Source organism: Astyanax mexicanus, chromosome 20 (genome assembly GCF_023375975.1).
Source record: "Astyanax mexicanus isolate ESR-SI-001 chromosome 20, AstMex3_surface, whole genome shotgun sequence".
Classification (NCBI taxonomy): Eukaryota; Metazoa; Chordata; class Actinopteri; order Characiformes; family Acestrorhamphidae; genus Astyanax; species Astyanax mexicanus.
Window position 1 is genome coordinate 16,752,841 of NC_064427.1, and position 207,675 is coordinate 16,960,515.

Below are 207,675 nucleotides of genomic sequence, written 5' to 3' on the forward strand. Positions count from 1 at the left end.
AAAACAATATAAAATAGAATCCTAATATAGAACCTGTTGTTCGGTGAAAATCACCTGAGTGTTGGCAGCTTCTTCCGGTTGGGCTTGAGCTCGGCGATGGTCCTCACCGCTGACCTCGGGGTGGATCCCGCCCACGTCGCTCAGCCCTCAGCTTCCAGGATCTGTGGAAAGCTGCTTTAATAGAAGCTGTTCTCTCTGTATTTAGAGCTGTAAACACCACGCTTCTCCAGCTCTACACCCACACGGCCTGCAGTCGCCCAGGCGGAACCCCACGGGGAATCCAGTCTCTTCTATCTCCTCGTGATGGTGCTTCTCTTCAGATACCCAGGGTTGCGTAACTGCAGCTAACTCTTGGTTTATGCATTCGAGGAGATGCTTTTAGCCTATTTTGGGTGTAAGCTGAACCACTTTTCTTTTTGTTTTTCGTTTGCGATGCATAGTTTTGAAAAACAAGACAACTTTTTTACCTGAGAAAAGGTTCACAATTTTAGCAGAACCTCTAGAACTTCTATAATTACTTTCACATCTCAGACATGCTAAAAATAAAGAGGCTAGCTAAAAGCTAAGCTAAAAGGCTTCTTCTATGTGGCTGTGCTGAAGTAGAGCCACTTTTGGCTTCCTGACTAACCTTCAGTGGATGGATTCTTAAAAAGACTTTAAAAGACAAAAGGCCCTATTGCACACACTGCATAAGGTGCGTCGCAATGCTCATTGCTATCTTACACCACGTCAACAGTCAACAGTCTATTTTCATGCATTGCATTCGCACCGTTAAAATAGCATCTTTAGCGAGTTTAGGAATAAATCTACACTGATGGGCGTGGTGGTCTAGAAGTGAGATGTGTTAATGTAAATGTGAACTTTTGTGACACAAAGGTGTTGAAGTGTTTCTTTTATCTTAGAGCTGGAAAATCAAAGGAAACTAGTTCATATATTGATAAAGTTTCAGAAAGTTCAGAAAACCCTGTTTTTTTTATCACAGTTTTTTTTCATGCATTTTGGCATCATGTTCTCCTCCACCAGTCTTACACACTGCTTTTGGATAACTTTTTGCTTTACACACCTGGTGCAACAAATCAAGTTCCAGCAGTTCATCTTGAGGTTATTAATGTTCTTAGAAAATGTTTAATCTGTCAAGTTTTCTTGATGTTTTTAGAAGTTTTATATTTATACATATATATATATATTTTTTTTTTTTTCTGGTAATATTACATCACATTATCAATGTGTCAATGTTTTACGATATTAGAACATTTCTTACATAATGTTCCCAGTTTCTAACTTTATGGACATGTTAAAAATAATATTCTCAAAACTAAAAAAAATAAAACAATGACACATAAAGTGTCGTTGCAGCAACATTTCCAGAACGTTCAAATAAATAAAAATAAATAAAACTGCTCTAAGAATTTAAAGAGAACCTGACCACTTGAACGTTCTAATAATGTTAAGTAAGATGAGATGGATGAGTGCAGCTGCAGTCACGGCGCTGTGAGTCACCATGCTTTGAGCTTTCTTTGGAAACTCTTCTATTTTGAGCGATTTACCATCAACACCATCATCAGCTTCACTCTGGATGACAGAACACTGCATTACAGGAAACCATTAAACCCAGTGCAGAATCCTGATCTGACTGGCTGAGGGTCTCGTATTCGACCCTTCCAGAACAAGAGCTGCAGTCCGAACTGATCTGATCTGTGATTGTTCAGAACCGGCCGGGGTATGTGGCTGAGTTCTCAGAGCTGCTGAATCCTAAACAGAGGCTCTATGTCTGAAGGTCAAAGGCCCAATCGGGGGTCGGGGGGACTGACTCACGCTCTTACTGGAAACCAGTGACTCAGTGTCTCCCCCCACCCCCTTTTCCAAGTGATCCATTATGAGCCCTGCAGATGGTATAGAGCTGCTTCTCTCTAATGACCTGAAGGTTTTTTTTGCATTGTCTAAAGGAATTTCCTTGTTGTGAATTTTTGGAATATTTAGCGCCTTGTTTTCATGAATCAGAGGCACAATAAAGGACTATACTATACAATCAGGTCAAACGACTAGACCCAAAATGGGCATGAATGGTCTGAATGAGCTTATGTGGCAATATTGTACTTTATTTTAATATTAAATTTTAGAATTATGCATATAATATTGGTAAAATGGAATTACAGCTCTGGAAAAAAATAAAAGACCACTTAAAAGAAAACGATGAGTTTCTTTGATTTTACCAAATTGAAAACCTCTGGAATATAATCAAGAGGAAGATGGATGATCACAAGCCAACAAACCAAACTGAACTGCTTGAATTTTTGCACCAGGAGTAAAGCAGCATAAAGTTATCCAAAAGCAGTGTGTAAGACTGGTGGAGGTGAACATGATGCCGAAAACTGTGATTAGAAACCAGGGTTATTGCACCAAATATTGAATTGATTTCTGAACCCTTAAAACTTTATGAATATGAACTTGCTTTCTTTGCATTATTTGAGATCTGAAATCTCTGCATCTTTTTTTTGTTATTTCAGCCATTTCTCATTTTCTGCAAATAATAAATAAATGCTCTAAATGTCAATATTTTTATTTGGAATTTGGGAGAAATGTTGTCTGTAGTTTATAGAATAAAACAACAATGTTCATTTTACTCAAACATAAACCTATAAATAGCAAAATCAGAGAAACTCTGCTGTGGATCTGTGGGGAAAGTCAGTACTGGAAGGGTTTTTTTGGAGGAGTCAGTGATTTATTGAGGTTACTGCGCTGCAGTGTGAGTGTAATGATCTCTGCTCAGCGTGGATTCATGTATCTCAGTGCTGGATGGTTTAGCTGTGTGTGTGTGTGTGTGTGTGTGTTTGGCTGGGTGACAGTAGCTCTCTGGCTTCAGCCGGAGTGTTTAGTGGGCGGGCCGGCCGGGCTGTAATCTCAGCGCAGGTGCTGGAAGTCCAACATGATGCAAACAGGATGGATTGAAATGCAGCTTTTCCTTTTGCACAAACACGCACTTACACACACACACACACACACACAGCATGAGCTTCCAGACTGGGGCGGTTTTGTCCTGACTGCTGACCTCAGTCCAACACTTATCTGGACGTTGTTTATGGTTAATTTCTTTAGAGTCACAGCCTGCTTTTTCACTGTTGGACCCAATGGTTCTGAGCATCCATTGGCTTTTTCACACAGATATGTTCTTCATGAAGTGATAACACACTGGACTATGCTGATTGGCTAGTCTATGCTATGCTAACACCACAGTAGGCTGGTAGCCAGCATGTTAATGTTGTGGTGTTGATGTTGGATGAGACTTATGGCAAATGTACTTAAGCTGTGGTAGCGATGTTGGATAAGGCGATGTAGGATTAGGTTGTTAGCCCGCTATGACAAAATGGTATAAGGCTCATAGCCAGTGTGCTAACGCTATGGTAGTGATGTTGGACGGAGCCCACAGCCAGCATGCTAACACTGCTATATTGATGTTGGACAAGGCTGGTATCAATACAGACTTCTAAAATCTTGCCGAAAGTGGCGAGAGTCTATCGATAATGGCTCCTTGATGCCCGCAATCAGATAAAATCTCCCGGAATCTATTAAGCCTGGCCCAAGAGTGAACACAAACGTGCACGCAAATCGCATATGGGTAATAGAGAGAGAGCGAGAGCGAGAGCGTGTCTATATTCATGATGCATGCAAAACAGAGAGGGATCAGATTGGCCTGTTCTCAGCAAAGAGTCTGTGAGTAAGCCAATCAGTTTTTAGTGTGGGTGGGCAGTGTATTTTTCCCTCTCCTGGATGCGTTCAGGAGCATCATGGCTCCCATTAAAACTCATTTCGCCTCTGACTTCTCTAACTTGCTAACTCTGTGAAAGCAGGGCAAAAAAGTGAGACTGGGCCTATATGAGGACAGCAACTTTTTCATAACTATTATGGGATGCTGTGCACTTCCTGGCTATCATTTAGCAACACAGCAAATATAAAAAAGAAAGCGTAATCTGTTTTAACGGCTCAGAGCTGAGCGATGACCGTTTCTGCTGGTCCTACAGTGGAAAAGCGTCCAGTTACTGTAAATCTTCGGACGGAGAGAAAGAGAGCGCTCAAGGGAAAGGGAGTGGACAACAGTACAGGGCCTCCGACACACACACACACACACACACACTCATGCAGTGTGGGAACAGTACGTACAGCTGGCTGGGAAAAACAAGAGGGGGGGATTTTCAGGAAGAGAGGGAAACTGAAGGAGAACACCCTCCTCTCTCTCTCGGTCTCTCTCTCTTTCTCTCTCTCTCTCTCTCTCTCTCTTTCTCTCTCTCTCTTATTCTAGAAATGGTAAAAGGAGAAAACACAGACTGAATAACAATAGCTGCCTCTCAGCATGTCACAGGCAGACCTGCGTCACACCGGCTCTCAGTAAACACAGGGTCGAATCTCTGCCTTTGGGCTGATTTCAGTTGTGAATCTGGAGGCAGGAAGGCGGGAAAAGATGCCCCAGACCTTTTAGAATTCAGATCTACTCATAAAATCACTCATAAACTCATAAAACCATCTTAAATAGGCTAATAGTGATAATGATATACTGTTAATATAGAGCAGATTTTAGGCATATTAAATTTTTTTGGAGTATTATCTGTGAGTTAATTAGACCGTCAACATCCTTCATAGAATTCTTAGAGGGTCTGTGATAAAGAGCCTGTCAGGCCCTACTGCAGCAAAGCAGTGCCAAACCATAATACTTCCACCCCCATGCTTTACAGTAGGTACTTGTATAGTCTTAACTGATAGCGCTTTTCCACCAACGTCTTAGTTATTAACTTGTGATGGATATCTAAAATCATGTCACTATATTATTTAATATTATAAAAATAAATGTAAAACTATTTCAAAAAATAATTCAAAAACATGATTGCTCTAGAGTTTCCAGATTAATTGTGTGCAGTGATAAACCGTGATACTTCCACACCCATGCTTTACAGTAGGTATGGGTTCAAGACTGTTCTGAGGTTTAAATAAGACAGGCTCCTCCAAAATCTTCTCTAACCATGTTTTAATCATCCTAAGCGTGGGGATTTCTTAGCTTCCAGCTTACAGTTTTTGGTTAGTAGAACCTTTTCTAAATGTTCAGTCCTAACTGATAGCACTTTTCCACTGAAGTGAAACTGTCACGTTCTGGTTCATGCAACGTATTTTGAACCGGTTTGCCATGTTTCCACCAACAGAAGTAGATTCAAGAACCAGGAATGTTCATTTGCTGCGAGAACTGAAGAACTGTGACTGCTTCTGTTCACGTCACCCTCTGTTGACGACATATGATGTGACTTTGGATGGTTTCACTAAAACTGGTGGAAATGCGAGCTGGTTCCCTAAAAAAAAGCACCAGAGGTTTTATAAGCCCAAACAGAACTGGTTCAGGAACCTCTAAAATCTTTTTTAACCATGTTCTAATCATCTTCAGCTGATTACATTCTGGTAGCATCACAGCGCTAACGCTCAGAGGAAAGCGCAGCGACTCGGTTCTGAAACATCAGCTCACAGATGCAGCCTTGTGCTGATCCACATCACCCTAGAAGTGATGAGGAGAAAGAGAGAGCCCCATCTACTGTACCCACCCAGAGAGAGCAAGACCAACTGTGCCCACTTGGGACTCCGGCAGCTGTTGGCAAGCTGCATGACCGAGATTCGAACCAGTGATCTGCAGATCATAGTGGCAGCGCTTTAAAATTTCCATAACGTTAGTATTCGTCTAGTTGGGAACAGAATGTAAGAAATGTTCAAATAACTTTGTAATGCAAACCCCTATTACGTCACATGTTTTTGGAACGTTCCTGGAACACTATTTCTGTAACATTAAACATTCTTATAACGTTATTTCTCTAGCTGGCTAATTTTTTACTTTTTTGCATTTTCTTTTTTCTTTACAAATGATTGAAAAGACATTTCTTCAGTTCTCTGAGCTACAGTGCTGTTCAATAAACAACAAATCTACACATGTTTAATTTTATTAAATTAGACGCAGGTTATGATGGGGAGTTAAAGGCTTGCTGGTTTCTGGTTGCAGCAGCTGCTGCTGATATCAGAGCTGTAAACTGTACTTTAGTCTGAGTTTAGAGATAACTGTGAGTCATGCAGTGTGGGGAAAGTGCATCAACACGTCTATTAGACGTTACCTAACAGCATGCTGTAGTTTCAGGCAAGCGTGTGATGATGATTAAGAAGTGTGAAAAAGCAACCACAGAAAACCAGATGATGGCTGGAGGAGTTCACGATCCAAAACACATTAAAACAGAAGGCCACCTACTGTAGCATTAAAATCCCAATCATTTTTACTTTTACTGTTGTGGATTCTCTGTGTATAACTACTGTACAGTAGTATATGTGTGTGCTACCATATACTGTCCCTAAAAGTACTGATTTTGGTGGTTTAAAACGTTATAAAGACAGTTTGCAGATATAGGCATACATTTAGCAACATTAGTTACATAGATCCAATGCAAAGTAATTTTTTTTCATAATTTTAGTGTGTGTTAAAATATTACAGTTTTTTTTTACAGCTGCTAAGAAACATATTTTTTAACTCATATGATTAACCAAATAGTTATGTTCCTGCAAAAAAAGCTCATTTTGTTGTCACAACACAAAACATTTAATCAACATCAACTAATTATTTTTAAAGTATTAACCAGTGATGGGAGTAACGGCGTTGAAATTACTTTTTTCAATAAGGAGTAATCTAACTAATTACTCTGACTGTAACTATAACGCCGTTACCATTTCCGACACCCCGTTACTGCACGTTACTTTAGCTGCTCAATTACATTTTTTTTTTTTTCGCTTTGCCCTGGTTAACCCCTCCTCTTTCCGGTGAACTTGAGCTTCTGGCCGCTGTGCCTGTGGTTTGGCGTGGTGAAGTGAGGCACAATTGTGACAATTTGCGTGCTCTAATCAATTCAGTGATTGCCGTGGACAGGCCAAGTTCCGAATTAAGAGCGTTAAGCTCTTTTTCTTTGGTTGGGTGAAGTTTTTAATTTTTTTTTTTTGAAATTTGTTATATTATATTTTTGTCAACATTTTGGGTTCATTTTTGTTTGTTATTTTTCTAATAATAGTAGTAAATACATCATTGATTTTCCTTTTTTTTTCATGGGCGAATAACAAAAGTAACTTTTACTGGTAACTAGTTACTTTTATAGTGGGGTAACTCCGTTAGTAACTCAGTTACTTTTTTGGAGAAGTAACTAGTAACTATAACTAATTACTTTTTCAAAGTAACGTGCCCAACACTGGTATTAACGCATGTTTTAGAGATACTACAGCCAATCATGGTCAAAATAAATGCTAGTAACATAACAGAAACAGCATTACTGTTTTTATTAAATTATTTACTTGAGTGTCAAGTGTGTGCCATTTTGCTAACATTGTCTACAAGTGAATGAGTAATATTTATTATATAGCAATAAAACAAAAAACAAAAACTGTAGGTACATAAAATATTTGCCAAACTCTACAAAAAATGTTTATTTTAAATTGTATTATAAATGTTGCAAAAATATGACAGTAACACAGAACAAAGGAATGTTAGCGCTTTGTACTAAAATTATACTACAAATACTAAAAAAAAACAGCACTAATTAATATGTAAAAAATACTAGTTTTACCAAAAGCTAATAAACAAACATACTACTAATACTAAATCATATCCTGTCATTGCAACAAGTAAGTCAAAAGGGCTCAAAATAGTCCAGTTGGTTAAGCGCTGCCACTATAATCAAGAGGAGATTGCTTGTTCTAATCCCGGTCATGCAGCTTGCCATCAGCTGCCGGAGCCCTGAGAGAGCACAGTTGGTCTTGCTCTCTCTGGGTGGGTACAGTACAGTAGATGGCGCTCTCTCTTTCCCCTCATCACTCCTAGGGTCTCCAAGGCTGCGTCTGTGAGCTGATGTATCAGAACCGAGTCGCTGCGCTTTCCTCCGAGCGTTAGTGCTGTGATGCTACTCAGCAATGCTGCATCAGCAGCAGCTCAAAAAGAGGCGGAGTCTGACTTCACATGTAAGTTTTGGGCACCTGTGGGAAAATCAGTAAAGAAAAAGCTTCTTATCTGTGCAGTAAAACACATTACAGCATTACAATAAATACAAATAGCTATTTTACAAAAAGCAAAAAGTTTCCCTTAAAACGTCTCCTAACCTCTCCTTATCTGAGTTTAATAGAGTTATTATTTCTAGTTCTCGTCATATTAATCAACACCTGGTTTGGTAAATTTTGGTAAATGTGGTAAATCAGGTGAGCTGCTGAAGGAAACGGAACATAATATACACATGCTGGCTGAGGAGGATCCAGGAGAAATCTGGAATCTCTACACTTTGTTCTTCAGCTCGGCTCACAGGATATAACATCAACTTAGTTAAAAATGAGAATTCCTTGTTATGTTTTACTGTATGTACATTATGTTTATTTGCATCTGTTCAAATCATATGGATTAGTGTAATTCGCTTTGGTGCCTAAAACTATTGCACAGTACTGTATATATGTTTTTGTATCTGTGCATCCTCTTTGATGTGTTTTAGGAAGTTAATGTGAAACTCTCTGAGCTTGTATCAGTGTGTTCTGCAGTCCCTGCAGTGTTTTAATCACTTCCAGGCTAAACAGGCGCTCTGCACTCGCGCGAGTCTCAGTGGCTCGGTTTCAGAAGCTGTGAGAAAGTTCACCGCAGAGGGAGAGTACCAGCCAACTTTCTGGAAAAACAAACAACCTCCAGAGATGGGCTGAGAGTCGGCGGGTGAGTGGGGGGCTGTGGGGGGGTGCTGACCTCACTCCGGCTCTTCCTCCATGCTGGCTCAGCCCTGGTGGAGGATATGAATGGCCTTAATGCCCTGTAAAGCCTGGAGCTCTGTTTACGGGGCCACAGTCTGCTAAAGTGCTGTTAGCACTGTTAAAATCTACTTGAAAGTTCTCCTTCTGGTAAAATCCCCTTGTTTCTTTGTATTGTGAAATACAGTAGATCTCTGAGTTGTTTATGATGCTGCACATGATGAAACTCTTCCTTAACCTCTTCCTCATTGTCTGCAAAATATTCAGAAAAACGAGTCAATCAGAAAAAGCACCATGTCTACATCAACCCGTGAATTAGTATTCGTGGCCCCGCCCTCGGCTTCGGGACCGCCCACAGGCAGAGCTGAAGCCGGGCGGCGATGCCATCTCGTCAGATAGGAGATAACTAACAGGGCTAGGAACAGCATGCAGTTCATTCCTGTGTTATTTGTGCGAATAACACATCAGTGTTTGTATACTTTACCCAGTAATTCAGAGCTAAGGAACAAATGGTTAGAATTTCTATATAGAGGAACACTAGCCAAGTACAATTGAGATGTATGGTTTATGTTTAAAAACAGTTCTGTTACATTTCTTAAAGTAAAAACTCCACTTTTTACTTTCTGGACCTGGACTACCCACCTCTAAGTGTGTACCTATGGGTTTACATAGGATCTCCGGTGGATTTTGCATCGTTTTACAGAGACTCTAAGACTAGGTCAGTGGCTGAACTGCACTTAGCAGGTTCAGCATTACACATGTTGTAATGTAAGACACTAGTGGCAAAGACACTAAAGTTATTAGTGTAAAAATGTCTTTATTTTCAAACTTTTCCATCTCGCTGCCTAATGGTGTCACAGTGCTGTTAGCAAATCAGAGGCGATATGTTTGCATGTATGAATATTCATGAGCAAGAGCCAAAATCCTATAACTTTTCCCTGACCATTCCTCCACTGGACTAAAGCAGTATTATATCTGATCACCTTAGCACCTTTATTTTTACAAAAAACAATCAGCTCACATGGAATTCATTCATACTAGAGACACAACTAGACATTTTAAATTAATGAACAAATTATGGAATGACACTTTTAACAGAGTCTGGTGGGTGCTAGAATGTGTGTGTGTGTGTGTGTGTGTGTGTGTGTGTTTTAAAGGAGCTTTGCTGAAGGGATAGAAGTGGTAATGCAGCTGGAGGAGTGTAAACACAGCTGGGGCAGTGCCTCTATTGTTTCGAGCTCTTGGGTCAGCGTCCCAAATCACAAATAGGAAAAGCCAGAGTGTGGGGGGGCATTTATCTTATGCCGACCTGACACCAAATTATTTTTTCAAGCGATTTCACAGTCACAGATACATTTCCAGTATGGAGATAGAATCATGAGTCTTGAGTGCAGCAGCAGTCGTTTCATTTCAGTCGTTCAGTGTAGGGTGGTTGGGATTGAAGGTTTAAGTCAGTCTTTTCTTGTCCTGCGTTTAGATGAAATCAATCGTGTTTAATAATAAGTTAATATTAAGTCTTGAGCCTCAACTCAAGAATATAGGGACTCATCTGCTGACTTGCCAATGACAGTAGGTACAAATCCCTCCCTCAGACGAAGTCTACTGGCTAATTCTTCTGTGCGCTGTGTGAGGTTCTCAACCAAAATGACAGAAATGAAGTTTCATTAGCTGATCTAGTGTGCTGAGGTTGATGGGTGAGGGGTGGAGCCTTTTTGTTGTGACATCACAATAAGGGAGGAGCATCCAAATGGCTTATAGAAGCCAAAAACGGATGGATGGATACATTTTTTTCATGTTTGAAGTGTTTATATGGGAAAAAAGTAAGTTTTGCATAATATGTCCACGTTTGCAGGAAGCGGCGACAAAATGGGACAAAATAATAGCTAATTGCTTCGTATGCTCAGTGATAATTTGTCTATTAAATATTGTAAGAAGGAAAGACATCACAAATGTGTTGCAGGCCTGAAATGCAGAAATATAAATGTAATTTTCAAATAAGACAGAAGACAATTTAATTTGCATTATTCCCAAACTTTTCTAATTATGAAGTGTACAGCATTTAGTAATTACATTAAATCAAGGCTGTCTGAAACCCATATTAGTTTCTTAGGGGGGCTTTTTAAAAAATATATATATCACACTTCTACTATCACAGTGATAAAACTCCTGCATCTGGACTGCAGTTGAAAAAACAGAAGGACCAGTGAGTTTTGTAGATGCTTTCTCTGTCACATGACATCGCGGCATTCAGTAGCTTCTCCATTTCCTCTCACTGTGTTTTTAACATGGATCTCAGGGAAATGAGCGCCCAAAGTGTAATTACGGTGCGCTACAACGGACAAATATCTATTTTATTAAACACGAGGAGACGAAACTCAGAGATGTGCGTCCGGACAGGACTAAAATTACTGGAGGACCACAGAGTTCAGAGAAAAACAGTAGATCATAATTCAGCCTGTAATTTTCTCAGAGGACATCTGAGAAAAACACGTACATGAAATGATGAATATAAGCGAGAGTTCATCAGTGCAGGTGGAGAGGAAAGGGAGGTGTGTGTTGTTGGAACAGAGCTGAGTGCAGGTGTCCGTCTGTCCGTCTGCTTTTCATTTATTCATCATTCCCTCCTCCCTGATCCTCCGCCCTTCCACTTTTTCCTTCCTGCTGACAGTGCTGTGTGTGCTGTATGCTGTGTGTGTGTGTGTGTCTGGTGCCTGATCTCAGGAAAACCTGAGGCGTCAATCAGTGTGTGACCCCGATTCTGTAGACAGGACACACACACACATAAAATACACACACACTCACAGACAGACTCTCACTGTCTCTCTGTTAATCTCTCTCTCTGTCTCACACACACACACACACACTCACACACAGATAAGGATAAAGAGCCGGGATCATCCCCTGTTGTAGAATGTTCCAGAAAAGCGGCTCTATTGTGTGTCACTGTTAAAATCCAGCACAGAGTCGAGTTCCTGCTTTCACATTCTGCTACATCCCATAATTAACAGCAGAAATGCTAATTTTCCCACATTACACACAGTTGCATCATCTCAAAACATCCCCATCAGGCTTTGAACAACTTTCAGGAAAACCTAAAGGCCAAAAATAATGAAAAACTCATTTTATGCTCTTTTTAAAATTAAATAAGTTTGATATGCAGCGTGCACACAGTGCACTGTAAGCCTGGATATGTCCAATTTACTAAATATTATTCATGTTTTGTGTGTTCTATCAATTGCTTTTTAGAAAGAATGTACTTTAAATTGTATGAACAGGTGAATTAAATACTGTAGGTTTATATAGAAAGTCTTCTTTTTTATTTCACTTAACTAAAATTTGATTTGAAAAAAAAAAATAGATGGACAAAGAAGAAAAATAACACAGAGTGAACAGTACAGCACAGAACTAACACAAAGAATTAGCAGCTTGCTCTTACAGCCTACAACAAAGAGGCCAGGCAGTTGTGATATATAGGCCATTCAGAATGGATGCCATTTGCTTGTTGTAAATTAAAACTTAAATTAAACTTAAGGTTTCTAATCTGAAGTGCATGTTTTAAAGCAAGACCACTAATTGCTTTGATTTTCTCTCGAGAAAGTCTTTATATTAAATAAATGTTTGACTGCATGTTCAAATAATTAATATTTGCAACAATAAATCACTATATATGCTGCACTTGGTATTTTTCTAAAATTTGCAAACCTATTTTTTTATTTTTATGAAGAAGACCCACACCTGAAATTTATTACCATGCAATTTTAATAAAATGTATTAAATGGATAAAAAATTAATCAAACAGAATTGGAGACAAGTGGATTACACCAACTAATATTCACATTAATACATCAATAAACCAGGGGACAATACTCACTCCTGTTACTGTAACTCACTCCTGTTACTGGCACTCACTCCTGTTACTGTAACTCACTCCTGTTACTGGCACTCACTCCTGTTACTGTAACTCACTCCTGTTACTGGCACTCACTCCTGTTACTGTAACTCACTCCTGTTACTGGCACTCACTCCTGTTACTGGCACTCACTCCTGTTACTGTAACTCACTCCTGTTACTGGCACTCACTCCTGTTACTGTAACTCACTCCTGTTACTGGTACTCAGTCCTGTTACTCTGTATGTTATAAGTAACAGGACTCAAAGTAACAGGAATGAGTTTTCAGCATAGAATTAGCAAAAAAAACGATTAAGGATTCGGAGTCACACAACAAATTAATGCAAATCAAATTACATCTCTGAAGGATTTTAAACTTTTAATATCTTACCGCCTTCAGACAGCCTGTACCTGTTTAAGTTGAGTCTTTTCATTTACCTTTTAATTATTTGTATGTATTTTTATTTATTTAATTTTATGTTTTAACTTTTGGCCCTTTTATTTTATGTATTTCATTTATCTCTTCTGTTTATTTTGCATACTTTTTTTTACCTTTATTTACTCCGTAATTTACTTTTTTTAATTGTGGTGTTATTTTGGTCCTTTATTTTTTCAGTTGTGTTTATATATTATTATTCTAATTGTTTATCTCTGTGTTTTATTGCTTTACATTTTAGCCTGTCTGCATATCATTTTAATCTGAATTTCCTTTTTTCTTCGTAATTAAATCTTATATTGTATGCTTGTCCTTTTAATTTTGTAAATGCTCGGCTGAACTGAAAATGAGGGTTACCCTCAATGTTTTAACGAGTGAAAATCAAGGTTAATTGATTGATTGATTGATAATAACATGTATTTTAAAGTTATTGGCACCAATTTGGCAAATTATCCAATTTGTTAGAATATATAATCTACAAGTTTACCTAAGATCTGTTACAGTTTAGCCCGTGTCTGTCTTCTGTTTCTCCCTCGTTTGGTCTCTTGTGCTCCTGCCCCTCTGTTTCCTGTCAAGTGTTCCCAGCCATGTGCTTGTGTTGTTGTTTTTGTCTCCACCATAGCTCCGCCCCAGCCCTGCCCTAGCTATTAGTGTTCTCACCTGTGTCCTGTTTGTAACCCCGCCCCCTCGTCATCCCAGCCCAGGTGTTTCTCACTCCCCTCCTGTATTTAAGCCCCTCTGTTTGAATGTTCAGTGTCGAGTCTTTTGTATTTTGTATCCTGTATCCGATATCCTGTATCCGATATCCTTAGTCTGTATGTATCCTTGCTGCCCGTATGTTTCCTAGTTTTAGTTTCTTAGTCTGTGTTTGTTAGTTTGTTATTCCAAGTCTTGTTGTTTTGCGTTACCCGCGTTTTATTTGTTTTGATTTATCTTGTTTGTTTAAAATAAATATCTTTGCACTTACGTCCTCCTCCTCCTTCACACCTCAGCCTGACATAAGACTCGACCGAAATGGACGTAGCAAAGTGGAATGCCACGAGGAAGGCGGACCTGGAGTATCTCCGGTTCCTCGCGGAGCTAATTCGGGGGGATGAACCGCTCCCGGCGCCTCTCCGCGGGGTGGAGAGTGTCGGCCCAGCTCCAGCTAAGCTAACTAGCATGGTAGCTCCACCGCACTCTCCAGCCCGGCCGACTTCCAGCACTCCAGCACGGCCGGCTTCCAGCTCTCCAGCGCGGCCGACTTCCAGCACTCCAGCGCGGCCGGCTTCCAGCTCTCCAGCGCGGCCGACTTCCAGCACTCTAGCCCGACCGGCTTCCAGCTCACCAGCCCGGCTGGCTTCCAGATCTTCGACTCCGGCTCCGGAAGCAAGCTCCGGTCCGGTGTTGACAACCACGCCCACTGCTGAATCTGCAGCTCCTGTCCGGATCTTGGCGGCAGCCGCACTCTCAGCTCCCGCTGAAGCGGCTTCTTCGCCAGCGGTGCCAGCCGCCTCCAAGCCCGCAGTGGCAGCCGCCTCCACGTCAGCGGTGCCTGCCGCGCCCACGCCAGCAGGACCCACCGCCTCTGACTCTGTGCCCGCTGTTACCCCAGTTCTCCAGCCTCTGCTCCTGTGCCTACTCCCAGGTCACGAGCTCCTAGACCCGCCGCGCCTGCTCAAGCTGCAACCGCCGCGCCTGCTCAAGCTGCACCCGCCGCGCCTGCTCAAGCTGCACCCGCCGCGCCTGCTCAAGCTGCACCCGCCGCGCCTGCTCAAGCTGCACCCGCCGCGCCTGCTCAAGCTGCACCCGCCGCTACAGCCTCAGCCTCAGCTCAAGCACCAGCAGCTTCCGCCGCTCCAGCCTCAGCTCCAGCTCAAGCACCAGCAGCACCCGCCGCTCCAGCCTCAGCTCCAGCTCAAGCACCAGCAGCACCCGCCGCTCCAGCCTCAGCCTCAGCTCCAGCACCTGCTGCCTCAGCCTCAGCTCCAGCACCTGCTGCCTCAGCCTCAGCTCCAGCACCTGCTGCCTCAGCCTCAGCTCCAGCACCTGCTGCCTCAGCTCCAGCACCTGCTGCCTCAGCTCCAGCTCCAGCACCTGCTGCCTCAGCTCCAGCTCCAGCACCTGCTGCCTCAGCTCCAGCTCCAGCACCTGCTGCCCCAGCTCCAGCTCCAGCACCCGCTGCCCCAGCTCCAGCTCCAGCACCCGCTGCCCCAGCTCCAGCTCCAGCACCCGCTGCCCCAGCTCCAGCTCCAGCACCCGCTGCCCCAGCTCCAGCTCCAGCACCCGCTGCCCCAGCTCCAGCTCCAGCACCCGCTGCCTCAGCTCCAGCGCCAGCAGCTCCCGCTGCCCCAGCTCCAGCGCCAGCAGCTCCCGCTGCCCCAGCTCCAGCGCCAGCAGCTCCCGCGGCTCCGGCCGCCTCTGACCCTGTGCCCGCGGCTCCGGCCGCCTCTGACCCTGTGCCCGCGGCTCCGGCCGCCTCTGACCCTGTGCCCGCGGCTCCGGCCGCCTCTGACCCTGTGCCCACTCCCAGAACTTTGTATGCCCCCAGGCCTATCCCCAGGCCTGCTCCCAGGTCACGGGCTCCTAGGCCCGCCCCAAGGCCCCCGGACCTCTGCCCAAGAACTGTGCCCAGGCTGGCCCCTCTAACTACCCCACAGACTTTAGCCAGTCCTGGGCATCCCCAAGTTTTGTTTGTTCCCGTGTCTCTCCCTGTTTTGGTCCCTGTCTCAGTTTGTGTCCCTGTACCCATCCCGGTCACCGTATTTGTGTCAGTCCCAGTAAGTGTATTTGTCCCGGTTCCATCGCCCTGTCTTGTCCAGACCCAGTTTGTCCAGCCCAAGTCCTCTGTCCAGTCTAAGCCCCTTGCCCAGTCTAGGTTCTCCTCCACAGTCCAGTCTCTGTCCCAATCTAACATCCAGCCCCCTGTCCAGTCTCAGCCCCCTGTCCAGTCTTTCGTCCAGTCTCAGCCCCCTGTCCAGTCTTTCGTCCAGTCTCAGTCCCCTGTCCAGTCTTAGTCCCCTGTCCAGTCTTTCGTCCAGTCTCCGTCCCCTGTCCAGTCTTTCGTCCAGTCTCCGTCCCCTGTCCAGTCTTTCGTCCAGTCTCCGTCCCCTGTCCAGTCTTTCGTCCAGTCTCCGTCCCCTGTCCAGTCTTTCGTCCAGTCTCCGTCCCCTGTCCAGTCTTTCGTCCAGTCTCCGTCCCCTGTCCAGTCTTTCGTCCAGTCTCCGTCCCCTGTCCAGTCTTTTGTCCAGTCTGTGTCCCCTGTCCAGTCTCAGCCCTCTGCTCGGTCGTTTGTTCAGTCTCAGCCCCCTGTCCAGTCTTTCGTCCAGTCTCCGTCTACTGTCCAGCCCTGTGTCCTGTCCCCTGTCCAGTCCCAGTCTCCGTCCCCTGTCCCGTCTCCATTCCAGGTCCTGTCCCCGTTTCGTGTCCAGTCTCATGTCCAGTCTCAGCCCCTGTTCGGTCGTTAGTCCCGTCTATGTTCCCTTCCTCTGTTCCCTCTCTCTCTCGGCGCCCCTGGCAGTGGCGCCGTTGAAGGGGGGTTATGTTACAGTTTAGCCCGTGTCTGTCTTCTGTTTCTCCCTCGTTTGGTCTCTTGTGCTCCTGCCCCTCTGTTTTCCTGTCAAGTGTTCCCAGCCATGTGCTTGTGTTGTTGTTTTTGTCTCCACCATAGCTCCGCCCCAGCCCTGCCCTAGCTATTAGTGTTCTCACCTGTGTCCTGTTTGTAACCCCGCCCCCTCGTCATCCCAGCCCAGGTGTTTCTCACTCCCCTCCTGTATTTAAGCCCCTCTGTTTGAATGTTCAGTGTCGAGTCTTTTGTATTTTGTATCCTGTATCCGATATCCTGTATCCGATATCCTTAGTCTGTATGTATCCTTGCTGCCCGTATGTTTCCTAGTTTTAGTTTCTTAGTCTGTGTTTGTTAGTTTGTTATTCCAAGTCTTGTTGTTTTGCGTTACCCGCGTTTTATTTGTTTTGATTTATCTTGTTTGTTTAAAATAAATATCTTTGCACTTACGTCCTCCTCCTCCTCCTTCACACCTCAGCCTGACAAGATCTAAGCCTGGGGGAATTAGATCAAAATAACTGAGTTATGTTTGGTAATAATTATGATAAAGAGTCAAAATTCACAGTATTTTGATAATGATGCAGGTATGACCACTCAGTGCAGCACCGATTTCGGCGCACCCCCTTCCAGTTAAATCAGTGGGATTATAGCTGGTAATCCCGCCCGGCTCGAGTCTCAGAGCAGAAGCACCTTGTAGACGTGAATCTGACCAGACAGATTGGGGCCGGGTCGAGGGGGGGTTCCTATTAATCCCCTCCAATCTGAAGCACTATCTCCCAATCATCACCCCCAAACACAGCCAGTTTACACACAACAAATAAATCCAGATTACAGCCGCTGTGTTTAATCTGGACTCTCTGTGACCTGATACAGAACCGTACTGAACACTGTGATATTATCATTCTAATCTGATCCAAATCAGACCCATCAAAAACCCAGAATTACATAGTACATAAACAAAATGCCAGGGGATATCTGTATGTTGTGTGGAGTTATCTTGTGAGTGGCAATGTGAATTATTGGAGCTTATGAATGAACACTTCAAAGTTTACCAACTAGTTTGACAGTTTTCTGCCAAATACAAAAAAAACATTTACCATGTTAGCATTATTCCAGGTTAGCACTGTTAGCATTGTCTCAGGTAAACATTGTTAGCATTGTTCAAGGTAAGCATTGTTAACACTGTTCCAGGTTAGCATTATCCTAGGTTAGTATTGTCCCAGGTAAGCATTGTTGGCATTGTTCCAGGTAAGAATTGTTAGCTATGTTCAAGGTAAGCATTGTTAGCATTGTCCCAGGGAAGCATTGTCCTAGGTTAACATTGTCCCAGGTAAGCAATGTTACATAAATTCTTTAGCTAACTGCTTTTTGAAGATGTTTTTAAAGCTGTATAAAATTATACTGAATGTTTAAATGCAGTGCTACATGTCTGTCTATGTATCTAAAATAGATAAAAAGGATAATAAATTGCACAATAATAAGTAGAAAGGTTGGAGCTGGAAATTTCTTCACACCTGAGTAAATGGAGTTCCAGTTAAATATTTACCTTAATGACTTTGCTGTTAAAACTACATGTTTTAGAATCTGTAGTTTGATGATTATTTTAATTATTATTGTGAAAACAACTAAAATATGTCCCACATTTAATAGCCTAAATTAGCATTGTTAGCATGGTCTCAGGTCAGCACTGTTAGTGATTGAGGTTGATAATAATATAATGATATAATGATCAGTGTCCTGAAGTTACACACTCCTTTACTACTTACATCTAATCCCTTGAGTGGCTTTCTCTGATGCTTTCCCCGTTTCCTCATTGCTTATTTACTGCTGCTTTACTGCTGCTGTTCTGTACGGACTGAAGACCCCGATCATCAGGGGTTTCTGAGGGACACCAGCTGCTCTCCTCTCCACCACATGCTCTGATGGAGGATCAGATGTCAAAGGAATTCCAGTAAGAGCAAATCCCTCAGAAAACCAGTTCAGACCTCTTTCTGGAGCCAAACCAGAAACTCTAGTTCTTATAAAACATGCTGTTTAAATCTGGAGAAGAACTACATAGATAAAGTTTGTTATAGTGTCTCTTAAAATGCGCATTATGTACAAAAATAGACCAGAAAATAGAAGTTCATTATTAAGCATAACATTATAACATACCCATGATCTATTATATGAGCTCCACTGATCTTATAAGACACTTTATAGTGTCAACAGGACACTGCCTACAGGACAATGCTTACAGGACACTGCCTACATAACCCTGCCCATGGGATGCTGCTCAAAGCACACCTACCACAGCACACTGCCCATAGAAAGCTGCTCAAAGGATGCTACCTACAGGACAGTGCCAATAGAACATTGGCAAGAGGATGCCACCACAGGACTCTACCTACAGGGCACTGCCCACAGGACACTGCCCACAGGACAGTGCTGATAGAATCCTGCTCAAAAGACACTGCCCACAGGACACTACTCAAATGACACTGCACAAATTACAATGCCCACAGGACACTACTCAAATGACACTGCACAAATTACACTGCCCACAGGATGCTGCCCACAGGACAGTGCTGATCGAATCCTGCTCAAAAGACACTGCCCACAGGACACTACTCAAAAGACACTGCACAAATTACACTGCCCACAGGACACTGCTCAAATGGCACTGCTCAAAAGACACTGCCCACTGCACTCTGCCCACAGGACAGTGCCCACAGACTCCTACCAACAGGACACTGCCAACAAAATGCTGCCCACAGGACTCTGCCTACAGTACACTGCCCACAGAATGCTGCACACAGAATCCTGCCTAAAACTCACTGCCCACAGGACACTGCTCAAATGACACTGCTCAAAAGACACTGCCCACAGGATGCTGCCCACAGGACAGTGCCAACAGAATGCTGCTCATAGAAAGCTGTCCACAGGACACTGCCCACAGGACACTACCTACAGGATGCTGCCCACAGGACACTGCTTAAAGGACACCTCCCACAGGATGCTGCCCACAGGATGCTATTCACAGGACGCTGCCCACAGGACACTGCCAACAGAATTCTGCTTAAAAGACACTGTCCACAGCACACTGCTTAAAAGACAATGCTCACAGGACGCTGCTTAAAAGACAATGCTCACAGGATGCTGCTTAAAAGACAATGCCCACAGGACGCTGCCAACAAAAAACTGCCAACAGAACATTGGCAAAAGGACAGCGCCAACAGAATGCTGCCCACAGGACAGTGCCCACAGAATCCTGCTCTAAAGACACTGCCCCAGGACACTGCTTACAAAAGACAATGCTCACAGGACACTGTTAAAAAGACAATAGGACTAATTGCTAATAGGACACTGCCCCACTGAATGCTGTTCGGAGAACACTGCCCCCAGAATCCTACTCAAAAGACACTGCCCACAGCACACTGCTTAAAAGACAATGCTCACAGGATGCTGCTTAAAAGACAATGCTCACAGGACGCTGCTTAAAAGACAATTCCCACAGGACGCTGCCAACAGAAAACTGCCAAGAGAACATTGACGAAAGGACAGTGCCAAGAGAATGCTGCCCACAGGACAGTGTCCACAGAATCCTGCTCAAAAGACACTGCCCCAGGACACTGCTTAAAAGACAATGCTCACAGGACGCTGCTTAAAAGACAATGCTCACAGGACGCAGCTTAAAAGACAATTCCCCCAGGACACTGCTTAAAAAAAGACAATGCCCACAGCACACTGCTTAAAAGACAATGCTCACAGGGTGCTGCTTAAAAGACAATGTTCACAGGACGCTGCCAACAGAAAACTGCCAACAGAACATTGACAAAGGGACAGTGCCAACAGAATACTGCCCACAGGACAATGTCCCAGAATCCTGCTCAAAAGACACTGCCCCAGGACACTGCTTAAAAAAAGACAATGCTCACAGGACACTGTTAAAAATACAATAGGACTAATTGCTAATAGGACACTGCCCCACTGAATGCTGTTCGGAGAACAATGCCCCAGAATCCTACTCAAAAGACACTGCCCACAGCACACTGGCACCGGGTTGCTGGCCACAGAATGCTACCCATAGAAAGCTACACACAGGATGATGCCCACAGGATGCTACCTACAGGACACTGCCCCAAATAATATCCACTGTGTGTTGGTACCGTGGAGCCCTTAACGTCAAAGAACAGATTTAAAGGAGGATAAAGTATATGTATAAGTTCTATATTGTTATTGATTGTTTCTGTAGATGTAGATGAAGGTAAAGGAAGTTTTCTGGATAGAAGCATTTGGGTTTTTTTTCCTCTCTGAATGTTGCATAACAATCAAGATTGATTCCAGAGACGGAGCTGCTTACGAGCGTTTCTTGTCGGGGGTGGATGAGGGGGAATTTACTCCTGCATATGGAAAATAGAAGCTGTCTCCGGAGCTCCGGATGTGGATCTGGATCGGGAGAGCGAGGTTTACGTAAGCAGAGCTAACCCAGATCCATCTGCCCAACACTGCAGCTCCTCTCCATCCAGCACAGCCTGGAACTATTATCTTTTCACAGAGAGAGAGAGACGACACTGATTCATCAGAAACTAAACCAAAAGAGAGTGAAGCGCTCCATCTGGCACGACAGCAGATGATGGAAGAAGAGCAGAAGAAGAGGCTGAGTGAAGGAGGGTTGTGAAGAAAGGAGAGGATGGCTCAGTTTCTGGAACTTTCTGCTGACGTTTAGCGTGAAAAGCTCAGAACCGTGTTCTCACAGCTAAACACTTCAGATTCAAATGGAATCACTGATTTTATCCATATTATGTAAGATGTAAATGATGACTTCACAGAGCTTTAAAACGTGGTGTCGGTATGACAAATCTATCTATCTATCTATCTATCTATCTATCTATCTATCTATCTATCTATCTATCTATCTATCTATCTATCTATCTATTTAAACACTTCATAGTTTACCCCAACTTCAACAACTACCAAAAACCTTTCCCACTTTTTATGTCTCAGGCTAGCATTATTAGCATTGTCTCAGGTTAACATTGTTAGCATTGTCCCAGGTTAGCACTGTCTTAGGTAAGCATTGTTAGCATTGTCTCAGGTAAGCATTATAAGCATTATCCCAGGTAAGCACTGTTAGAATTATCCAAGGTTAGCATTGTTAGCATAGTCCCACGTTAGCATTGTCTTAGGTAAGCATTGTTATTACTTTCCCAGGTTAGCATTGTTAGCATTATCCCAGGTAACCATTGTTAGAATTATCACAGGTTAGCATTGTTAGCATTGTCCCAGGTTAGCATTGTCTCAGGTAAGCATTGTTATCACTTCCCCAGGTTAGCATTGTCTCAGGTAAGCATTGTTATCACTGTCCCAGTTTAGCTTTGTTAACATTGTCCCAGGTTAGTATTGTCTCAGGTTAACATTGTTAGTATTGTCCCAGGTAAGCATTATTAGCATTGTCCCAGGTTAACATTGTCCAAGGTTAACATTGTTAGCATTGGCCCAGGTAAGCATTATTAGCATTGTCCCAGGTTAGCATTGTTCCAGGTAAACATAGTTAGCAAACACTTCAGAGTTTACCAACTTAGACTGAGTTTTCCCCCAAATACCAAAAAACTTTCTCACTTTTTATGTCTCAAGTTAGCATTGTTAGCATTGTCCCAGGTAAGCATTGTTAGCATTGTCCCAGGTTAGCAGTGTCTCAGGTAATGTCTTAGCATTGTTAGCATTATCTTAGCATTGTTTCAGGTAAGCATTGTTAGCATTGTCTCAGGTTAGCATTGTTAGCATTATGTCAGGTTAGCATTGTCTCAGGTATGCATTGTTAGCATGGTCCCAGGTTAGCATTATCTCAGGTTAGCATTGTCTCAAGTATGCATTGTTAGCATTGTCTCCATATTCCAGTCCTGGGTTTTGTTGGGTTTTCAAGAATTTCCCCCCGGGGATCAATAAAGTATCTATCTATCTATCTCTATCTATCTATCTGTTGTTGCTTGACGTTAAAGGAACAGTTGATGATGTTTGATTTGATTGGGCAGTTAGCACCAAACCCAATTACTATTGCAAATTCCAAAAATAAACATTTTCTTTTTTATTAACTGACATTTTACAACCGTAATCAATCATTTTTATGTAAATGTATTTAACTGTGCATCCAAAGGCCCCTGTAAAGCAACGTGTTACTCGACTGACTCTTTCTCGGATCATATTCCAGCCTCCTGAATACTGAGAGATATTGCTTTGTTTTTTTTAAGACAACGAATAAAGACTCCAGGACCTCTACTGTGCAGCACAAACACACAAACACACACACACTCACACACAAACACACACACACTCACAATAGCAACATCTGTTTATAGGCGTGTGACGCAGCCTGCTGTACAGTAGTTTACAATAGCAGAGATGTGATCTGATCTGAGCGCAGCAGCGGCGTTCCGAACAGCAGCACAGGCCATAAACACCACAAAAACATGTATGTTTCTGGAGAAAAGGCTGCTTTCTGAGCCGGCGAGGGGAAGGAGCAGAGCGAGGTCAGGACCGGAGGATGTTTTCAGGGGCCGCTGACTGATCAGCCGTCAGCTGAATGCCTGTTATTGTTCAGGACGAATACAGGCCCCGATGTGTGTCCAATAATACAGGCCACGATGTCCTGGACTCACTGTTTACACTGTGTTTACTGAAAAATACAGGTGTCTTAGTAAATATCTGCCATTATAAATATCTTCTGTAAATATGGAATGTGCAGGTAGACATGATTTTAAAGTCTCCACCCGGATTTAAGTATATACAGGGGTTGGACAATGAAACTGAAACACCTGCCATTTTAGTGTGGGAGGTTTCATGGCTAAATTGTAGCAGCCTGGTGGCCAATCTTCATTAATTGCATATTGCACCAGTAAGAGCAGAGTGTTAAGGTTCAATTAGCAGGGTAAGAGCACAGTTTTGCTCAAAATATTGCAATGCACACAACATTATGTGTGACATACCAGAGTTTAAAAGAGGACAAATTGTTGGTGCATCAAGAGCCACGGTATCCAGAGTAATGTCAGCATACCACCAAGAAGCACCACCCACATCCAACAGGATTAACTGTGGACGCTGTAAGAGGAAGCTGTCTGAAAGGGATGTTCGGGGGCTAACCTGGATTGTATCCCAAAACCATAAAACCATGGTTGAACCCAAATCACGGCCGAATTCAATGTGCACCTCAACTCTCCTGTTTCCACCAGAACTGTCCGTCACCACAATAAATTATTGTGCTCTGAAAACAGTTGTTTCAGTTTCATTGTCCAACCCCTGTATATGATATGGGTTGGTTGATGCTGCAGTTGGTCTGCAGGTCTCGGTTCAGCAACAGTATGTGCTAAAAGAATGAGGTCAGCTGACTACCTGAATACAGACTGAATTTGTCCCCGAAAAATTATACCGCAGAAAAAGTAGAAATTGTTTTAAAATAAACTTTTATTTTGAAAGCGGACCAAAATAATACTTTTTTCCTACTTTTTTCATCACAAAACATTTATCTACGATACTTCACAGCAACTGTTTTACTAAAGAGAATAAAATACTCCCAAATAAGCAGATACCGGGAAGTATGAATTTTCATATAAACCTGGAAAAAAATAAGAGAGCACTTAAAAATTATGAGTTTCTTTGATTTTACCAAATTGAAAACCTCTGAAATATAATCAAGAGAAAGATGGATGATCACAAGCCATCAAACCAAACTGCTTTATTTTTTCACCAAGAGTCAAGGCATAAAGTTATCCAAAAGCAGTGTGTAAGACTGGTGGAGGAGAACATGGTGCCAAGATGCATGAAAAAAACTGTGATTAAAAACTAGGGTTATTCCACCAAATATTGATTTCTGAACTATTAAAACTTTATAAATATGAACTTGTTGTCTTCTTTGCATTATTTGAGGTCTGAAAGCTCTGCATCTTTTTTGTAAATACAGCCATTTCTCATTTTCTGCAAATAATAATTAGAATTTGGGAGAAATGTTATTCGTAGTTTATAGAATAAAACAACAATGTTCGTTTTACTCAAACATAAACCTATAAATAGCAAAATCAGAGAAACTGATTCAGAAACTAAAGTGCTCTCTTCATTTTTCCAGAGCTGTATATATAATTTTTTTAATGGAATGAGGGGTTAATGCACTGTAAGGGTTATTGACCGTTAGATCATTTGGACAGTAGCTGATATATGAGCTAAATGCAGATCATGTGGGGCAGCTGGAGCTGATCAGTCATCTTTAACAGATTATCTGGGTATTTGTGTAAACAGGCAGCATATGGCCCTGCTGATATTTATCAGCTTTAATGTATCAGGACAGATGATGTTGATCAGAGTTACGAGGTTATGTTAGTGCTTATATTTATTTATATTAGGATTGTGATTAATAGAAGGTTAGTGCTCTTTTTCATACAGATATATAAATAATGGGTTTGGTGATATAATGAAGTTTATAATATTGAAGCTCAGGTTACAGCGCCATCATTAGAAGAGCTGCGGTACTGCAAACATACAGCTGAACTGCAGAGAAGAGCGTCATCTAGTGGCAGTTTAGAGGATTACAGCAGAGGGGTTTCTCATTCAGGTTTATTGAGAAAGGTGTACTTAAATGATTTTAAACAGTATTTGTTTATGGAGGTTGCAGCTGAATTACAGATCATATTTACAAGGTATTTTTTTCATATTATACTGTAGTATATTATATTGTATCATGTGCATTTTTCTCAACTTTATGATTTCATAAATTCTGTCATGTTTTGTAATTTGTTGTGTAAACAATGGATGAGATGTATCTTGCTTTTTATCTATTGAATCTTGTTAAAAATAAAAACGAAACGTTATATATAAATACATTTGAGCTGGTTGGTTTTAAGATCATGCTTTCTTACTGTTGCTTACTGTTATTAAAGATAGAAGTATAGACTGGATGGTTAGATGCATAGATGGACAGTATGGATGGAAAAATACAGGGAAAAAGATAGATGGACGGCCAGACAGAATGATGGACGAATGGAAAGATGATAGAGTAACAGGCAGTAAGATACATATATGGACAGATGGATAGGTGGATGGATGAAAAAAGACGGGAAGACAGAGGGACAGGCAGACAGAAGGGTGAATGAATTAATGTATAGATGGATGGATGGATGGATGGATGGATGGGTGGATGGATGGATGGAAAAAAGACAGCGAGGAAGATGGACAGACAGAATGATGGGTGATAGAGTAACAGAAAAGATAGATAAATAGACAGATGCATGGATGGATGGATAGATGGATTCATGGATGAACAAAAAAATAAGTTAACTGACAAAAGGATGGATGGATGGATTGAAGGAAGGGTGGAAAAAAGAGAGGAAAACAGATGGATGGACAGACAGAAGGATGGATGAATGGGTGGCTGAATAGATGAATGGATAATAGAGTAACAAATAGTAAGGTAGATATATGGACAGAGGGATGGATGCATGGATGGATGGATTGAAGTGTGATGGAAAAAAGACAAAGAAGAAGACAGATAGATGGACAAATAAGTGGGTGGATAGATGGATGGATGATAGAGTAACAAACAGTAAAATAGATGGATGGACAGATGGATGGATAGATAATAAAGTAACAGACAGCAATATAGATAGATAGATAGATAGATAGATAGATAGATAGATAGATAGATAGATAGATAGATAGATAGATAGATAGATAGATAGATAGATTATTTCTGAGTTTATATGGTTTATAATAATCGGTTCTAATAGACTCACAGGGCAGTGAGGCAGGGCTTGTGGGGGCGGGGCTTTTCTTTACATCATCACGTCTCTCCCGCTGGTGACGTGCAGGTAAAGCGCTCGCGAGCTGTAGTAGACCCGGGGAAGTTGAGGATGAGTCCGGGGCGCGCGGGACTGCGGATATCTCCCCCGGGGACCGGCGCGTGCACCCTGAAGAGAGAGGAGCGGCGCGTGAATGGAACCGGCCAGCTGTGAAACATGGTGAAGTGTGCTCCAGCGGGGAGCAGCCTGCTGTGGAGCTCGCTCTCTCTGCTGGTTCTGATAGGAGCTCTGGTTCAGGGAGGTGAGAGCTGATGGTGGATCTGGTGCAGGAAAAGTTTTATAAAATTAAAAACAGCAGTTTTAACAGCTGTAGATGTAGTTCTGTTTTTTCTTTTATATGAGTATATGGTCAAGTTTATCTATACAGACTTTTATGTTTAGGTTTTATGAATATATGAAGAAGATAAATAAGCTTTTTCTGTGATAAATCTGAGTTAACATAAATTGACAAAATTCAAAAGTTTTAACTGGTAAAAACTCATATTTAAGCTGTTTGTGATGCAGATTTGACTAGTAGGAACTATTATTAAAAAAAAATAGAATGTATAAATATCATTAAAGGGAAACTTTTATACCGCCATTGATTGGAATACATGGAATTTGACTCTCTCTTATTTCTCACTTACATGTTTACCAATAATAACTCCAGTTACAGATATCTGTAATTACATATATACATTACATATATATATTGAGTGAAATTTCCATGTAAATCAATGGTAATACATGACTAGTCAAAATTCCACTGAGAATATGTGTTTCTGGTAATACAGCTCTGGAAAAAAAAAATGAGAGCACTTAAAACTGATTTTAAAACTGTTTTCTTTATATTATTCAGAGGAAGATAAAAACTACATTAAATATGCGTATAATTTGAGTTTTACCAGGAAAAACCAGCATTAGGACCAGAGTTCTTACGTTAGAGATGTTAGAAGTGTTCCTAAAGTTAGATGATTGTTATTGTGTCTCTTCTGTTTCCTGTGTTAAAATGTTTTAAATGGAAGTTTCTTAACTTTATTTACTGAATTAAGTCTCCTGGTGCACAGGTAACCCCAGTGACATTGTTAACAGGAGTAATAGCTAGTAATTACTATTAATAACAGTATTCAGAGCTACAAAGCTACAGGCTACTGTGTGTGAGATATTATCAACACCCTTCAGTCACTTACACTCATGTCTGGCTTTGGATTAATTATAATCTTCTTTATCCTCATATCCACACTGCTGTTTACCTCATTCAGGACTGACTGGAGGACTATCTCTGTTTATGTCTCAGCAGGAACACAACCGGCTTTCTGTAGAACACTTAAAAATTATGGTTTATGTTAAATACTGGTGCTATTAAAGATGCCCATCCGCTAAAATCCTCTTTTTCTTGTCCTTCGTGAAATACAGTAGGTCTCTCTGAGTTGTTTATGATGCTGCACATTTCTTCAGACTCCATTGTCTGCAGCAGCTAGTAAACAAAAATCCTCAGAAATACGAGTTGATCAGAGAGACGTTAGGGTGTCTACATCAACCACTGACTTAAAAGCCTCGCCCACCTCGGCTCAGGACCGCCCACAGGCGTGGCTTAACCCGGGCTACAGCATTAGGAGCTATTGCTAAGGAGAAGCTAACAGCTCTGTTTACTCTGTTTACAGCTCTGTTTACAGAGCTAGTTAGTGTTAGCTATCTTGTGTAAGTAACTATAGGTTTTAATCGGATCTCCGGTTGATTCTGCTCTGTTTTACGGAGCAGAATCATCAGAGTCGGATTTTATGATATAGAGCAAAATCTGTTTTTTTTTTTTGCAACTTTAAGTGAAGTTTTAAGGGTTAACTTTATCAAGCATTCAGAGCTGTATCTTTATTATATTATATTTAACTAAAGCTGTAACTCTGAAAACATTTTGTGCTTTGAATTTTAGAGCTGTAAAATGTAGGGGGAGGCAGGTAGGCGTTCTTTGCTGCAGTGCTGTTAGCTAATCAGAGGCGATATATTTGCATGAATGAATATTCATGAGCAAGAGCCAAAACCTTTTCTTCAGAGAGCACTAATCCAGTGATCTGAAGCAGGGCTAAATAGAAACACCTGAGCATGTTTTGTCTCGAAAGAGGCTCACATGGCATTAATTCATATTAGAGACCACAACTGTGGTGGTGGTTTATGAGGTGTTAGTGTGTGTTGCTTTAAAAGTGCTGCTGGAGGTTTTAAACCCTTAACAGGCCTTGGTCCGTATACGGGCTACAGGTGAAGGTGATACAAAACCCTATGATGTAAAATGTATATGCTGTAAAATATTTTTTTTACATACTGAAAATTGAATGAAAGAATTTAGATTTTCCCCTACGGAACATTTTGAGAAGATGCCTCTTCAATCTCTACTCCATTTAGTTAACAATTTCAAATCAATTTTTAAAAGGAATGAACCCCACATTTTTAAATATGAAACTAGACTAGAAAAAAACTAGAAAACCGCAACAAACTAAAAGTTTGGAATAAAATGAACTGTATAATTTGTTTCCAGGAAATATTGATAATATTGATTTAAAGAGTTTAGTTTAGTTATTCATTATATTTTGACAGTTGCAGATTTACTGCAAAATGTTTAACATTTTGAATAACATTTCTTATCGAACATTAAATCTTTATATGTAATTCTAGGCATAATGGAATATAATCAAAAGGAAGATGGATGATCACAAGCCATCAAACCAAACTGAACTGCTTGAATTTTTCAGCAGGAGTGAAGCAGCATAAAGTTCTCCAAAAGCAGTGTGTACGACTAGTGGAGGAGAACTGTGATTAAAACTAGGGTTATTCAACCAAATACTGATTTCTGAAACTTTATGAATATGAACTTGTTTTTTTTTTTGCATTATTTGAGGTCTGAAAGCTCTGCATCGTTTTTGTTATTTCAGTCATTTCTCATTTTCTGCAAATAAATGCACTAAATGAAAATATTTATATTAGAAATTTGCAAGAAATGTTGTCTGTAGTTTATAGAATATAACAACAATGTTCATTTAACTCAAATATAAACCAATAAATAACAAAATCAGAGAAACTGATTCAAAAACTGAAGTGCTCTTTTTTAATTTAAAGAGTAAAAAGCTTTAAAAGCTAACTACTAAGCTAACTACTATCTATACTTTTACTTACAGAGTAATGAATGGAGTAATGAACAGTGCCTGTTGTGCGTCTGACATGATAATACAACACGTTCATTCAGACAGTTGATCATGCAGCTTATCCTCTCCCACAGATAACGTTTAATCCCAATTGGAAGCTTTGACACACTGCTCTACAAATACCGCTCGGCTCCTGTGCTTTTAACAGGCACTCACAGTGCATTAACATCCTGAATTAATTGAATATATTGAATTTATAGAGCATTAAACACACTGAGCCCTGAACTGTGAAGCACTTAGTCTATCTAAAGAGCTCCAGGCCATCGGGGGGGGTCGGAGAGCAGCAGACGGTGGAGGGTTGATTAGGCCGAGCGGTTAATTCCCGTAACGTGTTGTGTGAGCATTTAGGAATATGATGTGATACGACATTTATAAGAGTATTAAAGGATATAATCAAGGAACAGAAACGAAACTTGGTGGGTAGTCACGACTGTCGTAGAGTAAATCAGAATTGTGAATGTGAATGGCAGTGGGTCATCTTGCGTTACGATTTAGTATTATATACTGTATTCTGAAGAAACCTAGTAGTTCTGTCAGTATTTTATGTCATCAACAACCTAAAGACAAAACAAATTACACATACTAGTATATTTCGACAATATTTATTGTTTTAAATAGGCCTGTCACAATAATTACATTATCAACCTATCATAAAATAAATGGAAACACCCTCAATAATTTAACATATCGAGTCTAATAATGTGAATCTGTATGTTCACTTTGTTTAAAAATGCTATATTTATATTTGATTTTATTTATATTAGATTTGCGCCTGCCTGTCATAATAATAATTACATAAATGACAAATCATACAATATATTGAGAAATGTTTGCTGAACTTGGCCAAAATATCAGCTTTTTTTAAAACAGCAGTTTTATTTTATTTAATATTATTACTGTATCAGACTTATGTTGTGGGTAAAACTGATGGGGGAAGTTGCCAATGCTTTTTGTCCCCTGGGGGTTGCTTTAGCGTTGATGTCACGTTCTGGCCTTGTCTCATGTCTCTGTGTGTTTTCCCCACGTGACCTGTGCTCCTCTGTGTCTCCTGTCTCAGTAGTTTTCCACCACATGTCTCATTTGTAGCTCCGCCCCTTCCCCAGGTGTTTACAATTCTAGTGTGTTTCCTGTTTGTTTAAATCAGGGGTGTCAAACTCATTTTGGCCGAGGGCCACATTGGCATATTGGCTGTCCTCCGAGGGCCAGATGTAACTTATAAATGTAATAAAATGTAACCAAATGTAATATATGTAAATGAATGTAATTACTCCTTAATGTTAAATAACTCTCAATATATTATTTATTCAATCAAATATTACAGTTGCATGGAAAAAATGTTTGCTTGTTGCTCTATTAACATAAATCCTTTTAATTTGTCATGTCATGAAATCCAAAAACTCCATCAATCAAGAACCAAACTATTCAAGTGAATAGAAATGACATCAAGTTATATTAACTTTGAAATTATTAACTGAAATAAGGCTTAATAAATATAAAATCAAAAATTGTGAGCTGTTAAGAACATAGCATTTCCTCAGATTTAGCAGTTCCTCATCCAACCACTAGTGGGAGCTGCAGCAGCAGCACCACAAGTCCGCAGTCTTTACTGAGTCAGAGCTACAGCCCAGCCACGGGCTACAGGGCTCAGCTCAGCCAGTCTGGAGCGTTTTTACAATTTTTAAGTTCTTCTGTGTATGAAATAAAGATTTTTGTAACCGAATAATACAGCTCTCTACAGTTCATCTTTCAGCCCAATCAGCTAACAGCAGCCGTTTAGAGCATGAGTCACTGCTGGGATTACATTATAAACAGGTCAGTTAGCACGCTGCTAACCTCAGGATGTTTATAACTACGGAGTTTAGTGGACACACCACGGCTGCAAGGTTAGACTGTTGAAGGCTACTGAAGACTATTAAAGGCTATTGGAGGTTATTGAAAGGGTTATTGAGGGCAGAAATCAGTAAAGGCTGGTTAGATAAGTGATTCACGTCCTCGTACTTTGCTGCGGTGAAACTGCGACTAGCGCTGTCCCAGTGATGTTTATTAACGTCATTAAAACAGATTTTGTCAGCTATTGTCTTATAAATTTTTACACAGAACTTATATCTCTCCTAAAAAGCGTTTATTTTGGTCAGTAACACTCTTCGTAACACAAAAGGCATACCGGTCTTTCGCCTTGAAGCACAGCCGTCCGTCTGCATCAACTTCTCTTTTTCTGGACATTATGGGATAAACATTTATATGTCTCAATTCCACCCGCGAAGTTACACCTTCCCTCCGGCAGGGTTTCCACATCAATGACTACACTGCCGTGTAGTGGCAGTAAGCCGTAACTTTGCGGGTAATACAATCGACAAGCATTGTAGGAAATGTATTTTTTGGTCAAAGGACGCTTCTGACCTATTTATTATAGACACTAAGATCTTACAAGCTCTCGCGGGCCACATAAAAAGACGTGGCGGGCCACATTTGGCCCGCGGGCCTTGTGTTTGACACATGTGGTTTAAATAGATCTCCTCTGTCACTTGTCTCTCGTTGGTCTTTGCACTAACCTCTGTTGTTTTGTCTCTCTGTGTTTCTCCGTGTTTCATAGCCTCTGTTCTTCGCGCCTTAGTTTCTGTGTTTATCTCTTGTTTAATGTTTCTAGTTTCTTGTTTATTTCCGTGTTCCCTAGCTCCTTGTATATACCCCTGCTTTGTGTTTATTAGTTTATTTCCCTGTATATATTTCCCTGCCAGAATGGACAACATCTAGGTCCGGACCTGGACCGCGGTCCGCCTATTAGTGACCCCTGTACGCTTTTTCTGCTTTAAATGCACCTAATAAAGTAAGTGGTGGTATGATGTGTCTATTACACTGCTGATATACATAATGACTGATTTATGATCCATAGGGGGCTAAAGGATTTTAACAGGTAAACTTAATAAAGTATTGTTTATTAGCTGATCAGTTGGAAAAAATACACAATTTTAGTTCAGTGATCAGGGTTAAGAAAACTGCTTTAAACTGTCAACATCATCCAGTGTTGTACTAAATTCCTAAAATTCCTTAATTCCTAAACTCCTCTACATCCAGCTTCTAGCTAACAGCTAAATGAATTTTCATTCATTATAGCTGACAGTAAGTCCTGCAATCCTAAATTAATGAACACAATTTGAAAATGAAAGAATTATTGGCTTATCAGGGACATCAGGGCAATGTAAACATTACATTTATACATATATATATATATATATATATATATATATATATATATATATATATATATATATATATATATATATATCTACTACCTATCTATCTAATTCCAAAGTTAAGCTGACTGACTACAAACAAGCTGCATTTTATAAAGCACACAGTGGGTTTGATCTGTGTGTTTTGATTCAGACGTGTATTTTTAACCAACTAGTAGAAACAGTGTAATCACAGTTTACATGGTTAACCTACCGTTACCTTTCTTTTAGAAAAACCCCGTATGTCCATATGTGTTTTAACGTCAGCTGCTGCTGCCGCTGTTAAAACATGCAGCGAGGGGGGGGGGGGGGGGGGGGCTTCCCCACTCACACTAACTCTCCTCCACATTCCGCAAAACTGATCCGCGAGCTGATTGGCTGTTTCTCCTAAAGGGTGGGACTTTATCCGTGAACCTGCACCATGATTGGCGTTAAGAGTTTTCCCATTCACACAGCGGCATGTCTCCTGCTTAATACTGTTTTTTTGTTTTGTTTAATACAGTACAGAAAATTTACGGGGAAATACTAATACATGAAGATGGCGGGAAAGAGGGGTTAAATACGGTAGTTTTCCGGCCAAAACGGGTATGACTTTCACACATACACTTACAAAAAATAATAAATGGACAAAAGGGCACTTTGGGCAGTAAGAGCCAAAGGGGCAGGTGCTCCAGCCCCCTCACCCTCTGCACGTGCCTGCTGCACAACAAAGTGCATAGCACTAATTTCACTGATCAAAAAAAAGTAAAACAAAAAACAGCAGCACGTGACTTGAGAAAGTTACATTAATGAGGTCCTGACACTAGTGAATGCACGTTCTGTTGCAATATAACAACAGGACACTGCCTGTCCACAACGTTATCAGCGCCATATCATTCTAAGGCCTCTATCGTATACTGCTCATTGCTATCTTACACCCCGTCAACAGTCTTTTTTCACGCCTCGTGCACTCACTGTTAAAATATGTTGTTTAGAGTTTAGGAATATATCTACACTGATGGGCGTGTTGGTAAATTTCTGGCGTGTTTCTACTTATTTTGGTGGTGAAAAACACAGGAGCTCCACTGACTGATTAAAACCCTGACAACAGTCAATCAATTCCTGTAGGTACTCCTTGAGCTTAAACCCGACCTTTAACCCCACAATAAACAGAATAAAAAATAAAATAACATTGCTGTTCTCTTAAATGTGCTGCTAGTGTATCTTCACAGTGTGAACGCACAGGTCAGTATCTGTCTCTGCTGAGACACACAAAAGCTCCACGCTGTTTAGATACAAACGTGCCAAAGTCAGAGCTCACCTGCCTCTTAAAGGAAGGAATGACAACTGACACACTGATTGGTTTATTTCACGTTATGCCCAAAATGAACCACATCCATGATTAATTAAGAGAATTAGTTCATGCCTTTTGTGCATTTTGAGCTGCGCCGGGTATTTTTTTGTGCCCTCACGATACCAAACACACACCGACACGCCCTAAATCCAGCTGCACAATCTGCAATTGACCAGCATTGCTGAACAGTATTGCAATCCGACACTTCTGCACCTTCTGGGTGCAACTATTTCTTTAGTGTTGAGTGTATGATTAATGTATGTGGAAGGGATTTATACTGGATATGTCATAAATACTTCCACTTTAAATCCACTTTAACTGGTTGGTGATAAGCACCAGTCTGCAGCTGTGTAATACAGGGGTGGAGGGTGAACTGATGGGGATTTCATGCCCTCTGGTGACGTCTGGAATGGAATGTGTGGGATGTGTTTAGCTCTACGCTTCTACACTGAGAGAAAGTGGCCCAGTAGCTATCTTTCCAAAAGCTGCACATAGCCTGTCACAATAAATAAAGTACATTATTAAACAATATACAGATTTTTGATAACGTCAAACATTTTTGCTGACATCAATATAGTCTATTGTTTTGTTAATGAGCTTGTAGATTGATTTAATTCGTTTTAATAAAGGGCATTTAAGGATAAGGATATATTTCCATATATTGACAAGAATATAATTTATTGCAATTATTTCTGTTACATTATACTGTCCAAACTACTGTCCATCTTTTCCTCGCCATCACTGTGTAGTCTTGCACACCTGGGCTACCTTTCCTTGGGTATTCAGTAGTGCTGGGTGGTATGACCAAAAATGTATATCACGGTATTTCACAAGATTCTGACGGTTTCACGGTTTATCACGGCATTTTTACAATTATTATTATTTAATTATATTTATTTGCATGACTGGGCTTAAATATAAAATGTACTGTTAGGAGTACATATAATATCAAAGATTAAGGCTTTAAACTAAGGCTTTGATTACTATTGGGTTTACTTTGTTCTGCAAAAATTATACAATATAAAAAGGAAACTGACTGATTGCATCAGCAGATAAATAAAACATATATTTCTCAAATGTTTAATATCAATTTACAAAATATTATTATTGAAGTTATAGAGGCATTAAAGTACTGTATTAAAGCAGCTGTTTATCACAATTTCCTTGGTTCTTTAGTTAAGAAACATTCAGTTCAGAGTGTATAAATATTATCTTATTATCTAATGTTGTTTTGATGTTACATTATTAATATATTTAAAAGGGCTATATTTACTCATATTGCAAAGAGCAGCAGCAGCAGAAGCTCCAGGAGTTCTGTTCTTATGTTTCTCCAGGCAGGACCGCCCAGCACTAATATTCACTTACATTGTATACAGTGTTTGACTATGTGGTCGCAGTGTTGTAGGCCATAAGAACAAGTTACAATTTAATTTACTGTAAAAGTGTGACTTCATGCTGATTCAGTGAGGTAGAAATTGAGACTAAGGTCCAAGACTGAGCTAAAGTAAAAACTAAAACTGATATATGAGATTATTTGCGCATTATTTAATATTTTTGATTACACTCACTAATCTCTCGTCTTTTATTTTACAGCTTCTTTTTACGGGGATGGTTTTGTCCAGCTGAAAACTGTGGAAACGTCCAGTAAAAACTCCCTACATGTGCGCTTTCGGACGTCCAGCCCTGACGGACTACTGTTCCTGGCTGCAGGGGACAATGACTTCCTCTGGGTGGCGCTACACTCTGGACACATTCAGGTGCATACTTAATTACATGCTCCCAATATATTTTGTCAATATGCATAAGAACAGTGAGTAATAGTTTTGGCTGGCAGAAGACCCACATAGTAATTAGGAAATCTGCCCTTATAAATCTCCCAGAATCCTCCTTTATCCAGACCAGGTCTGATAAATATCAACCTCTCGCAGATGTCTGTTTAAGACACCGGCGGTTATTATCCTCAAGATGCCCCGAGGAGCAAAAACAAAAGACAGGTGATTTCTTGCTCCTGCAGACAAGGAAAGCTTCATATAGACCTGCTGACATCATTCTCAAAAACAAGTCATCTCATGTTTTCCCACAGCTTTCCTCCGTGTTTCTCAACCCTGGTCCTGGAGTTACTCTGCTTTGAACATTAAGTGCTTTTTATGCTTCATAAAAACACTAAATGTCATTAACAATGTAGATAGGGGAAATCACTCAGGTTCTGGTTTGAATCTTGGTCTAATTCTGGCCCAAAGTCTCAGAGGATGCATCCATACATCAGAGATGTACTGAGATCAGGCTGTCCTTCATGCTCTCTTTTTATCCAAAGTTAAAGTTAAACTCAGAAAATAAACCTGGAGAGCTAAAGCAAACCTGGAGAGATAAATCAGAAGTTAAACCTGGACAGCTAAAGCTTAACATAAACAGATAAAGCTAAGCTAGGAAGGCTAAAGCTAAAACTAAATCCAGAAAGTTACAGTTAAAACTAAATCTGGCAAGATAAATCTAAAGCTAATCCTGGAAAGATAAAGCTAAACCAAATGGACTAAAGCTAATTAAAACTAAACCTGGAGAGCTAAAGCAAACTGGAGATATAAATCTAAAGCTAAACCTGGATAAATAATGCTAAACTGAATGTTAGTAAAACATAAGAAACTCACATTTGCAAATCAGTAAAAACCAAAAGAAAACACAGCTTTTGTGTGATTAAGGCTTTGTAACATTGCAATTAATAAGAATAATTAAAAAATGGTTTCAAGAATGCCTTTTGCTGATGGTTAGTTTCAAGTATGTTTTATTGTATTCATATATTAATATATTTCTAGTTTACAAATATCAACAACGAAGATGTGTTCCCAGGATCATTAAATCGTGTTATTTTGTGTTTCTCACAGGTACGGCTTGAACTCGGATCAGGGGAGCACACCCTCCGCTCAGAAAAAGCGACTCCTTTGAACGACCTGCTCTGGCACACTATAGAACTTCAGCACGATGAGCACCACGTCACTCTGGCTGTGGACAAAACCTGCCATGGCACTCTGCAGATTCCTGGACCTGACTTGGAGCTCAGTATCCAGGAAGGTCTCTACGTAGGCGGGCTCGGGAGCTTAGACAAGCTCTACCTCTTTAAAGAAATGTGCCCTGTAGGCTTCCGAGGCTGCATGGATGAGGTTTTCTTTAACGAGCACAACCTTCTCTCATCCCTGAGGCCTTACTCTGGCTATAAAATGGTCCATGAAGTATCGCTGGGCTGCAGCCCACAGTTCTCTGCGACTGTGAACGACTCCATCAGTTTCTTCAGTTCCAAGGCCTACATGTCTCTGCCTGTGTGGGAGGTTCCACAGGAAGGGGTGTTTGATTGCGAGCTTTACACCTCAGCTGAAGAAGGGCTGGTTTTGTACAGCTCTGCTGGGCAAGGGGACTACATAGCCCTTGAGATGCGAGACAGGCACCTTGTCGCTGTTGTCAGGATCGGTGGAAGTAAAACAGCCTTGCGCAGCACAGCTGCAGTGAATGATGGAAACTGGCACTCGGTACGGCTTTATCTAGCACCCAAGGCCCTCCACTTAACTGTAGGGGAGGAGACTCTCAACTCCAGCTTGGGGGCAAAGTCTCGGCCCCTCCAGCTAAGCGGACCCCTCTTCTTGGGAGGAGTGGACGTAAGCACTCGTTCAGAAGTTCGAAGGAATGGCTTGCTTTCTGTTGTAGGGAAGCACATAGGAGGAGGTTCCTTTAAAGGATGTCTAAGGAACATCAAAGTCAATGACCAAAACATGGGTCTGCCCAGTGCTGTGGTCACCAAAGACATATCTGTCGGTTGTGAACCATTAAAGAACATTGAACCATTGACCACTGTAAGTCCGGAAACACTTGCACCAGACACTTCAGCCACAGAACATCAGCCTGAATCTGACAAAAAGAAGTCTCAGACTTTCTTGTTGCTCGAAGACTTGCAGGTCTTGGAAGGTGGACGAGCACCACTCGAGTCAAAGCACATCAAGGTGAACCTAGAGTTCCGCAAGCTTGGAATCCGCCAATCGCAGATCATGTTCCGCATTGAGGAGCAGCCAGTCCATGGACAGTTGAGGCTTGATGTTGACTCTGATCAAGGGGACAATACCTTCAGTATGCTGGACCTTTGGCATGGTAGAGTCATGTATGTCCACGGAGGCTCTGAGGACCCCCTGGACTTCTTCATGTTTTCTGTCTTCACCAGCAGCAAGAAAGAGGTGCCTGGTTTTTTAAAGGGGAATCGATTGCACAGATTCAACATTACGGTCGAGCCAAGCAATGATGCCCCAGAACTGAGCCTCCCTGAAGGCAGCCTCTTTGTTCTTCTGGAGAACTCCAAGCGTCGTCTGACCACAGACTTCCTCAGGGCTACTGATCCTGACAACAACTCCACAGAACTAGTTTTCACTCTTTTAGGCAACCTTACTGCAGATGCTGGCTTTCTGGAGCTTGAGGATAACCCTGGGCAAGCTGTGACCTCTTTTTCCTATGCAGATCTGGAACAGGGAAAGGTCAGTTATGTCCATACAGGCGTCAGCAACTCTAGGATGGCTCTCAGGGCAAGCGATGGGGAAAAAATAAGCAATGCGGTGGTGATAAGGATCATGGCGGTCACCCTGGGGCACAAAATTGTGAACAACACAGGAGGGGAGGTCATCCAAGGTGGAGCTACACACATTGGTAACAAGCATCTAGCTGTCGAAGTCAACGTGGCTACGCAAGCAATGGATATCCGCTATGATGTCGTAGAGCCTCCGATTTATGGTGAGGTGCAACGGCTTCATTCTGGTGGTGAATGGAAGCAGACCAATACCTTCACGCAGAAGCTTCTAGAAAAAGAACGACTCCGCTACCTCAGCACCTATCGTGGAATCCAGTTGAGTAACGTGACTGACAGCTTCAAGTGCAAAGTCACTATTGGCTCTCTGTCGACAGACGAGGTTGTCTTTGTGATTAAGGTACGGTGGATTCATTACAAAGTCACGAGGAGTAAACTGGAGGTGGACAGCGATCATGAAGTCCTACTGACTCCTCAGGAATTCCGAATCGTCTCCAAAGGAGTGAAGTTGCCTGAGGAAGACATTCAAGTCCGCTTACTAACCTTACCAAAAAAAGGCAATTTGCTGTTCGACGGCGACGAGATCCTACAAGTCAATTCCAGTTTTAGCCAGAGGAACATCACCGATCACAAAGTACGATATAAGCTTTTTGAGAGAGCACATGAAGACATGAGGGACATGTTCAGCTTTGTGGTGTTCTCGGAATACTCCCACTCTGGAAAGCATGACTTCAGGATAAGTATTAAAGCGGATGTTAACAGCATAATCTTAAGGAATCTTGGACTTTCAGTCGTGGAAGGGCAAAGTAAGGTCATAACCAAGGATGTCCTTTTTTCTGAGACTCTCAGTTCTAGAGAGGTGTACTATACAATCACAAGTAGTCCTAAAAATGGGAAACTAATGAGAATAAACCATTGCAATTCCACGACCAATGGAGATAACGTAGTGGCGTTCACCAATAGGGACATCCTGGAGGACTGTATCTCGTACGTTCACGACGATAGTGAATCTACTCACGATGCCTTCACGTTCCGTGCTTCCATGTCCCCTGTTAAAGACAAAGCTCCAGCGACAGAGGACACTTTCAACATCTCCATTCAGATGATCAATGATGAGAAACCTGTCAGAGTTGTGGATAAAGTCTTTCATGTTGCCAGAGACAGCCAGAAGTTGCTAACCTTGGAGGACCTCTGTTACCACGACCCTGACGTAGACTTCGATGATGGGCAACTGCTTTACACCAGGCGAGGAATCCCGATGGGTGAGCTAGTCCTGGTCAACGACACTTCCCACAAGCTTTACCAGTTTCGTCAGAGGGATCTTGCAGAAAAACGAGTGCTCTTTGTCCACAGAGGCGTCAGCTTCGGTCGCTTCGTCCTCTTCATATCAGATGGAAAGCACTATACCTCAACACTGCTGGAGGTCAGTGCCCAGGACCCTTATTTGAGGGTAGTCAACAACACTGGCCTACTGGTCCAGAAAGGTAAGGAGGTTATTTTAAGGCCTGCCAACTTCAGCGTCACCACCAACACTGACATCAGAAGCGACGAAGATGTTCTTTTTGAGATATTTCACCCCCCAAGTTACGGCACTCTGCTTTGCGTTGGCATGGAGGGCGATGCGTTTACCCTGTACGATGTGAAGACTGGCTGTGTGGCGTATCATCACGACAACAGCGTGAACATGATGGACTCCTTTAGCTTCACCGCTACAGCGAATGGGCTGCGACTGGACGTGACGGTTGAAGTGAAGGTGTACCTCGAGAGTCACCAGCGAGCTCCTCAAGTGGCTCACAACAACTCTGTACTGGTGGAGGAAGGAAAACCAGTGAAAATTCATAAAAAAGAACTTGAGGTTCGTATTATATTAGATTTTTAATTGAGTCTTTAAATGCTAGCAAGTCACGATATGTGGCTTAAATTTGGTTATATTTATTTGCTACTATTGCTATATTGCCAATATATATAGTATGTTACATGTCTATATCATGCTCTATAGAGATGTACTGACAAAAGATTAGGACTCTTTAGAGCAAACAAACAAAAAAACATGAACCTATATATTGGCACCATGCATAATTCTAAGCGCGGGCTAAAGGGCTATAAAGCCATCTTTTCTATTGTTGGAAAAGCGATTAGAGATTAGATTTTCATCTGCACTTTTGTGCATTTGAAAAAAAAAATACTTTTATTAACATCAACTTAAAATCTTTAAAAGCATATTTTATGAGTATGAATTTTAAGTAATGCCTTTATGTGTTTTTAACTTGTAAGCTAAAAAATACAATTCAGAATTCAGAAAGTTAACATTTTTAGATTGAAAAAATGGATATGCACATTTTCAGGTTTAAAAAATCTAATCATAAGTTTTCAATTATATTTTATTTATATGTATACAAATTTAGTCCAAAGGTGAATCATAAATAGATTCAATGATAATGATAATAAGATAATGATAAATAGATTCAAATTTATGGATCTAAGTGTTTAAAATTATTGACATACTGAACTTTTATCATTTATGATTTTTTATCGTTTAGCTAATTTTACCACTTCTAAAAGTTTAAAATAAAAATAGCATTGTTAAAATTTTTATTCATGCACTATGCCATTAAATATTTTGGTCAAAACATGCACAGCTCTGGAAAAAAATAAGAGAGCTCTTAAAAGAGTTTCTTTGTTTTTGACAAATTGAAAACCTCTGGAATATAATCAAGAGGAAGATGGATGATCACAAGCCATCAAACCACCAAACTGAACTGCTTGAATTTTTGCACCAGGAGTAAAGCAGCATAAAGTTATCCAAAAGCAGTGTGTAAGACTGGTGGCCAAGATGCCAAGATGCATGAAAAAAAATGTGATTAAAAAACAGGGTTATTCCACCAAATATTGATTTCTGAACTCTTAAAACTTTATGAATATGAACTTGTTTTCTTTGCATTATTTGAGGTCTGAAAGCTCTGCATCTGTTTTTGTTATTTCAGCCATTTTTCATTTTCTGCAAATAAATGCTCTTAAATGACAATATTTTTATTTGGAATTTGGGAGAAATGTTGTCTGTAGTTTATAGAATAAAACAACAATGTTCATTTTACTCAAACATAAACATATAAATAGCAAAATCAGAGAAACAGATTCAGAAACTAAAGTGGTCTCTTATTTTTTCCAGAGCTGTTTAGATACTTAATTTAGATTCAATGCAAACTACTGATATTTACATCAACTTTTAAGCTCAATATTACAGCTGTCGTCTCTGGAATGATGGCGCTCCATCCGATACAATTGGGAAACAAGTTGTTGAATACAATCAGATCCTCACAGCAATGCTCTAAACTCGTGAAGGCAGTGTTCTTACCAGGGCAGTAAAGACAGTTACTAGAAAAAAAGCAGGATACACTCTTCTAATACCTTTGAAGTTGTCCCAATAATTTTGCACATATAGTCCTGTCAGTGTAACTGACTTATCTTTGTCTTTTGACGTTTTTTCTGCAGGTGGTTCACGAGGACAGCTCACCAGCTGAAATTTACTTTTCTGTGAAAACGTCTCCGTCGCACGGCTTCTTACGACGCTACGCAGAAGGAGAACCTCACTACCAAGGAACCCTGGAGAACCCCATCGTATCCTTCTCACAGGACGACATCAATACAGGACACATCCAGTACGTGCAGGTCAAACCAGGACACTCCAACGACTCGTTCTCATTGGACGTCACCAACGGGATTCTGACCGTCAGTGACCTTATTGTCTCCGTGGAGATCATACCTTCACATATACCATTAGAAGTATCAAATCTGACCTTGAAAGAGGGATCATCAAAGGCTTTAACTCAGGACGTCATCAGGGTCACCAGCAGACACTTCAAAGGACTTCATTTCCAGTATCATGTGATAGAAGGTCCTCATCACGGCCATATAGAGCATTCCAGAATCCCAGGAGTCCCGATCCCGTCTTTCACCAGGATGCAGGTCAGATTTATGTTCGGTTTTGTCTTTTCTTTTTTAAAGCCCAAAATTTTAATCTTAGCTTAACCCTCCTGATTTGTTCTGGGTCAATTTGACCTGTTGTAAAGCTTAAAGATCTTGGAAAAATAGTTTAAAGTATTTTTTCCGTTACAAAACTTCTTTTGCTTGGAGGTAAAATCCGTCTGTCTGGTTTGAGGGGTTAAAAGCTGAGATTAGTGTATAAATCTAAATGTTTTACCTTTTAATTAAAAAATATGAAAAGTTTTTTATGAATTATTTTTTTCAGTATTAAACTTCTTCGGCTTGCCTTAATTTATTAGTGTAATCAACATATAATAATATGAAAATGGTTCATCTCACATATTTGCAGCAACCAGCCCCTGCAAAAAACAAAAACTAAAACATACAGAATTGCAATGTTATGTTTTAATGTAATGTAAGAGTATTATGTTTTATATGTTGGTCTTTCAAAAGTAATAAAGTAGTGAAATATATTTTAAAAAAGTTAAAATATGGACTTTTTAAATGAAGATCGAGTGAATTATCCTAATTGAAGCACTACCTGTTATAGATAAGGAACACAATTACACTAAATATTGATAGAATAATTAGTAATGGAGTTAGTAATTTAATATTTACACCGATTGTAAGGATTTTTTTTTTTGTTTTAGACCCGTTTTGGATAATTTAACATGCACCAAATTCAAAAATGTCAAATTAACCCCGGAGCACCATTGCTGTTACTGACAAATGAACATAACAGGAGGGTTAAAACCATACAACATTTTGGACACCTAAAATTCAGTGTTTTTTCATTATTTAAAAAAATTCTGAAATTAAAGTAGCTCCTCTTGTTTCAATGATCAGTTTTGGACATCTCTGCTGGATTTTCTCAGTCAGCTTTATGTTGAAGAGTCACCTGGAATTCAGGCTTTCAGTTAACAGCTGTGCTGAACTCATCAAGAGTTAATTTCTTGAATTTCTTGTCTCTTAATAAAGTGTTTGAGAGCATCAGTTAAAGTAAAGTAGTGAAGAGGTAGAGTTACAGGTATACAGTGAATAGCTCTATTTGAGTAATGTTCCAATCCAGATTATGAGACGCAAGAACTACTTAAATAAGTAAAGAAAATAATTTTAGTCAAGTTTAGTCAATCTGAAAAGAAAAATTTCAAAAACTTTGAAAGTATCCTGAAGTGCAGTCACCGTAAAGACCATCAAACATGTTATAATGATGAAACTGGCACTCATTAGGACCGCCTCAGAAAAGGAAGAGCAAAAATGCTTTTTTCTGTCTATAACGCTTAGGTTAAAGAAAAGTAGAAAAGTAATATTCTACTACAAAATCTATATTTACATTGCATTGGGAGCATGTGTTTAATATTTTACAGCTCTGGAAAAAAAACTCTGGAATATAATCAAGAGGAAGATGGATGATCACAAGCCATCAAACCAAACTGAACTGCTTGAATTCTTTTTGCACCAGGAGTGGCGGCATAAAGTTATCCAAAAGCAGTGTGTAAGACTGGTGGAGGAGAACATGATGCCAAAACTGTGAATAAAAACCAGGGTTATTCCACCAAATATTGATTTCTGAACTTTTAAACCTTTAATGTAGTTATTTCTCATTTTCTGCAAATAAATGCTTTAAATGACAATAGTTTTATTTGGAATTTGGGAGAAATGTTGTCTGTAGTTTATAGAATAAAACAAAAATGTTAATTTTACTCAAACATAAACCTATAAATAGCAAAATCAGAGAAACTAATTCAGAAACTGAAGTGGTCTTGTCATTTTTTCCAGAGCTCTATATTTCATATTGATCTTTTTATTTCACAAGCCATGTCATGGTGAGCACAGAATTGCAGACACGTGCAGATACTGATAAAATAATACGTTTATTATAAAAATAAACAGATGTAAGACGTGGTTGATACAGAAAATGGGTAATCATCAGAAACCAGAGCAATGTAGACAAAACCATACCATAAACGAGAGACAGTCCAGAGTTCATACACGAGATATCCAATGTCAGAGGTAATCCAAGAGGCAATAGTGAAAACACAGTCCAGGTAATACACAAGCAATCCAATATCAGAGGCAAAGGCAATAATCTGCGTCGAGAAAACAAAACAAGGTCATACACAAGATAAACTGAGACAAGAGATATAGAACGCTTTGTAATGAGGAGAACCTACAATACGCGGCGTGGGTGTTTGTGTGGAGTGCTCTTTATTAGTGCCAGTAATCAATATTCAGGACTTCCTGGAGGAAGCAGGTGAGGTGTCACGTGATCAGGTGAGTGCGTGATGTCAGCGGGTGGTGCATTCTGGGTAATGTAGTTGTTGACCTGAGAACCTCCGTTAGAGCTGGGTTTGGAAGGGACAGAGGAGCTAACAGCACCAGACGTGACAAGCCAACTAAACACGACTAAATCACAATAAATTAGTAAAAAATTGCTTATACTTTTCTTTATTGGCTCTAGTACTACTGTTTTTTCAGTGAAAACAGCAGGACTAAGCTACTGTTTGTTTCTTTGCTTTATAAACTTGTTAATTGGCTGGTTCATTGTCTATTCTGATGGACAACAGCTTCCAAATAGTGTTATATACAATAAAAAATTCAAAAATAAAGAAAATACACAATGTCCATTGTAATGGATGCAGGATCTCAAAGGGTTAATTTCTCAATACTGTTCAAACAGACATTAAATCTCCATATGTTTAAATGTTTTGTTATATTTACTTGTTGTACAGGTGGAGCATGAGTTTATATACTACGTTCATGACGGCAGCGAGACCACAGTGGATAATTTCACACTGGTGGCGAATGATACGGATCTCCGTAAGCAGAGTCTTCCTCATATCATCCACGTGACGGTGATGCCCGTTAACGACGAGCCTCCGGTTATAACGGCCAACAGGATCCTGAGGGTGAGCTAAGACACATATAGCACATAGAAATGTTTTATTTGCTTCAGAAGCTACAGCTTAAAGTTTATTTCTTAGATAATAAAACAATAACAAAGAGCAATAAAACATGACTATAGTGATGGGTACTTAAAGGTGAAATCTGGTGAGAAATGGACAGACAAACGCAGATACCCATATACAATCGTTAGGAAGGGCAAGGCAAAAGAGTAGCCAAAAATATTAAAAAATGAGTCGGAAAACGAAAAAACAATCAAAAGAAACGCTTAGCAGAAGACTCAAAGCTAGCAAACTAGACCCAATACCCAGAAAGGAACCAAGAAAACAGGGGTATTTATACAAGGCAGTCTAGGTGTGAGCAATCAGAAGCTCGGCGAGCATGAACACCCTAGTGTTAGGTACTTAAATAAAAACATTAAATAAAGTTAATAATCCATATGCAATTTTGTATTTGTAAATTTTTGATTGTGCCAACAAAATTTTACGTTTAAATTATAAATAATTTTCTTTTGTTTGGCTAAATACCAAAAGTCCTTTTTTGACATTTTCAGCCTCTCACAATTTTGGTTGCTTTTTTGGTACAATATTCGGTGCTTTCCTACATGTAATATGTATACTGCTGCATTATGCTAACTCACTGATGTACAGTCACTACTTTTTGTATGATTTTTTAAAAATTATTCTAATATTAGTGTTTTACTGGTACCCGTATACAATACTCTGCACTTTAGACAGTTTATTATATGAATAAAAGTAAGTTAAAGAAAAAGGTTTTTTTTCTTTGCAACTTTAACCTGCAATGAAAGGTAATGTAAACAGATTTAATTCCGCGTAATTTTTGCAGCTTTTCCATTGGTTCATTTTATTGCATTTATTAACTGCCAGAGGCACTGGGTGTCTAAATGTGGAGATACTAGGTTTCTGCACAATAGGAAGCTGATCTGAGGTGTTGTAGGCCGGATTTATCTCACTGCATTCTTTACATTCCACACTTTATCCCCCTGAGTGAGATCCAGCGGGTTTGTTTGTAAAGAGGCCCTGCAGGACTGTGTGTGTGTGTGTGTGTGTGTGAGTGGTTGTGTGAAAGTGTGTGCGTTGTGATGACTACATGCTGTGTGTACTCCATCATCATCGTTGTGGTGTTTAGCTGAGTGTGAAAAGTGAAGGTGAGTGAGAGGTGAGTGTGACTGGTGAATGTGAATAGTGAGTGTAAAGGGTGAGTTTAATAGTGAGTTTGAATGGTGAGAGGTGAGTGTGAATGGTGAGTTTGATAGTGAGTGTAAATGGTGAGTGTGAGTGGTGGATGTTAATGGTAAGTGTGAAAGTTGTATGTCTGTAAATAGTAAGTGAGTGGTGTGCATGAATAGTGATTGTGAATGGTGACTGTGAATGTTGAGTGTAAAAGGTGAATTTGAATGCTGAGTGTGAACAGTGAGTGTGAGTGGGGTGTGTGAATAGTGAGTGTGAATGTTGAGTGGTGAATGGTGAGTGTGAGTGTGAATAGTGAGTGCCTAAACCTTTTTGCTCCAGGAGGCTGTAGCATAGTAGCATTAAATGGGCAAAGAACAATATTATATTAAATTCTTTATTATAAATATATAGGGACATTTTGTCTCTTTCTACTATGGGGGTTTATATATTTTACACATTTCCTCAATACAGTAAACATACATTACTCAGCACTCAAGTAACTTGAGTACCCTCTAGTAATTAATAAGTAATATATTTTAATGTAATAATTTAACTGAATTACAGTTCTGCGGATTGTGGATTACAGAATGCACACGGCTAAAATATATGTAAAATATATGTACAGGTCCTTTTAAAAAAAATAGCATATTGTGATAAAGTTCATTACTTTCTGTAATGTACTGATAAACATTAGACTTTCATATATATTTAGATTCATTACACACACCTAAAGTAGTTCAAGCCTTTTATTGTTTAATATTGATGATTTTGTCAAAAAACTCAAAAAATTTGCATATTTCATCCGGCCAATAAAAGAAAAGTGTTTTTAATACAAAAAAAATTCAACCTTCAAATAATTATGTTCAGTTATGCACTTAATACATGGTCGGGAATCCTTTTGCAGAAATGACTGCTTCAATGCGGCGTGGCATGGAGGCAATCAGCCTGTGGCACTGCTGAGGTGTTCTAGAGGCCCAGGAAGGATGCTTCAATAGCGGCCTTCAGCTCATCCAGAGTGTTGGGTCTTGCATCTCTGAACTTTCTCTTCACAATATCCCACAGATTCTCTATGGGGTTCAGGTCAGGAGAGTTGGCAGGCCAATTGAGCACAGTAATACCATGGTCAGTAAACCGTTTACCAGTGGTTTTGGCACTGTAAGCAGGTGCCAGGTCCTGCTGAAAAATGAAATCTTCATCTCCATAAAGCTTTTTAGCAGATGGAAGCATGAAGTGCTCCAAAATCTCCTGATAGCTAGCTGCATTGACCCTGCCCTTGATAAAACACAGTGGACCAACACCAGCAGCTGACATAGGTTAATTTTTATCATTTCATTATGGAAAAGAATGAACTTTATCACAATATGCTAATCTTTTGAGAAGGACCTGTATATGTATATGACGTATATAAGATATGTTTGTTTATACATGTGAAATACATTTTAAGTATGTTACTTTTTTTTCTAAAATACAGTTCATACTGAAAAAATGTAGTTCGGATTATATAGCAAATTATATCTACAAAATATACTATATAAAATATGTATTTTGCAATATATTTGCAAACAATAAATAATAAATAAATATATCTATCTATCTGTCTGTCTGTCTACTTACCTACCTATCTACCTATCTATTTGCTTATCAATCTATCCATCCTATGTTTCTTTATGGTCTTATTATTAATCTACCATACAGAAAATAATAATAAAAAAAATCATTTGTAATGTGTTGTTATATATGAAAAGTCTGGCCCGAGTCACAGTGCTGAATATTTCAGACTTGTGAGCTAAAAGAGGAAGGATTTTCCTTTTTCTGTTTTTGGGTGATTAATATTGCATTTTTGACTCAGCCTAGCTTTTCCTGCTTATAGTTTAATTAATATTTAGATGAAATCTGAATGTTACCACATGAAAAAAGTAGAAAAAAAGATTTACATTTCAAAATGTATAAAAAAGCCTAAATTGTATTCAGTGATGGTATAGTTACTTTGAAAAAGTAATCCGATTACTGATTACTGATTACTCCTTTAAAAAGTAACTTAGTTACTTTATGGATTACTTGATTTTAAAAGTAACTAAGTTACTTTACAAGTTACTTTATTAGTTACTTTCAGCAGCTGCAGACACCACCTCCCGCCGCCTTAACATAAACATTATAACCAGTTTTGCCAATACTCCCTTTATTGGAAAATGCATTTTTAACAGCAACAATTTATCTCTATTAAGTTGAACTATTTCCTAAAAAAATAAGTTTTTTTTTTATAAAAATAAAAAAATTTACTTCACATAAATATTTTTTTTTATAAAAAATAAAATATGGTCTTTCTTGATTTTACTAAACATAAATACTTGTTTTTATAAAAAATATATAAAATAAAGAAAGTCTTTCTTGACCTGACATATTTAACACTGTAAAACTGAACATTGAACTTGTTGTTCTCTGCAGGGCAGCAAGGAGTGGTTTTATAAAACAGAACCGTGTATATGGTCTAGACCAGGGATCACATATTTGCAGACTGCGGTCCGGGTCCGGACCCAGACGTTGTCCAATACGGACCCATACCGGACCCAACTACTGAGAAAGATTTAATTCTGACAGTGTTCATTTAAAGCACCGGAACTTTTCTTGTCTTTACGGTATGTGAGCTCTGCGCCACAGTGAACTTCCAATCACGTGTGGTGTAAAATCTTTAAATGCTCTCCTCTGCCAATCAAATTTGTGGCAGACCGCTGCCCTGGCTAGTGAATTGGGACGCGGCCGCAAAAAAACGCCTTTATAAAGAGATAACGGCGAAACCCGAGAACTGGCGAAAAAGGAAAACGGGCGGAAACTAAAGACACGCCGAGCGCGAGAGAGAGAGACAGGGGAGAAAGCGAGACGCGTGTGATTGGGGAAGAGCGGAGGGGGAATGGGTAAGGGAGCGGTGTGTGTGTGTGTGTGTGTGTGTGGAGGAGATGAGGTGGAGAGAGAGAGAGAGAGTAATGCACAGTGACTTAAATAAGTAACTTTAATCTGATTGTTCTGACATCACTGATTGTATTAATCTTTAATATAAATTGTACAATTGTTTGCCTATTGTTTTCATTGTTATCTGTTATCTGCAAAATGTCCTCATAACTTTCATTGGATGGTACTGAAAAACATTCGTATCCCAGGTCGTTTCAGGGCATTTCTTTTGGTGCTTTTATCTTGATATTATGATACTATGCACAGAGCAACTGCGAGATTCACATTATATAAAAATGCAGTTCACTTTAAGATCACATGAATCAAAGCACATTTAAAACATTAATCATTAATGAGTAAAAATGAGGAGTTTATAAATTCCACTTTTGCAGGTGTGGGTGGACTCCATCACTGAAATCTCTACAGATGATCTGAGCGCTGAGGACCTGGACTCCTCCCCGGAGAGCCTGGAGTTCATCATCACCCCCCCAACCAACGGCCACCTGGCCCTGAAGAGCGCCCCCTCCAGGCCTGTCCTCAACTTCACCCAGGCTCACATCCTAAACAGCCGGCTGGTGTTCGTACACAGCGGTGAGAAACCTTAAAACCCTACAGACGGATTTTCTGTCCAAAATCGCACCTAGTGTTCTCAGCTTAATTACTCAGGAATCCCTTCACACATAAACATAATCCATATATGATTAGAAAGAGCTGAACTTACTCTTTCTAAAAATAGTGATGTGATCCCAGTGCGGTAAAGCTAAATATACAAGAAACCCATTGAGAAAATCTAAAAAAGTGAGATCTCCTTCCCCAACCAATATTATTCACCTTTAGAGCTTCAAACATATTTATATGATGTTTCAAACCAAATAATATCAGTAAATGACTCAAAAGTGTCCCACAGAAAAAGTGTGAAACTACCTGCTTTACTCAAACTAAAGCTAGGTATGGTGTGCGCACTACTTTATATAGTTTTTATTTTACTTGCACATTTTTACTGAGTAGTTATTTTGCTCAAATTTTTTTTATATAGACTAAAAAGTTTACATTTTTGAATATATTTTTTGTGTGTCCTGATTAAAATACTGAAAGGTATAGGCTGCTCTGAGTGTCAGGTTTTTAGTGTCTACATGTATCCTAGAGGTGTGATTATCAAGAGAAATAACTCCGCCTGATGCTGTTTCTCCATTTATTTTATCAAAGTAATAATTAATAACCATGTAATGAACTCAAATCATCAATATTCTTATGCTTTCATCTCATAAACACTCTAGTCTAACCATTTTTTTAAATATATCTTTGGTGTGAATATATTTATAGTCTATACATTCAAAAATAAGAAAAAAAATGGATAAAATTTTGAATAAAACATGATCGGTTAAATGAAAATATAACAATTCTGCTTCCTTTTACATTTTAAATGATTATATTTTTGAGCAGTCGTATGTCTTCTGGAGTAAAAGAGATCAGGGCATGTGACTGTCTGATATAATTACTGTGTTATAAGACCTGAAAGAGGAACTGAAAACAAAAACCAGCCTAGGGTTCAATGGGTTAAAGAACAGTCTGGTCTACCAGTGCTCTAAAAACTAGTACGCAATCTTCCTTCTCTAAACAGTATCAGCAGGTATCCCGATACTTTTGTCCATGTAGTATATCTCATTTTTTCCCCAACAGGTGCGCTGTCTGGAGGATTCCACTTTCAGGTGAATGATGGAGTAAACTTTGCCCCAAGGCAGATCTTCAGCATCACCGCCCGGGCTCTGGTTCTCACCCTGGAGAGGAACCGCGAGCTCAGAGTATTTCCAGGTAATTTACCCTATTTTTTGGAATATAAGGTACACTTAAAATATTTAATTTTCCTAAAACTCGTCAGTACTAAGCGCTAGCTCTTTGGCGTACAGAGGTGAATATTATCAGATTTGATTTTTTGTAGGTTCCTCCAACTTGATTTCTGTAGAAGACCTTCTGATCGTCACTAACGACTACGATGATATTCACGGGAATCGCACCATCGTCTTCTCCGTCACCACACCACCCAAACTGGGCAGACTGGTCCGGATCCAGGAGGACAATTCCACTGAGACGAAGCAAATTTCCACATTCACCCAGAGCATGGTGTGTTTTAGATGCTTGAGTTTGGACGTATACAATATGCCTTACCTACTTATCTACTTCATACTTTTACAAGATTTTTCCTGTATTTGTTTTCTCTGAAAATAACCATACAGTGGCAGAAATAAAACTATATATATATATATATATATATATATATATATATATATATATATATATATATATATATAACATTTACATGTTAATTTTAACAAACTTAGCCATAAAAATGATTTTCTGTAACTCTAAAAATGTGCTATGTTTTTTTTTTTTTACCAACATTTGCAACAATTTTTCCTTGCATTTCAAAAAAATTTGCAGAAAACGTTTTTCAGGTAAAAATATCACTTACAAATGACCATCATTTAGATGGTAGGTTTTAAAATAAATAAAGAAAAATAAATGAAGGCTATGTTGATTAAATCTCTCGCTCTCACATATATGCTGGCATGTTTCCGTTCCAAGTGGCTGGATGTGGAATATGAAGCTAGAATTAATTTCCTCTACTTTATTTGTGCAAGCAATGTAAAATGGATTTAAATAACAATAAGAAAAGGTGTGATTATTAGTGATTAATAGCCGAATTCTGATTGTGTAATATATCCTGTTTCCCAGATCAAGGCGAACGTGGTTCTGTATGAACACACTGAACCGGTGGGATGGGCGGCGACAGATTCCTTTATCTTCACTGCATTTTCTCCTCCAGCTTCTCTCAAACCACAGACCTTCAAAATCCACATTTCCTACGACAACACCAGCCCAGAGCACAGAACCGTCCTTCTGGCTAACAGCGGTAATGTCTTCTTTCTCCTCTCACTGTTGAAGAGTTTGTAAAGTGGAGGCCTTTTAATATGTTTGCGCTCTGCCTGCTGAAGCGCATCTAATCTAATTTTTTTGGGAAAGACTTGATACGGAAAGGAATCCACCATTCCACAAGTCACGTCAGGCTGTGTTATTATAATGTCGTCATTATATACTAATGTAATCAAGTGTACCAGAGCGTATTTGGAAGGCAGTGAAGTATGTAATACACAGCTGCATAAAACACTGAAGGTTCTGTTTGTGCAATTTCCAAATCTAATTTTTCCTGTATCTTGTTTTTTTTTTACTGTCAGGTGCTGTTGTGGCTGAAGGCAGTCGAGTTACGATAGATAAGTCAAGACTGGATGCCTCGAACCTTTTGGGAAAGCTTCCCGAAGAAGAACGCCACTCGTACGAGATCTGGTACGGTGTCACCACGCCACCGCGCTACGGCACAATCGTCGTAGGAGAGAGGAACCTAACTCGTGAGAAACCCAACTTCTCCCAGTTCATCCTCAACAAATTTGGCATCACATACGTCCACGATGACTCTGAGACAACCTGGGACAACTTCGGATTTGATGTGTGGTTGAATCCCAAAGGGAAACCTACTCAAAGACCAAAAGACGCAGATCTTTTGGTCTCTGAGACGTTCCACATCTCGGTGACTCCTGTAAACGACCAGCCTCCCTTTTTCAAGACCCAAGCTCCTGGTCTGAGGGTCATCAAAGGAGACACGGTAGCTTTGAGACCTGAGAACCTTCTAGTGGAGGACCTGGACACTCCACCCGAGGACATTCACTATACTGTAATCAACAAACCCAACAATGGCTTCTTGGCCTTGACAGGAAGGCTAAACGAGTCTACGGTCACTTTTACCCAAGCGGATGTGAACGAAAGAAGAGTTTACTTTGTTCAAGATGGGCATCCAACCTCAGGAATATTCTACCTAAGCGTAACCGATGGTTTCCACCATCCACTCTACAAACTCTTCAACCTCGAAGTCGACAATGTCACCATCACTGTGGTGAACAACACTGGGCTATCTCTTCTGCAAGGGCAGACTACGACCACCCTGACCCTTCAACACTTGGCGGCAGTAACCAACAAGAAAAACATCACCATAAAGTATCACCTTACTTCGCCACCGAGTCACGGTAGGCTCATGATCATGGAAGAGGCAGCTATATGCTTTGATCATGAAGACCTTCGGTTGGGAAGGGTGTCTTATCACATGACTGATTTGTCCTCATCTCAGGATAGCTTTGAGTTGGCTCTTCTTACCTCTGAAAGCAACCTGACCAACCAGGTAGTCAACATCACGGTCAGGCCGTTGATCCACCTCGGCGAACATGTCTGGATTGCAGAAGGTGTCCCTGTGAAGCTAAGGAAGGATGTTCTGGATGCCACAGAGCTTGCTTCCATCAGCGCCAGCGATCCAGTCTTCGAAATTCTCATCCCTCCAAAATATGGAAAGCTAGTCAAAGCAACCTATGGCTTGGGTGGTTCCTCAAAATCTGTGGAATCGTTCTCCTTTACGGACATCGAACAAGGCAGGGTTGCCATTGAGGAACACATCAACTTGACCGTATCTAGACATGACAATGCAACAGCAGTCAGAAGAAACATAACCGCTAGTGTACTTCATGACTCGTTTGTGTTCCTCTTAAAGGCAACGAATGTCCAACCTGCCAGAGGAGAGTTCTCTTTCCTCGTCTTACCGTACGATCCGAAGACAGGAAAACATGTCATCGTAGAACCTCCGATGCAACCGACCAGACATCCTTCAATCAACAGAACCACCAATCCAGTGTCCCCAATGAACCATCCATCGCACACACATCCAACCACACGACCACATCGAATCCCCGCAAAGACGAGGTCGAGACATCATCGCTTTGGGAATCACACTCGAGTACGGTCCCCGGTATCTACCGCACCCAAATCCTCTTTGGGAAAGCAAGACGAGTCCCTGAAGAACACTCCAGTCTGGGTGGAGTCCCTGCCAAGACCTGCCTCCGACCCCCTGCTCATCATCCTGCCCTTCCTGGCCTGCTTGCTTCTCATCGTCATCCTGGTTGTTCTTATTCTGGTCTTCAGGCACAGAAGAGAGAAGCGAGCCCAGCCTGCGATGATCCCAGATCTACCGGAAAGCTCTGGAGAGGACATTCTGCCACACAGCCCTTATATGGGTCCATCTGAAAGAAGCCTAACCGTCCCCTCAGTCGTGGTGACGCCACTAACTCCGAGATGCCCCATAAACCCAGTTCTAGAGGCAGTGCACAATGCTGCATTAGTGCCAGCTATTGCACCTACGGACTCTCCACTGCTTCTCTGCACCTGGACTCCCATGATGGGTCATGATGGGATTCACCGGGTCCCACCTGGCACGCCAACGCTCAGACACAATCAGTACTGGGTTTGACACAAGTATTCTGAGTGAGGGATGAACCTCCAATGATCTCAGATCTACCGGAAGACTCTGGAGAGCGTCCAACAGAAGCTTAAAGGAGAACTCCAGTGTAAAATGAACTTTTGTTGTAGTGAAACATGATAAAAAGTTCTTATCTTTAATGAATAGCACACCTCCGTTCTCCCACAGCGTTCCGAGATCCAGAAATTTTAACAGTTTGTCCAAACACCCTTCAGACTGGGCGACACAGGGCATAATTTACCCTGATAAATCGCTTTTTCTGCCATTACGGCCGAAACTGAACTGAAAATAACATCTCTGAACGCTGTCGGAGAATTGAGGTGTGACATCAAAAGTAAGTACTTTTTATCATGTTTTACTACAACAAAAGCCTATTTTACACTGGTCCCTTCATTTGTGGTGACCCCACTTACTTTGAGATGCCCCATTAACCATGTTCTAGAGGCAGTGCACAAACAATGCTGCCTTGGTGTACCTGGTGGACTCCCATGTTGAGCTGAGATGGGACTCAACGGAGCCAACCTGGCAACCCAAACCTCATACCAGATCAGTACTTTGTTTCAAATGTTCTGGTTTGCAAACCTAATTTTGAACCGTTTGCCACGTTTACAACCAACAAAAGTAGGTTCTAGAACCAGTAACTATTATTCACAGTCGAATACTTGGTTCTTCAGTGCGAACCGTGACCATTTTTGTTCACCGTCGCTTTGTGCAGCGCCCTCTGTTGATGTTGACGATTTCCATTAAAACTGGTGGAAACGTAGGTTTGTTTCCACAGAACTGGTTCAAGAACCAGAGTTCTTTTGGTGGAAAAGAGCCATGATGACTCGAGATGGGACTCACCAGGGTTCTCCATCCACTCCAACGTTCAGACCGAATCACAAGCCCTCTGCACTGAAAAAAATTATGAAAAAAACTTTTGCAACTTTCTGCATTTGCTTTTTTTTTAAAAGTAAATTTAATTTCATGTAAATTTAATTAACTTCAACTCAACTTCAACTTCAATGTAACAATTAACTAAATGTTACATAGAGTAAATAAGTGAACTGAACTTCAGTCAATCCTTTCTTTTAGTAAACTTTACTTCATTTCTGCAAACAATACTACCTAGTTACAGTTACTTCATTTATACAATATTACTCAAATAGTTTATGATACATAATATATTATAATTGCTGAAATGTAAATATTTTTAGTTAAAACACACATATTACACTGTCTCAACACATGGACGGCATGTAATACATTCTTTATACTAGTAAACTAAAAATAATGTATTACATGCCATCCATGTGTTGAGACAATGAGACTTGGTCTGTATACAAAATAAATCTTTGAGATTATGTAAATATTTAAATGTGTGTTTTAACTAAAAAAAATTATAATAATATTGTATAAATGAAGTAATTGTAATTAGGTTATATTGTATTCATAAATGAAGTAAAGTTTACTAAAAGAAAGGATTGACTGAAGTTCAGTTCACTTATTTACTCTGTGTAACATTTAAGTCTTGAAACCAAGTTGAAGTTGCTTAAATTTATTTTATTAATTAAATAAAAAAAAAAGCAAAAAAAAGTTGCGAAACCTTTTTTAAGTAAATTTTACTCATCATTTTTTACAGTGTGACAGCTGAATCAGGACCCTGTACAAAGTGTAAAACCTGATATTCTGCGTTGGGTTGTGAAATTAGGCAGAATTATTATGAGTGTCTCTTAACGCCCCCCTGTGAGTAGAAGTGTTTGCTAACCAACAGGGTTTCTGGCATTCAGTTCAGGCCTGGAGAGGGTTTGGCTTTTTTTCAATGCTGAAATTAATCGCCAAATATTCTCACTGTTACACCCAAAGTATTTGAGCCAAGTATGTTTGAAAAGTGTTGCACAGCTGCAGTTTATTGCCGTTTATGATCACTCAGCTTGTGTTACTGCAGTGTTTTGGAACAGTACTGTAACAGTACACGGATCAGCTAGTGGAGGCAAACCAGGGTTAAGATAATGTCTTCGCATTGGATACATAAATTCCTGCCAGATAAAGACGCGCCCCAATTGCACATTAATACTAACAGGTTCTTGAGAATGAAGTATAGAATAAAATATACATGAAAGTCAACATTGAATGCATTTTTTTGCAGGTTTATTAATCAGTTCATTAATTTTGTCACTTTTTGCCAATGCATGAATAAAAAATCCTAAATGCATCTTAACATAAAATATACATTACCTAACACTATAAGTTAAGTGAACACCAGAGGTGGAACGTAACGAATTTAATTTACTCATGTTACTGTAATTGAGTAGATTTTATGAGTAATTTGTAATTTTTAAAGTAGTTTTTAAAAAAGTTATGCTACTTATCGATATGTGCTTCTTTACGGCACTGCACATGTGCTGACCAACAGTTTTTTTTTGTATGATTTCATGTTTTTAATGATGATTTCTTAATTTTTTTATTGGAAACATTAAACAAACATGTAAATAGCAGTTAAAGCATAGCAATGGCAAGTAAAAAAAAGAACTGGAAAACAATAAAAATACAGTTTATAGTCACCTATATGACCATAACATTTTAACAGAAAATAAAAAAAATGGATCATAGAAACTTATGCCACTTGTTTTTAAAAAAATGTTTTATGGGGTGGTCTGAACAAATACTGCCTGAAAGGTCCAAATTATTATGCGGAATAATAGTTCATTAAAAATTATTTAATTTATGATTTATATTTTTATAATTGTATGATTTATCAAATAATTAAAAGTAACTATGTAACTTTTACTCAAATTACATTTTAAATTGAAAACTTTTTTTACTTTTACTCGAGTAGATTTTTAGATGGGTACTTTTACTTTTACTTAACTAGAATTTTGGCAAACTAAAGGTACTTTTACTTAATTACAATATTTTTAATTAATTATTCCACCTTTGGTGAACACTTTCACATTTGAACACATTTTAACATCCCAGAAACATACCAACAAAAACAATTTGACTTAAAATATATTAGTCATTGTTCGGTATAAATTGTTTTGTCTTTTCACTTATTCGGCCAAAGACTGAAAATGCATTTTTTGTTTTCTGTTTTTTTTTTTGCAGCTACATATTCTAGTTGCTGAATATTCAGTGCATACCTATCAAATCACCATGACACACATACAGAACTAGTTGGTTTTAAAGTGTGGTTCAGATCTACTAAATTTCCCCACAATGTACTACTTTTCAAACCTGCACTACTAAACTCTACTAATGTAGCGTTACTCCTTATGCAACTGGGATGCAGCTCTATGCAGTGTCTATTTTGCTCTGATGTATTTCACTGTACCTTGTTGCCTGTTTATATTTCAAAATATAGCCAGACTATTCATGGAAATGTATCATTTGTTATTAAATATGGTTGTTTAGTTTAAATTACGTCCATTAAAAAACTCTTGGTCTCTATCGTACACCTTGTGCAAGGTGCGATGTGATGCTCGTTGCTATCTTACACCCCGTCAGCAGTCTATTTTCACATCTTGCGCCTGCACTGTTAAAATAGTGTCAGAGTTTAGGAATAAATCTAATCTGATGGGCGTGGTTGTCTGCTGTAAGTGAGGTGTGTTCAGGTAAATAACTGGTGTGTTTCTATATATTTTGGTGGTGGAAAACATAGGTGCTCCACTGACTGATTAAAACCCTGACAAGAGTCAACAGTTAATCGTCAGAGACCATTTCTTTAGGTGAAATATTAAATCAGTTTCAGCTGCAAATCATGTATTAATGTTTTAATTGAGCGACTTTATATATATATATTGTTGACCAGACTGAGACGCAGAGGTACAAAATGTGATTGTGGACATTTTGTGATTTTTTTACATTACCGTAATTTGCACACTTACAATTCTTTAATTTTCCCAAAAACAACAGTCTGTTAACCACAGCGCTAGCTCTTTCACATTGAGTATATTGGACTGTAGTCTGCATGTTTACCGTGTTAAAAAAGCCACATAAGAAAACAAACCGCTAGCTGATATCTCCCTGGCTTACCAGAACACTCAGGGTTCCTCAGTGTAGCTCTGTTGGGTAGCGTTTACATCCTGCTAATGTTGCGATGGTTAGCTGCTAATGCTGCTGCACCCAGCCTTATTGGAAACCTGGAATTTCTAAGCTTACTGTAAATAAACGAAAGAAGTAAAGCAGCATAAAGTTATCCAAAAGCAGTATGTAAGACTGGTGGAGGAGAACATGATGCCAAGATGCATGAAAACTGTGATAAAAAAACAGGGTTATTTCACCAAATATTGATTTCTGAACTCTTAAAACTTTATGAATATGAACTTGTTTTCTTTGCATTATTTGAGGTCTGAAAGCTCTTTTGAAAGCTCTTTTTTTTTTTTGTTATTTCAGCCATTTCACATTTTCTGTAAATAAATGCTCTAAAAGACAATATTTTTATTTGGAATTTGGGAGAAATGTTGTCTGTAGTTTATAGAATAAAACAACAATGTTCATTTTACTCAAACATAAACATATATATAGCAAAATCAGAGAAACTGATTCAGAAACTGAAGTGCTCTCTTCATTTTTTCCCAGAAATGTATATTGTTCCCAGTTCCAATTTAAATTAAATTATTGATTTTAAACCACAAAAATGTGATGACAAGGATTTTACTTGACATCAGCGATATGTGTGAAAAATATGAAAGTGTATTTTTTGTTGTTTTACTGTTACAGTAGTCTGAGGACTGCAGGTGCAGATTAGACTCAGGAACTGAAACCAACGTTAGACTGTTTTTAGACTGTTTAAAAATCTATTTATATACTTGGTTTTGCAGTGTTAGAGTGCTGGTCACCTCCCTGCCCTTTAATCCAGCCTCAACATCCCACAGATTAATAATAGTCACCTGCTATAATTCATCTCTTACAGTGTAATAAAGGATGAGTTTATACTGACTTGAATTAAAAACGATATAAATGAAATTATAATGTAATTTATAAAAGCACTTCATCTGAATTATACCACTGAGGGTATTGAATTATGAATTTGTGTGAAATTAAATACAGGGAAACCTGATTTGTGCAGTAAAATTATACTTATTTATGAAGTATGTGATGTATGCAGTATGAATTTGTGTGATAGTAACTCTAAAGTTTTAGTGAGTGGATGGGTCTGGGTGATAACAATAATAATAGTAATTCATAGAATTCAATCTGTGCAATTTGTAATAATAGCAGTTTTCATAAACGTGTTTTTAATAAAGAAAATCAATTAAATTGTTGCTTAAAAATGTGTGAATTATTTATAAACACTCTAATTGTTCCTTATTTCTTTCTTTCTTTATCTATTTTTAAAAAATTTATCCCAAAGGAATTTTTTTCCAGGACTGTGTGTGTGTGTACTATAGATAGATAGATAGATAGATAGATAGATAGATAGATAGATAGATAGATAGATAGATAGATAGATAGATAGATAGATAGATAGATAGATAGATAGATAGATAGATAGATAGATAGATAGATAGATAGATAGATAGATAGATAGATAGATAGATAGATAGATAGATCACTGATTCTGCTGATTATGTGATGCTACGGTGTTCACGCTCTCCAAGCTTCTAATTGCTCACACCTGTCTGTGTTTGTATATATACCTCCCTATTTTCTGTCCTCTAGTAAGCATGTTTTTCTTTTGTTTCCTATTGTTACTGCTCACTTTTTGACTATTTTATTTGACTATTCTGTTGTTTGTTTACCGTTGCCGAACCTCCATCCATCTATCCAGCCATCCATCCATCTATCGCCCACCGCTTATCCAAAGTTGGGTCGGGGGTGGGGGGTGTAGCAGTTCTGGCAAGGAGCCCCAATTACAAGAAGCTTCTTAAAAACCACTGTTTACATCCTATAGCTCTAGCTATCTATGACATTATCAGTACAGTAATGGTGGCGCTCTGAGCTGAATCTAGTTTTATGGGATGTAAACAGAGGTTTTTAATAAGCTTCTTGTACACTTTTTTAAGTTATTAATGGCTTGTTTTAAATGTCAGGGCTCTCCTGATTCTAGCAAGGAGGTGTGGAGCTACTTTGAGCTGGATAACGATGTAAAAAGTGATTTATCAGGGTAAATTATGCCCCGTATCTCCCAGTCTGAAGGGTGTTTGGACAAACTGTTAAAATTGCTGGATCTCTGAACGCTGTGGGAGAGCGGAGGTGTGCTATTTATCAAAGGTAAGTACTTTTTTTTATCAAGTTTTAATTAAACAAAAGTCCAATTTACACCAGAGTTTTACTTTAACAAACTTTGTGTTAAATATCTCCATGTGTCTACCTCCACATGTTTGGCCTGTATGACACAGTTCTAGCTTCATGGCATTTAAAGGGTCCAGAAAGTCCATCACTCTGCCCAACAAAACCTGCCAGCCATTATTTTCCACAGTAAAAAAATACGCTTCAGGCTGCAGTGTGTGAAACTATGCTTGGACCCATTTAAGACGAAATTTCCAATTTTTTCAACAAACGCTTTTCTGGATCATTGGATCATCTGATGACCAACGGTTCTGGTATTTTTGGCAAGAACATGAGAGGTGTGGTGCTTAATTCTTAAATTCTTCAGTGGTTGAGTGTTAGTCTCTCTCTCTCTCTCTCTCTCTCTCTCTCTCTCTCTCTCTGTATGTGTGTGTGTTAATGTGTGTGTGTGTGTGTGGAAAGAAAGGCGAGCATTAGCTCTTATAAATAATTCAGCTGCACTGTGAGTAGCAGCTCAGCCGCTGGCACCCAGTAGGTATGGAAACCTACTGACCAGTTCCTGCCCTCAGACCAGCACAGCTATTGTCTGGTTGAGAGTTATTATGCGCTGCATGAGTCTTTAAGGAGTGTTTTCTGCTGCTATTCTATTCCCCAACACAGTGCGTGTTTACCTGGGGGACTAGTTGGTCTTTTTCTTCATTTGTAAAATAAGTTTCTGTTGCTGAATGCAATCAAATCCTCACAGCAATTCTGTGCTCTAAAATGCATCTAGTATAAATCTAGTTTTTTTTTCTGGATAGTGTAGAAACAGTTACTCCAACAATAGATAGATAGATAGATAGATAGATAGATAGATAGATAGATAGATGGTGCTCGGAGCTGACTCTAGTGTAATGGGATGTAAACATTGTTTTTTAAGAAGCTTCTTGTGCACTTTTTAAGTTATTGATGCCTCGTTTTAAATGTCAGGGCTCTCTGGATTCTAGCAAGGAGGTGTAGAGCTACTTTGAGCTGGATAACTGTGTAAAATCCTCACAGCAATTCTGTGCTCTAAAATGCATCAAGTATAAATCTAGTTTTTTTCTGGATAGTGTATAAACAGTTACTCCAACAAAAACATGAGAAATTATTTTGCTAGTACTCTTAATTAATGAAGAAATATGTTAGCTGTAGGGTACTTCAATTACCAGTCCAATCTGAATCTATTTCCTGAGATCTGATCTTCTTTTTGAAATCAAATGACCAATATTCCTTCAAAATCCTTTTAAGGAAGACGGGCTCTGAGTGGTCCAGCAGTCTAAAGAACTGCCACTATGATTTGGAGATTGCTGATTCGAATCCCGGTCATGCAGCTTGCCATCAGCTGCCTGAGCCCCGAGAGAGTACAATTAGTCTTTGCTCTCTCTGGGTGGGTACAGTACAGTAGATGGCGCTCTCTCTTTCCCCTCATCACTCTTAGGGTGATGCGGATCAGCACAAGGCTGCGTCTGTGAGCTGATGTATCAGAACCGAGTCGCTGCGCTTTTTTCCTCCGAGTGTTAGCACTGTGATGTTATTCAGCAGCTCGGAGTCTGACTTTACATGTGTCGGAGGAGCATTGGTGCATCACTAGTGAAAGGGGGAATCCTAATGAGTGGGTTGTAGCTTTTTGATAATGCTCACAGCAATGCTGTGCGCTAAACTATATCAAGTATAAATCTAGTCTTTTTTGGACAGTAGAGATAGTTACTGTCAGTAATTTTGATTTTGGAATAAAAAATGAAGGAGCAGGTTGTTAATGTAGTGTACGTAAATCACAGGGTTAAGCTACAAAAAAAAAATCTGGATAAACTCACTAACTTGTAATATCCCAGCATATGTGAGCTGTAGGATACTTCTATAATCAGTCCAATTTGAATCAGTCATTTTTTCAAAATGTCTAATATTTTTTTTAATGTTATCTAATTAATAAAATTTCTTTCAAATTCTTTCAAAGTGTGTATTTTAGAATGTAGATCATTTGAAAAGTATAGCTTTAGTTGCTAAATGCAATCAAATCCTCACAGCAATGCTGTGCTCTACAATTTAGTATAAATCTAGCTTTACCTGGACAGTAGAGACAGTTACTCCAACAGATGCATGAGAAACTCATGTTTAATAACCTTAAATTTGGAAGAAATAGACTGTCCCAATACTTTTGAACCACATAGTCTATATAGTGTATGTAAAAAATTTTGTAAGTTATATAACTGGCGATAGACAGTTAAATCTGATTAAATCTATTGAATCTTTATTTACTGCAAAAATGTTATAATTGCACTACTGACCTTTTTGCACTTTTTTTCATATTCCACTGCTGTAGATAATCATGTACTTACTTGTAAATAATATCCAAAACACATTACTGTTTCCATGTATATATTTCCATCCTGGATGTAAATTTAACACCAATTTAATATTTATATTTAGTTTGTTTATTTCTTTCATTTTTTGTATATTTTCTACTTTTATCTTTATGCGGTATACTTGGCGAGGAGCAAAGAAAGACTTTTATTGTACGAGGAAACTTCTTTCTTACAGTGCACATGACAATAAAATCTTTAAATCTTTAAATCTTGAATCTTGAATCTTGACAGATATATGATCTTTTCTTTTTTGTCTAATTAGCAAAATTCATTTAAAATCCTTTAAGGAGTGAGTATTTCAGAAACTAGGTCAATTGGCAAGTATCGTTTGTTTTGCTGAATGCAATCAAATCCTCACAGCAATGCTATAAGATTGCACAATCTAATAGAAAGCCTTTCCTGCATAAATGCATGAATGAATGAGTGAATGAATGTAGGTCATTTGGAAAGTATCCATGTGTTACTTTGAGCTCCTGGTGACCATATTTCCCCCGTTTCTGGGAGATAAGGAGAGACGTGGGTGGTCTTCAACCTCAGCACTAGATCAGAAGTGGAATCTGGTTTTACTTTCCGAGATCTAAACCACAAAACGTTCCATATATTCATAACCGGCAGTTCTAATTCAAACCATACTGTTTATATTTCAGTACAGAGCAGATTTAACTCATTAACAGAGTTCACCCTTTACTGTATTTAGTCATTCATATAGTATCTAACACAGAACTATGCTTTTTTAAATACCCAATTTCTTGATTTCTCCCCTTAGAATTAACCAGACTGTCTAATGTAGTCTAACACATAAATACTACTGCATCTCAAAAAAATTTAATATCACTGAAAAGTTACTTTATTTCAGTAATTTAGTTCAAAATGTGAAACTCTTTTTTAAGCGGTAATTTCTATTATTTTTTAATGATTGATTATGGCTTCCAAAAAAAATAAAAAAAATCAGTTATATAAATTAAGAATACTATATAAGACCAATAGGTACTTTGGGTACACAGTGTGGGCAGTGTGCCAAGTCCTGCTGGAAAATGAAATCCTGCATCTCCATAAAAGTTGTTATCAGCAGAGGGAAGCATGAAGGTCCTTCTAAACCTTCAGGAAGGGGTGACAATAGGTGCATGTAAATCATTACAAAATATTTACTTAGGAAGCGAAAGCATATATTTTATAAACTTAAATAACTAAAATAAAAAACAGCGACTTATTCAAAGCATTAGTCTGCGTTTTTCAGTTGCTATAGGACTGCTATCTGACTGACAGTAGTTCTAACCAATCAAAAGTGCTTCTTAAAATGGCTTTTGCCCCCACGTGTCTGCATGACCCTCCTACTGAGATTTTTTGAAGGGTTTAGTAATGAATCGTATTAGCAAAGTCGTAGTAATAAAATCTAACCAATCAGATCCATGATTTTCACTACAGGGGCAGGGCCACAACTGTCTAACCCCTTCTCAGCAGCGTTCTGAGGAAGAAGCTACAATCGCATTGGTTAGTGGTAAAACAGAGCTTATGCTGGATGAACTCGATAATTAGCTTAACAATATAGAATTGCGACTGTAAATGAAAAAGATATTGTGCCTTAATTAAAAAGTTTTTTTAAAGGCTGCCCTTCAATGTGAAACTACAGGGGTTGGACAATGAGACTGATACACCTGGTTTTAGACCACAATAATTTATTGTGGTGACGGACAGTTCTGGTGGAAACAAGAGAGTTGAGGTGCACATTGTATTCTGCCGTGATTTGTTCAGCCGTGGTTTTATGTTTTTTGGATACAATCCGGATTAGCACCCGAACATCCCTTTCAGACAACTTCCTCTTACAGCGTCCACAGTTAATCCTGTTGGATGTGGTTGGTGCTTCTTGGTGGTATGCTGACATTACCCTGGATACCGTGGCACTTGATGCATCACAAAGACTTGCTGTCTTGGTCACGGCTCTGGCGTAACGTTACTATAGATATACAAATGAGTGCTCTTTGTTGAATGGCTGTACTTAAGCATTGATTGTTGTCTGTTTTAAATGGTACTTTTGTAGTTTGTAGCTGTTGTATTTGTGGGCTGTTAATGTGTTTTAAGTTCATATAACTACATCAAGACAGAAAATATGTACAGGGGTTGAAACTGAAACACCTGTCATTTTAGTGTGGGAGGTTTCATGGCTAAATTGGAGCAGCCTGGTGGCCAATATTCATTAATTGCACATTGCACCAGTTAGAGCAGAGTGTGAAGGTTCAATTAGTAGGGTAATTGCAATGCGCTGTAAGAGGAAGCTGTATGAAAGGGATGTTCGGGTGCTAACCCGGATTGTATCCAAAAAACATGAAACCACGGCTGCCCAAATCACGGCAGAATTCAATATGCACCTCAACTCTCCTGTTTTCACCAGAACTGTCCGTCACCACAATAAATTATTGTGCTCTAAAACCAGGTGTTTCAGTTTCATTGTCCAACTCTTGTAGATTTTTGTAGATTATAGTAATATTCATCTGTGAATGTGTAGGTCGGTGGGGGTGGGGTGTTGCAGAAGGGGTACCCACTATATTAACTGCACACCACTGGTGTTTATACAGAGAAACAGGCATTTAGCCTCTGATTTGGTTTGAGAGTTTGTTCCCGCTCTGTAAAGAAAGCCTGTAGGTCGTATCAGAGTAAAGAGAATCTTATCTGAATAATGAAAGAAGGGGGTAAACTGAGCCGAGGAGCCGCGAGTGATCCAGTGATCCAGGCCAGGGTGGAATGTCCTCTAGATAACGAGGGTTCGGCCCGTGTTTTCTAGGTCACGCTTCACTCTCTCGTCTTTCTCCTCGCTCTCTCTCGCTCTCTCTCTCTCGTCATTTTCCTTTACGAAGTCTTAATCTGAAACAGACGCAGGCCCATTTCTCGCCGTGCGCTAGACAAAGCTCTGTAACAAGGAAATGTGATATCGGAGCATGCACAGGAAAAAAATAACGTCTAATAAATCAGGAACGCCAAATCTAAAACACATCCCGGAATTCATAAATCTGTATTAAAATACCTCAGGAAATTTAGAGGGTAATTGGAAAGAAAGGCCCGGTGGAGTCTAGGCTGTAGACTGTAGGCTGTAGACTGTAGTTGGCAGCTGGTGTCAGAAATGTCAGCTGGTTAAAGTCCAAACCAAAAGCACAATAAGAGAAAATCTGCCAGGCAATAAAGGTGCAGGGTTTATCAGGGGAAAGGTTATGGGCTTCGTGCTGATAATAAGCCCGCCTCTGACCTCACTTACAGTATTTAAAGTGTAAATTTAACACTTAAAGTTGGGTTATAATATTATTTATCCTGAGCAGCATAGCAGAAACTGAATCTGAATCTGTAACTAAAAGCTAATTCCAACTAAAAGCTCAAATTCCATTAACCTTCATTAATGTTCTGGGTCAAATCGACCCATAATTAAGTTGGAAAATATGGGAAAAGTAGTTAAAAGTATTTTTTCAGTTTGAAACTTCTTTTGCTTGCCTTAATTAATTAGTGTAATCAACATATAATATGAAAATGGTTCATTACACATATTTGCGACCTAAAACAAAAACTCTTGTGTTTTATATCTTGAAAAGTAGTGAAGCATTAAACAAATATGAACAAATATTTGTTTTTTATAAAAAACTAGTGAATTATCCTAATTGAAGCATCACCTGTTAGAGGTATGAAACACCATCACACTAAATATTAATAGAATAATTACAACAGCAACAGCAAAACCATCTTTTCAACACAACTTCTCTATAAGCATCGACTCTCTCTCTCTCACCGACAAAGGTTGGTAGGAACCTGGGTGTTATGGTTGATGACCAGCTCTCCTTCACGCACCATGTGGCCTCAGTTGCTTGATCCTGCCACTTCGCTCTTTATAACATCAGAAAAACTAGACCGTTTCTGACGCAACTGGCCACCCAACTCCTGTTACAAGCAGTCGTCATCTCACGCCTCAACTGCTGCAATGCCCTGCAAACTGTGTAGTAAAACCACTCCAAATGATCCAGAATGCAACAAAGCGTCTGGTCTTCAACCAGCCAAAACAGGCACATGTCACCCCGCTGCTCATTGAGCTCCACTTGCTACCAGTTGCTGCTCGCATCAAATACAAAGCTCTTACAATCGCCTTCAAGGTGATGACAAAACAGCTCCTTCCTACCTGCACTGATCACTCCTGAAGGCTGACGCCACCTCCCGGCCGCTGCGCTCCTCCAATGAACGTCGACACGCTTTACCAAACAAACATTCACACAAAGCAATCCAGACTGTTCTCATACAGAGTTCCCCAATGGTGGAACAAACTACCTTCTACTACCAGATCAGGAGAATCTCTCACTATCTTTAATAAACTCCTGAAGACAGAGCTCTTCAAAGAGCACTTACTCTCCTAACACCTCTAACACACTAACTACTTCTAACCTCATTTCCTTTTTCCCCTCCTTCACTTCTCTATCCCTTTATTTCCCTTCGACCTCCTTTAAGCCCTGTCTAAAAATGGTTTATCTTAATTCCTATTACTTTGTACTTTACTATTGTTACTATTGTAACAAAACAAGACGCTTTGGACAAAAGCGTCTGCCAAATGCAATGTAATGTAATGTAATTAGTAATGGAGTTAATAATGAAATATTCACACTGCTTGTAGTGTTTTTTTTTGTTTTGTTTTAGACATTAGTCGGATAATTAAACATGCAGCGTAGCACCATTGGTGTTAACAGGAGGGTTAAATGTATGCATCAGGCCTGTATTTTCGCTGTATACTCTAAAAAATGTAGTCAGACCAACTTAAAATGCGTTTTAAAAGATATTATAAATGACTACAGGACAACTAGTTAACGACAACTACTAGTTGTTAACAGTACAATACAACCAGACTGGAACATGTTCAGCAGTATATCTTTAACACTAGAACAGATATACCTATCCTTTATATTTGACAATATTTTATTAAATGTACATGTCCTTACTCATCTTAAGTTTATTTAACTGAAATGTGTTTTATATGGTTATATTTGTAGCTGCGCTTTCTCTGAAATCTCAATCTTGGTCAAAACTAGTAATGAATTAATAGACAGTATTTTACTTTTCTAAAATGTGACCTGGTGAAGAGAAACCAACGCTAACATTTACCATTATAGATCTGTGTATCATAAAAATAAAATAAAATTGATGGAGTTGAGGGGGTGGTATGTGGTGGGTTCCATGAGTTACAACATTGAACTTCTTGCTGCATTATTTTACAGTTGGTGTCCAATAAAAAACATGTATCTCCAGAGATAAAAGCTTCTTAATTTTCAATGGAAGTCCACGTAAAAGAGTTTATTTCAGGTCATTTTGGAGAATTTCTATTGGTCCGTTGATAATAATTTTTTTAAAAAAGTGTGATGCACTGTTTGTGTGTTCAAATGATGTAAAAAACTAAAAATCGACAAAATTGGAGCTACAAGTTTTTCATTGGACAGCGAATAAATAGTGTATCATGTCTACATTTATTTATTTCTATGTGAATAAGTGTAATAAATCAACATTGCTGTTGCCCAATGTAAATAACCTGAAAGACAATCTGTGTTGAAATACAGTGGTTTACTCACATGGAAATGATTCATTCGTACACACTGGATTCAATGTATTTCCTTTTTTTCAATGAAAAGACTCATGTTTCTTTGCATTGTTCTGTGTCCACAGTCACATATCAGTCTTTATCAGCGGAATCCACTCGGTTCTGAATATTCGGAAAATTAACTACTCTATAATTCAATAAATTCTTAAAAAAAAAAAAAAAAAAAAAAAAAAAAAAAAAAAAAGAGAAAAAAAAACACTGTTTAACTGTTTCGTCAGTTCTGTTGAGTTTAACACTTTACAGCCTCAAAAAAACTCAGAAAAAGTTGTGACAGTATGGAAGATACCAATAAAAAGTTACATTTTTCATTTATTTTGACTTTTAGTTGATTGCAGACATTAATTCATCCATTTTTCAGCAAGTAAAAATGAAACAAAATTTTAACACTAGTTAGGCATGCCACAATGCTCATTGCTATCTTACACCTCATCACCAGTCTATTTTTGTATGTCTTGAACTCACACTGTTAAAATAGCGTAGTTTAGAGTTTAGGAATAAATCTACACTGATGGGTGTGGTTGTCTGCTGGAAGTGAGGTGTGTTCAGGTAAATTTCTAGCGTGTTTCTATTTATTTTGTCGGTGGAAAACACAGGAGCTCCACTGACTGATTAAAACCCTGCCAACAGTCAACAGTCAGCTTCCCAATCCTATCTTAGTCATGCAAGAGTGTTGCTCATCAACAAATAATACGAATAAAGAATAAAATAACTTTGTGTTTCTCTTAAATAAGCTGCTGGTGTATCTTCACAGTGTGAACGAGCAGCTCAGTATCTTTCTCTGCTGAGACGCGCAAAAGCGCAGCGCTGTTAAGATACGAATGCGCCAAAGTCAGAGCTCACCTGACTCTTAAAGGGAGGAATGACTACTGGCTCACTGATTGGTTTATTTCACGTTACGCCACACCCATGGTTAATTATGAGAGTTAGTTCTGCCTAATGTGCATTTTGAACTGCACAATGCGTATTATTTTGCGCCCTAAATCAAGCTGCACGATTCGCATTTGACCGGTGCACTATTGATCACTAAAATAGGGCTCGTGGTCTATTGGTATTATCTGTGCAAAACATCTTTTAAATGCTGTGAGAAGGAATGGCAACATTACAAATTAGGGGTACAGTGGTCAATGCTTTACAGGCCTGGTAATACAGGAATGGATGTATAGTACCAGTCAAATGTTTGGACACACCTTCTCATTCATTGTTTTTATGATTTAAAACACAGTAAATAAATATTGAAGTGATCCAAACTATGAAGGAACACATAAAGAATCATGTAGTAACTTAAAAACAGTGTTAAACAAACCGAAACTTGCGTTTTTTGAGCTTGGTAACTCTGATGAACTCATCCTGTATAAAAGAGGAAACTCTTAATGATTCATTTCCTGGGGCGGTCCTGATGAGAGCCAGTTTCATCATTATAACGTTTTTGATGGTCTTTGTGCTGAATGCACTTAAGAATACTTTTAAAAGTGTTTTTGAAATGTCCTAAAAGTATGTTTTTCTTTACTTAGTTGAGTATTTCTTCTTATAATCTGGATTAGAACATTACTCAAATATTCACTATTCACTGTATACCTGTAACTCTACCTCTTCACTACTTTACTTTAATTGATGCTCTCAAACACTTTATTAAGAGACAAGAAATTTAAGTAATTAACTCTTGATGAGTTCAGCACAGCTGTTAACTGAAAGCCTGAATTCCAGGTAACTCTACCTCATAAAACTGACTGAGAAAATCCAGCAGAGATGTGTAAAACTGATCATCTAAATAAGAGGTGCTACTTTGAAGAATGTAAAATATAAAATGTATTTTGGATTGTTTAACACTTTTGTGTTTCTCAAATAATTCCATATGTTTTGCTTCATAGTTTGGATGGATTAAGTCCGAGTGTTTGGAATGAATATAGCTAAATATAGCTATAGTTGACTAAATATACAGTGGCTTGCAAAAGTATTCATAACCCTTGAACTTTTCCACATTTTGTCACCTTACAACCACAAACTAAAACGTATTTTATTAGGAATTTAGGTGACAGACAAACACAAAGTACTGCATAAGTGTGAAGTGAAATAAAAATGATACGTGGTTTTCAAACTTTTTACATAAAAATTCACATAGACAAAGTGTGAAGTGTAAAAGTATTTAGCTGTTTAATAAAGAAGAATGGCCAAAAATCTCAGTCTATGGATGATCAAAGCTGGTAGAGACAAAATCCAAAGCACTTACAGTTGTAATTCCTGCAAATGGTGGCTCTACTAAGTTTTGATATAATATAAGGGGGCTGAAAACTTTTGCACGTCACACTTTTGCAGATCTTTATTTGATAAAAAATATTAAAAACCATGTATCATTTTTGTTTCACTTCACACTTGTGCAATACTTTGTGTTTGTCTATCCACTTAAATCTCAATAAAATATTTATTAAATAAAAGTTTGTGGTTGTAAAATGACAAAATGTGGAAAAACTCAAGGGGTATCAATACTTTTGCAAGCTACTGCAGCTGGTAAATCATTTGACAGGACTGCAGGAAGGCCTATTCCTCCACAGCCATGCCTTAACAATGTGTGCAGCATGTGGTTGTGCATTGTTTTGTTGAGAAATGCATGGATGTCTAATGTTCACACTGTCTGCAATCAAATAAAAGTCAATTAAAAAGTAAGTAAATGTAAGAAACACTGCATTTTTATCTTATTTGTGTTCATTTCCACACTGTCTCAGCATTTCTCAGGTTTGGGGTTGTATCTGTAGAGACTTGCTCTGATCCAGAAGGCATTTTTTCTCCAGGTTAAGCCTGATCGAACATGTGCAGGGTCTCCTCCAGCTTTCCTGTGATCCTCTGGTAGAAGATGATCTGCTGCTGGAGATAGTGCTGCATCTGTGCTTTGAAGTCTCGCACACGTGTTCGGTGGAAGTGCTGCATCTCGGCCAGCGTGGCGCAGGAAATGATGTTGCAGCGTTCGTGGATCCCGGCGGGGCCGTCCTTCTCCTCGCTGTGCCGCTGGCTCTCCTTCGCTTTGGTCAGAGCTCCTGCGGGAGGAGGTCAGAGGTCAGAGGTCAGAGAGAAAGCGTGGAAACTTTTATTAAAGAGAGTAAAGAGATCTTTCACTGGAAAATCGTATTTTTACAGCTTTCACTTTTCTTAAACAGAACTGAATCTATGGAGTGAATTTTGTGCCAAAAGTTAAACGTAAAAAAATAAAATATGCAATCAAAATTTTAAAAATCAACAATCAATCAATCAAATCAATAATGAATATACTTGGTTACTTTATTATCCTTTGCAGTTATTTGAAAATTATTTCAGTTTGGATTTGGTCAGTCATTGCTTTTATTTGTATGTTTTAACTAAGTATATTTAAAATTATGTTTGCTATATATTTATCTATATATCTCTTTTCAATTTGCAACATACAATTTGACCTTTTGATTCTTAGAATTTCGATAGCGGATTTTATTTTTTTGTGTAAAACTTTTGGCACAAAATTCACTCCATAAGATTTAGCCTAAAACAATCTTATTTTCTGAAATTAAATGTTCTTAACTGAGATATAAAACTGTTATAAAAGAACTAATAAAACACTAATGTTACCATATAATTAACTATTTATTGACTTAAAGATAAACAGCAATACTGTTAATAAATCCCTTATAAACAAAACAATGTCATACACTCATAGTTGTTTTGCCATTTGCTTCAAACATGTGACAGACAGATATATTTTGGGTGAGTTTAAGCTTATGAACGGCGGGTTTTAGACTGACTCTGGGCTGGAGATTTTTGCTGGACCTGGCAACCCTGCTTCAGACTATTTGTTGTGTTTTACGGTTTATATCATATCAGTCTTATTGTTTAGAAATTGCAAAAACAATGCTATGCAACACAATTGATAGCTTTGAAAAGAGCACACTTCAACATACATAGACCCCAAAAGGCATATGAACAAATTAGACATATTCTTCTATTAACAAATTAGATATTTTTAGAACATTAGAACATTTGTAGAAGCATTACCAATGCATAACATTTATACAAGTGGATAGCTCTATTTGAGTAATGTTCTAATCCATAATATGAGAAGCAAGAACTACTCACCTAAATTAAAAAAAATACTTTAGGAAAAAATAAAGTCAATCTAAAAAAATTCAAGAACGATACTTAAAAGTATCGTCAACATTTTATGATGAAACTGGCTCTCATCAGGAGACCATTTCAGGAGAAGAAGGGTTAGCAAAAGTTTTCTCTATTGAACATTAGATTCGATTCGAGATTTTTTCGTTTTATTTGTAGAAGCATTACAAATGGTTCAAATTAATAAAAAATAATTAATTTTGAGTAAATGAGTAAATATTTTAAGGATTAAATCATTTTTGACGTGTGAAAAAAAATGTATTTAAAAAACTATCCTTAGTCCTAACTATTGACAATTTGAATTAAATTCAATTAATTTTTCTAACTAATTTTCACATCAGCTTGATTTTAAACCAATGTCAACGCAGACTCTTTGTACAGCCAATCAGAATGCAGTGGAAGGACAAAGGGAGGGGCTTATGTGATGCATGAACTAGGTTTGGGCGATATGGCCCTAAAATAATAATACGATATTTCAGGGTTTTTTTTAAGTTTATTTAAAATGTTCTCACATTTTTCTTCCCAATTTAGTAATGACAATTGTTCCAGCTCTTTAGCTGGGTATATCCCTTTACCACAAGTGATGCTCCAACACCAGGAGGGTGAAGACTAGAACACGCCTCTTCTGATACATGTGAAGTCTGACTCCACCTCTTTTTGAACTGCTGCTGATGCAGCACTGCCGAGTAGCATCACATCGCTAACTACTCGGAGGAAAGTGCAGCGACTCAGTTCTGATACATCAGCTCACAGACGCAGCCTTGTGCTGATCCACATCACCCTCGGAGTGATGAAGGGAGAGAGCGACATCAACTGTACTGTACCCACCCAGAGAGAGCAAGGACAACTGTGCTCACTCAAAGCTCCGGCAGCTGATGGCAAGCTGCATGACTGGGATTCGAACCAGCAATCAACTGATAATAGTGTCAGCACTTTAGACCGCTGGATCACTCGGCACCCATTTCAGGATATTTTTTGGCTATACTGATATTCTTGGCAAAATGACAAACATTAAATAAAAAAAATATAATTTCAAGACACAATTTGGAGATCAGTCGATCGATAATATCGTGCCTCTGCTGACGTCCAACTATCTGCGTCTCACCGCAATCAGAGACACACTGCTACTGCTGCAGCTCAGCCAATCAGCTCTCTCTCCTGCCCCGCCCCTAAACCCATACACCACCCAGTGCCCCTCCCAAACTACCCCTCCCATTTCTAAGTAGTAAAGTTGAGTAAAATGAACATTGTTGTTTTATTCTATAAACTACAGACAACATTTCTCCTAAATTCCCAAAACAAATATTGTCATTTAAAGCATTTCTTTGCAGAAATTGAGAAATGGCTAAAAAATAACAAAAAAAAAGATGCAGTGTTTTTTAGACCTCAAATAATGCAAAGAAAACAAGTTCATATTTATAAAGTTTTAAGAGTTCAGAAATCAATATTTGGTGGAATAACTCTGTTTTTTTATCACAGTTTTTTTCATGCATCTTGGCATCATGTTCTTCTCCTCCACCAGTCTTACACAACTTTATGCTGCTTTACTCCTGGTGCAAAAATTCATTCAAGCAGTTCATCTTGGTTTGATGGCTTGTGATCATCCATCTTCCTCTTGATTATATTCCAGAGGTTTTCTATTTGGTAAAATCAAAGAAACTTAAAAATGTTGTGCTCTCTTATTTTTATTTTTAGAGCTGTATATAAAAACTGAACTGAGATCAGCTCTACTCTCCTCACCTCTATCATTTATTATGACATGATGTAGAAACCTGACCCCAGATCAGACTGGTACAGGCAGGCGTTTGATAAATACAGGTCTGGCAGTGAGAAAGCTGATCTGAAGCTTATTGATTGAAGGTTATTGATTAATAATGAGGCATTATGAGCTGATCCTGGTTCTGCATGTTGGCACTGAACCTTGTTTTCTATCGTTCTGCAGAATCAGGGGATTGAGCTCTGATTTACAGCTTACTGCTCACTCTGGAATTCAGGTTAAGACGCTTTCCAGCCTCCGCCTCCAAGCGTCTCTATGGTTACCATTAAGAAAACACCTTCTCCAGGTGATTTAGAGTTAGATGTTTTAGCTCACAGTGAGGTGAGGTTATATAAGGTTACGATACTCCAAAGTTTTCTAACATGCACTGAGAAATCACCTGTATTTTACAAGATGGTGATGTTTTCTATGGTTATGTTTCTTAATCTTAGTCCTGAAGGCATCATGCTCTGCACATTTTAGTGCAACACTGCAACTCTAAACCAAGGTTGATCCGTTTGTTAAAATGTATACTGCCCATTTAGTCCGGTTAATGTTGGTAAATCCTACACTAAATTCACACACTGCCGATAAATAAATGAATAAATGAATGAAGTTACACTAATATAGCACCTTTCTAGGCACCCAGGAATGCTTTACAATTGCGTTCTACACACAATTACTTACATTTAGCACTTAACCAACACACAATCAATTCTAAATCTACACACACCGATGAGAGGCAGCAGCCAATCATGGTTAGCGTACTCTCAACCGGAAACAACCGTCCACATTGAGGAATGCACGTACGAACACTACGGCACTACGAGTTCTAATCCATATCTGGACATACAGTCATAAATTTACTCACACACATATACACACGTCATGGAAATTAGTAAAAAACAAAACGTAAAATTGTTCTTCTTAAGCCCTATCAGGACGGGATTAGTTTGATCATGAGCATAGACATGTATACATAGACTCCGCATAGTGTGCCTTCTGTCGTAGCAGCCGGTGCCCAGTGCTTTTATTTCCACTTAGGAAGGTGTTTAATACACCTTTAATAATCACCTATAAACTCTATCAATTTTTACCAATTTACACAGTTTGGTTTGTTATAAACAGCAGAGATATATTAATAATACAGGATGCTGTCAGACTCTGTATTTTGCTCTTTAATAAAGACAGACATATGGTATAGCGTATTAATAATTACTATTATGTGTGTGTGTATATATTAGTGCTGGGCGATATCAATATCATAAAAATCATATATCACGATATGGAATTTTTTATATCATGATAACAATATATATCATGATATACCACATTTGAGTGTGTTTTCAGTTATTCTTCGAAAAATATGACAAAATAATATCATTGCTTACTTACTTATTATATTTATTTATGAATAAATTAACAAACACAAAAATGAGGGTATTCAATCTGTAATTTCAGTTTGTTTTAGTTTTTTCTTTTAATTACCGTTTTTATTCGTTTCAGTTAAGGAGAACTTTGATTTCAGTTTTCGTTATTTTGTTCGTTTTCGTTAACAATTATAATTTGCTACTTAGTTATATGGTAATTAGCATAGCTTTGTATAAAATAAAAATAATATTAAAAAACAGATGACTACATCACAGACTATTTCCTGGAGGAAAGTAATGGGAAATCGCGGGTCGGGTCCGGGCAGAAAAATAAAATTCAAAGTATCCTGCTATTTAAAAGAATGGAAAATTAATAACAATAATAATATAGTTCTGCATACTAGAGTTTAGATTGTCTGCCCGAATGCAAGCCTGACCCCGAGCCTGACTGACCCGATGCCCAAATTTGGGCCGGCGAGAATTCTCACCGCTTTCCTGGCGAGCTTTCGGGTTCGGCTGAAGAAAATGGTCTGTGGCGTGACGTAGAACTAAGTTGAATGTAACAAATCACACTGTGATTTTTTTTGTTCTGATCCAAAAGTTACAGCTGATCTGCTTGTTTTAAACTCTGCAGGTGGATTAATGTCAGCATATAAATCGAGTGCGTTTTCCTACAGGACAAACCATTCAAACATGCGGATGAGCTCTCCACACCCGATTAAAAAATCACATGGTGTCTGTCAGGCTTAAAATAGTTAGATACAGCTATTAAATGAGTAAATCAACATTCATTTAAAAGACCAGTGAGACGTTCTGTATGGTAAATAACATAGAAGGCAGCAACAAGCTAATAAGCTAATAACAACATTTAATAAAAACAGAACAATAGAAATGAAATAGGAAAATAACCAACTAAACTAAGCTCAAAATGCTAAAAGAAATATAATCTAACGAATACTGAAAGATCAAAACAAAATAGTAAACACACAGATGTGCATGAATAATTAATGAAATTACTGTAAAAACGATAGGGACGATAGAAGGTAAGTAGCAGGATAGACACTTTTCTATCGTCTCTACGATATTTATCGTCATATCGCACAGCACTAGTATATATAATGTGTATTTATGTATATAAATATATGTGTATGTATGTACATTCATTAATATAAAATTAATTAATTTATACACTTATTAATATGCCATACCTAGGCCTGTCACAATAAGAATATTTTGTGGACAATATATTGCCCCAGAAATTATTGTGATACACGATATTTTTTGTAATTTTAAGACTATAAAATGCCACTGACATAATGATAAGAGAATAGCATAAAAAACAATTATACACTTTTTAAAGACAAAAAAAATTTAATTAATCATTTATTATGATTCGTTTTTGAATATTGTAAACCAAAAGAAAAATTTACACTGTTCCTATTTTTCATTATATATCTACTAGAGACAGTACAGTACTATCCTGCAGTACCAGCCGGCATCGGGCGAAAGGCAGGATACACCCTGGACAGGCCGCCAATCCGTCGCAGGGCAGACAGACACAGACAGACACACACATCCACTCACACGGGCAGTTTTTATCCGACATCCAATTAGCCTGAACTAGTCTTTGGACTGTGGGAGGAAACCTGGAGCACCCGCAGACACGGGGAATAATATAATATAATATGATATAATATAATAATATAATTGATTATAATTAATAATAATATAATATAATTGCTTTAAATACAGAAATTATAATTTTTCTTCCTCAAAATTGGCGGTACCTGGTGTTTAAGGTGCTGAACTGCAAGTCGAGATCCCCTAAAGAAGCTCTTTAAGAATAACGATTGGGTGAGGGCACTCGTTTATCTGCAAGCGAGTTTACGTAGTACTTTAGTTACGCACGGGTTTGGGAAACACTCTTTAATTAAGTGAAGCTTTCGGGAAACCCACCCCTGGATCTGAATTATTAAGTGGATTAAAGAGAAAGTGAACAGGCTGCTTCTCCAAGTGTCCTGTAGGAGATTTTAAACCCTCGAATTTTCAGAATGTAAATATGTTATTTTACTGCAGAAAAAACGGTTTTGTGTCACCTAAACCTGGTCTTCCCAAATATGGGAAAAGCATTTTAGGGGGTTAAATTAGGCCTAAAAGTATATTAAGTGATTTTTTTATTGGTGATACCTAAGATTCGAAGTTTTTATACATATGAAAAATGAATTTTCTGAACTAAAGATTTCTAGTTGGCACAACTGGTGATGGATTTCTTCTAAACTTAAAGACTTGTTCATCTTTACAACCAGACAGGGACTTGAACCCAAGACCCCAGCGCTGGGAGGCAAATGTGCTAACTCAACTACAACAGACCCGGCCTCGTGCCAACTCAGCAACTGTACTGAAACCATGAACCATCTGGGACAAGCTGGCCACCCCAGACATTAAACCAAATGTCAGATTGGTCACTTCGCTGCGAGTTCCTGCTGAGAAAATTACTGCTTAATTTATTTCACACCCCTCACTGATACACAGCTCTGTTCCCTGCCGTTCTTTACAACCTGAACACAGAAGAGCTCAGATCTCTTCAGATCAGCAGATCTGAAGAGCTCTAGCTCAGCACAGACTGATCCTTTCCATGATGAAACAGCTCTTATTCAACTCCGCTCAAACACTCGACTCACAGAGACTGAAGCCTGGCCTACATTTCATTTACAGGAAGGCCCTGAAGCCGCGGACTGGGAAAAAATTACACAATTTTCCTCCCAACCCAAATGTAGTCAATCAAACTGCTAAAACTGCACTGTAAGACTGGATAAGCTGAATTTACTTAAAAAAATAGAGCAAACTGGTTGCATTAAAAAAGTTAAGTAATGGAAAGAAACAACTTAGTGATTTTCATAGGGAGTTTTTCAATTTGAGATTAAATTTAATTATTACACTACATACATTATTATTATTAAGTGATTTATTCCTTCTTTGTGCTGTTTTGATGGCTTTTGTGGTACCACTTTAAAATAAGACAACCTTTATAAAGGTTTATAAATGGTTTATAAAGAAGTTTACTGATAGTTATTAATTAGATTGCAAATACTTTAAACCCCTTTATTAAGCAGTTAATAATTATATAACAACACATAAATAGAAATGGCAACAGTGAGATGACAATTTGTAAAAACATAATTCCACAATTATTCATACAGTCAAACCTCAGATCTTTCTAGATACTGTTCTTACTTTTTGTTTTGCACCAATCAGCATTAAACCTGTCATATTAATTTAGGTGTAGGTATGTTTAACTATTTACTATAAATTACATGACTATGTTAAATTAAATCACTGAGCAAACAACGGATCATTGTTGCCTTTTATAATCAAAGATAATTCATAATCTAATTTATAAACCATTTATAAACCCTTTATAAGGTTAGTCTTATTTTAAAGTGGTTCAGCTTTCTGTATAAACTCTGTGGTACTGTTATGAGGTTTCTGATAATGTACAATATGCTGCTATCTCTCAGAATAGACAATAGCATGTTAAAGCAAAGCTAAAGGCTAACTAAAGGGGATAGTAGCCATTGTCAATATTAACTGTACATTTTGAACAACCTCAGAAAGCTACAGTGCATTTGTTTGGGTGATTTGGACATTTAAAGAGGTCTCTGGTAAAAATGGGGAATTGCATTGCAATTAAATACCCATCAAATTTCAACAAACCTACCAGACCACTCTGTTTTAAAAAATAAGAGACCACCTAAAACCAAACCAAGCTGAACTGCTTGGATTTTTACACCAGGGGTGCAGGCATAAAGCTAGCCAAAAGTAGTGTGTAAGACTGGTGGAGGGGAGAACATGATGCCAAGATGCATGAAAACTGTAATTAAAACCCTTAAAACTAGGGTTATTCCACAAAATGTTGATTTCTGAACTGTTAAAACTTAAAAATGAATATGAACTTGTTTTATGCTTTGCATTATTTGAGGTCTAAAAGCTCTGCAGCTTTTTTCTAATTTGCATCTAATTTTCTGCAAATAAATGCTCTAAATGCCAATATTTTTATTTACTCAAGCATATACCTATTCAAGCTGAACTGCTGGAATTTTTGCACCAGCAGTAAAGCAGCATAAAGTTATCCAAAAGCAGTGTGTAAGACTGGTGGAGGAGAACATGATGCCAAGATGCATGAAAAAAACTTGATTAAAAAACTGATTAAAAAACTTAAAACCAGGGTTATTCCACCAAATGTTGATGTTGTCTGTAGTTTATAGTGAAACTGATTCAGAAACTGAATTGGTCTATAACTTTTTTCTTTCTTTCTTTCCTTTAAATCTTTTAAGTACTACCACATGTTAAATGTGGACCCCAGGCATAAGACATGAGCTGCCCCAGTGACCTCCTGACCTACACTGAGCCCTAGGCCCAGGTTTTGAACATGCCCCTGCAACAGAAACAAGCAGAAAACTTCCCAAAAAGGCTTCAAACCTTTCTGAACGTGGATGATGTCTGGAAAGTTCGCCAGGTGCCCTTGGTAAATGGCTAAAAGGTCTGAGACTGGCTCCAAGTCCTGGCGCGGCTGCTCAGCGAAGTAGTCCCCGATGGCCTCGTAGGCCTGCGAGGTGAAGCCGATGGCCTGGTTCAGCTTGACGGAGTACTCCTGCTGGTCCAGCTCGAAGGCCTGACCCAGGAGCTGGAAGGCCTGGCCCACTCTTTGATACTCCTTCCTGAAGCCGGTCAACTGCTTCCTGGCGAACTCGCCCAGCGTGACGTTGACCTGCGTGAGGTTCTCGTCCATTTTCTTGGCGAAGGCCTTGAAGCCGTCCACTTTGCTCTCGACCTCCTGCAAGTCTAGAGGAGCGACCGGTGGAACAATGGTGAGGAAGAAGTTGGCGCCTACCAGGCAGTCTCTTTCCGCCTTGCGCTTGCCTTGCTTCCAGGCCTTCTCGTCAGTGCTGCTGCAGGTCAGGAAGTGTTGGAAGACGTCACATCGCGACAGTACCGGATGCGTTGTCATGTGGTTCATCCACCAAACCAAGCCCTTCCTGCGCTTGGTGATGAAATCCTCCTCGAAGCGGCCGGTGGCTTGCTTCTCTGGAAGATGGGGCACGGAAATTACGGGGAATCTTTCCACCAGCCGAGCGTAAAGCCAGTCAAAGTGCTTGTAGCGCCGGTTCACCTGGCTTTGCGTATGGCTTGGCGTAAGACCGTAGGACATGTAGCTCTTCATCCCTTTGAACTTGGTCTGCTTGGTAGGGTCGTCAATGGTGCACGTAAAGGGGACAGGGTTCTGCTGCCACTCTGGACCGAATTGGCCCATGACTACGCAGATTTTGTCTTCTTCTCTTACAAAACCGGAAGCTTCGCCAAGGACAAAAGCTTCTCCACCGGATTTGACGAATGTGGAGAAGCGGTTGAGGTTCCTGCCCACGGTTGCTGTGCTTCTAGACTGCTGTTGGGAACTTCCACGGCGTGGTGAAGCAGAAAAGTTAGAAGATGTTGATTGTAGGGTACTGCCAACCGTACCTTTGCCAGGTGCCGCACTTGGATCGTTTGAAGGAGTCGGACCTTCGTCCCAGTCGTCGTCCCAGTCCTCGTCGCTTCCCTGACTGGTGGAATGATAGGAATAACTAGGGTAACCTCTGGTAGGAGTGGATTCAGTGGATGTATCTCCTTGTTGGACACTTTTTTGATAGGAATACTCAAAGTTAGAGGCAGAATTTGGGTGGTAAGCTTCTCCATTGCCCTGAACTGGAAGTTCTTTATCACTCCTGCTAAGTATTTCCACATAGGATGCTGGGAAAAGTCCAGACTCACCCCTACTGTTGGTTCCTTCCAGCCAGCCGTCCACCACCTCCTCGCTGTACAGAGTCAGAAGCTCGCTCTCCACCACGGAGATCTCTCCCGGGTTCTCAGAAACAAAGTCATATAAAGCCCTGGCCCTGAGCGCCATGCTGAGTCCGCAGCTCCCCGGATAAAGTTCCTCCTCACCCCGCGCTGCTCGGAAACTTCTCCAGCCTTCTCCACCGCCTCCCGGAGCTTCTTCCGGATCTATTCCAGCATTTTAACGCGGTTTAACGGAGTTCTGCAGCGGCTCTAAGCGGCTTCATCAGCGCTTCTCCTCCACCCTGCTCCCCCCGCTGCTCCCAGAACCTGAATAAAACGAGGGTGGAGCTTCAGCTCCCAGCCAGCCCACATTACAACAATACACACAGACCCAACAACAAGCCATCAAACCAAGCTGAACTGCGTGAGTTTCTGCACCAGGAGCAAAGCAGCATAAAGTTATCCAAAAGCAGTGTGTAAGACTGGTGGAGGAGAAGAACATGATGCCAAGATGCATGAAAAAAAACTGTGATTAAAAACCAGGGTTATTATTCCACCAAATACTGATACTCTTAAAACTTTATGAATATGAACTTTTCTGCAAATAAATGATCCAAATGACAATATTTTTATTTGGAATTTGGGAGAAATGTTGTCTGTAGTTTATAGAATAAAACAACAATGTTCATACTCAAACATTAACCTATAAATAGCAAAATCAGAAAAACTGATTCAGAAAGCTGTATAAATAGAAATACTAGTGCATCTCAAAAAATAAAAAAAGAATATCATAAAAAAGGGTTATTTTATTTTTTTTGTAATTCGGTTGAAACTCATATAGTATACAGATGTATTAAACACAGAGTGATCTATTTTAAGCATTTATTTCAATGTAAATTAGCTGAGGGTTTATTTGGTTAACTCTAATGTTGAATTCTTTCTCTCAGTCCACTATTTGCAGATTCAATATTTAATTTTATAAATTGGCATTAATGACAACAATATTGCCAAAGCATTACAACAATTTCCAACTCTGAATATATAATAAACTGTGAATAATGCGGTTTCTGCAGCTGGTAACTCTGATGATCTTATCCTGTACAACAGGGGAAACTTTTGCTCTTCCTTTTCTAGTGAGAGACAGTTTTATCAGAAAGTTTTTGGTGTTTTTTCGGTGACTGCATTTAAGGATACTTTCTTTAAATTCTTGAAATTTCCTAAAGTATGTTTTCTTTATTTAGTTGAGTATTTCTTCTTATAATCTGGATTAGAACATTACTCAAATATTCACTATTCACTGTATACCTGTAACTCTACCTCTTCACTACTTTAACTGATGCTCTCAAACACTTTATTAAGAGACAAGAAATTCAAGTAATTAACTCTTAATAAGTTCAGCACAGCTGTTAACTTAATAACTGAAAGCCTGAATATATATATATATATATATATATATATATATATATATATATATATATATATATACGTATATATATATATATATATATATATATATATACGTATATATATATATATATACGTATATATATATATATACGTATATATACATATATATATATATATACGTATATATATATATATATATATATACGTATATATATATATATACGTATATATATATATATATATACGTATATATATATATATACGTATATATATATATATACATATATATATATATATATATATATATATATACGTATATATATATATATATATATATATATATATATATATATATATATATATATATATATATATTCAGGCTTTCAGTTATTAAGTTAACAGCTGTGCTGAACTTATTAAGAGTTAATTACTTGAATTTCTTGTCTCTTAATAAAGTGTTTGAGAGCATCAGTTAAAGTAGTAAAGTAGTGATATATATATATACGTATATATATATATACGTATATATATATATATACGTATATATATATATATATATATATATATATGTTGTCTGCTGTTTGTATTCAGCTACTTTTAGTTGTACATCTGCTGATACAGATGCTGAAATGCTCACTCCCTCAGCTTGTCTCAGGTTATTGATTGTCCAGAATGTTGTTTTAGCTGAGTAAACAGTGTGTAGACAGATACAGTAAAAATAAATCACTAATGTCACTTTATGCCACCTAGAAACATATCCTATAACAGGATTATGTTTTTAGTGGAAATTTCAGTTTAGAATGAGTCTAAACATGCTAGTTTTGTGTGGTGGTTTATTTTTTGTTTATTGTAAGGGTGAAACTTACTATATCTGTATATTAGATTTGACGGTGAAGTTTAGATTATGTTGAACGTTGTGTTACATGTAATTGTACATGTAATAAACTTTTTTACAGTTATAAAGAATGTTTGTAGACCATAATAGCACTTTTTATACAGGTTTATGTATATTCAGTTTGAACAAATTAATTAACTAACTGACTAACTTACTAACTAAAAAAAGAAGAAGAAAGAAGTACTAATTGATGCACCCCATGTAGTTATTTCTCAGATGGATATGAAAATGATTATATTTACATTATATTCCTCAATCTCATTTTATGTCCAGGAAAGAGCCTCCAAAGGATCTAATGTAAAGCATCCTTTCTATTGTTCAATACAATTTCACCATATATATGCTTTCACTCTAATATTGTAATGACTTACAATATATTATTATTATTATTATTATTATTATTATTATTATTATTATTATTATTATTATTATTATTACATTCGCACATATAAAAATATGTTTCATACAAAAAATCTAATTCTTGGTATGTAATTGTTTGTATATGAGTGTACTATTAATGCTCATAACTGCCCCCAGCTTACACTGGAAAATAAAATAACTTATACAGTAGTAATTTAAAGTCGTACAAGCAGCAGGTCTGAACAAGGCATTTACATTAAAACTTGTTTTCTCTCCTTTTCTTGTCTTTTTTTGCAGCAAAAAATATTTTAAACTCTTAATTAAACGTTTTGACATATTCTATCCACTAGATGTCGCAACGAAACAGACAAATTGTCATTTCACAGCAAAAAAAACCAAAACAACAAAAAACAGCTGGTAGTGATCATAATCACGTGATCTAGACAAAGATCATTCAGTAACGAGAGTGTCCATTACGAACATTTTTGTTTTGTTTTCGTATATATCGTTTTGCCTTGTACGACTGTGTGGTCAAATTAAGTGTAAAAACAGTAAAAAATAAATAAATAAATTAAATTAAATTGTCTCCAGCATTTATTGCAAATATTATGTGTTTGTATAACAGCACCATATAACATTATACACAAGACAAAAAACAGAGATGTTGTGCAGTTTTACAAAAAGTAAAAAAGAAAATTTGCAACACACTCTACATCGATTTAATTTAAATGAATTATTTAAAAATAAATTATTAGTACATTAATTAAATTGTTTTTATTACATTTCTTTTTACATTTAATTAATTTAATTTAATTTATGGTATTAATTAAGAAAAAAGCAGATGAGTTTTAGATAATTATTTAGACATTATGTTAAGCTAATAATAATAGTAATTATTATTATTATTATTATTATTATTATTATTGTTGTTGTTGTTGTTTTTTATTATGACATTATATTATATTATATTATATTATACATGTTATATTGTATTACAACAAATATGATGTTATTATTATTATTATTATTATTATTATTATTATTATATTATAATATAATTCTATATAATTGAGAAAAAAAAGGAAAACAGCTTTAGATCTTTTTTACTTTCATATGTTTGATAACAATTATTATTAAGTACACCGCTATCTCATTATTTTGAGATACTAAGTAATTATTTTGAAATAGCAAGTGTGTGTTTCGGGGAAAAAAAGTTGAAAATCTCAAAATAAAGAGATAGCAGTATACTTAATGATAAAACAAAAATGTGCTGGATTTTATTAATTTAAGGTTTCTGGTAGGTGTTTTCATACACGATAGTACATTCATATAATATAAAAATAAATATAATATTATTTATTTTTTTATTCTCCGCTTTGTTTAGTACCGTGGCCACGCGCATGACGTCACGCGCTCTTCCCGTGTGTTTGGAGTAGCTGTGGCGGGTTAGCGGGGTTAGCAGGGTTAGCCGCTCTAAGCGACACTACTGAGCTGTTTTTCTCCTCGGGAACGAAATAAATAGCGGAAAACGGAGCGTAGGAAATGTGGTGAGACTGAGGATAAGTAACTGCTGCGTTTATAGAGCTGTGAGTGTGATATTTGTGGGTTAAATCGCGGGGGAAGCCGCGGTTAGCCCGTTAGCCGCTGCTGGTGCTGCTGTAGTTCGGAGCGGAGAGGCGGGGGATCCGGAGTCTCCGTGTTTGTGGATGAATCCGCTTTACTGCAGCCCTTCCTCCGCCAGCCTGCTCCGCCCGGGCTCCCTCTCCTCCTCTCGGGATCAGACCCAGCTCTCCCCGCGGTACATGGATTATCTGGTACAGTATCCTCTCTCTCTTATTGTATCGTTAGCATTATAGTAGCTAACCAACGCTTAGCCAAACAAACCAACACACACACAGAGCGATAGCCCTGTCAGTTACCTAATTTAATCCGAATTGTTTCAGTAACCGGTGTAAATGCTGCTTAAATACAATAAGCTGCAGTCAGACTACATCCAGACCTGGTTAAATTCAATCTTCAGTCTCTCTATACTGATATAAAACACACATACTGCTTCGGTTTGGTTGCAAACTGACGTTTGGCAGCAGAGAACAAGTGACAGTGCTACAGAGAACTGAAAATACACATAAGAGTCTTTAATCTCCCTTTATTTACTAAAACATTATTCGGAGTATTTGTTCCCTTGGTGAAACAAGTCAGAAAAGTCGATTCTTTGCTGTTACAAAGTTATTTAAGTTGAATTATTTGTTCCTTAAGTTAGTTTTTTCTCTTTGTGTAAGATGTCGTTCCTTGGGTATACTAAGACATTGGCTGATGTTCCCTTGTTGTCACAAGTTGGAAAAGTGGATTCATAGATATAAGAAGCTGTCAAGATGTTGTTTCGATAGTATTGAAAGGTTTTTTGAGTTGGTATGGTAAGTAGTTTCCTGGATGTAAGATTTTTCCCTTGGTCTAACAAGTTGGAAAAGTCAGTTCTTAGATATTTGAAGTCTTGTTACCATGGTGTAACAAGTCATTTTCTGGATGTATGATGTTTCCTTGGTGTAGCTAGTTGAAAAACTTTCTGGATTTCCTGTATATAGCAAGTTGTTCCCTTGGTGTAACAAGGTTTTCGTGTGTAACAAGTTGTTTCTTTGTTATAACAAGCTTTTTCTTCTGTATAATGTTGAATGCTTCTGGCTATAGCAAGTCATTTCTTGGATATAAAAAGGAATACCCTCTGTATAACATGCTTTTGCTTTGATGTATCAAGTTGTTTCTTTAGTAAACAAGTCAATTCCTGGGTGTAACAAGTTGTTTCTTCTGTATAAAATGGCACATCTTGAGTGTTTTATCCTGGACATAACAGTTTGTCTTCTGTTTATAACAAGTTGTATCTTGGGTGTAAATAATCATCCCTTTAATATAAATGTTTTTTTCCTCATTATAATGAGAACGTTCCTGGTTATAACACCTTTGTTCACCTTTCAGCACCTTTGTTCTTAACTAAATGGTCCCCTCTAAACTGAGGGAACATGTTGGTAAATGAAGATTATGAACTATGTCTCAAAATGTTTCTTTTTTTGCTTTGGTACTTTGGGGGCTCCGTACCACATCATCGAATCCGAGATGTTGAGTTGGCTAAAGTAGGTCTCAGGACTGTTCTAGTGGCTAATAATAACTTTTTTTTATGAAGTTACTAATAATATCACATCGTTTTATAGCTCCTAATTATCGTTGGAGTATTACTCTGAATGTGTGGAGCTGTTTTATAGCACTATAACTCTGCTTTCTTCTTTAAAAGACAGATAGGATTGTTTCTGTATTATAAGTGAATGGAATAGCACTCTTTGTAACACATCTGTGAGTAAAGGTCTTTCAGAAATGCTCAATAGTGTGATTATGTCACTGATCTCCTTGGGCCATCTAAATATATTGAGGTTTTCCAACCTTTTAGGCACTTTTTTCACTTTCTTTTAAATAGAATGTCTTTTATATAGATCTTCTCTTTTTTTACTTGGGTCAAGCATATGTAGGCCTGACACTTCAAGAAATGTGCTGAAACAGCAGTGAATTTGAGTGAAGGAGATATGGGGTAAGACACGGTTCAGAGATCAGTGCAAAAAGATAGAGCAGCTATCACCTGGGGCACTGTGACTAATGATTAAGATGGGTTTTACACAATGATCTATTGGGGACACTGGGCCTGGAGGAGACGTGAGGCTTTACGTGATAAAACACAGATGAGCAGAGATATGACAGTGGTTTGCATTTTGCAGAGCTTTAAGTGGGTGTGTTCTTCAGTATTGCTGTGCTGGAGACGGTTTCTCAGGTTGTTTTTCAGCAGTTTTGTAAGATTTCACTTAAAAATGGTGAGTGACTTTGATTTTACCAAATTGAAAACTTTTGGAATATAATCAAGAGGAAGATGGTGATCACAAGCCATTAAACCCAGCTAAACTGCTTGAATTTTTGCAGCATAAAGTTATCCAAAAGCAGTGTGTAAGACTGGTGGAGGAGAAGAACATGATGCCAAGATGCATGGAAAAAAAAAACTGTGATTAAAAATCAGGGTTATTCCACCAAATATAGATTTCTGAACTCTTAAAACTTTATGAATATGAAGTCAAGTCAAGAGGCTTTTATTGTCATTACATCTGTACTCAGATGTAATGACAATAAAATAACTTGTTTTATTTGCATTATTTGAGGTCTAAAAGCTCTGCATCTTTTTTGTTTATTTGCAAATAAATGCTCTAAATAGAAATATTTGTATTTGGAATTTGGGAGAAATGTTGTCTGTAGTTCATAGAATAAATGAAAATGTTCGTTTTACTGAAACATAAACCTATAAATAGCAAAATCAGACAAACTGATTCAGAAACTGAAGTGCTCTCTTAAGTCTCTTAATTTTTTGTTGTATTTCTTCCCTTGCTAAAATAGTGAGTAATTTGCATTTGACAGGTTATATAAGGTTATATTAAAGCGAGAAATGTTTTAGTTAGTTAGTTTCCCTCAATTTATGGAATCATTCCTTTGGTTTAACAGGTCGTTTTCTCACTATAAAAACTTATTCTTTTGGTATAAGAACGTATTTTCTAACGCTCACAAAAATACAATATAGATTTTTTACTGTATCTTTAAGGGCTCAAAAATGACTCAATTAGAAAATTTCACTCCACACCTGAAGCATGTAAAGTGTGCTCTAGACTGTTTTGTTTCGATATGTCGAGGCCAGTATTCTCAGAATAGAAGCGTTTTCTTAAGAAATCCCAGCTGGAAGAAGACCTGGAAGTACTGGCCTTTAACCGGATGGAGCTGATTTAGGAACATGCCTGTAAAAGTATCCGTCTCTCCACACATTCCACTGTGGGTGAAGTGAGGCCAAGTTCCTGAGATGCTTTTCAGCCCTATTGGTTGAATGGCATTTTCTTTGATGTACAGTTCGTACACTTTTTGTTTGGGGTGTAATGATGCGTTACAGTGAAGTCTCGTTTGAGTGAGGATCAGATAAGGATACTTATGTAAAGGAAAGAAACGAGATAAAGTGAACCAATCATGTGACCCCACACATGGCACAGGAAGCAGATATCTTTCACACCTGCAGTGGACCAACCACAAAAGAGTTTCATTGTCTCGGGAAAAGAAGACTATAGTAAAAATGCTTTAAAATTTGTGTATGAGGTTAATTGAGCTTATCAGCAAAAATCTCTGGTTTCAGTTTGATACAGTAGAGTGTAAACTGGTTTATCCTGACGTAATCTCGCCTAGCAAGCTGGACATTTGTCTTTGAGAGTCTGGAGCTTTCTGCTTTTACTTTACACAGCCCAAAACTGCTGACTTTGACAGGAAAGGGCCATTCAACTAAGCAGGTTTTTGTCACAGTGTTCAACACAGGTAGCTTTTGACTAGAATTTAGATGGAAAACAAACCCTACAGGCTTCTTAAATGTGGATTTGTGTGCGTAACTAACAGAGTACAATTGACCAGGTTTTGATAGCTGGACCAGTAATAGAAATGTGGCCATAGATCATCTTGCTTAAACCAATCACATCACTGTGGACATGGTTGAATCTAGGAATCCACTGAATCTTTTCAACCAAAATAATTTGACCCAGTGTTTCTTTTTAATTCAGTACCCATAAAGTTAAGCTAAGCTGTGTAAAAAAAACTGTAATTCTTTAAAAAATTATATTTTAAAGTCAAACAAGTGCTGGATGTTAATCTACACAGATTTCTCTCCTGAAAACTGTTTATTTGGGTGAGTAAAGCACTTCTGTTAATTGACAGTAAGCTTAGATTTCCAGATTTCCGCTATGGCTGGGTGCAGCAGCATTAGCAGCTAACCGGTAGTGCTAGTGCTACACTGAGGCGATATTAGCTAGTGGTTCGTCCCACCTAGCTTGTTTTAACACAATCAACAGTAGAGACTACAGTCCGATATACTCAGAGAGAAAGCTCTAGTGCTTAACTGGGTCAGCAGCTAATGCTAATACTGCTTCAGTCTTACTGCTGGAGAACTAAACTGAAACTCCTTTATAACTGTATAGACGCAATGACGATTTTGGGGAAAATGAAAGCATTTTGAGTGCACCATATAATGCAAAAAATACGCTACACTGAACAATGACATATAATGATGTAATCCATTTGCAAACTGCAAAAGGTGAGGTCTTTATAAATGCAACTATTGTTGAAAAATATGCTAAATGAATAAAATCCTGTGGAAAAAAACATCTTTTGTTTCAACCAAACATTTCATTTCAGTGTATGCCTATACGAAACAGACGTTTAAAGCATAGAACATACTTGTGGAAACACTGCACAGTAAATTAGTGCACCAAACACTTGTAGATGCTTGGTTTTCTCCATGATTGGCTTTAAGTTCTGAACTCAGTTTGCAAAGGTGTCTAGTTTTGTGTTTTCTCTGTGTTTTATCAGTGTGTTTATTCAGTGTGGGATTATTATGGGATGTAAGGGGTTTTCCATGTCCTTTACCAGTTCTCTCGTAGGCCTGATGTTTGGATTCTCTACAGGTGGCTGGAAAAAGAGAGCGTTTGGCTTTCAGTGCTCTCAGTGTGAGTTTCCTTCCCCATCGAGCAGGTGGAGTCAGTGCGGCGGGCACAGAGACCACCCCCTTTTGTGTTGGTTTTTTAATGATCAGGCAGAGCTGGATGTCTGAGTGCTGTTTCACAAAGCGAATGTGTTCCTTTATTGGTTTGGAGGTGATCTAAATATGTAAATGCTCCTGTCTGTTCCAAATTTGTTTATGATAGCTGGGTAATGTAGCAACATTTGTGTGCAGTGTATTAGGGTTAGTGCTGCAGCTATTGATCATTTTAGTAATCGAGTACTCTACTAAAAAATTGATTTGATTAATCAAGTAATCGGATAAAACATATTTGCTTGCTTAAAGATAAGATAAATAATAGGGGTGTGCCATATCATATCGTACACTATAATATCGCCAACATTTTTGAATATCTTAAACAATATTAAACCCTAAAATATGGTGCCATATCACCCACCCCTAATTAACACATCAGGGTACAACTTTTTTACTATTTTTACCAAAAGAAACATTTACACTGTTCTTATTTATAAGAACATAATATATCTACTAGAGACAGATTGTATCACCACAAGTAATTATATACCACAAGTAATAATTTAATAATTAAAATAAAATAATAAATTATTAATTGAGTTTTAATAAGGATTTCTTGTATCAAAAATACAGAGCATTAATCAATGCATCAATGCATCTTAGCTTCTAAACAGCAGAGACTTGTTGGATAAGCACGCTGAATTCTTTTCATTGTGGCACATAAAAAATCAGTGCAAAGTACCGTGCTCTGAGTTTTACAATTAAATAAACGATTCCTAGCAAAAATACGGCACAGCAAACCATTCTAACAATTTTTAATTCAAGTAACTTTAATTACTGAAGAAATCTTTTTACCCCTAATTAGGGCTGCACAATATATCGTTTAAGCATCGTCATCGCAATGTGTGCATGCGCAATAGTCACATTGCAGGACATCCTGCATTGTATAATATTGCAAAAAAAAAAATGGCAATGGCAAATTTTTCCAATATTGTGCAGCCCTATAATGTATCTTTATTTTAACAATAATAATAACACTAACTCTAAGAAATTAAAGTAAGTAAAGGGTGATAACATACCATCTTTATCCACAAAGAGTGGAAATCACATGGGAAATCTCACAATACAATGCCCAAGATAAGGATGATATCGCTATACTGTGATTTCTACGATACTTCACAGCATTTGTGGGGATAATATTATGCAGTAACAATAAGGATTCAAGAAGACTCTATTGTCATTCGCATCACATGAAGCACTTTTGCTGTAGCAGCATGGATAAATGTGAAAGAATACCGGTGACATGATAGTGCTACATAATGAGAACGTATAACAAAGCAAAACATTAAAGTATATCATGATATTGATATTTTGGCCCACTCCTACCATACACCATAGAGAAATTCTAAAATCCACCATAGAAAAATCCTAGAACTTGATTACATTATTTAACTTTGAGTTGATTGTGTTCTCCTCTGCTCTGCCAGTCTTTTCATTATAAAAGCCACAATCAGAAATGACTGGAGCTGCAGGACGGCTTTAGTTCTGCTCTAAAAGAGAACTATAGACAATAGTAAACCCTACACTACCCTCACCACAACGGCAGAAACGTCTGTTTACCAAACTGTCTGTTAATAAACACACAGAGGCTGTTGGGGAGCGGTGCTTTTGCTGTATCAGTTTTTTCAGTGTTTTATGATGACCTCGTTCTATACCACAGTAATGATGGACCTTTTGAGATTTGTTCTGGTATGATGTCAGTGGGATCCATCATCATTTGTTGTTATTATTATTATTATTATAAAGGCAAACCTATGAACAGTTAAAACATTTTTTTTTTTAAAAAGCATTTTTGGATTTTACCCACAGAAATCCGTATTTGTGAATGCAGACGTCAGTATTAGTTGTTCTAGACATTATCCAGAGTTTATCCTGTCAGATCCGTGGCAGAAAGTCTGGGTAAAGTCAGAGAGCGCCCTTTTGTGAATGGAGCAGGTAATATTCTGGTTCCAAAACTCCTTGTTTTAACACGGAATACAAGCAGGAACTAGCGCTGTGGTAAGCGGCTAATGCTAATGCTGCTGCATCCAGCCTTAGTGCTGGAGAAACTTTCCTAAAAACTCACCCTTTTAACTCTATATTTTAGTGAAGTGGCTTTACTGCTCCTTAATACCTGACCGTTAGAATTCATACATAAGGAGCACTGCCGATTACAAAAAAAAAAGATGAAAGGATATCAAGTGTGGCATATAGGGCTTAAAATATGGTATACTGAATAATGACATCTAATCATGTAATCTGGATGATCACAGGCCATCAAATCAAACTAAACTGCTTGAATTTCTTTAGCACCAAAAATAAAGGCGTACAGTTATCCAAAAGCAGTGTGTAAGACATGTGGAGGAGAACATGATGCCAAGATGCATGAAAACTGTGATTAAAAACAGGGTTTAAACTTTATAAATATGAAATTGTTTTCTTTGCGCCATTTGAGGTCTGAAAGCTCTGAATCTTTTTTCTCATTTTCTGCAAATACATGCTCTCAATGACATATCAGAAAAGTAAATTTACCTCCTCTAGTAAGTAGTAGTCATATATTTACCTCAGCAGTGCTGATATAATGCTCTGATCTAAAGCCCACTTCTGATCCTTTTTATTTCACCATATCCCTATTAGAAACAGATATTAAGAGCTTACAACATACAATTGTGGAAAACGCACATTAAATTAGTGTGCCTAACACCTGTAGATGCTTGTCCATGATAGGGTTGAAGTTCTGTTTATTCACAGTAGGATTAAGTGTAGCCTAAGAACCACTAAGAATGTTATGGGTGCATTTTGAAATTGAGACTTTTGGTTTAACGAAGAACTTCTGAACGCCACGCTAAAACGCAAATTGCCGCAATTCTCTGCACTAAATGATTATTCCAGTGTTTTAAACATTTATAGGTTCAGTTTAGTTCATGAGTTTAATGCCTCTGCCATCTTTTGAACCCTTCGGAAACATCAGCAGCGTTCCTTTGTGTTCTTTCACCATTGTTTTGGCTCCTCAGGTCTGTATTTGTTTTTATATGAAGGAGTGAACTGGTCTACAGAGCCTCGCTGTACTGGTATTACGTCAGCGGTCAGATGTCAGCAGGCAAAGCAGCAGATTCTCAACTCTGAGCTGCCAAACACCACTGTGTACCCTATCCTCAGTTAACACACAGCAGGAATGTTGCATAACGTGATTATATGGAAACGGTACACGGGAAGGATGAAATTTTATATATTGGGAAGCACCAGTATGGGAATTATGAACTGTAATGCCAATGTATACATCATGTGTACACTAGTAAACCAAAATATGATTATTTTGTCTATTATAGTTTAGTGTTAAAATCACAGGAATCACATATTTGATACGATATCACAAAAATTTGCTCATTTTAGCGATATTATCACAAAACATAAATTGACTTGAACAGCTTTGCTATTCTGATCATACATTTACCTCAGCTGTGCTGTTCTAGTCGCACATTTACCTTAGCTGTGCTGTTCTAATCATATGTTTACCTCAGCAGCGTTATTCTAACCATACATTTACTTTAACAAAGCTTTTCTAATCATACATTTATCTCAGCATTGCTATTCTAGTCATACATTTACTTCAGCAGTGCTGTTCAAATCATACATTTACTTTAACAGTGCTACTTTGGTCATACATTTACCTTAGTAGTGCTATTCCGATCATACATTTACCTCAGCAGTGCTATTTCAACTAGAGACCGACCGATATGGGTTTTTCTAAGGCCGATGCCGATACCGATCATTAGTGGTCAGAGTCAGCCGATGGCCGATGTGACCTGCCGATTTTTAGGGCCGATATGCTATCGTATTATACTTATTTGGCATGCTTAAAATCATACTAGTAAGAGGAGGCACAACAGTTGTAAACTTCACACAATTTATTGAAAATAAGGTTAGCATTTTATAGTGACTTTAATGTTACTATATCACTATATGTTAATAAAAAAAATATTAATTTTATTTAGATTGTATTATCCATAACATTTTATTTTATTCATTATATAACATATGTTCTATATACACTATATATTCATGTTTATAGTAGAAATATTATGTTGGCTATTATATAAAATTTACTGGGGCCTACTAATTAACAAATGTATGACTTGTTGCAGTCTGTTAGTCTATTAATTATTCATTTTAATATGTTTAACAGAGTGCAAGAAGACTTCCATAATGTGACAACTTTAGATAGTTACTCCAAAACGGCAAAGCTCATTTCTTCTTCAACTCCATGCAGTTGAAAACGAATGGACATGGGAGGACAATGTTATAAAATGTTCACATTAGGGCTGCAGCTATTATTTTACAAAAATTGGTGACGTTTAAATTAAGAATAAAATTATAAATAATGCAAAAACAGACAGGTGCTGTAATTTAAATATAGCTTTATCTGTTTTTTTTTTCTTCTTCAAATGAGCTCCTTAGCCAGAGAAACGCGTCTCATCAGCTGTACTGGAGGTTCGGTGCGTGAGCGGAAAATGAGTTGAGAAAGCTGAAGAGCGCGGACTTTATAGGTTCAGGATAAAATGAGCTTTTATCAGAAAAGTCTGGAGGGGGTTCTAAAGTAGAACCCGACAAAACAGAAAATTCTGCTCATCGTTTCATTTAATATCTAACAGCGCAAACCGCTTTAAACGGGTGAGTTTTACAGCAGAACAGCAGGAGGCGGCATGATTTAATGTCTGTTTGTAGTGAAGGAAAAAGAGATGTTTTATTTTAACTCCATTATTTTAGAAACTATTTGTTTTATTAATTCGTTTACAATAAAGCTTATTTATATATAAGGAGAAGTACAGTCCTCTAATAATCCTGACTAACCAGTAATTATTATTTCAGCGCAGCTGATGCTGCGAATATCCTTAAACAGTTTTAGTCCTGCCCTTTTTCATTTCGTCTAAAAATAATTTAAATACTGAAAATATCAAGTGTTAATTTGATTTTATTTACTTAGATTTTCGTTTCTGAAGAAGAGACGTCAGTTATTTTATACTAGAGCTTATAGATAGGGCTTGCATAGTCAGGGCGCATTCCAAATGCACTCCTGCCATCAACGCTAAGCATAGATCCGTTTGGAGAGAAATGCTACAACACCGATGCAGTTGAAATTCTATTCTTTTTCAGTAAATGAAGCAACATCACAGATTACTAATCATGAGAGAAAATATAGACTTTGGGACACTGGATTGTAAAAATGGATGCCTTACCCGTTGAAAGTCTTGCTCACTCTTGAAACCTTGCGCTGCGTTCCAAGTAGCTGCCCGCAGATGTGCCGGATTAAAATCGGCGCGGCCAAATAAGAAAATCGGCCGATGCCGATTGATAAAAAAATAACAAAAATCGGCCGATTAAATCGGCTGGCCGATCGATCGGTCGGCCTCTAATTTCAACTATTCATTTTCCTCAGCAGTAATGTTCTAATTATACAGTTATCTCAGCAGTGCTGTTCTAATCATACATTTACCTTAGCAGGGCTATTCTAATAATACATTTACCTCAGCAGAGTTATTCTTATCATACATTTGCTTTTACAGCACTATTCCAATCATACATTTACCTCAGTAGTGCTATTCTAGTCAAGCTATTATCTGTAGATTATCGGATATGTTTTCAGTATCCTCATGTTGTCACTTATTAGTTTGTCTGCTGCTGTTTTGTGTTAACTGACAGTGCAGAAAGCTGGTAAGAAGAGAGCATTTTTATTTTTATAAAGCCAATACCAGTTTTCTAGGCTGTTTCACACAGTTTATTGAGATGACTAATAATAATAATTTTATTGAGATGAGTTTAGGGTCGTTCCAAGTTTTATTTTTATTTTTTTGTTGGGAGCTGGATGTGATTATCTTTGTTTATTTCTGTGGCGTGGAAGAACTACAGTCATACTTTAGAAGCATAATTAAAAGCAACTGAGAAAATCACAATGGATTTGCTCAAAATTTCTGTTAAAAGAGCCTATAACCTACATAAGTGTTGTCACTGAATCATTTTACACTTGTAGTTTCTAATCGTATTATTTCTAATCTTATTATTTTATTTTTTTTATCTATATATATATTCTTATGTTCTTAATTTTATCATTTCTTATCATTCTTATCGTTTTACTTATTATTTATCTTTTTCTTTATTTTATATTTTATAAATTTTACTTTTTATGTGTACATTTTTTGTTTTTAAGGTCTTTTAAGAATTTTTTTTCTGCATATATACTTTATTCATATATATACATTTTAATTTCAAATTAGTATTTCTTTTATTTATTTAATTACTATTTGTTAATTACTATTTAATTCCTTATTATTTCTATTTTCTTATTAAATTGTATTTCCAATCAATTTCATATTGCAAATGCTCGGCAACATTGTAAACGAGAGTCATCCTCAATATAATCCCGAATGAAAATATAGGTTGATTTTAATAATTTAATTCATACTTGAGCCCTTTCAAAAAAAATATATATACAACCATACAGTAGCAGCTAACGCTTCCTTTCAAACTTTCCTGGAGCGGTCCTGATGAGTGCCAGTTTCATCATTACATTTTTGATGTTTTTTCCGACTGTATTTGAGTAATAGACCTTTTGTTTTATGAAGAACGTCTGGACACCACACTAAAATGCAAATTGCAGCAATCCTCTGCACCAAATGATTATTCCAGTGTTTTACACGTTTATAGGTTCAGTTCAGTTCATGAGTTTAATGCCTCTTCCATCTTTTGAACCATTTGAGCATTTGAGGATACTTTCAAAGTTTTTGAAAGCGTCCCTAATGGTTTACAGCAATTCATTAGAACATTACATAAGTAGGCCAAAACCACATAAAAGGCAAAACGGTGTGTAAATGTGACCCGTCAGTTTTTAGTTGCTAATACAGATCACCTATTGTCTTTCAGCTCCATGCTTTTAAGACTGTTCTGGAACTAGACACACAGCAACCTCAGACCTACAGATACTCAGATCTTGTTTTACCAGTAGTGACAAGGACACTAGGAAAATGCTAAACTAAAGAGGAATTGGGCAGAAAGGATAAGGAGAGATGCACTCTTGAGAGGGGTATCTGGTCAGGGATGTTAAAAGTATTTATTCTCCTTCCTCCACAAGATGTGTTTGTCTTACACATTCTACAAATATACTCTAGGAGTTAAAGCTGATTTTTGCTGCTGCTGCTCAGCACTCTCAGCACTAGTAAATCATTTCCATAGAGAAAGAGCTATCCTGCTGCTCTGTTCTCAGCTATGCAGTGTGAATCTTCATCTGGGTGAATTCCAGCTCCTAGCAGCTCTGTTCAGGCATGTTCTCCCACATTACAGCCAGCAAGCAGAGCTCTGTGTGAACAGGGTTTGAGCTGATGGTGGTCAGGAGGAGGAAGTCACCTCCCCTCTCAGGTATTTCTGTAACATTTTTATCAGATTCATATTTGGATTACTATATCTAATTTTGATTGTTTTTTAATTGCTTTTTTGCTTTTGTTTTCTGTGTCTGCACTTATTATGAATGTAACAGTGTAGAAAATTCGCATTTCGGTTCAAACCTCGGTATAAACTCCACAGTTTGGTAAGTTTTTGATACGTTTTCGGTACAGTTGTTGTAAAGAATAAAGATGCTGGGCATTCTGTATATCCTCACCTTTATAAACTTCATAATAAAAAATAATCTTCATTATAATCATGTTTAGTGTTTTTGGGATGGAATATCGTAACGAGACTTAAGCTCTTTTATTATTAAAATGCTTTAAACCAGGGTTTTCTCCTACTGTCATCATGAGAGGAGCCATCTTTTAGATCTTGTTGGAACAAAAAACAGTGAGCCTGATTGTGACTCTTTATTAATAACAAAATCAACAGCATTGTTTTATCTGATTAAACTACAAATATTTATTCCTAAGAATATTACTGGATGCTAGGTGTGTGACAAGATCTTGTGGCTATATTTTGGCTTCAGTGGAAACAATAAACGGTAACAGAGTGACCAACAAGAAACAAACCAAATACAAATACTGTAAATAAATCTTACATGTGACTGTTTCGTAGGCAGTTATTCTAATCCCTTAGCTCTGTAACATTACTGTATTTAAAAAAAATGTTCTGTCTCTGTTTGCACTTCAAGCATAGTGTTAATGACTGGTTATGGTTATGCATAGTTAAATTACAAGAGATTTAGGAGAAAAAAACACAAACCATAGGCCTAATATGACTGGTTGTGGTTTACACTTATTGTTTGCACTATATAAGACCTAGAATTTTTTTACTTATTCTTATTTCTATTTTTTATAGAATCAATGTGTGAGAGAAACCTGTCTGTTAAGTTTTGGTTATATGATTTTGTCAAATAAAACTAATTTTTGACATTTTCTTTAAAATGTAATTTTTAAATCTCGTCTCGTTTTCGTAAACCCAGTATCGTGTCTCGTCTCGTCTCGTGATATTAGTGTCTCGTCACACCCCTACTGGATGCATTTCAGTGTTCGAGTTCTTTTTAAAAGTAATCAGCATTAGATTGTCAAAATTAAATTATATTAGTGGTGTCAGTCACTTAAATCTGAGAGAGAGAACGAGAGAGAGAGACAGTACAAGCGCCTAACCCTGCGTGCACTCTCCGGTTTACTGTTTCCAGTCCAGGCTTTGGCCTAAGTTAGTAGTGAGTTGCTAATAGAAACAGTGCTACAGCTACACACGTTCCACAAGTCTCCTATAGACTGCCAGTGTACCGTGTATTCTGCATGCATTTGTGTGAAATGAACCGTGACCCCTGTACTGTGACGGTTCATAAAGAATACACGTACCGCTCCACCCCTAGCGCTTAGGTTTTAAAGAGCGCATGACCATAAAAATTTGCCTTGAAAGCATGGAAAAGTCATGGAAATTAATTGGTTAAAAAGTGTATGAACCCTGTGTAATGCATCTATAGTTATCGCCAAAACGAGAACCATACTGTTGCTTTTCGAGTGTTGTAGTAGTGTATTTGAATGTGGATTGGTGGCGAGGGCTGGTGGGTTCTGTAGGTGGGGGGGTAGAGGTTTAGGTAATGTGGTGATTAGTGTTCTGTGCGATCGGCTCTCAGAGTTAATGGACTGTTAAAGAGCGGAGTTATCAGCCTGATCTCCTAAACTGTGCTAATCAAACTGTAGTTCTACAGCCTGACCTCAGACTCTAAGCTTTACACACCAAATTATCGACTGTATGTCAGTAATTTCAATGCTGTCTTGTTCTTTTATAGAAGTCTTTCCAATAGAATAGAAACCTATTGGCACCATGCATAATGCCAGGCTTCGGTAAGGGGGGTATAATGCCCCCAGCATTGAGCTGTGGAGTGTTTCCTGGAATGATGGTGCTCCATCCACCGCTCCGAGGCTGGCACATCTCACTGCTGTTAGCGCTCTGTTCTGTTCTGTTCAGTTCAGCTGGCACACCATTCCCTTTTTCGCTCGTGAGTTTCACATTTGCGCTCACAAGAAGTTAATTTACAAATGCAAAATGTTAAAACATGCTGGTAAATTTTTTTTCACCTGGTATTTTTGCGCCCCCAACTTTTGACATTAATATTACGCCATATTATTCCCTCTACCAATTAAAACTTTAGATAAACTGGTGAATCGGCTAAATGGCTGCTGTAAAACAAAAAGTGCAAAATTTAAAAGGGTCTGAAGACTGATTTGAAGCACAAATTAAGGGTAGTTTGGAAGGGGCACTGGGTGATGTATGGGTTTAGAAGTGGAGCTGGAGGGACAGCAGTGTAAAAAGTGGTGAGAGCCTGATGATTGGATGTCAGCAGGGGGCGGTATTATTGATTGATCTGCATATTGTGATGTGTCTGCTATCAATACAGAAACATCAGCTTCATCTGTATCGCAGGTGTGGTATGTTCTAATACTTCAAAGAAACATATTTCAGATATTAATGAAAAAAATATGGTTTAGGGTTTAGTGCTTCTTTAAAGTTAAAGTTCTGGAGGTGCTGAGCTCTTTATTGCATGAATTGTATACTAGTTCTTGAATCAGTGCAGTTGAAACGCTGCTCTCAGGTCGTTGTATTCGCTCTACCCCACAGCTCCTCTTTATACAGCAGCGTTTATTCAGGTTTTTAATGGCTGGGCGACTCTGCCCTCAGGCTGCTTTTCTCCGCCTCAGTGTTTGGGTTGGTTTACTTTGTGAAACCTGTTATATGCTGTGTTCAATGTCACATTGTGCACATCACTTAGCCTGGATCAGTGTGCTTTAAACACTGACAGATTCTTCACAGCTTTATAGTCTGAGGGGATTCAGTGCAGTTAAAGTCAGAGAGAAGAATCAGAAGTCAGTGCTGTATCAGAGTTTACATTGGCTGAAGACTTGAATTAACCAGAATATTCCAAATAATATACTTTTTTTAGCTTAAAAGGTAAATAAGACTTAAAAGTGTAAGGTGTTGCTGAAATTTTGGTACTACTTTAAAATAAGACTATCTTTATAAAGGGTTTATAAATGGTTTACAATTAGTGTATTAATGGTTACTACTTCGATTGTAAGTGTTTAACAATCATTAATAATCAGTTAGAACAAAAACGTAGAAAGGGCAACAATATAGATGGCTGTGGGTTTACTATTTGTCAAACAACAGGTTATTGTTGTCCTTTCTACATATGCGTTATTGATTACGTAACTGATTATTAGTGATTTTTAAGGCATTTACAACCTAATTAGTAACCATTAATAAACTAATTATGAACCATTTATAAACCCTTTATAAAGGTAGTCTTATTTTAAAGTGGTACCGAAATTTTCTTTAGAGCAAAATGTGCAATTTGCAGTCCTAGAAATGTCTTAAAAACCATACTGCCATATCTAGAAGCTCATTGTCATTTGTAGAAGCCGCAGTAGATATTGTTCTTCTCCATACAGAGTTTTTTGGATTGGTAACTTTATTTCAGCAATAAATGCTTTCTGTCAGGGCTGGGAAAGTTCACTTCTGGAGGTTTATACAGCTCAGTGTAGTTTATTGCCTACTGTAAAACTCTGCTGCTGAATGATAAAACCCCTGAAGAATCAGGCCTGCCCTGATCTGTTGTGTGTTATTTTAGTATAGATAAAATCTGAGACTCGATTGGGCAGACATATTCCTAAAAAATAACCTGCAATAAACAATTGAGTGAAATAGAAGGTGTTTTCCCACCTGTAGTTTTAGTAGAATTACCTTGATCTGAATTGATTAATTTTATAAGTGTATAAGCGTGGAGCATTTCATATTGATTTGAGTTTAGTTTAAAAGTCTCATTCCATCGTTTTTTCACTCATTTTAAAATGTCTAGTTATGGTGTCTAGTATAAATTAATGCTATGTGAGCTGTAATAACACATTTAATCCGAGGGGGGGGGCGGAGAGAAATGATAGGTCTTCGGCTCTTGCTTATGTATATTCAAACATGCAAACATGTCGCCTCTGATTGGCTAACAGCACTGCAACACCAGCGAGACAGACAACAGTTACAATATAATTTAAAATAAAGACATTTTTACACTAATAACAGTCTTTGCAATGTCATATGTTACTTTATAAAGTGTGTAATAATGCCCTGCTAAGTGCAGTTCAGTTAGTGACCTAGAACCTTAGAGTCTCTGTAAAAAAAAAAAAAAAAAGCCAAATCCAACGGAGATCCTATTTAAACCTATAGTTACTTACACACAGAGGTGGGTATAGTCCAGGTCCAGAAAGTAAAAATCCACCCTGGGATGGATTTTAACTTTTAACTAGTGTAAACAGAACTGTTCTAAACATCTAAACACCTACCTATCTCAATTTTGTACTTCACTGAGAGAGACCTATTGTATTTTGCAGAGAACAAGAAAAAAGTTGGGCAGTATGAGAATTATTTATCATATTGCAATACAATTTTTTAACCGTATGATATATTGCAATATTGATATTTTGTCCCACCCTTAATGATTATTAACATTGCATTGGCTACTGTCATTCTTTTTAAGTTTTTTTATGGTTTCCTAAGCAACCTTGTCATTATATATAGTGTCCTATAGTGCTGTGCGATATGAGGATAAATATCGTGGGGACCATAGAAAAGTGTCTATCGTGCTACTTACCTTCTATCATCACTATCGGTTCTACAGTAATTTCATCAATTATTCATGCAAATATATATTGGCGTGGTAACTGCATAAACTCGGTTTATATAAGTAATAATAAAGTAATCTACGCAAAAAAAGCTTTATAATGTGGTTTTGTGACACTTTAAAAAAAAAAGTTAATCGAGTTTATTAGTTTATTTTGATAACTCAATTTAAATACGTGTATAATTAAAAAAAAAAGCTACTGGATCTACCTCATCTGTTTTCATTTGATACATATATGTTGCTGCACTAAAAGGTAGTAATTGTCATTTGTGTAAGTTTGGTTTAATGTCACTCTGAAATAAAGTTAGAAAAAATGTAAGCAATGATATTATTTTGTCATATTTTTCGAAGAAAAACTGAAAACATACTCAAATGTGTTATATCATGATATATATTGTTATTGTGATATAAAAAATTCCATGATATCCGTAATATGATTTTTCCCATATCGCCCTATAATATACTATATATAGTGCATGCATGATATCACCCCAGCCAACCAGGAGACAGACTGATGTCTGAACCGATGACTGGCGTCTCAAAATCGTATATTCCACATTCTCCTCTTTCGTGGTTTGATAAGGCAGGATATATCAGGCAGGTTCTGGAGTTCCGCTCTTTTCTGGGAGGGTTAAGTATCTCATAATGCAGCTCGGGGACGGCCAGTCCTGGCTAAACATCTCAGGGCATGCTGGGAAACATGAATCCTCTCTGAGACCAAACAGGATGCCATTCAAAAATACAACCAAGTCCACTCTGTCCCCTCACGTCTACAGTAAAAGGTGGGAATTGGGTGGGAATAGAGGACGGATTGGGAAAACAAAGGCGGACTTCCTCAGTGAGATCCCAGCGCTCTGGATTTATTAGGTCTCCGTGGCTGTAACTTAACCCTGCTGCTCAGATGTTTGCTTAGGTTCTGAGAAACACACCCCATGTTAACGCTAAGTGTTTACCACACTTTTTTGTTAGCTTGAAATCGTATTAGGTGTAAGTACTTACATCTTTCTCATCTGCTTCCTGCCATGGACAGTTTTTACAGATGCCTCCCTCAGATGAAGTCTGCTGGCTTAGTTTTAGTGGATATTAGTTTACATTGCACAGATTGCAGGGACTGAGTGAGTATTGCTGGAAGGGATAGGGCTTGTTTGCCCTTCATGAAGAGATTTTTCAGATTCAGCACACTTCAAACCGAGGGTTATTAGAATCACGCGAAACAAGCGACCAAAGAAAAACAAAAATGTAAAAAAAATATTTTCCTTGTTAAAAGTGGCGATCAGCGCTAAATTAACATAGTTTAATGCAGGGGTGTGCAATTAATTGTTCCAAGAGGCCACATAAGAAATTGGAAAGGTTTTAGAGGGCAAGATTCATATACTTAAGTCGGTTCTGCCAAATATATATATATATATATATATATGTACATGACATTCTGGATTATTGACTACTGTTACAAATCTGATCAAATTATTTTTTTAAATATCTCAGTTAGCCATATCATATTGCATGCAACAATACAATTCTAAATAATTTTTACTAATTCAGTGTTTTATTTTAGAGCCATATCGTGTATATATATATATATATATATATATATATATATATATATATATATATATATATATATATATATATATATATATATATATATATATTAGGGGTGGGCGATATGGCTCTAAAATAAAACACTGAATTAGTAAAATTATTTAGAATTTATATACAGCATTTATAATAACTATTTTTATATAAAAAACAGTAAATGATTTGATATTATAACCCATTGACTTTCCTGTTTTATAGGACTCCAAACTCTTGTCTTATTTTTCAGTATTATTACTGGAAACATAACTATTGAATACAATGAACAGTGTTACACAATGTTCAGCAGTTATTATTTGATAACCATTTGATTTGCTTATTTTATAGGACAAATATTTCTAAAAAGTTACACTGATCTACAGATAGTAGTTGTGTTTTTGGATAAATTATGTTTATTTAGCTGTAAAACTAGCCTCTGTTCCATTTTCAGTGTCTGCACAAGAAACGCGAGCCTCTGCTCATCTTGCTCCACTGTGCACGCGGCTACCGTAATACACCGCTAAGACATGCACACACATTTTTGGTGCGGATAGCGCGACAGATGTAACCTTATAATTTTCCAACAGTCTCACGCGGGCCGGACAGAGATAGTCAGCAGGCCGGTTGTGACCCGTGGGCCGTACAATGCCCAGGTCTGATTTAATGTGTAGTTTCAATGTTTTAGAGCCGAATTCTTATTAACCCCGCTGCTCAGATGTTCACTCAGGTTCTGGGAAAAAGTGTGGAGAAATCCCCGTCCCTGTAATTGTTTATAAAAAGGCCGGGGCGTATTGTTAAACAGCGATTAGGATGTAAAATGGGTCTCGCTCGTTATCTGGAGTGCTCTGTCAGGCCGAGCGGATTAGAGCCGGTTAGTCTGTGTGTCTGAAGTCCGAGAGGGCAGTGGAGAAAGGCGAGAGCTTTCCAGCTCGGTGCCATCAGTGCCAGAGCGGTGGGAGCGCTGCAGCTTAGCGGGGCTTTGCTCAGACCCATGCTCTTATCCTGCTGCAATTTTAATGCTGTGCAAATCCCCCCAGTGATTTGCTGTTCCTGCAATCTGCCGAAGAGCACAGATACATCCACTGTCTTTCCGTCACTCCCAGAAAAAGAGACACATCTTCAGGCTGGTAGATTTGATCAGCACACCATCTTTTCTCCTTAGGTTAGAGATGTTCGAGATCACTGTTTGGCCATGTGTCTGCATAGACGACATACTAGCACATCTCAAAAAATTAGAATATCATTGAAAAGTTACTTTATTTCAGTAATTTAATAGAAAATGTGAAACTATTTGTATATCTATATATACTATATAGATGTATTACACACAGAGTGATCTATTTTAAGCATTCATGGCTTACAGACAATGAAAACCCAATAAAAAAAAACAATTAAAAACTGACTTTGGACTTGATATAACACAAGTATCTCACTGTGTCTCTCCACTCTTCCTCCAGACTCTGCTCCCTTGATTTCTTTTTTAATGAAATGTAAAATGTACTGATGATCAGTGATGGTTTGTTTGGAGAGACATGTCATCTGCTGGTGTTGATCCACTGTGGTTTATTATCAAGTCTAAAGTCAGTGCAGTTTTGTTTTCCACAAAATCTTACAGCACTTCATATCCTACAGCTTCCCTCTGCTGATAACAACTTTTCCTCTGCTGATAACAACTTTTATGAAGATGCGGATTTCATTTTCCAGCAGGACTTGGCACACAATCAGTTTCAATATCGTTCATCCCTAGTATTGATGAACACTTGGTCAGCGACAAGTACAGTATATCTTTACCCTTAATTGGATTGATGTTCTCTTAGTTTTGAACATCTTGAGCAAGAGGATGATGATTTATTTGTTTTGTTAAAAGGAGAGATATTACAGCGCTTTTTACACAAGTTATAATAGGTATATAGGTCTATGGGCTATAATACAAAAAAGATCTCACCAGCTCTGTTCTTACCAGTGTAGTCCCTTTCAGAACGAGCCGTTTAAGGGCTCTGTCATTTTTATACAAATTAGCTGTTGCTGGCCACACCCCATGTTTACGCTAAGTGTTCACCACACTTTAGTTTTAGCTTGTGCTAAATGACAGAAAAATATGAAAAAGCTAAATTGTTGTAGAAGCACAAGTACTTACTTCTCTCTCATCTGCCACCTGCTATGGACAGTTTTTACAGATCCCTCCCTCAGATGAAGTCTGCTGTCTAATGCTATGTTCACATTACCAGGCTCAAGTGACTGGAATCAGTTTTTTTTTTTCCCTTAATGTGACTTAGATCTGATTTTTTTCATGACTGTGTGAACATGCCAAATCTGATTTTTGTCAAATCAGGTTTGAGTCAATCCATGGAAATGAGACATAAACGTGAACGGTCAAATCATGTGAAATTTATCTTTTTTTACGCTTTTACGCATTAGCATTAGCGCTACATTCTTTTCACTCGTACCCACACATCTCTTTTGCAGTTCATAGTTGTGCAGCTATAGCTGCCAAAAAACAGCAAAAGCAAATTTCCTGGCCTTTTCTTTTTTACCTCTTGGACCTCAGCATGAAATTCAGAGCAGCTGTTTACTTTCCACTCCAGCAAAAGATTCTCCACAGCTGCTAACTCATCCATTTCCCTTTATAAAGCTACGAGTCTCTCGTCTTTCTAATATGAGTTTTTTTTTCTTTTGTAAAGAAAGATACGTTTATACAGGTATCAATTTGTTTATATTACACACAGATACAGATCACTTATGTTTGTGAATGTGAACCATCAAGATGGACAAATCCAAATCTGATTTGAGTAACGTGGCTTGTAATATGACTGTAGCTTAAGTTCAGATTTCAGGGATCGAGTCGTTTTTGCTGTATGCCTCTATAGCAGGAACAGCAGCAGGAGCTTCTCAGATAAAGTGCTGTTCTCATTGTGCTGAATAAATTATTCTGCTCTTTGTACTGCTGCTGCTTTACCGTATTTATCGCACTATAAGGCGCACTATAATTATATTATTAGGCGCATTATAAGAGGCACTGTAAGGAATGTTTAATTTTGTTGTATGCCTCTATAGCAGTAAATAAGCTAGTGTTCTTCTGTTTAAGTTAGATACTGTGATTTCTGTTGTGTTTTTTTTTGTGGTGCAGGATTAGTTTGGCATGGCGGAAGTGTGCGTGTTTGGCTTTGCAGCAGTTTGGTATTGTGAGTTTTTGCCTGTGTGGTGACTGATAATCGTGGCCTTTCCTGCCCTGGCTGTAGTGCAGCAGTAGTGAATGGGTCCTGTTTGCTTTTTATTGTATCCGTGTCTCTTGTGTATAAAGGGGTGGGACTTCCTCCAAATCCCCCTTTGGGCCGTCAATCACGGTTTCGGGTCTATCTGAGTTTCCTGTTTTGTTTGACTGGACCCGGCTGGACAGGTGCCCGGGCTTCACCTAGAGGGTGCCATAGCAACAGTGGGAGAGGGCAGAGGTGGCAGCGTTGGCGGGCCTGCCCGCTGAAAGCACAGTGCCCGTGAGACTGATTGTGTAACGAGTGTGAGTCCATTGTGAGCAGGCCCGGCTTCTGAACATTGCGTCCGGACCAAACACGGTTTCCATTACAATACTAAACATTTTAAATAGTTCTAGGGACACTATAAACAGACCTAAATTACTCAATGTATTCAAAGTTTTTAAAAGATATTTTTCTGAAAAGCTCTATTGAACAAGTAAGATAATCTTAATATTCATTTTAAATATGTTGTTCTTGAAGCCATTAAAGGCATTACAGTGTTAAAATCAGCCACAATTCCCTTTGTTCTCCACTTAACAAATTACTTATAAAGATTGGTTTAGTGTCCATTCAAATTATCCTTCGAAGCTGCAGCATTAATAAATATATTTAAACAGGGCTATAGTTACTGCTCTTGAAGCTTTTTTGCACCTCATATCCAGAGTTGTAGGGAGTTTTAGCTCTTGTTCTGAATAAATATTGAAATACGGATTCTGTGATTGAGTAGGAGGATGAGAGAATTCTGAGTGAGTAATCGCGGTTTAATGTTGTTTTTCTTTTTTATTCAGATAAAAAAAAAAACACTCACACAGTAGCAGGAGCTCCTCAGATAAAGTGCTGTTCTTGGGCTCGTCTAGGGGACGAGAGAAACTTTTCTCTGAGCTGTGCATCAACTGTGCCATTCCATTCATGCACAAAGTTTAAAAACCCCTATTCTCTATGCATGATTTTTTTTTGTTTTAGCCACACCTGACATGGACTTAAAATATACAGGAGTCCAACACTGTTTATTTCAGAACATCATTGATCATAACCCCGGCTTCTAAACATTGCGTCTTGAGGATTTAGCTTAGCTTAGCATGCCGGCTCTTTGTACTGCTGCTGCTTTACCGTATTTATCGCACTTTAAGGCGCACTGGATTGTTAGGTGCATTATAAGAGGCACTGTAAGAAATTTCTAATTAAGCAGATCTCGCCACTGGGTGGTTGGCTTTTAAGTAAAGCTAAGCTTAAAAAGTGTTTGGCTAAATTAGTCACACAATTTATCGTACTTAGCCGGTTTGTAAAGTGGCAGTAAACTCTGTTTTTCAGCTGAAAGAAAAGAGCTATACAGGACTAGAATAGTAATTTCATGACTGAAATTGCACTGCCTAATTAAATGTATGATAAGAATAACACTGCTGAGGTACATTTTATTATTTAAATAGTGAAATGACAGAATAAAAACAACATTAATTTTGAGTCTAATTAAATAAAATAAAATAAAGTATCCACCATAACATATTGCGCTTAACCAGTTTGTGAAGAGGCAAAAAACTCTTTTCCAGCTGGAAGATACGAGCTGTACAGGACTAGAATAGTAACGATAGCCAAGCTAACTTAGTATTAGCATCTGCTTGTTTTCCAAAAGTCTGGCTGCCTTTCTCTGTGTAAAATTCACTCACGTGACTTGAGTAGCACTTCTGAGGTAGATTTATGACTAAAATTGTACTGTTTAGGTAGATTTATTATTGCAATAGCATTTACAATACATTAACGATTGTACTTACAATTTGTAGTTTGTTAAATAGTGACAAATATGGTAATTTTAATGAAAACCTGCAGAAAGCATGTCCAGTATTTGGTGTTCAGCTGTCCAAATAGTTTTTTTTAGTTCGATTTAGTGCAGAAAACTTTCATTTTAGTGTGTTTCTAGTACATAAACTATGCAGATATGAGCAAACAGCTTTAGTTACTGTTCACGGATGGCTTTTTTTTTGTCTGATCACAGCATCAGCTATCTGAGTATATTTGCTGACCATGTGCATCCCTTCATGACCATAATTACCATTACTTAATGAATTTTTCTAGTATCTAGATAGTATCCGGAGCTACTTTGACTGCATTCTGTATGAATATGGTTTAAGCTGTCCAGTTGTAATCCGATCACAGTGTGTGTTTGGGGTGTTTACACCTGTTTTTATACAAACTAGTAAAAATCTATATGTTATCTGATCTCCAAAAACAGGTTCCTGTAGGTGTAAACAGAACAAAAGTGGTCTGAAACTGGTTTCAGTAGCTTGAGTTCAGTGAGGTCAGAGTTCCTGCAGAAAACATCTTTAGGTATTTTCTGGGCCTGAATCCTAAAGGAATGTTATCTATATCTGGTGAATCTCTACCATAAATATCTGAGGCTGTTTCGAGGTCGAAAGAGCCGTTGTTAGGATGTTATAGATAAGGAATATAAATCACTTGGTCTTAAACAGGATTAACTTTATATGTGCCACTTAAAAACATTTCCTTTCTTTAAAAAAAAAAAAAAGTAGTTTCCGACGTTACGGCATGGAAGTAATCTCTGGTGAATGTGCATTTCCTTTTTTATTTTAAGGAGAGGATATTTACCTAGCCAGGAATAGTCAGTTCTCACCCCCCACCCCTCCCCCCCAAAGCAAATTCCTTCCTTTCATCCTGATTTTTTTGGGTGTGCATGCTGTTTAAAGGCTAGAATGTGGACAAAAATAGGATTGTTCCAGGTTAAAGGTAAATTTTTAGTCTAGTTTGCATGTGTATTTTGGTGGGGTTGGTGGAGCTATGTGGTATTCATTTTTGCATGCCTTTGTCTGCAGTAATTAACACAGGTATAAAACATATTGATATATCAAAATATACACTGCTATGGGGGGAAAAAAAATAAGAGAGCATGTAAAAATGATGAGTTTCTTTGATTTTACCAAATGAAAAACCTCTGGAATATAATCATGAGGAAGAACTGCTTGATTGTTTGCACCAGGAGTGAAGCAGCATAAAGTTATCCAAAAGCATTGTGTAAGACTGGTGGAGGAGAACATTATGCCAAGATGCATGAAAAAAACTGTGATTAAAAACCAGGGTTACTCCAACAAATATTGATTTCTGAACTCTTTAAAAATGTTTTTCTTATTTCAGCCATGTCTCATGTGGTGTGGTTACTAGGGTTGCCAACGTTTTTGAATATGGTGAACTATGATATTATACCCTGAAATATGGTGCCATATCACCCACCCCTAATTATCACATCAGGGTTCTACTTTTTTTTACTGTTTTTAGCAAAAGATAAATTGTTCTCACTGTTCTCATTTCCTAGTATATATCTACTACAGACAGACTATATCGGTCCCGTATCATTTTGTTTACTTTAATCCTGGATCTATTGAGATATTTGGAGGAGTACATTATTATTAGTATCATGATATTCTGGATTATTGACTTCTGTTACAAATCTGATAAAAGTCTTGTATTTTTTTTATATCTCAGGGGTGCGCCATATCATATTACATGCAATAACATTTAATTTTGGTGCAGTAGTTTATTCTTTATTTTTTATTTTTTATTTATTTAGTGTTTTTATTCAGTGTTTTGTTCTATTGTCTGCATTTCTACATGGAAAAAGAATCACATGATTTGGTTTAAATGTTATGTGGTGTGTTCTGTGGGTGTCTTCACAATGGTATACGCTCTCTACCACTGTTTAATTTAGAGCATTATATTAGATATCCACTAAAGTGTGAGAAGACCCCCCTCTACCACCCTTAAACCCTGCATAACCTTTAGCTGTGGGAGAATGGGGTTTATAAACTGTGGCTCTGCTGGTTCAGTCTGTTGTCTGTTGTGGAGACAGTATATATTTACTTTTTTACTCTCTATTCTCTTCTGAACAATAACTCATTTATTATTTTTTGTTCTCAAACAAAAAAATAAATAAAAAAATATAGCCGCAAGCGGCAATCATCGGGTTCAAGCACCAACTTGCACAATGGTGCCTACTGGAGCATTGAATGGTGATGTGTAAGAAGGTCTAATATGATTGGAGATGCCCTGTCACATTTAGAAATTATCAAGTTTTTCACCTGTTATTAATGTTGAGCAGAGGCCTTTCAACCTGATCAGTGCTTAAATTCACATGTAAATCTAGTGAACTTTGTAGGATATTCATTAAGTGAGTTAGAACTAGTCAAAAGGTGTCTACATGTTATTGGTATTGATCAGGTGGCTTCAACCAGAATGTTCACAAAGTGGTATTCAGATTGACCTTTGAACCTTTGCAGAACAAGCTAAAATATTTGACCAAACAAGTTTAAATTAACACAAAGGAGTGAATGTTCTGATATGACATGTAATTACGAAGTTATTATAAATCTAGTTCTGAATTAAATGGCGCTTCATCAAGCACCAACTAGCACAATGGTGCCTACTAGAGCATAGGATGGTGATGTGTAAGAAGGTCTAACACAATTGGAGACATTCTGTCACATTTAGAAATGATCAAAAGTCTTTCACCTGTTATTAATGTTGAGAAGAGGCACAAAGGAGTGAATGTTCTGATATGACATGTAATGTCAAGTTATTCTTAATCTAGTTCTGTATTAAATGGCGCTTCATCAGAGTGATATTGTACAGAGGTCTTTAACATTGTGAGATTACAGCAAATACTGCAGAGTTACAGCAATTTAGGTTAGAAATTCCAAGGACGCACAGATTGCTTGATGCCTGGAGAGTATTGTATGTGAAATTTTCACAAATGTTTTTAATGAACATTTACCTAGAGACTCTACAGTGTGCAGCAAGACTAAAATGGAGGTGATAGGCCAAATATCCAGAGAGTAGTTTCAATATAGCTATTTTCAAACAATTAGCAATTATGAATGAACAAAGCACTTTTTAAACATAGTTGTATTGAGAAATTTGTCAGAGGCACTGTACTAAATATGGCAAAAACAATTAGATGTCAAAATAGTACAGCATGATTGACATATACTCGTTTTTTTGGAACAGCGCCCCCCAGTGGGCGGATTGTTTCAGCACTTTGCAGGTCACTACAGTGTCTCCACCTGAACATAACTGCCAAATATCATCCAGATTGGGCAACATTCAGCCTGCCAAAATGTCTGCTGAATGCTGATTGGCTGATGGTGTTCAGCCATGTTGATTGATTAAGTTGCCCTTTGAACATCCTTTAGAGGCTGTATGATAGATTCTGCATGCAAAGTTTCAACTTGCTAGGTTGCACGGTTGCTGAGAAACAGTGCTCCAAATTTACCTCTTGAAGTGAATGGGGCATATATCCGGAAGGACTAATTTGCATATGGCGGCCATATTGTTTACATATTTCAACTTTTTCTTAATGAATATTGAAGCGCATGCTCTCACGAGTGTTTTGATACCAAACATGCCAGGATTGGTCAAAATTCCTAGGACTAGTTTGCAAAAGTAGGTTTTGCATATTATGCAAATTAGCACAAAATCTATATAGACGGAAGTGCATGGTCCAAATTGGAAAGTTGTTGGTATTGACCCAAGGAATCCATCAAAAAAAGAATTTTGAATGTAGGTCTTATGGTTTTTGAGTTATTGAGAAAATTGTGAAAAATGAATTTCCTTGTTTATAGCGCCACCACTTGACCAATCGGTGCCATTTTTGTTGTCCACCGAGATGCACTGATCCTACATCTACCTACCAAGTTTCATTTCTCTATGACTTACGGTTTAGGCTGCACAACTGTTTTTACAGGAGAAAAAGAATAATAATAATAAGAAGAAGAAGAAAAATCTTAGCAAAAACAATAGGGTTCTACGCACCTTCGGTGCTTGAACCCTAATAATAATAAGAAGAAAAATCTTAGCAAAAACAATAGGGTTCTACGCACCTTCGGTGCTTGAACCCTAATAAATATTTATTCTTTCAATCCCAAAAGCATATTTTTCCTCAGTATTTTGTGGTTTGTATGTTTTTCATTAGTCAGTTAAATGGGATTAAATTGGGAAACTCAGCGATGTGGTGCCACCTTGTGGCCACCCAATAGGGGTCCATAACTACAGTTTACCAATAAAATAAGATTTATTTATTTCTGCTGTACTTTATTATTATAATAATAATTATTGTTATTAGTAGTAGTAGTAGTAGAAGTAGTTATTTGTTTTTTTCCTTTGTCTTTTTCTTTTTTCTTTTTAATTTCCCATTTTTCCACATGTCCAAAAAAGTGTTTTTTGTCCCACTTTTTCTTACTTGTTTAAGCTCATTTTCCTTTGTTTTCTTATTTATTTGTAGTGAAATAAATCATTTGTTGTATCTTCTGATTCTGAGTTCTTTCCAGTATTATTACCTATACCTTTATCTTTATCTTTAACACTTCACGTAAAGGGTTTACTGTAATAATTTAAATTTGACAAATTACTGTAAATACGTTTTGTAATGTTTTAAACAAAATACATTTGAATTGTTTTGATGAATAATATAATGCTGTGGAGTAATACTAACTTTCATAAGAAAGTGATAGAAAAGTAAAAAGCTTTTTCTTCTTGTGCTCACTAGAGGGCATCCTCTTCATATTAATGTTCTCATTCCCATATCACAGCTCTTAATCACATCAAGAAATGTAGATGTAGTTAGTGTGCAGTACCAGTCAAAAGTTTGGACAAATCAGTTTTTGGCTGAATACATGAAAAAGTAATAATATAGTATGAAAAAGAGTCATTTATACCAATTTATTTTAATTTATTCATATTCTATGCTTGGTTGGTGTGTCATCTGGGATATAAACATGTTTCGTGTTCAAAAAAAAAATTCAGATTTTTTTTTTGTCTGCAGACTATTTAATTTATGCATTTGTAAAAATTCAGTCAACATTTATTAGTTCTATTAGTTTTATTCATGTTTTAGATTCCTCAGGGTTTGTAATCTCTTTCTCGTTTTTCTTTAATATTTGCTATGTATCTTTATGTACACTCTGTTAGATATGTCAGTAAATTTACAGTAGAAAGTATTTATTCTTTTCGTATTAAATGAACTGGGGTATAAATTGACTAATTAATTATTTTACAGTGACCCTTTACAGTGATTGCTGTCTCTCTCTCTCTTTCTCTCTCTCTTTCTTTCTCTCTATTTCTCTCAGCACTCTTTCTCTCTCTCTATGTCTCTTTCTCTTTCTGTCTCTCTTTCTGTCTCTCTCTTTCTGTCTCTCTCTCTTTATTACTCTCTAAGTCTCTCAGCACTCTCTCTCTCTATCACTGTTTCACTCTTTTTCTGTCTTTCTGTCTCTTTATTGCTTTCTCTTTCTCTCTCTTTATTGATCTCTCTCTTTCAGTCTCTGTCTTTCTCTCTTGCTCTCTTTTTATTTCTCCTTCCACTTTCTCTTTCTCTTTATCAATCTCTCTCTCTTTCTTTATCAATCTCTCTCTCTCTCTCTTTTTCTCTCTCTCTCTGTCTCTCTCTCTATCAATCTCTCTCCCTCTGTCTCTCTCACTCACTCCCCCACCTCTCTCTCTCTCTCTCTCTCTCTCTCTCTGGTAGAGAGGGATATGAAGTGTTGAGGTCTAAATGAAGCTCTTTTACGGGAAGGAGCCCCGCCCCCGATATTCCTGCCTTACTAATACCAGCAACGGCCCCTGAACTACCACACACACACACACACACACACAAACACTTCAATAGTGTTTCCTGAGAGCTTTGATCTACTGTGTTGGAGCTCTGGGTGTCTTTTGATCAGTTTTGGATTATTGGTTTCATATTTTGGGATCGAGAGCGGAATCAATAAACTCGATACGTTCTCTGATTTTTTCTCTCTCTCTCTCTTCTTTGAAATCTCTCTCTCTCTCTGTCCTGACGTCAGTGCGGGGCTCTGGCCGGCGCTGAGAGAGGGTACCGGGTGGTTCGGGGGAGATATATTGGGGCCGTTACTCTGGAAGCGCCTTTGAACGCCGTGCCCATATGATTCTAATGGAGTTCTGCTGGAGCTGGAGCTTCTCCTCCTCTCAGCCAGATGCTGTTAACAGATGTGGGATGTCTAGGCGTAGTGATGTATTTGGGTTTCTGGAGTGGAGTGACACACACGTATACACAGGAGAGCTCTCGCACGAGCGCTCACACTCACGCCGTTCCACCTGTCTGAGTTCTTCACTAACAGAACCCGACCCGTCTGATATCTCACTATAAATCCAGCCTCTTTCATCTCCGCTCTTTAAAGAGAAAACGTATCAGCTAGATTTCCCTCGCCTGCTCTGAATAAAGCGTATCCTAATGTAATGTCTGTAATGTATTGCTGTAGTTAAAGTTGTAAAACATCCGAGGGTCAGGATGTCGGGATGTACAGGATGTACCGGATTATCCGTTAAGGTCTGATGAAGCTTTAGGCTTTTAATCTGTGGAAGATTTCCTAATAACAACCTTATGTTTCTCTTTAAGTTCACCTGGTCACTTCATGCATCTGAGGTGGGACAAAATATCGTTATCACAAAGTACAGCTCTGGAAAAAATGAAGAGAGCACTTCAGTTTCTGAATCAGTTTCTCTGATTTTGCTATTTATAGGTTTATGTTTGAGCAAAATGAACATTGTCGTTTTATTCTATAAACTACAGACAACATTTCTCCCAAATTCCAAATAAAAATATTTTCCTTTAAAGCATTTATTTGCAGAAAATGAAAAATGACTAAAAAAATAACAAAAAGATGCAGAGCTTTTCAGTTCATATTCATAATCAAGTTTTAAAAGTTCAGAAAATAAATCAATATTTGGTGGAATAACCCTGGTTTTTAATCTCAGTTCATGCATGTTGGTATCATGTTCTCCTCCACCAGTCTTACACACTGCCTTTGTATGACTTTATGCCACTCATACTTTTTAAGTGCTCTTTCTTTTTTTTTTTTTTTTACAGAGCTGTATTAATCAAGCCATAACAATAAACAAGAAAAAATAATGAGTTTCACATTTTTAACTGAATTACTGAAATAAAGTAACCTTTCAAATTCTAACCATGGTCTCGGTCAAAGAACCAAAATTTGGTCCAACCAAGAGAGGTGGACTCAGTCCGGATTAACTGAACCATTGTTCATTTTGTTTTCAGTCTTAATACACTTTTTTATGGTGGTTCAGATTTTTAGATCAATTACAGGAGGCTGGGGCAGGCTATTGTCAAATGATAAAAATCTGACCAAGGAAAAAGCAGTGGTTTTGTGCGTCTCCCTGCCGTTCTCTGGGTTTATATGATCAGCAGAAATTATTTAGATTGGCTCCTTATGTTTTATGATATATTATTTGTTAGGGGTGTGACGAGACACTAATATCACGAGACAAGACGAGACACGATACTGGGTTCATGAGACGAGACGAGATTTAAAACGTCAAAAATGAAAAATGGCTTGAAAACTAGAGTTTTATTTGACAAAATCATATAACGCAAACTTAACAGACTGGTTTCTCTCACACATTGATTCTATAAGAAATAGAAATAAGAATAACAAATAAAAGTAAAACTTTTCTAGGTCTTATATAGTGCAAACAATAAGTGCAAACCACAAACAGACATATTAAGCCCATGGTTTGTGTTTTTTTTCTCCTAAATCTCTTGTAATTTAACTATGCATAACCATAACCAGTCATATTAAGACTATGCTTAAAGTGCAAACAGAGACAGAACATTTTTTAAATACAGTACAGAGCTAAGAGATTAGTACAACTGCCTATGAAACAGTCACATGTAGGATTTACTTACAGTATTTACTAGGGCTGTGAATCTTTGGGACAGTAAGAGCACTGGCGCGCGGAGCTTTTCAACTGTACCGCGGAGCTCATCTACTGTCGCGCAGAGCTCACCTACTGTTTTTTTTTTTTTCCCGCGAGACATGTTTAAGCTTGAAGAGAAATATCGTCACGTTATAGTCTTGCGAGATCTCGTGCCACCCCTATTATTTGTGAATAGATATACTATAAATGTTTTTACACTAATTTTTTTGTGTTTCTCTCTCTCTCTCTCTCTCTCTCCCTCTCTTTCTCTCTCTCTCTCTCTCTCTCTCTCTCTCTCTCAGTGTTTCAGGACGCTGTGCTGTAAAGGTCCTCCCCCTCCCAGACCGGAGTATGACGTAGTGTGTATCGGACTCACAGGCTCTGGCAAGACCAGTTTACTCTCCAAACTTTGCAGTGAAGCCACAGACAGCATTGTCCCTACCACAGGTCAGCACACACACACACACACACACACATAAACACATAAACACACACACATAAACACAAACACACACACATTTTTTAGGGACATTTTCACAGTACACAGTATTTATTGCAATAGTTAGACTTGCGAACAGAAGAAATCAGCAATGGCAGATTCTTAAAAACTGCTGTTCAACTTCTCTTTCATTAACAGTACAGTGATTTTAATTCAGTTTTTGCAGCACAGCAACCAATTAAACAGGATTTTATATCACTATATGTAATAAAATACATAGTTAATTTAGCATTATTCAGGCACTCATGATGTCCTCGATATGCTTCTTAAATCATATTTTGTTGATACAATAAGAAAAGGAGAATTTCTGGAGTATTGCTTGTTTATCTTGGTAACAGAAAACACTGGAGCTCCACTGACTGAATACAACCTAGACAGATACAGTCAACAGTCAGACGTTCATCGCTATCTCGGCAACACAGACTCGCTACATGTGAATACAAAATAAAATGACCTGATCATGCATCTTCACAGCGTGAACCAGCAGCTCAGTTTCCTCTGCTGAGAAGCGTTTGTTGGACACGTCCAGGTAGCTGCACCGTTAAAATAGCAATCCGCCAAAGTCAGAGCTCACCTGACTCTTAAAGGAATGATGAGCAAGCGACAGTCTTATTGTTTTATTTCATGTTACGCCCAAAATTAACCACACCCATGATTAATTAAGAGACGTAGGACATGACTTTTGCGCATTTTGATCCACACAATGCATACTAGACACGTCATAGTTTGCCTTTGTGTCTTTAACCTGGCAACTCGTGTGAGCTTGGCATCTGGGGAGGGGCATTTGGGCCAGAAAACTCTTTTCAGTGTTTCAAAATTTTACTTATCTAGTCATTTCACTCTCTCTCTCTCTAATTAAAATGACAAAATACCACTATCCATATGGGGACATGGTCCTTACAGATACAGATTATGTGTGATAATGTTTTGCAATCCTGTTTTTTATTTATTTATTTATTTATTTATTGGTTTTGCTTTGTTTCCAGGTTTTAGCATCAAAGCTGTGCCATTCCAGAACGCCATATTAAACGTCAAGGAACTGGGAGGTAAGCAGACTGTCTCCTATTAATGGTTTATTCTCTTATTAAAGTGTTTATTTTATTTATTTATTTTATTAAACTGTCTGAGACTAAGTAGCTGCAGGTAATTCAGTGCATAATACATTTGGATTAAAGTATAATTATGATTGAAATGTTTTTTATTTTAAAGACGTCCTTCTGCTAAAATCCACATTTTCTTATTGTTTGTGAAATACAGTAGGTCTCTCTGAAACTCTTCCACAACCTCTTCCTCATTGTCTGCAGTAACTAGTAAAAGAAAAAGTAAAAGAAAAGCACCGTGTCTACGTCAACCCGTGAATTAGTATTCATGGCCCCGCCCACCTCGGCTCGGGACCGCCCACAGGCACAGCTAAAGCCGGGCAGCGACGCAGTCTCCTCAAATAGCAGCTAACAGCGCTAGGAACAGCATGCAGTTCATTCCTGTGTTATTTGTGCGAATAGCACATCAGTGTTTATATACTTTACCCAGTAATTCAGAGCCAAGGAACAAATGGTTAGAATTAGTCTATGAAGGAACACCACCAGCCAAGTACAATTGAGATTTTTTACTTTCTGGACCTGGACTATCCACCTCTGTGTGTAAATGACTATAGGTTTAAATAGGATCTCCGGTGGATTTGGTGTTTTACAGAGACTCTAAGACTAGATCAGTGGCTGAAATGCACTTAGCAGGGCATTATTACACATGTTGTAAAGTAACATGTGGCACAGCTGCTTTTTGGGCACAAGTTATTTAAAATTTTGTAGTGATTGACACAAGTCATAGTGCTATTTAGGGTTATATCAGTATACCAGTAGTCCGGCTTTAATACATTAATTGAAACAAAATGAAAAGTGTAATTCCTGGTTAATAGAAGCCATGGCTGGATTATTATTATTTTTTTTTTGGGATGACCAAACTCTTCCTAACCAAAGTTAGGAATGTTTCTGTTTCCAATCTTTGTTGAGAATTTGAAAACACTACACATGTGGCAAAGTTAGAATTGAATTGTGCTTTTATTTCTTAAATAAGAAAAAAGATGTACATCTGTTTTACGTGTGTGTGTGTACACGTGTGTGTTATATGACCCCTCCAACATATAGAGGAAAGCGATTATTTTAAAGCGAAACACACAGGCTCCCCCCATTTGATGTGAAAAGTACCTGTGACCTGGTAATCATCCCGCTTTCTGCTGGTTAAAAGTCAGAGAGCAGATCATTACGCTTTTCATCCGCTGCTGAACGCATTTCCTCAGACGAGTTCATCAGTGTGTCAGAGGCCTGTGGAGCAGCGCGGGGTGAAGGTTACGACAGGAGCGTTAACCTCAGAACCGCCGCTGAGGGCTCGTATCACGCTTTATTGATGAAGACTGCGCTCTGTCTAGACGCTTTACCTCTCCTTCGCTTTCTTCTTCCTCCCTTCCTTCTTCATCTGCTGCTTTAAACCAGGCTTACGTTACACTTTTAAATATATACATATACAGCTCTGGAAAAAATTTAAAGACAGATTCAGTTTCTGAAATTACACACCTTTAGACCCAAATATAAATATATATATATATATATATATATATATATATATAAACATAAAAATATCATTTTTGAGTGCTTAACTATTTAGTTGAATGAGATCCTGATATATGTTGTATCTGGTGTGATACAATGTAAGAAAAAAATGCCCAGTCCAAAAATAGCTTTTAAGTTACTGCATGATTCCTATTGTGTCGTTCCTACATTGTCTGGATCCCTTCACTATTCATTTATAATGTAGGAAAAAAAATAACTATATAAAAACATTGAATCAGAAGGTGTGTCCAAACTTTTGACTGGTACTGTGCAATACTAAACAATAAAAAAACAGTAATGCAATAATATACAGAATATGAACAAATTAAATATAAAATTAAATATAAATACAGCTCTGGAAAACATTGAGAGAGAACTTCAGTTTCTGAATCAGTTTCTCTGATTTTGCTATTTATAGGTTTATGTTTGAGTAAAATGAACATTGTTGTTTCATTCTATAAACTACACACAACATTTCTCCCAAATTACAAATAAAAATTATAATTAAAATATTGTCATTAAGAGCATTTATTTGCAGAAAATGAGAAATGGCTGAAATACCAAAAAAAAAAAAAAAGATGCAGAGCTTTCAGACCTCAAATAATACAAAGAAATCAAGATCATATTCATAAAGTTTCCACAGTTTTCATGCATCTTTTATGAAGATGCAGGATTTCATTTTCCAGCAGGACTTGGCACACTGCCCACACTGTGTATCAAAAGTACTGATTGGTCTCACATAATATTCTAATTTTCGGAGACTTTCCTTTTGGGTTTTTATTGGCTGTAAGCCGTAATCATCAACAATAAAACAACAATACTTTAATTAAATTCTACACAGATCGATTGAGATGCTGCCCTTGTTCCTTAACTTGTGGGGACTTGTAACCCTTTAAACTCTAGGCTGTTTTGGTGTGTTTTTTTTTCTCCGTTTTTGTTTTCAGTTCCTCTTTCAGGTCCTATAACACAGTAATTATATCAGACAGATACATGCCCTGATCTCTTTTACTCCAGAAGACATACGGCTGCTCAAAATATAATCCTTTAAAATGTAAAAGGAAGCAGAATTGTTATAATTTGCTGGAACTGATCATGTTTTGCTCAAAATTTTACCAAGCGCCCGTTTTTTTTTTTTTTACTTATTTTTGAATGTGTAGACTTTAAATATACTCATACCTAAGATATCTTTTCAAAAATGGTTAGACTAGAGTGTATATGGGTTGAAAGCATAAGAATATTGATGATTTGAGTTCATTACATGGTTCATTAATTATTACTTTGATAAAATACATGGAGAAACAGCATCAGGCTGATTTATTGTTCTTGATAATCACAGCTCTAGGATACATGTAGATACTAAAAGCCTATACCTTTCAATATTTTAATCAGGGCACACAAAGAAAAATATATACAACAATGTCATTTTTTAGTCTAAATAAATAAAAATGTTTAGTGCTGAATAACTGCTTAGTAAAATGTGCAAGTAAAATGATTAAAATTCATTTACTGATATTATTTGGTTTGAAACATCATATAATATGTTTGAAGCACTAAAGGTAAATAATATTGGTTGGGGAAAGAGATCTCACTTTTTTAGGTGTTTTTTCTCAATGAGTTTCATTATTTTTAGAAAGAGTAAGTTCTGCCCTTTCTAACCATATATGGATTATGTTAATGTGTGAATTAGTTTATGTGTGAATTAATGTGTGCTTAATTTCTGAGTAATTAAGCTGAGAACACAAGGTGCTGTTTTGGGCGGAAAATCTGTCCGTAGGGTTCTATGGGTTAAAGCTCGTTCTGCATCCTAGTCATGGATGTGGATCAGGTTCTGGGCTGTGTTTTGGGATCAGTGTTAAGTGAGCGATGTTGGGAAGTGGTGGGATTGGGGGTTTCGGAGGGAGGGGGGGGGGGTGATGGCGTGGGGGCTAGTTTTATCAAAGCGACTCACCGTCTGTGTGCATTTCCCATCAGTGTCATAACGGTGACGCCCTGTGTGATCTGTGGGGGTTGGTTGACGGGTCTGAAGAAGAAGATCCACATGCTGGCGTTTACCGTCTCGAAAACAAGCATCTGAAAACACTTACAGCCTGTGCTCACACACACACACTTCCACACAAATACACACACACACGGTGTTCCTTAGTACCCCATCATGATTTACAGATTTCTGTGGCAATCTGTTTTTCTTGTATTTCCCTCAAAATGATCATGTTCTGGCCAATTGGTGATCGATGGTGTTTTTTTTTGTTTTTTTTTTCTCGCATCTTCTTCTCGCTTCGCCTCCTGGAGGAGAGCATCTGCTCGTGTGTTTGGAATTAAAGTAAACCACACTGTCTTAATGACTGTTTATCTCCCAGGGACCTCCCAGCTGTGTTGGGTTTGAGTTGGTTTATGTTGGGTTGGGTTTGATTGGTACCAGTAGATGGCAGGCTCGAGTAAAGTGTTATAATAAGTCAGTGGATGAGATGGTTGGAGACGTGTTTTGGAAGTGGATAGATCTTAAGAGCTGCAAGATATTGGGAAAAAAATTCATTGCAAATGTAATTTTTTTGGCTATATATATATCGCGATATTGAACAATGCACGGCCAATGACGTCACCAGCCCAGTAATCGGCTCTTTAAACAGGCATTTAAATTTGTTTTTTAAAAGTTAAAAAAGTGTAAATTCAGCTGCAACTGGAAATATCTGCGCTGCAAAACTGTGCTGGTCTAAGGTGCACAGCTTTCCGCACGTGCCCAACCATGTGGATGGAGGCCATGCGGTTACCTCCCTCTCGTGCTTCTCAGGCAGCAGCATGCTGTCACTCACACAGACACAGAGACAGTGCTATGTATCTACTTCTTGTGTCAAGAATCAAACATTGCAACATGACGTGTTTGATTTATTTGCCTTAAGTGACATCACACATCCTGTGATGTGACTATTGCTCATGCACACACCGCAATGACCCAGTGTGGCTCTTGTTGCTTTACTATAGTGTCTCTTAGGGTTGTGTTGCCACAGCCTTCCTCTCACTGTGTTAGAATATCTCTCGAGTAAAGGCTGATGCAGGGTCTTTATGCTGGTCCAACGCGGGCCAGCTGCGACAGACCGGAGCTGCACGTCATGGTATAGGTTCCCCTGCCTCCACACTTTGCAATGTGTATATATATACATACATATATATATATATATATATGTATGTATATATATTGGTTCAAGCTGGGAACTTTTCTGGTTCCAAAATTAGGTGTGCGAACAAGAATGGAAAGTTTATTGTCTTTAAAAGGGTGTAATTTCTTTGTGACGATATTATGTTACCATTATATTAGTGCCATTTAATTGTCTTAAAATGCTAACAATATTGTTTATCACAATAATTTCAGGGACAATGTATCGTTCACAAAAAAAAAATGTTGTGTTCCTTTTGGTTGTTTTGTAATCGTGTGTTTTAAAAGCTGGAATGTTAACTTTTTTAAACCCTGATGAAGGACTGAAGACCTGTGTGCTTGAAATGCGTTGGTTATTTTTTTATTTAATTAATTTTTTTGTATTTTTAATAAAACGGAAATTCTCCTGTTGCTGCTGTTTTTTTTTTGTTTGTTTTTTTTGTACTATTTTTCGGACATGTGTTGTTTTGGAAAGCTGCTTATCTAATAATTGGTGGTTCAGCGGTGGGAAGCAAGTAACGGTTTCGGGATCTGGCAGGGTAATGGTGGTGAGGTCGGGTTAAATAACGTTTTGAGGGCTGCAGTAGATGATGAAGGCTGTCGGAGCCGCTCAGACAGACACTGTAATGGGAAGAGTGTTCCCAGGCTGCCGGGGCGGAAGTGCCGAATTGGTTTTAGTTCAAATTGAATACAAAACTTCTTAACCAACAAAAAAATCCTCAAGAGAGCGAGCGCCGTATTCGCCGTCACGCTTTATCATTTGACGGTTGTGGTGAAAACAGACAAATGCAGAGCTATATGATCAGTCAGAGGTTTGGGCACGGGCTTTTATTTCATGTGACGGTTCTAAACGCTCCCAGGATGTTTTGCTTTGTCTTGAAGGTCCTGTTTTTTCCTCCAATTCATCACTCATAATTTTCCTCCGTTGGCAGGAGGCAGTTTTTTTTTTTTTTTTTTTTTTTTATAAAAGAATTTATTTCCCCCCACTCACGCTCAGTTTAAAGCTGGAGGCCTGGAGAAACAGTGGAACGGATGGTAAATTATGTCACAATAACTACACTTTCGACTTATTGTTCAATAAATTGACATTACTTCAATTCCTTACATATGCTGTGACTGTGGGCGTGGCTGCCACAGGGTTAGTTCGGATTTGTCCCCCCAAAAATAATACCGCAGAAGTTGTTGTAAAATAAACTTTTATTTTGAAAGTGGCAGGGGTGCAGATTTAGGCACTACTGTGGTGCCCCACCATGAAAAGCACCCCCTCTTGGGAGATGCAAGTGAGATCCAGCGCCGTTTTCGCCGTCACGCTTTATCATTTGACAGTTGCGGTGAAAACAGACAAATGCTGAGCTATATATATATATATATATATATATATATATATATATATATATATATATATATATATTTATAAAAAACAAATGTATTTATTTATTCATTTTTAGCATTTATTTCCCCCACTCCTGCTTTAGTTTAAAGCTGGAGGCCTGGAAAAACGGTGGAACAGATGGTAAATCATGTCACAATAACTACATTAGCGACTAATTGTTCAATAAATTGACGTGACTTTAATCATTTTAATAATCGTTATATCTACCATTGTGTTGGCACTAGTGCGGAAACACAGAGAGACACAGAGACAGGGAGTGAATAACCTCAAAACGTACCTCCATCAACACCCAAGCTAGCTCAGACATATATAATGACGGCCCAACGTGTGCCAGCTGGGACAGACCGGGGCTGCATATCATGGTGGGCAGACCCGTGATTCCCCTGCTTCCACACTTTAGGTGCAAATTAGGTGCATGAACAGGAAAGGAAAGTTTATTCTCTTTAAAAGGGTTCATTCCATTGTTATGATATGTTATCATTTTATTAGTGCCAAATTAGTTGTGTAAAAATTTCTGGGACAAAATATACTTCGCAAAAAAATTGTTATCGTTGTCTCTCGCTAACTTGCGCTGTCTCTCTCATGCTGTCTCTCGCTAACTTGCTTATGCGAGAGAGAGACAGCACAAGTTAGCGAGAGACAGCATGAGAGAAAGAGACAGCGCAAGTTACCGAAAGACAGCATGAGAGAGAGAGACAGCGCAAGTTAGCAAGAGACAGCATGAGTGAGAGACAGCGCAAGTCTCATGCTGTCTCTCGCTAACTTGCGCTGTCTCTCTCTCTCTCTCTCATGCTGTCTCTCGCTAACTTGCGCTTTCTCTCTCTCTCTCAGGCTGTCTCTCGCTAACTTGCGCTGTCTCTCTCTCTCATGCTGTCTCTCGCTAACTTGCGCTGTCTCTCTCTCTCTCTCTCTCATATGCTGTCTCTCGCTAAGTTGCGCTGTCTCTCTCTCTCATGCTGTCTCTCGCTAACTTGCGCTGTCTCTCTCTCTCATATGTTGTCTCTCGCTAAGTTGCACTATCTCTCATGCTGTCTTTCGGTAACTTGAGCTGTCTCTTTCTCTCATGCTGTCTCTCGCTAACTTGTGCTGTCTCTCTCTCGCATAAGCAAGTTAGCGAGAGACAGCATGAGAGAGACAGCGCAAGTTAGCGAGAGACAACATGAGTGACAGAGAGACAGCGCAAGTTAGCGAGAGACAGCATGAGACTTGCGCTGTCTCTCACTCATGCTGTCTCTCGCTAACTTGCGCTGTCTCTCTCTCTCATATGTTGTCTCTCGCTAAGTTGCGCTGTCTCTCTCTCTCATGCTGTCTTTCGGTAACTTGCGCTGTCTCTTTCTCTCATGCTGTCTCTCGCTAACTTGCGCTGTCTCTCTCTCTCTCTCATGCTGTCTCTCGCTAACTTGCGCTGTCTCTCTCTCTCATGCTGTTTCTCGCTAACTTGCGCTGTCTCTCTCTCTCTCTCATATGCTGTCTCTCGCTAAGTTGCGCTGTCTCTCTCTCTCATGCTGTCTCTCGCTAACTTGCGCTGTCTCTCTCTCACTCATGCTGTCTCTTCTCTCCTACTCACTCTGTCTTTCGCTAACGTGCAATGTTACTTTCACTTGTGCTGTCTTTTCTCTCTTACTCGCACTGTCTCTCACTAACTTGCGCTGTCTCTTTGTCTCTGTTACTTGCGCTGTCTCTCAGAGAATGAGATTATGAGAATAAGATTAGTCATGTCTGCCGTTGAATAAATGTTGTGTGAAAATAATTATCATTTTGGGTTTTTTTTGGTTCCAGTTTAAAAAAAGGTATCGAAAAAAGTATAATTTGGATATCAGTACCGAATGTAAAGTATTTTATTGGTTCCGGTATTGAACATTTTAACCGGATTCTCAGCCCTACGTTTCTAGCACCTCTATTGTTAAGGCTGTAGAGTAGTTGGATTAAGGTGTTCTCTATCAGGATCAGGTGGGACAGATCTCAGTTTCTCTGTTCTGAGATTCTGTTCTCCACATGTTTTTGTTTGTTTTCTCTTCTCTAATATGACTGACTCCATTTATCACAAAAAATAATAATCCCTTCTTCTGAATAAAACACTTGATCAACAGAACAACACTGGAAAATAACAAATGAGCGCAAGCCGGACCGTGAAAATATACATAAGTGTGAGAAGCAGTTTTGCTTGTTATTGTCGATCTGGTTTCGTTTCAAATACTCCCTCATGCAGAGTGATTTTATATCAGTTTCTACTGAACATCATCCTGTAAAAACATATGTAAAATGTACAGTTGGGTCATTATTTTTTAAGCATAAAAAAATATCATGGTATTTTATAGTTTTTTGCGATAATGCTACTCTTGGTCATATGACAAAACAAAAAAACAAAACAAAAAAAATGCAGCAAAAATAAAATTCAGTTTTATTATTGCATATGATAATAATAAGTAAAAAAACGTATTAAAAAAATAAAAGGACAAAATAAAAAGGTAAATAGCCAAAAGTAAAATCAGCAATAACATAAATTAAAGGATGATATAAAAAAAATAATAAATAAAAGGTAAAACATTAAAATAGATTAATAGGGAGACAAAATATTTAACATGCATAAAAAGGTAAAAGAAAAAACTAAACAAACAGTTTAATTAGGTAAACTGTTACACTAATTTTGCCATTGTGTGTTGTTTTATTTTGCGTGTGGTTTTGGTTTGAGTGTGGTTATAGGTTGTTGGTGTTTTTATGCCATGAGTGATCAAAGATGAATTTCCACATTATGGACAATAAAATCTATTCTATTTTATTCTATTGTATTCTAAAAAAAGAGTATAAAAAAATAAAAGGACGAAATAAATGAAGTAAAAAAGGTATAAAAGCCAAGAGTAAAACCAGTAATAAAACAAGTAAAAGGATGAAATTAATAAAATTAACAAAATAAAATGGCTATAACATAAAACATACAATTAGATAAATAAAAAGACAAAATAATAAATAAAAAGGTCAAAGAACTCAACTAAACTGAAACAGTTTAATTAATTAAAGTCTAAAAAATAAATGGACGAAATTAATTAAATAAAAAGGTAAAAGGCCAAAAGTAAAACCAGTAATAAAACAAATAAAGGGTTGAAATAAATAAAATAAAGGGGCAAAAAGGTTAGATAAATAAAAAGTCAAAATAATAAAAGAAAAAAGGTAAAAAAAAAAAAAGAAAAACTAAACTAAAACAGTTTAATAAGTTAAAAAAGTATAAAAAATAAAAGGACAAAATAAATGAAATTAAAAAAAGGTGTAAATGGCCAAAAGTAAAATCAGCAATAAAATAAATAAAAGGATGAAATTAACAAAAATAAATAAAATAAAATGGCTAAAAGGTAAAACATAAACTTAGATAAATAGAAAGACAAAATAGTTAACACAGGCTGTTTGAAGGTGGTTAGAGACTAGTCATTTGTGTGCGACGGAGTAGTGTAAAAATGCAGCGTCTAAAAAGTAAACAACTAATAACTACAAGATTGCTAATATCACAGAAACGCTCTTATGATCTAGTCTGACTGATCTTAATGAGATGTTAAATGGTCTCCATTAACCACATTGGCAGAGTTTTTTCTTTTTGGTCTTTTTTGGCCAAAATTCCTTTAAAGAACAGAATCTGGAACGCTCGTAAATCAGCGAAACATTAAGACTAAGATTAAGAGTTTTGGTCTGGAGGCATTTTGTGGGGCCAGCTGTCACTTTCTGTGAAGAAGATGAGGCGTAGGAAGGAGGCTTGTAATTAATGCAGTGCGCTCGCTGTGTGTTTTTTTCAGAGGAATGGGAGGTAGATTTGGGCGCTTTGGGCCCCGTTTCTTCACGGTTTAGGGTACGGGCTCCCCCTCGGTGACTCACTCTTAACCAAAGCCATGCTGCGTCTCTCTGCGTCTTGGTGGCCACATTTTTGTACCCCCCAAAATTGCTCAGCGCAAGAGAAACCATATGTGGACTGTAAAAGCAGACCCATTTGAACTGTGCTGTAGACTGGCCGTCACGAGAAAGCGTTTTAATACGCTCTCAGGGTCGACTTTAAAGAAAACACTACGGCGGTGAGCGACTTTTCCTCCAGGACCCCCGAACACGGCCCCCCTGAGCAGAGACAGAAGTTGGCATGTGGGCTTGAAGTCATAAAAATACATAATGCAAGATCCCCCGATGAAGGGCAGACTGGGGGTCCTCTCCCAATACATTCCAGCCATGTTCAGAACTGGAGCTGTGTTGAAATTCTCTTTCTCTCCCCCCACCACCTCCTGTTTCACCCTCATTCCAGCTGCCAGCATGTTGTTTGTTGAACTTGTTTGTGTTAAAGCTCTGTTTTATTCTCTCCTAGTTTGGGCTCAACTTGATTTACACTTTCTTAGATTGTTGGGGGTCTCTGGTGGGTTTTGAAAAAATATTGCTATTAATAAAATTTAATTGGAAAAATATTTAGCCATTTGTTAGATTAGACTAAAGTGTTGAAGCTTAATCAAATCTTAAACCTCAAACAATCTCAACCCAAACAAACTAAACCAAACTCAACCCCAACGCAGTGTCTATGACTGAGCTTAGAACAGACCCACAAAATGCATCCCGACCCGACCCAAACCCATAAACTGCCATTTATGACCCTGAGCCCGATTTAAACCGCACATTATTTTTTAGTAAGTAGAGCATTTCTGACCTTTTTAAAAATATTGGCCCAACTCGGCCCAGGAAGATGGTGGGAAATCTCAGCCAGATCCGACCTGTCTAAAAGTGGTGGGAAATTTTGGGCCGACCCCAGCTGAAGAAAGTGGTGGGAAATCTCGGCCTGACCTGGCCCCGAGGAAGGGGGTTGGAAATTTTGACCAGATCTGTTCCGAGGAAAGTGGTGGGAAATTTTGGCCAGATCCGACCCCCAAAAAAGTGGTAGGAAATTTTGGCCAGATCTGGCCTGAGGGAAGTGGTGGGAAATTTTGGCCAGATCTGGGCTGAGGAAAGTGGTGGGAAATTTTGGCCAGATCCGACCCCAAGTGGAAAGTGGTGAGAAATTTTGGCCTGACCTGGCCCAAGGAAAGTGGTGGGAATTTTCAGCCCAACCCCAGCTGAGGAAAGTGATAACAAATTTTGGCCCGGCCCAAAAAAAGGGGGTGGTAAATTTTGGCCCGGCCCGAAGAAAGTGTTGGGAAATTTTGGCCGGAGTTCGTTTTTGGGCATAGGGTCGTGCTTAAACTCTGGTAAACTCTAGTCTATAGGACAGAACATCTGGTGTGAATTGTCCTGGAAACTTAATATAAGGTGTTAAATATGTAACATACCTGTAATGACTATAACTGACTAATTCACTCTGTTTTACAGGAGCAGACTCTATTAAGAAGTACTGGAGTCGGTATTATCAGGGCTCTCAGGGCGTGGTGTTCGTGCTGGACAGTGCCTCGTCAGATGAAGATCTGGAGGTGGCACGGACAGAGCTCCACTCGGCCCTGCAGCACCCCCAGCTCTGCACCCTGCCCTTCCTTATACTCGCCAACCATCAGGACAAACCCGCCGCCCGCTCTGTACAAGAGGTAATCTACTGTTACACATTCACATTTACATTTACAACCATCCACAGTCTACACTGTATATACAGATCTGGAAAAAATGAAGAAATCACTTCCGTTTCTGAATCAGTTTCTCTGATTTTGCTATTTACAGGTTTATGTTTATGTAAAATGAACATTGTTGTTTTATTCTATAAACTACAGGCAACATTCCTCCCAAATTCCAAATAAAAATATGGTCATTTAGAGCATTTATTTGGAGAAAATGAGAAATGTCTGAAATAAAAAAAAATTTGCAGAGCTTTCAGACCTCAAATAATGCAAAGAAAACAAGTTCATATTCATAAAGAGATCAGAAATCAATATTTGGTGGAATAATCCTGGTTTTTAATCACAGTTTTCGTGCATCTTGGCATCATGTTCTCCTCCACCAGTTTACACACTGCTTTTGGATAACTTTATGCCTTCAATCCTGGTGCAAAAATTCAAGCAGTTCAGCTTGGTGGTTTGATGGTTTGTGATCATCCATCTTCCTCTTGATTTAATCCAGAGGTTTTCAATTTCGTAAAATCAAAGAAACTCATTTTTAAGTGCTCTCTTATTTTTTTCCAGAGCTGTATATACAGTACCAATCAAAAGCTTGGACACACCTTGTTAAACAAACTTGAATATATTTAATAATTTAGATTCTTCAAAGTAGCTTCTCTTCAAGAATATTGAAAGTATGCTCAAGTCCACAGTCACTGCAAATACCATCAAAAATGTTATAATGATGAAACTGGCACTCATCAGGACCGCTCCCAGGAAAGAAAAGTAAAGGAAGAGTAAGAGTTTCCTCTGTTGTACAGGATAAGATCATCAGAGTTACCAGCCTCAGAAACGGCTGAAAGTTAACAGCTCCTCAGATAAGAGCACCTTAAAGCTTGGTTTGTTTAACACTTTTCTAAGTTACTACTTGATTGTTGTGACGAATAGGAGGAGGCATGTGCTGGCCTCCACCCACCTAGTGTCAAGGTCATTGCCTGTAATGCGGGAGTACATATGAACAGAAATTGGGTAATTGACCCTTCAAATTGGGAAGAAAATGGTGTATAATTGGAAAACAGCAAAAATCAATTTTTTTTTTTTTTTTTTGCTTGCCGGTAACAATATACTCTATGCTAGACTATGAGGATTGGTCATGCTGTCTCAAACTATTACCATGGTTTATACGGTATTACAGGGGGGCTGGGGAGAAGCTTAAACTCTGCAGATGGTCCAGATGGACCTGCATTCACACGGCCTCCATTCTGCCTCATCCTGCGTTATTTTAAAACTGAAAACTATGAAATAAAAACATTTCAGTTTGATTTAAAGTTGATACACAATTTCGTCATTTACACTTAGGCAAGCATTCCTCAACCCACAGTGTTGTGTGTTCTGGAAATAGCTTATAGAAACATTTTATACCTCTCACAGTAATGATTGTGACCAGCATCGTCTGGTAGAATTGTCCATGCGTACAGACAATGACCCAAACGATGTTTAAATTAAATTCCGGAGACTCTACATGCATAAAACTGGTCTTATATTTTATTAGGACTTTTTATTAACAAGAATCTGGGCTCCTACTTTATAAAAAGTGTCATGAAAGTACTTTGTAGTTGCACCTTAACAATGCATGTAACTACAGTGTAACTACTAATGAGATACACATTGTTACAGACTATAGATAACGTGTAATAGTGTTCGTGTGTGTAATTTTTTGATACTTATATTTAGCTATACCTCTAGAATATGTTGTTTTATCTACGTTTAGCTACACAGATAGTTTAAAGGGGACATATTATGAAAGACTTTAAACATTTTGCATGTGTTGTATTTCCAATTGGGTCTTGACTGCCCCAATAAACAGCAAAAATTCCATCCATCCGTTTTCTGTAAATCATCTGGTGTCAGGAATTATTTGCTTCTATATGCCATGTGGATGCTCCTCCCTTATTGTGACGTCCAAAGTCACACTAGATCAGTTTGAGAAACACCTTTTCTGTGTGCTGGTTCGGAAGCTCAGACAGTACACAGCAGGATTAGCCTGCAGACTTCTTTTGAGGGAGGCATCTATACCTACATAAATATGGAAATGTAAGTACTTACAAATAATGAGTTTTGTGCTTCTTTTGTAGTTAAGCATGAACTAACTTATTCAAATTTTAATGTCTAATAAACATTCAGCATAAACATGGGGAGTGGAAACCAAGAGCTTATTTGCGTAAAGTGACAAAGCCCTTAAACGGCTCCTTCTAGAATAGAGCTGGTGAGATCCTTCTCTTTATGTGAGAGTAATTTTGTGTGCAAAGCACTTCCTGGACATGTTTTGTATTATAACTAACTGTAAAAACAGGTATAATATGTCTCCTTTAATATTTATCAGTTAAGAAGGCAGAGGATGCCAAAAGCATTGCATGCGACTGTAAATGCGCACGTATACTCTCGCGTCCAGCCTGAAACACAAGTATTCACGCACACGGGCCCTGACATTGCACAACACGGGCGAATGGTTGCTGCAGGCATCAAAACTCAGCTAAAGAAGTCAACAAAACACTTTCAGATGGCTCTGACTTCCTGCCAAGGCAACCCCATACTGTATGAATTAATAATAATAACAGTTGATAAGAATAACAAGCTATCTTTATACGCGAGAGCGGGACTCTCGCGCGCTTCACACGAGACCGGGGACGGAGAGCAGGACGCCCCGAGCTGCCGCTGAGAGACGAGATGACTTTAAAGTAGCCGATCCCCCTGGTTTAAGCCGCCCGTTTAAAGTCTATAAACGGTAATTGCGTTAGCCACTGCTCAGCCGTGCCCTCCGGTCCGAATCCCGGTGCTGCGGCTTCCCTTCGCTTCTGTCTCTCAGGAGTTAACTTGTTGTTTGCAAACACTGACAGACCTCAGACCTCTCGGGGATTCTCTGGAACCACCCCCTCCCCCTCTTTTCCACATGTACACACACATACACACACATCTTTACCACCACTCTTCAACCATGCTTTTTCATATTTTCACATTTATAAGAAAGACAATGAAGCATTGTGCTGGAAAAGACAGAAATATTGAAGTTGTATGGTGGCAAGTTGCTGATTTTCCCAGCTTTTCCAGCATTTTCCCTGCTTTTTCAGCTTTTCCCAGCCTCTTTTAGCTTTTCCCTGTTTTTTTCCATCTTTTCCCTATTTCTTTGCTTTTTCCAGCTTTTTCCAGCTTGTCCTTGCTTTTTTCTGTTTTTTCCAGCTTGTATTTGCTTTTTCCTGCTTTTTCCTGCTTTCCTCTGCTTTACCCAGATATATCCTGCTTTTCTCTGCTTTACCCAGATATATCCCCAGCTTTTCCCAACTTTCCCCTGCTTTTTCCAGCTTTTCCCTTCTTTTCCCTGCTTTTCCCTTCTTTGTCCAGCTTTTCACAGCTTTCCTCTGCTTTAACCAGATTTCTCTTGCTTTTCTCAGATTTCTCTCCTTTTTCAGCTTTTCCCTGCTTTTTCCAGCCTGTCCCTTCTTTTTCCTGCTTTTTTCCAGCCTGTCCCTGCTTTTTCCTGCTTTTTCTAGCCTGTCCCTGCTTTTCCCAACTTTCCCCTACTTTTTCCAGCATTTCCCTTCTTTTCCCTGCTTTTCCATTCTTTGTCCAGCTTTTCCCTGCTTTACTCAGATTTCTCTTTTTTTCTCAGCTTTTCCCTCCTTTTTCAGCTTTTCCCTGCTTTTTCCAGCTTTTTCCAGCTTTTTTCAACTGGTCCCTGCTTTTTCCAGTTTTTCCCTGCTTTTTCATCATTTTTCCAGCTTTTCCCTGCTCTTTTCCCAGCTTTGTCCCCTGTTCCATGCTGTAAGGGTGCATTTAGCTGTATCTCCACGCTCAATACAGCTGTCTTAATGTGTCTCAGGTTCGAATGTTTCTCTGAAACGTTGGCAACGACCTGCGAAATTGAGATTTTAAACCGCTGTTGGTAAGAAAAAGCAGTTGGAATGCGCGGTATGTCTCTCTCTCTCTCTCCTGTTACGATTTCTTTTTAATGGTCCCCTTGTTGTTTTTATATTTGCAGGCTTGGTGTGTATATGTGTGTATATATGTGTTTGTGTGTTTGGCTCGTAGACTCGAGCTGTAGAAAGTTGAGTGTGTGTAGTACGTACACACTCGCGCACACATCTGTTTCTGTGGTGAAATCAGCCTGCGGGCTGCAGGGTATAAAGCCAATGCGCTGAGCGCTAATTAACTGGCCGTGAATTGGTCCTGGGTGAGCAGTAAATATCAGACTTTGGAGAATAACACGTCCCAATTCACTGATGTGTGTCAGAATGGGGCCTTTTTCACTTGGCCGCCCGTTTCCCCGTTCCTGCCGATGCCCCGGGTCTGTTTGCGAAAGGCCGGGCAGGACGTTACCAGCCTGATTCTCACCAGACGATACGGAAGAGAAAGATGACGTAGTGTTGGAGCGCAGTTTACGACCGTTTGCTTACGTTTCAGTCTTCTTGAATTGCAGACAGAGTTACAGTGTAAGTAAACCCTGAATCTGATTCTGAGTCTGTAGCTGTTTAGATATACATCATCTGAGTCGTCTTCTCTGGATTAGACTCCTGGATGCTGAGAGATGTCTGGCTCTGTGAAACTACTGTATACTGAACCAGAGAATATTCACCAATCAAGCAAAACATTATGACCACCTTCTTGTTTCTATACTCATTATGTTTTTCCCCAGTTCTGCTGTACATATAGGAGACTCCATAACTTCTAGGAGTTCTATAACAGCGGTTCTCACCTGTTCTCAGCTTAAGACCCACATTTTCTCATGGCCATTAAGTTGCGACCTGCTTTTATAGACTAATAACAACAAACAAGCAACAAAGGTATTTTTTGAAGAAAAAAAAAAAACGTTTGTAAGAATCTGAGGAGAAACATGACAACTACATGTATAAAAGTTACTACAATAAAATTAAATATCAAAACTGCACCACAAAATTAGATGCATTTACATTGTATTAGTAGAAAAAAACACTTTTTCCCCATTAATTATTTTAATATTCAGATTTTTTTTAAATGTATTTATTTTTTACAAGCTCTCCACGATCCGGCCAGAACTGTTGGGTTCAGAGCAACCTAGTGTCCATAGCAACACCTTAAAAATAACTTACCAACCACCACGGATACCATAGCAACACCTTAGCAACCGTCTAGTAACCACTTTGCAACACCATGGCGAATAGAAGGAGCCATATCAGCTTCACAATCATTCTGCGTTTCTTTGAGGTACCCTTACCCTGTAGTAGTGGTATGGCCCAATTGAGGAAGGGGCGGAGCTACAGATATAAAAAGGCAGGTAGATACACCTATAAGGGCAGTCTAAAAGGGGAAGCCATGCTGCTGATGGGGCTTCAATTTGCTGATCTGCTGAAAGACAGGATAAATTCTTGTGTAGATTTCTGTGTTTATTTCTGTGTCAGATTTGACCTGTTTTATTTCTTTTTTGTAAAGTTTTTCTTTTCTTTTTTTGTCCTTTTCGATTAGCAATAAAAAAAATCACTTTTCGACTTCCTGTGGCGAATCCCGCTTTCCATTACCTAACACTCACCTGCACTACTACAAGTCCTTTTTTTTTTTTTTACCTTTTTTACACCCTCTCATTTATATTAGAGCTTGGAAAGCTTTAGTCCTGCTGACGGACAGATCTCTGAGCCATTGGTCAGGATCCATCTCCATCTCGCTGGGTGTTGCCTGCTTGGAACAGGCACTAGAAAGCCATGGGTTTTGTTGAACATGTTCCTGAAACACAATCCTCCCTTTGTTCCGTTTCCTCTGCGAGCCACTGCTCCGTGGAGACCCCCCCTTTCCCAAATCCTAGATCCCCAAATCCCCGATCCCTCCCCCGGCTCGCTTAGATTTTTCATGTTAGCGAGTCACGCTCTGCTCGGACGGAGCGCTCCGACACGTTGGAGCGGCCACATCAGAAACAGGTCCGGTCGCGGTCAGTGAGCCGGCGCTTTTCAGATACGGGGAGGCGGCGGGAGATTGTGATAGATCGCGTGTCTGGCCCTAGGCGGCCATCTGATACCGTGACCGATTCCAGCGTGAGTTCGGCCTGTTTCGGGGTGTTGCCAGATCAGCACTACAGTTTCCTTTAGTTTCCTGCAGTTTCTGCGTTATAAAACTTTCTCTCTCTCTCTCTCTTTCTGATTGTGAGATTTCAATCATGGGTCACATCAGGACGGAGCATAGCGTCTCCTCCTTCATCTCCTGCCAGTGATGATGACTGAAAGTGGAAAAGTGGAAAATGTGCTCTTCATTCTCCCACTGTCTCATCTACTGTCGTCATTTCAGATTGAGTTGTGTTGCTGTCTGTTTGGAAATCATGTTAAATCATGCTTTTCCATTCGTTGTTTGTTTATTTTATGAAATAAAGTTTATTTAAAGGAAGTTAAAGGGAGTTTATTCTGGTTCTGTAACTGTAGGACTAGGTAGGATTATGAAAAGCAAACCACCATCCTAAATAAAGCTAAAATTCTTTACATTAAATGCAATGAAATCCTTATCTTGTAGAACTAGCTGAGAGATCTTGCTAACACTTCCTATGAACCCTGTATTCATAATGTATTATAAATGCATTTATAATGCATTATATAACATGCATAATACCGTATAATGACTGTAATAAGTCTGTATAATAATTCACAAGTACTTAAAGCAGCATTCATAACACATTATAAACTACAAGTGTAAGGGTTTATAACAAAAGGGCTTGTAATGCCTTATAATATCTGTTCATAAGAACATTGTACAGTGTAGTGTTGTAATGCACTATAACACATATTTGGTATATTTTGCTATGCAGCTATGATTTCTCAAATTAAGCTTTATATAAGTGCGTAACACATTATAAAGCCTTATGTACAGTCATTACTGACTTTCAAGTGAAGTGAATTTTCATATGCTTTTTAAACATGAAGTCAATTTTATTCTGTCTCAATATAATGTCTTGACAGTAATTACTGTATATAAGGCTTTGAGGCAGTGATACTGATTGGTGATAACTGCAGTGTAAAACCTAATTTAAAAGATTTAACAAATGCATGTAGATTGGTTTGGCCTTTGTTCTGGATTTTCAGTTTTTAAAATGCCCGTAAAGGTTTAATTTCTCTAGAAACCAATGAATTATTCTTTATTTTAAAAATCGGGAGATCACTCTGAGTTGTATATGAATGCCGCACACATTCTAAATGTTAATAAGGAAAAGCAATGCACTTTCTTCACCCACCTTGGCTTGCGACTGCCCACTGAAGAGCCTTGTAGAAAGTGTCACAGTGCTGTTAGCCAATCAGAGTTGAGACGTTTGCATGTCATGAATATTTACATTAGTAAGCTGAAATCCTGTCATTTTTTTCCCACCCACTAATCTAATCCCAACCAACTTAATCTAAAACCCAGAAACAGGAGCACAAATACTCAAAGTAAAGTTGGTATAACGTTAAAGTCTCCTAGTAGAACTTTTTTTATAAAAAATATCATTACAGGAACACACTTTCTAATGTAATAGGAACTGACATCCACCCTTAAAATTAGGATTCATGGCCCCGCCCATCTTGGCTTGTGACTGCCTAATGCAAAGCCGTAGTGGAAGCGTCACAGCGCTGTTAGCCAATCAGAGTTAAGACGTTTGCATGTCATTACATTACATTTGGCAGACGCTTTTGTCCAAAGTGACTTACAATAGTGAAGTACAAAAGTAATAGAAGTTAAAGGTAAAAACATCTTTAGATAGGGCCTTAAGGTGGGAAAATAATGGGATAGAGGAGTGAAGGAGGGGAAGAAAGAAATGAGGTTAGAAGTAGTTAGTGTGTTAGAGGTGTTAGGAGAGTAAGTACTCTTTGAAGAGCTCTGTCTTCAGGAGTTTATTAAAGGTAGTGAGAGATTCTCCTGATCTGGTAGTGGAAGGTAGTTAGTTAGAGGTGTTAGGAGAGTAAGTGCTCTTTGAAGAGCTCTGTCTTCAGGAGTTTCTTAAAGATAGTGAGAGATTCTCCTGATCTGGTAGTAGAAGGTAGTTTGTTCCACAATTGGGGAACTCTGTATGAGAACAGTCTGGATTGCTTTGTGTGAGTGTTTGTTTGGTAAAGTGAGGCGACATTCATTGGAGGAGCGCAGCGGCCGGGAGGTAGCGTAAGCCTTCAGGAGTGATCAGTGCAGGTAGGACGGAGCTGTTCTGTCATCACCTTGTAGGCGATTGTAAGAGCTTTGAATTTGATGCGAGCAGCAACTGGTAGTCAATGGAGCTCAATAAGCAGTGGGGTGACATGTGCCCATTGGTTTTGGCTGGTTGAAGACCAGACATGCTGCTGCATTCTGGGTAATTTGGATGGCATTGCAGTAGTCGAGGTGTGAGATGACCACTGCTTGTACCAGGAGTTGGGTGGCCTGTTGCATCAGAAACGGTAGAATTTTTCTTATGTTATAAATTGCAAATCCTGTCGTTTAAACCTAACTGTCTGAAACAGAAGCACAAAAACTCTTAAGTAAAGTTGATATAGCATTAGAGTCTGCTAGTAGAACACCAGAACACACTTTCTGAAAGAGTCAAGCAGTTTTAAGGCAGAATTGCTGTCGTCCCCCCCCCCCCCCCTCTCTGTGTGTGAGAACATGTAAAATGAGAGTTGTAAAATGATTGATTTGGCCTGTGATTACACGCCACACAGACAGTTCACAGAACAGGGGATGTTTTGATGCTGTTGTTGATGTTGTTGCTGTTGTTTTGCATGATGTAATGCGAAAGATGCCCAGTTTACAGTTAACTGGAAATGATGAATTAAAGTCCTGGTGGGGATTTGCTGGAGCGCTGAGCTTTACTAGATTTACTCACAGCCGCTCTATACGCCGATCTGATTGGGCTGAAGTTATCTGTGTTGGTGTACAGGGAACTGATACCGATGTAATCTTGGCACGGTTGCTGCTGTTCCTGATTGAGGCTTTAAACTTAGAAGGGTTATCTGTTAATAGCATGCCTGTGTGTGGTAGTACGGGGGGGTTGTTCTGTAAAACAGAGATTTACCGTCACGCATGAGCTCCTTCTGATATGTGAATGTGCATTCCAGCCACTTCAGACCTCAACCTGGTTAGAAAGCAGTGGTGAATTTAGAACTTGAGTAGAGATGTAGGTGGGTAATGATCAGAATACTGTGCCTTTTGGAATATACCAAATTTTTCGCACTATAAGACACACTTTAAACCCTTTAATTTTCTCAAAAATCAAAAAAGTACACCTTATAATCCGGTGCTCCTTATGTATAAATTCTACCAGTCAGGTATTAAGGAGCAGTAAAGCCACTCCACTGAAGTACAGAGTTATATAGGAGTTTCAGTTTACTAACCCCGGCTAGCACTGCTGGAGCGGTAGCCACTAATGCTAATGCTCCAGCCTTAGTGCTGGAGAAATTCGGGAATCAAAGCTTACTGTAAATAAACCAAAGCACTTTACTTAGAGAAATCTGTGTAGATTAACATCCAGGGCTTGTTTGACTTTATAAGAAAGTGCTTTTTTATCACAGTTTTGTTTACTTAGCTTAGCTTTACTTAACTTAGTTAGCTACCCCCCCCCCCCCACCACCCAGTAAAAGTTACTCATAGTATCTCTTAAAATGAGCCTTATAATCCATTGTGTCTTATGTATGAAAAAGTCCTTTTATTTAAGCTAAACTACAGATAAAGCGCAGTTTAATCTGGTATATTAGCTAGATAACGATAATTAGCACAGCTATAAACAAGCTCTGTCTCTGCTGCTCCATGCTGTTTACACACTAAGAGCGTGGTATGTGCTGCGTTCACTGCTCACAGCCGCTCGACTCGTTCTGTGTTAAAGCAACTTCACACTGCACAGATATACGAGCTGGAACACAGATTCTTTTATCTGAGTAAATTTAATGTTGTTTTATTCTATAAACTACAGACAATATTTCTCGCAAATTCCAAATAAAAGTATTATCATCATTTAGAGCATTTATTTTCAGAAAATGAGAAATGACTGAAAATAACAAAAAAAGAAGCACAGCTTTCAGACCTCAAATAATACAAAGAAAACAAAAAGTTCATATTCATAAAGTTTTAAGAGTTTAGAAATCAATATTTGGTGAAATAACCCTGGTTTGTTTTTAATCACAGTTTTTTTTCATGCATCTTGGCATCATGTTCTCCTCCACCAGTTTTACACACTGCTTTTGGATAACTTTATGCTGCTTTACACTCCTGCTGCAAAAATTCAAATAGCACTTCAGTTTGGTTTGATGGCTTGTGATCATCCATCTTCCTCTTGATTATATTCCAGAGGTTTTCAATTTGGTAAAATTAAAGAAACCCATCATTTTTATGTGGTCTATTATTTCTTTTCCAGAGTTGTATCAGGTTGTTTGAAGACTGATCAGTTGATTTAACAATTGGAATCAGGTGGGATTTGACACCCCTGGTTCAGATCATCTTAACTGGGGTGATTTGGTGTGATGACGTGTGGCATGACCTTTTAAGACGCTGCGTTTTGGGAACCCTAACCCTGACTAATAAGATGCAACTCTGACTCACGCAGCAGGTGAAACGTCCGTTCTGCTTTAAAGCAGGAAAAGTGGTTGACTGTTCGGAGGATCTGAGACACTTTGAGAGGAACAAAACTGTGATTCTGGTACAACTGGGTCAGAACTAGGGCTGGGTATCGAAATTTACAGAGTGCCAATCCATATCTGAGCACACAGTCTAGGGGAGTGCCATATCGTATCGTACGCAATAATATCGCCAACATTTTTGAATATGGTGAACAATATTTTACCCTAAAATATGGTGCCATATCACCCATCCCTAATTATCACATCAGGGTACAACTTTTTTTTTTTTTTTTTTTTTACTGTTTTTAGCCAAAGAAAAATTTACACTGTTCTCATCTTCTATTATAAATGTACTAGAGACAGATTATATATGTCCAGTATCATTTATTTAATTTTAATCCTGGATATATGGAGATATTTGGAGTGTATTATTAGTATCATGACATTCTGGATCATTGACTTCTGTTACAAATCCAATCAAATTCTTGTATTTTTTTATATCTCAGGTAGGGGTGTGACATAAGTCGTATGCAATAATAAAATGAAATTTTTATTTTGTTGCAGTAGTGAATTCTTGAAAAAAACATCATTAATTTATATCCCCAAGAGTATCGTTATCATTATGAAATATTGTGATATTATTTTAGGGCCATATCACCCACCCCTAATACAGTCCCAGATTCACACACCAGTATCCAAATTTCCGGGCTATTTAGAATATCCAATTTATCTGCTATCTATGTAGGGCTGCAAGATATTGAAAATTAAAAATTACATTGCAAATGTTCTTTTTTCTGCGATATATATCGCAATATTAAACAATGCAGGGCCCATGACGTCACCAGCCCCGCCCCCATTGAGCGCCGAGCTCTCAAAAAACGAGAAAAACAGCAGTAATCAGCCCTTTAATCAGGCATTTAAATGAATTTTTAAAAGGTAAATAAGAGCGTTTGTTTTTCTGAGATTAAAAGTGTGAATTCAGCTGTAACTGGAAAGATCTGCACTGCTAAACTGTGCTGGACTGAGGTGCACAGCTTTCAACACGTGCTCACGTTTACGAGCACGTGCCCAGCCATGTGGTTGCATGATGGAGGCCATGCGTGAAGTTACCTTGTGTTTACTCATGTTTACGCCACAAACATGCTCATTTCCTGTTTGTTTCAACAAGATCCAAAAGAAGGAGCCTCTTATGCTGACAGTATAAAAACGATTGCTTAAATCATCTGTTTGCAATTTATTAAAAGCTATCGAAAAAGTGTCGTTTTGCTATCGGCGCCAAATTTAAGGTACTGTACTGATACAGTATTGAAACATTTTAAACAATACTCAGCCCTAGTCGGAACATCTCCTGGACAGGCAGGTCCTGTGAAGTGTTCTCAGGATAGAGTGGGACGTTACCTAACAAAAGTGTGGTAAGAAAGGACAGCCAAAGCTCATTTATGTGACCCATGGAGGCCCACCTCAAAAATGACGGGACGTAAAGGATCTGCTGTGTAGATCTTGGTTCTGGAACCCACAGGACGCATTCGGAGGTCTTGTGGAGTGCATGTGTAGAGTTCTGATCTCCCCAGCTTTATAAAACAGCAGTTAAATGGTGCATTATCTGTATTATCAGCATCATCACTGGGATCAGATGATGGTTGGTTGAGAAATAAGTCTGAATAGTTTCGCTCAGTCTATAAAAACTCTGTTAAAGGGTTTTATTGTTGCCTTTAATGTTTAGAAAGTGAAATTCCTTTTTTGCGTTCCCGTGTCCGGCCTCTGTTTCAAGTGAACTGGCTTTGTTTTCACCAGAGAAATTTTAATCACATTTGCCCTTAAGTCGTGGAAAATGTGCTGGAGAATGATTTCCTAAAATTAGCTGGAACTCTGATAATTACTCTTAATATATGAGATTCCATAAGATAAGAGCAGGCCTGGATGTGTCTGCAGATATGCACCATCAGCCATAACATTAAAACCATAAAAACATAAAAAAAACATAAAAACTCAGAGCTGGAGTGAGGAACATTTGCTGTCTGATCATTACTTTCTGTCAAAGGGTTTGATTTGCAAATTAAGCAGCAAGAGAACAATTAGTTTGTAAAGTTAAGGTGCCTTTTAGGAGTAAAAGGGTTATTTTTTAACAAAAAAAAAATCAGTTTTCTTGTGTTTGAGAAAAGTACTTCTGTGTTCCACGTACCTCAGAAGTTTTATGTCAGAGTTGAGCTTGTGCACTAGCTCTTCCACTGCTTACAGGTGAGTATATCGGACTGATATACTCTCCGCTAGCTGATAGTGCTTTGGGTGACCAGAACACTCAGGGTTCCTCAGTCTAGCACTCAGTTGGTTAGAGGCTAATGCTAATGCTGCTGCACCCAGCCTCACCCTAAACCCAAAACTCACCCTTAGATAAAATACTACTGGACATCTGAGCTGTAAATAAATGGAAGCCCTTTACTCACCCAACTAAACAGTTTTAAGGAGAGAAATCTGTGCAGATTAACATCAAACACTCAATTCAATTCAATTCAATTTTATTTATATAGCGCTTTTTACAACAAAGGTTGTCACAAAGCCGCTTTACAGGAAAAACAGGTCCACGCCTCTTATGAGCAGCACCACAGAGATGCCAATTTTATGGTGACACAGTGGCAAGGAAAAACTCCCTTTAAGAGGAAGAAACCGTGGAAGGAACCAAGACTACTCCGAGGAACCCATCCTACTCGGGTTGACCCGCTCAGTACAAACAAACAACAAACAAATTACAGAACAAAAACAGTACAGAGAATTAATGTGAACTATGGCTAATATAACAGGTATTAATTTATGAATATAAGCATGTGATGGGCACAAACTATAGAGCTATGGCTAATACAGAAACAGATACTGAGTGTGTTAATGGTAATCAGTGCAGGGTTGCAGAGCCGGAGAACAACACAGCGGGCAGTGGAGAGCCAGGCTGGGAACATCAGGAACAGGGCATCTCCATACATGTAAAAGAGATAGATAGAGAAAACAGAAAGGAAAGGAAGAGAAAAAAAGCAGAAGTTAGAAGGGTTGTGAAATAATTCTGATGAGTAGAAGGACAGGGCTGATTCCTGAAAGCTGGAACCACAGACGGACACATCCAGGAAGACCGGCCGGCCAGGCGCCTCAGCACATGTGAGAAAGATAGAGAGAGAGAACAGAGAGGGGAGGGAAGAAAAAGGGGTTAGAATGGTTTTATAAAACTCTGCTGGAGTGGGATGGGCACTGGTAGCAGCAGCTCAGGACATGGGGAGAGAAAGAGAAAGCAGATGATTAGGACAGGGTTTATATTTGCTGGATAAGCTGTAAGAGGAAGAAAATTGTAATGAGACATTACTCAAAAGCTTGAGCAAATAGAAATGTTTTGAGTCTAGATTTAAAGATTGAGAGTGTGTCTGAGTCCCGTATATTAATAGGGAGGCTATTCCAAAGTTGTGGAGCTTTATAAAAGAACGCTCTTCCTCCTGCATAGTTTTTTCTAATACGCAGGACTAATAACAGGCCGGCGTCTTGGGAGCGGAGTGAACGCGGCGGATTGTAAGGAGTAAGGAGTTCCTGTAGATAATGCGGGGCCAGACCATTGAGGGATTTATACGTCAGGAGAAGTATTTTATAATCTATACGAAATCTAACAGGTAGCCAATGTAGGGATGAAAGAATAGGTGTAATGTGATCGAACTTTCTAGCTCTGGTAAGCACTCTTGCGGCTGCATTCTGAACTAGCTGGAGTTTATGGAGTAATTTATGTGGACTTCCAGCCAACAACGCGTTGCAGTAGTCCAGCCTGGAGGTTATGAATGCATGTACCAGCTTCTCAGCATCTTCCAGAGAGAGTATACTGCGAATTTTAGCTATATTTCTTAAATGGAAGAATGCAATTTTGACTATGCTACATATGTGAGCATCAAACGAAAGAATTGGGTCAAAGATGACCCCAAGGTTTCTCACAGTTTTACCAGGTATAATTAAGTGACCGTCTATGTCTACAGTATTAACATTTATGTTTTTATCAATATTAGGACCTAATAGAAGGACCTCAGTTTTATCAGAATTAAGTAAGAGAAAGTTGTGTGTCATCCAATTTTTAATGTCTTTAATACAGTCTGTTATTTGATTTATACAGAGCTCCTCGTTGGGTTTAGCAAATATGTAAAGTTGCGTGTCATCAGCATAGCAGTGAAAGTTAATACCATGCCTACGGATAATTTTACCCAGTGGTAGCATATAAAGAGTAAAGAGTAATGGACCCAGTATTGATCCTTGAGGGACACCATATTTTACTCTAGACTGATAAGAGCTTTCGTTATTTAAGTAAACACACTGGAATCGATCTCTCAGATAAGATCTGAACCAGGTGAGGGCTGATCCTTTAATTCCTTTAAGATTTTCTAACCTATCAAGTAGAATAGTGTGATCTATGGTGTCAAAGGCAGCACTTAGATCTAGCAGTACAAGGATGGCATTACTGCCCCTATCAAGAGCTGAAAGTAAATCATTAGTTACTCTAAGTAGAGCTGTTTCAGTACTATGGTTTTGTCTAAATCCAGATTGAAAAACCTCATGCATACTATTACTTTGTAGATACAAGCGCAGCTGGTTAAACACAATTTTGTCTAGGATTTTGGCTATAAAGGAAAGATTAGAAATTGGTCTATAATTAGCAAGCTCGCGGGGGTCCAGATTTGGCTTTTTGATAATGTTGACATCAAACACTCGTTTATTGAAGTTTTTTGCTTAGGCGCTTCCCTCAGCTTTCACATTAGATGCATACTTCGGTGCGCCTTATAGTCAGAAAAATACTGTATGTCCACAGATAGAAGTTGGACAGTTCTGTGTGTATGACTGATTTTATGACGCTCAAATTGATAAAAGTCCTAATAAACTGTATAATTCTGCTGCTAATTATTAATAATAATTAATTAATAATTTTTGCTGTTTTTTGAAGCAGCCATATTTTTAATTCTGTGCTCAGTGTTTGTGTTGTTCTCCTGATTATTTGAGTTAAAAAAAAAAACAAGTTAAAATTTCCAATTTGGAACTTGAAAATTCTGATATTCGAGTAAGAGCATTAGAAACACCCCACATTTATTAGAGAGTAAGATCCAGAACAGCTTCAGATAATTAGAGCGTAGTTAGAGTAATTCGAGTTACTCGATTAAAAAAAATGATCGAGTAATATTTGTGCCTCGAGTAATCGTTTATTTATTTAAAAAACTCGAGTGGTAATTCACGCTTTTAATGTGACAACGCGCTCAGCGCAGGAAGAAGGAGCAGGCAGCGGAGGTTTTAGTTGAGAAGAGGGTATTTTAAAGCGGCGCGGGAAAAGGGAGACAACTTACGAGGAAAAAAGGGCAATAATAATGGAGAATTTTAGACTGAACAGCGTGGATTCGCTCCTGCCTCTCACAACAGCACGTCTTAATTCTGCACTGTATCAGCCGAGCACATGTTAGTGGTGGAGCCGAGAGAAGGTTAATATACCTTATAAAAAAATCAATGAGATTAACATTAATGTGACTTAATAACATAATGACAGCGCTGTGGATTGCAGAGTGTTAGAAACACTGTCTAAATTCTGGACTTTACAGAATTATACAGGCTTTATGCAAGTGAACACAACGATAACTGGCAACATCTCTGCTGTTCAGAAGCTAAGATGCACAACGTAATGCAAATGTTTTTTATTGATTAATTCCCTATAGTTCTGATACTTATAAGAAATCCTTGTTGAAAAGAATTTAACTTAATTTATTAAAGTACTAATTATTAAACTATTATTATTCATTTATTTATTTCTATTTGTAGTTTGGAAATGTATGTTGTAAATTTAAAAATATAACTTATCTAGAAATTGAAATCAGTTGGTCATTCATTATTAAGTGAAATGTCTTGTTTTCTCTTGTGTATTTTTAATTACTCTTTAAGCAAACAAATATGTTTTATCCGATTGCTCGATTAATCAAACAGATTGTTCAGTAGAGTACTTGATTACTGAAATAGATAGAGATAGATGATAGATAGATACTTTATTGATGCCCGAGGGGATATTCTAGACATCCAGCAGCAGGTATGTATAGTACACAAAGTTATAAAAAGATAAAATATAACAATACATATAAATACAATAAAATAAAAAATAGAATGAAACAATCGATAGCTGCAGCCCTAGTTTGATCTTAATTCTTCAAGTTCTATGACGGTCTAATTTTGAAGGGTGAAGATTCAGATGAGTCCGGGAAGGGGTTTTAAAAAAATCTTAAAGTAGTTGGAAGCCATCCTTTCCACTGTCTACTAATTAATTTAGTAGTGGACCAAGTTTATTCACCTATATAGGAGCTGGCAAGCTATTCTATAATAGAACCACACAGAAGACAGCTATGTCCACACTGCATCCACACTGCGTCCTCAGTAGTGCATTAGATGATATTACTGTACTGGTGTGGAGGACTGTATTAGCGGGAAGTCTGAAAGATGCTGATAGGCTCTGTCTCAGTTCAGACAGTGTGAGCTAGATTCTCCTCCTTTATTCTCTGCGCTGGTGGTCAGACAGCGCTCTCCGGACCCAAACAACAGACTCGTTTGTTGTCCCCGTCCCCCCGCCATCCCCCACCGTCCCCGGGGGCTTGGAATTCGCTCAGCCGACATTGGCATGGTTTCCTGCTCTGGGTGCCAAGGCCAGCGACTGATCAGCAGCAGGACACACACACATACACACTCACTCTGTCCACTGTCTGGGTGTCTGTCTGGCTTTCCAGCATTTCCTCCGTCTCCTCCTGTCTCTTGTGTTTTCTGTCTTCTGTCTCTTTGCTGTGCGAAGATCAATCCTGTCTCTCTTTTGAATTTCTTTCAGTGTGCGAACACTAAAATAACCGCTTCAGTTTATTACCTGTTTGGACATTTTTTAGCAAAAGAAGCAAGAAACCAGGAACTCACTTGGAACTACAGGGGTTGGACAATGAAACTGAAACACCTGTAATTTTAGTGTGGGAGGTTTCATGGCTAAATTGGAGCAGCCTGGTGGCCAATCTTCATTAATTGCACATTGCAGCATTAAGAGAAGAGTGTGAAGGTTCAATTAGCAGGGTAAGAGCACAGTTTTGCTCAAAATATTGCAATGCACACAACATCATAGGAGATATACCAGAGTTCTAAAGAGGACAACTTGCTGGTGCATCTGTGACCAAGACAGCAAGTCTTTTTAATATATATAGAGCCACGGTATCCAGGGTAATGTCAGCATACCACCAAGAAGGGCCGACCACATCCAACAGGATTAACTGTGGAAGCTGTAAGAGGAAGCTGTCTGAAAGGGATGTTCGGGTGCTAACCCGGATTGTATCCAAAAAAAACATAAAACCACGGCTGAACCCAAATCACGGCAGAATTCAATGTGCACCTCAACTCTCCTGTTTCCACCAGAACTGTCCGTCACCACAATAAATTATTGTGGTCTAAAACCAGGTGTTTCAGTTTCATTGTCCAACCCCTGTATAAGACGGTATGGCTGTAGGGGGAAAATGCATACCCGTTCAAAATTGCCCAGTGGTATACCGTATGAACCAATATACTGCCCAGCACTAGTGTGAACACTAAAATTAACTGTTCTGGTTTATTACCCGTTTGTTTTGGAAAACAATCGCTGGGATTTTTAGATGGCTTGCATATGGTGTCAGCCTCCTCTGCACTTGCCGTGATATTCTTACCCATAGCGATTAGTTTATCAGCGATTGTGTAAGCAAATCCTGTTCTCTTTTCTCTTCTTTGGCCAGGTACCAACTTGGCACACACCTTAATCATTTTTGTATGTGTGCGTGTTTTGCAATCCGCTCCTCGTGCTGAAGGCTAAAGGGAAAGATTCCGCTTTTGGTCCCTTGATCCTCGATGTCTCGGGGGCACCTGAGGCCCGGCGTTCCCTTTAAGAACCCAGAGTCTCTGAAACTCTACCCTGTGCAGCTTCAGTCGCTGGGGTAATTTACCATCGCCGTCTGCCTCTTGCGCTGCACGGAAGTAGCCCTACATTTGTGGTAATGGTAACTGGGTGGAGGGGAACGGGGTAACTGGGTGGAGGGGAACCAGGGAACGCTCATATGTTTTAAAGGAATCCTGACCCATCTACACACACACTCAACCCCGCGACCTCCCTCTCCTGAGGCCGATAGCACTGGCTTGTGATTTAGAGTAATAATAAAATTACCACGTCTCTGGAAGCAGACAGGGCACCCGTAACATCTGGCACTAATAGAGTTATGACTGATGGAGACGGATGCTCGATAGGTCGCCAGGCGGGAGGCTCCAGAAAGAAGCTTCTCCATCGGTTCCTTCTTTCTGTTGCTGTTCTTTGCAGCGTATAGCATTGCAAAGCTTCTGCTTTAATTCAGGAAGCTGCTTCATTGAGAGGTTGGAGCCTAGGCATGGCCAGACTGGTACCTGATAGATAGTCCTTTTAGAGCTGGAATTGAGTGGTCAGTGTTCACCTTCAAATCAGTTTTGGATCTACTTTATATGGAGTTCCTTGTCAATCACAATTTTACAGTAAATGTTCGATTAAAATTGATCTCCCTACTATGTGTATGATGGTGTAGCATTGCAACACTTCTCCTTTGATTCAAGAAACTTCATGCTTCCATTGAGAGGTTGGCACCTAGGAATGACCAGACAAGAGGTTATATAGAAACAGTCTTTTCTAGATAAAGTCTTTGGCGTAGACCCAGTCAACAGCCCAGGTTTACTTCTGGTGCAAAAATTCAAGCAGTTCAGTTTGGTTTGATGGCTTGTGATCATCCATCTTCCTCTTGATTATATTCCAGAGGTTTTTAATTTGGTAAAATCAAAGAAAAACTCACCATTTTTAAGTGCTCTTTTATTCTTTTCCAGAGCTGTACAAATTGTGAATCAGGTCCAGATTATGATGTCCACATTATCCCTTTCAGACAGTCACCTTTCAACATTTTCTTACTATTGTAAATGTTATGTATAGTTTAGTCAAGGATGGTGAAACAAACATACTCTCTGGAAATAGCATAAGATCTAGAATTTTCACCAGTAGCTTGAGAAACGTTAGCAATTTGTCTTCTATGAGTTACCTGCTTGATTAATACAGTACTTTGAATCCAGAAAGAAGATTTGCAGTCTGTTCCTCATCCTGTTTTCTCTTACGATTTCTTGCCAACCCTTTTCATCAACTTGCCCTCCTGCCTCCTCCTCCTTCTACCTGGATTTACCTGCCTGATGGTATAAAGTGACGCTTCTCCTTTGAGATGGCGGAAATGAGCACAGACACCGATTGAGCGCTGAGTTCATCCCCACAGAGTTCATCCCCACCCTCTATGTCCTTAGAGACCCTCTTTCTCTGGCTTGCTTTCATTCATGCCATTCATGAGATGTTCGGCCAAAGAATTATTGGACTTCTATTCCTAATTAACCAGTAAAGTCCATTAAGCAGCACAATGAACTGTTTCACCTTTTTTCACAGTGTTTTTTTTTTGTTTTAATCAGAGGCTTTTGCGACGCCTCGTTCCTGAAGGGAAGGTACAAAACGCAACGTTCTTTACTCAGCGCTTGTTGAAGAAGCTGAACAACATTACCTATAACCCGGGATATGAATTCCTTCCCAGGGAGTGAGAGAAGAGAGAAGACGAAGAACGAAGAGCGAAGAGGATCCTCGAAAAGCTCCTCATTGCCATCAGGCGCCATCTATTGAAGAATGTTTTTTTGGGGGGTGGAATTTCTCTCTCTCGCCCGTGGTGAAAGCTGCGTTTGAGACGTGCAGACAAAGGCCATCTTGTGCGCCTGAAGGAGGGCGAACTGTGGCAGGACTGTCTGGCTGGGCGGACGCTGCATTCTGTCTGGGCCGGAGAGAAAGCGAGCTCGCCCAGACGCTATTGTTTGGCCGCGGCGGGCAGCCTGACTCGGTCATTCTGCACCCGGTGAGAGAGGTCAGCGCTCGGGTCGCATCAACCAGCTTCGTCTGTGTTGCGGCTGCTGAGGGACCCAACGTTCACACAGATTCTGAAAACTTCCAGTGTGGCCGTCGGGTGGAGGTTCAACCATAGATGGAGGAAGGCCAAAAACTCTTTGAAGAAAAGTCTTTCTATTTGGGTGCAAACTTGCAATTGCGCCTAAATAGATAGTCTGAAAAACAAGTGGCAAGCGATATTTTCATACTTTTATACTACTACTACTATTGTAGTCGCTTAGACCTGGACAATAATCCACAAGTGATAAAACACAAGAGATAGTTGAGGGAGGGAGGACTGATTTAGTGGTGAGGATTTGGTTCAGCTTTCGAAGGTCTGACAAACGTCTGACTTTAGCTTGCTCCAGATTGTGCCAGAGAGTGGTGCCGACTCTCAGTGGTAACACATCTAATCTGTTCAACCACCTCCAACAATTCCACTACATACCAGTGTTAATTTCACTGACGAATAATTTCCGTCATAGTTTTCTTCAACAAAGCTTTTTTAAGACGAAAATGAGACGATAACTAAATAAAAACAGCATAAAAAAATACAAACAAGATGACATTTTCGTCAACTAATGAAAATTATGAAAATGTTTGGCAGGGACGACATCCAATCAGAACTGATTTAGTTTTGTGAAAGGTAGGGACCAGTCACAGGAAAGATCCAATCACTACTATTTTAGCAAAACATATAGCTAGTGTTGAAGCAGGAACAGATCAGAAAGAAAAAGATGTTGGGAAATTTTAAGAATAAAATAAGTGAATCCGTAAAATCAAAAGTCTGTGTACGTAGTAGTCATGAGTTTCTCACTTTAACTCATGAAGTCTTTATAAGTACATTCTGAGAGCATCTCTACAGGACTGTTTTTGCGCCTACAACTCTGCTCAAACTATAATTTAACCATTTAAATGCTTTATTACCTGATTTCTAGAACAAAATTTTACCTACAATAGTATACATTAAATTATATATAGATATAAATATGTGTCACATTCAAACAATAACAATATTACAGGACTGGCTAATAAATGTTACATTTTTTATAAGTATATAGTTAATTATTTAAGGGAACTGATGAAAAAGCATTTTCATTTACACCCTGTACATTTTAGTCAACTAAATTGACTGTAGATTTAGTCGACTATATTCTTATAATATTTTTTTGACTTACTAGACTAGACTAAACTAAACTAGACAAACTAAAAACATTTTAGATGACTAAATTAAGACTGAAACTAAAGACTATTTTCGTCACAAGTCTATGACTAAAACTAAATCAAAATTTGTTGTCAAAATTAACACGGCTACATACAATATTTTCCTTATTTTTCCTTATATCTTATGTTGTAACTAACTAACTAAAAGCCTATAGGTTTGTTTATTTGACGGAAATACCATGTTACTTATGTTAAATACATGTTAAATATGAAGCATTTTTTTATATTCTTTATCCTGGTTGAAGCTCTTTTTTGTTTTAATCTTTAGCTCTGTCGCTGTTGTAATTTTTGTTGTAAGTTATTTATATTGGTAATATATATAGGTTATAGGTTTATGTTTAACAAGGATGTCATGGTTTTATTTTGCTATATGCAAATAAAAGTGAGCATTGATTTACTGATTGATTTTGACCATTATTATACATTTTTTTAAAGTGTTATATAGATTTTGTGTGAGGAAGCTTCAAAGACTTAAATACATTTATAGACAGTAGTCGGTACAGATTTCCATTGCAGGGATTTTACGCCGTTTTTCTAAGACCTTTTAAAGTATTTATATCGCTATCGAAATGATATTGTTTCGTAATTATATCGAAATTAAGGAACATATCACAATTTAAATTTTGGCCACATCGTCCAGCACTACGGTCAGTAAATAAACAAGTAGTACTATAACTGTTGTGTTTTTCTTTTCACTATTTAAACACGTGTGGCCAGTTGGCAGTGCCTGCTTTGCTCTCTACGCTTATATTGATATTGGCCTCTTGTCTACTGGCAACTAATCCTGCCGTCTGTATGAAGCAGACTGTTACAGGAAGCTGCTGCTGGAAAAGGTTGGAGCTCAGACCTGGACAGACGGGTACCTGAGTGACATGTGCTCTTAAAAAAACAGCAGGTCTTACATTTATTTATTTATTTTTTCAATGCTTTATAAATGTTCATTGGTCTCTTCCTTTTCACATGGGATCGCTGAAATATTAACATTACCTGGAATTGCTAGCTTTTTTGTTTTGTTTTGTTCTTTATCCAATTACCCAACCCACACATCAGGACTCTCCCTATCACTAGTGATACTCCACAACACGCCTCCTCCGACACACGTGAAGTCAGACTCCGCCTCTTTTTGAGCTGCTGCTGATGCAGCATTGCCGAGTATTGTCAGCACTAACGCTCGGAGGAAAGCGCAGTGACTCGGTTCTGATACATCAGCTCACAGACGCAGCCTTGTGCTGATCCACATCACCCTAGGAGTGATAAGGTAAGGATGTAAGGTTCTTAAAGAACCATGAGGGTTTCTTGGTGTTGAGTTAAATGTGTGGAGGAACTCTTTAAAGAGCCATTAAACCCATATAAAACCATATTTTTCCAATTAATAGCTAAAATATGTTTTCCTTTGAAGTAATGAAACATACCGGTCCTGCTTAAAACTTTTTTAAACATTTCCTAACCCTTAAAAAACGCTTTTATTGTGGTAATTTTTGCCTCTGCAGCGCCCTCTCAAGTTTAGTTGTGGTAAGATGACCATAGACCAGTATTTTGTCTCTATTTTAATGGTGTATCAAACAAGTTTGGATGGACTCGAACGTAGACGGACTTTGCACTATAAAACAAATAGAGGCAATTTGTTAACAGCTTAATTTATAAATGCTTCGTTGTATTGAAAATTCTTTCTCTGATGTATAATGTTTAATTAACAAGTAAAGCCTTTAAGATTATTATTAAAGTGTTAAATTAAAACCCAGACCAGTGATTTTAGAAGGCAAATCTCTTCTGTAAAGTTCAATACAAGTGATTCAGACCTTTAACTTCTACAGGTTAATGTTGAGTAAAGTTCTAGGTTCTCGTGGTGGTGGTGTTAAAGAGAATATAGACTATAGACGTCTCTGTTAGCTTTGTTAATCTCATATAATCTGAGTAAACTTCAGAAACCAAACATGCCACGGCTGATCCACTGCATTTGGGAAACAAGGCGAATTGTGTAAATTTGATTTTCTTTTTCCTCCAGCAAACTCTCACTTGAACCGGACCTCATGACCCGCCCGCCTTTCAGACAGACTGCTGACATCTCAGGACAGCGTGTTTTCTGGCCCGGTAGATCCTATTTGAGATGTTACATCTACTGTAATCGAATCACTGCCCTCATGGGCTACTATTACTTTTGCCAATTAGGTATTTTTAACCAATTTGATTTGTGGTGCTGTGAGTCTGGACAGCAGGTCTGGCTGGGCTGTGTTGTTTGTGAGCTTTGTTTGTTTGGGTGTGTCTGGCTGTGTGTCTGAAGGCACTTCAGGGTGGGGTGGTGGGTATGGAAGACATCTACTTAAATAGGAAACATTGCTAAGAATCAATCTGGTCTGGAAGAAGCCGGTTGGATCATGCTCACCGATTCTACCAGCTTCCAATCCATCCATGTGTAAAAATACATCACTTTTTCTATCAAACCATCCGTCTGAGACCTGTAGGTCAACTTAGGTAATCCTCCGGTTTTGTTCTGGGTCAATTTGACCCATTTTAAAGTTTGAAGATCTAGGAAAAATAGTTAAAAGTATTCTTTCAGTATAAAACTTGCCTTAATTACTGTAATCAACATATAATATGAAAATGTCTCATCTCACATATTTGCAATAACCACCTGCAAAAAACAAAAAAAAATGCAATGTTATGTAGAACTAATGTTTTTTTATATTGATCTTTCCAAAGTAACAAAGTAGTGCAACATTAAAAAAAAATAAAGAAAATAATTTAAATAATCCTAATTGAACCATTACCTGTTGGAGGTAAGGAACATCATTGCACTAAATATTGATAGAATAATTAATAATGAAGTTAGTAATTCAATATTTGCACTGCTTTTTAATTTTTTTTTGTTTCAGATATCTTTTGGATGGTTAAACATGCACCAGGTCAATATGACCCGGAAACAGCATTGCTGTTCATGACAAATGTACATAATAGGAGGATTAAACAGTCAAGGAGTTCAAACATGATGCCAAGATGCATGCAAACTGTGATTTTAAAAAACAGGGTTATTCCACCAAATATTGATTTCTGAACTCTTAAAATTTTATGAATATGAACTTGCTGTAGGACGGTTGGTTCCAGTTGGTTCCAGGTTGGTTGGATGATAGCTGGATGGACTGATTGATTGACAGATTGATTGATTGATTGATGGTTAGATGGTTGAATGATTGGAGCGATTAATTAATTGGTTGGATGGAGAGATGGATGGATAGATGGATGGATGGTTTGTGGGATGGTTGGAAGGATTGATTGATTAATTGATGGTTGGTTGGTTGGTTAGATGGTTGGAAGGATTGATTGATTAGTTGATGGTTGGTTGGTTGGTTGGTTGGTTGGTCCATTGAATAAATATGTAGTCTGGGAAACCAACAATATGTCCCTTTATGTCTGTAATTCCTGTAATGTGGTGGAAATTCACACTGGAACTCTATATTCTCGACTAGTTATACTAATTAAATAATTATTTAAAGAGAACAAAAATGTGAATGAATGGTCAGGTATTTATATAAAACCATCAAATTTCAAGTCGTCAACTGAAAAAAATCGCAGTACAGTCCTTTTGATACCTGTTAAAGGTAATATGCAGGTTGGCTGTGATTGGTGGGGGTTTGATGTGGAGAGGAAGGTCTAAAGGCCTGAGGCTGGTGTTTTTTATGTGCAGGTTAAGTGTAGGGAAAGCGCTTCACTTCCCCACAATATGTTTCTAATATTCTGAAGCCACGCCTCTGAGAAGACCAGGCTCAGTGAGTTACGAGCTCTGCAGACATCAATGTAACTCAAACACTTCCTTAAATAACAACTGTCGCGCTTCTTACACTGTTAGTGAAGTCACGCTCATTCCGGAGTTCACGCGACGGGAGCGGACGTGACCTCACCGTATCTTGTGAGATGCTGTGTGATTGTAATTACTTTTTTTTTTTACTGTTGTTTATGAGACAAAGCTGCAGACACTGTTTTTTACAGTGGGATTGATGATAAATGATGTATGACGATGGCTCATGCTATGCAGTGTTTTCCCGGCTCCGGTGCATCACTGTATGATACAGTCGGATTCTGTTGTAGCGCACTTTATTTATGTGTTTAAGTGAAATGCTTCATAACGTATGAATTATGTATTTCGGTATGTTTCACCATACAGATCTCGCCAAATTTCAGCAACTACAATAAATAATGCTACTTTAGTTGGTTTTAGTTGGGGATGTAAAGAATAATCAGAATTAATCAAACTCTTTCTGCCAAAAATGGTTTTTATGTTCAATCAAATAATAAAAAAAAATAAAAAAAAAAAAACAGAAAATGTATGTCATATTAGGCTATTATTAGGTTTGTATGTTTGCTGAGATGTTAAAATCTTAAAAAATGAAGTTTTAGCTTTGTAAATACCTTTTTTAGACAATTTAATTTAGGAAATGGTGATTACTTTGTGTTGGTAATATAAAAAAATATTCAGCTATCAAACTCTTTTGTCAAAAATTGCAAGGAAACTTTTTTTGTGTTCGACCCAAAAATATGCACATAAATGACAAGTAAAACAATTTTGTGTGTTCAGCTAAAAATAAAATTTACAGAGAAATTACTTTTTTTTTTTATCTGTAGCTAAAGCTCTGCCTCATGTTCTGTTTCCTGTCAAGGTATCAGAGGGATTTAGAAACCTGTGGTTTTTTCCACCAGTTCAATAGGAAGCCTTTTCACATACCGTTTTTTTTTTTTTTTTGCACTATAAGGCACACCAGAATATAAGGCTATCACTATTAGTAAATGTGTATTTTCAGGTCTATTTTCATACATAAGGTGCACCGGATTATAAGGCTAATTTTGATCATTTAGCAGGTCTCACCACTGGCAGTAAACCAGGGCGATATGAGCTTGCGGTTCGTGTGATGAATGCGGTTAGCAGGTAATGCTAATGCTGCTCCAGTAGTGGTAGCCGGGGTTAGCAACTGATGATACTCACCTCTGAACGACCGAATGGCTAGCGCTTAGGCCATATCAACTCAATCAAAATAGTCAACCTGCTTAAAGTGTCCAATATGACCAGGAGAGCTGCAAACATGGACAACTGTTGTAGAGACTAGGAAATGTTTTAGGTTTTAGGTATATTTCTGTAATGCTGTTCTTATTGAACCACACATTGGATTATATATATATATATTATATACATTTTTTTCATTTGCTGAGAGCACATTGTTTGCTGTACTTTTATAAGCTGATCCACATCTACTCTGTTTTCTGTGGATTCTGTGGTGGTTTGGAAGCTGTAGATGGAGAGCTGTGGTGTGTGTTGTGTGTGTGTTTGAGCTTGGAAATACAGTACATTTCTAAACGGCATCTAAATGACTTTTTAGGGTTTCAAGTACAAGTTTTAATCGTGATATCAGCTGTTGTGTTTTTTTGTATGTTTGTTCACATATGTAACAGTGAACAGGATTTTAGCCAATTCTGCTTTAAAAAGCTGACCAATGCTTTAAAAGCGTACAGTGTGAACTGCAGTAATATATATTTCCCAAACTGTGATTAATTCAAATTTTGTTGTCATTTAAAGGGTATGACAGATTTTTTTTTTATGCCACTCTATGATCATTATATCAGTGGTATTTAATGGTCTTCATGTATTGCAATAATTTCTGGGACAATATATCGTCCACAAAAATTGTAATCGTGACAGGCCTAAAAAGAGTTTAAAAAAAAAAGTTTGTTTGGGAGTCGTTTTCATTTTTTTCTCTTAGCCTCCAGCTCTGTTCTGCATGGCGTTTGCATTCTTCCTGCATTACCTCCCAGTTACCGTTTCCCAGTTCCCAGTTAATGTTATCTATGAATATGAAAATTCATATTGACAATTTTTCTTCTTTGGGTCTTTGAGTCTTTGTAGTGTTTTCGAGCTTCTGCAAGTCTTAAAGGTCAGGAGTCTTCTGTTTAATGTTGGAGTAATGGGGAATAAACATGCAGTTCTGGGTCTGCGGTGACTCCGATCCACATTTGAGCTCTTCGATTGCCTCATCTAAATAAATGGAACAATATTTTCCATTGTTCCGAAGGTACAAAACACATGCTTTTTATTACCAGTGTTGATAAACTTATTCTCCAGGAGTGAAAAATGAGGGTCGAGGGTAGAGTTTGGAGAAGAATCCACACGACAACTCGTGTAAGCGCTGCTAAATTGTCGTCCAATATAAACCTCTCTTGGCTTGGCGTGGTAGGAATACGCACTGGGAATATTCGGCTAAAAACGGCACCGCAGTTGTAGATTAAATTGACAGCTGATAATTGCCATTCTGGTCTTGAACCCTCTCCAGAAGAAGCCCCCAGAGCCAGTGGTCCACATTCTCTACTATCTCCAGCATTCCACTGTAAAATCAAGGTGTTCCAGTGCCAGAAAAAAGCGAAGTTGTGCAAGAGGCTCCATGGACACGGCGTGTATACATGCACACGCATACTGTCGCACTGCTTGGCCAGCACATTTTTGTTTTGAAACATGCGCCTGGTTTTGGCCGAAGCTCTGCTTCTGAGCTGCTTATTCAGGAATGTTTCTCCTCAGAGGAATCCCCAGCAACTTTATATGAAATATTGTTCCGTTTATTTAGATGAGGAAATCTCCAGCCCGCGGCCCCCAGCATGCGAGCACGGGGGCCAGTGGACGGGTTCGCGGTTTTGCAGTTTTCTACAACTCTAATTTAAGACCCAAGCGAACCAAAAGCTACAGGAACACGACTGCTTAGACTCTCAGCCACTTAAAGATCCAGTAAATGCCAGCCTAGTGGTCTCTCCTACCCACAAATCTAAATTTAAAATCGATCAAGAACAGACAGAACAGTGTATTACAGTAGACCAGATGAACCATGCCATTAAATACTGTATGTTATTATTATTGCATGGGAATGATTCAGAGCTGTGGTTGCAGAAATATCATAACATATTTTTCCCCTGTCATGATATTATTGTACATATGATATGTGGGCATAACCTCAATCATTTTTGCTGACCGATTTTCAATATTGCTAGTGTATCTCAAAAGTTATACACTAGTTACTTTGTTTCAGTAATTCAGTTGAACCTGTGAATGTGCTTTCCTCTTCTGACAACTTTTATAACAATGCAGATTTCATTTTCCAGCAGGACTTGGCACACTGCCCACACTGCCAAAAGTACCAATCACTCTTATATAATATTCTAGTTTTACTGAGACACTAATATTTGGATTTTCATTGTCTGTAAGCTTCATAATCATCAACAATAAAAGAAATAAAGGTTTAAAATAGATCACTCTGTGTGTAATACATCTTTATACATCAGTTAGTTCCGACCTCATCTGATTGGTTGAGAAGTGTTCTAGCCGTGCTGATATTTGTGATAACATCACAGCCTTCTCACACTAAACTTGTATCACTCTGTCGACGCGTTGCCGAGTAATGGCATATACACACAGTACAGTTTTGAATCATCACCTCCATCGGCACCAGCAGCAGCGTTAGCTTAGCACAGGCTAGCGCTCAGCCGCGGCACACTTGCCCGCAGGAAAAAAGGGAAGGAAAATCGCTCGGCTTTTCAATTATATTCTATTTTTTTGAGATTCACTAGCGTGGGCATTATCTTTTAAGGACATTATCTTTAAGGAATATCTTTTATGGGCATTATCTTTGAGGACATAATCTTTAAGGACATTATATTTAAGGATGTTTAAGGACATTTTCTTTCAGGACATGATCTTTGAGGACATTATCTTTAAGGACATTACCTTTAAGGAATATCTTTTAAGGACATTATCTTTAAGGATCTTTTAAAGACTGTCTTTCAGGACACTATCTTTAAGGACATTATCTTTCAGGACACTATCTATAAGGACATTACTTTACAGCATTTATCTGACGCTCTTATCCAGAGGGAATTACAAGGTTATTTCTATTACAGAGTTTTGGAAAATGTAGTGTTGGACAAGAGTCTTGCCCAAGGACACTTATTGGTGTAGAGCAGCAGTCTCCCACATTGTAGCTTACTGAAAGGTAGTGGTGTTATCCACTTCACCACAAACATCACATCACAAACAAGAAAAACACTATAGAAATATGATAAATGCATTGGTTCTGTATAGCCTCGGGTCTTGGCTTGTGTGACTCTTCTTATTAATTTGAATAAAATTGAATTTATTTGAATTAGATCCTAAACCATTGCTGGAGTCGAGGCCCTCCAGGTGTCCCTTACCAGACCCTGAGCGTTAGATTACCGTACCTGATTTAGATGTGTTGAGAAATGAGTTAGAGCAGCATGTGCTTCGCCGCCGCCGCTGCCGCTGTTCTTTTTTTGAGGGTTAGCTGGGGAGCCATTGATTCAGAGCTAAACAGGCTGTTGGAATGTTCTTCTCTCTCCAAGCTCGAGTTTCGGACATTAATGATCCCTAAAAACAGCAGCTCTCCTGCTGCCTACGAGCTCCAAGACCCCTGAAAAGACCTGTGTGTGTTTCTGTTCAGGGAATAGGTGCAGGTGGTCAGGAACGAGTGAAGGATTTCACTTAGAGATGGGACCGATCCGATACAATATCAGTATCGGGGCCGATGTTGACGTAATTCGACGAATCGTATATCGGGCGAGCACGGCTGATCCACTTACTGATCCATATTCCAGTCCAGAGCTTGAGCTGGATAATAAACCCGCCGTGACGTTAATACGAAGTGCATCACTGATCCGGATTCCAGTTCCACAGTTTACCATGAACCCCCCAGCAGCTTCAGTCTGCGGCTGACTGAATAAAATGTACGGTACATGTATAATTTGTAAAGTCAGCGTCCGAGATTTGAACAGATATAACACCAGCAGTCTGTTAGCCTAGCTAGTATTAGCATTAGCACGACAGCTGCTGTATTCTGGTGTTATAAAGGTATTATCCTATAAAACCACAGGACTTACAAACACTCACCAGCACAAACACACCCATCTGCTGTTAAAAACAGTGATTAATTCATCTCGGAAATACAGTTAGCATCGCCAGTTAGCCATTAGCCATCACCATTAACAGTCTGTTAGCCTAGCGTTAGCAACGGTCCAACAAATGCATTCCAGCATTGTGAATGTAATAAGTAACTATCTAAAGTGAACTAAAGCTATAATCCACATCAAATTATCAAACCACAGATCCTGCCCACTCTAACCAGCACTAAGACATCAATCTGCTATTTAAAAAACACAAAACTGTGATTAATTCAGTGCGGAAATACAGTTTGCGTCGCCGGTTAGCCACTAGCTATTGCAGCTAATCCACTACGCTACCTGAATGCCCTGATAAAATGCCCTGTATTTAAAATTCAACATATTTAATATTTAACTTTAAAAAAAATATTGAATAAAAATTAAAACATTTCATTTGAAAGGAAACTATTGTGTATTTGCATACAAAGTGTGTAAAATAAATGACTTTTGAATGCATTTACATCAAATGCACTTGTGTTGGTTATTCTCTTCAAAGGGCTGTGTGGTCTGTTTCAGCCTCATTATGTTACCTTAATCATAGTACAAAAAATAAACTCAAAGCATCGGTATTTGAATCGGTATCGACAGTTTTATTTCAGTTTTATATCGGGATCGGGTCGGAGCTGAAAAAAGTGTATTATTCCATCACTAATTTCGCGTTAATTTAAAGTTACCGAATCCCAAGCGCTAAACAGTAACTAGCTTTTCTTTTTTTATCGGTTTGTTTCGCAGGAGCAGAAATATAAAGGGGAAACATCTTGAGTGTGTGTGTGGGTGGGTGGTGTGTGTGTATAGTGTGCGTGTGTGTGGTGGAGGGTCTGATTGATTTCAGATGGATTTGTTGATCGTAGGGAACGCAGTGTGTGTTGACGTGAGCTTGCCACAGGTCACCTGTCATTGCCTGAAGCGAGGAATGTGTGTTAGCGTGTTAGCATGTGTGTGTTAGCATGTGTGTGTGTGTGTGTGTTTTGAGCTTGTTTCTCTTGTGGATGTTTCTCAGAGGGTCATTTCCCGCACACACACACAGACACACACACATGTGAACAGGGCAACTGCAGGGCTGCTCAGCGCATGGACGGATAGACGGATAGATGAATAGACGAATAAACTACTAAAAAAAACGAATGCACTGGCACTCTTCCAGCTTTCTCCAGTCCAGATGTGAACAGTCAGACTTGGCATCAGTCGAGTTACTGTAAATATGTCATAGAACCAGCCAATTAGACTAAGCAGGCAGTCCGGTGGGCAGCCCTAGCAGCTCCTGTAGGGCCCCATGAGGACCCTCACCATAGTAATGCTGCATTTACACAGGTGACGACAGGCGTTAACACATTCCACCACTTTGTTTGACTATTTGACAGAGTTTAAGAGGTTTGAAGACGTTACCAGTGACTTCCATATCACTATAAAGTCAAATTTATGCATTTAAATTAATACATATATATATATATATATGTGTGTGTGTCTGTGTGATGGTTATTAGTCATATCCTCGGTGTCCAATAAAAAAACATGTTATCTACATATTATGGCTGTACTACAAATATATATATGCAGTACAGGCCAAAAGTTTGGACACACCTTCTCTTTTTCTATGCATTTTCTTTATATTCATGTCTATTTACATTGTAGATTCTCACTGAAGGCATCAGAACTATGAATAAACACATGTGAACTTATGTACTTAACAAAAAAAGGTGAAATAATCATAAAAATAAAGAAAACGCATTAAATGAGAAGTTGTGTCCAAACTTTTAGCCTGTACTGTGTGTATATATATATATATATATATATATATATATATATATATATATATATATATATATATATATATAATTTAACTATTTATAGGTTTATGTTTGAGTAAAATGAACATTGTTTTATTCTATAAACTACAGACATTTTTCTCAAATTCCAAGTTCTGGAAAATAATAGTGGCCACACAAAATATTCACACTTCAGGAACTTTCATTAAGTGGTTTACTTACCTTTGTTGCAGGTGGTTTTTAGACATCAATAGCTGTATATTGAGTTTTTTCGAGGGAAGAAGAATACATTTACACTGTTATATAATAAGCTGCATACAGACTACTTTTCATTGTGTCAAAGTGTCATTTTATCAGTGTCTCTCATTAAAAAATATATACTTAAATATCTGAAGAAATGTGAGGGGTTTACTTACTTTATATGTGTTAAAGTTATCGTAGAGGAAACGCTGATTCTAAATTTCCAATGTTTCCCAGTTTTCCATGGTATTTCCCAGTTCATGACACCACTTGAACCCAGACAGCATAAGTCTCTATTATAATTTTATAATGTAGACTGTGTTTTAGGCTATTGTTATTTTACCATAAGTGGGGTTGTTACGATTAAGTGAACTTCTAAACACAGAAATTGTAATCATAATATCATTATCACCGCTGGGGAGCGTGTGCAGAGGTTGTGTGCACTAGTGCAAGCGCTCGTGCTCGTCTGAAACTTGTGTTCTGTGAGCTTCAGCTTCTGTGAACTAATTGGCCAATTTGTCTGCTTTTCTAAGCCTCGTGAAAATGGGCTTTATATAACTGCTGACAGTTAGTAGCTGTATTAGTGTGACTTGCTAAATACTCTTGACGGGTCCCAGCTGTCCTGCATTCCCCAGTCCTGTCTGAATGTGATATGTTTCACTGTAAGACGGAGGAGAATGAAGCACTGATGCCATTCCTGAAGGACAAAGGCAGCGAATGTCGCGCCACTGTGTCTCCGTCCAGACCTGCTTATTTGATTTGCGTGCAGAAAATGAAGGCTCGCTCTTGAAACTTGCAACACATATTAATTTGAACAGAAACGATAACGGGCTTCCTGCGGATCTGATTGGACGCCACTGGCACTTTCACCTTGACCGTGGACGGGGTCTAACGCTGTACTGGAAATTCCAGATACCAGAATTCTCGTCAAACAAGACCTTGAACTTATTCCTGAGCAGATTCCACATATCCTGAATAGCCAAGTGTCATTTACAGGAACTTATTTTCTTGTTTTGTGTCCCATGACTTTTGCCATGTGCAATGGAAGCTCAAGAATGCTGCACTGACCTGTGGGATATGTATGTGTAATAAAATAGAATAGAATAGAATAGAATAGTGGAAGAGAATGCCTTCCACAATGTATTTGTCTTACACGTGAAACGATAGATCAAGGAATGTGAAATTTAAGATAAAAGGATAAAAATATATGTATTTTTTATTTTTTATGTTGTTTGTGTGGCTAACAACTCCAGCAGATCTTAATATAACATCTCTACTAAAAGAAAAGAGCCAGAAGGTAACATAGACACTAGATTAATGGTGTGCAAGTGGAAGGAAGTACAACAAAAAATATAATTTTTCCCGCAATTCCCTATATGTATATGTGCTATGTCCAAGATAACACTCATTTTGCATGTTGCTGTCCCATGACATGTGGCATGTCAGTGTATTATGTTTGGGTGCACAATTTAGACAAATCGTGATGTGCGATAAAGCTGTTGGATATTGATGTGAACCAAGATAAATTAAGATTAAAAAAAAAAAAAAGTTTTCCAGCACAATTTTTTCCCCAGGACAAGAAGTAGTTTGGGTTGAGTGTTCATTGTGGACCCTTACCTCACTCTGCCTCACTCTACCTCACACTACCTCTCTCTACCAGACTCTACCTTGTTCTACCTCACTCTATCTCAGCTCATATTACTCTACCTCATACTAACACTCTCTACCATAACTTGCCTCATTTTTGCCTATTTTTCTGTCTTGCTCTGCTTATTCTGCTCATTCTACCTTAGGCTACATCACTCTACCTCACACTTCTTCACTCTACCTCACACTAATTTGCTCTACCTCACACTACCTCTCTCTACCAGACTCTACCTCATTCTGTCTTGCTCTGCTTACTCTACCTCATTGTACCTCATTGTAGGCTATGTCACACTACCTAACCTCACACTACTTTGCTCTACCTCACTCTTTCTTGTTCTATCTCATTCTGCCTCACTCTACCTCTGCCAACATCACTCTACCTCATGCTACTTTGCTCTACTTTACACAGCTTCGCTCTACCTCACACTACCTCTTTTCCAGACCTCATTCTACCTCAGGCTATCACTACACACTACCTCAAACTACTGTGCTCTACCTCACTCTGCCTTGCTCTACTTCATTTTGCCTCTCTCTACCAGACTCTACCTCATACTACCTTGCACTGCCTCACTCTACCTCTGCCTGCATTACTTTACCTCATGCTACTTTGCTTTACCTCACACTACCTCTGAACCAGACTCTACATCATTTTACCTCCGCCTTATTCTACCTATTTCTATCTTGCTCTGCTAACTCTGCCTCATTCTACCAAAGGCTACATCCCTCTACCTCACTCTACATCATACTACTTTGCTCTAGCTCTTTCTACATAATTCTAATCACTCTACCTCATTCCACCTCACTCTATTTCTCTCTACCTCACGCTACCTCTGAACCAGACACCAGACTCTACCTCATTTTACCTCCGCCTTATTCTACCTATTTCTATCTTACTCTGCTAACTCTGCCTCATTCTACCACCGACTACATCCCTCTACCTCACTCTACATCATACTACTTTGCTCTAGCTCTTTCTACATAATTCTAATAGCTCTACCTCATTCCACCTCACTCTATTTCGCTCTACCTCACGCTACCTCTGAATTCCAGATTCTTTCTTTTTCTACCTTATTCTATCTTGTTCTGCCTCACTCTACCTCACTCTACCTCAGCCTACGTTATTCTACCTCACGCTACTTTACTCTACCTCACTCTACCTCACCCTACCAGACTCTACCTTGTTCTATCTTAGTCTGTCTTGCTTTGCTTAATTTGCCTCTTTCTACCTCAGGCTATGTCACTCTACCTAACTCTACCTCACATTGCTTTGCTCTACCTCACTCTGCTTGCTATCTCATTCTGCCTCTTTCTACCACACTCTATCTCATTCTTACTTGCTCTACCTCACTCTACCTCTGCCTACATTATTCTACATCAGTCCGTGTCACTTTAACTTTAACACTACCTCACACTACTTTGCTCTGCCTCGCTCTACCTCCAGCCTCGTTCTGTAATGTTAGCACAGTCTACGGTGCAAAGAGCTCACTCTGTTGCTTTAGTTCACAATGTTGTCTCAGGTCTTTCACTGTGTTAATCGTGAAAATTCATTTCGGGTTAAATTCCTATTTATCATTTAGCTCTAGCATTACTCTCCGAGATGCCCTCTGCTTGGTACCCATGCTGCCCCAGACGGTTCATTTCATTATCCGGGTTGTGAGGACGGGCAGACGTTCCTCGCCCCGGCGCTGGTGCATCATCCGGTCGACACGCTCGCTGTGGCCCCGCCCACTCTCTCAGCTCTTATCTGTTGTACTTGTTGCATTTGGTTTTGAGGTTTGAACCGGTTCCACTTAGAAACAATAGACAAGTGTGGCTCTGCTCTCCAAGTCTGTTCAGGCTCTGCAGCTAGAGGATTGTGTAATTTTGTAGCAGTGAAATCTCACACAGGGAAATCTTAATCAACATTCTTGGCATGATACGGCTGCTTTCGCCTCAAAGGATGTTTTGTTTGATTATTTAATTCTTATTTTTTCCCCTCTCTCTCTTTCTCTCTTTCTCTCTCTCTCTCTCTCTCTCTCTCACTCTCTCAAAGGGCAGACTGTTTTCTTGGACCCTGTCCATCTGTGGTCTGTCGGTTTGGGTTGCTGTAATGTTTGTGTGATTGTGAGGTTTTATTTGAGGGGGTTTGATGGAGTTGAGGTCATCAGAGGCCATTGTGAGGAAATGTACACTTTTATAGATTTCCTCTCACTTTGTTCACTAGTGAGAACATTCGGAACAGAGCCAATCAGACCAGGAGACAATAGCCTCTCAGTAGACTGACTTTTGGCATCATCTCTAAAAACATGGCAGGAGCAGGATGAGGGAGCTGATGTTCTGCTTGTTTTAATCTCGTCTAATGTCTCCAGCATCTCCCAGGCTTGATATATATATATATGAGGCTTTATTCATCTTGTGTACAGATGTGTTACAGAGCTTTTTTTTGTCATTTGTTTTACATATTTCTTAAGTTTTATGTCTTTGCTGACAAAATGAATCTAGTGGTTTTGTATTTTCTTGTTGATAAGAGAGAAGATGGATGATCACAAGCCATCAAACCAAATTGAACTGCTTGAATTTTTGCACCAGAAGTAAAGCAGCATAAAGTTATCCGAAAGCAGTGTGTAAGACTGGTGGAGGAGAACATGATACCAAGATGCATGAAAAAAACTGTGATAAAAACCAGGGTTATTCCACCAAATATTGATTTCTGAACTCTTAAAACTTGAATATGAATATGAACTTCTTTGCATTATTTGAGGTCTGAAAGCTCTGCATCTTTTTTTGTTATTTCATCCATTTCTCATTTTCTGCAAATAAATGCTCTAAATGACAATATTTTTATTTTGAATTTGGCAGAAAAGTTGTCCATAGTTTATAGAATAAAACAACGATTGTTATTTTACTCAAACATAAACCTATAAATAGCAAAATCATATAAACTGATTCAGAAACTGAAGTGCTCTCTATTTTTCCCAGAGTTGTATAAAGTCAATCCCTGGGGATAAAAAAAAACCATCTGGAATACAGATTTTTCTGACCACAATGCAAATAAGTAGACAATGCAGCTTCTAGACAGGGTAGCATTAAATACTTCTTTTTAATAGAGCTAAACTGCTGATAAGGCTCTGTTTAATCTAATATATTAGCCAGATAGTACACTGCTTTGAACAAACGCTGTCTCTGCTGCTCCATGCTGTTTACACGCATGATATGTGCAGCGTTCACTGCACAGATATTCAGCTGGAACACAGAATCTTCTCACATTGGCTTTATCTCCCCCCAAACTAGTGCTGGACGATATGACCAAAATTTATATCACGATATATTCCAAAATTTCGGTCGATAAGATATAATTTCGATATCGATATAAATACTTAGAAGGCCTCAGATAACTGCTAAGAATCCCTGCAATGGAAATCTGTACCTACTACTGTCTGAAAATTGAATTTAATCTTTGAAACCTCCTTTCACAAAAACTTTATAATACTTAAGAAATAAAAAATAGTCAAGATAAATCAACACTCAATTTTGTTTGCATATAGCAAAATAAAAACATGACATTCCTGTCAAACATAAACCTACATAACTATTACCAATAAAAATAACTTTAAATTACAACAGAGGCAGAGCTTCTTATTCTTTTGTAAACAAATGTTACAGATCAAAACAAAAGTGTTTCAAATAGGATAAAGCATACAAGAAGTCTTTATATACATAAAAGCAACAAGATTTTGCCGTCAAATAAACATACCTATACGCTTTATCAACTATAAATAACTTGGTTACAACATAATCTATAAAACGGCTTCAGCCAGAATACAAGAAGCCTTCATATACATAAAAGGAACATGATATCCCTGTCAAATAAACAAACCTAAAGGATTCATTAACTTTAAATAACTTAGTTACAACATAAGCTATAAAAGTGCTTCAGTCAGTATAAGGAAAATATTGTATGTAGTGGAGTTATTTAAAGTGGTGGAACAGATTAGATGTATTAAAGTTACTGCTGCTGGTCAGCTTCACTCTCCGGCACAAATTGCAGCAAACTGTAGTTTATCAGTTTATCAGTGAAGTTTACCTTTGAAAGTGGAACCTCACCACTGAATTAGACCTCCCTCCTTCAATTAATCACTTGTGGAAGCGGCAGGGGCATTCCTTTTGCATCAAAAATGTCCCGCGCTGGGAGCCAAGAGGACCCGCGGCTGACCGCTGACTGAGCGGACCCGTGGGCTGACCGAGCGGACCCGAGGCTAGGCTAGGCTCGGCTTGGTTCCATTCTGTTCCGCTCCAGCGCGGAACATTTCGGATGCAAACCGAGCCTACCTTAGCCTTGGATCCGCTCATCCCGGCTCCGTTTGGCTCCAGCGCGAGACATTTTAGATGCGTAGCGGACCCGAGCCTAGCCTATCCTAGCCAAATCTAGCCTAGCCTAGCCTATCTGGCTACGTGCCTGTGTGATTACGTCATCACGCACAGACATAGCCCAGCTACGAGGCTGATTGTGTTCAGCGCTGCGGCGAGCTGACGCCAGTGAAAATTGCATGTCCGTGATTCTGTAAATAATACATATCAATATACCACAAAAATGATATCACCGTTATCGAAACATTTCTTACCGCGATAAATACCGATATCGAGTTATTGTCCAGGCCTACCCCAAACATACAATTTTATTTGCAACCACTAATATAAATATTATTCATATAATTTTACATTTCTTACACTCATTTTTTTATTAATGTTAAACAAAAGCGTTTTAAGAAGAACAAGGGTGATTAATCCCAGTTAAATACAGAATATTCTTGTGATTAATCTGTAAAAATGTTTAAATCGATTGACACCATTAGTTATTACTCATTACTTACCTCATTACTAGTCATCTCTACATTTTATAACAATCTTTTGGGGATGTATTGCAGACCTGAATTTGCAATATTATATGATATATTTTATATCATACTGTCTGTATTGAATATGAACTCAAAATAAATGTAGGAAACACTGGATTTTTTTTTTTAGTTAATTTACTTTTTTCTACATTCTGATTTGGGGAGGACTCATACAATACACTTTACTTAATAAAATTAACTTGAAGACTCTACAGTCCTGGTCACCTAAAAAAAAAAAAAAGGCGGCCGTCAGTCTATCTGGTCTATACTGGTCTCAGTCAATGGCATTTATTTTTGGAGCTTGGGGTCAAAGTTCGCAGTAGTAGCATACATTCAGGAGCCACAGTGGCCCTCGACTAGCTGCAGGAACGTCTCGGAGCCGTGCCTGAATCCAAGGTCAAGACCTCCCCAGTGACTGTCCCTTTCTGACTGACCTCTGTACAGACAGATGGACCGGTCGTTGAGACAAAACTAGAGCGGCGTTTTCTATTTTAACTTGATTTTATTGCAGAAAAGAGATTCATTCGTGAAGTGGTTCTCAAACCAGACCTCTGGAACGGGTCTGAAGTTCATGCTCAGGTCCAGGAGGTGAAAAAAGGACAGGCTTTGGTTTGCTTTTGCTGTTTTTTTTTTGTTTTTTTTTGCAGCTATAGCTGCATAGCTGCACCACAAGATGCACTGTGGGTATGAGAGAGAAGCATGTAGCACTAATGCTAATATGTAAAAGCAAAAAAAAAAAACGCATGAATTCAGTTTTGACCGTTCACATTCATGTCGCATGTATATGGATCAGATACGTATCCGATTTAGGACCACATATAAAAGTAACTCAAATCTGATTTGAAAAAATTGGATTTGGCACGTTCACACAGCCATGAAAAAATCAGATCTGAGCCACGTTCAGTCACTTCAGCCTGGTAATGTGAACATAGCCTTTCAGATTATATTCTTCTTCTAAGTTCTTTTAATATTCCTGATTCCTCATTGTGTGATTTGGTTTGTTTACAGCTTTTGTAAAAAAAAAAAAAAAAGTTTAATTTGAATGAATGGGATGCAGAAATGTGTCTATTTATTGACTGTATTTATTGGAAAGATTTGTTTATGGTATCTGTTGTAGATCAGATTAGTTCTGCAGTTGTTCCCGCTCAGAGTCTGGCTGTATTTCAGCGAAGGAAAGAAGAAGGTTTTGGACACGTTGAGAGTCTTTCAACTTTTGACTGGTTTTAATCCGTTTCTCATGTTGGAATAAGGCGTCGGGGGGAATATTCAATACTGCAGTTCCTTAATGAATCTACTGAGTATTACCTGGAACTCGGAGAAGCGTTTGAGTGGTTTTGCAGTCTTGCTCTTTTTCTGCGTCTCTTTTTTTTTTCCCTCTTTCTTTGCCTCGTTCACTCTCTCAGGCTCTCATTTCGGGGATTCCTGCACCGGCATGCCTGCTTTTCACCAGCACAGCGAAAGCAGTTAATTATGATTGGTTTGATGATTCATGTTTGATGGCTTGTTCGCTTTGTTTCTGTCTCCTTCTGTGTTTCCAGCTTCTTCTTTTTCAGTTATTCCAGTTTCAGGACTGAGAACAGGACCAGAGCATTTGTTAATATATATATTTGTAGCTCTATTATAATAATGATTATTGTGGGAACGATAATTGTGATAAGTGTTACTGTTGGTATGTTAAGGCAATATGTTTTATTTCAGTGCAATTGAAATTGAATTGCAAATTTATAGTGATTAATGACAAATTTTCCCATTTTTCCCCTAATTATTGTGGCATATATTACATTTTACAGCACAACCCCTAAGTGTATTATTGCAATTGTACCACAGTTCCGTTATCACTATTTATTGAAAGTTTTTAAGTTAAAGAGGACGAGAAAATATGGTCTGGTTTTTAATTGTTTTTAACACTCTGTAAGTTAAAATAGTTCCATTTAATGGCTACATGCTAAAGTAAAACACTATAACAGTCCATGGACATCATTACACATCGATTGTTATAGAGGTACATACACAGAAGAGTATACACAAATACTGTGTATTATTATTGATAAAACTACATTTATTAAAAGTACAAGAAAAAAGCTATAGTACGCTATAGTTTACTTATAAAAAAGTATGACTAAAATGTAAAATTTTCTGCCATTTTTCTCCCAATTTATCTAGATTCGAACCAGCGATCTTCCGATCGTAGTTCTGAACAACTCGGCGCCTCTAAAATTACAGTTTTCTTAAAAATACCCTAAGAAACAATAAAACATATCAAATTAATCCACTGTTTTTAAACATAGTCAACATTCTGGCCAATCAGGACTATTATGGATTTATATTTTATTGTATGGAGCATAAATCTGAGTGGGTTGTGGCTTCCGAATGTGCCCAATTCCATTTCCACACCCCAGGTTGACAGGCAGGTATAGAACAAAATGCCATGCAAAAGCGTGCTGCAGCAATAAAAACGTTTGGGCGAGGTGGCTATTTTTCTGTTGAACAGGTAATCACTGAGCTTCAGTAAGGTTTGCTGACTATAGCTAGGTCATTTACCACCACCACTTGACACTTGAGTATTTTATACTCTGAACCTTTCACTGAGATAAACATAATGGGTGATTGTAGAGTCAGCTAAAATTACTGTATTCAGATTTATATTGTATGGTAAACATAAATGCAGCTCTGGAGAAAAATACCAAAATACCAATTTTACCAAATTGAAAAATATGGATGATCATGCTGAACTGCTTGAATTTTTGCACCAGTAGTAAAACAGCATAAAGTTATCCAAAAGCATTGTGTACGACTGGTGGAGGAGAACATGCTGCCAAGATGCATAAAGAAACTATGAGTAGAAACCAGGGTTATTCCACCAAATATTGATTTCTGAACTCTTAAAACTTTATGAATATGAACTTGTTTTCTTTGCATTATTTGAGGTCTAAAAGCTCTGCTTCTTTTTTTTTATTTCAGTCATTTCTCATTTTCTGCAAATAAATGCTCTTAAATGACAATATTTTTAATTGGAATTTGGGAGAAATGTTGTCTGTAGTTTATAGAATAAAACAACAATGTTCATTTTACTCAAACATAAACCTATAAATAGCAAAATCAGAGAAACTGATTCAGAAACTGAAATGCTTTCTTTATTATTTTCCAGAGGTGTATGTATATATGTATACTACAGACTTACATACACATATTTTTGCATTTCAGACCTGCCATTCCTTCCTACAACACTTTAAAGAAATAATTTGTCTGAGCGAAGTACATTTATCATTTATATAAGCTTCCAAACCCACAGAATTAGACGCTACTTCTGGACATGATTAACATAACAGCCTTCTGTTTTGCAAAGCTTGTATTTTTTAAGGAATTACTCGTCCTAAAATACCCATGTTTCAACCTTTTTTTTATTTAAGGTTTATAGTTTATTTTATCTCTCAGTCATGAATCTTATGTGCGTTACCCAGAACTCTAAAACTTGGAAAAGTTCTACATGTTTCTGCATGTCTGCTTTTCACCAACACAGCCAAAGCAGTTAATTATGATTTGGTTTGATGATTCATGTTTGATAGCTTGTTCTCTTTGCTTTTGTCTCTTTTAAACTCTTCAGTTTTCCTTCTGTCTGTCTTTCCAGCTCCTTCTTTCCAGCTGGCCTGGGTTCAGGACTGGTGTTAGAGCGCTTAGCGCTCATTTTGCCCTTGCTGATACACTGGAATGTCTTTTGGCCGATGCAGTTCACTTGAAACATTTGTACTTTCGTAGAATGAAGGTTGCATTGTTTCATCTTGGAGCTGTTTTACGGACGGGTGTGTTAACTACTAGTCCTCCAATCTGATTCTCCAGCACTGATTTGTCATAAAAGTATCTTTGTATTTTTTGTGAGACTAGAATTAAAAGATTTTAAAGATTAAAAACAAGTTAACAACTTACACTGTAAATCTTGAGGTAAAACACAAATCAAGTGGTTTTATTTGAGCGAAAATTCAGTAGAAGTGGAATAAACAATCAGCCATAACATGCTCTGACCTATTTTAAGGTCAATAACATTTTCTACAGCTTTACCTACAGTAATCTACACATGACTATAAAATATAATATAAATATGATTTATATGACAAAAATATAAATCATGTGCAATATGTGCAATATGCATTAAACTAAAATTTGACCGGTGCAAAAGTATGGGCACCCTTATCATTTTATTGATTTGAATACTCCTAACTACTTTTTACTGACTTACTGAAGCACAAAATTGGTTTGGTAACCTCATTGAGCTTTGAACTTCATAGCCAGGTGTATCCAATCATGAGAAAAGGTATTTAAGGTGGCCAATTGCAAGTTGTTCTCCTATTTGAATCTCCTCTGAAGAGTGGCATCATGGGCTCATCAAAACAACTCTCAAATGATCTAAAAACAAAGATTGTTCAACATAGTTGTTCAGGGGAAGGATACAAAAAGTTGTCTCAGAGATTTAACCTGTCAGTTTCCACTGTGAGGAACATAGTAAGGAAATAGACGACCACAGGGACAGTTCTTGTTAAGCCCAGAAGTGGCAGGCCAAGAAAAATATCAGAAAAGCAGAGAAGAAGAATGGTGAGAACAGTCAAGGACAATCCAATTGGCCCCCTTAAATACCTTTTCTCATGATTGGATACACCTGGCTATGAAGTTCAAAGCTCAATGAGGTTACCAAACCAACTTTGTGCTTCAGAAAGTCAGTAAAAATTAGTTAGAAGTATTCAAATCAATAAAATGCTAAGGGTGCCCATGCGTTTGCACCGGTCAAATTTTGGTTTAATGCATATTGCACATTTTCTGTTAGTACAATAAACCTCATTTCAATCCTGAAATATTACTGTGTCCGTCAGTTATTAGATACATCAAACTGACGCCCAAATATTTAGAACTAAAAATGATTAAGATTAATAGGAGTGCCCAAACTTTTTCATATGACTGTATGATATACGTTTTAAATGATCAACTTGCAACTTGCATTGTGTGGAATGGAGTTGGAGTTGGTCTCCTTTGATTGGTCAGAGCTGTCTGGCGCAGGAGCAAGAAAGTAAATATAGTAAGAAGATTTTGTGTATTAAACACAGTGTAGTAGGAGTCTAGCAGCTGTGAGCAGTGCACGCTTCACATACAACCCTTAGTGTATAAACAGCATGGAGCAGCAGAGACAGTGTTTATTCATAGCTGTGGTAATTAACGTTATCTGACTAATATATCAGGTTTAGCTCAAATAAAAGGAGTATATTTAAAAGCTAGGTCAGATTGAGATTGGGTTATGTTCTCACCACAAAGGGAACTGTGCTTGATCTGCATAAGAGTGCAATTACTGTTTTCACAACAATACAACCAGAGTCTGTTTGAAAACACCCTAAAAATCTATACTATCGTATTTTTCCCGTAAGCCAGGGTGATGTTAGCTAGCAGTTAATCCTACATAGCTTGTTTTAACACGGTAAACGGGAAGGCTACAGGCCGATATACTCACCTCTGAGCGGCAAAAGAGCTGACTAGCACTTTGCGTGATTAGCTGGTTTTGCTAATGCTGCTTTAGCAGTGCTAACCAGGGTAAGGAGCAGACTACAGCCCATTAATACTTACCTCTAAATGGCTAAAGAGCTAACTAATAACTGCTTTAAAATTCATACATAAGAAGCACCGGATTATAAGGCATATTGTCGAGATATTTTTTTGAAAAAATGAAAGAATTTTATAATTTATCTCCTTCTCTTTTCTCTTAATTTCTCTACTCTAACAGATCAAGAAGTACTTTGAGCTGGAGCCGTTAGCTCGGGGGAAGAGCTGGGTGCTGGAGGGCAGCATGGTGGATAACATGGACGGCGTGAAGGAGAGCTTTAGCCAGCTGATCCACATGCTGGAGGAGAAGGAACAGGAGATCGGGAGGATATGAGCCGAGAAAAACCCGGAAAAACTACAAGTCCCAGCATTTCTCACTCCAGACACTACAGTCCTGCAGCTCCCTGATTCAGACCGGCCGGCCAAGCCCAGAGCAGAGCTCTGAGTTCTGCATGAGCTCTGAGTTCAGTACTGACTCTCAGATCACCTGAACATCACATCCAGTCCTTCAGTGTGAGGATTCAGACCAGCCGGGAACATGTGGGGCGTGACGTATCTCTCAGAGTATGAAATCTTCTCTCGACGATGTTTCGTATCAACAGCGTCGAGTGCAGACAGACAGACAGACAGACAGCGTTCACAACACTTGATTATTAATATCAGTGAATTTATACGGTTATTATAGATTATTATTATTATTATTCTCTCTGTAATACAGAACTAGTTGCACATTAAAGCTACTTAACTGAAGAAGTTAAACACTTGCTTGGTATGTAGAGAAAAAATACAAAACTGGAGTTAAGTTCTACTTAATCTGTAGATTGTTCTGTTTAGCCACTTATGTGTGTGTGTGTGTGTGTGAATCGTGCAAATGTATATATGTTTGTGCGCGATAGGTGTAAGTAAGTGTAAGTGTGTGGAAGTGTGCAAGAGGTGAACGTTTGTACTAAAAAGCCTTAAATTATGTGCTAATGTGTTTTTAAAAACCAAACGATAACACAGTGACAAAGTGTGTCCTTGTGAGTATCAGTCTGTAGGTGTTCGAGTGATCGGACGTCGCCGTAATGACGTTTTATTTTTATTTTTTGTTCTTTATTTTCTATTCGTCATCACTTATTCCTCATAGTGTCAATGGATTATTACAAGATACAAATCGTATTGTCATGGCATATCTGTAAAATGCATGGCTCTGCTCTCTGTGTATAAATTTTATAAATTATCAACAGCAACAACAAAAATTTGCCAACTACAGATGCATTTTTTTTTTTGCATTTTCAAGGAATTTTGTCTTTATTTCAAATTTTCTTTGCAAATATAAGGGATTCACATTGAAACCACTGCAGTATCAGAGTATTTTAAAATGGTTTTGATATTTGCGTATCTGTAGCCTGTAGTGATCTCTTTTCTAATCGATAGCATCATATCAAAATATCATACTAAATTTTTGGTAGCATTTTACAATTAATGAACAGTACTTACGACCGAGACTGGTAACACTAGTTGACACTAGTGAAGTCTAGGGGTGGGTCAAAGTATCGATATCGAGAAACGATATATCATATAATTTCTGTTGCGATATGTGGCATCAAATATCAAATCTGTATTTTTATTGAATCATAAGACCCCAATTAGACTTAATACCACTGCTGCATTACTCCACTAGGTGGCGCTATAATCAATTAAATATCATTAATAAACATTATTGATGTGTTGCATCAAATATCGGTAGTTTTATTAAAATATACACACTCTTAATTCCCTAAAACTGAGCCCCAATTAGACTTTCTAAAGTTGCTGCTTCATTACTCCACTAGGTGGCGCTATGGTCTAATAAATATCATTAATAAGCATTTTCGATACCTGGCGTCAAATATCTGTAGTTTTATTAAAATATACACACACTAAGCTCCTTAAAACTCAGCCCCAATTCAACTTTCTAAAGTTGCTGCTTTATTACTCCACTAGGTGGCGCTTTAATAAAATAAAGTGTCAATAATCATTATCGAGATATAGAAACAAATATCTGTATTTTTATTAAAACAAAGATGCACTAAACTCCTAAAAACTTGCCCCCTGTTAGACTTTCCAAATTTACTGCTTCATTACTCCACTAGGTGGCGCTATACTCAAAGAAATAGTGTTAATAAACATTATTGAGACATGGCATCAAATATCTGTACTTTTATTGAAATATACACACTCTAAACTTCTTAAAATCTCCCCCACTTAGACTTAACAAAGTTACTACTTCATTGCTCCACTACATGGCGCTATAATCCTTGAATAGCGTAAATAAACATTATCGATACATGGCGTCAAATATCAAATATCTGTATTTTTATTGAAACAAATGCGCTCTAAACTCCTAAAAACGTGCCCTCTGTTAGACTTAATAAGGCAACTGCTTCATTACTCCACTTGGTGGCGCTATAATCAAATGAATAGCGTTAATAATCATTATCGATACATGTCATCAAATATCTATATATTTTTTTTTAAAATAGGAGCTCAAAACTCCTTAAAACATGACATTAATTAGAATTATTAAAGTTACTTTTTGATTACTCCATTAGGTGGTGCTATAATCAAAACTCCTTAAAACTCTCCCCCAATTAGATTTACTAAAGTTCCTGCTTCATTATTCCACTAGGTGGCGCTATATTCAATTAAATAGTGTTAATAAACATTATCGATACAAGGCATCAAATATCTGTATTTTTATTGAAATATATGTGCTTTTAACATCTCCCCTAATTAGACTTAGTAAAGTTACTCCTTTAATGCTTTATAGGTGGCGCTATAATAAAATGAGTAGTCTTAATAAACATCATTGATACATGTTGTAAAGCATCATAGAGAATTAATTGTCTTACGATATATTGAGTATCGCGATATGTTATCGTAGGCAAATTTTTGTGGTAATATTATGCTATTGATTATTCTAAAAAAGTTTACATAAAAATGTTATATTTTTTTATGCAAATATATCTAAAAGGCTTTAGTTTCCTCCTACCAAGGGGTGAGACACTTGCTCCGCCTCTCTCATGTCCTTCATCTGCCTCTCATCTGCTATTGGTGGATTCGTGTAAAACTGACCAATGAACACTCAGGAAATCACTTAAGACACGCCCATCACGTCAGAAACCTGTTCTTAAAGTCTTAATCTAAAAGAGAGAAATGCGTGTGTAAATTATGTGTTTTACCGCTGCTTTTTTTTTTTTTTTTTTTTAGAAAGCAGCAGTAGTTCCTGAGGGGTTCGTATAATAAAGAACATATATGAAAATAATTAATTAATTAAAGACTAAAAAAAGAAAATGTTTTTCTTTTTGTCTTTCTCCCAAAATACAAGGAAGTACCAGCATTAAAAGTTTAAATTCATAGAATATATTGTTGTTGTATTGATTTATACAGTAATACCACTGATATTAAACATTAAAACTAGAAACTATTAAAATGTTAAGTCTTAAGAAGAAGAAAAGGTGCGATTAATCGCAATTAATCACAAATTATTGGTGTAGTTAGTCTGATTATTTCATGCAATTGATCAGCATCACTAGTTATGACATTTATTAATCATGCAAATGTTTTACTTTAATGATCCTAAACATTAAAATTTACTGTATTGTTTAATAATGTGAATTCTTAACTAGTGTGCATTATTTAATAATTATTTACACTATATTAAGAAAAGTTTGCATCCCAAAGCATTTCAATCAGTTTGAGATCAGGCCAGTCAAGTTTTATCAGTCTAAGTGCTATTATATTATATATATACACTAAAATTGATGTATAGTCATGTTGAAACAGGAAGAAGGAAAGTCGTCCCCAACTTTTTTCTGCATATTTGAGAGCCTGAAATTGTCCAAAATGTCTTGTAAAACTAAAGAATTAGGAGATCTTTTTACTGGAACTAAGGAGCTGAGCCTAACTCCTGTATAATGATCCCCCCTCAGCCAAACTTTAGACTCGGCTCAATGCAGTCAGACTGAAACAAGAATTGTAAAATGTTACCAAAATATGAAATGTATCTTCTTTACTTTTTTTTTTTTTTATAGCTGTGACTCATGTACTGTCTCGCTTTTAGTTTATTTTTTCATAGTAATGAATCACAGTATCGCAATAATATCACAATAATCACAGATTCTGATGCTGATTTTGATTATTATCATTGTCATTATCGTAACAGACACAATTATCACTAATCAAACACACAAATCCCAGTTCTGTAGACGTGAATGAATTCACTGAGCCTTCACTTTTTGTATGGAAGACGTGATCTTTGTGTACAGCGTTCTTTAAATTTAACGTACTTTAATCCTCAACTCCTTTAAGTTTCTTCTTTTTTCAGATTTTTAGTTTAGTTTAGGTTTTTTTTTTTTTGTTCAGACTGTTTCTCGGAATGTAAAGCCCTCCTCTCCGCACCCGTCAGTTGTGCCTCTTTCTCTTTTTGGACACTTTTTAGCTCCTTTTTTCCTCCAGAACTCAAAAACTGCATTTTCCCGACGGTCCGCGCGAGTCTCGACGATCGTGTTCCTGTGGCCAAAAGTGTTCCTCTTGTATAAACCGTACTGACGCCGCGGATGTGTGTAGTGTGTGTAGTGTAAACATGTTCAGCACACTGGTGTTGTTGTATTTGTACCACGAGTTAAAAAATATATAAAATCAGCTGCCTTTTGTAATTCAAGAATTTGTACATTTTGTTACAGATTTAGTCTCGTTTTTTTATTTAGTTTTTTTTTTTTTTGGCGTTTTTTATTTTTTATTTTCCCGCAGGGGCATGTGCCTGTCTTTGTACTGGAATAAATCTCTGCATTTAGCAGTTCTACACAAGCTGCTGACTGTGTGTATATACAGTATATATATGTAATTTATGCATAATTTCCACTGAGCAACATGAACAATAAAGGCTGAATAAGAAAAAAACGACTTCTTAGTCCTTATTTGGTGAAACGTCAGCTTTAGTGATGTTTTATCATGATATGTGGTGGGGTGTGGTAAGGTGGTGATGTGTGGTATGGGGTGTGTGGTGTGGTGTGGGATCGTGTGGTGTGGTGCATTTTGGGAGTGTGTGGAATGATGTATGATGTGTGGTATGATACAGTGTATCATGGTATGTTATGAGGAGTAGCGCTGGACCTGAATATTCGGGTATTTGGATATTCGCTGGTTGAGTAGGTATTCTGTTTTTTTATTTTGATATTTGGATTTTTTTTTTTTGTTTGTTTTTTTTGTTTGTTTTTTTAGCTCCACCTCGCTCTAACATCACACATTCATTCAGGTTAATGGAGGTATAAGAAGCTCAGCTGTTTGGAAGCATTTCAGATTGAGTGTAGACAAGACAAAGGCAGTGGGTCACATCATGCATCAAGCTTGAGGAACCATTTAAATACGCTAAGTATTATTTCATGACGGTGTAAAAAACACAAGATTATTCCTTCTAACAAACATAGCTTTATGAAGCTGCTTCTGTCTGACATTTAAATAAATGTTATTAATGATTAAAACTCGCAGCCACTTCGAAACTAAATGATTCATATATATTGAAATATATATTAATATATATGTTAACAAATTTTTTGTTTTTGTTTTTAAGCAAATAGCTTAAGTGCGAAAACACAAAAGCAGCAATTTACTGGGCCGGCTTGCGCAGTGGAGAAGCTGTAAAGCAGCGGCGTTCCTGGCATGCGTACGCAGCGGAGAAGCCATGGTGTGCGTGGCAAGAGAAAATCTGGGGTGAAAACTCAAAAAAAAAATCTGGGGTGAAAACTCAAAAAATCTGGGGTGAAAACTCAAAAAATCTGGGGTGAAAAAAAAAAAAAAAAAAAAAAAAGCCTATCACAGATCTTTTTGCTTGAGCCCGACCCGGCCCAAGAAAAGGGTGGGAAATCTTTTTTTTTCCGGGGCCGAGGGTCCATGGAAAATTTTGCGCTGTATTAAGGGGGCAGTGAGTTGCATTTTTTTCGTATTTTAATCTGTTTTTAATCCGTCTTTTTAAACACGAATATTCGCTACCAATCAGTGCCGAATATCCGGTGCTCAAAAAACGCTATTCCGGCCAGCCCTAATGAGGAGTGTGGTAAGGTAGGAGTGTGTGGTGTGTTAGTGTGTTATGGTAGGTTATAATGTGTTATGGGGTGTGGTTCGATATGATGTGTGGTATGTTGCAGTGTTATTGTATAGTGTTTGGTTTGGTGGTGTGTTGGGATTTTGTGTTATGTGTGGTATGGTATGCTGTGTTATGATGTGGTATATTATGGGATGGTGGTGTGTTGTGGGAGTGTGTGGTATGGTATGGTGTGGTATTTTTTGTGGTGTGTGTTGGGGGAGGGCTCTAAAATCACATCCACATTAAATACAGGCCGCACATGCATGTGTTTACCTTTCATGGGACACAGTACTAGTTACTTTTCCATGACATTTGGCATATCAGGTTTTTGTTTGTTAGATTTTATTTCCTTTTCTTTTTTTTCTTTTTTGAATTTTCCTCCATCAGTCTTACATGCTGCTTTTGGATAATTTCAAGCAGTTCAGCTTGGTGGTTTGATGGCTTGTGATCATCCATCTTCCTCTTGATTATATTCCAGAGTTTTTTTATTTGGTAAAATCAGAGAAACTCATCATTTTTAAGTGCTCTTTTATTTTTTTCTAGAGCTGTATATGTAGTAAATGAGAACTCTCTTTACTATCAATTAATGAAACATATTTGCTTTTTGAATTACTGTTAGTTATTTATTGTTGTATATATTTTTTTGCCCTGGCTTCTGTCTTCCGTTCCTGGCAATAAGTGATTCATCAATAATTTAGTGATATTTATTATTTCAGTTCTGCTGTTAATCTGGTCCAGGCTGAGTTCTTCTCCTGTGACTCAGAATGAGGGATCCTGATGCTGGAGGAGCTGCTATTACAGGATTTCCTCTGTAAGGGATGAGAAGGAGAGTTATGTACGTTCTGACTGTATTAGTGAGGAGTTTACGCCGTTTCTCTTTGTTAGCCTGTAGGAGGTCGTCTCTCGCCCCTCTGTGATTTACTGCTCCTCTCTGGGTTCTGGAGATGTGGATCAAAGTCAGATCAGGTTCTAAAACCCAGAAGAATCCTGTATCTCTACTGTATCTCTCCTGTTTACACCGTCCATCTTCTCACAACAGCTTTTATGTGGAAATCGTGAGTTTAAAGCATCACAGCGAGAGTCACGGAATTTGTTGAACAGCCCACTTGACCGCTATCAGTTTTACAACAAAATAGGCAGCATGTGTAAAACGTAATGTTTAGATTATTCTCTTGAAGTATTGCAATGAGAATAATAATTTGTTTTGCAATACTGTAGCAATTTTTAAAACCACATTGATTTTTATTTATAAGTTTAATTATGTAAAAATAGGTATCACACAGTGTTTCATTTGGTGTTTTGTTGTCAAGAACCTCAGACAGTACACTGCAGGATTAGCCAGTTGACTTCTTCTGAGGGAGGGATCTGTACCTACAGTCTGTGGCAAGTCAGCAGCTGAGGAAGATCTAAGAACTTTCAAATAATGACTTTTGTGTTTCTGTCACTGTTAAGTGAAGAAATAGCTTGTTTGAGTTTTGTCATTTAACCATTTAGCAATAGCTCTGACAATTTTGTTTTCGATTAGTTTATTAGACATCAATTACTACTGCCATCCCCTCAATCACTCAAACCTTATGAAAGTGCACAGCAGGTTTAGCCTGCAGACTTCTTCTGAAGGATGAATCTGTACCTACTTTTGTACTTTTTGTACTACTGTACCTATTTTTAAAATGTTAAGATTGCTGTGGGAACAATAGTTCATTTGGTGTTGTGTTTAAACCCCAGCCACTAGAGGGCAGTGTTGTACACTCTCTTAAAAAGATTCCACTGTTCTGTTTGAATAAAAAGCATAACATTTAAGCATAAAATAGGGAGTTGACTAATCTGACAAGTTTTTTTTTTTAATTAGCTGATTGGTCATCAATTACTACTGCCATCCCCTCAATCACTCAACCTTTTGAAAGTGAACAGCAGGTTTAGCCTGCAGACTTCTTCTGAAGGATGAATCTGTACCTACTTGATTTTTATTTAGAAGTTTACATGTAAAGCTTGGTTTCAGACCGTTGTTCATTTGCTGTTGTGTTTAAATCCATCCCACTAGAGGGCAATGTTTTACTCTCTCTTAAAAAATATTCCACTGTTCTGATTGGATGACAAAAAAAAGTAACTTTTAACATAAAATATTGTGTTTTACTTACCATGACAGTAGATACTACTACAACCACTACTAGACACTGCAACAGCTTCATCCACCAGGCAGTCAGACTCCTCAACACACAGAGACAGAGCTAAACCCCCCCCCCCCACCCCCCAAATTTATACACAAAGACTGAACTTCACCCACACACACACACTCAGCACACAGAGACTGAAATGTCTTTATTCCTATCAGCAGTATTTGCTGCCACTCTCAATAACTATAAACTCTCTACCTCAGTAACTGCTGTGATTATATATGTTCTATATGTTACAGAATGTTACACATCTCTGCACCTTATCCTCTCTATACTATTTACTATTTACTTTATTATACCATATCGGTACTGCACTGTAATGTCTTTTAACTTGTCTCGTCTTTTGTATTTATTGTATTTATTGTTATAGTTTTATGTTGCACTGTCGTCACTCTTGCACTTTATGTTGTCTATTGCTTGTTGTCCCATGTTGCACCATGCCTCCGAAGGAACGTAATTTCATTACACTGTGTACCTGTACTCAGAGGTAATGACAATAAAAGCCTCTTGACTTGACTGGACTTGACTTGATGGGCAATTAATTTTTTGTACAAAAGTCATTCTTTAAAAAGTTCTTACATCTCCCTCGTCTGTTGACCTACCACAGACAGCAGGTACAGATCCCTCCCTCAGAAGAAGTCTGCTGGCTAAATATTGTGTTTTACTTACCATGACAGTAGATAGGCAACTAATGATTATTTTGGCTGACAAATATGTCCGATTAGTTGATTAGTCATCAATTACTACTGCCATCCCTTCAAGCACTGCCTTTTCTTAGAGTACACTGCAGGATTAGCCACCAGACTTCTTCTGAGGGAGGGATCTGCACCTACTGTTCGTGGCAAGTCAGCAGATGAAGAAAATGTAAGAACATTCAAATAATGAGTTTTGTGTTTCTGTCACTGTTAAGTAGAGAACTAGCTTGTTTGGGTTTTGCCCAAACAAAACCCAAACGAGCATGTGCTTAAGCACATGGCCAGCAACATCTCATTTGCATAAAAGTGACAGAGCCCTTAAACGGCTCATTCTGAAATGGACTGAAACTGGTAAGAACAGAGCTGGTGAGATCTTTATCTTTATGTAAATCCCACCCACTAGAGGGCAGTGTTTTTCTCTCTTTTAAAAATATTTTACTGTTCTGATTGAATAACAAAAAAGTAACTTCTAACATAAAATATATTTTTTTTACTTACCATGACTGTAAACCAGACTTGGTAACTAATGATTAGTTTGGTAGTCGACTAATCTGACAATTATGTTTTCGATTAGTTGATTAGCCATCAGTTATTTCTGCCATCACCTCAATCACAGCCTCCTGACAGTACACAGCAGGTTTGGCCAGCAGACTTCTTCTAAGGGAGGGATCTGTATCTACTGTCTGTGAGGGAGATGTAAGAACCTTCAAATAATGAGTTTTGTGCTTCTATTACAGTTAAGAAAGAACTAGATTGTTCGGGGTTAACCATTTAGCACGTGGCCAGCAACTGGTCATTTGCATAAAAGTGACAGAGCCCTTAAACGGCTCATTCTGGAAGGGACTAAAACCGGCAAAAATAGCGCTAGAGAGAACTTTATCTTTATGTAAGAGTAATTTTGTGTAACGAACTATAACCCATAGATCTATTCTAATTTAAAAAGAGTAAAAGAGGTATAAGTGCCCTTTAACATAACATTAGTTAAATTCCCCTGCAAAATAATTAAACAAATAAATACTCATAATAATAAAGCTTAAATATTGCAATATTGTTCCATTCATTTATGCCAAGCTTAGTCACTACATTTTGGCACATACAGCTCTTGAACACTTAAAAATTATGAGTTTCTTTGTTTTTACCAAATTGAAAACCTCTGGAATATAATCAAGAGGAAGATGGATGATCACAAGCCATCAAACCACCAAACTGAACTACTTGATTTTTTTGCACCAGGAATAAAGCAGCATAAAGTTATCCAAAAGCAGTGTGTAAGACTGGTGGAGGAGAACATAATGCCAAGATGCATGAAAAAAAACTGTGATAAAGTTCTTAAACTCTTAAAACTTTATGAATATATTTTTTTTTATTATTTGAGGTCTAAAAGCTCTGCTACTTTTTTTTATTTCAGACAGTTCTAATTTTCTGTAAATACATAAATGCTCTAAAAGACAATATTTTTATTTGGAATTTGAGAGAAATGTTGTCTGTAGTTTATAGAATAAAACAACAATGTTCATTCTACTCAAACATAAACCTATAAATAGCAAAATCAGGGAAACTAATTCAGAAACTAAAGTGCTCTCTTCATTTTTTCCAAAGCTGTCTGGTCAATTTTAATAAATGCATTTGGTAACCAGCTTTCGGAGTCTTTCCATTTCATTTCCGTTATTTGCTGGAATTTTCTCCTGTTCTTTCCTGTGAAAAGCTTCTACCTCAGTGAGATTTCTGGGCAGTTTCGAGTGCGCAGCTCTTTTGAAGTCTGTCCACACGTTTATGATGATGTTTAGGTCAGGAAAGTGTGAAGGATATGGAGGAATATCTAAAAGCATATTTTTGAGGTGTGTTTAGGATCATTATCTTGCTTCAGCTACAGCTTGTCTACAGATGGTGTGATGCTGTGCTTCCAGAATTTGCTGCTATTTAATTTAATCCATATTCCTTCACAGGAAAAGATGACATAATCCTGCACCTAATAATCGCAGTTACAAAAGCAGCCATTGATTATATTATAACATTGGCAAAATGGGAACTTTTTATTTGTAATTTTTTTTCACCTTGCAACCACAAACTAACAAAATGCTGAATGTAATATATTGAGATTTTAATTGATAGACCAACACAAAGTATAAAAAGGTGTAAGGTGAAAATATTCAGCCCCCCTATTTTAATACTTTGTAGAGCCACCTTTCGCTGCAGTTACAGCTCCAGGTCTTTTGGGGTTTGTCTCTTCCAGCTCTTATCATCTAGAGACTGAGATTTTTTATCCCATTCTTCTTTATAAAACAGCCGAAGATCAGCCAGTTTGGATGGAGAGCGTCTGTGAACAGCAGTTTTCATGTCTTAATCTAAACCATTCCACTGTAGCTCTGGCTGCATGTTTAGGGTCATCGTCTTGTCGGAGGGTCTCAAGTCTTTTACATTCTCCAACAGGTTTTCTTATCTCCATCCATCGTCCCATCATCAACTCTGTCTATCTTCCCAAATCTGTCCCTGCTGAAGAAAAGCATCCCCACAGCATGATGCTGCCACCACCGTGTTTCACAGTGGGGGTGATGGTGTTTTTAATGGATGAACAGTGTTACTTTTCCGCCACACATAGCTTTTTTTTTTTTTTTGCTCTTAAGACAAAATGCTAAACATTGGTCTGATCTGACCTCAGAACCTTCTTCCACATGTTTGCTGTGATGATGTACACCTCTTATTTCTATTTAATTATTTATTTATTTATTTATTTTTGAGTTAGCTACGTTACCGGGGAGAAATCTAGGGTTAGCGGACAGCTAGCTGACATTAGCGCAGAGCTAGCTAACATGCAGAAATGCATCACAATAGAACAAAATTGAAAAAGAAAACTGATAACTAAAATGGGAAACGTTATGTTTGAATTTTCAATACAATACATTATTTTCTACTTAAGAAATTATGACTACATTTTTGTCTTAAAAAGGTCTTAAAAAAGCATTCATTTTGACTTTTAAAATGGAGCAAGAACCTTGAAAAAGCATAGAACACTTTGAGAGAGTTCTTGAAGAGTCCATGTCTTGATGATCTAGGTTCAGAGATGTTTCAATCTCTAAAGAGGGACTTACACAACGTTAGATCACTATTTTACCGTACAGGCCATTTTTTAAAGTCTTGAATTCTTCATAAACCGTGCCAGTCTGCTCCAGACGCCTGTCCTCAGCTGGACGTCATTAAAACTTTCACCATCGCCGCTCAGATCTGCGAGGAAGCTTCTCCAGCAGAACCCAGACGAGTGGAGAAGCTGCAACAGAATCTCATTATGACGGCGAGCGAGAAAGTTTGGGAGCGTTGGCTCCTATTGTACAGGTGTAATGGAGAAGCAGAGGAGACATTTTTAAGAAGATTAGCGTAATTCTGGCTGCCAGACCGACGCTGGATAAAAGAGAGGAACAGATTTAAAGTTTCTGGCTGGCAGACGGCTTTGTGAAGTTGTTCAGACATGGTTAAAGTTTAAAGATTAATCCCGAGTCTTCGGCTGTCTGCATACTAATATTTGTCTGGGACAGCGAGTGACGGCGGCAGTCTGAAACTCGCGCAGCCTCTTTCAAATTCGCTCTTCTTCTTACCAGACGCATTGTCTCACTGCTTCAAGAGACGGGGATCTGGGAGAGCTGCTGTGTGTCAAATTTCATTTCCATTTTATTTTCGGCAAAGGAAAGTTTGTTAAAGTCTGAAAAGTCTGAAAACACAATGGAAACTTAAGTGTTTTCCTCTTGACTTCTACTGTCTTTAGTACAAATTTACAACATCTGCACCATCCAACAACTGGAATAACGCTATAGAAGGATCATTTTCAGGTTCTAATTTGTTGTGGATAAAAGTGGATAAAATGCTTAGTCCGTATCTCAGGAACTTTGACTCACCGGTGCACTTTAGAATCTTTGAGAACTTTAGGAACTTTAACTCTCTGGTATGCTTTAGAAACTTTAGATACATTGACTCACTTGTATAGTTAAGGAGTTTTAGGACCACTGGCTCACTGGTGTACTTTAGGGACTTTGACTCACTGGTGAACTTCTGGAACTTTGACTCACTGGTGTACTTTAGGAAAATTTGCCTCACTGGTGGACTTACTTTAAGGACTTTAGGATATTTGACTCACTGGTGCATCTCAGGATCTTTGGCTCACTTTTGTACTTTAGGAACTTTGACGCACTGGTGAAATTCAGGAACATTGACTCACTGGTGTACTTTAGGAACTTTGACTCACTGGTGTACTTTAGGAACTTTGACTCGCTGGTGTACTTTAGGAACTTTGACTCACTGGTGTACTTTAGGAACTTTGACTCACTGGTGTACTTTAGGAACATTTGCCTCACTGGTGAACTTACGTTAAGAACTTTAGGATATTTGACTCACTGGTGCATCTCAGGATCTTTGACTCACTTTTGTACTTTAGGAACTTTAACGCACTGCTATACTTCAGGAACTCTGACTCACTGGTGAAATTCAGGAAAATTGACTCACTGGTGTACTATAGGAACTTTGACTCAGTGCTGTACTTCAAGAACTTTGACTCACTGGTGCGCTTTAGGAACTTTGACTCACTACTATACTTCAGAAACTTTGACTCACTGGTGTACTTCTGGAACTTTGACTACCTGGCGTACTTACTTTAAGAACTTTAGGATATTTGACTCACTGGAGTACTTAAGGAACTTTAAGAACTTTAGGAACTTTGGCTCACTGGTGTACTCTAGAAACTTTAAGAACTTTAAAAGCTTTGGCTCACTGGTGTACTCTAGAAACTTTAAAAACTTTGACTCACTAGTGAACTTTAGGGACTTTAAGAACTTTAGTACCTTTGACTCACTGGTGTAGTTGTACTTCATGGTGTAATAAAAGTAACACAGCTTAAGGGGTTAGTGAAGGGGTTCGTCCAGAAATAGGCTTTAAAAAGTGATATTTATTTTGTGAAATATTGTTTATGATCGTGATTCAGAATCATTATATGCATTTTTTTATTGTTTTGTTTTGTGATCATGTTGGTCGTTTGTGATTCATAAAATTAAAAAAAGTTGTATTGACTGCACCAAAAGTTTAATAAAAGGTTAACTGTATATTTTGGGAACTTTGGCTCACTTGTGTACTTTAGGAACTTTGGTTTACTGTGTACTTTAGGAACTTTGAAAACTTTAGGCACTATGACTCACTGGTGTACTTTAAGAACTTTGACTCTCTAGTATGCTCTAGAGACTTGAATAACTTTAGCTACATTAATTCACTTGTATAGTTAAGGAGCTTTAGGAACTTTGACTCACTGGTGTACTTTAGGAACTTTGATAACTTTAGAAACTATGGCTTCCTGGTGTACTTCAGGAACTTTAAGAACCTTTGACTCACTGTGTCCTTTAGGAACTTTAGAAACTTTAAGAACTTTTATCACACTATAAAGTGCACCAGTGAGTCAAAGTCACACAGCATAAGGAGTTAGTAAAGAGGTTAGACTCCATATGGAATGGCATGTAGTCCAGAACTAGGCTTTAAAAAGTGATATTTAATTGGTCTTATTTTGTAAAATATGTTTATGATCATGATCCAGAATCATTAAGGACTCATTTTATTGTTTTGTTTTGTGATCAATTTGGTCGTTTTGGGTCCATAAAATAAAAATAAATCTTATTGACCACACCACAAGTTAAATTAAAGAAAATAGACATGTTTGTCTTGTTTTTTTTTATTCAGGGTCAGATACATTATTAAAGGCTTAAATGTGGTGTTTTCCACCCTTCCACTCTTCGTCTGTTCTGGAGGAGTTTTCAGCTTTCGGCCTTTAGCTTTGTACTATGTTACAAAAGGTGGCGATGTAAGGACAGCATGTTCATTTCTCTGGCGGTCTGGATCCAGGGGTAATGAAGCGTGAGCTTGGGCATGTGATGAAGGGAGCATTCCCACATTAGCATTTATCTCAGCGAAGCGAGTGAGAAAACATGCCCTGCGTAAAGAGCGAGACAATGGGCTCGGCCTATTTGCGATCGGGTTTCAAAGGCGTGCGTCCTCAAGTTGCTAATTGCTGGGAATTAGTTTTAATGGCGCATTCATCTCTCCGACTAAATCCCGCGTCCATTAGCGGCTTCGCGTGGAAGTAAAAGTCGGGGAATGCGTTCCTGTGTTCCACTGCCATCACTTTAAAACTCTCAGAACAAACTCGATCCACCACAAATAAAGAGTGTTTACCAAACGTAATGAAAACGCAGCCTTTCATCACCCTCCCTACACCAGCCGTCGAATATATAGAGGCCTCAGAACTACATTATATACATTTTCCTCCTCAATTAAACCTTATAAATATTAAAGACTCCATGCAAAAAATGACATCAAGACCTTTCTTTTTGATGTGCTCAGTCAAATTCAGTCCATATGTTGCATGCATGCATTAAAACTTAAAAGTTTTTAAACTTTCAAAAATGCACAGTTTTTATGATGCCATGAAAAGCATACTGTAAAAACCAACTCCATAGTATTTTCTAGGCCTCTTTATGGAGCCAAACAGCTCCAGCCCATCAGGCATCGACTCCACAAGACCCCGGAAGGTGTTCTGGAGTTTCTGTGCTAAGAAGGACATTAGCCAAAGATCCTTTCCAAGTTTTAATTTATATTCAGTATTAAACAGTGGGACCTCCATAGTTTATCAAGCATACTCCACACACACATATGCTCAATCAGATTTAAATCTGGGTAATTTTGAGGCCACGGCATACCCTTACAGTGCTCTCACCACTGCAGATTATATATATGATAGAGTTGGCATGTTCTCAAAATTTTTTATTTATAAATCACTTTCTGGCCATTTGTCAGCTTATATCTCTTCTCTGATGTCAATATGATGATCAGCTCATCAATGTAATTCACTTTACCTGCCAGTTTATACGCTTATTAATTAATCCTATGGATAGATCCAGTTATCGCTGCCATCTCACTTTGTAATAAAAATGTTGCAAATTCAGTGTTTTTTTCACAGTATTTATTTATTATTATTATTTTTTAGAAAACCTCCTTTAGATCCTCTGAATTTTCAGTTGTACCACCCATTCAGCTGCTACTCAGCTGTATATCCCCCCTATCACTAGTGATGCTCCAACACACCAGGAGGGTTAAAAAGACTAGCACATGCCTCCTCTGATACATGTGAAGTCAGGCTCCGCCTCTTTTTGAGCTGCTGCTGATGCTGTAGCATTACCGAGTAGCATCACAGTGCTAACGCTCGGAGGAAAGCGCAGCGACTCGGTTCTGATACATCAGCTCACAGACTCAGCCTTGTGCTGATCCCCATCACCCTAGGAGTGATGAGGGGAAAGAAGAGTGCCATCTACTGTACCCCCCCAGAGAGAGAGAGAACAATGCTAATGGCCGGGATTCGAACAGCGATCTCCTGATCATAGTGCTATAGCGCTTTAAACCGCTGGACATTTGAAGTGTGCCAAAATGTGCATGCTTTCATTCCTATTCCCGGGAAAAAAACTATATATTTTATATTTTTTATTTACAGACTTTATTGCTTGGCTTGATCCATAGACTGTGTACAGCTGGACAGAGCATCGTCTCTCAAAAGTGAAGCCACCACAGGTCGGGCGCCCCCTGCTGTTCGGTTGCAGAAAGCTGTGTAACCCCACCCACCCTCATAGGTTTCAATGGCAAAACGGACTAATTTTAATCACGTTTTTTCTAATATACTGTAATTCTACCTCCTTTATTTAAATGCAACAGCTAGTGTAATCTCTGCTTGTATTGTCAAATTTTTATATCCCCGCAGAATTCGTTTTTAAAAACGTTATTCATCTCTATTCAAAAAAGGTGTTTATTGTGTTTATAGGGCTGGTTATGGGTGGGATAACGCTCCGCTCTGCAGTCTGTGACCTCGAGGCAGCCCTCAGGGGCGGGGTTATTTAAATGAGTGGGCTGTCTCTCCGCAGTCTTTCTCTCTCTTCTGGTCTCTACTGCGCAGACTCGGGTATCAGGATCGCCAACATGGCGGAAGATTTTGGCTTCAGTTTCATTGAATGAATGGGAACAGAGACACGACGTCCATCTTTTTTACAGTCTCTGGCTTGATCTGACACAGCAATTTTAAAATGTAAAATGTATGTAAATAAAATGTAGAAGAGGGGCCCAAATATAAACCCCCGACTTATTCATGTGGAGTCTGTAGGAAAGGTGTGTTTCCCACATTAAACATGGCAGAGAGAGAGAGAAAGAGAGAGAGAGTGAGAGTAAGAGATGCAGACAGAGTGATAGAGAGTGAGAGTGTTGTGACTGGTGAGTTTGCGGTACACCCCGGAGTCTGAGTCTGGTTCTATTTCCAGCGCCGGCGGTACGGGCTGGACGTACTCTGACCCCGGCTGATCGCTGCCTCTGTCTGGTGGGAATTGAGCGAATCACACGTTCTTATTGATCTCTTATCAGAACCGCGGCGGGGGACCGGTTCTCCATCTGCCAGCACAACCCGTCCATCTAACCAGCAGCAAAACAGCCCACAGTACTGAGAACCAGCCAGCCAGCCAGAACACACACACACACACACATTCTCACACACACTGCATAAGAGTATAGTTTAAAAAGTGAAATCATTTAAAATGTAGTGTACCAGTGCATCTCAAAAAAATTAAATATCATTGAAAAGTTACTTTATTTCAATACTTCAGTTCAAAATGTGAAACTCCTATATTATGTAGATATATTACACACAGAGTGATCTACTTTAAGTGTGGGCAGTGTGCCAAGTCCTGCTGGAAAATGAAATCCTCATCACTGATAGGTGGAAACTTCACACTAGACCTCGAGCAGTTTGGACTGTGTGTCTCTTCACTTCCTCCAGACTCTGCTCCCTTGATTTTTTCCAAATGAAATGTAAAATTTACTGATGATCAGTGATGGTTTGTTTGGAGAGACGTGTCATCTGCTGGAGTTGGTCCACTGTGTTATATCAATACAGATTTCATTTTCCAGCAGGACTTGGCACACTGCCCACAATGTGTACCAAAAGTACCAATTGGTCTTTTTTTATAATATTAAAACATTTTGAGAAGCTGATTTTTGGGTTTTAATCAGTCTGGATTTTTTTTACAGCACAGTAACCAACTTGCACACCCTAGCAACAACCTGGCAACACCATAGCAACCTTGTCTTCAGGATCTTCAGGATTATTTTCTTGTTGTTTTTGCTGTTTGTGTTTTTCTCGCCTCGGCGCTGCTGACCAGCTCGTCCTTGTGTGGACTTCGGCAGGAATTCTTGAGATTTCTTTAAAAGAATGACTTGTGTTTTTTATTCCCTCCAGCGATGATCTGTCACCAGAATCCCAAACACGTGGCGTCAGTGTGAAGGTCACAGGATCCGCAGTGTGGGAACGGCGCTGGCTCTCGGCTCGGAGCAGCGCGTCAGCGTTTCTTTAACGTAGTTATACAGGCTGCCCTCCACTTTCCAATACAGACACTGAGACTCTGATTACTATCTCTCTGCTGCAGTAATCATTTTCAAACACCATCACTCTCTCTTGCCTTATTGACATTAAAAAAACGTCAGTGAGGCGGCTTTCGTTGTTTTTTTCTGTTCACACCTGGTTACTTCATTAACCTTAAGTATCAGGATTAAATCTCTATGAAACCAAGCCACATAAAAATACGGAAGTGTGAACACATCCGATACACAGGAGATGCATTTCAAAGCAGATTTAGAAGTTGGTCTGAGACACACATTTAAAACAGGTGCAAATCTGAACACAAAAATACACTTTAGGAGATGCATTAAAAAATACATACAAATCAAATCACTTGAGGAGGTGGTCTGAGACACACATTTAAACCAGATTCAAATCCAATCAATTCAGGAGTTGGTCTGAGACACATTTTAAAACAGATACAAATCCAATCACGTAAGAAGGTGGTCTGAGACACATTTAAAACGGATACAATCTGAATACAAAAAAAAAATACTTCAGGTGTTCATCTGAGATGTATTTAAAACAGATACATATCCAATCACTTCAGAAGGTGGTCTGAGACACACATTTAAACCAGATTCAAATCCAATCACTTCAGGAGTTCGTCTGAGACACACATTTAAAACATACAAATCTGAACACAAAAATACACTTTAGGAGATGCATTTAAAACACATACAAATCCAATCACTTGAGGAGGTGGTCTGAGACACACATTTAAACCAGATACAAATCTGAACACAAAAAAAAAACACTTAAGGTCTTCATCCGAAATGTATCTAAAACAGATACAAATCCAGTCACTCAATTCATTTCAGGAGGTGGTCTAAGATGCATTTAAACCAGATTAAAATCCGATCACTTCAGAAGGTGGTCACTTCAGGAGTTCGTCTGAGACACACTTAAATCACATACAAATTCAATCACTCAAATTATGTCAAGAGGTGGTCTCTGACAGGCCAATACAGCATTCAGATTTCTGTAGACCATTAGTCTACAAATACACTCAACCATTAATATGGGGTACCTCAGCAGCAACCTAGCAGTAACCTAGCAACCACTAAGTACAGTCATGGCAACCACCTGAAATACCCTAGCAATCACCTAGGATTCACTTATCTAAAAGAAACCAGCTAGCAACCACAAAATGATTGCAGCATCATTGCAAAACTTAGGAACACCACAGCAACCAACTTGGAATTAATTAGTGAATTTAAATCAGTGTAATTGGAGAATGGTTCAGTTCTGCTCCAGGTCTCCCCCTAAAGGTGGAAAGTGTCATTTGCGCATTAAGCCTCTACACATGCATTTTTGGACAAGAGGTGTCGGGTGTTTCTGATAAAATGGCCAGTGAGTGTCTAACTAACTGTAAACTGTAAATCTAAGTAAACTGGTAATTAATTGTGTTAGAAATGTTCATATCACATTTTTTTGTGTTGAGGTCTGTGACGTTAATACACAGCATACAAACACACACACACACACACACACACACACACACACACACACACTTAAAAATAAACTCAAACACAGATTCAAACACAGGTCTGTGACGTTAATACACAGCATACACACACACACACACACACACACACACACACACTTAAAAATAAACTCAAACACAGATTCCTCTGAGCAGGTAGCAGCTGAACCACCGCCTGCATTCCCGTATGAAACCTCCAGCCCCAGCTCCCACTGCTGATTCAGCTCATTCCCTCACAGTCACAGTGCTCAGCCATTTTCCCTACACACACACACACACCCACACACTCTGGAGGGACATGCTAATGAGCTGACAAGTTGGTGTTTTAAAGCAGGAGAACAACACCTAAATGTACAAAGTCAAACGGATTGTTTTGACTAGAACTCTACCGCTATAAATCCATACGGAGCTCTTAGGACGTTTTCACACCAGCACTATTTGGTCCGGTTAAAACAAACTCTGGTCTGTTTGTAACTTTAGTGCGGTTCGATTGAGCAGGTGTGAAAACAGTAATCGCACTCGGGTGCGGATCAAACAAACTCTGGAGCGGTTCGCTTGTGGTGAGAACGTGATCCAGTCTCGATCGGATCCAGCTATTAAATATAAGCCATTTATTTGAGCTAAACTGCTGATAAAGCAAGCACAGTTTAAACTGATATATTAGCCAGATAACGCTAATTACCACAGCTCTGAACAAACACTGTGTCCATGCACGCGCCGTCTGCGCTGCGTTCACTGCTCACAGCCGCGTGACTCTGTTTATTATGTATAAATCTGCGCTGCACGCAGAAACACTGTGTTTGAAAGTGCAGCGTTTCAGCGCTCAGTGTTAAAGCACAGATATTTGCGCTGGAACACAAAATCTTCTCGCTGTATTTACTTTTTTCGTATATTTATATTTAATGTACTCCCGTGTCAGACAGCTCTGACCAATCAGAGGACACAGGCTCCTCGCGTGGTTTATTGATGCGCATTTTGGTGCGTTTACATTTATGCTTATGTGAAACCAGACCGAACAGAGCGAGAAAACGCTCCAAGTAAACAAACTCATTAACTGATTCGGACCAGAAAAACAAACTACAGGTGTGAAAACGCCCTTAGTGTGGAAACAGCATGGAGCAGCAGCAGAGAGCAGCGTTTGTTCATAGCTGTGGTAATTAATGTTATCTGGCTAATATATATCAGATTAAACTGCACCTTATCAACAGTTTAGCTCAAATAAAATGAGTATATTTAATATCTGGGTCAGATCAAGACCAGATCACGTTTTCACCACAAGCGAACTGCTCCAGAGTTCGTTTTCACACTTGGGCAATTGAAACGTGCCAAGAGTACAAAACAAGCAAAAACTGTTTTAACTGAACTGGTGTAAAAACACCCTCAGAACTGACTCTTATACTGTTACCACAAAGTCAACTACAGTACTTGACTCAGACATGACTCAGACACCACTACTACAAATGAGTCTAAATGACTCTACCACCACAAATTCATCCATCTTTTCATCCACCTTTTGCGTTTTCCTTCTAGGCTCCAGTTGAAGTGCTACTCTTGTAGTGTCATCAAGTGGTTTTCTTGTAATGTCAGTATGTGCCCCTGCAATTTCCACCACCTGACACCACCAAACTCTACTACTGCAAATTAATCTACTTAACTCAGACCTGACTTAGACTCAATACCACAAAGCAATAAAATAATTAACTTGGACTTCATACTACTTAGGCCTGACACAATAATTACATTATCGACTTATCGTTCAATAAATTGACATTACTTAATCATTTTAATAATCGTGATATTGTCCATTGTGTTGTGTGCACTCACAAATTGCACTTACATATATTGGGACAGTGGGCGGGGCTGCAGTGACCCGGTAGTGCGGACGCACAGAGAGACACAGAGACAGGGAGTGAATGAACTCAAAACTTACATATATTGGAAAAAAATGCCCTCCATCCACACCCAAAACTAACTTAAAGAAATATAATAACGGGCCAGTGCGACACTTTTGTGTCTCTTAGGTTCGTGTTGCCTCAGCCTTTCCTCTCACCATCACCAGACAGGGTCTTTATGCCGGTTCAATGCGTGCCAGCTGGGGCAGACCGGAGCTGCAGGTCATGGTGCCTCCGCACTTTGCAAAATTAGGTGCATGAACAGGAATGGAAGTTTATTGTCTTTAAAAGGGTTAATTCCATTGTTATGATATTATGTTATCATTTTATTAGTGCCAAATTAGTGGTGTAAAAATGCCAACAATATTGTTTATTGCAATAATTGTTTGGGACAAAATAATTTTGTCAAATTTGTTTTATCGTGGCAGGCCTAATACTACTACATACAAGTTTATCCACTTGAATCAGAGCTGAATCAGGCTCTACTATATTGAATTCATCCACTTCAATGAGACTTTACTACTAATTATGGTAACACTTTATAATACTGTTCCATAGTTAATAGGTAACTAAGCAGTAACTAATTCATAGTGCTGCATTAACACCTAAATATTTTCTATTAACTACCAGGGAGTACTGAATAATTACTCAGTAGATAGTACTGAACTAATGATTATAGTAGTTCACTATTAACTCCACAATAATTACTGAGACTTACATATCTCCCAGAGAACTACTTACTAATGATGTCTTCTTTATAATAACTACTTATTAATTACTGCTCAAATCAACATTTACTACTGAAAACCCTTACATGCCACCTGGGGAACTATAGATCTAAATCAGTCTACACAAACAATTATTCTATCAGTGGTGATATTAAAGGCATATTTGAGTGACACCATTTGTAGTAGTAGTAACCTTAATTACCTTATTATCATCATTATCTTACAAATATTAGCAACATATAGTAAAATACTACAGTGTGTCATAATCTGCTTAAACCCCATTTTTAAAAGAAAAAAATAATAATAAAAAATAACGTAATATTTTTACATAGTAGACATTATTTATGTTCTCCAGAAGACTCTAAGACTGACTGTACTCAATTTTGTTATAATGGTCACTGCTTTAATTTTCAGCACCAACCTTATAAACGTTCATCTTTAGCCTTGCAGTCTCACAAACTTTTAGTGCCCATTATTAGGGTAATTACGGTAATTCCACAGCGCCGGACCGCTGTGACACCACTTATCATATATTAACCTTACTTACCTTAGTATGCTCAATATCTTCCAAATGTTAGACACACTGAAATGTGCAGTAGTCTGCTTAACCCCCATTTTTGTAATGTTCTGTCAGTGTGTTACAGGTGTTTATTCTAAACCTGTGCTCTTCTTCAGTCCTCCTGGAGATGTGCTCAGTAGAAGTGATGGCTCACATACAGCTTTACTCTAGGTTGTGTCCTAGATCCTTATTCTGGGGGAAATCATGTTTTAATGAATAAATATTTGTGTTAGATAACGAACTAGGCATCCCTGTGTTCTTCATAGATAATTAATAAGGGGTCCCTGTCTTCTTTTTTCGGGAGTTAACAGCAGCACATGGTAACCCATTACTAATGACTGAGGAGTTACTGTGTTCTTTATTAGGAGTTACTGTAGATAATGTCACAGTATTATAAAGTGAGAAACATGTTAACTAATGACTAATTACTGAGGAGTTACTGTAGATCATGTCTAGGGCTGCAGCTATCGATTCTTTTTGTAATCGGGTACTCTACTGAAAAATCGATTCGATTAATCGAGTAATCGGATAAAACATTTTTTTTGTTAAAGAGCAATTAAAAAGGAATTTTACTCAATAATGAATGACCAATTGGTTTCCTTTTTTAGATAAGTTATATTTTTTAATTCACAACATTTCCAAATTGCAAATACAAATAAATAAAACACAATAAATAAATAAATACCACAATAAAAAAAATAAATTTAATTACATTACTTTCACATTTGGATTTCTTGTAAATAACAAATATAGGGTATAAATCAATAAAAAAGGCATAAACATCGTCTTTGTGTTGTGCATCTTAGCTTCTGAGACGTTGTCAGTTCTGCCAGTGTTGGATCAGTGTGCTGCATTCTTTTACCACCAAGCCGCTTCTCCAAAATATATCAGGACCTGTGTAATAATTATGACACACAAGTATTACAAATGTTGCTTTTTTCTTTATTTATATGTTGGACTATTTGGGTCTAATTACATCACTAAGACTAATAACTCTAATAATAAGTTCATGGCCGTGCATTTATTAAGATTGACACCTATCGCATTGGGGCACATTAGACACTAGTGGTAATCAATATTTTACCCAATAAATAAGAGACACACTTCCTTATATGAACAACAGTGTTCATACTTTTTTGTCTCACTGGCCAAATGTACTCTTAGATGAAGAAATCAAGCATTTAGTTTCCAGCCAAAGTAACTTCAGTTTAGCTAACTTTTAACATTTTTATTGTTTATATTCTGAACTCCACAGCGCTGTGTTTACTGTTTACATAAAGCCTGTATGAACTCTGTTCTAATAAACTAACCACACATTATAGACAGTGCTTCTATTAATTCACACTCCAAAACGCTGTCGTTTTGTTATTAATTCACATTAATATTAATCTCATTGATTTATTATAAGTTATATTTACCTGCTCTCTCAGCGTCCTCGCGTCTCGGGTGTCCTCGGCTCAGATGGTGCAGCATTAAAACGCGCTGTTTTGGCACTGCACCGAGTACAGGTCACAGTTCGAACATAAAATGCTTTTATTCCTTTAAAATCGCTGTTTTCTCTCGCCACTTCCATTTTTGCCGCTGCTCAAACCTCCGTCTCCTTGTTCCCGGGCAGGGGGACGTAACGCTGAGCGCGTTGTCAAAATAAAAGTCGCGAAAATACCGAGCGCTGAGTTTATTAATTAAATAAACGATTACTCGAGGCACAGAAAATTAATCGATCAATTTTGTGAATCGAGTTACTCGATTTACTCGAGTAATCGTTTCACCCCTAATCATGTCACAGTATTATAAAGTGATAAACATGTTAACTAATTACTAATTACTAAGGAGTTATTGTGTTCTTCTTTAGGAGTTACTGCAAATCATACCACAGTATTATAAAGTGATAAACATGGTAACTAATTACTGAGGAGTTACTGTGTTCTTCTTTAGGAGTTACTGCAGATCATGTCACAGTATTATAAAGGGAAATATACATTAAAGGGATAGTTCGGGATTTTTGACATGAATCTGTATGGCATCAACATGACCAGTGTCGTGCATTCTCACTGACTTACCCCCGACCATGTCCGCTGAGCGGAGTTCTTGTCCAGTATTGTCCGAGCCGAAAGTAGTCCGGCATGTTTGCTGGGGTCACGAAACGAAAGCGTTTTTCTTCCCAAAACAGTACGAGTGCAAAAGAGTGATTTATTTGCATAACAAAAAACGGTGTCTGCAAAAGTCACGCCTCATTATCACTGGGGCACTACTTTCATTTTGGATCAGTGCGCATGTCATTCTAACTGCGAGCAGCGCACTAGTCTTTCAGATCATTGGCTGCGCTCAGCTTCAACCAGCAACGCAAAGAGCAAGCTTTAGAGAGAAGTTTATCGGCTTTTATAAGCTTCTTGAACACAGATTTATACATTTGTATGTGTGTGTGTTAAAATGGTGCGGACTTGTGATTATCCAGGCTGTAGCAACAAAGATGTGGCTGATTCTCCGCACAGTTTCCATCGTATCCCCGTGACTGACATTGCTCTCAGGCAACTTTGGATACTTGCAATGGGCTTCCATGTGGACACCAAAGTGGTGAAAATGAAGAAGCTTCGTGTTTGCGGTGCGCACTTCAGCGAGGATGACTATGTTTCTCCATGCCCGCTGTTGTTTGTGATGCAGGCAGCAGCTGGCCCGCCGACGTCCTCATCAATTGACAGGTTCTGTATCTCGGGCATAACTAAATCCCACTCGTGGCAGCAGTAACATTCCACCTCTGTCGGCATTAGTTCGCACTTCAAACAAGTGCACCAGGATTTGTCGGCCACCCTTGGTATCGCAGCAGCAGCAGCAGCGGCTCCAGCTTCGGTCTCAATCATTTCTCTGTCCACCCTCTCTCTTTCTGCACGATCCAATTCGATTTGGGCAAGTTCCTCCTCAGTATACTCAGGCTCATAAAGATACCCCCTTGGCTCTGAGCGGAAATCAATATATTCCTCGTCGCTCTCGTAGTCCGACATGTTCCCGAACAGTAAACAGTGAAATCGAAACCGTAGGCTAGCTGCCAGGTTGCGCAATCGCGCGCACTGATCCAAAATGAAAGTAGTGCCCCAGTGATAATGAGGCGTGACTTTTGCAGACACCGTTTTTTGTTATGCAAATAAATCACTCTTTTGCACTCGTACTGTTTTGGGAAGAAAAACGCTTTCGTTTCGTGACCCCAGCAAACATGCCGGACTACTTTCGGCTCGGACAATACTGGACAAGAACTCCGCTCACCGGACATGGTCGGGGGTAAGTCAGTGAGAATGCACGACACTGGTCATGTTGATGCCATACAGATTCATGTCAAAAATCCCGAACTATCCCTTTAATAATAATAATAATAATAATAATAATAACACACATTTAACCTAGCTAACTAACACACACACACATTTAAACTAGCTAACACAATTAACCTAGCTAACACACACACATTTCCCCTAGCTAACTAACACACACACATTTAACTTGCTAACACACATATAACGTTAACCTAGCTAACTAACCCACACATAACCTAGCTAACTTAGCCAGTTAACTAACCCACACATAACCTACCTAACTTAGCCAGTTAACTAACACACACATAACCTAGCTAACTTAGCCAGTTAACTAACACACACATAACCTAGCTAACTTAGCCAGTTAACTAACACACACATAACCTAGCTAACTTAGCCAGTTAACTAACACACACATAACCTAGTTAACTTAGCCAGTTAACTAACACACACATAACCTAGTTAACTTAGCCAGTTAACTAACACACACATAACCTAGTTAACTTAGCCAGTTAACTAACACACACATAACCTAGTTAACTTAGCCAGTTAACTAACACACACATAACCTAGCTAACTTAGCCAGTTAACTAACACACACATAACCTAGTTAACTTAGCCAGTTAACTAACACACACATAACCTAGTTAACTTAGCCAGTTAACTAACACACACATAACCTAGCTAACTTAGCCAGTTAACTAACACACACATAATCTAGCTAACTTAGCTGGCTAACGCTAACTACACACACAACTTAGCTAACTTAGCCAGCTAACACACATCCTAAAGCTGGTTAACAACCCACAAAGAGTCCTCCTCTGATCCGGGGGTAAAATAAGCTGGAAAAGATCTCAATATCTTGATTACTAGTTTATTTTCAATCAAATACAGAAATATGAAAGCAGCAGAGTCTCTCTTAATCCTCCTCCAGCAGCAGCAGCAGCAGCAGCAGCAGCAGCACAGCAGAGAATTTACACGAAGGACAAGGAGAGCTGCGTCCGCTGTGAAATTACCGTAATTATCCTAATAATGCGCAGTGAAAATAAATAACTGTGAGACTGCAAACGCTGAAGATGCACTTTTATAAGGCTGATACCTAGTATTAAAGCAATGATTGTTACATTATTACAGTCTCACAGTCATTCTTAGAGTCTTAGATGCCTTCTGGAGAACTTTCATCAATGTCTTCTATGCAATAATATTACTTTATAATGTTGTTTTTTTCTTCCAAAAATGATGGTTAAGCAGAGTAATACACACTGAAGTATTTTACTATATGTTGCTAATATTTGGAAGGAACTGAGGATAATAAGGTAATTAAGGTTACCACTACTACAAATGGTGTCACTTGCTTAATTCAAATATGCCTTCAATTAATATGCATTTAACTCAAATATGCCTGATTTAGATCTATAGTTCCCCAGGTGGGATGTAAGGGTTTTCAGTAGTTAATGTTGATTTGAGCAGTAATTAATGAATAGTTATTGTAAAGGAGACATAATTAGTAAGTAGTTCTCTGGGAGATATGTAAGTCTCAGTAATTATTGTGGAGTTAATAGTGAACTACTATAATCATTAGTTCAGTACTATCTACTGAGTAATTATTCAGTACTCCCTGGTAGTTAATAGAAAATATTTAGGTGTTAATGCAGCACTATTAATTAGTTACTGCTTAGTTACCTATTAACTATGGAACAGTATTATAAAGTGTTACCCTAATTATTAACCCCTTTAAAGGCCAGGATTTTTGTCAATGGTTTGCCTGACATTACACCACTAAATCTTGAGGATTTCTATTGAAGCATTACATAGAAACTTTAATGTTTAGTAACATTAAGGAATGTTAATAAAAATCAATTTTGAGATTAGTACAAATCCTGAATACAAATCAAACAGTTAATCTCCTCCAAACCTTTAGTTTTGTTATGTTTGTCTAGTTTTTACGTCTTTATTTTCAACCCTGCAGAATTTGGGTTGATTCCTGGTTGGTTGTTACTGATCTGGAATTATTATTATTAATTGGATTAGAAATAAAGTGAACAGGAAGCTTCTCCAAGTTTCCTGTAGGAGATTCCTGAGTGTAAAAAACTTATTTTACTGCAGAGAATAAGGGTTTAATATTACCTACACCTGTAGCCTGTATATGGGACAAGGCATTTTAAGGGGTTAATCTACTTGACTTCTTCCTGCCTCAAACTCTTCCTGACTCTTTACTACTAACAGCAGGTCACATGACTGATCCTCCACCTCAACTACCTGCAAAATTGTGTGTAATAATCTGAACTGTATCACTAGCTGGTGATCTGGCTGCATCAGGACAGTCCTCATCTTACCCAGCAAAGACCCTCCGAGCCGCCTGTTTAATACACCACTAACAAACTCACACGCTTAACTCACTTACTCTAATCCACTCCACCCTACACACACATCGACCCCAGAACACACACACACTCGGACGCACAAAAACACACCAACTTGTACGTCTAAAAGGGATTCAGAGAAAGAAATCCCAGCTAAGACCTAATTAAGCGGCCATTCAAAGGGAGGAAGTGTGTGTGTGTGTGTGTGTGTGTGTGTGTGTACAGTCTAATGAAGAAATGTGTTCCGGAGATACACACACACACACACACTTGGACCTGCAAGGCTCTAAGCATCACACAAACAGGAGGGAGGGGAGGTAAAAGAGGAGGTATCACCGCTACCATTGCCAATTAGCCCTGTCTGTACAACTTCCTGCAAATTAGGTTTCTTGCCCCGGTCCAGACAGCTCCGGTGGCTACTGTAGGGCTTGGCTCGAAGTGTGCGTGTGTGTGTGTGTGTGTGTGTGAGACTCACTTGTAATGAATAGAGAGACAAGATGTTTTCCTAAATGATCCCAAACCATTGAATTCCTAGAAATGCTTTATAATGATGTTTTCCAACCCCATCAAAGTGATTTCTCTGTTTCGTCTTCAACATTCACACTATAAGTAATCAATAGAACACGAGAGGGAGTGTGTTATCACACATTTATTGTGTTATTTGTGATAATACACAACCTTGAGTGTTCTATTGCTTTTATAGAACAGTTTTTTTTACAAAATGAATTAAGAAAATAAATCAAAGAACTTTAAGAAATTAGGAATAAATATGCTTTAATATGGACTTTAACAGAACTAAAACTTAACAAACGGTGTATGGTTCAGGCAGACTAACACCATGAAAGTTAGTTTAAAAACAAAATTGGGAATAAGCGAAAATGGTAAACGTTAAGACTGGGAAATAACACTAATACTCTCCTCTCCTGCTGCGTGGAGTCGTCTTCAGGTGAACGCTGTGCATTTTTTGAGCATTTCTGCTTGTTTTGCTGGGTGGTGTTGGTTTTAGCTAGCCGGCTAGACTGTGGTTAGGTTAGCGTAGCTTGCTTTAGCTCAGAATTAGCTTAGCTTAGCCTAGCCTGGCTGGTTAAGTTACCGTTCTGGCTGTTAGACGGCATTAGCCGAAGTGATTTTCTTTCCCTTTTTTCCACAAAAGACGAGCCAGTGCTGCGGGCAAGCGTGCCGTGGCTGAGCGCTAGCCTGTGCTAAGCTAACGTTGCCGCTGATGCCGCTGAAGGCGATGATTCAAAACTGTCCTGTGTATATACACCGTTACTCGGCAACGCGTCGGCGGAGTGATAAGTTTAGTGTGAGAAGGCTGTGATGTTATCACAAATATCAGCACGACTAGAACACTTCTCAACCAATCAGATTGTGAGGTCGGAACTAACTGCTGCATAATATCCTGTAATTTGTCACCACATGCCTTTGTACTTTTACATTTACAGCATTTATCTAATCCAGAATGATTTACAAGGTTATTTTTATTACAGAGTTCAGCCAATGTAGCGTTGGGAGTCTTACCCTAGGACTCTTATTGGTGTAGAGCAGCATTCAGTCACCCAGACCTGGAATTCAACCCCAAGCTCCCACATGAGGTGGTAGCTCACTGGCAGGTGGTGGTGTTATCCACTACGCCACAACAACCACACAACAACTAATAAAATTTGTTTCATCAATAAAAAGAGGGAAGACGAGAAAAGAAAATTGAAAATGAGAAGAGAAGTTAAGAAAAGAGAACACAAGAAAAGACAAGACAATAGGGAAGATGAGAAGAGAAGATGGAATACAAGAAAAGAAGACAAGACGAGAGAAGAAGGAAGATAAGAAGAGAAGACGAAACAAGAAGAGAATACGAGAAGACAAGAGAAGAGAAAAGATGAGAAGACAAGACAAGAGAGGAGAAAAGAGAAGAGGGAGGATGAGAAGAGAAGACAAGAGGGAAGACAAGAAAAGAAGACAAGACAAGAGAGAATATGAGAAGAGAAGACAAGACAAGAGGGGAGAAAAGAAGAGAAGACAAGACAAGAAGGAAGATAAGAAGAGAAGACAAGACAAGAGAGGAGAAAAGGGAAGAGGGAAGACAAGAAGACAAGACAAGAGAGGAGAACAGAGAAGACAAGAGGGAAGACAAGAAGAGAAGAGAACAGAAGAGAAGAGTAGACAAGACAAGAGGGAAGATAAAAAGAGAAGACAAGACAAGAAGGAAGATGAGAAATAGACGAGAAGACAGGAGGGAAGAGGAGAAAAGAAAGACAAGATAAGAGAAAAGAGAGTACGAGAAGAGAAGGAAGATGAGAAGGTAAGAAGATAAGAGAACAGAAGAAAAGAGAAGAATAGATGAGAATAGAAGAGAAGAGACATTTACAGCATTTATCTGATACTCTTATCCAGAGCGACTTATAAGGTTATTTCTATTACAGAGTTCAGCCAATGTAGAGTTAGGAGTCTTACCCAAGGACTCTTATTGGTGTAGCACAGCATTCAGTCA

At 38.3% G+C, this 207,675-nt stretch overlaps 3 protein-coding genes across 3 annotated transcripts; 2 read left to right on the forward strand and 1 right to left on the reverse strand.

Moving 5' to 3' along the window:
• Positions 1-26,464: 26,464 nt before the first annotated feature.
• Positions 26,465-56,083, forward strand: LOC103040857 (chondroitin sulfate proteoglycan 4-like). The gene is made up of 10 exons (XM_022680966.2): positions 26,465-26,711; positions 35,803-35,966; positions 37,089-40,619; positions 42,257-42,730; positions 45,481-45,657; positions 50,184-50,382; positions 51,472-51,603; positions 51,731-51,912; positions 52,525-52,702; positions 53,025-56,083. The coding sequence occupies exons 1-10, from the start codon at positions 26,627-26,629 to the stop codon at positions 55,133-55,135; spliced, it is 7,233 nt and encodes a 2,410-aa protein (XP_022536687.2). The 5' UTR covers positions 26,465-26,626; the 3' UTR covers positions 55,136-56,083.
• Positions 56,084-69,303: 13,220 nt separating this feature from the next.
• Positions 69,304-82,776, reverse strand: snx18b (sorting nexin 18b). The gene is made up of 2 exons (XM_007229917.4): positions 81,092-82,776; positions 69,304-72,384 (listed from the first exon to the last, which is right to left on the reverse strand). Exons 1-2 carry the CDS (start codon positions 82,554-82,556, stop codon positions 72,143-72,145), a joined length of 1,707 nt encoding a protein of 568 aa, XP_007229979.3. The 5' UTR covers positions 82,557-82,776; the 3' UTR covers positions 69,304-72,142.
• A 3,729-nt stretch (positions 82,777-86,505) lies between these two features.
• On the forward strand, positions 86,506-181,345 carry arl15b (ADP-ribosylation factor-like 15b). The gene is made up of 5 exons (XM_022680967.2): positions 86,506-86,905; positions 118,704-118,848; positions 119,887-119,946; positions 131,376-131,584; positions 176,604-181,345. The coding sequence occupies exons 1-5, from the start codon at positions 86,798-86,800 to the stop codon at positions 176,754-176,756; spliced, it is 675 nt and encodes a 224-aa protein (XP_022536688.1). The 5' UTR covers positions 86,506-86,797; the 3' UTR covers positions 176,757-181,345.
• The last annotated feature ends 26,330 nt before the right edge of the window (positions 181,346-207,675 follow it).

Excerpts from the sequence above, each read along its gene's own strand:
- snx18b (XM_007229917.4), bottom strand. The coding sequence starts at position 82,556 with ATGGCGCTCAGGGCCAGGGCTTTATATGACTTTGTTTCTGAGAACCCG. Across the intron at positions 72,385-81,091 it reads CATCATCCACGTTCAGAAAG|GAGCTCTGACCAAAGCGAAG; the intron begins GTTTGAAGCCTT and ends CTCCTCCCGCAG.
- LOC103040857 (XM_022680966.2), top strand. The coding sequence starts at position 26,627 with ATGGTGAAGTGTGCTCCAGCGGGGAGCAGCCTGCTGTGGAGCTCGCTC. Across the intron at positions 26,712-35,802 it reads AGGAGCTCTGGTTCAGGGAG|CTTCTTTTTACGGGGATGGT; the intron begins GTGAGAGCTGAT and ends TTTATTTTACAG. Across the intron at positions 51,913-52,524 it reads CCACATTCACCCAGAGCATG|ATCAAGGCGAACGTGGTTCT; the intron begins GTGTGTTTTAGA and ends CCTGTTTCCCAG.
- arl15b (XM_022680967.2), top strand. The coding sequence starts at position 86,798 with ATGAATCCGCTTTACTGCAGCCCTTCCTCCGCCAGCCTGCTCCGCCCG. Across the intron at positions 86,906-118,703 it reads CGCGGTACATGGATTATCTG|TGTTTCAGGACGCTGTGCTG; the intron begins GTACAGTATCCT and ends TCTCTCTCTCAG. Across the intron at positions 118,849-119,886 it reads CAGCATTGTCCCTACCACAG|GTTTTAGCATCAAAGCTGTG; the intron begins GTCAGCACACAC and ends CTTTGTTTCCAG.